Here is a 247,700-nt window from a genome sequence, read left to right on the forward strand (position 1 = left end):
TTAAATTAAAATGGGCAGTTTTGGTCTAAATTTAGATTTGCTTATAAATAAGTCCAATAAAAAAAATAATATTCATGCTAAACATGCTAAACATGCTTCTAATACATATTAAAATTTTCCATAAAATTGTCTTATAAAAGTAGGCATCGACAAACAAAAATGTTTCCAAATTTCAGTATACATGCGTTGTTACTGTCACGTATATAGAATTATAAATATATTAAATTGAAGATTTTTAATTATTGTAAATTATAATTTTATCATATACCAACATGTTCAATGTAACCCGAGAGCTATAGACTATCAAAGACAACGCTGAATTTTTTTATTGACATCACAAGCAGGCGTCCCATAAAATGGATTGTTTACAGCGTTCTTAGCAGAAAACAACGACAACAATCAAAGTAACATATGGCAACACTAAACTACCTCTTTGATAGGAACTCCTTTGATCTTTAATGAAAGGCAGATTAAAAATGGGATGTCAAAGTTATAGTTTCTTGATGCTATACTATACAATATCAGTGAATGCGAATGAAAAAAAATGCCTGACACGAATATCTAGGTCAGACGTTTAGTAACTTTTGCTAGCAAAAAATACGTCACTCTGCCATTTCTTTGCTGTTTTACATTTTATATTATTTTTTTTAGTTAACGAGAATATCCAGTTTGTAATTTTCTATACAATTTTTAATTTAGATATTGGTACATGTTTTTCAATATGGCGACCGTTTTTTTCTGAACTTAAATTAAAATCTAATTTAACCTTTTTAATGGTATACTTTTTGGTATTGCTTATATTGCAAAGTCTCTTGTTATAAAGAACAAATCGGAAATATGAAGAAGATCTTATCTAACTGCTGTTTAATATCAAATTGTTGACCATTATTACCAGTTAAATCTCATAGACACAAATCAACTTCACATACGGTTTTGACCCCTAATATTCAAAGGTCCAAAAAGGTGAAAAAAGTTAAAGAATGAGAGGTGTTTTTTTGTAATCCATGTCTGACGAATTAGAAGTTTTACGAAGACGAATAAAGTTTTTCAGTGAAAATTCTAAGCCTAACAGCCTAATATATATATATTTTTTAAAGGGTTGAAACTAGTTACAGTAAGAATTTGTTCTTGAAAAAAGAAGACACTCCCAGATGTATATATATATATATATATATATACTATCATCATTATATATATAATTAAAAATATTTAAACAACTTTCTCGTTTATGATCATAACCAGATGAACATTCTCGCTTCTATCAGAGTTTGTTATCAAATTTGTATCAAATAAATTTTATTAAGTTCCTAAAAAGTTAGACACGAGAAACAAAGTTTTGCAAGACATTGATCAAGACAAATGATTGAATTATTATTTCAGTATCCAACAAAATAGTATTTATATAAGATGAAAGATAAACTAAAGATAAGTCGTGGTGGCCTGGAGGTTAAAAGGCCCGCCTCTCATACGTGAGTGCGCGGGTTTGAAACCTGGCAAGTACCTATGTGATCTTTTCCGAGTGATACGTACTTTTTAAGAGTATTTAGACAACACTGGCTGGAACAGGCTACAGCAAGCCATGGGTTCTAAATAGTTCCAAAAAAGTACTGGTGCAGAAGGCAAGGGGAAACAACAGCAACTATCTTCCCGTGAAAATAATCATGAATATGAATCACTGATACGTGATGACTCTGACTCTGCAAAGACTCTTGCGACGATGAAAAAACTAATGATAGCTACGTAAACAACACATGATAAAATGAGTGTTGCCTGTTGTTTTTTGGTTTTTTTTTTTTAATTATTGACTTCCTAAATATCATTCATATACAGAAAAGGGTACTATAGCTGAATTAAGACCTTACTTCAGAGGATCAAATATAGCTGAATAATAAAATATTTAAATATCACATTCGTAACTTAATAGTATGTAAAACAAAAATATTGAAATTTTTAAAATCAGTTTACACACGCACATATATTTACATACACAGCTCTCCATCGTGTAACAGGTATCGATTATTCATATCGATAAAATATCATAATCTTTATTCGCACACAAAAAAAAGCAACCCAAAAATGATGTATCGAACAAAAATAACTGATTCCAATTACACAGCAATAATCGATTTAACAATTGCTCAACATGCCAGATCTATATTCGAGAATCGTAAACTTAGTCGGACGGTAATTAATATTTACAGTACTTGTATTCTGTTTACTCAAACTCTATTGTTTCTAAATACGTACCAGCTACCTTTTTTGTTGGGACGTGTTTTCGGTTTATTGTTGGTCCGAGCGATTTTGATACTTTCACTCTGGCATGTGAATCTTACAGCGGGCTGTGTACTTTGGGATAGTTTCCATGTATAACAAATAAGTAGTAATATAGAACTTTGTCGGAAGGTTAACTGATAGATGACTGATGTCTCGACAACAAAAAAGATGAATAAGTTTTTTTGCGGTACTGAGAAAATTATAACTAGTATTTTTATTATTATTATTATATAATCGCCTTTATTACATTCGACATATCCTTCGTGGTTTCCTCCACACGGTACTCAAGATTATAATTCGTCCGACAAATAAAAACGTTGACATTGGCAGAATATTCCAGAAGCCAAAGCATAGAAAAAGTTACATGCATAACTTTATCAAGATTAGGGAATTTTAAAATAATTCATTCATGTTAGTTTTATATGAAGAAAGTATAGGTATTAATTGAATTTTCATGACTGTATATTTTTGGAAAATCGAGACATGTTAAGCGCATGAAATATTAACAAGAGACGACAAGACGAGACCTCATGTACGACTAAAGACGTGACGAAACTGCTCAGCACTCCATGGATTCACCGTGCGGGTGCCGGGACCATCGCGTTGCAGGGAGAGGAGCTTCAACAGCCCCTGGGACTTGCGATCCAGGTGTAGGTTTAAAGTTCAAATAGTTATTTCTCTATAGAAAGAGCTAGTAGTAGTAGTTCTCTATAGAAAGAACTAATTTTATTTTCAAAGTACATAGGTACTAATTTTATTTTCAAAGTACATAGGTACTTTGAAAATAAAATTAGTTTTATGCAAATATCAGTTTAAAAGGTAGTGGTACCTAAACATCAATTAATAATTGAATTTTTATAACACATTCAATTATCAAATTAAATCGCCTTTACGGTTCATATATGCAAGATATGTATTTTATGGACGAAACAAAAATACTATGTTTATTAATTTAAATTCACATATTGTTTGATGTACAGGAAAAATCAGCATGGAAACCACTTGTCTTTACTATGGTTTTTAAGTTTAGATAAAAAATAAATAAGCAGTGTTATAAACATATATTAATACAGAAAATTCATTAAAAATAATATTCTGCTTTACCATTGAATTCATGTAGTTAATGAGGGCACGGTCCATACAGTCAGTCTGTAAGTTTGTCTTAAAAACACACAAAACATTTGAATATTAAAATGCTTATAACACCGCAGTGCAGTGAAGTTACTCTGAGATAAATCTCTATAAAAGAGACTAACATTTTGTGGCTGAATATTTTTTGATGATATAGTTTTGAAGCTCTTGTTATTTGTTTGTGTGTGTGTGTGTGCGTATGTGTTTGCGTGCGCGTGTGTGTACTATAGAAACAAAATAATACACAGGTCATAGACAAAAAAATACTCTGATATTCTTTGATTACGTAAAAAAATTGTCTTATATAAGATAAACAACATCTTATATTAAACTTTATTTAACTGTTGTTGTAATTTTCTTCCATGAAACAGAATAAACGTAAAATTTCCTACAATCCGTGTGATTTGTTGAAATTAAACTAATGTCTTATACCGACTTTTGTTCGACTGAGCGAGTTAATAAAGGTGTGTCTACATAATTTTATTAATATGATCTACTTGTTTTATATGTTTATCTTTAATACAACTATTTTTTTTTAATGGGAGCTCTTAGTAGTGAAGTTAATAGAGGTGGAAACCTTTTATGTTATTATAGAATATATATATATGTTTTGTATTGTGTTAACCAAAATCTGCTGAATGTTTATTAATGAAACTTTACAGTATATTATAGTTCATGCAATAGAATTACGTATAGGTTTTAAGTTATAAAATATTATTTGTTCTCAATAGTTATAAAATATTATTTGTTTATCTGCGAGGACACTTCATAATATTCACGTGAAGCGTGAAATTGAAATATATATGTATTTTCATATTATCTTACTTCTTTAAGAACCTAATTCAGAAGTCGAATAGAATCGCGGAAAATAAGCTAATGCTTTATGGCTGTTCTCGTATACGATATGAATAATGTGTAAACAAAAATTATGACATTTTCATCTCGTCTGGCCGTGATCACGGTTGCTGCAAAAAATTCAAACATCGGGACTGTGTAGATTGAAAAAATGAAAAATTTGTAGTACATCCGAAAATATCAGTTTAATTTAAACGAATACTCGCGAAAATCTCAGACATCATTAATCTGTAAATGTCTTTTATTGTATAGTCATTACCGGAATCTTAATGTAAATTTTATAGTCATGTTTGAGATTTTCATATAATTTTACGTCTCATTCATTTTTAACTCCTAATTTCATTAACTTTATCCTGACGCTTTTCAAACTGAGTTCGAATGAGATCTCCCTTGAAGTTAATTTTATTTTCATTCAGTTATTTTATTATTTTATATCTATAAATATTTTCACTAACACTGAACTTGAAACATCTGATACTGATTTTACTTATTTTAAAATTAAGAATCCTGTCTCATCATTTATTATGAACTATTAATTTGAGTTATTACCTTTTGCTTATAAAACGGAATAACTCAGTTTGAAATATTTATGAAAGAAAACATAAACATCCAAATAATTTTCTTATTTCTTTTATTCCGTTTTCAGTTAGCCGTGTGTTAGTAATTTGTTGAATGTCGCATAAAAAATTCAACCGCTCAGCGGCAAAATAAACATGTCTAATAACATGTACACATTCACAAAATATGTACAAAGTCGACTTTGTACATGTAAGTGTACACGAAACGGAATGAAGGCCGAGCTCGAGCACTTGAGTGTAACGAGTCAAATGGAAAGGTTTCTGCAAACCATTCAAATTCAGCAAAGAAATATCTTCCCTCGCTTATTTGTTTATCACTTACAGTGACAAAATCATTTTTATTTGCATATCTTCACAACATTTTATACACGGATTTGCTAGCAATTATCTTATAATGTTCTACCTTATATAAATAATAAAAAATCGTGTTACTGTAGACTCTTTTTATATACCTATATTTAATTACTGTGGCTTTATTTGCACTGAAACTGTAGAATATTTTTGCAGTAGGGATCAACCTTTTTATTTATTATATGAATCATATTATAATTTTGAATACTTACCATTCGTAGACAACACTTATCTATTATCCGTGATAGTTTTTTTTAAATCTAAATGATGATATTCTGAAAAATCTTCCCAAAAACAATATGTTTAATCATTTATTATACACTTTATTACGTCAATGTGTCTTATTTTAATAATTACGAGTTACATTTCTTAAATACACTATCATTTCAATATGACGAATTTGATGGCTCGAAAAATAATAAACGAAACGTAATAAAAACTCGATGTAAACAGTTTTATTATCCAAAGGGATCTTGTTTACTTGTTTACGAAACTTAACAGTATAGTAAACAAGCTATAATTTTATATGAAAATGAATACCGTACACATTATCTAACCCACCCTGTGATATCTTATCGATAATAGAAAACGTATATGTTTGATTACTTGAACCTTTTATCAAATATATCATTTCTTGAATTAAAGTTCGTATGCGACATTTTAAACCAAACGTGTCTATCTTAATAGATTTGTCATTATAAAAGATTAGTTTGTAAAGTTATTGCATGAAAAAAAAGGTAAAAACAGACATGAATAATAAACAGAAATATTCGTTGAGGAAAAAACATACTCGTAACTATATGACATAGAGTGTTAATAAGATTCAATTAAAAATACTTCGATCAAAAGTACATTTAAGTCGTGGTGGCCTAGAGGTTAAAGGCACGTCTCGACCATAAGGGTGCGGGTTCGATACCTGGTAAGTACCAATGTGATTTTTACCGAATCATATGCACTTTCTAAGATTATTTAGACACTACTGACAGACGGCGAAGGAAAAAATCGTGAGAAAAGCTGGAATTATAATTTCAAATTATAAGTTTGAAATCACAAATCATTCGTGAGCAAGCGTGGTGACTAATGCTCTTACCTTTACCATGTGAGTGAGGACTTTGCTAAGCAGTGGGCTCCCAAAGGCTGATGATGATGAAAAGTACATTTTATGGGAATTAAATGATTTTCCTAGGGTCCTTTTTTGTATCATTTTCTTGTATTTTATATCAGAGCAATATGATTGGAGATTCTATATTATAAGATCTAACGTCTAACCTTGAATGTCTACAGCTAAAGTCCGCACGGCCGCTGCTGAGTAAACATGTCTGCGAAGTTGGATATTTGAATTCGTAGGTTTAAAAATTACCTGCCTGTTATCAAACGAGTAACCAGTGGGAAGTTAAACAGAAATTAAACTTGTTTACAGTTTATGACCTTAAAAAAAAGCTATTACAAAGTAGGATATTGCAGAGAGCGGGTGACGATTTGGAAGTTAAGCAATATTTGGTGTAGCCTCAACTTGGATGGGTGAATGAAGTTTTTAGAACGATGATTCTTTAAGGTCCTCCATACTTCAAAAAGCACAATTAGCAGTTCAATATTGTCTATGGAACATGTCGTTAGATTAAATTGGAAGCCCTGGAGTTGGTCTGAAAATTTCAGCATCAGTAATGAAATAACTTGTCCATACTAAGAAAAACTTTGGACCTTTGAATAATAAAAAGAAAAAAATACAATCATGATTTAAATTTATTTGTGACATATTGCTGTTTAAAATAATAGAGTGTTATTGAAATAATGAAAATTAAAAACAGCCTGCAGTCCGCTTTTTATTATATTTACAAATAAATTATCGTTGGCTTCAAAGGGTGCAACTAAAATGATTTATTTTAGATACAATAATTAGGAACAACGTAACACTGAGTTTACCTAAATCTTGGTATACTTAACTAATTAGCTATATCCGTACGGATGATCAGAAAAATAAACATTAATAAAAAACTCAAGCGTAAAATAAAATCCCAGGCGAAGTCGCGATTCATAACTAGTGTTACACATTATAATATCTCAGCTGATGAGACTGTATTACTATATCTGACCTTATTTTATTCACTTACTCGCCTCATGTCATTGCCAACCAACATAGACTAATGTGTTATCGTTATATTCTGCCAATTTACAACAAAAGCCACATTAAGCTGGAAGTTCAAATTCACTATTAGATAATAAAAAAAAAACTTATAAGACACGTTAAGTCTTTTTATTTTTCAAGTTTATTTATTGTGATTTCTTATTTCACGTACATAACAATTCTCAAGATAGATCTTAATGTAGACCATCGCCAGCAAAAGTTTTATATTTTAAGGAGAAACAACGGAGACTGCAAGTATGGTTTAAACATGACACGTTTAAAATTTTCAAATGTACCAAACTAAAAAATAACAGAGACATTTTGCAGAGTTCGTAAAAGAAAATACTTATTTCAATTTCACGAAATTTCAAAGCGATGGAAAAGAAAATTTGTGGAACATAAAAAAGTAAATTTCTTTAAACGTATTATACCTTTCGTAAAAGGTAACGAGCTTGCTTCACTTTTTCTTTTATCCATTTTCCTTTTTATCTGAATATATTGAAGTTATATATTTAAAGTAACTCATATATTGCATTTTCATACATGTTTTACTCTGCACCGTGGTCAAAAATTTTACAGACATTAACATTTTCTCAATGCTTCTATTTAAGTTGTAAAAACATCTGAAAGATATCCAATGAGGTAATGAAAAATATTTTTTTTACGCTTTAAAGATGTTTAAGTCCAAAGTAAATATAAATATATATTTTTCAATGTCCAAACAAGCAAAGGTTTAAAGGTTATCTGTCAAACACTATTATTATTCCTAAGACAAATTTAATTTACACCATTTATCCTGAAAAATGTATATTTATACATTTTAAGTTAATTGAAAATTTTATAATCAACCAAACAGCTCAAACGTAAAAAATAATGTTAAAATAATTTTACCTACGTTATTAAAAAGTATTTTACCAAAGAGGTGCAACTTTATAAATTGTAATAATTTTGACGTTTCAAACATTTTGATTGTATAATTTTGAAGAGCATTTCTTTCTAGCGCAATATATAATCCTTATAAGTTAATTTTAACTATTATTGAATTTTTATATTGAAAATTTTCATATATTAGTAATCATATAGACGGTTCTTATAATAATAAAAAGGAACAAAGAGTAAGTTCTCATTCATTACTATTGCGACATCACTGCACAATTACAGACACGAAGAACTATTCTCTGTATAAAGATATTCAAATAGTATTAAAATTAATGTTGCCAGATATAAAAACGGAACAAGCTTCTTAATGAATAAATGCTGTATCTTATATTCTTTGTAGAAGTTCCCAGTGATGATGAACGTCCTCCGATCTATGTTCGGGGTGTGCAGCAGTTCTGCTGAGAAGGGTGAAGTACACGACACCATACGAAGGGTGTTTGGCAACGAGCTTGTGATGAAGGACAACACTGATAAACATAATCAGTAACATATACTCTTAAATCCTTTAGTCTTAAACGCTCGTTATGTGCCTTAACTTAGTACTTGATATTTAAGGCGAAGTAAATATGTGAGTCACGTTCGAGACAACCTATCAAAAGTGCTAGACGCGAAAGTAACGAGTCACAAGACGAAATCCACGAAGAAGCATCCCGTTGTTACTCCATCAGAGGTATTGCACTTCATAGCTGTCCCACTATCAAGTTGAGCACTATCAGTTTTGTACACAAATATCAGATTGATTAGACAAGATTTAGCACTTAAATTATTTTAATTTTGCACATAGAAAACTTGTGATTAGATTTTTGTTTTGTAAATTACAAAAGTACTACTTTTATATTTAATCCCTACACTAATATTTTCGTCCTTTTATACCGCGGACAAAGACCAAGAAATGTCTTTCACCATCATTCATACAATAAACAATGAGTGAGTTGGAATGGAAAGAATGAATGAATAGATTTTTATACTTTTTTGCAAGAATCGCCCTTGTTTTTGCTTGTAACGAAAATACATTTTCCAGTATTCTGCTCTAATTAAAATGGTTATGTTTTATGATTATCTGTGATAATATGTAAAATCGGTGAAAGTTCAGCTGCACAATCGATTCCCTGCGGCTATACAAACAAGCAAACAAATAATATTACTAGGTCTACTATAGGTTGTATGCGGGTAGTACTGAGTATTTCAAAAACATCGTAACAAAAGTCTTTTGTCCAAGAAATGATAATTATTATTCATTTTATACTTTGCTAGCACCATAAGTAGTAGTGGCTGAATAGGATTTCGTAATTATATTGCTTTTTCTCCTCTTATCTCTGAATTTTGACATTCTTACGCTAATACTACAAAGCATTATGCTTACGTCATTAAATTATTTCCAATGACATGAGTATTTCAGGTAATCTAGCCTATATATTTTCTTTTTTTTTTTTTGAGACGACAAAAATCTACAATCATAACAATCGAATGAAACGATTTAAAGCCAAAGATCACAACAACTACAGTAACAATATTCACTCTAGTATTATCCCAGAAAAAAGTCTAGTATTCTTCTAGAACACGGAATCCACAGATGACAGACCGGGTAGGATCGGACCTAAGCTAGTTGTATTCGATGCCTCAACAGGTTAGTATAAATAATATTATCTAAATTTCAATAATAATTTATAGGACTATATGCTTAACACCTAAAGCATATTTACTTAATATATTAAAATTAATCTATGAAAAAAAAGTGGCAAAATTATTTCCAAATCTATTAAATTTTGTTTAAAGTATAACCTTCTTGTTGCTGTCCTCCTTACAAAGACTCGTTTCATCTCAATACATTTATATTCAGGTACAGGAAGATTAGTTCTGGTAGGAGATGAGCGTGTCAGCGTGCAGGGTCTCTCAAGTTTTGCGACGATACGAGCCACAGCCTGCGTATATTCTGGCAAGTGGATGTACGAGGTGCAGCTCGGAACTAAGGGCATTATGCAGGTATGAAGCTCAAAAAGCTATTTATTATACTTTTTCTACATTCATATTAATGTTTGTAGCGTAAAGGGATTTATCCTTAGTTTAGTAAAAACGAATGCTGCGAAAAATCTGAAACATCAAACCTCAAAACAGACAATATATAAATTTATGTCAAAATTATCTGTAATAAAATAGAAAATAAACTTTTATTTCAAACTGTAATAATCTTGGAAATGTTATACGATTTATAACTTTAATCGATGTTTTCATAAAACAACCGATTTTTTTTTTGTAGTATAGATTAAATAAGAAAAACAGTATGTGAGTTGTTTTAAGTCATAAACTGATTTGGATTTTAAGATATCCTTATATAGGATGTTTGGATTTGAGGATATTCTTATATAGGATGTATTATTAATAAAAATAATAAGCAATTTACATCACATTACATTTTTAACACGCTTTTATTAGCGTGGGTTGTACGTATGTGATAGTGAATGTTAAAATCATTCTAGTGGCAACTATCTATGAGAGGAAAGAAATGAAATGTAGTCGGATGCACGCCACGCTTTTTACTCTGAATTAAATTATTCCGTAAATAACATAAATTTTATTATAATTTTATTTTGAGGTAATTAACTATGAATTATTTTCTAAAAATTATTTTCTATTTTTAGTTCGGTTAGCTACAAAAGCGTCTTTTTTGTTTTGTTTTTTAAACTATTATTTATTGCTGGTCAAGATACTGTTAGGGAGTGAGAACGTGGGTCGCTTTGTGCTCGTAAATGTATTTTTCCGTTGTTACTTTTAGTATTTTATTTCTACTCTTTTTGCAGATTGCAATGTGACGCTAGAAATCACAACAAAGAAGTGCTATTAGGATTGCATTGTAGAATTTTTCTAAAACTACGTTTTGCACGTTAAGCTAATTGCCCTAGTACTTTTTTATAAAAACTATTTCTGACGTTTTGATATTTAAAACATATTTTCGATTGTTAATTACTGTTTTTACACGTGATATCAATTTCGTGCTCAGAAAGGGAATCCAGTTTCGGAGCCAAAAATTATGCTCTTTAAACTTTCGGTTCGGTTTAAGGATTATGTGTGATTAAGAAACAAACATACTTACATATGAGAACCTTAGCATTCATAATTGAAGTAATCTGTTTGAAATTAAAGAAAAGAAAGTTCCGTTTTGAATCAATTCCAAGTAATAAAATGAATTCCGAGATTCAATTCAAGTCAAAGAGCGGCCAATTAAGCTCACTTAACCTTCCGATGACGTATCAGACTCTATTTACCCACGTCTAGCAAAACAAGGAAGTTTACACTTCAATATAAACAGTATGATACATATTAATTTTAATTTATATATTTGTAATATAGCTTTAGGAAACTTTTGTATATAGACTAACCACGAAACTAAGTCTTCTCACTTCGTCTCAAACCTCGTAACACAACCGTTAACCGCAAGCAGATCCTTAGCTATGTGATTAACCTTAACCAATCCAATTAACATGTAACGTGTGCGAATATTTTTGAAAACAATGTATCCGTATCCGTTTGAATATAAAAAGGGGGGGGGGTGCCTAAATACGTGGGTACTATAGATTATAACCCATAACTTTATAGATTCTGTCTAACAATAATTAAAATTAGAATAATATTGTTATATATTTTTCGTAGTACATTTATTTACATTCAAAACATTTCAAAACTAAGAGGTTTCATCATTGACTCATGAACCTAAATGCCTGTGCCTCAAATATCCAACGAGATTCTACACCACCTACCAAATCGTTGGTCCATAAATATAAAAACCGTATATTTATTTAAATTTTATATGGCTGCTAATAATAATGTAAATTCAGAGCAAATTTAAAAAATAAACAAGAATAAAATTTCCTAAAACAGGTCGGCTGGTGTACTGCAACTTGTACTTTCTCAATGGACACAGGAGTTGGGGACACTGCACACTCATATGCTTACGATGGAGGCAGGGTTAGGAAATGGAATGTCGCCACCTCTCAATACGGTCAAGCTTGGCTGCCAGGTGACGTCATCGCTTCCTGTATAGACCTGGATAAAGGGACCTTGGAGTATTACAGGTGCCATTATTAAAACATTTCGATAGTATAACTGCGGTTTAAGAATTGCAACTTTGTTTAGATAACACTTCATACTCTCATAAGAACTAGTAGTAATGCGGTCGAATTGATTCGATGATTAGAAGAAATAGAAGCTAATATAGTCCCATCATTCTATTCCAAAAACAATTCCTCTTATTACTTTCTTTCCAACATCCCCTAAAATAACCACCAGACTTCCAGATTTGTTACCATTTGTACTCAAAACAAATATATCTATGTGACTTTAAAGGACTTAACATTAAGATCGCTGGCTGTCTAGTGGCCTAAACACAAAAAACTCAATTACTTTTTTATTTATATTCTGCACTAAAAAAAAACTAAGTCAAAATATACAAACAAAGAAGTTATAAGTTAAGAAATGTTAAAATTATTATTACCTTCATAAATAATGGACAACACTATCTGGAACAGAAATGGCGTATCCCTTGGCATGGCATTTAATAGAGTAACCCGTGGCTCCGGGTTGGCGTATTTCCCTGCAGTGTCTTTAGCTATGCAGGAACATCTATACGCTAATTTCGGACATGTACCTTTCATGTTAGTACTATTTGTTCTACAAAAATTTACTGAAAACTTAGATATAGAATAAAAATAAGTTTACCCTTAAAACTTGACAATATGTTTTCATATAATTTCCAAAAACTTCTAAATTTATCAATAAAAGAATCCACTCGTCCAAATCCATAGTATTTATTTTGTTATAAAAATTTTATAATAATTCAGAAGAACTTTATTAGATTAGAAGTATTTTAATAACTGACATTCTTTGGCTAGTTCTCCGGTAGAGGGCTTCTCTCCGCTACAAGCGCCCCCTACAAAGGACTGCCTACGTGCGAGCATCTTATTCAAATCACTCGATGCTTTGCTTGATGAATTGAGCAAAATTTCCGATCTCAAAACCTCTGTATCTGCCAAAAGTAGCAAGGTATTTCAAAAAATGTATTAACAGTCATTAAACATACAATTTATAGTATAAACACATGTGTCCTGACGAGACAACACAAGAGACTTGCATCAAAACAAATTTACAACATAAAATTAAGAATATTTAATCTCAGGCTAAATCGATTTCATCCAAGGCTGAAGAGGAAGTTGCTCTCCGTATCCACAGTTCCAGTTCTGTGTATAGTCCAAGAGCCTCACCACACAGCATGGTTGTAGCACAGAGCGCTGAAATGAAGAAAATGTCCAAAAAGGTTATTATGATAGTTTTTTATGACCTCTAATTTGGCTGCTATTATTCATCAATGCTATTTATTTCTCTCAATCGATGACTACATTAAAACTACTTTTTCCTCCTTTTTCTTTTCTCCAGGCATTTCTAATGTCTCTCGCGCGCTTGGTCGTATCAGAGCTTGGCACAGTTCTTCGGGTGTCATATGTAGTAGTCTCTGAACTGCTTCCCAGATTTAGAGGATCTCTCGGTTTGAAGTCAAAAGTCATGCACCCGGAGCCAAGTGCTGTGGATTTCTATCAGAAAGCTAAAGAGGAGAAATTTGTATGATACCTTTTATTTAATTTAACACATTTTACTTTAGCTCTATCTAAGAATCTTATGCAATATTTACAAATTCTCTAGTTAGATAAGTTATTTAGGTATAATTTAGAACACCTGCATCATACAGAATGGATTGGCACGAAAATTTCTTAGTCAGCCGCAGCCACGTCTCTGTTTACTTCTGGACCTTCTGTGGACTTTTCTAGAAGAAGCCGCTCTTTGTGATGTTCTGGAACATTGCGTCGTTAGGGAATGCCTGATGTACGACTTAGTATCACCGGTAGGTTAAGAACAGCTTAGAGCCTGTAACTCTTATTTAGTTTTACAATTATTAATGTCAGTTTCGATATAATAGTATTTGGGTGTTTAATAACCACTTACCAAAGAACATTGAAAATAAGAGTGTCTAATAAAAGTTATTTGTTGGTAATAATTGTTAGTACTGGGTGGCAAGGTACTATGCTTGCTTCTTTTATTTTTTTATGTTAAATGAATTGCTATTCAAGACTTTTAATATCTTCCAATTTTTCACTTAATACAGTCAGTTATTTAGTATAAAAATTTTACTCACCTGACCATTTAAAATTACTCTGTGTCGTTGATAATAAGCAATTACTTGTTAGTATAAATTATGTATTTATTATATCTGCTACCTACCCTACAGCGCCATTATATGTTTAAGTTCTGTAGAAAACACGATAAAAATTCGAACTATATACTACGAGCCAGAATTACTTTAAGAGCTTTCTATTTGTGAACGAACACTTAGCCTCAGACATAGACGTTCAAAAACTAACCATAAATTTGACTTCAAGCTGTCGAAAAAAAATAATTTTTAATTGGAATTCCAGAATACTGAAGAGCACCAGGGCTAATCTAATTAAAAATAATCCTTTACATTGGTAGAATCTGTCTTTAAATTTAAAATTCTAGATTCTTTCGAGGACTCGGCTTAGAATCGCTTTTATACGAGTAATTAAATTAGTAATTAAACAACGACAGTAAAAAACAGATATGGTTGCTCCTGCAACATATCGTAACTACCCTACACTACACTACTTCTGCTGGCGAATACGAGGTCCCTTTTCAAATACGTCAGACCGGAGTTTTGCCGTTTAGCTGATACCGTTGTTGTTGTTCAATAACGTCTTAAGCCAAGATCCGGGCTCTTAGAGGCCTCGGGACGGATATTCTCTTCGGGACCTTCGGGACAGAATCTCAAGGGTAGACCGCGCTCTCTCCCCAGCTACGCCTTCAAAGCAAATAGGGCTAACAGCATTAGATAAACCAACTTTTTTTTTTCTTACAACAAATATAACCATAAGCAACTTTATTTATATAAAAACAAATCTATTATAAGGTAAAGCTCACTATCAACAAACTTTTACGACTGTATTTATAAGGATTTTATATGGAACTTACTTTCAGGATATGAACTTTGCACAACAAACAGAAGGGATTTATGTTCTATGTGGTCTGATGCAACACAGAGACACGAGACATTATTTGGTGAAATATGTATTTTTTAATAAAATCTCGTGAGTAAACTAAAAACTTATTGTTATTTTAGAATTTTTAACGATTCTCATGATTTTGGTGTTAAAACTTTCCCAGGTTTGATAATTTCCTTAACATCAAATGTCCGGACGAGAGTGTACTCCGCTCTGTGATTCGAAAGCCGTGGTGGCAAAGACCGACTTCTGTAGAGGGAGAAACAGACCCTAGGATTGCTGGTACATGTATTTGATGTCAATTAATTTATTTACTATCTGGACATTACTCCAAACTAGGTCTACTTGTAATTTTTTTATTAACATTGTGAATATTAAATTTCATCACCCACTGAAACGCATATAAACTATTAAACCTATACTGATGATGTTTTCTATTTGGATAGATATAGATTTGAGATAAGATACGAATACAAGAAGCGAATGTTTCGCTGTCTTGAACTATTAACAAATATAAACATATACAAGGAGTAGTTTGTATTATAAATAATATTGTTATTTTAAATTGAATTACCATTATTTTAAATACATAAGCAGATTTTATACTTTGAATACTTGCACATTTAAAAATGTAACTAGTTAATTTTTATATTGGACTAATCACTAGCGAGGATATGGTAATTTAAAACTTGTGGTAGAATCCTGAGTCTTTTGGCTGAAAATTCAACGATGTCTGTCCCCAAAAAAGCTCGAGGATTTAAAGTCGTATCTCAACCACAAGTTTGCAAGAAGAAAATGCAGCGACATACCAGTCTTCCGTTCATAATTATGTTAATACTATCTTATACTTAGATTTATCAAGTGTAATATCAATCTTGACTTACCGTCATTCCAAGCATCCAACGAAAATAAGCGCAACTCAAACTAAACTATTTTTTTTGTCGTAGAAATGGCGGAAAAGGGGACTATAATGTCGTCTAAATTAGGACAGACTGAGACAGGTAACTTAAAAAAGAATACAATCGTAAAGAGAATTTAATTTAACTTTGACTTTGACGATTAATTCAGAGAAAATATCAAAAGTACTGCCTCCTCCCCAATCCGACGCTACTATAGAGGCTCAGTATAAAGAAGACTGTGAAAAGATAACTAAAGCCATTATGCCGTTGGAGAAAATTCAGGTGAGCACCTTAATGAGCTTATATCTATTAACTTAACGAGTACGAGCTCCCACGTTTAACCATACCAGAAATATATATATATATATATATTTTACACATTTTTGTCTAAGAGTGCATATTCTTTTAAACAAGAAACCTACTTGAAAGTTATATCATATTAAACGTAATATAGTCTCTTGACAACAAAATCTGCTACTTTTAGTAATGACCTAAAGGTACATTTTCTTTTAAGTTATCAATAAACTCACGAAGATAAAATCGCTTGAAGGATTCATGTATAGAAAAAATTGCTAGTCTTGTCTTTGTATTTCAAAGTTAAATTGATTTAAAATATATATTACCTCAGATGGAGTTCCTTTTGATGCTTCTTGACAACACAGACGGAACAAACATGGTGCCGTCAACCAGAAAAATATTTTTAGAGAAATTCAGGAGGTACATCATGGATAATTGCATTTTAGATATGGTAAGTGACCCCAATGATGGCGAAATAATATTGAGATTCCTTTTTCCTTTGTAAATGGCTTAATAACTTCTATTCTTCGTCTTTTCCCAGCCCTGGTCCCAAGCTATGTAGGGTCTGCACAACATTATTCTTTTCCATTCTCGCCTATCAAACGTCATCTCAACGATCATCCCTTTTTCATGTCATCCTTCACGCAATCCATCCATCTTTTATTAGGTCTACCTCCACCCACATGTCCTACCACATTCATATCTAACTTTCTTCTTGTTACATAACATTCACCCCTTTCCCCATTATGCCCATACCACGCTTATCTATTACTTCTCAACTTATCCGACACCGGCGCTACTTTCAAACTTCCTCTGATATAATTATTTTGTATAGTTAATTCTATTCTTCATTTGTTTATACTTCTGATATATATATATATATAACCTTTTTTGTATTGTTTTGCAATTGAGCAAATAATGTCGGTAGACCTTGTAGTGATATCAATTTATTACTGAATTTTGTAAAGTATTGAAACAACATTGCAGCATACATTTTTTACACCAGAATAAACTAAAAATTAAACAAAAAAGGTTTTATTGTTTTAAAGAGCTTTTATATGTGTGAAAATCCATTGGAACTTGTAAAAGCCTAGTTGGTAAAATATATTTTATTTCATTCTGGACTGGTATAGTCTTTACTACAACTTTCAGAGACTGTTCAACGTATCTCGTAATACACCCGCCATATCCTGGTGTTGCCACGCTAGACTCCTATCAGCGGTGTTGAAATTATGGAATGAGAATCCACTTGGGATCACGTATGTTCTTAATATTTATTTACGTTTAAAACTCTAATTACTATTACCAATTTTCACATAAATTTTCATTTTTACTTATCTGTTCTGTTGAAATAATTAAAATAGTTTTGATATTTCTTACATGAATTATACATTGATTAAAATAAATTGATTTTTCATATATTGCAATACCGTTAAATTATTAGAGAAATTGTATGAATGCATGCTTACATTACTTATTATCGAAGTAGATCGGTAATTATTTTGTCCTGGCACATATTTTATTTCAGTTTATCAATTCCACTTGTTCAGGGGTTCATGCAAGCAAACTTAAATATCATGCACTTTTTTGCAATAACCTATATATGTATATAACATTTTTGTACGAAATAAAAGGCTCATAATTTATATAACCAAATATGTAGACATGCACATCCACATCTACCGGCCAGGACCTTTATTGATGGTGAACTGGACTTTTATAATGTCGATAGACTGGGAGGGGTTCTACCTTTTCTGGTTAGGACTCTACGGTGAGTGCTATTTAGTACTATGTGAATATTTTTGTCCATAACTGCCAATGTCCACCGTAAAAATTTCATTCAAATTGATATATGTTATCATATCTTTCACCCATAATTTTTAAATACAAAGAAAAAACACTATTGGATTAAAAATTAAAGACTCGAATAATACAAGTCTGAATTGATCATGCAATGAAAACCGTATAACTACTTGTCGAGATCTCTCCACTGTTAGTGACATATAAAATTAATGTCTGCGACCGAATTCGTATTTTCGTATTCAATATCCATGTCAGCACTGTAAAATTTTTTCGAGTTTTTTCTTACCATATTTTTCGGTAATAACGCCTCTTTGTTAAGTATTTACTATGTTATTTTGTTAACTAGCAGACAAGACCTTGTTTCCGTCCTCGGCGAAGATAATCCCTTTATTCAGAGCTTCGAACCAAACTACAACAGAGCTGGTGGTATTGATACAGGTAATCACTGTGTGTATATTTTTGTTAGTATATATATATATATATTATATATATATATATATATATATATATATATATATATATATATATATATATATATAAACATATGGGACAAATATACAGTAGGATAGGCATCTGTATGCCTGGTACACTCCTTTCTATTAAATAAAAATTATAATAAACAGTTACTTTATACAATTTTAATTCAATTCTTTATTCATTTTCTTAATATTCAAAAAAATGTTCCATGATATATTCCGTCAAAGATAAAATGGGGATTGCACGAAGGAGGTTGATTTATTGAATGCTTTAAAATATATAAACTTTTTTGAAGGTGTAAGTGAGATGGCAGCTGGTTCCCCAGGACTGGCAACACTGCCCCAAGTTATATCATCCATAGCGAGGTTCATGCACCCACAGATGACACCGCTGACAAATAGGTATAATATATGAATATATTTATTTGTAATTTACAAAATAAAAAAAATTATATTATATACTGCTGGTTCAAAACTTAGATTTATTATACATACAAAATAATTAAAGTGTCAAATTGTATTCATAGATTTTTTAAATAAACATGCTATTTATCTGATTATTTAAATTTTAATTTATAATCTCATCTCGGTTACGGACTCTTTTGACTTGGGCTTTAAATAACACAATTTTTCCGGATGTAGGTATTTTTTTATTATTTTACATTTTCACGGTAAGACGCAATGAGAGTATAATTCATCAGTATAGTTTCATTTCAACCTTGTGTATGTGTGTGTGTGTGTGTGTGCGTGTGTGTGTGTGGGTGTGTATATGCGAAAAAATCTTTATAACTATCACGCATTACAAAATTTTAACCTTAATTTTGCAATGTTATAAAGCTTACATTCTTAACTAAGCTGAAGAAGGTTTTATTTTAGAACAGCTGGAGAAACAGCTCTCGCTTTGAAGGGTACTCGTTCAATGATGCCAGGTGCAGGAGCTATAGACGCGAGGAACGCTTACTTAAGACTTCTGGATGGCTTACTAGCACTCTACCACGGAGCTGCTATAAAGCATTCGGAGAAGGTTAGCTCGTTATATCCAACTGACTTCTTTCCGTCACAAAACGATGTAGGGAAGAATCAGTGATTGGAAATTCCCTTAAAGAATTAAAATAAAGAATTGCACTGAACGAGAAATATCAGAGAAAACGTCTTAGGATAGCGGGTGTTCACAAAATACAGGGTACGATCTTAATTCGTCGGTTCTGACAACTAATAAATACGTTGGCAATAAACATAAAGTTCCTATACAAACAAAAAAATAAATTCAAGATAGACTTCATCAAATTTTTTTTTAAACATAGACCACCCAGCAATGACTTGTGCCAATTATAATATAAACAATATATTATATTTTTTAACCAACACTTTAAAATTAATGTATGTGATCGTTTAATGTGACAGTTGTGCGAACTGCGTGACAATCAGCTCGACATGGCGGATTGTCTTCACGATATCGAACAGAGGATGGCTATAGTCACCAATGAATTACAGGCCGTTGGTGGTGAGCTGGTAAACTTTTACACTGCAAAAAATTTCATCAACATTTCAGTGGCACTTCTATAACGATAAAGCTCTCTAAACAACAGATAGGAGTCCTTTCATTTTTGGTGTACATACCTTTATACACAGTACATTTACTTCACAATATCTAAGTTTTTATTTATTTAAATAAAACTAATATATTCGGATGTATCATGGGTTTTTCTATTGTTTCAAACTCATACTCCCGATGAAATTTTCATTTCGTCTGCCGGTGATCACGGTTGCTGCAAAGCAACCGAAACATCGAGAGTGGGTAGTTTAAAATAATAATAAAAAAAGGATAGTAAATCTGAGAACATTAGTTTCTCTCACTACAAAACTAAAATCAAGCCTTAAATATGGTTAATTGAAATTAAAAAATTCAAATGTCATACCTAAGTATTACAGGTGATGTGAATCTGAAATCATAATCAATTATGTTTTTAAAGCTCCTAAATCTAGATTATACGGCGATCTTTAAAAATATTCACAGGTGCAAATGGAGAACTAACAGACCAGGATAAAATGAGAAGACAGTTAACGGAAAATATATTAAATGAATTAAGGAGATCGAAGGCCGTTTATGAGGTGAAATTCTACAATTATAATTATGACTAGAGGATGCATCTTTGCATTATTTTTCTCGCTCGCAAAAGCTCTAGGTGCAGGTTGAGTTAAGCGACCTCAGTGTTTCGGTACGGAAACATTTTTTTGGACATGTGTTTTAAATTGAATCTGGTGGTCCAATAATTTTTTTGTTGGTTCATGGATCATCGCATTGGTTAAATGATCTGAGTCACCGTTACAGCGTTCCGCTCACTTCGCTAATTTCACTCAAATATATATGAGATATAGCTCTCATTTTAATTTATACGAAATTTAAGATAATTAAAATGTTATATTCAATAATGACTGCGAAGGAGAAACTGAACACCAGTGCGCTACAAATGGGCTGGGTGATCGGCGCGATATGGACAAGACAACGACAGTTGGAGCTAGCTAAGCATTTTGCTGGCGCTCTGCACTCCCTGAGGATTGCTTCGGATCCTGATTACGCTGCGCATGCACGAGTAAGATCATGACATATGTATAAGCATAGGTATATAAACATTATCACAGTAGGCGAAACATCGCAAGGCTATTTGCAGACCGTATTGTGTGAAGAAATATATATGTATAACTTACGTATTAACGTAATCGGAAAGTAGTATAACTAGTGTTGCAAAGACGAAACACGCTCATGTCACTGAATATTCCTCAATATATTTATTATTTTAGTTCAAATAAGTAAGCACTTCTTATTAATATTCAACTTTGAAAGAGAGTTTCTCATTTCGTATATATATATATATATATGTGCGTGTGTGTGTGTGTATGTGTGGATTCCCATTTTCTAAAAGTCTATGTTGATCAGTTTTACTTAATTTATATAATTTGACGTATAATAATCCAATAAATAGGCTTTGTGTTTGAATCCGTATGGTTGGTCCAAATTGATTTTAGTCAGTACTAAGTCAAAATTCCTTATTAATTATTCTTTTACACATCACAAAATCAACGTAGATTATTGGATGTGGAAAGAGCTAATCTTCGAATGTAGTGTGTTTTCAAAAAACCCAAGCAAACCGGTGATAAAGAATTAGTTATGAAGTAAACCTCCTAAAAACTACTAAAACGTACTCGTTTTGAACTACTGTTCATACTTAAGATAATTGGGATGTTAACAAATTTCGATAATCCTTTTCAACATAATTTAGTTATAATTTTATTTAAAAAGTAGTTTTTATATTTATTTAACCATACTAGTGTTGTATCTGCTGTAATATTGATTGACTTATTTCAGACGACAAGTAAAGAAATTTTGCCCGGTAAAAGTTCAATATTGGGCGGCCAAAGTTACGCTTCATTGCAATTGGAATATACATCCAGCTCGGATCAAAGGTAGAACCTTTACTCTGAATACAATAGAATGGTTCAAAACAACTATACTTGTATACTGTAACTGACTTTAATAAGAAAAGGATTCAATACAGATCGACTTAAAGCTTATTTTGGAGAGAGTGATCAGGAACTATATTGTATAATTTGTTCGTGATCTCATCGCCAGCGGACAATCACACGTAATAAAAGCCTCCATCCTTTCGCTTTAGATTTTCACCGAATGAAATTAAAGTCACTTGTGTCTCCTTTGTCATGAGCACAACAAATGATTCGTCTCGGTTCTCTTCCATTTACAGTTTATTGGGCTCCAAAACTAGTTTAAATAGGCTTTTACTGAGGTAGTCCGCGTACTATCTAAGGCTACATCTATCTGTCTACTTAACAGTAGGTAGAATGGTGGCCAAGCACTATTTCTGCGTGGTCACCAGTCTTTGATATTGTTCCAAAAATGCAGCTAATCTATTATAATAAGAAAACCTATGATGTAATAATTACATCATCTAAGATAAACTTCTCGCTAATTGATATGTAGAACTATTCCAAAACAATGAAATTGTGTATTGTCCGAATTTAAACTGTCCTATGTGAAGCATTGACTTTGTTAGAATATTCTCAAATGTTTAATATATTGACAGTCCAACGTCCCGAGCTGCGAGTCCTCGAGCTGGTTCTAACACCCAAATTGAATCAAACATCCGTGAGTTCAATTAGTTTATACAAGGTGTCCCAAAATTAACGCAAGATTATCTTTAATCAAAATTAAAGCAATCTTGTGTTAATTTTGGGACACCCTATATTAATTCAATTCAATTTTACTTTTAATTTTTTTTCATCCGTCATTACTAATCTATGATTCACCTCGCTGTCCAAAACAGTAAATTGAATTATCAAAGTTTGGAAGCGGAATATAAATGAACACACTTCGTAAACTTCTTTGAATATTTAATGGAATAATTTAAATTATATTTCTCAAATAATTGAAGGCACCAGAATTTTTTTTTTTTTTAACTGAAATTGAAAAGAAATTTGTAATAATGTCGATATTTGTAGCCCAGTGGGAGCTTCAGATAGCCGAATGCTTTATATTTCTTTCCACAGCCACCGCACCAGAATTCACAGAGTCCTTGTTCGCATTTATACCCGAATACCACGTAGATGCTATGTTGGAGCTCTGTAATACTCTGCGTCTATACATGCACCCAACAGTACCGGTACAAAATATTCCAGGTAAAATCCCGAGTGGCTATATTTAACCTTCGTTAAACTAGATTGCAAAAGGCTTTTTTTTCTATATGGACTGATCATAAAATTAAACTATAGAAATTTATTTAGGCTGTACATAGAGATTTTTCAGTTAGAATTTAATATAAAATTATATATACACTATGATTCAAACATAAACTTTAGTTAAAAATATATGTATATACTTGGCATTGCGTAAGACCAAAACGTAAAGTTGTGCTTAGTTTAAGTCGTCTCATGAAGTTTAAAGAAAATGCGATGATAAGTTTATATATTATTTTTTGTGAACTTATGTTTATAAATAATAAAAGTAATATGTATTGCAATTGGTCCAAACAAGAAAAATCATTTTAGTGTTTAGTACTTGGCCGATTATTAAGAACTTAATATCAACGCAGAGTGGGAGGAGCTAGTAGTGTCGTGTGCAACTTTCCTGTGCACCGAGTTCGCTGATCCGAGAATAGTTCTGGCCAGCTCTAGGGAGTCACTCGTCCAGACCCTCGCATCGTTTGCCACGCAGCCTGCAACTATGAGGGCTATTGAGAGAGTCCCATTGAAACAGTTAGTTTTTTTAGTGATCACATACTTTTGTCTGACTAGATAGTGCTTGACTGTCATTCCACGTAATGCTAGATGAAAATAAAGCTGTAAGTAGTAAATGCACTGTCTCAGTGACAACTTAGTCGCCTTTTCTTGACAACTGGAATCCTCTGCTGAGCGCATGAGAACGAATGAAGCGATATGAAGCGAATGAATGAAAGGTTTACAACGAAGGATGCGAGGCCACATTGCTTCTGGTTTTTCAACGATAAAGAGAGTCATTGCACGATTTAATTACTACATGTAATTAAATCTAATTAAATATAGTTTACCAAGAAGATCTATTTTTTGGCAGCGCCAGGGAAATGTAATAGTAGCATTTTGTAAATATATAGAAACGTTCCATGCTTAAAATACTGACCTTTTATTTAAACTGAATGAACGACCCAAAGTCACGGTACAAGGATGCCTCAATACCTAATACCTTAAACCAATCGGAGTATTCTAAGGACACATCGCTAAAAGATTGAGACAAATAAAGGTATAAGGTTTTTGTTTTGCTAAATGGTGGCCTAATATTTCTCAACCTTTCAATCTTGTTACTTTGAATAGTAAATATAAAGGATTAACATTAAAGAGGCGTGGTAATTAAAACCCAACAAGAGAGCCAGATTTACTGTGCCAGTGAGGGCTTGATCTGGACACTGCAAGGACGATCCAACGCCCCAAGATTTAACGTCCGGTTCTCTCATAGTGTTGCCAACCGGCGTGACATAAGCACCCTAGGATTATACACGGTTGGTGTGACAGCTCCTCGGGACTTAACCTACAAATTAGGCGCCCTACTAACTGCTCACACTTACGATCTAAAACCCTCCATAACGATGGTTTTGGCTTTTCGTCCTCTACTCCAATCACACGGCCTCTAGTCGGACCCATGTTCACTTCAGCTTCATATAACACCACACCGGAACCCGGCCAATCAATTGGCGGCATGACTTTGCCTAATGGCTGGTAACGATCCTGGAGGCAGACGTTGCTTCTTCGCACGAATAAACAAGCTAATACATTTAAATCAGACTTACATTATGTAACACTTTAATAGACAAGGTTCTAATTCCGAGTTTACTATATGCAAAAATATAAAACGATGCATAAAGATTGATTTTTGGTGTATTTAAAGAAATGTATGATAATTATATAGAATTGAGAAAATAAATATTGTTCCGTGCAATGGTTATCACACTATAGGACATGATAACCGTAAAAATGATAAAGGTGATATTTTTTATATAATTCTTACAACAAGAAATTCTTACGATTGTCCTAGAGAATATCAACTTCTTTGTTCTAAGATACATGGGCAATCATAACATACGTTTATTGAATATAATGTATGAATAATAGATGGAAATATGTATTATCTTATCTTATATGTATCTCAAGACAGATGTGCATGGTCGAGGAGCTGGTGCGTCCTTACCAGAATCGAGCATGGGCTCAGTCTAACTGGGTGCTGGTTAGATTTTGGCACGGATCTGGATTTGGTTTCCGGCACAGACAGTGGCCTCATCTGGCTGCTAGGTAGGTTCTATGACATAAAAATTAAATAATCATAGTCAATAGAACTTTGATACAAAATTATCACTGTTACTGAAAAGTAACCGAAACGTCGGGAGTATGTAGTTTTTTACAAAAATAAATCACGCGAAGTTCATCCGAAAAATACTAGTTTCATTTAAATGAATAAAACTCGCAAAAATCTTAGATCTCATTACTAAATTATTTATTTAATAGATATTTTTTTTTATATCTCACCTTTCTTACAACTTTATTTGGAACGACAATATACAAGAGTGATTTATATTCGCTTTATTCCTATTCTATTACTCCCCTTTGTGTATACAATGTAGGTCAGAACGTAGTAGTGGAAAAACAGACTAGAATTTATAGTGTCACTAATAAACTCTATGAGAAATAGCGCCCGTATGTTAAATTCCTACAAGCAAATAGTATATGTATACCATACAGTATATTCGTGGTTTTATTACTTAAAATTACTTTAAATTACTAATATTATTAAACTATCCTAGTGTGATTGAAGGCGCATAAACCTTAATTATATATTTATATATAGTGATCCCGAAACAGTAATAAAGAAAAAAAACTTAATTTGTTTATCGAAGAAATATACTCGTAAAAACATGATTGGAAATAATTCTGTCATTGGATTTCTTTAAGTCCCAGCATCAATTTAATTCGATCGCATTAGTAAATAATCTCTTTATAAAGAGCGAATGATACAGAGGAAACATGAACAATTTTTTTTTGTTTTTGGGTTACAAAAAATTTGTTATAAATGGTTTAATGTTGCAGATATGGTGACAGGGAACCGACTGTTAATAATTTAGGAGCTAAAGTCGACGCCGGACTCATGAGCCAGTGCTTCGGTACGTTAGCTCAATTTCATCTCTAGTTTTGTCCCACCGTTCCACGCCTCTCATATATTATTACTTTTATTCAATTTGTAATTAAATTATGTTGTATTCTTATAAAATATATTCATACAGATTTATAAATAGTAATAAATAAAATTCAAGTGTCTCACAACAGTGGCGATGCGATAGTAAAAGTAAGGGATTAAATAATATAAACGACCTTTTCAAAGGTCCGTGTCCTTCGGAAGTAATTCAAGGGCGAGTTCGTGAATACCTGGAGAGTCACCCCAAAGAAGCAGCCCAGTTTCTCAACTCACTACTGAGTCAACTAAACTGGGCCTTTTCGGAGTTTTTCACTATGATGCAGGAGGTAACTATGGTGCCGTGATTCGTATTTGTACGACTTTGACGAGATGAATAATGTTCAAATGGCTTTATAAAACTGTGTTGTTCATTTCGGTCATTTAATTTGATTGGTAATAATATATATTATTTACTCGCTAATTATATAAGGTGGCAACCGGAGATTCCAGGAAAACTACGAAACATACCTATGTGTATATTATAATAAAAATTACATGTTTAAACTTATAATCTATATCTAAGACTACATGATTGCCCCGATGTTAGGATAGCAATGCCATTCCATAGCTCGTGTGGTATCAGGAAACTTCTGGTTCACACGACTTGGTGTTCTTTCCGCGGAGTCAGCGGCGTCACTCGTTATATGATATTTTATCTATACAACGATGTTACCCCGGCGATGTTCATTTATTTTATAATATGTAGCGCGTACGTAACTCGCTTAATGTATCGCTGCATCGGTGTTTATGTTTTTATCAAAATATTGAGCTGTTCGTTCACGTATAACATTTTTATTTGATGCTAAATTCTGGACACGACCTGATCGACGTGGACTTCGGGAATTGGTTTTGGAGATATCAATCACGCGTCGAAATAAAATGAATGCGGTAGTCTTCGGTGCAATGTAGAGTCTGTGTTATATAATATACTAGTTTTCTCTTGAAATCTGTACAGAATTTTAATATACTTGTTGACTTTGTTGTTCTAGTTTCTGAATTGCATTATTATTATTTTTTTTTAATTTTATTTTTGTATTTTTTTTAATTAACGAACATGCATACATCCTCACAATGATATTTATATTCAAAACTCGAAATATTTACGCGCAGAGTATATGTATGTATATGTGTGTATGTTTGTATATTATACCACATTCACTCAGGGATCCCTGATGTGGGTTTTATCCAATTTATTTCTCCCGCCCTCATCCCGAAGCCTTTCTGTATTCAAGAATGTGGAATAATGCTGCTACGTGAATAACATTAGTGTGGTATGCATGAAAATATCCTGAGTACCCTTAGTACGATTATAAGTTTTTAAACTTAACACGGACAGTATCAAGGTTATGCCCTAATATTATTAATCGTCATTCGTCGTTGATCTTGCATCGCTGTTGATTTCAAATAGATATACAAACTCGATTTATGTAAAATTTTACTTTTAAAAATTAACATTTTGAGAAGTATTATTCTATTGCACTAGTATATTTTTAAAAGATATTTCTGTCTCGTTTTGCCGTAGAATTGAAAAAGATTTTTTTTTAAATAGAAATCTGCTATACATCGCCAGATTTTTATGATTTTTAAACAATATAACATAAAATGACATAATTGAGTATCTGTTCTGTCTCTATTTTCTTATTGCTTATTAATAAAGTTATTCAAATTAATACTGAACATTCAAAAAACCTAACAAATAAGTAGTATTTACTTTTCCAACTAATGCTATGTTTATAAATGTGTATTTGTTGTGCGTTCGTAATATTAGAATACAGTAACATTATTTAATTATCGTGACTGTTGAATTGAAATCTATTTCAATGTTTTTGGATAAAAATTCATACTGAATTTAGCGCACTATTTAACATCTCCCAGACTGATTTTCGGAGCAAAGAATAGAATCATTTTCGTCAATTTCCATAAAGACATCCGAATGATAGATGATGTATTTTTACTGCACGAAAACGTTTATATTAAAATTTTATGACGTCGTGAATGTACCCATAATGAGGTATGACTGAGCCAATATAAAATCCATCACGCGTTTTTGGCTTCTGTCGAGCCGATTTCTAAATAATAACAAAATATTGCTAAAAATTTAATGACCATAAACAAAATGTCCGTTAAAGAAATGTATCTGTAATTTTTATTTAAAAAAACTCCTTTTTTCCTCTCGAAATTCAAAAACATATATTCTCTTGTAAACAATTTTATAGTTACCATAAATATATTAGATCAGATATTGGAAAAGATTTTTATTGTTCTTTTATAACATCCAAAACAGATGGACAGGGTCCAAATCGACTCTCACCTGGAACCGCGTCAGATAAAGCTGTGCGCGACCTGCTTCGACCTTTATCACGGCCTGGCTAGAGCTTTAGAGATGACACTAGCTCTTGCGCCGGAACTGCTCACGAAACCGGAGGCAAGCGAAAATCAAAATGAATTACTATTGGGAAGGACTTGCCAGGTGACTAAACATTTGTCATATATCGAATATAATTATATCAATTAAAATAATAAGTCATTATACTATTAATATGTAATCAATATCCCGAATTGCTTGCAACCGCTGTGTCGTAAATTAAAAAGACAAGCATATCCGGGATGCGATTAGTGTATGTTAATAAAAATAAAAGGAATAAACTGAAGCCAACGCTAGAAACATTGATGACCTCTGTGTCCGATCAGATAAAAATTTAGTTTCGCCAAACCCACTGTTTTCACGGACCATTTAAAGAGATAAAAACAGCTAAATAAAGGAAATAGCTTTTGTCTTTCTGCGGATAGCAAAACTTTATTGCGGATAGATAAGGGTTTTTTTTTCTAATCGAATTTACACATAAAAAAATTTAACCGAATTCAAAATTGTGCTTAAATAACTTACCCATGTAGGTATTTCGAGAAAGAATACCAGAACTGAAAAAGTAAAAAATAAAAACGATAACCTCTTTCTTAAATAAACTCACTTTGATGCACCGAATAAGTTTTTTTTTTAAGTTTCATAAAAAAATAAATATCCAAACACCTAGTTTCATTTAAATGGACAAAAAGACTTATATTTATAATCTAATTACTTTTTATTCTTACAAAATTTGCATCTTCTTTCAAAATACGAACAATTTCAGTTTTCATATCTCTAATCTTAATGAGATCTAAGATTTTCGCGAGTTTTATTCGTTTAAATGGGGCAGACGAGATGTGTCCGTGATCACGGTTGCTGAAAGGTAACAGAGTCGTCGGGAGTATTAAGTTTTTTACAAAAACAAATCACGCGTAGTTTACCCGAAATATATTAGTTTCATTTAAATCATAAATCTACACAGATAGCATTAACGTAGATCATAGAATGGGTAACGGGAAACGCTTCGTATGTAGTATCACGAGGCGTACTCGACCTAAGGATACTTGAAGTATTTTATTCACTTCAATCTCAAATAGTCACATAACAATATCACTACCATAAATTCATGCTAGCCACAACATTTATTCGTCTAGATTCTAGACTATGTAATAACGATAAAACGAATTTCTTATAAAGAGCTATTATGTCATATTTTTCGTTTTATTATCAATTAGAGGTGGTAACTAAACTAACAAAACCATACTTTCTTTCATCATATATTTAGTACGAAAGTCTTAAATATATATATATGCCATTGCTCGTACAGTGCATTGCTAACCATTTTGTGGATAAGGATACCAGCAGTTAACTCCTAGTTTATTATTATAAAACAAGCGACGTGGCTTTACTATGTGTTTAAGTTGGACAAATATTAGCGTACAAACATATTGATGGTTAGCATTTGGTAAAAAATACTTCAATAAATTAAATTAACTTTTTTTTATTTTATTTCGAATTTGAGATCGCTTTAAACAATATAATTAAATACGCGGTAAACTTCTTAAAATGTAGTTCTAAGCTATCAGCGTGTAACTTCCGGGGGGTAATGTCTCAGCTATGTTCATGACCTCGGCCTTACAAGCCCAGGGCTTCACTGCCAACTGATGACCGAAATATAAGCATTGATTTATCGCATTCTCTTTACAGATTCTTTACAAATCAATCGTCTACTTTATATCTGTAATAATTAACTGTTATTCCGTTGTCAATTCCTTGTTAGAGTTTTATATAATTCAATATATAACTCCATATTCCGTGCGCAGATCTTGATGGCAGTGGTGTCTCGTGTGTGTGTCCGTGAAGGTGGTGGAGCGGGTTTCAACCGGCTGGTTGCACGAGGGCTGCCGGACACGGACAGAGTCCATTACTATGTAGCGCTGGCCCCGGTCGCTGGTTGCTTGATAAGAATGCTAGATCCAAAGTTGCCGGATGTGGTATGTCGTTAATTTAATGTCATTTACATAATATATAAAAAAAAATATTCTCCGGATGTTTGACATTGTATTGTATCTTCATATCTCGAAGTTATTTCCAAATTTACTTTAAATAAATATATCATTTAAGACCGTCTTCACATCCACGGTAGGTTAAATAGGAACAGAAAGGATATAAAATCGAATTGGGATGCTTATTTTTCTCATTAAAAAACATATTTTCTTCATTATATAATAATAATGTATACATAAAAATGTCAAAGATAGTTTAATAGGTAAAAAGTCTTAAGAGAAAACATAGTTTGGATATATTGTAATCAATTCCAGCATCTCAACAAAGTGACGAATTCCCTTGTGTCTGAACCATTGTTCAGATTGGACGGGCTGCAGTTTATGTTGGAGCAAGATAAAAGCAAACATTTCAGCTTCTATAAATGTTAGTTATTGGATATATGTGTATACAGTAATAATTCTTAAGTAGGACTTAATAGGATCGGATATTGTTAACAAACCTGGTATAAACTGTAAATAGATCCGGAGGCTGTATCGCTAGAAGAGCTCAAGTGTCTAGAGGAGGTAGTCGATCGTGTCCGTAAAGCGCGCGAGACACTCGCCAGGACTAAGTCTCCCGGATCAAGCGGGACGCAGTCGGATTTGCTATGTACGATATGCTATGCTCGACCAGCCGACACAGCGTTTATGCCATGCGGGCACCATTCGTGCAGGTGGAATTTAGTGATTGAAATCTTTTAACATATTAAATCATTAATTGTACAAACATTACATTTGCAATTAGATTACATATATATATATGTTCTTTTTTATTTTATATATTTATCTGAACACAATAATGCTTGCAATTCACAAAGGGTATAAAATTTTATCTTTTTTTCAGAGCTTGCATAATGCAGCACCTTCTCAACAGTAAGCAATGCTTCTTTTGTAAAGCCGACATCGAATCTGTCAAAGAAATAGAACCAGCGAATAATTGAACATTATTAATCCATTGATTGTATTGTAAAATAAATTATACTATTTATGTCACATGGCTTTCACTACTATCTCAAACTGTTTGGCTTCAAATTGTATTGTAGCTATATCAAGCTATACCTAAAATGGCGTCATATTATCTTAACATAGTAAACACGTTAATTCTCAAAATATAATTTTGAATTAAAGAATATTATAGTTTTTACTTTCATATACGAAATAATAATATTAATAAAGAAAGAAAGAATAATTATTACGAAAGAATAATATTAATTAAGAAAGAAAGAATAATTATTAAATATTAGAACCTTTTTTGAAGTGAAACTTTCAACAAGGGTGCGTTTAACGTTTTACGCTGGGGGAGAGAGAAAGAAAGATACACAAATGTAGAAAGTAGGAGAGAGAAAGAGAGTTAGTCGGTGGATTTCAAGCACATGCGCTCGGTATTCTTGCTATGTAGCGAAGTAAACAGTGTGAGCGTCGTGAAATTAGCTGAAATACGTACTTGTTCTATACTAATTTATTTGCAATCCTTATTTTTTTAGTTTTATGTTATACTTACATTATTCTATTTTCAAATTTAGTATATAAGAATTTATTACAATTACGAAGTTTCACTTCTTCCGCGTAGAGGGACCACGCACCATTTATTTTTATTATTATAATTTTATAGACAACAAATAAAAACTATTAAAATATTTTATAATTGTATTTATTTATTCATCTTAAGTACAATCGCTAATTATAATAATATATTATTATATGTGAAAAGATTTTTATATTCTGAACGCCAGTATTAATGTTAAACATAAGGTAGTTTAATGTTTTATCTTAAAATATATTGCTAGGGTCCTTTGTTGTTCCCTAAAATGGGCGCGTACGCGTAATACGCTGATGATGAACAGTCGCAGCTTCCTCTTGGACCTGGAACTCCCCGTGGGCCTGCAGGACCTGATATTTCAAAATAATAATGTTTCTCGTATATCGAACTTATATTCAAAAGGTTTCAAGAAACTTTTATTTTATAATTTCTATATTAATTAAAGTTAGTACAGACCTGACGGGCCCGGATCACCCCGAGGTCCAGTTCTTCCTTCGATCCCAGCGGGACCCATGGGACCTTAATTGATAATAATTAATTGCAGACAGCTAGATTTCATTTTGAACTTATTTATCACGATTTAATTTAACTTTATTTAGACAAAGTTGTGAATTGCTTCGTAATATTGTTAATGAATACTACGATTACTTAAAAATATGTATATATAATAATATAACTGTATAATGTATAGGGAAAACCTATCAATTTTATATTTTACCAGTCATCCCGGGTGATCCCTCTGGACCTGGGATGCCCACTCCTTGAGGACCTCTATCCCCTTTGTCGCCTTTATCGCCGCTGGGTCCTGGATATCCTGGTCGACCAGGTTCGCCTGTTTCACCCGGATACCCCCTGGGACCCATCGGTCCTGTTTCGCCCACGGAACCTAAATTGGTAACATACAATTATATATTTGAAGGTTCATTATTTAATGCCTCGTTTAGATATAACACACAGAGTTTGTTGAAACTGGGTCTTAAAATGTTTGTATAAGCATTCTATTGCAATTTAGATTGTTTTAAATTAAATTATCTTAAATTCATTTACCGGGGCTCCCTGGTGCCCCCGGCGGTCCTGGGGGGCCTCTGCGTCCCGGTTTCGCAGTTGGCATCACAAGACCCGATGAAAAGTCAGCCAGACGCACTAAAATAGAAAATGAAAATAAGCAATACATTTTAGTGTAAAATTTATTTGGAAAATAGACAAACCTTTTATTATGTCCTCACAGATGTTTCTCACGTCGTTTTCTGATAATGATGGACGCTACAAATAAAATATTAATTATAGTTATATGTAATTTTTTAATACAAATATTTATTTCAGAACAATTTTGGAACGAAATACAAATAATTTTTAGGTGATCATATCTAAAAGATTATTTCTTACCTGTTCTTGTACTAAGCTAAGTGAACCGGGGGGCCCTGGAGGACCCCTCTGCCCGGGTACCCCAGGTATACCGTCTAAACCATCTCGCCCTGGCAATCCTGGGAATCCTTGTTCACCTTTCTGTAATTCATACTCCAATTCAACTATCATCGAAAAACAACATATATATTTTTTATAAGAAATCTATATATATAAAAGCAAGTCGTATTAGTTACACAATTAGCTCAAGATCAGCTTTGCTGATTTGGCTGAGAGACCAGCTTAGACGCTTAGCTTCAAACCATGATAGGGACGTGTGTAACTTTTCATACCGTACGAAAAAGAAAAAAATTAACGTAATAAAATGCAAAATCTGTTTATTTACTGCCTCTAAACTGGCACAGAGTTCGCTCGATCAGATATACATTTCTAATTGTGAAACTGTCGCAGACGAAGTCGCGAGCAAAAACTAGTTTTGATTAAAATAATGGCAACAATTTAGTCGTTCACCTAAAGGCGGTGTCGTTGTTTGCTCTTAACATATTTTGATACGTTTAATCACGTTTGAATATCCAGAAATATAAAGAATTCACAAATTTGTTCTCAATAAAGTCTCATTTGTTTTGCATATGTAAGATTAAATGTTGTAAATTTTTAATAAAATCCCTTTTTAGTACTAATACTTATAAAAAATATTCATTTAATAAACGTGGAAGAGGACCAGTAACCAAAAAGGCACCTCTATATATAAATTAGAATACAATGATATTGATTTAAAACATTACAACCTAGCTAATGTCCTACTTATATAAACACGAGTTGTCATGGATGTGTGCTGCTCTTTCAGGCAAAAGATTATGATTATTCTTACAAGACGGCATTAGTTTAGATTTATTGAAGAGAAACTTTTTATGGGACTTCCAACAAAAAAAGAGATAAAAAGAGACAGAGCACTAGGGAACGCGTGGTTCTCGAAAGCATGCGGACAATCAATGGTAAGTTGTAAGTAATTTTAAAAAAGTTTATCTTAATTAAACACTCAAAACTTCTTAAAAATCAATTTCCATCCCTTCCTGTTTTCAATCCAACATTATGAATTTCCACTTCTTCCGTGCGGAGGGTCGCCACGCAGAATATTTTTTCTCGCTAAACGGATATTTATGACAGTAATGTTTAGGTAGAACAGTTTTCTGTACGAAGTCACATGACACCGTCGTCATGTCGTTGCCGATTGGTTACAGTATCTCTCATCTAACACCCTTTATATTTCAATCTGAAATTTTTCAAACCCTCACGGACGAAGTCTTAGGAAAAAATAGTACAATATACACCACAGTCCGCTGAAAAGTAAATTTCTTTTCTTCTTTGAAATAAAAGTTAAAAGATTTTGAGAAACTTAATTCTCATTAATAGCGATCTCTTTCAGGTTAAATTTGGATATTAAATAAATCGTTATTAACAATTAAGGTATAATGTAACTCAAGAAAAGATATATCGAATTTCCAAAAACCAAAGTTGAAAGGTCGATTGACAAACTGTAGAGATGATTTGTGATCTCAGTTGACAAAAAATACCTTATTTGTGGTATGGTCACTGAATGTTTGGAGTAGCTGGATTAAATTTAGCGGGGCGGTGAGAAGTTGAAATGCAAGAGCTAAAAACGAGATGAGGAGAAAAACTTCAACAGTTGTTATTTCCCATGCGTTGAATGTGTTGAAATGTTTTAAAGATATGGCCTTTGTCCAGGTTTTGGATTAGGAAAAACCTACACTAGGTAAATTAAGATTTACGTTGCACACAATTACCACTTTATTTCTAGTATCCGGTAATTGACAAGACACGTGAGCATCGGCAAGAAAAAATACAGCTAAATAAAATTATATATACAACAAAAAAAATTTTCTTACCAGACCCATTAAACCCGGTGGCCCTGGAGGGCCTGGAACGGTAACGCCAGCTGTTGATGTACTCACACCCGGAGGACCGGCGGGTCCTGGAAGACCTGGCGGACCTTGGGGTCCCTTGAAAACAAATTAACAGATTATTGCAATATCTATATAACATATACAAATATTATTCAGTAACTCACCGCTGGACCTTCAGGGCCCATTTCTCCCGGAGTACCCGGAAGACCAATCAAACCTCTCTCTCCGGGCAATCCAGGTAACCCTTGCATCCCTTGGATACCCGGACTTCCCTAAAAATAATAATATATTTGATGATAGACACATTGTACTTGCATTCTTAACACGTGTATAGTCCATGTATCAAGTAGAATTAAAGTTTTGTATAATGATTACCGGTGTTCCATCTAATCCTGGTAAACCTCTCACCCCGGGGTAGCCATCTCTACCAGGCTTCCCCGGAATTCCTTGCTCGCCCTTACTACCTACCGATGATGTAAAAGTAATTATGACATAATATCCATTTATATTCTATTAAACAGAATTTAACCTTGAACTACATTTTTTAAAAACCATGAAGTAAAAAAATAATTAAAATAAGTATAAAAACCCATTAGAAATAGTGGGATATTTCCAATAGACATGATTTTAACTTATCAAATAATCCAAAATAAGAATACCTTGCACAAGAGGAAAAAATCCTTTACTGGCGGGTCCTGGGGGGCCCACAGGGCCAGGTTCACCGGGGGCCCCTGGAAGACCGACGGGACCTGGTGGACCCTAAATTACAAATAATTACTTAAGAAATTAATAAATGTAAATTGCCATTATTATGAATTACTTACATCCTTCCCATCAACACCGGGGACTCCAGCCAGGCCCACTAGGCCCACATCACCTCTATCACCTTAATCAGAAAAATCAATCAATAGATTAAATTAAATAGATAAAAATATATTTTCAGGAATTAATCTAGACGATAATTTGAAGCTATAGAACATCTGAGTGAATATAAGACAATGTACCTTTTTCTCCCGAATCTCCTTTGTCACCTTTGGAACCTTTTCTCCCAGGTACCCCTGGCGAGCCAATCACGGAGACCTGGTTGTAATAAAATAATTTTAATGTGCCCATATTTACTAATTTAGAGAAAAACATTACTGACATTGCTTGCAGAGCCCGGAGGACCTATGTCTCCTTTTTCTCCTTTAGGTCCCGTCAGACCTCGGGGGCCTGGAGGCCCGTCCACGCCTCGTTTCCCCTAAACATTTAAAACGATTAATCAGGCGAAAGGTGGAGTAATTGAATATAAACTAATATTTAATAAATAAAGAATATAATTACTGGCAGTCCCGTGTACCCAAGAGGACCAACCTCTCCCGGTGGCCCCGGCGGACCCACTGGACCCTAAAATATATATTACAATTAAACTTAAGTACCTTATATAGCAAAGTCAGTCATTTTAACTTTTTATATTTCGTTACATCTACATAAATGTACTTTCTTTTTTATTGTAAGGCTTCATTCGCACTGGAATAATGGAATATTTTTCCAATGTCAAATGTTACTTCATTAAAATATATATATATATATATATTTTACTTACTGGTGGACATGTTTGATTACATACAAGAGGAAAGTCGTTTACTCCCGGTGTTACGATCTAAAATAGAAATAATACTAAAATATTAAATATTGAAACAGTAATAATATAAGTAAAAAACCTTACTCACTGGAGGAGTGACGGTTGCGATAAGTGACTCCGGTATTTCCTAGAAATAAACGTTGTCATCGAAATAAGACGTAAAAAACACTTTAAAATATTTCAAATATATTACGAACTGACGGTCACATAGAAAGTGTAAAAGCACTAAGACAATACATTGTTGTTTACTGCTCTCTTAGACCGGATAGAAAGTTTAATGGAAGTAACGAATAAAAATAAAGAGTATAAGCCAAGTTTATACGTAACGCTAGCCAAGCCAAATTACTGAAACCGCGTCGGAAGTTAGCAGTTTCATACAAGATATATGATTTATCTGAACAAATGCGAGACTCGAAATTGCTTCCAAGTTACTCCTCTGAGAACAAACTTTAGTTATAACCTTACTTGTTTGTTAAAACTAAGACAATATTTCCGTTGAAATAAGCCAATAAAATTCTATTATAAATAATAACTTACGATTTCTTCACAACTGTCTTCTGTAATGTTGTAGCGATTGCAACTCAATGACAGCCATTGGAGGTCTACCTGAGTAACAATTATTATATAAAATTATTTATTATGTATAGTTTCCTCGACAACTTTTCTCCTGTTGTATACATAAGTCGGTCGCTAAGAGTATGATGATATACTACTACTACTACTACTTTTTTGTTCGTCTGAATTTATTTAACTAACATTTATTTAGAAAATAACATAGCTAACCTTCACCTTATTTTAATAAAAAAAAATTTCGAAAATAAAAAATCTAACAGACTTCAAGTAAAACAACATCTAATAAAATCAATCATAATGTTACCAACACAAAATAAAATCTAAGAACAATTAACTCCTTACCACAAGTCTGCTTCATCAAACTAAATACGGAAAGTGTTCAGTTTTCCTATCTTCGAACGTGAAGATATCGAAGTAATTAAAAATTGGAAATGCACGAAATGTGGTGTAAGGCAAGATTTAATAGTTTGTACTTACAGGAGCTGGTGTTCCATCATCGTTGGAGACGATACTGATGCTGGTCGCGTTATCAAAGTCCCATCCACCTATTGATTCCGGCTCCAACTACATAAACATTATATGAATCGTATCTAATAACCACGACATTCTTAACACCTTCTCGCAACCCATTCGACTTGGTTTCTTAAAACGTATGTTTTCTTCCTTCGATTTTAACGATTGGTATTATTAAAATAAAGAACTGGTCCACAATTTCTATTGGAGACTCCTTAGCTGATCTGTTAGGAGTCACTTCCTAATACCCAATACATGATGTGAAGAAAATTTTCGTAAGAAGAAAAGCATTTAAAAAAAAAAGCGTAAAAATAAAATACATTTATATTCAAGTTCAATAAGATGTACTATATTGGAGAGAATACGATATAATAATGAGGTTTGGTCGGTATAAATAGAGGCGAGAGTACAAATTAAAAACATTCTCGCTCGAGCCGTTGCAGGGATCGGAACTCTTCGAAATAAATGATTCGTCAAACCGTCTGCGAGGCTACCCTCAATAGCCTGAGACCCTGACAAGAACCAAAAACAAAGGCATTGGTGACGTCAGTTATGCTGATGTCACTCATAAAAACAATGAAGTAGCTTTAAATCCGACATACATATATCAATTTAAAATATTTCGTTTGGTGGTTTACAAACTATATAAACATATGCGTTTATATCCTATACACTATTTTTCATATGTTATAAAAGCAAATATTTTAATATTGTACCTATTTCCCCATTATTAGTTAATAAATTATTTCTCACCTCATTACAGTCTATGGCCGCGTGTACAGTATCGTTGTCTATAGCTATATGAACTTTGTGCCAGAACGGCTTGAACAGCTGTAAAAAAAATACAGTTATTTTCTGATCAAAAAGTAAATTAATAATCTTTTATAGAATAAGTGTCCAACATACAGTTTCAGACTTAATTTTTAATGTTCAACGTTACTTCCAGTAATTTTTTACAAAATGGCTGAAACCAGTATTTATAGTTTTCAAATACTTAAATGTTGCCATAACAAAATTACAATGGTTCAGTTTTATAATTAATTATAATTAGCCATGAAAATAATTCCAAATAATATAATTAGTACGTGTGGCGCCACTTTTAACACGAGATCTAAGACTCATAAAATATTAATTTTATTTAATCGTCTATAACTTACTGTGGGCGTAGAGAAGACAACACGTGATCCCTGAACGAAAACGGCCATCTTCTTAACATTTGGTAAGAGAGTTATAGAGAAAAGAAGAGAAGTAGAACGAACTCTGATAAGACTCCACGGTCGGCGATTGTTGGTTCTGAAGGTAGAAGTTATAGTGAACGTTGAAGGTAAACCCGCTGGCAGAGCCTCGCTAGAAGAAAATTAAAAATAAACATTATGAAATAAGTTAAAATTGATGAGATCTAATACTTTCGCGAGTATTCATTTAAATGAAACTAATATTTTTGGATTCATCATCATCATCATCAGTCTATCGGAGCCCACTGCTGAGCAAAGGCCTCTTCTCTCATGGAGAAGGTTAAAGCATTAATCACCACGCTTGCTCAAGACGGGTTGGCGATTTCAAACTTATAATTTGAAATTATAAGTCCAGGTTTCCTCACGATGTTTTCCTTCACCGTCCGTCAGTGGTGTCTAAATACTGTTAGAAAGTACATATGACTATGAAAAATCACGTTGGTACTTGCCAGGTTTCGAACCCGCGCCCTCACGTATGAGAGGCGGGCCTTTAACCTCCAGGCCACCACGACCAGGCCACAACCGTAATCACGGACAGACGGTCGCTGCCAAGTAACCGAAACATCGGGAATCTGTGGTTTTAAAAATAATAAAATAACGGGTTGTAATCCGAAAATATTAGTTTCATATAAGTTAGAATTAAGCTATTTTAAGACGACAAATTATGTTGTTCTTAAAATTCGAATATGCTTCTAGATGAAACTAATATTTTTCGCGGATTTTATTATTTAAAAATAAAACTACATAATCCCGACGTTTCGGTTACTTTTCAGCAACCGTGATCACGGGCAGACGAGATGTGATCATACTTCTAGATCTTATTAAATTATTTTAAAAATAATAATCATGTTAATATCTGTTATTCAAACGTAAAAACCGCCGGAATGATAATGAAGTGGCTATTGTTGTTGAAGTTGCGATTTCAATAATTCTCTTAACCAGTTTATTGAAACATTACCCTTTATTAATATAATTAATAACTTATTAATACAATCTACATATTTTTATACAATCTGAGTGATACTAGTATTTAAAAAAAAAAAAAAAATTAAATTGAGAATACGATTTACGGAATTAAATATTGCCCGGGGTACAGATTCAGATTTTTTTTCAATGTTCAGCGTTACTTCCTATAATGTTTAAAATAGCCGAAGCCAGTATTAATTATAATCAGTCATAAAAATAATTCTAAGGATTATAGTATATTATAATTAGTACGGCACTGATGGCACCTCTTATAACAATACGTTATAATAATTAATTTTCAATTACCGTAAAGGCAAAGTAAGATTCGCTCCATCCCCAACGCGGTACGCCCTCTGCAGGTCCTGGGAGCCCTGGACCAAGGTGACCCCTGTTGTATCAGCTCCGTCCAAACGGTACACCGCTATCAGATCCACTGATTGGAAGTCTATGTCGCCCGGGCGAAGTGACTGGCAGGCGTTTAACGGAGACGCTGTAACTGTTTCTTTAACCAAAATGTTTAATTCGCATTATCATTAAGAAACAATTATAATTAGTCCAAGCCAGTTAAACTCTTCGTTACATTTGTTTATTTTAAAGCAATAATCTTTAACCAAAAGGCATAAATGTTTTTGTATGTATTTTTCTACAGTTATGCATTTACGTTTCAATTATGTATGTCTAACCTGCATCTCCATTGCTTCCGTATTTAAATAACGCTCCCAAAAGAAGGAAAATAACCCTTAAAAAAAGAAATACAATTACTTATATATGTATATATATTGGCACTATCAGCACCAATGATGGCAACATAACAATAACTTGTGGCTGTCATCAATTATTATAAAAACTTTTTGGTATTCATAATTATTGTTAGGAGTATAAAGAACGAACACTGTTTAAAAAGAGAATAGAATTATGTTTGAATTTTGGTATAAATACGACGTTAAGACGCACACGACAGTACAGTTCAGTGACTGCGGACTCTTGAAGAATGTGAATATGAAAAACATTCAAAAAGTTCAAGGATATTAAGAAGAATTGACGTTTAATTTTGAAATATCATGGAACGTACTGAAATAAGTGACATTAGTGACGTCAGCAATGCTGACGACTCTCCTTTTGACAACAAAGAATCTGTATTAATTGTATATATATATATACATATATATAACTTCATTCATGGGCCCTTCGATAGAGTACCTCTACTATCTTTTCGTTTTAACTATTAAGTAATGGATATGTTTTATACATCCATTTGGGAAAGAAAACTTATGACTTGATATAGATTTTCATAACTAAAAAACGATATAAATAAACTATTTGCGATGGACCCCGCACCCGCACGGGGAATCCATTGAATGCTAAGAGGTTTCGTCTCTCTCTGTTATCGAATAAAAAAAAAAACAAACCATATTATAGGAAACTTATAGAAATAATGTTTAAACCAAATCTTTTTATTTACTTAATTACCATATATGTAATATATGAGACGAAACCTCTCAGCATTCTATGGATTCACCGTGCGGGTGCCGGGTCCATCGCGTTGCAGGGAGAGGAGCTTCAACAGTGCCTGGGACTTGCGACCCAGGTGTAGGTTTAAGGGGCCCATATCTAACGCATTATACAATGTGGTACCTACACGAACTTATCTCCTAATTAAATTAAAATTATGCAATAGTATATACATTTCAGAATCTCATTGTGAATATTGTAATTTTATTCATAGTATCTATTTTTATATTTTCGGTTACATCTCAGTTTATTTTCTATTGTAAATTCTTTATTATTCTTAATATATAAAAATACAAAAAGGGCAAAAAGAATACGTCGCATAACGATTTTAAATAGACCATATCTGAAAGATAGTGACCCAAGAGCATATTTAGTATAATTACAATTTCAATGTATTATTAGGGTCTTTTAACATTAGATTAGTAAGAATATTGCTTAAAATTTAAGCAGACATACGAAAATAACGATATTTTGGTATTACTTATACGATCGAGCGATTAAACTGTCGGATTGTTCATTTTAAATGATAACTATACGTCTATTAATTCTAAAAACATATCATCGATATGCTTATATAAAGTTTGCTCCGTCAAACTATTAACGACGCGTTTCCAGTTACTCATTCTTTCACCACGTTTTCTTTCATGTTAGATAAAATGCATTTCGCAAACCATGCGGGTATTCCGAGAAACGAAACCAACTCAGAATGTAGGTCTTAGCGGATGGAAGGACTCGAACCTCCTAGAGCTACTGGTTAAAATGGACAAATTTTACTATCTCGAAGAGTTTACCCATCATAACTAGCAGCACAACTGACCTGTATGCGGAAGCAAAGTCATTAAATCGACCTACTTTCGGTAGGAGACAGAATATTCCCAGCTTCATGGCTTTTGGGAAGTTTCCAGTGAGTAAGTACAAATAAACAGTTCCTGAAGTCTACCCCCAAATATTCCAGAGTGACATAACACACCCTGGGATACCATCCGACCCTGTCGCAGTTGTAGAGGCATAGGCTACTCATACGCGACCTCCAGCCCGCCCGCCCGCGAGTATTAATTTAAATTAAACTAATATTTTCGGATAACTACGAGTTATTTCATTATTTTTAAAAACTTCATACTCCCGACGTTTCGATTATTTTGCATCAGCCGTGATCACGGGCAGGCGAGATGTGTGGATAAAAAAAAATTGCTAACTATCGGATGATGCGAACTTGGTCTAAGCATACAGATCATTGTGACTATGGTTTACCACAAACATTTATGTAAAATAGAAATCTGACATATCAATATACACAAGAATACGTTAAAAGTGAAAACATTTAATTCGTATATATGTAGATGTTTATTTAATAGAAAATAAAGATTACAATAAAAAAAAATATCCTTTCATTTCGAACAATAAAACATAAAATTTTGGAATGTCTTAAAGTCTTAATACTTTTAGCAATGTCATAACAGTATACACCCTTGACTTGTGAAAGAAATAGTTCAAAAATCGTTACAAGGCACATCCCTAATATTCCTGGAATAATATTTATATAGCGTAGTTTAATTCTAGTATCCATTTACGACTAGAATACAAACTTACGAGTAGGATACAATAGATAACAATAGCCGAAGGATTACCAAAATGAAATTCAATTATATCAGAAAAATATTTAAGCGAGATGTAAAATGCAAAATATAAAAAAGTTAACAAATATGAAAGTCTATTTTAGTAAATTAAAAGTAATGTTTGTCAAATAAAATATATGACACTACGTAATAATATAGTATAAATTTAAAAATATTATAACTTCTCTATTTAAAAATTTCGGTATCACAGAATAATCTTATTTATCAATATTTATTTACAAAACTACATTTTAAATAATACGTCCAGAAACAAACCATTCAAATTCTTTTTATCATGTACTTATGCAACTAAAAGTGTTGCATGCTATTAATATTTACCTTGATAGTTTTAAATTAAACAGCAATAAATAGGCAATCAGAGCCAATAGGACTTCGCGGCCCAATTTTCTCGGATCAATCGATGCAGGGTTAACAAATAATTGACCTTCAAAACATGTCCCACTTTGTGAGACCTTCGGGGGTCTGTTGAAACTATTAAACTAGGCAATTAAAATTCTATCACCCTTTCAGTATAGGTAGCATCTTTTGATTATGTGAGCTAGAAACAGTGATTTTTGATATTGAAAATAAAATAAAATACCGGAAAGAAAGTGAAGACAATGAAGAAATTATATACTATATATAGGAACGTATATTTGTAAAAGACATATTTGAAATTTATTTAAGTTTTTCAAGGATTCCGACACGTCGTAAATTATTGTTAACATTTGAATTCTTATAGTAGCGTATACCTGTGTAAAGTACTATATGAAGTAGAAGCGAAAAAACAATATAATAAAATACAAAAATATTAATTCAATATGCAAACGATACCATTTAAATAAAAAATTAAATCAATGAGTATACTAAAAAGGTTAAATACAAAAATATCAATACAAGAATTGCATATTGTAGATCTTTAGAAGATAGCAACATTTTTTACTCAAACTTTATAGACAAAGATTTAAATATAAAAAAAAAATTGGTTGAGACCAATTTTTATTTGTTACGTCATGAAAAAAAAGTTATATTTATCAAAAAATAAAAATAAAAAAATCATACATTTTTAATATTATTTAAAAACAATCACATGAATGCAATATACGGCTTATTAAGAACATAATTAACATTACTTCTTTTGAAATAAAAGATGAACTTAACAATGAAATCAATTTTCGAACTTACCAGAATACATCCATTTTGGGACAAAATTAATTCAAAAATTTCATTTTAGTTTAAGGCAGCACCCATTAAACACCGAGGTGTATCAATAACTGACCATTTGGCTAATCAACGCACTGAGATTTGCGGTCGCAGTGATGTATATCAATTAATTTTGTCTGTCACTGTGTTTAATGCCTATTCCTGTATAGTTCTGTGTTCTGAATGATGTTCCCAGTAAAGGAAATATTTACAATCTAATCTTAACGCTCTGTATCCTCTTTCAATTTTAATTATTGTCAGGCATCTTGATGATCTCGTTCTAGTTTTGTCTAATTCTGGATTTGACTTCATAACAATGTGATTCAATGACTCAACAAATGATTCTTTAATTATGTGTCCGAAGTGTTTTAATGATGATACAAAATTGCAAAAAATACTTAAAACAATAAAGTCACATTAATGGTATACAAACTTTATATTAAACGAAAATTCTTGTTTGTTGATAAATTAACCCTCTGATTCATAATAATAATGAACCTAATAGCTTTCCGGGAATCTAAATAAAATAAACAAATAAATATTTCAATTAATAATGCATTGCAAGCATAGCGGTCATGATCATTGGACCTCTTCAATGATTGCTATTAATCACAAAGTGGCCCTCAGAACTATGCAGTTAAAGTGGCAGTGCTTTACGTAAATAGTCATTAATAGTTAATTGTAAACTCTTGATTGTAGCAACATGATCAATTCTTTATAGTTTTCTGATGCACTAATAAAAAAAATTACATAACATTCTTTACGATACAAAAAAAAAATATGTGATATTATTTTTAAACGAATACTTTTTATAATTGTAAAGGGATAGAAGGCAACACTTAATACTATGTGTCAATCCTGACGAATTTTGTAGTCAACGTGAACGATTTGATTATTTCGTCATTAATTCAAAACTATCTCAAATATTTATATTCACATAGAAACACATAAACCAAGGTACCAGAATCGAATAAGTTTCTTTTCTGTTACCAAACTTAAGAGCAACAAAAATACATAGAGGTTATAATTGTTACAGATGCCGTTGTCGTGTCGATTTTATCAAGAAAAATATCCAGAAGTAGAAGATGTGGTGATGGTGAACGTTAGGTCTATAGCTGAGATGGGTGCATACGTTCACCTGCTCGAATATAACAATATAGAGGGCATGATTTTGCTTTCTGAATTGTCCAGAAGACGTATCCGTTCCATAAACAAGTTGATTAGAGTAGGGAAGACAGAACCGGTCGTAGTTATCAGAGTAGACAAAGAAAAAGGTGAGTTCTATATATATCATTAATGAATTACAATTAAAACGGACATCTAACAGGTTAATGTACGCAGGTTACATTGATTTGTCGAAACGTCGTGTATCAGCCGAGGATATCGACAAATGTACGGAGAGGTACGCCAAAGCTAAAGCTGTGAACTCTATTTTGCGTCACGTAGCAGAACTGCTGCACTACCAAAGCTCGGAACAGCTGGAAGAGCTATATAAACAGACAGCTTGGCACTTCGAAGAGAAATATAAAAAGAAAGCATCTGCTTACGACTTCTTTAAGCAAGCCGCTGTGTGAGTATTAGTTGGTATTATCTTATTTTAATTTCAAAATAAAAGTCTTTATAAGTTAAACTTGAAAATGCCTTACACATTATATATATTGTTTTTCATTGTCATATATAACTTTTAGTTTGTTAATTCAGATTATTTTAATAAAACTGAGATTTAAGCAATTAATTTAGTTTTAATTTAATATAATAACAACATTACCTTTAAACCATGTCCTAGTATATCTAACTGGTATATGATTGCTATTTCAGAGATCCCTCTGTGCTCAATGAATGTGGTCTGGATGAGAAAACCAAGGAAGTGCTATTAGCTAACATCAAACGGAAACTGACTTCCCAGGCTGTGAAGATCCGAGCTGATATTGAATGTGCCTGTTACGGCTATGAGGGTATTGACGCCGTGAAGGAGGCATTGAAAGCTGGCTTGTCTCTCTCAACCCCAGATATGCCTATTAAAATCAACCTCATAGCCCCACCTTTGTATGGTAACTATTTTATTATCAAACTTATCCATATATAACTTAAAATTTGCATAAAGCTCGGTATGTTGTAAGTAAATCAAATGATGCACCTTTTAAAAATAACAATAAATTTTTTGAACTGTACAATATGTTAAGTTATTACTTCTTTTCTAAAGTAATGACAACTTCTACCCCGGAGAAGACCGATGGGCTCAAAGCTTTGCAAGACGCAATCGATAAAATCAAAGATACAATCACCACTGCCGGTGGAGTGTTCAACATTCAGATGGCTGTGAGTAATAACATATATTTATATATATATTGTTGATATGTTTAGCTTAGAACCACTTAAAAATTAAAATATTTTATAAGTATTCATTATTTGCAGTGAAAACTTATATCACATGAAAATATATTTTATGTAGAGACTTTTTGAGTTATACAGATCAGTAATAATATTTAAATATATATATATATTTTAATTTTTCCTCACTTGCATGAAAAGCTTGTGTTTAGTCAATGGTAAGAGGGAGATGTGACCGATTCTCTCCCGTCAAGGCAATACTAATAAAATATAACTATATCCTTCTATTCGCCCGGACACTTATCAATGTTTATTAACTCATTATGATAAAATATAAGTCGAAGTCGAAAAATAAAGATCTACAATATAAGTTGAACTTTTCATCCAGACGGAAAATAAAATTATATGCACAATGGGCAGAATAGGTATATGTAGGACATATGTACTTGAGTGAGAACTTCCCACTATTCTTTTCTCCCTAGGTGCGTAATATACTATTATTTATCATTGCTTACCCAATAGTAATTTATACTTATATATAAAACTTAAGTATCTGTTACTAATTTAAAAATTCTAAATTCAAATTTATGTTACTCAATCTATTAAAGACCAGTTTTCATAATATTATCTTTATTATATAAACAGCCTAAGGTTGTCACCGCAACGGATGAGGCAGAGTTGGCAAGACAGATGGAACGTGCAGAGGCTGAGAATGCAGAGGTCGCTGGTGACTCAGCAGAGGAAGATGCCGACCAAGGTATGTTACATGTTAGCTTGATCGGCAATGTTAGTAATATGATGTTGAGCATAATGTAGTCAGATTACTTTTATATAGAAATGTTGACATTATCAATATCGTTCATGCTTCCGATGCAAATAATAATAACAGATTGATTGAACACAACAGTATGCTACATGCATTATATTTGTAACTGAAAATATATACTTACACACCATCCGTCATTAATATTCAACAATCTACATTAAGACTAAGTCTAAAATTTTTGATCATATCTATCCTAAATGCACGGCAAATATGAGAAACATAAGTAAGCCCTGTAACGAGATTATTTGATTCAAATTAAAAACAAAACTCATTTACAGAACTTGCATTTTATAAATCAACTTTAAGTGAAAATGCTTAAGTTATTGATGATATTTTTCAGGCATGGGCGATGCTGGTATGGATGAAGAACCACAACAGAACGGGGCTTCGGATGACACTGATGAGAATTGATCTACATCTTTGTAAACTATATGTAATGTCTAAATATATACATGTTTTATACACAACATTGCTTTCATTACATCAAAGCGCATTAATGTGCGATGAAAAACTATTTGCTTTGCAAGAAAACAATCTTTGGAGTAGAAATAAATATAATAGATCAGTTAATGGCATAATTTTATTAAATATCTAAAAACATCAACGGGAGATATGTCTGAAATTTTTTAACACTATTTACAACTTACGATTTAATATTGCACATTTAATATTTGAATTTTGTTAAGTGGAAGGTAATTTGCTAAACTTTCTTGCCGTTTATTCTGTTCAATTTACTCCTGTGTATTTTGTCGAAGAATAACAATCCGGCTGCCTTCTCTATAGTTTCGGGAGCCACCTGACGAAAGAAAGTACATGTTTGAAAATAAGCTATTCAAAAATCTTTCTTGCTTCATATGACTGTAATTATATCTAGAGACTTAAAAAACTATGTTTTTTCATCTCGTCTAATCTAGATCATAGTTGCTAAAAAACATAGTCGCATTTTATGTGTGGAGATGAAAAGCTAAAGCAATTCAATTTGTTAGCTAAAGCAATTCAATTTGTATGTGAGGGAAATCATCACAATAAAAATCTCACCATATATGAGGAGACGGGTGTTTCGTCAGGTATTTTCTGGTTTGGCATTACATATGCCTCCATATCGAGACTGCCATCAGATGCTTCCCCGACAACTACTTTATAAAAATGAGTGGGCACCGCCACTGTATTTGCTCCTATGACTTGGTATTTTATATACATTTTGCCATCAGATTCTTTTCTACAACATATTAAATTAATGATACAGTAATAAAAATTCATAAGCAAAATATCACACAAGTGGCTATCTTTAGTTTAATGTGAGTCAACTCAAAAGCCATTGAAACATTATTGTATATCAGACTTGGTCGGTAAACTTGGTTGGTATTGTTAGATAATATAATATCATTGTAATGTAAATAGATCACTTAATTATCATGGGTTCTGTCATTGTTGCTACTTAGCACAATAATAAACTCGTACATACCTAGGTAGATACAAAGGTCCCGTACAGCAATACACATTGTCGTAAACTTTGGTCAGTTTTCTAACATGCTTCTCTAAGCGATTCCAAGCATGTCTGTTAAAGCCTTCACCAACCTGAGAATATTTTATAGTCATTGACAGTTATGTTTCACTTTAGGTCTTTAAAGACAATTAATTCATTATATTTACTTGTGGAGCCATATTCGTGAGGAAGAATGTTTGTTCGACATGTTTCTGTGCTAATCTGTGATTACCAGCTGCAGCCATATGTCCTCTGTCAAATCCTGATCCCTTGTAGTCACTGTTCTGAGACCTGTATACACGAATAAAATTACGTACATAAATGAATCAGAACTTCTTATCATTCAATGGATTCATCCTGCAGGTGGCAGAACCTTTTGTGTTGCAGGGAGAGGAGCTTTAACAGTGCCTGGGACTTGCGACTCAGATCTAGGTTTAAAGGGTCTATCTATCATGGCTTAAACACTCACCTCCACTATCCAAGCTCCTCTCACTACCTAACCAATATACTGTCAAAATCGTAATTATGAATTGAGGTATGAATTGGACAATATATTGTAAGGTAAATAATCTATCTATAAATATATATGTATCGAATTTTACATAAATGTTTTGTAATATTTATTAATTAATCAGAATTATATGATAAAAAAAAACACCTGAAAAATGGATGAATGCTCTCATCAGGAGTGAAATCACACTTGCTTCTATCAACAGCATCATTTTTCATGATATGTTCCTTAGTTATATGTTCAAATACCCAATTCGGTACTCTGTTGCGACGGTCATAAGATAAAACAAAGTCATCATATGAACGAACGTTATCCAATCCAGGGAATCCATATTTCATTATCTGGGACACCTAAAAAGAGCTTTCATACAAAAAATACTCTCGTTGACTTTTTTTTTTGTCAATTAATAATAACTTAACATTTATTAGAAGTGTACAAAAAAAGGGTTACATCTATTTTTTTAATAAACGTAAAAAGATGAATGAAACAAACCCTGTCTTTAACGTGTCCCCCGTCTGTATATGGCACTGCTGCAGAAACTGTGCCGAAAATTGGTAAACCCGGCATATTTTTCAATATTTTGCCATTTTGCAAAACAGTGTTCTCGTTATTTTCAAATATTTTCTCCTTCTGTCCAATATAATATCCCGCTAAACCAACAACACTTAGTTGTGCTAAATGTAGAAAACGCTTATGAATCATTTCAAATATATTATTATCAAAATGTTTTTAAGAAAGAAAAAATATAACATCAATTCACAATTACATAGGTTAGATAACTTAAATGAGAAACCAGACATCAACTGTCTTTTCCACCTGTCGTCTGTCAACTTTATTTTCAATTTTTAAATAAATATTGTGATTATTTTAATTAAGTAATAATAAGATCAGAAAAAACAGTATATTTAGAGTTTAATAAGAAAATTCCATATATTAAATTATAATTATTAAATTACTTTCAACGACACATAAAGTAAGAATAAAGAAATAATCTTAATAGTAGGGTAAATTATAGTAAATATTTTCACTGTTGCTTTCATATGCAAAAAAGAAAAAAAATAAATCTTTAAAATATCCGATTTATGTCGATGTAACAGAATGACAGTAATTCAATAATTTGTCAAATTATCACAATAAGTCAATAACCAAAAAAATATATATATTTTGAAAGAGTATCGATTAATAATAATATGAATTATATTAATGTAGAGAGTGCTTCATTAATTCTGCTTTCGTTAATTTTCTAAACATCCAAATTCAATAATCCAGAAATCATGAAGATTCTATTACAACTAAATCGATTATCTAATACACTAATAAAGAACTATAGCACCGCACCAAAATCTCTGTCGGTTTTACGTGTCGGTGAAAAAGATTATCCTACAGATGACTACACAAACGTGACACCAAAAATAATATCGTATTTAAATCGCAACTTACATTTGAAAAAAGATAATCCGCTTTCGTTAGTCCGACAACGAATAGTGAACTATTTTTACAAATCCTTTACAAATAGAGGCAATCCGTTATTCAGTGTGTATGATAATTTACCTCCTGTGGTCACTACAAAGCAAAACTTTGATGATTTATTAATACCCGAAGACCATCCAAGTAGGACAAAATCTGATTGCTATTATGTGAACAGATCTGTATTACTCCGAGCTCATATGACGGCTCATCAAACTGAATTGCTCAGATCAGGTCTAGATAACTTCCTGATGATCGGAGATGTGTATAGAAGAGATGAAATAGATTCAACTCATTTTCCTGTTTTTCACCAAGTGAGTAGTTTTTTGTGCTTGCTATTTATCCAGACAGGAGTGTTGTGGATTATAGTTTAATAGTAATAAATTTAACTGGATATATTAAATTAATATCCTCCTTGCAGCAAGAATATATATCTGGGTTGTGTACTTCCTGCCAGCTAAGAGGTTAATTATTTTAATAAATGTAAAGTATTTTATTTTATCCTGACATGATAAATTTACACTTATTCAACATCTTCCCGATCTCTAATTGATTAAATGAATATGTGACTTATTGTATATTTCAGGTTGATGCTGTGAGATCTCAACTCAGAGAGCAACTTTTTGAGAATCATCCCGACCTGAACATCTTCGAACCAATATACGAACCAAACGATCCAAATGCTTTCGTAAACTCAATATCTGACCCAGCGAAACAAAGCTGTCATACCTTGGAGGCTTCAAAGTTGATGGAAACGCAGCTGAAGAATCATTTAATCGGTTTAGTCAAAGTATTGTTCGGTGAAAGTATCCAATACAGATGGGTTGAGGCGTACTTCCCATTTACTCATCCATCATGGGAATTAGAAATATATTACGAGAATAATTGGATGGAAGTTTTGGGCTGTGGTATTGTAAGGCATGAAATTATGGTAAATGCCGGATCCAATAATAGCATAGCTTATGCATTCGGACTCGGTTTGGAGAGACTGGCTATGGCGTTATACAAAATCCCAGATATAAGACTCATGTGGAGCACTGATTCCGGGTTTCTGAGCCAATTCCAGAATAAGGATGTTGATGCCAAGATAACATACAGGCCAGTCTCTGTTTACCCTCAGTGTAAAAATGATCTGTCGTTCTGGTTGCCACCAACATTAACTGTGGAAACATTTATGAACAATGATTTTTACGATCTAGTCAGAGATATAGGAGGTGACGTCATAGAACAGGTCTGTCAAACATTAAAATTAATAATATTATAATGACTTTCCTGAAAAGACTTACATTTACGAAAGCATTATTAAATCTAATTATTTGGCTGGCAACATTGCTATTTAACCTGATTTCTAGCTTGAAATGATTTTATTGAATGACATAAAAAAAAACTTTAATTTAATTTTCAGGTTACCTTAAAGGACAAATTTGTTCATCCGAAAACAAAGAAACACAGTTTGTGTTACAGCATCGTGTACAGACATTTAGAACGCACATTAACACAAGCAGAAGTTAACAAAATACACAAAGAAATAGAAATAGCTGCGATTAATGCATTTAATGTTGTTATTAGATAAATAAATTATAATATTTTAAATAATTCTTTCGTTTTTATTCCCTTGTTCTTTTTTTTTTATTTATTTATAATATGGCTCTATACGCTCTGGTTTTGTGAAACTTAAGCCAATATCAACGTTTTTATTTCTATTCTTTTTAATGTCATTTTTTTTAAATATCGAATTATTTTTTAAACGTCAAAACATAGCGTTACCTCTCGGTGAACGACCTCAGCAGTATCAAAGTTCTTAGTCTCTAGTCGCAGCCTTGTTCATTCACAAATCCCTCTTTCCATAGTTCAGTATAATATCGGCGCAAGACAGTGGCGACATCTATAAGGAAACACCACTTACCAAAATGAAGAAGAAGATAAAGGTGCATATTTTAAAATGTATTTCAGGATTGAAAATAAAGTATTGTTTTCAAAATGGTTTCTTTTTTTATTCATAAATAAACACGGTACAACGACGTACCAAGACAGTTATGTACAGAAATATCAGAAATCGGCCGAAAGAAATGTACTCTTATTATCTCTCATTTATAATTCCAGTGAAGGCCGCATTTCACAAAAATACCTAGACTTCTAAAACATTCAACATCTCGATCAGAGATGATTAAAATGTAAAGAATAGATATATTTGTAGAAGAGTTGGTTTCTCAAGAATTATCTAAAAAATAATTTAATATCTAACCATAAAATCTTAAGCACTAACTGTACAAAAACAACGCTATCACAGTTTTTGAGAATAAATCTTAATATACTCAGCTTCAGTGACAAAGTAATGATGTTTTTAACAAAACTTTAATCACGAGATCATCTTATAACTTCCAAAAAACTTGATATAACCGAGTACTTGGATTAAGTAACAAAAAAATTACACCTAAACCCCGAGAATACAGTCTTCACCAGAGGTTTGACCCTCGTTATCATCAAAGACGATCGGTTCCAGGCGGGGTTTTAAATTGGAATCAACACTCGAGAAGTTACTGCTCAGATTCTCATGACTCTCCCGCTGCGAGTCATTTGTTTTATTCATATCTACTTCGCCAACGTAACTTCTTCGTCTCAACTTTTTAGATAACGGCTCATCATCAGAATCATTTTCGCTTTCAGTTCTCTTCGAAGTGGTTACATCGGTTAAAGTATCTAAATCTGGATCTCTGGCAATCAAATCTTGTTTTCTTTTGTGTTTAGTCGTCCCTATGATATTTGGTATAATATCGGAGTTCTTCACAAGACTCCCAAGGAAACTCTTACTGGGATTCTTTAGTATGGATGGATGGAAGGCTTTAAACATTTTGATTGGTTTAACGGACCAGTTCTGTTCTTGATCTAAATTATTTTGCTCATTTTCTTTACTCTCGACACATAGACTGTCAGTTGGTTGTTGTTCAGCCATTTCTTTGTTTGGTTTTGTAACAGAAATATTTAAAACTTTTTCTGAATTATCATAAGCCTGTTCGGAATCTCTCGGAGCTTGTTCTGTAGTATACAGATGATGTTTTTCATCAACATCACCTTCTGTTAAGTCGATCACAGTTTGTGGTGGATTTGATACATCTTTCTTTTTACTTAAATTTTTTTGGTTCATCTTTACGCACACGTTTATGGGAATAATTATTCCCGTTTGGATGTCCATTTTGAAGAATTGAGCGTTATTTTTGTGAGCATATTTTAGTTCTGGGAATGACGAGACTATATTCAATTCAGGGCACCTCGTTAACGCGGCTCGAACAACAGCGTTATTGAAAATGGGTTCGCTAGTGACTCTCATAGATACGTTATTGTATTCCTTTTGGAGTGCAGCTGCTGTAACGACAGGAGATTGAGTTTCAGATAGTGATGAAACATTTAGAATTTTCGGTAAACATGTATCATCTGCGGTATTTTTTTCATTACTGACATTTACATCGTCCGTAGAAATACCAGACATCTGCATTAAATCTGATAATATCGTCTTCTTTTTAGTTCCTGTGTTATCGCTGTTTTTACTGTTTGGTTCACAGTCCACAGTTTGTGAATCAGATGTTTGGTTTTGATCTTCTAAACTATTTGGAGTTTCTGTGCCAGAAACTATTTGTTCTACATCAGGTTCCGTCTCTGTTGGGACGACACCATCATCCGGGTTAATTTTTGATGGTGTTGTATCATTGGGGTTCAAATTAACACTAGTTTTCGAGATTTCACTTTTAGACATATTAACTATGGGATGATCGATTTTATTTACGTTACGCAAAAAAGGAATTTCCGATTTGTAATTTGGATTCATATTAATTTCTTTCTGAACTAACTTTATGATTATCTGTACTTTAGATAGCTGATCTTCATCCAACTCTACACCGGGCTCCATGGACAATACAAGCTCCCGATTGGGTAATAGTACCAACTGACAACCCATAGGCAAAACACCCGGATTATTTTTATTCGCACTCAAAATTTTACTGTTCTTACCATCAGCAGACTTAAATGAACAAAGCAAAATTTTATTTTTACCGAGACATATTGGTAAATTGGTTTTATTTAATTTTGAACTGCCTTCAAGGGGATTATTATTAGTTACTTTGCGGGGTGAAGGTGGTTCAGTGTAGTTTGGCATTGATGTCTGACATCCACTATCATTACTGGAGCTTCTTGGCATATCACCGATAATCAAACTTATTGTAGGCGCGGGCATTGGAATCTGATTTTTGTTAAGTAAACTGAGGTTTGCTGCAAATTGATCTTCAAATTCTCCATCGTAATCTGTATTTATACCAACAGACACCTTCAAGACAGGTTCTTCGTCAGAAAGTATTATCGACTCATACTTCTTCCTCTCTTCTTCTATTTTAACTTCGAGGTCAGTTTTACAGCAACACATACAGAGATTCCTACGACATAAATGTCTCCCTGTCCTGTATTCTGTATTAACATAGCCTTTTGTGAATTTGTTTATCTTATAACGCGCCCAACAACAAACATTCTTGACGTCTGTAGTGACGGTAATTAAATTTTTTTTCGATTTTTTGCTTTTATAATGCGATTTATCTTTATCTAATTTCTGTTTTCTAGGTTTTTTCTCCACAACTTTCTCACTTTCAACTGACGAACTAGCAACATCTTCCTGCTTTTGATTGTCGACGTTAGCTTCGTTCCTTTGCCTGGCAATCCTTTTCTTTTTACTTCTTGAAGGTTTCGTTGCGCTCGGTACGTAATCGTCCTTGCATACGCACAATATTCTCTCAACCGTATCAGCAGCTAAGAGACAATCACCTGAATTCATATTTATAGCCGGTACTTTCGGGTACCATGATAACGCCATATGTTTCCTAGAAGTTGGTTTTTGTTTGATTCTAGTCGATTTTGTCTTGTTGCTGTGTGATTTTGGAACTTTTTCCGTGTGTTTTGAATTATCTTCTTTAACATTTGCTTGAGATATTTCATTTTCTTCTACGTCAATACAATCATATTCAGTTTCAAGTAACACACCGCTGTCATTCGGTATTGCAGAATTTATTTCAGATGAATATCCCTTATGAGTATTTTCAACTTTATCGATTTTTTCAACTCCAATGATATTTTCAACGTTACTAACACTTTCAACTTTATTTATAATTTCGATTTCTTTAATATTTTCAACTACATTTTTATTTTCAACTTCATTGATGATTTCAACTTCACTAATATCTTCAACTTCATGACTATTTTTCGTAACACTGGTGATTGTTGAATCGCGTAAATCTTCTTGACAACTTTTCAATAATACAATCGGTGGTTTGACAACATCTGTTTCGTTGACAGTATCAGAGATTAGAATTGGTGAGACTTCAGCAATAAGAAGACCTTGGTTTACACGACGTATTTGGTCTATATTAGGCAAGTTGATGACTTTATTTCTTTCGATATGCGTTTCGGGTTGGACTTTCAAACGAGCTTCTTTGCATTCGTCGGAGTTTTCATTATTAATATCAATAATATTTGGTGGTTCAATAACATTTGTTACAGGAATATCTTCATCATCGTTTACTATATAAGAGTTCTGACTATCACCTTGCAAGTATAGTGTATTATCAACGAGTAAATCTTCAAATGCTTTGTTGAGATCGATAGTTAGGGGCTTGCATTGCTTTAATTGCAACCGATTGCGTTCGGAAGCGTAAAAGGCTACCGGCAATCTTTTTAATCTCGTATTAAAATCTGGATTCTTGCACAACTGTATAGGGTTGTAACTTTTCACCTTCGGTTTTTGAAAGTACCAACTTGATAAATTTATAGTACTTTCGACTTCTTCGTTATCATTATTATCGGTTTCCGTCTCGGACTCGTCCTCCGGTACAACATCTGTGTTATCATACGTTTTCATAAATATAGGTTTGCTTTCCATATCAGCGTTCTCTATGACACGCTTGTCCGTAACTGTGTTGTAATCTAGGAAACGAAATACATCCATTTCGTCAAGTCTTTTGGTATACACGAGCGGAGTTAGAAGTAGTTTTTTGTCTATTTCTATTTCTTTTTCGGTCGTATCTCTTCTTTCTTCAGACGATCTTTGCCTTATTGTCTGCGGCTCTGAAACAAATATCATAAAATTTTTCTGGTTCATACAAAAGTGAAGTTTTTTTAAATTACTTTTTGGCTTTGATATTAAAATATTAATATCAAAAAGATTCATTATGATGGGTTTACCTTATGTACACTTATATACATTTTAGTTGTACCTGACTTGGATTTTATTGCCAGAGCTATTATTACAAACTTACCTGATGCATAATCTTCATCCACGTATTCGATGCCATAATCTTCAAACTCAATTAGGTCCCGGAGAGTGTTGAAATCACTTGGAAAATAAAAATCCATATCGTTAATAATATTTACACTATCACCTGACTTTTTGGTATTCTCATTCAGATCAGTCTTATCTTTATCTACGTCCAAATCAATGTTGGCTGGCAATTTTTCGATGTTATCGCTAACATCAAGTTCCGGATCCTTTGTGGTTTTGGACGATTCATTAATATACTTGCTATCAACTACTTTTGTAACGATATCCTCTAATATATTGTTAACTTGGGCAGTCGCGTTTGATCTAGGCCCTATGTCTACTTCTATTTCTATATAATCTGGTTCAGGTTCTTTGGCTTTATCCAAACACCCTGTAGGTTGTAAATCATCAGCTCCTACGACTGATGTTATTTTCGGCATGATTTGCTCGTCACTTGTTCCGATTACACCAACTTCCACTTCTTTAACGTAGTTTATCCTGGGATTCTCTGAGGGTATGTACACAGATTCTAAAACACTCACGTCGTCTTGTTCCGATAGTGACTCAACTTTCACTATGCCAATACTGCAATCACTACCATTGTCTTTATCAAGAGTTTTGGGTGATTTGTTCGACTCATCATTACTTTCATCTAAATCTATAGTCTCCACTTCTGGCTCTATAACTTGGAGGTCCGGCTCGTCTTCTGAAAAATATACTGTTTTGATTCCATTGAAGCAAGATTTTTTCTTTCTTTGTGGTAACTAGCATAGATTATGCTTACCTGATACGTTCATCTTTTGTGGTTTCAGACAAACTCGCTCCTGAAATCAGTTCAGAAATTCAATTAATTGTTCTATAAATATATAACAAAATAAATGTATGATTTGCTATAGAACCTACAAAGTCCTCTGGCAGCGCAACTCTCTTCGCTTTAACCAATTCCTCCCAACAAAGAAACGGCTTCGTCACTATTTCCTTGTACCTTGAAGAAAAATATAAAAGTGTTTATTGTCCTGAAATATTTTTTACTGTATCATAGTTTTCTTGGGACTTGTTTACAGATTATCTAACCATAACAATCACTTATAGAAGAACCCAACTGGTAGTTGCAATAAATGTATCAGTGGGGAAAGAATCTTGAGCTAAAGTTTATTGTAGGGTAATTATTAGAAAATATAATACGTTTTAACAACATCCATCTGCAGATCCGTTGGTTTAAAAACTTTGGCTTTCTCTAAATTCTTGGCATCCCCGTGGTATTCGAACCAAAATTTGTAGAAGTTACTTCTGGAAAGTTCTTTCAGCTGATACCAACGCTTCTGGAGCAGCATCGGAGAACTGTGACGTTTACCGCTGAAATTGTTTTTTGGGTTGGCTGTTTAATTCGAATTTAAGGTACACATTTAAGTTTTCAGAATTCCAAAATTCTTGCTCTGAATAGGACAAAAAAAATATCCTATTTAGGGCAAGAATTCATAATGCTTTGAAAATTTTTTTATTCTATATATACGGTTTACTGTAACTTACTCTTTATTGTACTTATTGGTTGCATATAGCCATTGCTTCGCCAAATTTTCTTTGGATGAATATTCCAGATCAAATTCTACCACCAACTCGAAAAGTTCCCTTAAAAAACTCGGTTCTTCCCTATTAGGTAAGTCCTGAAAAGGTTATATTTAAAGTGAGAGCATAAATTAACCATATTGTCTAAATTTTTCTACTAAATCCTGTCTTACCTGGCCTATAACATCCACTTTTTCGTGTACCAACACAAGATCATAAAGCAGCCAATCAGTGACTGAGAGTCGGGCAATTTTTGTTATATTTTCTAACTTATCCTCTGCTGTTAATAGCCTAACCAGTTTTTTTATGGTCAATGCCTTCATTCGTGTCCTGAAAATATTGTAAAGGAAGTTATTTTGAGGCTAACCCAACTTACCAATGAGTTGACGAAGATTTAAGAAAAAGCGAACGGTGGGATCAAAAATAAATATATTACGAACAAATGTTTGTCTACCCTCTTTTCTAAAGAGTTATTTATGTCTCTTGATTATATATATATATCTCCGCTATCAATCTTATAATAATCGCAGCGACATAAACTAGATTCTACCATAAAAAAGTTAAAATATTACCCTCAAATTACAGTTATATGTAATTTTGTCGATAAGTCACTAATAAAACAACTTTACGCTATTAAGCTGATTTCAAAGTCACAACATACCACAACAGTTCACAGTCACATCCGGTTTCTTTCTTCAGTTCCTGCCATGTCTGCGTATCATCTCTATGTTCCTTGAATAGCAGCCTCGCGATGGCACGTATCAGTCGCCGTTTGAACTTATCCAAATCGTTGGTGCACCTCGGCCTTGCGACATCTTCTAAATCAATTTTATTCAAATATTTCTCACTCCCCTGATACTCGCTTTCAAATTTTCCTGATCCCTCCATCTTGCTTCCTTATTTAACGGTTGCTGTTGATTGTAATATTATTTGTAATTTCCTGTCCATGAATAAATACTATATTCTTAGTACAAGTTTATACGAGGTGTTGTTCGTTTAACATTAAATAACTTTCGTAATTTAGTATTGATTTTTGGATGTAAAACTGTTGTCGCTCTGTACGTAGTGTAACGTTGCAAAATTGAAGTAAACACATTAAGGTATGTCTTACCTCCAAGTCTATGGTGTGGACTATGGAGAAAACAATTCTAACTATGGTACCTAACGTGAAAATTAACCTCAAAATTTTGCATATGAATATCCGGCACTGGGATTTAAAAAGACTTATAATAGCTTTTCTCTCTCGAACATTAAATATTAACGTATCCTTAGGAAAAAAAAATTGTATCATAAAACTAAGTATTGAGCGATTAAAATTCATACTGTCGGTAATTAGTATAAAGTTATAACTAGTACTAAGTTACGATATTCACGTAACGCAAGTGTAGTAGTATAATAAAATATATATTTTACTTTTCACTTCATATTGATTCTTCTTAACAACAAAATGATATGTTAGAAAAAGTTTATACATTGAAACATCGCAGAAATCTGTAACATTAAGAGAAGTGATTGTCTACACTCCTTGCATTGGGACAGGAGAGTATATAAAAATTATTATAAATTATATTTCCTAAGTATATTTTATTTCGTTCTATATTATCATATATTCAAATATTAATATTTATATCGATATAAAAATTCACTAATTTACATTTAAAAATAAAACGTATTTTATTATTATCTATTAAATTCTTATATACTACAGAACTGAGAGTAGGTATTTGTTAATTTAATTACATTCCTTATTTCATTAGAAAAAATTAATTGTTGTTAGCTGTATTGAAACAAACGGCTTGTTGGGAACGTCTGAAATCAAATATCCATTGATACTACCTACTTTAAAGTATTTATAAAATATTACAATGCTTCTAATCAGCATTAAGATATTTAATAAAATAATGTATATAGAAGCAAAAACTATAAAACTTAAAAATATTTCTCATTTTGTACATCTCATATAAAATATACGCTTACTCTAAGTTAGCATCGCCACTACACACGGAGCGTCAATAGCATTACATTAATAAATAATCACACATTATAGTAAGAAACGGGAAACGGTTCGTATGGTAGTGTGAACGCAAACATTGTATAAGCATATCGAGGTCGTCTAAAATAATTTTTATAAAAAAATTGACTGTGGAACTATTATAAAAAATGATTAATGTGAATGAAAAATTATTTAAAAAATTTATTAAATGTAAACAAATACGAAAATCTGTAGATTATGTACATAGTTTGTGCAAAAAAATTACAAAAACAGCGCCGTGTCCTCACAGATCAAACGGTATCAAGTAAAAAGGTTTGATACGAACGAATATTTTGTAAATATGTGACATAATTATTTAACACATTAATAAACAAAGTGTATTTATTATAAATAACTATGTAACTTCAATATAATTTAGTTAATTATAAAAACAAAAAATATATATTAAGTTCAAGATAAAACTCTAATGCATTAATAATCTAAACTATATTGAATTAAAATATTTTATTTTAATATCACTTTGATTACGGTATCTATTGTAACAATATCACAATACGATGATTTTAATATTAACAGATTTCACTCTTAGACTACACGCTTTGAAAGTTTGCCACAATTCCATCAAACGTAGTGTAGATCGCACGCGTGTGATGCAAGTCCTCTATGAAATAATAAACTTCGATAAATACTACGACTATATTTTATACAGCGTATTAATGACTTTATTGGATAATTCGTAGCTTTATTCGTCAAATCAAATATGTCTATTTAAACCAAAACATTTTAAAATTACGATAAAAAACAGTGATTTTCCTTTGAATATATGCCTTTTGTATTCTAAAACGCAATACTTTATAATCTGTGGTCCAATGCATACAGCATAAATGAATTTAACATTTATATATATCGTACGACCGGTCCGTGTGACAGCGTACACGATAGTGACGTTTTAGAACGAAATAACGAATACATTAAAAAATATATATTTCTAACTATCATTATTACCTATCAACGAAGCGACGATGCTAGTCTCGAAATCATTCGTATTTTCACACATTCTTATATAATATTAACATTTCATTTAACAATAAAGTATTAATAACTAAATATGCTTTACACGCGCGTACATATGTGGACGCGTTTGGAAACAAAATGGCGAATGTAGACACGTCGGTTAGAGGCGAAGGCTGAAGAGAGAGACAGCCGTATCGCTATCCTACTCGTACACATTAAATTACGATCACAGCGAGAGCGGGATTCAAATATTTTTTGACACTATATTCAATTATAAAGTTAACCCAATTTCAATGAAGCTTTCGAAAAAAAATAATATATGTGTGTATATTACTGTCCATTGTCTTTCACGATTTATAATAAATAGCAAAGTTACCGTTTACCAAAACTATATATAGTTATTCAAGATTAAAAATAAGATTCTTACAAATTAAAAGTTTCAATGGACATTTTAACTTTATAAATTATACTTAATTTTATATATCGATAAAAAATATTATCAGTTTATTTTAATCTTATTCAATAATACAATTATAATTATACCAAAACGTTAAACTTATAATAAAATATACATAATAATAAAGATCGCTTTATTACGTCATCCGATTCAAAAAAAAAACCGGATAGGACCTCGCCTCTAAAGAAAAAAAAAAAAAACAAATTCAAGTCACGCTAGTGGTGGAGTCGTTTAATTTGTAATGCGACTTTTAGGATTCCGTAACCCGAAACCGATGACGTCACGTTAGTTAATACGTTTGTTCTACCCACAACTTCAATAAATTGAAACAACATGTTCCCTAAGATTTATTTACAGTTATTGAAAACCTATTGATTGTCACAGTCGAATAGTAAAATAATGTTTTCTTTTAATATTATAAAATAAAAATATATTTTTCATACATATACATAACAATATTTAAATAGAAGTGAATAAATATGTGATTAATTATAACTTCAATTCAATTAACTTCAATTAAATTCAGATTCTAGCCTCCTTTAATATTACATTATACAAATCCAAAAAAAAAGGAATAATATATATTTTGAAATTAACTATCATTTTGATTGAAACAATAATTATTTATACATTAACTAAGGTATTCAAATACAATTAAACCAAGACCAACCTTCTTTTATCTTTCATTAATCATGACGCTAGATGGCGTTGATGCGTGCTTATACTCAGGACGGTAGTCAGAAAATGAAGATTCTTAGATTAAATAAAAACTTTTTTATATTTAGCTCAAATATATTTATGGTTTAAATTTCGTGTAGTATTCAAGTATCTATCAGATAGTATGAGAACTTCATCGTTTTAAACATAATTTCAAAATAATCTTAGATATTAACAGATTATATCAGACAGTTACAAAATTTATATAATTATATTTATAACAGCAGTGTTGGGCTGTAAATGAACGAAACTTCAAACAGAAAATAGAATGAAAAATTCTTTCTGGAAAAACATGAAAAATATTTCAGTAGTTTTTCTCAAAAAGCCACAGCTCTCTCAATTTTTTATTTTCTGACTAAATACATAATTATCCCTTACCACCTACGTTATACTTTATCGAGTGATACGTAACGAAGTTATAAAAAGACACTATTCTTTTGTTTTCGTTTTTTTAAATATTTTCTATCTTTTTTTATCCATGCGGACTGTAAATGTGCAAAATCTTTCCCATTTATGAATACTTCACAATCATGTAAAAACTAAATATGTATATATTTTTTGTAACTATGTAAGCTTTGGGGAATTGTAGGTCCAAGGAAAGCAGATAAATTTTATAAATAAAGCAGATTTTTTTATTAATGATCGGACGGCTTCTGATTTCATTTTCTACAACTTTTTAACTTCCCTGTGATGGTGGTAATTATAGCTGTCTACAGGTTCAAGTGTATTGACAAAAATGTGACCTAGAAATTTCTTTTTTTTTTTATAAATTTTGATTTATGAATTTCTTTACATATATTTTTTAATAGAACATTCTACTTGTTTTACGAAATAAATTCGAAGAAAAACGAGTAATATAATCATAGAAACAATTGATTACTATGAAAGAACCTTTGCAGGCTTGTTTACATTTTATATCTTGTTTCGCTGGCTGCAGTAAAACAGACGGTAGACACACTACCGTCCAAATTTTTTTACTAATATTCTAAATAACAATTAATAAAAATTTATTTGCTCTTTACATTATTTTGTGATTCACTCATAAACAATGTCTTAAATGATAACTTAATTATTGACATTCTTTCAATATATACATATTTTATGAAAAAAAAAATTAACATCAAAATTTCATTTTCAAAACCGCTATCTAAATCTTCATAGAAAATTATAACACTATAATGATATTTTTATAATATGTAATTTTATAGATTTATCTAAGAATATTGTCTTAAAATGTACAAGGAATATATTATACTACGATATCATACATTCCTTATACATACTTAGATAAATCTAATTACATATAATTATTTATTCAATATAAAAAAAAACTAAATTTATATTCAATTTTCTTTTAAGCGTGACGTAGGTACCATTAGTCCCACGACCGCTTGCTATCGCAACTTCGACAAGAATGACATTTGACGAGACATAAATTTAATTTAATAAAATAATAAAAATTTTAAACATTACCTATTTATATTCAACGGTGTATGCAACAACTTCCGGATTTATTTTACACTCGTTATAAAACAACATTAACTAAATAAACATACAAACATTGTGCGTAATCCTAAAGAGATACACACACGGTGACGTTTGAAAAGAAAATGGCGAAAGTACAAGTTTGTGGCGCTCTGAAGGTTAAGAAAGAGATAGCTGTAAAGCTGTCTTCGTCGCACTTGTAACAGTTACATATGGACAATAGAACGAAATAGTCCCTCATTTATGTTGTATGTACAAGTTTTAAAATTATTATTTTTAATTCCATCCGTGCAAGGAGTTTTGTGTATTAAATAATCCTATATAGCTTATTTGCGATTAAATATTTAAAATGTTATTTATATTAATAGTTTTATATAATAAGGAATACAAATAATAATGTTTTAAGAAATATGAGAATAAATCTCAGATTAATACTCTAAATATCACAATAAATAAAGGTATATTAAACATTTAATAATATTAGAGATTGTTTTGTAATTGTTAAATATTATTCAATGATTTGTATATTTATTTGTTAAACTATTTTAATTTTAAATTCAATGGTAGAAGTAACAAAACGAGTAATATGAAAGTGACAGCCGACTGGCATATAAGTGTTTATCTACACTAGCGCCTTAGTTTGACTTTGGCGGACGAATAAAAACCAATTGTTGCGTTGTAGTATACAAATATTATTGAAATCGGAATTTCGTTTAAAAAAGGCCAATAACGGACTGCGAGACGAACTTATAAGTTCATTTCGAAAGAATTATAATTATAAAATAGTCACAATGTTACTTGACTTTGTATACGTAATAATATAACTAGGTTTGATATTAAGAATTAAATTATTATGAAAACTTCTTTGAAGTAAACCTTTTTTCGATAATTATTATACGAAAAGTTACCCCTCATTTCATGTTTATTTGTTTTATTTTAGTTGTTCACATTTCAAGTACCTTACCTATTTGAGGAAGAATTTGGAACACGTCTACACTTCGTGGATATCAGAGCGGTAATGACACCGTACTCAACTACTTATCACATTTTTTTTATGTCATCCAAAACATTACACACAATTAACATATCTATGTACTAGAAAATTAAATCTATAGCATTTTTCCGATATACCTTAATTATGACACGTTAAGGAAGAACTATTCGCTATACAGTATGGAATCAAAATGACAGTTCGAAGCGAGTGTTAGAGCGAGAGGTTGGACGGCCATCTTATATCGATCTAGGCCAAAGCGAGGCAACGTCGCGTCCATTTTGTTGTTAGCTTCACTATTATATCGATTTCATCATTCTGGAATCGTCCGTCGCCGGACGCGGATATTTCTATAAACGCTGTTAAATTTTTTGGTGAATATTTTTATAGCTTAACGTCACAAGTCACGGTTAGTTTTGTAAATATTAAGCTGGTTGGTTCTAGAATTGATTTTTATCACTAATTCCATTTATTTAAAGTGTTCTTAATATGAAAATAACAAATTTATCTTTCAATCCAGATTGGCACTATATTCACTACTATATTTATTACTTTTGAATAGAATAGCAGCTGACACAGTCCTCTAAAATTAAGAAATGTCCAACAAAAGTGTAATTTTTTACAGCAAGATAGCAAAGATCTACAATACTGTGCCTTGTTACATACTCTGTTTACCTATCTTTATAAATTATCACATTAGCGCAAGTTTTACGATTTACTTACGGCCTCAAAATTCTTACCAAGTTTGCTCCGACAAACTGCATAGTAATCGTTCCCGTTTCTAATTCAATTATAGACATTTTGTATTATAATGTGCAACGATTTTTGGACGATATACTGTTTATACAAACTTGGGGTAAGCAAACTTGGTCAGATGCAACCTCAAGAGAACTCTTAAACGATAAATTGCTACTTAATATGCAATTATTATTTAAGTAACGATTTTTATTTGAACTAAAAATATAATACTTATAAAATTCACGTTAAATTAAGAAAATGTTCATATGTACACGTATTACACCATAAAAAAAAATTCTAATTGTATTTTAAGAATGAAAGTTTTAACATGTCGCCCCAATTTTTGTCGTCACCTATCGCATGTCTCATTGCAGGTGGCAAAGTAAAGATTATAGGAAAGTGGTCAGTCTTTGACATGAGCCTTTATCAAATTGATACTATTTATTGATATGCTGTTAAAATAATCTTCTCAGTTGTAGGTACCTATTTGTTATCTATTATTGATTTTCCATTATTATTGCCATTCCCATTTAAAATTATGATTAATTTTTATGTCAAATGTGCAAGCGAGCAGAGGGCCTGTCTAATGGAAGGTAGTTACCATCGCACAACGACATCTGCTACGTTAACGGATGTTGCAGATGAATTGGCGACCTTTATTGTGGAAGAGGGAGAGAAAATGATGGGAGAAGGGAAAGGCCATCTGCTCTCTCACTAATCGGACGAAACGTAGACATTAAAGATTACATCACATCGATCTTCTGTCAGAGTGTGGTATTTCCCCAATCGAGCCAGCCCGTGTTCGAGCTGTAGTAATTTGATCACAGCAAGGCTCAACCTTAAGGAATATTCATATTCAGAGGGATTAGATTTATTTTATAATGTCGGTTGGAATAAATGAATAAAAACATTTGACTATGGTCTGACAAAAGAATCCTCATTTATCTCTAACATTGACATTCTGTTAGTACTTATTCCTGCGTATATCATTTCAGAGGTTAAGTTTTTAATAAATAAATGATATCTACATATAAAATAAGTTTATTATTAAATGGTCCACAATTTGCATCGTTTATAACATTTTTCCCAATTTGATCAGCTCCAATTGGATTAGAATTTCGTACTACGTTGGCGATTCTTCCCTATTACTGTTCCTGTGTAGTCAATGTCAATGTGTGTCAGCAATTTTTAAATGACTCAGTCGCCGATGCCCAAAAACTGCCTTCTATCAAGTTGTTAATTAATAAACATATCGCACAAATGGCATTTTAAAAAAGTATAAAATGATAAAAAAAAACGAAATCTAGCTAAGCCTGGAGAGATATCTAAACGAGACTGCCTTAAAGGATTATCTAGGAATCTAGAATTCGGTGTAGATAATACAAGATGGCGCCGACTTATTGACATATAAGTATATAATTTTACACAATTGTATAAAAAAATACGACTTCTTAGCGTCATCGGAAGAAATTATTAGAAATTAGAAGTACTATCTTTACTTGAAACGATTAAAAAGGTGTGTATAATTATTAATTCGATTGATGGAGTAAGTACAGAAGTACTCATTACTTATACAAGTACTCCAAAGAAGTTAGAACTAAGCTTTGTTAGAATATCTATATCTATAGAAGAAATTATACCAAATCCTTTTATAGCAAGCACGATTGCGTGAAAAGTATAACAATAAAAATTTCAGGCTCGATATTAAGAATGCTTATTTCGACTGATATGTTGAATAAAGTAAAACTTAAATTTTGATAAATTGTTGATGTATTAGGGGTGCATCTCAAAAGTATTATGGGCGTCTGCAATTGCTTCTACAAGTGTTTTAGCCAAGACTACGGTTCTTAGTACCGTCACTCCAAGAGCATGACCACACCACATACGGAGAGTTAACTTTTAGTGTGATTAACAAAACTGGATAGTGGTAAGTAGGTATAGTAGTTTTGGCGTAAATGAATTTTAAGTTGGTAACTATATACCTGTCTCTAAAAGTTCATTATAAGTCGAAGTACCTTACGCGACAATTACAAGCAGACGTGAAGTCAAAAAGTATTTAATTTTTCATTTCAATTATTAAATATTTAGCCTTAAGTACAGATATATTTAATAACTTTCATTAAACTTGTTTACATATTTAAAAATATTACGAATTTCTTGGTTTTCTTTATGTTAACCAAAATATAATATAAAGTAAGACCTTTTATTTAATAGAATAATAATTTTATAAGGCATTACGTAAAACATAATTGCAGCGCAGATCTAATAGTAACGAAAGCGGTTGCCATGGTAACTGAAATATTTATGCCTAAGTAAACTTAACCAGTCCCAGTAAACAGACGTGTTATACGTAAAATCTAAGTTACATCTTATTAATGTTAAACAAAAACCAAATAATGCCAAACAAGAGATAAATATCTGCCGTGCGACATCTGGAAGTTATTTTTGTTTATTGCCTATAATGAGTGCTACGGAATTATCACATCAATTACTTTATTAATACTTAAATACGAGATGGTTTGGTTGTGAATAATTGCGACAGTAAAAGTCGAAGGTGAGTTATTTTAATGTATTTCATTCCTACACTGAAACACTAAGTGTTTTTTGATCATAAAAAAAATATATATATATTGGACATTACATCTGTTTTTATTATAAAATCTATTTATGTGTATTCAATCTGAACAAATTTATGCAAATTTCAAGGAAAACAAATTAATAAGTCATAAGAAAACGGATTTATAATTATTTGTATTATAATCTTAGCGTCTACAATTTATGATTGAACCTTTAAAAACTAGCTGTTTCATTGACGACTCTATCTTGAATGAGAATATTTACGTTAAATATATATATATATATATATATATATATATATATATATATATTAACCCAAAAAACACTATAACATACGTACAAGACCGACTTACACAGAGTTTAATTATACATATACGAGTATTTTAATTGGAAGTAAGTTATATATAAAAATAAGTATAAGATCATTGCTAAATTAAATTCATAATAGCATATAATTCAGATTGTAGGTAAATCAGAATGCTATGTCCTTTACAATAACGAAAAACGTCGACCAATACGTGCTTTATATTATTTTTAACCGACTTCAAAAAGGAGGTTTCTAAATTCGACCACATATATTTTTTATACGAAGATAAAAACATACTACCCTTTTTTATACATAAGGTATCCCAAAATTAATTGACAGCATTTGTTAATGCGAGGACTCACAGACGTAATTAGACAACATCTAAACTAATCCAGGTAGTGTAATAAATGTAATTTACTATGATTAATAAAATTAAAACTTCTTTGAGTATAGAATATGGGTGTACCGTTAAGTAAGCTGTGTTCAGCAACGAGTGTCCCAGCGGTTGGCTCGGTTCTCGACCGTGTCATATCCCAGCCCAGCAGCGAAGATCACACTGTCTTATATAAGCTCGCTGATTATAAAAAAGGTATTGTTTCATTGTCTTTATCAATATAATTACTTGAGAGTGAGACATCTTATTGATTAAGTTAAGAATCAATTTTAACTAAATGCATTTAACAATGAGTTATTTTGATAATCATTCATAATTACAGTGGAATGATTAGACCTTATGGTCTTTGTGGAATACACTGCACAAGACTGTTTTGGTTTTTGGGCTTAGTATTATCATAATTTTTTATAACTATTCTATTATCAGCCCAGTATTATTATTGCGTTTTGATTATGATTTGTGATCACACTTTTTTTTTTTGTTTTTCGTTAGTTTTTCCTTAAGTCAGTGCTTGTAATTGTTTTACTTTATTTGTACCAGTTATTATTGTATTTATACCTCATTTTTTATCAGTTATTATATTTAAATGTTTTACATTTGCTATTGTTTAAGATTATTATTATTATTATTTTTTGTTTGAGAGTGAACACGCAAAGAATGTTATTTCGTTACATATCAGGTACATAAATGTCGAGTTAGCCTATAAGTGGGGTGTGCAATTAACACATGTAACAAATCATATTATTTAGTATTAATTAAGACTAAGATCTAAAATTGTATACAACGTTGGCTTCCTATTTAAATAAATAAATAAATGTCATTGTTTATTTTTCTTAATAGAATTAATGATTAAAATATTGTAACGTATGTCCATAGGAGGTTTACTATTAGAAACCTATACTAAGGGCGGCGTGGTAGCCGCCGAGCGCCTCATTAGAGAGGAGTTCTCGGCATATATGTACGCTGGTGGACGGGGCCGGGTCATCAACAGAGCTGAATACCTCCGATGGAAGTTTCGAGACCAGGAACAGGTACAGTATGATGAAGATGAACGTAAGAGCAGATTGTAACACGGCCCATTTGTAACAATGCTTATTTTTTTATCATATCAAAATTGTAGGCCTATTGTCGACATTACTCGACGATATTCTAAAGAAATTTAATGTGTTCTTGTACATAATGACTCAAGTTTTGCACCTTCAGGTTGTTCTCCCAATAGAAGCGTCTCTCTCACCTCACGATCCTCTAGCGAAATGGGAAGATCACACAGCCTGCTGGCAGATGAGTTACCGCGGAGCACTGGGGGAGTCACTTCTTCATGTTCTCATTATATGCGACACCAAGGTATATCCTTAGGTTAAGATAAATAATAATTAACAAAAGGAGAGGTATAAATAAACAATCTCTCACAGATCCACACAAGATTGGCGAGAACTTTGGTCAAATGTTTTCCGAAATTGTCCCTGGATGTCGTCGAAGGTGAAGAATATTTGGGTGAGCTGTTTCTGAATATGTTTTTTATCTGATTGCAAGAAGGATAAGGTTTGATAATAATGTAACAGAATATATATCACGCGTAGGTTTGATCATTTTAAATCGTTACTTTCATATTTAATACTTTTAAGGGTTAAGGAAAGTAACAGACCGACAATGCCTTATTTTTTTTAAGTCATACTTAATTGAACTACAGTCTTTACTTAGATCAAATTTATTTCTTTGACAGGTGCTAGTTCGTTACATTTGGCCATCGCCTATAGTAATAATGAATTAGTCCAAGACTTGGTCGAAGCTGGCGCGGATGTCAGTCAGAAAGCTATCGGTAAAAAGGAAATTTACAATGAATTAATAAAAAAATAAACAATTTATAAATCTTTCTTGTATACTAATATTATTTGTTTCAGGTAGTTTCTTTCTCCCGAGAGACCAACAAAAAAATCCACCAGCTCGTCAGACAAATTACGAAGGTTTGGCGTATTTAGGGGAGTACCCACTAGCGTGGGCTGCTTGTTGCGCTAACGAGGCCGTATATAACCTCCTTCTGGACTCTGGAGCTGATCCAGACGCCCAGGATTCATTTGGAAATATGATCCTGCATATGGTTGTAGTTTGTGATAAATTGGTAATAATAACTGGGACATTTACTGGACATAAAAACATTAGCATACGTTTAATGAGAGGGTCCTAAAAATCATAAACAATGTTTTTAGGATATGTTCGGTTATGCCCTTCGTCATCCAAAGGTACCAGCCAGTAACGGCAGACTAAATAAGGCTGGGTTCACACCGCTCACCCTTGCCTGCCAATTGGGCCGAGCCTCGGTGTTCAGGGAAATGTTGGAGCTTTCATCCAGGGAATTTTGGAGATATTCCAACATCACCTGTTCTGCATATCCATTGAATGCCTTAGACACTTTGCTACCTGATGGACGTACAAGTATGGATAAGAGACTTTTTTTATAATAATATAATGAACAATATTACCCTTTTTTATATAATTAAACGATGTGAAACTTTTTTTTGTATAATTTAATAATATTGTAATATTTCCAGATTGGAATTCCGCATTATTTATAATTCTGAATGGCACTAAACAAGAGCATCTTAATATGTTGGACGGGGGAATCATACAAAGGCTCTTAGAAGAGAAATGGAAAACATTTGCCAGAGTAAGAAAGAGACGTAATGGGACCTACAAATCCGTTTCACCTTTTGTCTTGGACAAAATTATATAAATAAATATAAATAAAATTTCCTTGCAGACAAAATTTTTAAAGCGTCTATTAATCCTCATGCTACATCTGATCTTGCTGTCCATATCTGTGTATCTACGTCACAGCAGTCTGGAAGCGGATGTAGACCCCGACTGGGGTTTAGAGGTCAATGATGCAAGGTCCGGGATAAGATTGGCTTGCGAACTAGGGACTATCATAAGCACTCTTTGCTACATTATTCTGCAGCAAGGCGATGAGATCAAAAACCAAGGTGTTGTTGCGTACTTCAAGCAACTAGTAAGTGAAGAAAGGAATACATTCATATTATGGCTTATCAGCTTCCGTATGCGCTTTTGGTTCAAGATAAATTATAGGAGTAATGTTATCATACCAATTAGAACTGTAACTTAGACTACGAACTTAGTTAACGGAAAATCTGAAAAAGAATTTGTTTGACCACGTTTTTTATGTATGCCGTAGTGTGACTTACTTAAAACCTTTCTGTTTAAATTGGTTATTGAAAACAAAACAATTGTCAGTAAAAATATTACTTAATGACTTTAGCACATTCAAGAAAACAAATTTTTGAACTTATACAATTACATATAGATATAGGATTACATACAAACTTATGATACAATAAAATTTTGTTTCTTTTTCTTCATTTCAGATCCATGAACCAGCCAAATTTATATTCCTAGCTTCAAACATATTGTTACTGGCGTGTATTCCAGCAAGAATAAGCCAAAGAACTACTTTGGAAGAAGCAATACTAATATTCGTACTACCCGGTTCTTGGTTCCTTATGATGTTTTTTGCAGGGTGATATGATAAAAATATTTTTACGAGCTAGTTTTTGATTAGCATTTAGCAAAATAAACATTGTATTTAATATAATAACAATCAGATTACTATTAATTCTCGTTTTATATTTCTATTTGTTTACAAACATGAACAAAAGGAATGTTCTAAAATAGTCACGAGATGGCGTTGCCGCACAATGTTGTGAATTCTAGAGTATTCGCTACAAAAATTCTACAAATTTGTTAGAATAGTATACGTATCAAATATTATTGATTAATAGTTTAAAATAATTCCCATTTCATATATCTCTTTCCAGAGCCGTGAAGTTGACTGGCCCGTTTGTTACAATGATATACAGCATGATCACTGGGGACATGTTCACATTCGGCATTATCTACTGCATAGTATTGTTCGGATTCTCGCAATCTTTTTACTTCCTGTATAAAGGTATTTGACAGATTTAATTAGAAATCTAATATATTTGATGTTTTTTATACCAGAATTGCATCTGTTTTATAATGTCATTAAAATGCACACATTAAATTCCCATTTTTTTTAACTTAGCTTAAACAGATAAATTGTTTATACTTTTCTATTTTAGTAGCAAGAATATTCGTTATCAACGCAGACTATTAATTTGAGAAAAAATATTGGACTGTTTCTATCAAATATATTTTCAGGGTTTCCGAACGTACATTCAACTCTGTACTCCAGCTATCCCAGCACCTGGATGGCGCTTTTTCAAATCACGTTAGGCGACTACAGTGTAAGTATAATACATTGATTATAGTTTGGAAGAATTCTTTAAATGATTTTATTCTTATATTTATGTAATGCTTCGGTGTATTTTGTCTAACAAGATTATTTAGCTAGTCTATTCAGTATAGCAAATATATTTTTTTGGTCACAATAATACAAACAACTTTGAGACCATATTGAGTTTTGTCATTTTTATGGGCAGACAGACATACATCGATATTAAACTTATTAAAATCATGAATTGATTTAAAATTTGTCTGAAATTTCTGACACTATACAATTTTTTTTTGGCAGGCCGTAAGCAAATTGGTAAATAGAGATTTGGTAAGATGTGTATGGATTGTTTGTCTGTCTGTCTTTATGTCATTGTTTTGTGCTCCTGTTTTAAAAAAATATATATTGTTTTTTTATGCTTTTGTCTGTTTAACATTAAATAATACAAAGAGGGTTCCGATGTTTAAATCTAAAGTGAATTAACCACAAGTCAATATAGTCACAATATATACGCACTGTTTTTAGTTTTTCACTCATAAACAAAGACTGAGAAAGACTTGTGGTTTACATTATATATAAAAAATACAATATAATTCAGCTGTGATGTATGTACAACCTAAGAACCTAAGGTTTATTTCTTGAGTATTCAAGAATTGCCGTTGCCCTTTTCCCACCCTTTCCTCTCCCTATTCGACAATCAATGTCGGCAACGCGACCGAACCATCCCTTACGTTGCGGATGTTCACGAGCGACGGTGACTACAGCCCATCAAGTAGGCCGTCTGCTCGTTTACCCCCTTTGATATTAAAATTATATATATATATTCTCAGTACACAGATCTCGGTCTGACGATGTATCCTAATTTGTCGAAGACAGTGTTCACTGTTTTCATGGTGTTCGTCCCCATTCTGCTACTGAACATGCTGATAGCCATGATGGGTAACACATACGCACACGTTATAGAGCAATCAGAGAAGGAATGGGTAAAACAGGTAAGGGAAGAGAGGTAGATAAAAATACGAAGAAAATTTCATGTACGAACTAAAATTAAACACGAAATAGAATACAATTAGGATTGTATCGAGAACGGTCAAAATGACGGCATGTTTAAGACAAATAATTATACCTACACTATAATATTAGTTTTAGTAATAATAATAATAATAGTTTGCTCCACCATCTTCCATTACATTTAACAATACTTTTGAAACAGCTCACGAGTTAATTACATATAAACATTATTAAAGATTTACTTACAATAACACTAATTCGAAGTCGTGGTGGCCTGGAGGTTAAAGGACCGCCTCTCATGCGTGAGGGCGCGGGTTCGAAACCTGGCAAGTACCAATGTGATCTGTTCCGAGTCATATGTACTTTCTAAGAGTATTTAGACACCACTGACGGACGGTGAAGAAAAACATCGTGAGGAAACCTGGACTTATAATTTCAAATTATAAGTTTGAAATCGCCAACCCGTCTTGAGCAAGCGTGGCGATTAATGCTCAAACCTTCACCATGCGAGAAGAGGCTTATGCTCAGCAGTGGTCTTTCCGATAGGCTGATGATGATGATGATGATGATGAACACTAATTAAAATTACACATTCGTTTATTGCGATATTTACAAATATACTACATTAATCAAAGTCTTGTATCATTATCGATAACGCGAAATTACTTACAATAAACTAAGCCATTAGTATCTATTCTAGTGGGCGAAGATTGTTGTGTCTCTGGAGCGTTCAGTATCCCAGGAAGATGCTCATCGTTACCTTCAGGAGTATTCAATAGGTCTGGGACCCTCAGACGACCCTCGTTATGAGCAACGAGGTGTTATGGTAATTAAGAGCAAGGCCAAAACTCGCGCCAAGCAAAGGAAGGGCGCGCTGTCTAATTGGAAGGTAGGTTATTAAGCCTCGATTACATACTTAAATATTTTATTGAATTAAAATGTTAAAAGTTTCAAACTACAATTAAATTTTGTAGTATTAAATCACTTAAATTTAATTAAAACTGTATTAATCTATAACACAAAGTCCAATATAAAAAATTACAGTCAAATTTGATGTTAAATAAAGTATTTTTTTAGCGTGTGGGTAAAGTTACCATAGCAGAGCTGCGGCGCCGCGGCATTAGTGGAGAAGAATTGAGAAGACTCATGTGGGGGAGAGTCTCAATATCTACTCCAACCAAAGCACCCTTAAAGTAAGTACATAACTTTAAACTATCCGTTTGAGATATGATAAAATTTTATGAAATTATATGATCTATTAAAATAGCAACAACTGCCTATAAATAACCTACCATTAAGAAAAACGTGTAATTCTATTTAAGATGTCTATGTCCATCCCTAACATTATAAATACGAAACTAACTGTGTCTGTCTGTTTGCCTTTTCACGCCTAAACCAGTGAACTGATTTTGATGAAATTTGGCATAGAGATAGATGGAACCCTTTAGAAGGACAGGCTACTTTTTATATCTATCGTGAATGCTGAAACGATACGGGTAAAACTATGACGTGCAATTCGTGTTCAGTGGCCGTAACGGCAAAGACAATTCTGATGTCCACGGTGACGGAGTCGCGAGTAAACTAGTGATAATCTAATTTTATGCCTAGATGTGTGCCTCCCCCGGAGTTAGTGACTTCAGAAATTCCAGGAAGTGGAGTTGGACCAGCGTTGTCATCAGCTCTTAACGTGATGGCGTACACACAAGATCTAGACCTCACCAACACCGGTAATTTACCACTAATTAATAGACATTTATTCCAATATCAGAGATTGCATATAACTCTAAGTAAAGAAAATATTCCTTACGCCGCGGATATTGTGTAAATTAAATTCTGTTCACGCTGCGTTTTATTTGCTTAAGCGTATTTTTTGTTTATTGTAATGTTTATAATATAATTACACCCAAAGGATCAGAACTGCATAAACAGATAACGCCCGATTTGCTCGTCAATGGCAAGACGCCTGTGACAGCACAGAATATAGCAACCGCTCCCAAAGTACCACTTGTAAATCTACCAAATAAAGCGGGATTGGACGTTCTAAGTACAGGAAGTGATCAGAGCGTGCCAACTGCATTAACTAAGAATATGGACGTTTTGGGCATAAATATGTCAACACAGGATTTGCTAAAGAATCAAACTATAAACAATCCCGGTAAGTTTATTATAAAAAGGTCCTATAACTATGTATTATGGTATTATTTTAACTAATACAATATTATTTATATTTAAAATTAAGCTACACCCAACGAAATAGTGTTCAAAGATTATCTCAGGGATATCATAAAGGCGGAACAACTTGGTCTAGATAATATTGACATAAAGGCCCTCGCAGAGAAAGCGGCCAACCTCACCGACGTACCAGAGATAGACATTAACATCTCTGTAAGTATTTTTATCCTAATATTATCGAAAGAAATGAAAAGGCAAGGTCCAATTTTTAGTGCCAACGGACGAAAAGGTGGCATATTTACATGCATCTTCTGAAATAAGTACTTTTGTTAAGTTTAGTATACCTACCATATGTTTAATAGACGTTATTATATTTAGCCTTTTTTATTTGTTAGTCTCCAAATAAATCTTTATTTCTTTTAAGTTACTAAAATAGGTGCCCAAGAATTTTTTGATTTAAAACCACAAACGTTCTTCAAGCTCGTTTATCATATATATATATATATATATATAATCATTTAAGACGGCTGCAAGGTCTGCCCGTCGTGTGGTAGCCGGCGCTGTTTCTGGTCTGTTCGGTGTGACAGCAGAGACTCCGCGGGACGCAGGCTGGCGCAGAGAGAGACACGAACATACAGACAGCGACCCTGTCCCAGGTTAATATCCCATTTGATACATCCGATAGTAAACACTTATAACAATGATCATCCCTGTCAAATCGATAATCTTGTTACGGTAAAAACAAATACAGATAAGTAACCAAACTTTTGGATATAAACATTACATAAAATGAAAAGAATAAGGAAAAGGCATTAAGTTTTAAAGACAAGATGTATCCTCTTATGTAGTCCTTTCACAGTTAAGGTTTATGTTCTTAAACTTTTTCTGACCATTAAAGTATTATAGGAACGATTTAAGGAACCAACTCTGATGTTTGTAAAAAGAATGAACAGTCATTTCACATATCGTGCTGTAATATATTAAATCTAATTAATAACACTATTATAATAATAAATGGGTGATTTTTTCTACTCGCTAAGATCCAGATGTTAGATAAAAAAAAATATTATGTACTCAAGGATGCTCGCATATTTTTCACTTTAAAGGCATATCTGTAATTGTATTTGTCCTATATCAGAGTGCGTCATACTGGGTCGTGCGGCGCGCGCTCGCCGTGCACGATCTGCTTCCCGACGCGCGCCCCCTCCCCCACCTCACCTCTACGTTCCTGCGAGGTAACACAAGTTTTCTTACAAATAATAAGAAAAGCAAGTGATTTTAATCGTATGATTTTTTACGAGCTCGTTGAAAAATCCTTGAAGACTTAAGATTTATGTGGATAATTGAATATGGTTTAAAATTTAAATCGTTCCAAATAGTTTGCAATCCTCGTAACGGCTAGCAACTTATATTTTTTAATCTTTTACACATCTAGATTTTCTATAAGAGTATCAATTTATATGTTTCTCGGTAGCGTAAGACAAATTTTTTATGTGTCATTCTAGACATTTTTTACATACATCAACACTACATAGTATACAAAATGTTTCCTATGCTTAAATCTTTAATTAATTCCCTTTCTCTGTCCCTTTGCTTAAATCTTTAAAACTACGCATCGGATTTTGATGCGGTTTTCTTAAACGGATAGGGTGATTGAAGAAAAAGGTTTATATATATATATATATATATATATATATATATAATAATATCCTCGCTTACATTGCAAACGTAGACTGAACCCTACGAGATTTATCAAAATAATGCACTAAGTATTATACACATTCAAAGCTCTACAGAAAACCTCGCGATGGTATGCGAGTGTGTCTATCTCTTATGGATATAACACATACATTTTTTGACAAATAATGGTTAATTTTCGAAGCGATTTTAACCTACAGCGTTAATCCTTATCCAGTTAAAAACCTTATCCATTTTGTTGATTTAATACCTATCTATATCGCCCTTTACAGCATATGATTTAAATTTTATACCCGTGCGGAGCCGGGGCGGGTCGCTAGTAGGTAATTTATAAATTACATAACAAATTTTCCTAAAGGAAGGTATCGATCGTCTAATCTAAAACTGAACGCCCCACCATTGTCTTATTACGGAGTACAGGCGACAAAATAAAAAATCAGTGCACAGAAGCAACACACCCGAATAGGTTGTTGATTATTCATTCACCGGGGAGGCTTGAACGTGAGAGCACGCACCGTTCTTCAAATTACGTTACTTTATTGCTTAACTAGCAGAAAAGAAAAAATTATGACTACAAAGATTATACGAAAGAGTGTGGTCGAAGTTAGATAAATACCTACTTACTTTACTCGATGAACGAAAAGTTTTGTTAAAGAAAAGAACACGTGCGATTAACTAGCCGTATTGTTAAAGCAAAATGATTTCTTTGCACAAGTTTTGTACGAAATTTTTCGTGTTCCGCGGCCGCTTTTGTTATCTCAAATGTTGCGTTAAATGTTAAATACTTAACACAATTAGAAAAATATCGCAAACAAGGCCCATATATTATTTATACCGAAGAAACCTATCTCCACACTACACATGTGCAGAATACATGCTGGAAAAGCGAAAACGATGAATCGCGTGTTCAGAAAAAAATATCAAAGAATGCGGGTCATCACAGTTCATGCCGGTGGATGTCGAGGGATTATCCACAGCGCCTGCTTGATATATAAAGCAAACTCCACAAGCGGTGACTATCATGACTATATGAATTTCGAAAGCTATAAAAAGTGGCTTTCGAACCAACTTCTGTCAAATGTCTCAGAAAATGCTCTCATAGTTATGAACAACGTTTCGTATTATGTCGTAAAGTAAAATAACCTAAATTTAAAAACATTATGCAAGAATGGCTGAGTGAGAACAACATTCCTTTTGGTGAATCAATGAAAAACATAGAACTAAGTAGGTACCTATATGATTTGATATTGAAGAAAAAAGACAGATTTAAAAGTTTTGCCATAGATGACTTGGGCAGATCAAAAAGTTGTGAAGTTTTAAGATTACCTCCTTAACATCCAGAATTGAACTTAATTGAAAAGATATGGGGAGTATTAAAAAACTACGTGGCCAAAATACACTGCAATATATGACATCAATTAGCTCCTCCTGTATATAAGCCAACGAAACTTGTATCTTGTGCAAAAAAGGGTACTCTTGAAGATTTTTACGTTCATTGGCTTTATTTCTCAACATGTTCCAAATGGTGTACTCATTAAAGCCAGTAGGAACTCTACTTGTTGTGAATAAGAGATCCTCTTGAAACAATAAAAATTGTCGTCCGTGGATAGCTTAGTGACTTACTCTCCTCTATATCCCTCAATCTAAGAACTTTCGTGATAAATCGATCAGAAGAAATTTACATTTTTTTTATACTGACAGATCTATGTACTTGGTTGCATCGGAGAGTAGCGCTGTAGAGAGCGACGCACCCTTAGAAGATCAAGCTAGTTCAGGAAATAACTCGTAAGTATTAATGAGATCTAAGATTTTCGCGAGTTTTATTCATTTAAATGAAACTAGTATTTTTCACACATCTCGTCTGCCCGTGATCACGGTTGCTGCAAAGTAACCGAAACGTCGGGAGTATGTAGTTCTTTACAAAAATAAATCACGCGTAGTTTATCCGAATAATACTAGTTTCGTAAGTTTTAAATTTCATAATAATAAAGCCTATGTCTCTAACAACCGACTATCAGTATTGAACTTTTCAGAAATGACCTGAGTTCAATTACGTGCAAGATGCCACACTCTGAAGAATGAATTTAAATACTACTATTTAAAAATATTTTTAAGTTGGTATACTAAAATTTTGTATTTTCTAATGCAAAGTAATGTCCATATTGCAACATTGTAAAAGTCTTGAATTTAAAAGATGTATATTTGTAACAAATAGATATTGAACATTTTAGAACAATAAGAGGCAGACAGGACGACAGTCTACGAGCTGTCAGACCACTATGCATTCAACAGGCTACTGCATTAATATCACCAACGGCGCAAAACGAACATTTAATGTTTATTAAAGGTAAAAAACCTTATTTTTATATATTTAAACAGTCCAGCCGTTTAATATTGCTTTCAGGATCATAAAAAAAATATTTCAGTTCCGTATAAACAAAAATATTTATCCGTGTAGTTTCTTTCAAAAAATATATCATGAAGCCGCTGAATTTGAATTCCTAGACTTTAGATATTTTTAATTAAATAAGATACCGATCGTATACGTTTTAGAATCTGGAAACGGAGCTGAAGTGGAAGGACCGGCGCCCGTTCGGAAAGTCAAAGTCACTACGAAAACACGACCTAAAACCGCCAAAGCTAGGCGTAACAGGTAATTTATAATCCATAAATTAAAAAAAAACATTTAATAGTGGCTTTTATTATAAGTGGACAAACCTGAATTATTCTTACAAAAATCACATATTGATGTTGGAAATATTATTTGTTTATGATGCATCGATGATAACCATCCCAGTAGAGAATCAAAGAAATATATCTATGTTAACAATATTGTAGGGTGTCTCCGATACCAGAAACTGGCAGCCCCCTCGAACCCTGGGCGACCGCACCACTTTCGAGGCTCTCGCAACTCATAAGATCATCAAGTAGTTCTGTATCTAACAACACTAATTCATCATCTGAGGGTAGCCCCCGGAAGTATTAGAGAAATATTTAGAACTACGCAAGTGTTCACAATTTGTTTTTTCAAGATTTTTTAGTTATGTTTAAAGTATGGGACGTTAAACATTTTTTTTTTCCATATGAAGTACTTTTATCCAAAGAAAAATTTAGGAAAAAAATGTCAGTCATCGTGTAGTTATATTTAGTTTTACTTCAATCAAATAAAACAACAAAGTATGCTTCATCTTTTTATTAGGACGTTGTTCTTTCTCCGATGAAATTAAACGTTGATATTTTGCCTCAACCCGAAAATATCAATTTTGTTTAATAAAATAATGTTAACAAACACTATTATTGCTAACAATATTTTTTTTAAATAATATTTTCAATAGTTTTGACTCGATTGTATATGGCAATGTTTAAAACCCTCCCCTATATATATATAATCTATGGTTAAAATGGCGCCAAATCTGACATAATTTAATCAATATTATTGCCAACAAAATAAAAATTTCATTTGCATGTGTAAAAATGCGGTAACAAAATATTAAATAAATGTAATATTTAATGTTGTATTAGTAATGAACGTTCTCATGTTATAATCGACGCAAGAGGTTATGCACATTCAAGAGTAGTGTGAAAATATATGTTGCAAAATCATTTCGAATTACAGTGATATCATCTTTTACTATATACTATACAACTTACCATAAATCATTAACAGCACTCGTCGCCATATCGTTGTTAAGATATGTTATTTTGCTCAACTGCGACAAAGGTACCATTTCATCCCAATCCAAGATCAACCGTCATTAAATTAGCTTTTATTTTATATGGAAGCCACTGTGACCTTTAACAGACCGACAACAGCAGACAAACATCATATGATGAAAATATAATTGCAGTACAATAAAATGAATAGTCAACATTTCAAATATACGTTGAACATAATATTATACGGTATTAAAAATAATGTCCAGTAAAAGTATCACACGCAATTCATAGGAATAAAATATCGACAGCAATTGGCTGTTTCTTTTAATACTAAAAAAATATATTGCATGAAATTGGCGACACAGTACAAAATAAATATGAAATATAATCAAATAAAAAATAAACAAGTGAGGTAATCATTATAAAAAAAAAACCACTATATCAATATCAATAATGCACAAAAACACATTTCATCAGGTAAAGGTATTATAAGAGGAAAATATATATATAGCTCAACACAGAGCACCGCACAGAACAGAGGGAATCATAATCGGATAATATTCATTAAAAATCGTCATTTAATCTCGTTTATATTAGGGACACTTACCTGAAGGGTCTGTGGAGAGAAAAAGTTTATAAATAAAATGAACACGTCAATCAACATACACTTTATATCTTAATATTAAATACAATTAATCGGTAAACACCCGGCGAACTATAGTTCTTCAATCAGCCCCTATTGTGTAAACAATATTAGGTAGTTATCATATATCCAATCGACACTTAATACGCCTAATTACCAAAGCTAGGTTGTTTTTTTTTTTAATTCAATTAACATATATCTAAATTATGTAACTATAAAACCTAATGTAATATGAGCCGAGAGAGTCCGCGACATCCCAGACTTAAAACTAAACATTTCTTAAACGGATTTGAGGTTATTGTATATTTTTTAGACAATCATTATATATATATGTTATTGTTACTGGCGTGCTGGCGACCTCGTCTCTGTAATACATAGTATGTACCAATGTGTGTGATAGCTACTTCACTCGTCGGTGCATTTACCTCATATCTCCGGATGCTGCGTTGTATTTCTTTCTCAATACTCTCAGTTTCTTTTGTCTGTTATAAGCTCCGGACCTCTCTGTTACATCGGTTTTAGGCAGTGTGGCATTCTAAGTTATAACCTGGACAGACTGGCACGACATTATCAAAACCGGCATAGACAAACACATTGCTAAACGATATACCACACGGCCCTAGATAGTTAGCGTTGTAAGTGATCAGACGTAGAAAATAATCTCATGTATATGACTCACAATATTCGGTCTTACCCACAAGAAATAAAGATATGTCGATTTTTTTATATATTAATTACGATGACGCGCCGTTTCCGAACTGGCATACCGTTGTTTATTTATTGTGGGTGTAAATTATTTAACGTGTTGCTTATTATAAATTTACGATCTAAAATGGAGTTGTATCTTCTAGTTTCCGATGTACGGCCGGCTGGTCTCTGTAAACAGACAAACAAACGAACATGGCAAGATCATGGATATAATGTAACACAGTCGCTGTGACCCCGGCACTGCTGACTACATCTGCAACACTACACACTCACATTCAGCTTTATATGCCCGACGGCCATTTTATGTTACATGGGTACATTTTATATAAATAACAGTACGTGCAAAATTATCATACAAGTGACATGCACAACCGACATCCCTGCAAGATAAACTTTGATATCTATAACACGTCATATAAAGCTCTTGATAAAGCCAAATTATATATATATGTATATATATGTATGTATGTATAAATAAAATATTACAATATTTATTCTTAGGCCGACATAAATGGTATACCAATGACTGTTGCTTAGTTTAACACATTGAATGTATAGATTAAATAACAAACGTCTTAGAAAGGCACAGATTAAAAAATATATTCCAATGTTCATATAAACGAAATAAATATGGTTTAATAAATAATAACAGGAAGCGTGATGTATGATATTGAGTAAGCGGTCGGTGTAAGTATATATTAAGTAGAATGTAATCCTAATTTATATATAGAGTAAGTATAGAGTAAGTATATGAAGGGGATCACTCACACTACTCACATTGTTGATGCTGTTGTTGATCTACCCCGGGGTACGGGTAAGGGTAAGGGTACACGGGCGGGTATCCGCCGTACTGTCCGTACTGATTGTTGACAGAAGACGAAGAGTTCGGAGGCGTGGCCTGAGCTGGTTGAGATACATTCGTTGCTGGTTGCTGTTGCTGGAACAACAGAATTGAGTAAAACGTCGTGAATATGTAGTTAAGATAATTTAAATGCGTATTAAATCCGAAACTATTATATTATATAGTTTTATTCCCTCTCGTCTCTCTAAATTTGTCAACCGTTTACCTTAAGTTTGATCTGTGTCTCGATAGCCTCGGCCTCTTTAGTCTTGCCAATGCTCCTGTAGTACTCGGCCCACTGTGCGCTGTAGTCGGCGACGGGTGCCGGTGACCCCGCCCCGGGTGTGGATCCCCCAGCGCCGCTACCGGACGAACCTCCTCCTGTATATATAATAATAAGTACATTATAATTTAATATAGCATTAAATTATTTTTCTAACTATAATTCTTGGATAAAAAATATAAGAGTAAAGTTTGCACGTAATTTTACTTGATAACTTTGTATAAATATTAAAAATACTACAATTTCTATACTTGAAATGATTTCTAATTGTCACTACTATTGAACCTTGTTGCTGTTGCTGCTGCTGTTGTTGTTGCTGCTGTTGCTGCTGCTGCTGTTGCTTTTGCTGCTTGGCCTGTTGTTCGACAGCTTCAGCCTCGTGCATCAGACCCAGTGAGCGGTAGTAGTCTATCCACTGCTGGGAGTAGTCTGGCTGGCCCGTTGTCGGGTTAATTTGGACTTGTTGCTGTGAAAAACACAATAGTTATAATATTAACATAGAATGTTGTAATTAATTTATAATATTGATTTGTTTTTGATACATGTGGTTTATGTTGATTTTAAATAGTATTGAAAAGGCTGCGAATTTTAAAATACATATATAAAAGCTTTCAAATGTAATTAAATCATATAAAATAAAATAATTCACAACGAATTAATCAACATCTTGTTGCATGTGTGTTCTCACCTGTTGCTGATGCTGCGTATGATGCCAATGAGGGTTGTAACCCCACGCTGACGGTCCAGGGGCTGGGGGTTGGCCGTAGTATTCGCCACTACCGCTATTATTACTACTGGTGTTGCCATTACCGTTGTCCGGGACGAAATTTACTGGCTGTTACATAGAATACAATAAATTACTTAGCATATTACATAAATTACTATATATGTACATATATCTAAATATATTTTGTTTTTGTTTGTATGTCTATAGCAAAGTTATTGTGCTTTAAGACATCAATTTAATTAATAGTACTTTTATTTTCTTTTTCATGACTATTACTAAGAGGTTACAGTTTAAGATTACTCTGCCAATGTCAATAATAACTGCCCACCATTCCAACTTTCTCCATAATGATTCTCTTGCACATCTCCACAGCGTCTGGGTGTCCCCTTATGTAGAACACTCTGTTATTACGATCGTTGTTCTGTGCCCGTCTGTCCAGCTCGCAGTGGGCTCCGGACTGTGCATTGATCTGCTTTATTACTTCACCACCTAAGAAATAATATATATCAAGTAAATTATAAATATATTTACTAAAGCATTGAGTTTGAAACTTAGATTTCTATGTTATTCTGTGATCATGAAAAATTTTTATGACGATAACTTATAAATTTTCTATTAATTAAATTTCTGTTTAAATTATCAACTTTAACATTTCTCAGTGATATTGCTCTCGGATGCATATCAATCACAATTATTGACATTTAAATCTATCATTTACGTAACAGCTATACTTATACATAAACATATACAAATTAACATAATCACTAGTATCTTGAGAATAAACAAATGCAAAAAATTGAATGCCATCAAATAGAATTGTGCCTTATTTGATGACGGATATAGTTTAAAAATGCATACCTCTTCCTATAATGAGTCCACACTTGACACTGGAGACGGTGAACGTGACCCTCACCTCCTGGCCCTGACCTTCCCACTGAGGGTAGTCTCGCTCGCTGCCGTTCCTCTGAGCGTTACGACCTCGACCAGAACGGATCGCCAACTGTTTATTATTAAAATTATAATAATTAGGTACAAATATATATAAAATAGCTTGATAGAGTTGGAATGAGATAAATTTTTTCGGATACTACGAGTTTTTTTATGATTTTCTGATTATCTACGTAATCGCGAAGTTTCGGTTCCTTTGTAGCAGTGATAAAGGGCCGGGGAGATGAAAATGTTCTTCTTCATATCATTATTTGATAAAGTGTCTCAGTATGTTTCGCCATTAATTACGACTTAATTTACTAAGGATTTTTTTAAGAACTAATTTAGTTAAAGATCGATAAAGAGAGATTTTTTAAAAAAATTTTTTCAATATTGAGTCAAAACTAATCATGTACTTAAAAAAAAAGATTTTTTTTTAAATATATTTAGCAACAGAATTTTTGAATTTTTTTTTATTAAATGGTTCATACATTTTCCAAATACGGATGTCAAAATGACAGTCCATTTTATGCTGGTCGACAGTATATTTTCTCTAATAAATTTCACTTACATTGACACTAGATATGAGATCCTCTATCATTTGTCTAGCTTGATCCACTTGATGTGGTTTTCCTTGTAGGTAACATCTGTGGAAATAACACAGATTATAATAAAATATATATTGTTCAAAAAACATTTATTCTTGCATTCATATAGGAATTTCACAATGTGCAAAACTCTTATTTTAATAATGAAAAATGTTGAATAGAAACGAGTACTACCTTAAAGGTATGTTTAAGAATGATTTACAATAAGACAAACTTTCTAAATTAACTTTACTTTTAAACCTTATATATATATAACCTTTTATCCCCTGGACCGTCATCTCTCTCCTGATGGAACTGCACTCTGCAGCCCGTATCCGCCTGGATTTTCTTGATCATATCCCCACCACGACCGATCACTACACCCACAGCTACTTTCGGTACCAGGACCTATGGAAATGTATTAATAACATGTAATACTTAAACTAATATATAAGTGTCATCGAGAAAAAAAAAAAAATTTAGATCTATATTATGAGGACATAAAATTTATATGAGAAATATTTAATTTTTAACATCAACATTCACCAGTTCCTACAAGCACTTCAAGCGCTTTACAAGTGCTTCGACTGATATATATTATCTGATCTCTTCTATATTTTCTTAGGATTAATTTTAAGATTACAAAAACTTCAAAACCTGTTACACATAAAACTGATATGTTGTTTTATATAAAAAATAGAATTTATAATGAGATCTTACACTTCCGCGAGTATTCATTTAAATGAAACTAATATTCACGGATTACTATGCGTTATTTTTTTTAATTTTTTAAAACTAATTTTTTTGCACCAATATCATACATTCTGCCCGTGATCACGGTTCCTGCACAGTAACCTAAACGTCGGTAGTATGTAGTCTTTTTTTAAATTAATAATATAACGCGTAGTAATCTGTTAATATTAGTTATTTTTGATTTGAATATCTTTTTATGTTAACTATTCAACAGGTAATTTCAATACATCACCCTACCTCAGTGCTGTTAGTGGCCAGTCCGTTCCCCTGTTCCTGTGGATATCCGTCCTCATACTGCCGCTGCTGTCCGCCCTGTTGCATCTCCTTGTCAGCCAGCAGTTCGTACACCAGCTGTTTAGCGTGCTCCACTTTGGACGGATCTCCGGATATACGGAGGGGTTTCTCCTACGAATCCGTATGTGTACGATAAGTTTGTTTGTATATATCACATGTATATTTCGATTGGATATTTATGAAGTTAAGAAAAAAAAATTGTAAAGCAACATTACCACAACTTTGAAAATTAAAACTAAATACTGAACGTTACAAGTTTAGCGTTCACGAATTCTAGCAAGTAATAGTATCGTTTATATCCGACGATTTAAATTTATAAGATTTATGTTTTCGTACGATCATTATGTAAGTACGTAAGTAAATATGTTGTACACTATATTGATATTATAATTTAAAATGTTTTTCAAACGAGTACAATTATATACTGAACAAGTCGCTTAGTTTAATTTTTTTCTTCATTCCGTTAATCGTGTTTGTGATGACATAAAACACATTTGATCTAGTACTGGTGTTTTTTATTTATTGATGTTATAATTTATGTCTCTTACGATTCACGTGATACTAATCTAACTGATTTGTCAAAATTTATATTCAGACAAAGAATTGTGTTAATTTTCTTAATATACATTATATGGGACGTTCAAAATATGGGCAAGTTGTTAAATTTTTTCTTTTAATATATATGTATATTTATGTAGACTTACATATTCAGTGTTGGGCCCCTCCTGGATAACCACCATTTTGGCTCCGGATTGTTCTTGTAATTGCTTGATAGTTTTTCCATTCTTACCAATAATCAGACCAACTTTGGGTCCGGGTAACATAATTTCTTCCTACAGAGAAATCATTAATATTAATTGCTTACAATGTATGTATGTGTATATATATATAAATTTAACTGACTAAGGTATTGTTTCTTAGTAAATACTAATGAGTACTTATGAATATTTTTGTTGGTGGGTTTGAGGTGGAAGAGTAATTCATAATTTTTTCATACGAAAAAACTATTTCATAATACAAATAACGATAGTAACAAATTAATGTTTTATAGAAGGTTTACTAACAGTAATAGCCAGGCCTCCGCTGCCGCCACCGGCGCCCCTGTTCATGGGGGGCATAGCCCCAGGCCCGTCTTGATGTTGAGGAGCGTTCTCCCGCCCCCGATGATTCACGATTTGATTCACTAAGTCTCTGTGTACAAAAACAAGTAAACATTTCATTAAATCTATTGTGTATGTTGCATCAATGTACTAAATTCAATATGAGGCATATATTAATTTAATTTTCAACAAAATCTTCTGCGAGTACTTTAAACTCACAGCACCATATATATAATAATACATACAAGACAATTTAATTAAAACTCCATACAAATTCACTCTCAGAGATATCTCTCTGAACATGAGTTAGTATTGTGTATACTATGTATATAATGTGTGTACATACTTAGCTCTGTTGATTGCCTCCCTTGAACCTGTGAGTGTACACAGCCGGTCAGGTTGTCCGCCAGAGTCCGGTGCCATCTGTATCTTGCAGCCAGACTCCGCTTGCAGACGGGTGATCTGCTCCCCACCGCGACCTATGACTACAGGACATGCATTCGTTTCTCAGTAGCACCATGTGAAGGATTTCTGTGTGTTAGTGTCGTTTGTACATGCATGTATTGTGTTATTTATATGATATAACATCTACAACACGGTTATAATACATATATATAAGAAAAATATATACACATGATAATACATTATACCGGTGACATTACTATATGAATATATATTATATATAATATATATATATATATATACATTAAAATGAAATAATTAATACAGTAATAATTCACACAATTAAAATTATGACAGATTCAATAATGATAGAAAGGTAATAGATTCATCAAAACTTACTAAGTCCGACCATTTTATCCGGGACCCTAATGTATTCGTTGATGGCCGAGTCGGGCATGTTCATATTAGGGGGGGCAGATGGGGGTGCTGGTGGGGGGGCGGTGGATATACGCGCTGCAGCCGCTGCTGCTGCCGCCGCCGCTGCTGCTGTCGCACTAAAATACAACAATACTTACAGTTAATTGGTAAACATTAATGTTAATGTGTATGTATGGACCATTTTTAAACCAAGTTTCTGTTTGATAATAGTGCTAATGACGAGACTGAAACTTCTCAGCATTCCATGGTAATCAAATTTATAACGAACCTACTAAGTCTGTCTTCGAAGTACTTTCTAAGAATGAATTGATATTAGTTCTGGATAGGCCCAAGTATTTTAGTAGGCTGTAGAGATTTAGCTGTTAAACCTCTCGCTCCCACTTCTACCGCGTACAAATTTACGACGAACCTATTCAGTCAGTTCATTAGTGAGCTCGTATTACTTATTGACCTTGATGGCATAATCTTTGGGGATGTTGGTTTCCCAAGGAACCGTAAGCTCTATAAACACAACACCCAGTTCAGTTTGATCATACAGAAATGTCTGGACGCCGACGCACAAATGTCCTCTGGGCTTTTGTATTGTTTCTCATATACAACCATTATCATATATATCAATAATAAGAAATTAACTCTCTTTTACCAAACAAATATGTCTAATAGAGAAGTTGATGGACATTTAATTATATAATTCCTAAATGTAATTCATTAATGATACGATCACAAAAACTGGATCATCTGTTGCTGTTTCATCGATACTATATTTTGATGTTACATGACGATTCGGACAACAATTTTCTGGTCTTCAGGGATGATAGGTGCTTCCTGTTATAACTCAGACGGTGCATTTACAATCTTGGGTTACTCATATACTTGATACTTACTAAGGTAGTTGATATACTAAGGTGAGATGTTGGAGTATTCAATTAAAATTATAAAATAAAAATATAATCCACAAATATATATATATGTTTAATTCTAGGACATCAAACTTTCTCACAAGTCTCATACCGGGTATATTTACAGTTACCTCATAATAGTTGAAGTGGTAACAACTTTCTAATAACCATTATTTCAAGTAGCATATTAACCACAGTATATACGAACTTTGGTAAAAAAAAAGCCCATACATTTTATATCGAATAGCAAATAAGGAAGAGAATGTTTGTTATTCATATTAATTAATTAAATAACAACTTGGCAAAGATAACAATAATCATTTTCTCACCAAAACTGTTTTTTGGTAATAATTTTATCTTTTTGAATGAAAATATACTCAAAATTATCTTTTGTAAAGGTATTTTAATAAGTCTCAAGTGGAAAATTATAGTAATGTAAAGGATCATTCAATTTATAGTAAAAGTTCCATACATCTTGCAATTTTCAAATGGCTATTTGAATCCCTAATACATTGCCTTCCTTTTGCCGTTTTTCAAATTTTAAAAGTTACTACCAATTTACAGCTTAAATTATGTTTTCGGCTTGCAACTTATTAATTTTTATTTAATAAACAGATGTATACATCTTAGTTAACCTTACTATACCATTCAAAGATAATTAGAGGAAATTTGAAGGTTTTTCTAATATAAAGTTGTGTAATTCATACCTCATATTTTGTTGTTGTTGAGTCGGATAAGGGTCAATCGGCGCTAATTTTTTAGGAGTTGGTCCGGATTCAGACACGTCTTCTAAAGGTCTCTTGCTACCACCACCTTCGATCTTAGCGGCAACCTTAAAACATAGTCAAGATAATCGTTTACAAAATAATTAACATCCAGCAAAAACACTGAAAACTAAAACAATTGCGGAACGCCTAACAAAAAGTAGGTTACCGTTTTGTGGACTTTTATTAAATTATATTTGCATAAAACGGGTAGAATTTCTATGACATTAGAATATTGCTTTACGAGGGGTAAAATGAAATAATAACGATAAAATCATGATAATATGTCAAAGAGTAACGTTCATGCAGATTATAATTTATACATATCCGCTCACCAATCTAGCACGTTGTACAGCAGCCGCAAAACCCCCCGTTTGGCTATTATTTTGAAACGTAGCCATAGAAGAATAATCACTCATGTTTAAATTAAAGCAACCATTCAACCGCGCAATAAGGCAGCCATTAAAAATGGATCAAAAGATCCAAAATATATTACACTGTTGTCTCAGAAAGTTGAAAGGAAGACGCGGACCACAAACAAAAGAACTTATTCATAGACGTTGTCAAAAATGTCGCAATATCACATAATATCAATCTGACCAATTAAATTGCATGAGTTAATCTGATGCTATGTTCCGATTGGTCAGTTTCAACTTACGCGTCAACAAGACGAATAATTACTTTAAAAAAGAGGTTTAAGCAAAAACAATTTAATTTTCTATTTTTAATGTATTAATATTGGAAAATTTTCAAAAACGGTAATAATCAAAATAAAAACTTAAAACAAACAAATTATTATGCAAAATTTAGACACACGATGTTCCATTTTGTCTTTGGGTTGCTACGTTTTGTTATTACTTATAGCCACAAAGTATTACTTTATAAAAAATATTTAAGTTAGAATAAGGCACAAAGATATTAAAAGAAAATAATCCATTGGATTTAATTCAAAAATTATAATAAATACATATCGTAGAAATTTGACTCAATGTAGGTTTTCTTTTGTATATTTTTATGCTACATATATTTTTTAATTTTGTAAATATGATATATATAAATTTTATTATAATAGTATGAAATATATAAAAACGTGTATAAATATATAACCGCCGGAATTTATATGCATTGTGTGAAACTAAACGCAAACTTTTTTCTATGTTGTGGGTGCGTGCATTTGTGTTGTCCGGTGTTTGAAGACGCTTGGAATTCGCTTTCAATTTCTTCATAGGAAAAATGTCGGGTGATACCGATAAAGCGAAAATCAGTGACAATCAGGTATAGTTGTGAAAAATGTATTTGTATTAATTTTCTTTATAATAGTGCGCATCTGTTAAGGACTATTTGAGGTGTGAAGTGATGTTATTTCCGTGTTATATCATTAATGTTTGCCTGCGTCTCAACATGGCTGACAGAACGTTTGCTTCCCGCTAAACGCGGGAACTGCGCCACGGAGGGTTGTGATATTCGTCATTATTTCACATTTAAAAGTGATTATGAGGTCTTAATCAGTTATCGAAACTGATTCTAATGGGATATTTATCAACATTTCACATATTTCGCACCCCCGCCCCTTTGCATTTCATTGCAGGGCCTTTGTTGAATGTGCACGATATGTATGACATTGATAGGAAATCCGCATGACCTTGATATTTTGTTTCTTGCGAAATTTCTATTCAAATATATCGTAAAATGATGTTATTCCACTGAGCAGTCGCTTCGCGCGTTATTATTTACGCTCCAAACGGAACGGGCGATGTAAATAAAACCGGAGCACCCAGTCTTGGGGCCTTTAATGGTGACCTCCTTAGTTTTTCTATTCGATTTTTTTTGCGTTTCATAAGATATAACTTATGCGCAATTGTTAAAATCGGATACAGTAATGTTTATTTTTTATTGCATTCCGGATGTTAGTCTCAGTTAAAACAGGAATCGTATTTTCAGTAATATAAGTGCATAGTTGTTAAGTACAGCTCTATAATCGACATAGACAACACGGTAGTGTAGGTGATGTTGTATTGGAGTTTGTGTTTTATTGTAATCGTGTTAAGGCTCAATATTATGATACTACGTCGCGGCGGTTACGTACCTAAGTGTAGATTGATTGTATTGCAAATGATATATATCAATATATGTGTATATCTTTTGTAAATTTCTTCACATATGCTATAAAGAATCTAATTTTACTATGTTTTGCTTACCGTTGCGCAAAAATTTGATAATCATTGATATTTATACATACAATTCATTTTCTTGATAAAAAAATATATGTAAAAACCTTCGATTATCTTAATATTTCCCATTTTGCTAAGTAATGAGATCTGTTAGAACCATTTTTTACTAAAATCCTTATAATAAAAAATATTCGTCCATAACTCTGTATATTCTAATACTATAAATTTTGTTTTGTTGATGATTATGTATTTCTAAAGTTAAAAGTAATTTAATTATTGTAAATCACTTGCAACAATGTTCAAGGCAAGAAAATATTTTAAGATAAACCTTGTTATATTGTTACACCTTACTATCAATGCAAATTGCAAAATCAAATTTTACCAAAAATGTATTACTAATTAGTGAATCTTGCCAAAATTGTCTGAAACTGTCTTGAGTATTAAATGATTGACCTTGAGAAACATCCCAATGTAAAAAAAAAGCAAGTAACTCAACCAAAAATATTTAAAATTAAAAAAAATCTTTTTCATATAGACTATCACTTAAAAAATACTCCTTATTTGTAACTGAGTGCAGATTTTTATTAAAAGGCTATTACTATAACAGGATGTATAATGTGGATAAAATTTATATGTAGGTAAAAAAAAAATAAACAAATCTCTTTGGTCCTGACTGATTGTCACAAATCGTATATTCAATCATAATATTTGACAATTTTAAGATCACATGAAATAAAATCTAATATTAATATCTCTTTAGTTTGTCATTGTCATTATCAACCACAACGATATTTGTAAATTTAAAGCTGTATATTATGGATTTAGTAATACATTAAAAAAAAGAACTAAAATATAAAACCTCTTTAATCCAGGATGAAGACAAGAAATCCGGAACAGGCGACGGGCAGACGACGGAAGACGAATCATCCCAGGACTCGAAGGGTGAGTCGGCGCCAATGGACGCGCAAGGTAACAACGTAGCAGACAATATAGAAGGTCAGAATAAAACTGAGATGATGCTAACAGTACGCGGGCATGGGGATCCTGATAGCGTATTTGATATATAAAAAAGTTAATCACACTTAATAGAAAATACGAAACGTGATTTTATTTACACGACCAGGGATTCGAAGGTGCTACCTCCGATCGACGAAAATCTAAACTAGTTATTCCGTAAATGTGTACTTTTTTGATATATCAGATAAGCTACCATATGTTCAATTCGAACAAGTAACTCAGAATCATGCGTTTTGTAACTAATAATTAAAACGAGAGGTAAGTATTCTTCGTGTCACATTAACATGATCACAGGTCACACTAAAAACACGGGTACCATTAACTTACAGTTTTGCGTGTTGACGAATCCAATAAACACATATTAAATTGTAAAAAAAACTTTAATGTATATAATTCAAAGCCTCCGACTTACGCGGCTGTTATTTACTATTGAAACTCATTCTCATCACAGCAAACCTTTTAACCGACATTAAAAAAGGGAGTGCTGAATTAAGTGTTTTTTCTATATTTCTATAATTCAAACATTAAAAAGCCCTTAATAATGGGTATTCTAACACCCATCATCAGCCCATTGTTGCCCAATGATGACAAAAAATCTCTACTCACATGCTGAAGGTTAGAGCATTAATCACCACGCTAGCTCAAGGCGGATTGGTGATTTCACACTTATAATTTGAATGTATAAGTCTAGTTTTCACGATGTTCTCCTTCACCGTCTGTCAGTGGTGTCAGTAAATACTCTTAGAAAGTACACTAGTATTAATAAAGCAAAAAAAAAAAATAATTGAAATGATATAACCACTTAATATAATATAAATAACAAAAACTTAAGAAAATAAATGAAAAACATCATGTAAAACCTATAATATTTTTTTAGTTAGAAAGTTTTTGTCTGCGATTTCGTTCTCGTAAACCTGAGAATTGATTAAGAAAGAAATGTATAAAGTTTGTTTAAAACATAAGTGGTGAGGAACAGCGACATCTATAGTCCAATAACGTGACTATACATTATAAAACTGCTGTCCTGATCCCGCGGGAATAACACGGGAGTTCAGCTATAAATTGTAGCTCATGTCCTATTCTGATATCCTAGCTACATTACCATAAAGTTTAATCGAAATCGGTTTAGTAATTTTTTGATTCAAATAGCAACAAACATTCATACATTAATATGTATGTATAATAAAATTATTATTAACGCTTAGTGATAGAGTTTAATCTCTAGATATATATTTTTGTTTTGTTTGTGTGCCTTATCTCTTATCAGTCAGATGTTTCGGTGCCCTCTTTAATGATCTCTGTGATAATATTTTTTTTTATTTTGTTATAAAATAGAAATTAATCTGAATAATGTTTTTTTTTTTTTAATTTAATGCGTATATAGTATTTGCGCTTAAATTTTAATATTCCTAACTTCGTTTGTATAAACACGAAATACGTTATATCTCTAAATGTACCAAAATTATATATATATACTAAGACTAAAATATTTCAAGTATAAAAACTCCAATGCTATACGCGTCAATTTTTTTTTACATACTAGTTCTTTCCTACGACTGCGTCCACGTGGACTTCGTAACAAGGCTCAAAGAGATTTGTATAAAATGTGTTGAAAAAACATATGTATTATGTGATACGAGCGTCGGCGGCAACAGTCCTCTGTATCACGTGACTTATTACAAAATACGACTGTTACCAAGTTATCCCGCGGGAACAGAAGGGAATCCCGGGATAAATGATATCCTGTGCATGGGACAGTAATAGTAATAGTTTGTGGTTAATACGTGATTATATTAAAATCGGTTGAGTAAGATTATTATTAGTTACGATAAAAGTATTGTCGTTTTATATATATTAATTACGAAAAAATACTACGAATCCTTCAAAAATATTAAGGGTCACGGCTGTCAATGAATGTTGTAAATAAATACGAAAAATTTGCTAGCAAGAACATATATTTTTTCTTTTATCCGACTTTCTGGTTGTATTTTTTTTAGCCTTTCTTACGCTTCTAATTAGCTTCCACTAAGTCCGTAACCTATTATTCATAATAATGAATGCGATAGCCTATGTCGGATACGTGTTATAGTCCAAAAAATCACACAGGCTCATATAAAACCTCTCATTTTACTATATATATATATATATATTTTTAAACCAAACAACCAACAAACCAAAATCTTCCAATAGACTATACAGCACCATATATAACACCGGGCTAAATAAGACTATGCTTTCATCCAGTCTAAAGATATTATGTATCATATCTCAAGATTAATCATTGGATGTCATCACAACTTTAAATAACATTTCTTAATATTCCTAAATCATCTCATATCAATGCTAGTACTACTAACGATACACATACATTTTTGATTAGTAACAATTATAATTTTATTTACTTTGTTTTTTGTTCAAATGATTCAGTTAAGGACTTTCTTTTTTTATTTTTACGCCAAAAAATGGGCTATAAAATTAAATCATGTATTTAAATTTTTGTGACGAAATCGGTCTAAAATCGTTTATGTATATCTCGTGTGAAAAAACATAAGAATAAAGATCTTAGACTTTTCATTCAATTCACATCTCGTCTTCCCGTGGTCACTGATCACGGTTGCTGCAAATTAACCGAAACGTCGGGCGTATGTACTTTTTTAAAATAATAGAATACGCGTAGTATAATACGAAAAACATTTTTTTTTAAATTTTTATTTTAACAGTTTTATTTAAATATATAGGAAATTTTATTATTATATCATTTTATAGGAGACGCGAAGTCAACGACGGCGAACGGCAAAGAAGATGACTGTCAGGGCGAGGACTCCAAGGATGATAGGGCTGTGAAGACGGAACACGCTAAGAAGGTAATGTTTGTACTAACCCTGACGTTGGTTACCCTAGTACGATTAACAGCGTAAACTCGATACTGGATCAAACTGACTGTTTGAAAGTATTTCATTCACAAATGATTGTTATCTTAACGCATTCGGTTTGTTACTGTAATGGAAATTCCAGTATTAGGTTGAAAGTTAAAACTTACTAAGGTCGTTAAGCTTTTTGAAGTTAGACACGGAAGGCCTTTGTCCGATTGCTTATTTTAATTGTAGCGTAGAAATAATTAGGTATTCTTGTAAGCTCATCTACATAATTTATTTAATTCCAATAATAATTAACAAAGAAATCATATAATATTAATATGAAATGTTTTTAAAGTTCTAACCCTATTTTTTTAAATTATATATATCACTTGAGAACACTATATAAAGTCAGTAATCTTGTCATAAAAATCCAACTAATTAATACGTCTTTAAAACGAGTAAAGCTCGAGTATCAGTAGTCGATCTCGTTCTTGCTCTTTAAACCAGTCGATCGTGACCCATTGATATTTTTTTCTGCCCAGTCCCTAATGTGACGTGTAAGGTATAATTCATCGAAAACTGTCTAAGCAAATCTCATTTTATTATTAAGACATTTGGTACAAGGTGAACAATCTGTGATTTAATGTGAAAAAAATATATGACTAAATATTTGTTTATATAAATAATTTCATACAGAAAATATAAAATATTACGAAACTATATTGTCCCTCTATATATAAACCGATCATTTACCATAAACAGATAAGAATCCTTGCTTTTGTCTTTGGATATCTGAATTTTTTTTATATTTGAATCGCAGTTCCTAATCAATATACAACCTTAAGATATATGTATATATAACGTGTATAATTTTAACGTATATATAATGTATATGTCCAGCAATCACACTAACAAGTGTTTATATAAGATTAAAGCCGCATCCACACGTATGCCAGCTATCCGATTACCATAACCGTGTCACAAACGCGTGTCATGATAGCACATGTTGACCGGACCTCACCGTGTAGATCTTTGTCTTATTAATTAAGAAAAAAAAAAAAAAACAAGAAACTTGATACGGAAATGATCGTTCCATAATTTATACAAACCATACACATTTTTTTTTTGCTTTATGTAAATGTATTTTTTTTAAGTTTATATGATATTTTTTTTTTCATTAAAAAAAAGAGTATTCGATTTTATTAAATTAATTCTTACTTTTCATTCAAAATATAATTAACCTACAACAACGTATTTATTTTTGGATGATTTTCCATATGTTTGTTTCTTAGTCACAAATTGATGATAATTTAACTAAAATATGTACTATCCAACATCACTATGGCACATAATACATTATTTGTATACAGGAAGAAAACGGTGAAACCCACGATGATGACGACAAAGAGGATTTGAAGGAAAATGACAAAGGGGCTAAGAAGTTAGCGCCGAAGAAGAAGCCCAAGAAAGAGGTTTGTGGATTTTTCTTGAGTTTTAATTTTATTCTATTTACATTACAAAGTCAGGGTCTATGATGCAGGGTAACACTATATTAAATAAGTTAATTTTATTTGTAATTATGTTCATTGAATGAATTGAATTCTCGGTCCTAACTGAACTGTTTTCTCGTAATGTTTGCCCGATGAGTCCACTTCTAGACGCTGTCAGGGCTTACAAAAAAAAAACTTATCAGTATACTAGTCGAAACTACTTTCGCTTTGTGATATTTGAACCGTTACAACTACACTGTATTTCACCATACAATATTATTGGACGGTGGAGGTGGGCGTTTAACGCGCGTTAGATAACCCTTAAACCAGTCCCAGGGACTGTTGAAGTTCCTCTCCCTGCAACGCGATGGTCCCGGCACCCGCACGGTGAATCCATGGAGTGCTGAGAGGTTTCGTCCCATGTCTTTGCCTTAAATCGTGTATATTTAATGAAATTTTAAGTTATAAATATCTCCGGCTCTTCTTTGTTGGTCAATTTTAAACAAAATCACTTCCCATTTCATAGATACCATCAATGTTTTTTAAATAAAAAACCATTTCTTTCTATACCTAAATATATCTAAAGTTCTCAATAATAGAGTAGATTTTTCTCAAATTCCTATCTAACTTTGTTATATCGAATACAGTCTTCAATCTGGTTATAATAATTATTTGTGTACCAAAAAAATTTTTAATAATAAGTCATAAGGCAGTCTTCATTTACTTGATAGTTAGAAAAGTAACCTTACAACTTTTAAAGTATGAAATTATTAATCAAATTATATTGATAATGGTGGTCATGGCAATATGTCTTATAATGTCTTAAGATAGTTCTATAGACATTTTTTTTATCTATGGCATACTAACTAGACTGCGAGCAGTTAAATTATTAACTCTATCGTCTGTTCTCTCTCCGACTATCAATAAATTAAAAAAATAGCTGAATTAGATTTAATGAATCAGCCTATTTTAAAATTATCCCAATAACTTTGGTACAATTTTAACTAATAAAATTAAAATATCATTCATAATAAATCCTAAAAGGTTTGCTCCGACTAAAATTTGCCATAACAAAATATAGCCAGCCAAACATATGATATTTCCTATACTAACTAGCTTATAATGTATCCTGAAAGATCAAAATACTATAAATACCTATGTCATATAAATAATTATATATGAAGTTTAATTAAAATTTATATTGTATTATTTTTAATGCCCATACAATTACAATGTAATAAATAAGTGATTCATGAAATCTGTCATTGAAATTCTTATATGAAATCTTGAAATTGTGATACTAATTAAATCATTTAAGTGGCAAGCGAAACAAGCGTCACTTGCTTGTCAAAGCTATAATATATATATATATATATATATATATATATATATATAGGTGTAATGTCACAGATAAATACTGTTTTTCTGTTTAAATGCCAATGTCAATATCAACAGGACACCGAAGAAGAGGAAGAAGATGAAGAGGAGGAAGATGAGGAGGAGGAGGATGAAGAAGGAGAGGAGGGCGATGAGGAGGAAGAGCAGAAGACAAAAGAGAAGTAGGTTTGACATGAATAAGAAATATGTACAGGACATGCACACTGATAGGTGAAATTGCATTAAGTTGTGCCTGTGAGACATTGTTTTGCTGTAATGTTCTGTGATTATATATAAAAACTATGCTGGGAGAACTATTATTAGATTTACACTTAAAGTCTACCGCTGGTCAAAAAAATACTATATAATTCACATTTCCGTCATTATTTTGTTATCTAAAAAGAGTAAAGAAACCAGTCAAGAAACCTAAAGACGGGGAGGAGGAAGGTGACGACGAGGAAGAGGGTGAGGAGGAGGGGGAGGAAGAAGAGGAAGAGGAGGAGGAGGAAGAGGCTCCGAAACCGAAACCCAAAAAGGAGCCAACTGAACCCCCTGTACCACTACCAGCTGGTAAAGGTATACCCTTGGGGCATATCAGCAACGTGGAAGTGTCACTGTCGCGCTTCAAGACCCAAGACCAGAAGATATTGCACCAGTATTTGTACGGAGTGAGTTTCCTTACTGTTTACGTGAAATTAATATCCTCGTTTGTTTTTCAATATATTACATATAATTAACTACCTAGCTCATTATTTAAAATACTAGTTAGTACATATAATCTGTCTGATATAATATTTTTTAAACACAGCAACTCTGCCTGGATCGCAACGTCAAAAGGAACATCAAGAAGTTCAAAGGCTACGAATGGGCGATCGGTTCCACGGAGTACAAAGCTAAACTAGAAGAAACAGCCAAAATGGAGCCCAAACAGTTGAGGACGATGTGCGAGATGTTGGACTTGGACAAAAAAGGTATTATATGGACACATACTCTGTTTTAAATTATGATATGCTACACCAGCATTCTCGTTATGATGGATCATATCTTTAAACTATGGTTAAGGCCAGTAAATTTGAAAAGTTGCCATTAATATTAATCAAGGACATTGCTTATATACTTAGCGAAAAGAGAAAGGATGTTGCTTATACGTGTATAGAAAAGAATGTCGGGTTAGTTATAATATTTATAACTCAAGAACGGCTGCACGGGTTTGGCTGGAAATTGGTGAAAGGATGGATTAGGACCAAGAAAAGCATAGGATACCCTTCATCCGATCGAAAAAGAAAAAAGTAATAGATAAAAACCAAAATCTTCTTATTAACTGCCTTTAAGGAGGAGCAGAGTTCGCCCTGTCTGCTAAAAATTTTAATTCTGAAACTAACGCAGACGCAGTCGAGGGTAAAAACTAGTGTATGTATAGAAAAGATGCAATGATCATATCGTATCGTCCAGGTGGCGCCAGTGAGTTGGCTGCTCGTCTGGTCGGTTTCCTTCAGCAGCCGGTCGCGAACTCTCCCCACGCCCGCGGCGTTGCTCGCCCCCCTACCACGCAAGCGGCGACACCCGGCGGCCGACCGAGACGATCAGCGGCCGTCAAGATACACAACAGAGGTACCTTATGTTTGTTTGATGTCGAACATTTGTACTCAGAAACTTCTGAGTCGCACACATTATCATAGTAACTGTGTGATATATTTTCTGTCAAAGGTTATTTTGCCATGTATAACGTATGCCCTAAACGATATAAAGGTGAAACTGATACACATCTCACTTTTCTATTCAGCGGGAAAGTTAACTCTGATCGTTTCGATACGATAAATATGCCGCGATTAGATTGATGAACGGTAATTTTTATGGGATTATAGAGGATGGGTTGAAGAGTGGCACTATGCAACGATGTTTGGAATAAAGCAAAACTGAAAGCAGTTTGCTCGGAATGAGTAACATAATTCAATGGACTGGTTTTCACGTGTTAAATTTTAACCCAAAAGTCAATAAAATTAAACAAATGGGACACTACTGTGCAGTATAATAATAGATATTAATATCACGTCTACTATTGCGGCTACGTGTCTGCGCGCGGCTTAACATGCCCCCTGGCCGCGCTCCCTATATTGCGCTCCCGCGCACACCCTTCCAACAGCCGAGACCCCTCCCCCGCACCCCCGGCGGTTTCGCACGCGCCACTCGAACCTCAGTGTTCGATAATAAGTGTGCGGGGTCGTAGGTGTCACCACCCGCACCTATCACGGCGCGAAACACGTGGTTGTAACGATGTCGTGTAGTTATTCACATGCGCAATACACCGATATGGTGCGTTGTCTAATGATAACGCATCTGCTGCAGTAAGGCTCTTCGAAGAGTAATCCCTATCTAGTAATTAAGGAAGTGAACCAAATCAAATATTTCTTTTATCATTTTCACTGTCCACTGTTGTTTTGCTAACATATATTATTACTTAAATGTGTGCTACAAAATCTGTCTTATTAGTAATCTTTCTGAATTACATTGCCCCAGTTTACCTAAATTGCGTAAAAAAACAGCAATACAATTTAAGTTTATACTGAATATCACGTAACTTTGGTCGTTCGCACGCAACGGTTGAAGTGGGAAAACTCGTAGTAGTCCAATAATCCACGTACTAATTTACAAATAGTCCAAAGATAACAGGGATATCAATTTATAATTCCGAAAAATATCAAATTTAATAAAAAAAAAAGTTAAATAAATTTGAAAAAAACTCTCCTAAGTAAATTACATTTACTGTCTCTTCATTTGTTCTCATTAATAATCTTGTCCATATTCAGGGCCTGATTTAAACTCAATGCCGCTCCTGGGCACCGGAAAAAAGTCCGCCCTATTACTAGAATTTTACTTAGGGGGGGAAATACGTGTAGAAAGACGTTTTCATGCTGATTTTTTAATAATTTTTTTAAGGTATGAAAACTAATGTTATATATTGAAACTATCAGGTTATTTCATACATATATTTATATTTTTCCATATTTTACGACAATATAACTTGAAAAGTAGCGGAGATTTCAGCTGATACACATCGTAGGTTGTCTTCCGACTTAACAGTTGGTGTGCACTATAGAAGCTATAATTTTTATCTCAAATCAATGGCACAGAAAAATTCATTTTCTTTTTACAATTACGCTGAATATAGACCTCCATCATAAGCGACATTTTTATTTAAACAATTTTTCTGTGCTATTGTGCTATATTGTTGTTTAATACGAATAAATACTCATAAATATATGTATGAAATAACCTGATATTTTCAATCAATAATATTAATTTTTTATACCTTAAAAAAATTTATAAAAATCAGCATGAAAACGGCCTTCTACACGTATTTTCCCTCTTAAACTTATAGTTTACGTATTTCATTTTTAAAAATTAAAATAATTAATTTATTGCAGAAACTTTTTTATATTATATATTCTAAAAACATAAATAAATATTTGTTTTTTTATTTAATAGAAAAATCGATTATTATTTGAAATCTCCAAGGAAACAAATTGATTAAATCATTTTGATTATTATTTTTTACTAAAAAAGTGCCAAAATTACAATTCATAAATAATGAATGAATTGAATTTCTTAAATTATCAATTAAACAAAAAATTATAAATTAATAGAATTAATTAATTATATTGGGGAATCTCGATAAAACTAAAAAAAAATTTTTATCACTTTCAAAATTTTGCCGCCCTAAAACATTTGCCGCCCTGGGCACTTGCCCCGACTGCCCCTAGTGTAAATCCACCGCTGTCCATATTGAATTTAGGGCCTTAAATCAGCAGACATCAAAAATGAAATGTTATATAATAACATTAGCTATTATGATTATATAATCCAAATATTACAGGCTACTCGGACGAAGAGTATGAATCTGATCCGGAGACCAAGGTGAAGGGTCCCAAGCAGCCCAAGGACGGCTCGGAGGACTCTGATGTAAGTGTATGTTACTATTTCATACCTAAGTAGATGTGACACTTACTATTTTTTTTTGTTATCATCCTATTTTTGACGTTATGTAGTTTTTTTTAAATTTGCAGTGAATCTTATAATAACAATGCATGACTAAAACATTTATACTATTTAAATTAATGTTTGTTTTGTTGGTAATAGTTGGTCTTTGAGAGCATGTTTTTTTTTGTTGTATAAACCGCTACAAGTATACAGAGATATTTAATACTACAGAGGTGCCGTTATAATAATGATTTTATATATGAAATGCTTAGTAATTATATAAAAACTTAATTCTTAGTGATGTACAGTTCATTTCCTAATATTAATAAGTCTGTATATAAATAAAATTAACCATATCAATATTCAAAGTTAATACGAAAGATTTTAAAATGTAGCAAGCAATAGATAACTCATCTTTTAACACCATTAACATGTATATACACTATTTGTATGTCAATTCTATGTTGTAATGTTAATTATATAATATAACAGGGCTCCTTCAACCCGAGCGGATCTGAGGCGGACTCGGACTTCGACCCTGAAGGTGGTGAGGGTGTGAGCGGAGCCGCGCGCAAGAGGAAGAGCTCTGGACGACGCCGGTCCAGTAAGGGGAAGAGGGGGCGCAAGAGCAAGGGGAGGAAGAAGGTGAGTTAGAGGAGAGAGGGGAGGGAGGGAGACTTGATGATATACAGATTTGGGATAGGGCATATAACCAACTTACACACAACTCCAGCAGAGAGCTCAACCCTATTAGTCTTCGTTCTTAGTTAATGAAATCTCTAATTAGATGGTTGAAATTTATTCACTGAGCTTAAAAGTATCATCAATACAAAATTGAAACATTTTCGTTAACATAAATATCCGCTTTATAATCAAGTTCGTAAACAAAAGCCGTGTGTATGAATAATTGCAGTCGAAGGTCACATCAGATGAAAGGCGACGCCAGGTCGATGTTGTTTCTAATAATTTTCGATAGATGGCACTTTTAACAATTTCATCATATTATGAAACAAATGAAATTGTAAATTTCTGTACACACTGGTATTGAGTGAAAGTATATAAGTCAGAAGTTAAAAATGTCTGTATTCAGTGCTTATAGGACTGTATGGTGTACACCCGTATTTGTGAGATTTGATCTAATGCTGGAGTATTAAAAAAAATTATTTGTTAGGACGCTTTGTTTTATATTTTTAGTAGTTTTGTAATAACGGATGTGTTGTAACAGGGTGGCAGCAGAGGCCGCGGACGACGGGCACGTTCAGACAGCGAGGACGAGAGTGAACGCTCTGATAGTGACAGCGAATTGGACTCGGCCAGCGACGGAGACGAATCAGATGTTAGTACATATATATACACACACATAAATGCACTCTTACGCTCGCATACACACATATATATGTTTTGGTTGCCCACTGCTGAGCAAAGGCCTCTTCTCACTTTTTCTCATCTCAGAAAACCATTTAACATTAAAAAAGGCAATGCTGAATTCAACTGTGTTTTCTATGAGTAATATTTCTATCTTGTGTTATATAAATCAAACATTATAAAGCCCTTAATAATGGGTATTCTAACACCCATGATCATCATCTCATTGTTGCCCAATGATGACAAAAAAATCTCTACTCACATGCTGAAGGTTAGAACATTAGTCACCACGCTAGCTCAAGACGGGTTTGCGATTTCAAACTTATAATTTGAAATTATAAGTCCGGTTTCTCACGAAGTATTTCCTTCACCGTCCCTCAGTGGTGTCTAAATACTCTTAGAAAGTACATATGATTCGATAAAAATCACATTGGTACTAGCCAGGTTTCGAACCCGCACCCTCATGCACGAGAGGCGGGCCTTTAACCTCTAAGTATAGGCCTCTATTGACTTACATATACATACGTACGAAATAGTTTTTACCCTATGAGGTTAATGCACGTATAATAACTTGCATTATGGTTTTATTAATTTGTTAATATATTATTTATGTTACACTTTATTTTTTTTAAATTATAATTATCTAGCCCACACTGCATTATTTCATACTATTTTACTAGAATTCTGATATTGCCATTATGATAGTGGGAATTTGGATATGTTGTACATATAAGTCCAGCACTCCCAAGTCTCTGAATAAAGATGATTAAGTGTTTAGATTGTTTAAAGGACAGTTTTATGTTTAAAATTCTATAATTTCGTTGTATTATCTACTTAAAAGTGTTTATTTATTTTTATGTTTGTCTCTTATTAAAGTAATTTGAACCTTACAGATAGAGATTACGATTTTTATCTCAATATATATATACGATGAAGTGTGTACTGTACCTTAATGTACTAATAATTATTTGTATTCCACAAGGAACCGAAGTCCAAACGTGGTAGGCCCGCGGGGTCCGTGTCTAAGGGTCGCAAGGGAGCTGTAGCAAAGGCTAGCGCTAAAGCGACTCCCGCTAAGCGGAAAGCGCCTACACCCACAGGTTACATCTTTATTTTATTCAAGAAATTCTTACGACAGAAAAATAATTGTTCCATAAGCTGTTTATAGTAACTTGAATAGCTTCAAATCAATCGATAGTACTAATGAGATGTATCAAAAACATTGACATGTGGAAACATGGGATACAGATAAAGAAATTTTAAAAGACAAATGGAATAAACAAATGTATCATCTCATCAAACAGGGAAGAAGAAGGCCGGTGCCAAGCCAGTCGGTAGACCAGCCAAGAAGGGCAAGCGGGCGTCCTCCGACGAATCTGGAGATGGAGAAGAAGGCAGCGAGGAAGAAGATGAAGAAGGCAGCGAGGAGGAGGAGAGCGGAGAAGAGGATGACGAGCCAACTGACAAGAAAGCCAAGCGTCCACCTACAGTTAGTACTCATTGATTATACCTGTTGACACATATTGTACTGATTCTGATCCTGCTACTATTATGAGAGTAATTTAACGAGAGTGTAAGAATAAAGGAAATAAAAACTAGACGGATTTTCATGAAATTCTTCAGTATACAATAAGATAGATAAAAAATTATCCCGGAATACTTTATAGTTGTAGATGTCCTGGACAAAGGCTTGACAGTTGTGTTGTATATGAAGTTATGTGATATAGGCTATAGATGTATGGCGACCATGTCTTTTTTTTTTCATATTCCAAATTTTTCTCTGACTTCAGTTCCTAAGTCCATGAGAAAATAGCTGTTGGTAGGAAGCGGGTTTTAATTTTAAATAATGCTTAAAATATATATGTATGTTATAAGGGTTTTAATTATGTGTCAACAGATGGCACCAATCGTTAATATAATATGTTTAATTCACCGAAACGAGTTGGAACACAATAGCTCAATTTGAAAAGCGACTGGAATTGTCGTATGGGAGTTTTCAGGTTCGAGTCTAGCTCGGGTTGATGAACTTTAAATACTAAAATATTGATAAGGCCGAGTACATATTTAAATAGAACTGTTATTCGCATTTTTGCTTACGTTTCTCATAGTGCTATATTTTATCTGAAATTTTGATCATTTCCCAGTAACCGTGAACGGGCAGGTAATATGAGAGTGTCGTAATAGAAATTCTATTTAAATAAAAAAATAATATAAACGAAATATGTTTAAAAGTTAGTTGAGATAAAGGACTGGGATATTTTTTTCAGTTTGATTTGAATTTTTAATTGACGGTGTATCCATGTAATGCTTACAAGTTTCGTCTCAAGAAATGGAAATACATTTAATGATCAATTCAGTTTTTTTTTCGCCTACATATTTATTTATAGCTCTAGTCACTAAGAAATTTCTGAAAACTCAATTAATTTAATCAGTTTTCATATTATTTTTACTTTGAATAGTAGCATGGGGATGAATAGATGCATTTTTATACGAGTATTAAATAAAAAAACACTGGTTTAAGTTGGAAATGTTGTAGATACGACTAGGATTTATAATATGTAAATTAATATTAAATATAGTAATGTTTGATAATTTGTATTTATCAGGACGAGGAGATTAAGAAGTACGTGAAGCAGATCCTGGAGGGCGCGAACCTGGAGCAGATCACCATGAAGACGGTCTGCAAGCAGGTCTACAGCCACTATCCGGACTTTGACCTGGCGCACAAGAAGGACTTCATTAAAGCTACTGTCAAATCGGTAAAATACACACGCACATACACACTTTTGTGTATATATATATACACACACACTCACAGACCCATACACCTATGTAAATATATACTCCACACATATCTATTAAATCTATCTTTCTGTGACATGTAGACGGCACTGTAGGATATTTTGCTAGGAGAAAGTGGTGCTGGTGAAAGGATATTTTTTTGTATATTTTTCTTAATTTAATTCTTAAAAGAAACTCTTTGCAATTCAGTAATTTGTTTCAGAGATCAAAAAACCTATCAGTTTAATGGCAATATTTTTTTCCATATCGTCACATACCTTTATATGTTTTTTGAAAATCATTATACATATATATATTAATGTAAACAATCTTTTACACGTTATAATCACTATTACCATTTTTTTTTTCTCACTGAAAGAGACTAATGTTTAAATTAAGGTTAATAGTTCTATGTTTCAATAGAATTATTTATTTAAAATATTATTGATTTTACACATTTTTTTTTATTTTTTTTCTTCTCAATACACATATTATTATTTGTTTTTGTTTCCGTTTGTTGCAGTGTATTTAAGATGTTAACGAGTTAAGGCGGAGTGTAGATGTCTACATAGCATACATATAGTTTATAAACTGAAATAGTTATATATTATTACAATAATAATATATTATGTGAAATAATTGAAGTGGAAATGGATTTTACGCCCGCTTTTCTTTTCAAGGTAGTTAAACTTTTTTGTTTTGTTTTTTTTTTTTTATTTTTTTTATTATTGCATAGCGCTGGATTATTCCACTTGTTGGTAAATGGAAATGGCGCCGTAGGTTTTGAACGCTCTATCTCAGTAACTATATATATATTGCTATATACAAACCGATGATCCAGGGTTGTCACGAGTATGATTTTAATTTTTATAATTCAATGTCCGCTTGCAGCTCATATCGTCGTGAGCGTGTGGTCGGCCGCAACCCTAGCACTAAGCACAGCACTAAGTCCGAAGATCCGGCATAGTATAATTATATAGCCTAAGAATAATCCTCCTGTTGTTTTAATGTTTAATTTGTAATAAAAATACTATATATTACATGTGTTTTGTTTCGCCGCGTCGGGACCATCTGTCGGTCGGGCGATGCATCTAACTTACTTCTGTTCCGTGTCGTCTCACCGTCGGCATCAGTTATATATATAAGATCTGTGACTATCGTACGCATCAATTGTACAAATTCGGCTCATTCAACTCGGCACGACAGACATACGTGCGGAAATGTTTTGTAGTTTATAATACTTCTAGACAGCACGTGGTGGATCGTATGTCTGTGTATAAATTATTAAAATTGTTAATTGGTTTTAATACGTGAGGAGGGTAAGGTTTTTGTATGTAGGCTATAACTATATGATTTGCAGTCTCTAACTCGATTAAGATTTGGTTAAGAGTATTATAAGATGTGTAAATACACAGGACTGCACGTTTGGGAACTTCGCTTCGCTGAATTCGGTTAAGGATATGGTATAAAGGTTGATAAAAAAAAAATTATTCTTGTACGAACTTTTTGGAGCCGCCTTTTCATACATTTTTTTTTTAATTTTTCATTGTTTCCGAAATAGTTTTGACAGATGTTGTAATTAAATTGTGCAATAATATCAAAGTTCTACAGTAATGTGTAATGATCCGTCATCGACCGTACACGTCGCGAGTCTGGCGTTGTATATTTATATATCTTTTGTTTCTTAAGTGTATTTTGTGGCCGAACTGTTGCTAAGTCCGTGAGCTAAACATTCTAGATGTATATGGTCTGGCGTCCATAGACGTGAGACTAACGCCTCCGCGCACAGAGACCGTGTCTATATCCAGGCCTCGGTCCGTCGAGTCGTTGGCTATATAAACATTAATATATTTTACTATGACTTGCATACGGATTTTTTTTTTATTATTTTTACGTACAAACCTCTATCGGCGTCCAGACCGTCTAATGTAAGGTAGTCTTAATCAACATTAAATGTGTATTTGTGAATTTTTAACCTTATTTTTGGTTGATGTTTCTTTATATTGTGTAAATGGATGAGATCAGTAGAGTAGTGACACGGAGTGATAGAGTGACTGGTTCCCTTTTACAATTGGAATATAGATAATAAAAAAAAAACAAATAAAAAGTTTGAAATGTCACGTGATGTTTTATTTTTTTTTTAATACCTATCCATACCACCTTCTTAACTTGACAATTAAAAAAAGGCAATTATTTTATTTTTGTGCATTTATGAAATATATTGAGTGTCTTTGGTCACTATTGAAGTATATGACGTCACTGAAATCTCATTGGTTGTACATGACCTAAATTGCATTCACGCGCGGGAATTCACAAGAAATAAAAATTTACATCGAACGTCTAAGACGTATTGTCAGGTTATCATAGTTTCGGTTAACAAAGTTAAATAAAACGTGAAATATTCCTGATAATGAAGTGAAGTACCAACTTTACTATAAGTTCACAGGACGGAACGTTCCAATCAAAAACCCATCTTAAAGATAGATTACTGTGGTTTTTTATATTATATTAAGCCAAAATTACTTCGAACTAAAATATTTCTCATCAATGACAAAACGATACTACTTTTAAATCAGATTTATAGTCGTTTCAGGTCCAAAAAATTAAAATTATATAACAGAAATTTAAACCAAGCACTCAGCTTTATTCATCAATAAAATCTGATTTGGTTATGTTTTATACAATGATAGTTTAATATTATTATGTAAACAAATGATAATAAAAAAATATAAATAATAAAGAAGTCTTAAAACAGCGAGTCAGTACAATCAACAGGTCGAGCCGAGTCACCATAATGTATCTTTTAGCATAAATTTGCTTTTGTTCATTCCTTTGGAAACAAAATAATATATCTATGATACAATATTAAACGAAATTTTGTGTAAACATATAAAAAGAAAGAAATTTACAAAGTAATATTTTAAAATTATCTAGAAATTAGACTGTAATTAATTTACTTATTTATTAAAACATGCAAATACTGAAATGACATTTCCATAGGTTATGTATGACCCGGTTACTCCGGTGCCTGGAGTGAATTCAATATAGGGCACAGCCTAGGACTAGAGGCTAACTGAAACTGGGATTTTATAGTTATGTCTAGCTACATCATAAATCTAGTTCACAGTACTATCGATTACTACATCGCGCAGCTTCCTTATAGAGACCTATATGTTGCAAACTTAATTTTAACTGACGTATATGTTCGCTTATAATATTTATAATCACTTGTTCGTTTCCATTATTTTAAAATCTTAACTATTTTTATAGCTTCACTAAATGCCAAATAAGATTATAATATACTTGCCTGTTACTGATTAAACTACTTAAAGAATAAGGAATGATCTAAAATATTAAAATCCTCACTGCCTGATTGCACTTCATTGCTAACTGAATTAATTCTAGTCAGTAACGTCTTACTTATTTTCAGCTCATTAGAATATTATCTTAATCTATAGAAAAATCAGTAATAGATCTAAGACTTTCGCGAATATTCATTTAAATGAAACTAATATTTTCGGATTTTGCTACGCGTGTTTTATTATTTTTAAAAACTACATACACCCTATGTTTCGGTAATTTTGCAGCCACCGTGATCACGGGCAGAGGAGATGTGTTTCATACAAAATCGTAATCCGAAAATATTAGTTTCATTTATTAGAAAAATCAGTATTTTACTTCGTCATCCAATAAATGATCTCCAACTATGACACAAGGCATACCTAGTGATTACGTCAATTAATAAAACCAGTAGGCAAACAACAAAACTTACAACTTATAATTACGTAGAATTTGAAGAAATCTTTTACTTCCCTTAGATATGTTGGCAAATCCAAAACAGAACTTACCCTAAGTTTGCAGCGTTAAAAGTTTTTCATTCGTACACCTTAGCAAATTATACTATTAACTTAGGTCATGCAGTGAGACACTGGAAACGCTTCGTATGTAGTGTGATTTTGAAAGTTTGTCTTAAGAATACAATCATAATTTTGCGAGAGCTATCATAATAATTAAAAAAATTGTCTCATGTAGATTGTTACAAAAAAAATAAAATATATATTAATTAATAATACAGTGGGATATTTGCTCTTATTTATTAATTTTTACTTAATTATTGAATAACATTTTCAACAATCAAATGTATTTTTTTTTAAACTAGGTAGTTAGTAATTTGTGTTCAGGATTTTAAAACATATTTATCAACGTAAAACCTTACGCATTATTTACCTGATCTCTGTAACAAACATAAATGTTGTTTATAGAATCTTATAGTTTTAGATATCTACAGTACGGTAATGCCTACGCCAAGTTTGCATTAAAACTGGCCGGTTAACATCATAGTATTAACGTAGTTTATTAAGAGAAATATACGATAAGATAAGGGACGCTCGTATTTTGGTAAGGTATTTTAAATTTTCTTACTTAAGTCATAATAGTTCCTTACTCGTTTTATGTGCATGTTTTTTCCTTCAAGATCGTAACATTTCTTTTTCTTTGCTATGGCTCTATTCGCACTGGAATCATGGAATATTATGGCGTTGTTAATATTTTTATTCGTTTGAGAAACATTCCTTGCGCCCTAAAGAAGGGATTGTCAAAATTAACACGTCACCAATACACCCGGTCATTCTAAAGTACACCTAATAAACCTCAAAGTGATTTAATCGAAATTAGTTCTCCTTTCTCGAGACATGTAATAAGAGACATAATCTCAAATATTAACATTAAAATTTCGTTAAACATAATCCCTTTGTTTGATTAGCACTATCAGATAAAAAATTACTTTTCTAATAGGATTTCTTTTAGAACCAGTTCTAATAGAACCAAGTTGGGGCATAGATTTAAATTGATAATTTATTTCATAGTCATTTCTTCTCATCAATTACGACTCAAACTTACATTACAATCTTACGAACCAACGTTTCATGATTGACTCTAAAATGTTATTTATTTTGATAAACATATCCCCAACTTAAAAAAAAACTTTTCCATCATTTTCTCAACTCATTTCCCTAAATATCCGCCATTTTATTATTTTATTCTGTGTCATCAAAGTTAAACGCTTTTTTATAATCAGCGGTTTTTAAAACGCTACCACATAAACGTTCGGCACAGATTAAAAATATTACATGTTGCGTCACCAGGTGCAAGATGCGATTGAGGACAGCCGGGGCTTGCAACGAATGACGCACTATCATAAATCGGGCCAAGCAAAATGTGTTAAACGAATGGGAACAGGACCTATTGCAATGAACTTAATATTAGGTCATGCGATCAATGACATTTTGAGAAATATGTCCCGCGCATGCGCCCTTAACCAGCCGAAGGCTTGTTTTTGTTTTTCCCATGGTTATCGTCTTAATAGAAAATGTCACATTAATATACCGTTAAGAGATATAAAGAAATGGTGCTGTTGGTAGATTCACAATACAGTCCGACGAGGGCTGGCCATGATTTTCTGAGGCAGTTCTCCAAGCAGCCAACACCAGGTCGCTCGTGGGTGGAAGTCACACATGGAATACGAGCTTTTGAGCATTCTCAAACATTATCGTAAAGGTATATATAATATTCAAAATATTTCATATCGTCTCACTAAAAATAGAAAGCTTAGTTCGCAGAACATATGTTCCCTTTGTTATGTTGTTATATATTAGCAGTCGTTACTCGGTTCTTCCCCGGAGCGGACGTCTGGGAAATTTAAATTAAATTTCATTTCCTCATAAAACTTAGATATGTGTCTGTGCTACTGTGATATGTATTTAAAGACCTGCTGTTGCAAGGGCTCTGATGATGAATCAGATCAAGGGGATCCGGGGGCGGTGCTGAATGTGCCTGAGTTTCGAATACCAAATGGCCTGGGTGTACCATTGGGATACTTACACAATGTAAACGACGCCCTCAACCGATACCATGTTGTGGACCTGAAGATGTTGCATCTCTATTTATATGGAGTAAGTGATAAATAACAGCACTTAAAGTTTTACTGGATGAAAGAGATTAATTTAATTTTTTTTTTATTCGTCCAGAAACTCACCCGCGATAGCCTTTTAATGCTGAACATCAAAAAGTTCAAAGGCTATGAATACAACACAGCTTCACGTAGACACATACACAAGTTTGAAGAAACTCTCTGCATGGATCCTCATAAGTTGAGAGTTTTGTGCGACATGTTGGACCTCGATATTGAAGGTGGTTAAATTCATTTTCTTTTGGTTAAATTATTTTTACTCGACCATTTTAATACAGTTTCATTTATAGTAACAATCTTTTTATACTATTGGCTGATTGTTCGACGCTTAAGTTTGTTTTTACCCACAAGTCATTCGAGAGCTTCCGCTTTCAACGACGTTTATTGTATAAAAAAATGTCTTTTTATATCCAAGGCATTATTGATCTTTGTTAACTGCTTGTCGTGTTAAATTAGCTTACATCCGAAGTATCTACTGATTGTTAAACACATTGACATTTTGGAGGTATAAATTTTCAATAATCAAATGAATTATCGTAATTGAAACGAATATTTTGTAGGCGGGACGAGGGATCAGGCTTTCAGGCTCGTGGAGTTCCTCGTGAAGCCGGAGTCCAACTCTCCATATTTCCGATGCGTTCGTACGATCGAGAGCATTGCTAAGACTTACCATAGAGGTTCGTGTCTAGAAACACAGTACTCGCCAATTAGAATACACTTTTTTTTCTATACGTAGATAATGATAGTTTAAAAAAAATCCTTCCTTTTGTAAGGCTTACACGTATGTAAAGTTTAGTGGTATGTGTACATCACATTATATTGTGTCTTATTTAAAGCTGTTTCGGACGACGACTATGAATCCGATGCTGAGACGATGGTGGCGTGTTCAGAGAGGGCCAGAGATGGGTCAGACTACTCCGAAGTGAGTATACCAAGGACCATCGACACGAAAACAGCGTTTGAAGTTACACATTATTCTCTCAGTTTATTCCAATGTTAAATAATATTTTGTCTAATAAATACAAACTATTGTATTCTCATTGTGTATATCATTGATTATACATCTAGGGTTCGTGTGTTGGAAGTTCAGAGTGTTGTCGCGCGATCTGTGACATCAGTGACAGCGAGAAGGAGGCTGACACTAAGATGATTTCTGACAAGGAAATATCCTCTTCTATCGGTAATTGATCGAATATAAATCCAGATAGATTCTGTATGGGCATATGCTGTGATCCCGAGACAGTTGCTATTAGTAATTTCGATACTTTTTCTTATAAATGATAATCTTCAATCAATTATTTTCCTTAATCGAATAATTCAAAATATCTTAATGATGACACAGATGACACCACTGTGCTATCGCAGCCAGATGAAAGTGGCTCTTTGGCGTCCGGGGAGATAACAAGCGTGTGTGATGAAAAAGTAGCCAAACCAGGGATTGGACAGGAAATTGCTTTACCCGGTTATGCTAGAGCGAGACGTCTACCAACAGTGAGTTGATATGTATAAGGTGGTGTATACATTATATCATTAGTGTTAAAGCTTTTAAATGGTTATTAGGACGAGGATATAAGGAAGTTTTTGCAGAAAATTTTGACGGGATTGAATCTGGAGAAGATTACTATGAACACTATCTGCAGAGCGGTTTACAGCCAGTTCCCGGACTACGATCTGGTCAACAAGAGGGACTTCATCAAAGCTACAGTCAAATCGGTAATTATTGAACCAAAACTAAAGGCCCCTAGTGGCGACTTTTGTATTTGCCTTTCCATATGCTAGAAAATTCATAAATAGAAACATAATGTCGTTTAAGTGAAGAACTGATCTTTTTTATTACTTACATGCACTTTAAATTAATTCGTATTTTTCTGGTCTCTGCAGCACTGATTCTTTCTTTTGTTGCAGCTTCTCTAGGAAGTTAAAGATTTGGCGCATAAAACTATTTGGTGTTTTTTGGAGATGTTAATCAATTGGATCCCCTTCTCGATGTCTTCACTTCATGTCTATTAACTTTTGAGATGAAATTTATACATTATTGGACGCCGTAGAATACGTCTAAAGCTATGGCGGAAATATAAATATACACTATGAAATGTTTCCTATTCCTTAATAAATACTATTTTGTGAATGTGTGTACCTACTGTTAGTTTAAATTTCTATTTATTTATGAGTTCTACTCTTGTTTATATATGTTTTTTCTCTTACTGTGTAATAAATGTGGGAAACGACTTGAGTCGTTCAAAAAGTTTTTATTTATTGAAGCCCTTTCGTATGAACGCACGAAATAGTTATACATCTTACGTTAATTTGAACAATAAATAAAACGAAAAAATAAAATAACTTTACACGAAATAAATTTTTCTTTAAAACTGAAATTCATTACAATGATTGCATGAAACTATAGCGCAGGCGCAAGCAAATACGTTTTTCTTAATATTTTTTTCATATTTTTTAGTCTTATATAAATAATTCTATAGTTCGTTGAAATACTTATAATATGTTATTATGAGCTAGCAACACAGGAATGCAGTAAGCCTTTGTCTAAGAATACAAAAAAAAAATTGGAATGCCATACGTAAAAACTAGATTAAACTTCGAAACTTGATTAATACAAGTAACGGTTTTTTGTATACGTCTTACAGTAATTTTAATTGATTACTAAATCACTGACTAATATTTGAATTCATTTAACAGTTAGCGCTGTTTTTATTACTTTTAATTATTATTTTTTATTACAATATAATAATCTTACAGAACAACCCAGTCCATTATAGTCTTTGCTCTAATAAAAGTCACCTCCTGCGGTGTTAGAGGTGACAGCGAAGAAAGCGACTCACTTGTCAGTGACTTAAAATACGTCAGATATTTGCGGACATATATATCTTGGGACAACCAAATTGATGTTTGTATTAATTAAAAATAAATTAGTATATTATATTCTTATTTTTTAGGAAAGACGAGTAATAAACACTTTCGTAAGTATACAGCAAATATTATCTCTTAATAAGTAAAACATTATGTTTTTTTCGCTGTAAATAATTTTACGAAATCTTCTAAATCACTGGATGTGTCTTTAAATTACGAATCGTCCTCTGAACTTTCATCTCATCTACGACTTGTGCTGATTAGTTTTAAATTTTTACATATTGGTGCACTATTGGTATTTTGTTTCTAAAATCCCGACAATCTGTGATTATTGTAATTCAATGAAGAAATTATATTATATGGATCTTAGTGTAGAAGATTTGGGGATGGCCGGTGAGTGACCCAAGGGGCAGTAAGAAGGAGGTTCTCTACATTTCACACATTATATTATAACGCACCCTTACATGTTGTTTAATATCTTCTGAGTCAAGTCAAGATCAATGGAGTCAAGATAATCATCTGTTTGAGACACAGTTTGAGAATTGATTTTCAATATTCTGTGTTTCTTCTAGTAATGTCCTACAAAATTGCTGAAGCCAGCAAGTACTTCGAATACAAGTTAATACTTAAATGCTGCCATTAAAAATATACAATACTTCAGTACTATAGTTAATTATAATCAGTCAAAAAAGTAATTCTAAGTATTATAGTATATTATAATTAGTACAGCACAGATGGCGCCACTTGTAACATGTCAATTTAATCTACATCCTTGCTTGTTAGGTATATATTTATTCAGCGAGACTTACTATATGATGGACCGTTTTTGATATGATTTTTATTATAATTACAATATGGAATAAGACAAATAAAACATGTAGCAAATTCTTCATTGGATTCATTAATTCTTTTCTACAAAAGTACATCAATATACAAATATACAATAGTACAAATTTTACATTTACAACTTACATATTAACATTTATTAATAGAAAAAAAAAATTAATGGCATTATTTATATTAAAGTTAGAAAATCTCAATGTTTCAGTGTCATGGACGGATGTTGCGATATATCACTTCCCACAGATTATATAAGTTCATAATATGCAGTGTAACCAGTTACAAATAAAAATGGTTTCATAAAAAGGCGGTATCAAGATTTCAGTACAGTTCCTATTTGGCAGATATTATAGTGTTGCCAGCGAAAAAAGATATCATTTATTGAGGTCGCATTTCAAACAATAATGACTTAACAATAATTATAACACTATTGTTGTAATTTTTGTAACAATTCTATATTATCTAGATTTGTATGAAAAAAATAACAAAAAACTATATATATATTCTATAGCTTAGTTTCCGGTTTGGGCCCCTGTTTCCGTAGTCGCCGTCGCCCCGGACACGCGTAGTCGTATTCGTGTCGCGGCCCGTACGGGAATTCCCCGTATGTAGGCGGCTGTATCTGAGAGCCCGCAGAACAGTTGGAGCGGTGATCGCTGTCGTTATCAGCGCTATCTACATCACCTGAGATAATAAGAAAAATTGATAATGATGTGCCTTTGAGATACAAGTTGCACGATAATTGACGATAGATGTCGCTATATATGATATCATTTGGTGTCGCATTGTACGGAAATTCATTTTTTGATAATGTCTTTCTTTTATTATCTAAACCAGATCTAAAATATTATCTAAGTATATATTTTATATTAATAAGAAAATTATGACTTCACATATAATATTATTTAATTGATTAAAGTCATTTTCAATATTTAGAATCTGTTATTGGGAAAAGTAGTCTATGTTTTTGTATGTTTGTGTACACACCATCACTGCTGTTGTTCGATGGAGCTGGTCGCGGACGACGGCGCCAGTAACGAAACTCACGTGGCAGGGTGTACGAACGGGGAAGAGATATCTGGAGCACAGATAATATAGTTAGTTATAACATTAGTACTGTTTGGATAAAACTAACGGTGTCAAAAAATTTAATATCTGAGTATTTTTATAAGAATATATATTTTACATCAAATTCGTTGTAAAATAAATTATTTCATAATTTCAAGGTCGATGGATTTTTTTGAGTTAACAAGTGAAAAAAAATTATATCGTATATATTGTAACTCTCTAAGATCATAAGAAAAATATATTAATGTAATATAATAGAATTGTTATTAATTAATTTGTTGTTTATACCTGACTATCGATATCACTAGGAGGGCGCGGAGTATCTCTCTTGTCACCCGATTCCTCGCTACTCTCGACCGTAGCCGTGTTCACCCCCGATGCACCCACGGCCGCGCCCACATTCGCACCAACACCCACACCCACACCCGCACCCGCACCAGCACCCGCCACTTCCTCCTTTTTCCTATTGCTAAAAAAAAGAACATTTTTTTTACCACAAGTTAATTTATTGGTTTGATCAAATTTAATCTATTAATCATACAAAAAAAAGATAAGCTTTCCTCTCAAACAAATAATAACTTACGTGTAAGGCGCCCAGTTACAAAATTGTCTATTGCATCCCTCTAGATAATGCGGTGCCAATAATATTTCAGGGGTCCTACACCGCTGGACCTTCCTTATCTGTTCCATCTTGCCGCCCAGATAAGGGAACCTCTCGCAGTTTTGGTTATATTGACTACAGTCGTACATGCCCTGCACGTTTATAGCGTTGTGTAAGGAATATTCGTCCTTATTGTACGTCTGATTGTCCTCGTAAGTGAAATCCTGCCTGTCACCCGAGTATTGTGTCCTCGTTTGGTCGTAATTATTGTCGGCTATGTATTTCCTGGGACTGTTGTTGATGCATACATTGGATTCATATTTCCGCTCCAAGTAGTTCGGTGATCTGAGTTGCCTGTTGACCTCGTTGCGCAGGTTCGCCGGGTTCTCGTAGAAGGATCTAGAATCCTGATTGTATATGTTCTGTATTTTTTCGTTGGGTTGGAAGTTTTGATTGTATTCAGGTTTTATTTCCGTGTATGTGGGGTAGACGTGGCAGTTGTGGGGTAAGACGGGGTAGTTCTGGTAGGAGTGCGTCATTTCTATACTAGGCCACGCCGGTGGTTCTGCGTGCGTTTTCGCTCTGGGTATCGGCTGTCTTTGCAGACTGCTGTATATTTCTTCGGCGGCTACCGGCGTCGTCTTTGCCAATTTCCCTTGTTTTATTTCTTCTTCTATGACCCTTAGTTCCGCTAGCTGCTTTTGTTTCTTTTCTTGTAATTTCTGTTGAATGTTCACACGCGAGCCGACACTTGATCCTTCGTTTTCTGAAGACCCACCCTGGATATATACAAATAATGCGTATGTTAGAGGTTTCCTTAAATTGTGTTTTACATTAGTGGTAAAAAATAATATATTCGAAGAGAAATCGAAACTTTTTGTCAATTATCTAAACGGCTGCATCGTTGATGCAAATTGTTATAGTGGAGTTTTGAACAGAATTTTTTTGGGTGTAGCAAAAAATCCCACAAAATGGCAAAAAAAACACACAATCTTAATAAATAGATATAAAAACTAACTAACTAAACTAAACTAACATTTTATAAAATTATTTTAGTTGTATAGAGTTAAAAAGTCCTTAAGTATTTTATGCCTTTCATACAATATTTAACTGGCTTCAATTTTATATTTTGCATGAAAATTTACATTTCCCTGTTTGTTTATCAATATATCAGATAGAATTATCTACAAACACCTGAACTGGGTTGTATTTATATTGAACTCACGTGATGGTTGTGTGCGGTTGGAAGGGGCCTCCTCCAAAAAGCTACAGGTTGGGCCGCGGGAGGCGGTACAAAGGACGTCGGCTTCTTCTTCTTACGACCGTTTGCTGCGCTGTCATAAAAAAAAAAACAAAAAAATATACACATCATTGAATTATTTCGATGAACTTATACATGAGATTCAATTTACCTGTTGTTGACTGGATTTGAAAATCTACAGTTAAAAACTCCCGGTATAGTCGCGTTGTCGTTCTGATTTGGCTTTTCTGTTGGTATAATGAACGAAAATATTAAAAATATTGTCTAAATATTATGGTGTAAGATTATAAAAATTATAATACCATTTTTATTTTGCGACGACGCATTCGTACTGTTAGTTCCCTGTTGATGTTCGCCTAGCATGTAGCCTAATCTGCGGACGTGGAAATATCTGAAAGAATCGTTATCTGTGGTTTCTGTATCATGATATATACAAGCATGGAAATACTAACTTATTGGTATTATTATAATATTGAAAGTGTCCAATTGGTATTTTAAGTCTATCTTATAGTACACACACAGCAGCTCACACACACGCACACACACAGAAGATCACACTATCGCAACCTTATTATTATATAACATTCACGAAGGACACCCACACACTCAAACTCAAAATTAAACATTTATTCATAGACACACTAACACATTCAGTATAGAACACCTTACACCTATATAACCTGCTCACCTGTAATAGAGCAGCATGCAGGCGAGACCTGCAACAGCCGCACCAGCTGCAGCAGCTGCAATCGCCTGGGGACGGAGCGACCCTCGCCACGAACACCACCAGGCGGTCACCAACACACAGTTCTCGACACACATCACACAGTAGAACACGACCTTCACGATGATATGATCAATGTTGACGAGATTATGATTTCATCATCATGAAATAAAATTGTCCCATGACATGATACGGTAGCAAATACGTGAATCACAGTGACTCAAGGCTTAATATAGAAGCTAAGTTAGATTAGATGCGGGTAATTAAAAATTATTACGACAAAACATATTATTGATGACTGAACAAGAGCATTTCATCAAATTCCAATGGTCACACGAAATTATGTTTTTACTGTTACAAAGTGACAACGACGCGTATATCATACCATTTTCTGCCTGTGATTGTGCTCTTGAAGATTAATGTACGCGAAGACATACACAAAAGCTATCAGCGCTGACAAATATGCTTTACGTGGACGACTTATCCGTTCACCGTGGAAAACGTTCTTTGGTGATATCAACCATAAAAACATAGATATCCAATGTAGGCCTGAAAAAAATGTATATATATTAACAGTTAATTTAATTTAATTAAATTTTAAGGCCAAAACTGTATATATTACTTACTTATAACTAGAAACACCCAATATTCGTAAACTAAAGCGAAAACGCTCAAGGCACATATCCTAGCCGATACCGTGCCGAGACGCCAAAGAAACTGCAAACAAGTACAAGTGTCCGAATAAAGTAGCAATCTCATCGCTTCTCATTACACATCTAAACCTAGGCACTAAAGTTTAATTAATTTTGGCTAAATTTAAAAAAAATAAAGGTTTCTATATGTGTTATATATCTCTATGGTTAATAAAAGTTTTATTATCATGCCTTGTACGGAGCGTTATCAGTTTTTCGCATATTAACGTGAGAAACGATTCGTATGTGTTACCGATCCAAACTTGTATTAAGCATATTGATGATATGTCTTCTCATAATTTTCTCTTTATAGTGGCTCTACCAGACAGGCGAATGAAAATTCTAATCTAAGACATTAAAAAATTTCAAATATAAATCTTCCTAACTAAAGGACCTACCTGAAAAATTACTCCCAGCCACGTCAGTACCAGACGGTGAACGTTCTGCAGACGCACGTTCTTGCTGAAGCTAGCGAGAGCCCAGCACACAGAAAACAAAGACAGCGACGCTGATATCACGTTCAAATCAGCGAACGCCTTGTTGGCTGGTGGGAGAAATGAGAAATATACTAATACAGAAGATTTCAGTATATTCTATGATACCTTTGAATGTCTGGTTACGTTTTACGATATCTTCTTTGAGATACAACAAAAACACGTAATTTAAATACATGATAGTACGGGAAAAAGTTAGCTAGAATCAAATTTATTATATCCAGATGAATGTACTACTTTTCATAGATGGACGGTCAATAAATTTATTATACTCGATTGTTCGTTTTTGTCTCTAGTATATTATTTAAAAAAAAAAAACAGACATGAAATAACATTTCAAAATATATTGTATTGAAAATAGTTTTTGGAGCTAAGAAGAGGATATTTTATATTATTACCTGATGGTTCATCGACAGTGGGTTCTGTAAGTGTCAATTCGTTCGATGTTTCTAAGTCAGCATTCTTAAGTAAGATGTGTATTTGCAAAAGCAGCATCGGAGCCGCCTCGCAGAACGCGTGAACCAAACGTAACATACCTGACAGGAAATGACAATAAGGTTTTATATATTATACTTATAAATAAGCATAGGCATAAAATAAACAAATTCCTCAGATTTTTGTTTCTAAAAATTCTGGAGAAAAATAATTATTGAATAATTTAACTCTATCAGATACTCACATAAATCCCTAACTTGATGTTTAACCCTCCTCAGCTCAACCGGTACCAACAATCGTGCATAGCGCCACAGAACACCCATTTGCAGGCAATGAACCAATATAGGCAACCAGGGCGGCCGATCCTTACGATCCTCATTCGCCCACCACATATGTAGATACCAACGAATTGAAAGCACCTACAATGATAAACAGTTATTTATAGATTTATATTAATATTTATTATGTATTTTTTTTTATAAATACAACCTGCGATATAAGAAGGGAAGTAATGACTATAGAAATAGTAGCTGCAAATGTACATTTGTAGCCTCTCTCAAGAAGCGCATAACCCATTACGAGGTCGAACACAACGTCGCAGAAATATCCAGCTAAGGATATGACGTTGAATAGAACATCGCAAAGGGGTAGGAATTCCGCCATTTTGGAACATTTCTCATCTAGTTCTTTGGTTATACCTCCATTTCTGTTGACAAAAATTATATAATATTATCTATACATTTGAAGTGAACACTAAATTTAGATTAAAATATATTTATTTATTTTATACGTATAGTTTAGACGTCCCATACCAAAAATATTAATTACTAAATATAACTAATGTTGACTAACAAACGGAATTAAGAAATATAATAGATGTTATCATTTACTTATAGCTTTTCTGATTTTTTTTTCCTAACATTTCACGTATATTTTTATTAACCTATATATATATATATATAGAATATAGCTTTAGAAAACAAAAAACATTGACTTTGATTAACGGTAATACATATTTGCTATGCATACAACGGAACCTTTTTTAAAACGAGTGATATTTGACGTCTTTTGAATTTGACAATGACGTAAGACGACGACGCTCACGTCGGATAACAAACAAATATATTTGAACTGGTTAATAAAATTAGGTCCTTTCTAGTAACTTCCATGTTTATTAAATGAAATGTCCAACTCCATGGATTTAGTAAGCAAAATAGGAAAGGATACGTCGAGATCAGCTTGCAAAAAGTGCGGTTATGCGGGACATTTAACTTTTCAGTGTAGAAACTTTATCAAAGTGAGTGAATTTTTAATTATTGTAATAAAGTTTGCATCTTACAATCCTGTTTATTAATTATTACTAAACATGTTAATTATGGATACATATTACGGTTGTTTAAATAGAAATCATTACTTTTACTATAAATAAGTTAAAAATCACATGTTACACACATATATTTAGTTATAATGATAAGAATATTCTCATTGCGTGCACGATCAAATCAATAATTTTTATTGATACATTTTATCTCTTTTCTAAAGACATTTCTAGATATAACAATAATCACTAAGCTTCCAAAATGACCATTTTCCTAGTTGTGAACTGTTAAGTTGTGCTGAATCTTTATAAGGCTTACATAATTTCTTACAACATAAGTAAATTTCATTATTTTTAATTAAATGAAGGTTTGGTCACAGATATATAAAATTCTTTAATTGATATACTTATTTAATACTATGCTGTCACATTCAATAACCATTATTATTTTTCTAGCAACACTTATATACATATATTCAAAATATAAGTATTAAAATCTATTTCCAGGTAGATCCGAATAAAGAAATAGTACTAGACGTTAGTAGCACCAGTAGCGACACGGAAGAAGAGTACGCGACTCCATTACAGAGCTTGAGAGAGGCGGAGTTACGTCAGAAGTTACAGGAGAAGTTAAAGAAAGTGAAAGAGAAAAAGAAAAGCAAGAAAAGAAAAAGATCCAGGTGTGGAGATATAAATAACATTTATAAAGGGTTACATATTCAATTTAGAGTAATTTTCGAATACTATGAATTTCTATTTTTGAATACTTTAGGTGACTTTTTAATTTTAAAATAACTTAAGATTCTAAATTTAAATGATATCCTATAGAAATGTGTCTGTGTTTTTATTATTTATATATATATATATATTCCAGATCATCAAGCTCTTCGAGTAGCAGAAGTTCGTCTTCGGAGAGTGAAACTAAAAAGAAATCGAAACATAAAAAGAAACACAAGAAATCAAAGAAATCACACAAATCACATAAAAAGAGTAAAAAATGATATTAGATTAATATTAACTGTCTGAATTAAATGTTTTTTAAGCTGAATCTTATTTTTTTTTTGTTATAAAACCTATTTATACCCTTAGCAGATTTTATAAATGTGAGAAAAGTAGTCGCATTTTCGGAAAAAAAATTCAATATTCTCATCATTCCATGGATTCACCATGCGGGTGCCGGGTCAATCGAACCGTAGGGAGGAGCTTCAACAGTGCCTGTGACTTGCGACCCAGGTGTAGGTTTAAGGGAACCCTATATAATCTACTAAATATATATTATGTAAAAATAAAGAAGTAAAATTGATACTACAGTATTTAAAACTACTTGAAAGCAGATATTACTAAACGCTCACCTCCGCCGTCCAAGCACCTCTCTATCTAACCAATCAAATAAATAAAATAAAAAAGAACATAGTCCCAATGAAATGAGTTTGTTCTATAGAATTTGTCGTTGATATAAATTATAATCTTGGAATAAAATGGAAATTTCCTCAACCTGTTAAACTATAATGATTTTTAAAGCAGTTAGTTAGTTAGTACAATAACAAAAATGTCATATTTTTATCATTTTATATATAAGAGTAATAAAATGTGTTCCCACATAAATAGTTTCAATCAATATTCCCAATAATGTGCCCCATTTAATTCTTGTCTTGATGGAATTACACTATCTGGTTAAACATATTTTTGTAGGTGTTCCGAATAATAGCTACTTAATGCAATATTGTGCGGAGGGATTTATTTGACTGCTGTAAGCTTTATAGGACATGGAACTCTGGTTTTAGACAAAAACCGTCATAGGATTTAACAATTCTTAAGAACTCAATGTATATGTTCTTATGTAATAGTGTTAGAAGGTTTGCTGTATCATACATTCACTATGAAAAAAATAATTCGATGTTTGCAATCATAACGATCCAATAAATTTTCAATATCGTCTTGATTTGTGATGGTCATATATCATAAGGGACCTTCATAGGTAAACTGAAGATATTTCAGAGTAAAAATAAGTAGGGAAAGTATAAGACGATTTCTAAGGGATTTTGATATGAGAACTCTCACTTTATAAAGTCCTACAGTTGTATGCACATACAGATGCTATTAATATAACCTATCAGGTCAAGTTAACCAATGCTGTATATTTAAATAAAATCTGTAATGTTGTTTTTGCTTCTTTGGCAAAATTATTAGGAAAAATCAGAAACAGAGCATAAATGTGCGATATTTATATAATTTTTCAATTATTCACACCATCACTTGGCAGGTTTATTTGTTCTCTCAAAGGTAATTAATATAATAGATAATTATCTTATCTCGTATTTTACTTAACATTTCATTAAAAGTCAGAAACGTTTTAAAGTTTTTTTTTCTACAGTTAAGCTTCCCATAAAGCCAGGTGTGCAATAACACCTTTTGTTTACTAGATATTATCAGAAGTTGGGACAAAAAGCTATAATAAAGCACCTGCTTCAGAACGTAGCATTAAAAATAACAATGATTAAAAAAATATTCTACTATATTATATTCTTAAATGTTTGTTAAAAAAAAATTAATAACAACTGAACTAAACTCGCAATGAAATAGAGCTCTTTTACTTATAAATGATCTCAAGACGTAAGTATTTTTTATTTATGTATAGGATTTAAGTTTCAAACAATCCATCACTAACACAATTAATGATTATAATAAAGTTTAGAAAAAGGTTTTCAAGACAAGTAAAAGAGAGCGAAAGTAGAAAGTATGTAAACTACGCTAAACTGTATTAATGGTTTATTGTATGGCTTCCGTTATAATCTGTAATAATGTTATCCTATAACTTATGAAATGACATATTTATGTATGTATTATAAATATTTGTTACCTGAATCACTCAAATTCCTTAAATTACGTTGAAAGTATGTTCACAAATTTCACCGAGCACATGAACAAATTATTCAAACCATGATTATAATAATTTATGTTCCACTAAATATAATACTATTTATATAAAATAACAAATATTATTGTATTAATTCTAGTAAAAACTCAAATATTTTGGTTAAGTCGTAAGAAGTTTTAGTCAAGTTCACGTCAAAAGTTCAAACACCCTACTGCCATCTAGCGACTGGAATGTTAGACATTAGTAAGCACTAAGCTCGTCGATCGTTTTGTTGCAAACATCAGTCACCGCATATTCAAATGAACGCACCCAGGCTAACAATTTAAATTCTTGCTAGATTTTGTGTCTTGAATATTTTATGAGTTGAATAATAGTTTATCGAGAAAAATAAAATTTGTCGTGCGAGTTTTTCTAATCATTATACACCTATTATATAATTTTTTAAGGTATATAAAAATTTGGTTTTAATGCCTAAAAAACATTAAAGACTTTGTAAATATTAAGTATTCAATGGTACTAATTATAATTAATACTTAATTAGTGGAAATATTAAGTATAATATTATTATATGGACTTAATATAAGCGTTTGATAGTTTGCTTATCTTCTTTAGACCAAGGTAAACTAATCTTGCTTTAAATCCGCGAGGGCTTCAATGAAGCACGCATCCAGATATCCCAAGACTAGTTATAATGTCTATTATAATGAAATTTGTTTTGAAGTTGGCTAAAATTTCAATTCAACTTATATTGTTCGCTGTAGTAGTTTTTATTTTATTTTATAAAAAACCTATGGCCTAAATAATAAATATAAAGCAGTTTAATTGATAATAATTAGAAGATTTTTTATAATTAATAAGATATCCGATATGACTTAAGTAAATGGAGAAAAATTATAGATTTTTTTTATTGGAACTTATTTTCAGGAAAAATATGCCGTTCGATTATATATAAAATCGATAATTAAAGTTTTTAAAGACTCAAAGTAAATTTTTAAACGATTAAGGTAGGCATATCAATTAACAAATATTATAATTTTGTATATATATAGACATATTTTTGACATGAACGCGAGTTCGGCTTAAGAGTAATTTTTAGATTCCGCCTGTACATACGAATGTTGCCAGCACAACACTATAAAATGATAATAATGGGAAAAAAAATTCAATACACTTAAATATTTCAGAAATTTTAAAGATTAATAAACATTGAATATGGAAAGTAAAACAAAAAGAAAATAACGATCAAATAATACATCGAAATCTATGTAAATGACTAATACTATTTATATCACACGAGTTTGTTATACTTACATAAAAATACTTATAAAATATAAACATGGCAACAGTATGTCAAGCACATTATCGTTACAATTACATGTGGGACGTCATTCTAACATTTAGAAGATGCAAAACCAAAAATTACCTTAAAAATAATTTAAAGTTAATTTCGGGGATCCACATGAAGTGTTTTACATTTTATATTTAAAATAGAGTTTAGAAATTAAGTTATTGGGACAAGGATTTTAAGAGTATTTAAAATTAATGAAATTAATTTGTAAAAAGCGTTACAATTTTCGCTTTATGACGTAATAAAAATCCCTTTCAGGACATTGTAACTCTCATGTCCTCGGTAATTTTTTTTTGTAATATTAGGATTTTTAGAACTATACCCGTTAAAAAAAGGAGTTCTGAAGATTAATGAATCAAATAGAGATAGGGTTTACTTGATGACGAGACCTAACCTAACTTAGTTTTCGTTTCAACTCAACTGAAAAGTCTTCGTAAAGCTTCACTAATGGAAACAATTCAATGAATAAAGCTGGGATGTTAGTTTTATGGTAATCTATTACTGTCTCCAGAAACCTGAAACAACAAATGAGGTAAATCTTCTGTATCCTTGCCACAAGCTTCCTTCGTTTTACTAAAAACGTGCGAAGGTTTTTACATGAAACACTGGTCAGTGAAAACTATACGTATTAAGTTTGATACAAACTTGTGAAAAGGATGTATACATAGAAAGTCATGTATCCTCATTTTTTGGACGAATCAAAGTTTCAATATCTATGTTATGCTTAACTCTTCTGTGTGTGTGGCAACATTTATTTAAACCGCAGTGAACTAACTTTTAATTAAAGCTCTGCGACAACCAAGGAAACTCCACCACAAAATAAAATGTCTTATTTTTTTTTATAATTTAGTCGACCAAGATTCATGAACAAACAAATCGAAAATATTGATTTTTTTTTAATGCTGTGGCTTCATTCGCGCTATAATCGTTTAATATTTTGCCAATGTCAACTTTTTTATTTGTTGGACGATTTATAATCTTGTGTCCTGTTTTAGAAGACTTTTCCGGATTGCATAAAGCAGACAAATTTTCACGTTGCCATAGTAACGTATTGCTTGACAGCGGATACATTGGCGTACATTATTGTGTTTGTACTTCAATTATTATGAACAAACCGCTAAGCCGTGATGATATCGAGGCTATGGAGAGCCAGTTGAAGCAGAGCTTGGAAGAAGACAAGGCCTATTGGAGAGTTAATGATGTGAAATGTGACGCAATACACACTGCCAAATCCTATGAGGAATTCGCGTAAGAAAAAAAATGCTTTTATCTTGAATGCTTCAATAACTTGACGAATCAATAGCAACACTTCAGTAATAGATTAATAATATTGCCTATATATCATTGGATTATTAAAAAGGGGGAATTCTGTAACATACAAAAAGTTATGAGGTAAATTATTATGTATATTGACATTGTCTATAACCTCAACCTTAAAAATGGCTGCGTCGAATTGCCAAAGATACGTTAAACTAAATATTTTTTATGCTATGGCTTCGTTCGCACTGGAATTGTGGAATATTTTGTCAATATCATAAACTGAACATTATTAAGTAAAAATATAATGCCTTACGTAATATTCAACAAAAAATAACAACAGGGATGGAATATATGTGTACCGTAAAATTTAAACTGTCGAGTTCATTGCCAGCTTCCTCATGGGTCGTCATAGTAAGACAGCGGCAGATTTTTAACAATACAGAAACCTCCCTGTACCCTTAGTATTTAGTACAAACTTGCATCGTCACTTATGGAACATTTCCCGTTACTTGTAACTTAGGTTATTACTATCATATGAGAATATTTATGAATGAAAAACTGAAAACGCTGCGTATGTAGTGTGACGATTGAAACTCGTGATAAGGGTGTTTAGATGTTATTTGATTTGTAGCGATCGTGTTGCGGCTGCACACTTACGACCTTTGGATAAAGAGGACATGAAGAAGAAATCAGCTTCCTCGTGGAACCAGTACGCCTCCAAACATGATGAAAAATAAAACAATAATTATCATCACCCGCCTTTATTTAATATCCATAACAAAATAAACTCATAAAAATATTAAAAGACTCATAAATTGTGTATAATAAGACCTTTTTGGAGATTTTTGGATGTGCGTAATACTTATGCCTTCTTCATTGGATTCGACATGAGAATGATGATTTCGACCTTCGTGTGAGAGCTCTCTCTCTTGGGGAAGTAGAACCGTCTGTCGTTTCTGTCCATTGGCACCAATGGTTTGTCGTACCAACCGTAGCTGGTGGTAGTCAATTAATATTACACAAAACTGAGAAGCATTTTTGAGAGCAATATGAGATCAGATTAATATTTTCGTTTAATTGCCATGTGAAAATAAATCTATCTTATAAATTAAGTAATATCCGTCACCAGTATCAATGAAAGTTTTTATTAAAAAAAGAAAAAATAATTAGCGATGTATTTAATAACATTTAAGCAAAAACTATGTCATAGTAATTTAAATGTTTATTCATGATATAATTATTCCTAAATAGAATATTATCGGATTTTAATTTGTTGACACAAATGTCATTAAAACAAGATATTCAATTGAATAAAACAGGACTTTTAAAGATAACTAATAGTAACTAACGTTTAATTTATATCTATACTAAAAAGTACATACAAAAATACTCAAAAATATGTAAAACCAGGCCAGGTCGCTTGCCTAAATTACGTTTTTCACATTTATTTCAACATTTAAAAGAATACGAAGTTTTACAACCCTAAGGAGTAGTAAAATATAATTTGAATAGATAAGTATGAAATCGGAAATACTCAATCTTCTACGTTAATTAAAAAATAAAGTAAATACGTTTTCTTTTACATACTATTATTTATATTCAAAAAACTTCGGTTGTAATTTTGACATCAACGTCATATTTTTAAAAACCTGCATGAGGCAAAGGCATATACTTATTAAGTCTAATAATATTTTATTGTAAAAAAAAAAGGTTTTATTAATTTCAACTCACACTTGGTTCTCGGTAGCCGGCGATGGGTACTTGCTGCGCGGTCCCTTAGCCCTCGTCTGTGCCACGTTATAATGATAATCATCCACCTTCTCCTTCTGCTCCTTCGATTCAGCCTTTAACTGGTCGTGGGCGGCATAGAACTTACCAGTTACAGGTATAGCTAATACATTGATGTCGCGTTAATGTTTAGATTAAAATAGAAAATATACAACGAAAAATTCTTATTCACGACAGTTATCGAACCTGTAACATCCGGATATATCCGGTTTCAGTTACTTTAACAATTAAGCCATAGTTCCTTTACTAAAGTTGACGAATTAAATATTTCATGTATTTATCATAATAAACGGCACCTTTTGAGTCGACCTTTTGAGTTGACTCGAAGCCTGCTCTAAATTTATACACACCGTCTTAATATGTCTATTAAGATATACTACAAGGAATATTTTTATACAGTTTACATTAAATAATGTTTAATAAAACCCATTTAAAACTACTGTCATATAACGGTTGTATTAGTCAACATATTAATGGTTTATTTTATAGGAACAATTTAAAATATTTTTATTTGAACTTCTTAATAACTTAACTAACAGTATTAGTTACATTAGTCGTAGTTACAATAAACAACAAGGTCTAGATTAATATAAATCTTACAGAACAAATATTAGCGCAATCTGAGTAATAATAACGTCAGTACTATATAAATATATATTAAGTTTTTTGGAAATATTAGCCACATTTTTCCGAATAAACAAACACATAGATGTTTTATCTAAAATCAATTTTGTAGAATTCATATCAAAACTACAAAAAATACTCAAAAACCATATAATCTTGTTATTTTACTCACACCCAAAGTTCGGTCTGTAAATCTTATAATTCCGGAAGTGTTTCACTTCTCTGTAAATAATTTCGTTTAACATATGTATGTCGATCGGCATTCGGGTGCCGAATGTGCATTTTGTGTCCGCGACCATTGTTACGTAGCTAGAAATATATATATATATATTTATAAATGTAGTTAGTCTGAACAAGGTATATCATATAAATCTTAGTTGTGACAAGATTATTAATATTTTAATCGTACTCTGGCTGTATATTTTGATACATTTACGCGATTGTGATGCGAGCTAATGAAAAAAAAAAAAAATAGAATTTTTGTTAATTATATTCTGTAATTTAAAATTATGTTTTTCAAATAGTTTAACTCGTTTTCTTTTAATTCAAATTTTATAATAGTTATTTAAATATTGTTTATTACTATAAACTACATATAATTAATTATAATAAGATAAAGAACAGTTTCAACAAAATTATGTCCAAAGTTTATTTTTCAAACGTAACTACATATAATTTAGACAAATAAGATAGTATACATTTAATCGTTTTGATTTTAATAATAACTTACTTCAGATGATGTTTCCAAAAATAAGTAGGTAAATGTTATTGTAGAATGTATAATTTTGGTTCCCGTACAAGGAATGACAGTAAATTTTTTAAGTATTTGACATTTAATATTTATACATAATAGAGGTGTTGTAATTAAAAAAAAAACGAAAAAAAAGGATTTAAAAGAGGTTTTATCTTTTCATATTCGCACTTTATCAGCATAATAATTTTCTAAAAAGCTTAAATCTTAGTCAGAAATCTTTTTACTTATATTTTAAATATTTATATAGGTTCTAATTACTTTTAAATTAAAAAACTTCTTAATAGTTTAGTAAAACGTGTTACTATCAAAGTAAAATATAGATTATAAGCTGTCGGAGGCGACTAGTAAAACCTTTTTGCTATTCAAATATTTTTAAAGACAATTCTTTTATTTCAATTGAAATGTTTAAAAAAGTTTTCGGTTCATAAACATAACAATGAATGAAATATATAATTCGAAAGAATATTTACAGCATATTTTTTTATTTCAAACGAATTTAATATTAAAAAAATATTTAATATAAATATACAATATCAGAGCCGTAATCAACAGGTGTTGCTTAATGGGCGCTGTAACAGAGTTAGCGCCTGGAGGCTGATTAGCGCTAGATGACGAAGATTTCAGCAGATTACCGCAGATTACCCGACGGGATTGATTACATTTTACATAATCACATCAAATATATTGATATATTTACATACAATTGTTATATTTAATTTATTTATTAACAAAATATTTAAACTAGAGATATATCATTTTATTTACGTATACGTTTCATTGTGTTGATATGTATATATGTATTGTGGAAAACAATAAAAAATTATATAGCATTAGAGCAGGTTGTCAAGAATAAGATAAATAATAAATGGAATTCTTTAAATGTGGTCCTCTGTAGAATTAAAAGGCGGCCGGTACGCTATATCTGTCATTCCTGAGGTGGCTTCGCGCGTGAAACACTTTACACGTATGATATGGTGATAAGCTTAGCGGGTGATGTAGCGTTTATATAACAATTAAAAACGCTTTAACACAAATGGACAAGAATTACATAAAAATATTTCCCATTGTTCAGTTGCGATTCTCGTTCAAAATAATGAATATTTAAGATTATTTTTCTTGTTTTAATTTAACTGTCAATGTTTTTTTTCTGTTAACTAGGTGGCAAGAAATACTATTAATACATTGTGTATATAACAAACGTCTGTGAAGGTGAGTATCTGGTGTGTAAAAAAACGCTAATCTCATCAATGTGGTTATTGAGGTGAAAATTCCGATCGCCGAGCGCCCCCCATTGATATTACGGGCATCCGCGAAATCGACTTCCGACGGTAGAACTATTTCATAAGGCGTATAATTGAAATATCAGGAGCTCTAATGGGGACAGGGCGTTGTGGGACTTTGGTCCTTGACCCACACAAACACCAGGATTTAACAGATAATGTAAAGAATATGTCTATTAACGGAATATATAACTAACATATTATATAATCATATATTTTACAGTTTTATTGACTGTTAAGAAAATATTTTTATATCTAAATGACAAGTATTAAAAATAGGTTAAATAAAAACTTACTTTAATATAAACTGATACTTAGATCTCATGTTGAAAAATTACGTCATATTTTATAGACGAAGTATCGGATAACAGAGGTTAAAATAATTGTCTTTCTTTAGATATATATATATATATTAATGGAATTTTTACCAGTTGAAGACTATTCCAACGCTGAACAGCCAGCTGCGTACAGGTAAGGCCAAGCAATCTGTTCCTGATTATTCATACAATTCAAACCCGGCAATTTCTAGATTTGATTGAACCGGTAATTTGATTTCGAGATCCGATTTCAATGTTATCCGGTCCATAGTAGTAAGTGGAATGTATTTAAAAAAATATATTTATCAATAATTAATTTTATATTCGTCTTTGTAAGGAGTTTAATGTTTTTTTTTTTAATTATTAAATAGTAAGCGGCATTTTATGTAGGTATAAAAAAGTGTAATTATTTTTGCGAGAACATTATCGGGAGTTGTGCAAAACTAATAGGCTTGATGATAAAATAGTTATAGCCAGTCCAGTCATATTCTTCACTTTGTTTCAGTTTTTTGAATAGGGTTTATTAAAGCTCTTTTCGAAACCAACGTGATTTTTTTTAGATAAAGTTGTTAATATGGCAAAGATTAATTCGAGAAAGAATTAATGTCGTTTTTATAAATTGCAAATTATTGGTTAAATCATTATCAGTCAGCTACATGAAAAGACGAAATGTCCTCTGCCATAAGCAAACTTTAGCTGATGTGAGTAAATTATTATTGTATACGCATTCAAAAGATAAAGTTTTTTGAATAACGAGGGAATTCTTTTATCAATTTATTTTTATCGTAAGTAATCGAACTATTAAATAAGGAATCATAAGTTTTTTAATGCCCCTAAAACCGCAATTGAAATTCTCCAACAAGTCAACCTACCACGTGTTCCCGGTGAATTCAGAAATATATTAATGTGTACTCACAATGAAAGTAAAAAAACATCGGAATTGATATTAACTGACGAAATCTGTCCCCTTCGCTGGTGTGCCCTGTCGCTGACAGATCCGGGGTGCACCAACATAGCGGCCGATGGTTTTCGCAGTGGTTTTAGTGAGTAGAGACCTGCCCAGGTCGAGTCTCACACATCCTCTCCGGCCCCACCAAGGCCGGTGAGACGGCTCGTAAAAAGAGTTTCCCTGCGTCATAAAAAAAAAAATCTGTCCCCTTGAATTTATGTATTCTCTCAATTTACCAGGAATGACACCGCACATTTTAAACAACTATAAAGAATGACTTCATTTTGATTCGAAATTTAAATCTATCCAAGGCTTAGATTCCAAGCTATACAAATATGGAGTCCCAAGGTCAAACGTCGACTTGTAGGTGGGATCTAGAAAATCGGGTCTTTTCACATATGCGGCGTGTTCCCGCTTTTGGAAACCGACAAGTTTATTAATTTATTCGTTATAATCAATAAGGGGCCATCCAAGAAGTACGTCGCACTTTAATGGGGGGTGGGGAGGGGTATCACCCGTATGTCACATCGTGTGTTTTGTGACGTCACATATTAAAATTTAAATACTAAAACGCAAAGTTTGGATGTGATTTGAAAATTTCATTATTTTTTTTGTCGGTTTTATGAAATGTTGGACTTTATTATGATTCTATTAGATTATTATTTAATAAATATAAGTTAAAAATGAAAATAGCTGTTTTCTCTCGATTATTTTTAAGTACATACATACATTTAAATAATTTGTGACGTCACATAAGGAGGGGGAGGGGAGTATAAAAATGTGACAACCTGCGACAAGGACGGGAGGCGTAGTTTAAAAGTCCTAAAATTTGTGTGACGTACTTTATGGATGGCCCCTAATCAAACATTATTGATTACAACTAATTGATATTAGTAAAAATAATTTATTTTATTATTAAGAATAAGTATTATATTATGTTATTTCTCTTTTATTTCTTAATTTAATTCAAATAATCGCATGAGGGTGTGCAGGGCAATGTCTGTTAGGTCCCCCATTATTTATAAGGGATGGATGGCTGCTCATATTTAAAAAAATAATTAATTATTGGTTATATTCTTTTTCATTCTCTCCCAAAAAAGTAGGTACTAACTTTACAACAACTCAAAACTTTTCCAGACGAGATAACAAAATCACGACTTTTCCCTAGATTCCAAGACTTTTTCGGGATGTTCTTACATTATTTAAGACACTGTAAAACATTTTCGGTTTTTTTTTTGTCTCAAGTTGTAATCAAACTTGAACAGAATACATTATGTTTATTAAATATACTGGAAAAAAGTTTGTAATTTAAATTATTTTATAGTTTCATGTTATAGGAATGTCCTTAAATGTGGGAAAGGAAATCTGTATTAAGAAAAAAAGGTTGCTATACAGACAAGTGGTAGTAAAGAAATAAAAACAATACTTATTTGAATGTTATATGCTGTAATATGTCGCTTCCGTCTTACTTCTTTTGCTGTGACAGTAATTTTGTATATATTTTTTGGCTTATTTTTGCCATTTAGGCATTTTGGTTATAAAGTCCGAGTAAAATAAAAAGTAAAAAATTATCGTTTTGTCAATTTATCTATCCATACATAATGTTGTTGTTTTACTTTTCACATCCGTTGTTACAAAGATTGTGGAGAAAGAATATGAACACGCTTAGATATTCCGTGATTCCTAATGACAAGTCTACACATGTGAGCAGATAGAATTTGTTACCAAAAGACAGAAATTCTTACAAAATTCTGTATGTACAAAGCGGACAGTTGATTATGGGTGGAAAAGTACTTTTGTTGTTTAATTCTTGAGCTACAGAGACAGTGTAATGGTATATAAAATGTATTATTTTATGGAAAATAAGCTAAACCAAGAAGCCGTGTGATTTCGATGTTTTACGGAGTTTGTTTAAATCTAGTTATCTTACTTGGAGTTTACCCTGAATATGTAATCTATACTAGTACGTAATTACCGCCAATTTTATAACGTCAACTGTCAAATCAATATTGTCAATCCCTGAAGCCTCTGACTCGGTTCAGAAATAGATTTTTTTTGGAAGAATTATGAAAACCAATCCTTATTAAAATATTTTTAAGTATTATGTGTTGTTGTGTTTCACGTGAAACTAAGGATAAAATATTAGAATAATAAAAGAAAGTAAGTGAGTATTCATTAGGTAGTTTAATATATAATAATATATCAGATAATCGTGATTTTTTAATCATATACTCATGATATTTATTGTACTGAGTTCAATTGAACAAAATCCAAAACTTTAATTAACTATAAAAGGTGTAAAATTAAAAAAAAAAATATTCTACGAACAATATTTGTTTAAAGCGATTAGGATTCAACTCCTTAACGAGATGTGGTCACTTTGAAGAAATATTTTTATGTGTTCCCGTATCATGATAGATAAAAAAAAATAGGTTTCTTACAAAATTAAATCCTTTTAAATGTCTATGCTGAGTTTTGAAATCTGTTACTATTAGTAATATGTATATGTACATGAACTAAATGTCCTATTAATAATAATGTCTCTTTCTGTATTTAATGGTTCAAAAACATTATTTATACATTATTATTTTCTATACATATCTAAGCATTACCATAGAAACTAGCCTTACTAGTAGCTTGTATCACACTACAGACGGAGCGTCTCCGTTGTTTCATTGATAACTTTACGTCGATATTATCGTGAATCATTATCGTGACGAATCAGACTTGGAGTAAGGATACTTGTCTCATAGAAAAATTTGCATTACGTGTTATAATAATGATATATATAGTGGACATTTAGATTTTTTTCGTCAAATTACAAGTAAAAGAGGACTTTAATACAAAATTTGTGTTCGGAAAAACAACAATTAAATCTGCTTTCAAGTAGATATAAATACTATAATATAAATTTTACTTCTTTATTTATATGGTTAGTTAGGGGACCCTTAAACCCACACCTGGGTCGCAAGTATCAGGCACTGTTGAAGCTCCTCTCCCTGCAACGCGATGGAACCGGCACCCGCACGCTGAATCCATGGAATGCTGAGAAGTTTCAACTTAAAAATTTGGACTAATTTATTACCACTATGTAACTATAATCAACCATAAAATCAGAAATCGTCGGCGGTAGATGATAAATAACAAGACCAACTGACAGACATTCACATCTTGTCCGCCCGTGATCACGGTTGCTGCAAAGAAACCGAAACGTCGGAAGTATGTAGTTTTTTTTTATATATATAATAAAATACGCGTAGTATAATCCGAAAAATATTCGTTTTATTCATACGCGTACTAATCTGAATAATATTAGTTCCATTTAAATGAATAATCGAGAAAGTCATAGATCTCATCAAAATCTAAAGACTTTATAGTTTAACTTGTAAGTTTCTGATTGAAGTGATTTTATTGTGACATAAAGCATTAATATATCCAGCATTAACGGCATGCATATGCAATGTTTCTGGCCTAAAATAAATCACGTTTCGTAAATTACAAACAGAAAACGTTGACGGATGAAACAACGCAATAATTTCATAAATAATAGTTTAAAAGTTGCCCGAAGCTTAACGACACTGTAAAGTTAGAGTGAATTCTATCTTTTAACGAGAATGCTTTTGATTATTCCAAACGTTTAGACACAGAAAACTCAAAGAGAGTGTATCATCGAAAGACAAAATGATATCTCTAGAAGAATCTTAAAATATCAGAAGTTAATAAAACTAATATTTACGGATTTACTACGTATTTTAAACTAAATACTCCCAACATGTCTGTTACTTTGCAGCAACCGTGTTCAGAGGCAGACGGAATGAAAATTCAACGGGAGTGTGTAGTTTATAATAATAAAAAACGTGTAGAAAATCCCAAAAATATTAGCTTTATTTACATAAACACTCGCGAAAATCTTCATTATATCAGAAACTCCCAAATATTAAATAACTAATAATAACTAACTAACGAAAACAATAATATAAACCCAATTAAAAAAGTCGTGCTCTATATTGTAGTCTCAATTCTTTATTAGCACATCAAAATGACAAGAGGAAAAAAACAATTAACAGATCTTAAATTCACTCACTGTACATACATTTAAGTATAAAAATGACTACCTAAAAGCTATTTATATAAATATAGAATATAGATGATAAACGTGCGAGCCATCAATTTCAAAAAAAGCCTTTATAATCTAAAAAGGTTAGTTTAAAAATATAGGCTGTATAAAAAATAATACTGGAATTCAATCGAAACCTTTAAAAGCTAAAACAATACATTATAGGAAGAAAAAGGTATTATAAACCATCTGTAGTATTAGAAAAAATATTTATATATAATGATAAAAATGTACCTAAGAACTGCGACAATACAAATTTAAGTACAATAAACAGAGGATGGCATCTCCGCAACAAGACGTGGCCAAAATATTTAGCTTTACCTTTGAACTCTACAAGCAGAAATGTGTGTGTTGTTTTAATCGCACCATAATTGCAATGTTTATAATGTAGAGTGTATGAAATAGTCACAATTATATCTTAAACAAAGGTTTTATTCGAAAATTTTTATTCTTACGAAAAATTATAAAACATTTTTTTCGTTATTGTTATTCGTTGAGGAACATGCGTGTGACGCACGTCATGCGAGTATGATTAAAGCGTGGTTGTGAGTGTGTATTCTAATCTCTTGACCTGTTAAGCCACTGGGTCTATACGTCCTTGACGGTCCAAAACATGAACCACGCGCAAATTAAGCCTCCTCACACGAACACATACATATAAGTTGTTTAACTTAGACGGGATTTCATTGTACAAAATTCGGTAATGAGTTAATTACGGTCGCAACGCACTCGAACTGCACGGAGTGTGCCGCAATCACTCATACCTGGCTTTTCATGACGACGAAAGAAAATAAAAATATCTACAAGTGATATTTTTCATAATATATATATAGTAAATATAGTTTGAAGTACATAAATTTTTAGCGTTGTCCTTTGTGGCACTAGTAAATAGATTAACTTAAAAATGTAAAAATCTATCCATCCTATACATCCCGTTATCTAGAAGTTTGTGAGAGAAAATTTCAAAAAAGTACCGCCTCATTAAGGAATTAAAGTTAGGCAAATTATTTTAAAAATATTTCTTAATTGCTGGAATGTTTTATATAGAAAACTTGAAAGTGAAAAGATGAATTTTAATATATTATTATTATTAAATATGCTAATTGATTGACAGGAAAACAGAGAAAAATAAGTTCATAAATTCAAAGTTAAATAATTTTCAATTGACGTTTATTTGACAAACAAAAAAAAAAAAATTAGACCATCTTTAAAAAAGTACGACAAAAAGGAAGCTGTCAAATTACTAGTTAAGCGTTCCATTGTATTACATTAACTTATCTTTGATCTTAATCAATGCAATGCATGTAATTGATTTGGAAGCCGCTGATGGTCTTAAATTGAAATTGAGAAAGGCTCCAGTGTGAAAATTAACATGTAATTTAAGTACAATATATGACAGTCTCAAACAGAATACGAATTTTCTTTAATAACTTAAAGAATAATTAGCGTAATAACTACACAATATTTTAAATAAAATTAAATTTCATTATTTAAAAAAAGTTCGTAATATCTGCCTCAGTATTTTAATTATTCTATATAAAAGTGAAATCTTTTTTGAATAACCTCTTTGTAAAGAACCTTTTTTCAATAACCTCTTTGTACGTCATAAATTGTTTCGTTTGTTGGCATGCACTGTAAATCCAATGTTATGATACAAGCTTGGCGGGTGTGAAGTCTCAGTCGTAGGCTATGCTCCACACAGAGCGCACGTAAGGACAGATAAACTAACTTCATTTTATATCGATATAGTGTGCTTTTAACTTTTATTTGATCGTGTTTCAGTGGTGAGTATTTAATTGTATTAAATAAATAAACAAAATATTACCAGTAATAATTTAATTTCAGAGGATTTAATATTAAATTTTATTAATGTGCGTGATAATTTTTTTTTTTTTATATCAATACTTGATTGTATTATTACATAAAATTATAGGAGAAATAAAATTTACAGGTATAAAACATTGAGTTTTAAAATAACTCACCCAAAATATATTTTTATTTGCGGGATACGGTTTTAATTATAACACGGTTATTTTAGTTTAAGGAAAATAAAAAGGTTTATATCAAAAAGATCATCGAAATAATTTTTAAAAAGATATTTTTTTGGCAGCTTAACTGCAAACTCGTAAGTGACAAATGTGGATTAAAAAATAAAATATTTTTGCTTAGTTAAAAAAAAGGCAAACGTTTAAAATATTGTGATTTCTGAATTAAATTATTAGGATTTTTTATGCATATATGCTTATGAAAGAATTTTCCATATAAACTTGTTTATATATCGTAAGACATCTCAATTCTTATAGCCGACGAATATTTTATCATTGCATTATGCTTTTTAATATATTGACAAATACCACATCCCGGCTTCAACCCACTTTTTCTGATTCCGTAGATTTTACTTATGTCTTATTAATTCTCAATAGCCTATAGTCGACATCTCAGGTTTTTTTTTTAATGTATATTGCTGCTAGCCCTACGGCTTTGACAGCGTCACCGGTTAAGAAACTCTGTAATCTCTATATGTATACGATGTTTATTAATACTATAATGTGTTAATATTTATTAATAAAAAACTGTTAACGCTCCGTATGTAGTGACAACACAAACTAAGGGTACAATATTAAAATGTACCTTCATTATTTATTGAACTTTTACGAAACTACAATCTGTGACAAATGTGACATAGGTTCAAAAAATATCAGAAGTGACGGTGAATTTAATCACTTGTAACGAAACATCTAATAAGAAGTTTAAATAAAAGAAAACATTTTTTGATTGAGCTCTGTAACACAACATCTAATAGTTTGTTTACAGAGTTAATAAAGACGTAGACAAGGACTACTTGTTAAATACAGCAGAGTAAAAACCTAATAAATCATATTTATCAATGAGAAGACAGGATGAAAACTCTATAAGATGCACTTAGAGGCACAAGATTTATAAAATTTGTTAGTACTACACTCTGTCAATTTGTTGTCTGGAATGTCTACGTATATATAGATCTACAATGGAAAGTTTTTAAAACGATTCTTTCGACACATTTGTATGGGATGATATAACAGAAAAACAATTAAAATAATATTTTTAATATACGAATGAAATAGTTATTTTTTTTTTACCTTGTTCAAGTTTATGACGGAGAACTTCCGCCGTCTCTACTCAACATGCGAAAGTAAAAATTTTATTATGTTCATATTAAATTTCACTCAAAATTCTTATGTTTATAACAAATAATGGTGGTGTATGAATGTGTTTGTCATTGAAAATTAGATAAGGCTGTTATGAAGATACAAACATTGTATATATTTATATTCATATAAATAGGGACGTATGTCATTTTAACTATTATTTGTAGTAAATTTTTTGTTATGCTTTGTTTCATTCGCACTGGAATCGTGTAATATTTTGTCAATTTCAACGTTTTTATATGTTTGACGAATTATAATCTTGAGTATCGTGTGGAGGAAACACTTAGGAGTTTGTCGAATGGAATAAAGGTGTTTATTTAGTTATTTTTTTAAATACTAGTAATATTTTTATTAGCACCAGCACCTAGTACAGTTAAAGTTATATAAATAAAATTTCCTAAGTATCATATATAAATAAGCGGTCTTTTCAAAGTCATCGTCTTTTCAGTAACTCAACTAGACTTATTTCAATCAAGACACCAACAGCCCATCTACCAAAATACAAGCATACGACGTTTTCAAATCCAAAAAAAAAAAAAAAAAATTAAAAAGAATAGTTTTAAATTTTCTAAACCCACTGCGGTTTGCATATATAAGAGTAATTTATTCAATTCCAATCGTATAGGACCTACTTGGACAATATTCTGATTAATCTTAAACACTGAACCTTAAAAATCTATATAAATGTATTAGTAATATTGTAAAATAAAACGATCCATGACAATATAACTGGAACATTTAATATTAAAAAAAAAAATTAAAACACCACAGATAATATTATCATTACAGTTGACAGGGCCCTTAAAATTACTCAATTTTGATTACAATGTCACAAACATAGTTTGATTTGAGCTTCAATTTGCAACATTTAAAGCGATCAACAATACAAGGGTAACATGAAAATACTTAATGTAAATCCAACTCAATATCCGACGTATTTCTAATTTCCGCGACCCTGATTATGTGTTACGACGGTAAATGTTTGTGGCAAGCTCATCTTAGGCTATTGTGAATTACAAACTCATTATCTATTGCACCCTGCTATGCCTACATTGGACCTGTCAATCAGAACAGTCGAAATTGCCGTCACTTCCACCTATAAGACGTTTTCTGTGTGTCACAGAGTGTATATGATTTAGGTGTATGTTATATATATATAATATTTATTGTAAATTATTAACTCGCTCTAATTATTGATGATCAAAAATAAGAGTGATGATAAAAGCTTTGGACGTCGCGTAAAACGATATCTTAAATGTGAAAGCTGTGTGGCTAGGGATGTGCTCTAAGAGCTTAAGAATCTATCAAATGACGGACCACGAAGGTTTTAAGCTGAGACTGGAATTTATTTAATCTGTTCGAGTATTGAAAAATGAAAAATATTGTTATTTCTATGTCTCCAGCGGGTTTTTCTTTTGAAACGACTGCAGCTGACGGCCGAGCACAATAGACGAGATGAGTGTCCTAACTTTCTTACAGAACAGATAATTCCAAAATGTCTAATACTGAAACCTTTATTGTAATAATGCATTCGATTTAATGAAAAGTAATTTATCAAAAAATCTTTTACGGAATTTTTTTTTATAATGTAAAATTGTGGGATATTTTTTTTTAATTAAATAAGTATAATGATTTGTTTTACATTTTTTTATAATAATACGAATTAAAACAAAAACTGCATGTATTAATAGTAACCTCTTTCGGTATTCGGATTTGCTCGCAAACTTAAAGACTACTGGACATATGCAATAAAATCTAAGATAAATATTCAGACATATCTAACTTCTGTGTCCGTCTCATTGCGAGTCTTATTCATTTTTATTAATACCAAAAAAAGCACAGACAAATTCTCATTTTTAAACTACGGCAACCACACCCCACACGGTGACCGTGGAATATTGCCAATGTCAACGTTTTTATTTGTTAAAAGCTCTCAACTTAAACATTATTTCTATACTTCTAAGTAACCGTTCGCGTCATGTTAATCGTCTGCAAAGCTCAGTATATGAAGCGTTTTCCACAAACCATTAAGCCGAGCTTACACTCGGCGAAGATAAGAGCTCGGTCTAAACATTCTGACGTTTCTCGGACGCTTAGTTTGCGATGTACTCAATTTAAGTACTTAGCTTAACATTGAGATATGTAACATTAACAGAGGACTATTACAAAGGGCCTGGTCGTAATATTGAATAAGAAAGAGACGCTTTTGTTAGGGTATTTTATGAAGAATTTCGTTCAAGATTAGTGTCCTAAAACACGTATAAATATATATAGACATTCAATAATTACAATCTATACTTTCCACAGAAATTAAAAGATATGATAGAACAGATTTTTCTTTTATTCTGTTGTTATTACGAATTTTTTTTTCTTTTCGCATATGGAAAAGTTTTTAATCTTGATAAATAGAGTTAAACAAAGAAAGGAATTTAGGCAAATCTAATGTTTTTTCATTCCTCAATCTAAGTAATCATCTTTACGATAATTTTGATAAGTAAAAAAATATAAAATGTATTATATAATATAATCATTTCGTCCCTCGGTGAGCACGGTTGCTGCAAAGTTACCGAAAAGTCGGAAGTATGGTGTTAAAAAGAATTAATATTAGTTTTATTTAAATGAATGCTCGCGAAAGTCTTTGAGCTCATTATGATATATTTAATAGATAAAACCTCCTTAGAATTATCACGAGTATAAGAATGTTTTGTGAGCGATTATAAATAATACACAGCCCTTAAACCTTAGAGCATATATATTATTTTGCAATCAAGTCAAATATATTTTAAAAAAAATGTACTAAATGTTTCGTTTTTATGAAATTCTCTGCGTATTTCTCAACAGCTAGCAGTTGAAATCAATTTTGGTTAAGGTAGAATTGAACAGACTAATTCATAACTTCTCTGTTAGATAAAATTAAGTGTTTTTTATTTATTTTAGTTGTTATTTTGCATCACCTTGACCACGGCGTGGTAATTTCACGGTCATTCGTCAAACATTACCATACATTGTCCGACTGTCAGATAAATCAACCCGCGCCCAGTGTACCATGTAGGTTTCATATTTTTTAATAAAAAAAAAACTTCTATTTTATCTATGCCTTGAACGTTCTCGAGCTATATTATCATTTAAATACAATTAGTATTATAGTTATACAAAGGTATTTATTGCTATTAGTTATTCAAAGGTATTTATATAATATATGTCATTTCTCTTTAAATTTTGTTCAATATTACTTCAGTACCATGAAAAAAAAAAATTTTATACACCATACTAAAAAGTCCAAAATAAAAACATTCTACATGTGTTGCGTTCGTTGACCCACACGATTGGAAATGTCAGTATCGTAATTATTAAAAAACAACCCGTGGGTCACTAAACCGACGTATGGACGTAAGAGAATATATAAAAGAACGAGTAACAGAGGCAAATAAGTCGGTAAATTTTAATGAAACCGATTAAATAAAAATATGTAACGAAAATCGATAACTTTTTTTACCGATTGAGAAACTCAATATATCAAACACTTAAATCTTAAAAAGTACTTAGCGTATATTTAAAATGTTACGCCATTTTGTTAGTCCGTGTGATTATCTCAATATGTCGACTGTAATATATATATATATTATAAAATTAAACATAAACTTCATTGAGCACTGTATTAAAATAATTTAAAAGTCATTTATAAGGCAAGCTAGCCACTGTGAAATATCGCGACCGCACCTCATTAAGTAGGACCTTTGACGATGAGCCTTTTGTTTACGGAGATCCAAAGACGGATAGGAAGTCTGTGAATTATTGGTCGATTACGCGAAACGACAAAGTTCTTAGACCTAACAGAGTTTTAAAGCTGAGCGTTTTAATTTTATGAAACACTTTATTAATTAAAAACTTTTTTTTTTTCATCTGTACTCGAAATCTGTAAGCATTTTAAAATGTTGGCGTATTTTTTTCTTCTAAGTACATTAACTAAAAGTATATTGAATTCTGTGTTACTCGGATCTATCTCTAGCATAGTTGACATGTTCAACAGCTGGCCGAAATTATATTGGTTGAAAATTTTGAAAAAATTAATATTAAACAATACGCTTATCACAAGTTTGCATTCACACTACGTACGAATCGTAATATATTATTAAATACTACACAATCGTATTAGATACAGAAATCGACAAAAGTTTTGTTCGTCACCAAGCAAAAGTTTTTTTCGTCTAAGAAGTATAAAAATTTAGTTAACAGAGCGCAACTTTTTCATAAGAAGCTACTTTCCACCACGTCACACATGCGCATGCGTGTATGCACTTGCAATACTTATTTGCTAATTCAATATCACGATATCTTTTGAATGAAACGGCCATATTGAATAATTGAAAGCTCTAGAAAGGTTTTCTATTCGTCTTGAATATGAAGTAATTTATTTTGATTAGAATTAATACCAAGGCACAAAACTACGATAGATAGATATATGGTTACGCGATACTTGTTTTAGATAATCATATGCTCTGCAAAGTGGTAGCATATTATTCTGTTCTATCATCAAGTTTTCGCAGGGCACGTCGTGTAAGGACTTTTTCGGATCACACTTTTACATTTTGGATTACATTATAGAACTTTTAGTAGGCATTACTTTTTTTTTCAATATAATATACCTTATAGCCTTCCTCGATAAATGTACTATTAAACACTGAAAGAGTTTTTCGAATCGGACCAGCGGTTACTGAAATAAACGCATACAAACAAACAAACAAATTCTTCAGCTATATAATATTAGTATAAATAACATACTATTAATGTATTAAAAAATAAATTTTCTATTTAATTTTGATCTTTTCATTGTCTTATATAATTAAGTTTAATTCCAATAATATTTTTTTTTACATTTTTCTTTATTCTTTATCTTTTTTTTCTTTATACTTTATCTTTATTATCTTTAGTCACAGTATAATATCACTATATTATACTCGTAAATAGTAAAATACGTTCACACATTCTGATATACTAAAACCAGAACGGTATACGGAAAAACATTGCATGGAACCTACACATGGACCTTGGAATATATAAAGGTCTATTGAAGAATTGTATCTTAAATCATGCATACACATGAATTATTACCCTTATACATTTCTATATGCCAGTTATGTAAATCTAACTATATCTGAATCAATTTAAATTTATATTCGAATATATATTTATACCTATTTATTGTAAAAAATAGCGCGTGGAGTCTATCCGCGCGGAAGAAGTGAAACTTCGTTACTGTAAACAATTCTTATCCACTACAATTGAAAAGGATATACTGCCTTATTAATTGTATCAAATCAAACTGAAAAACTAAGTAATATCATAAATAAATTAATATAACAACAACAAGTACGTATTTCAGCTTATTTTACGACGCTAACGTCGTTTACTTCGCTGCATAGCAAACACACCGAGCGCATGCGCTTGGAATCTACCGACTTCTCCTTCTCTCTCCTACTTTAAAAAATTTTGTATCTTTCTATCCCTCTCCCTCAGGGTAAAACGTTTAGGAATGACCCCGCTACCTTAGGAACACCTTAGGAATTTTGGTTGCTTTACAAATGAAGCCAACTGATTCAAGACAGTGAATTAGGCATGTATAACATTTAAAAGTCATATTCGTACAGAGGTGCCACCTATAGGGTTGTCTCACGAAAATCGTAATAAATATTTTCTTATTTTGCAGTAAATGATATTTTTCTGTTAAGATTTTATTTTTAACACGATAATCAAATACAATCACATAAATATATATAAAATATTTAACGTGATTAATCTTAAAATGAGGTTATCTGTCAGTTAACTACTTGCTTAAGGAGATTGTATGACCAGTTGGAAAATGTATAGATTATGTCTCTTTAATCTTCTAGTTTATATGGAAGCTGGCTTCTGTAACGATGGTTACTTAGTAATCCTTTTAACAATACGTAAAGTCTATTTAGTTATATTACTTTTACTATTAGTTAAACTTTCGCTTAACTTAGTTAAACAATCGCTGAGACAAATATATAGCATTAAAATTAAGTAGATATAAGCGAACACGTGAATTACTTGATAACACACGTTTAATAACAGTATAGTTGATAAAATAAAAACTATATTTATTTTTTATGTTACTAAAGTATATATATATGTTAATGTTATTCTATTATTGTAAGGCATATGTTAATACCGTAATATATACGGTATTAATAAGCCTTTAACATTCTATTTCATTTATATAAAGATGATTATAATAGAAAGTATGTATATTTTATGTACATATGTCATAAAATATAAAAATTGTCAGTATTATCTGTGCATTTAAATATTTCAAATTAAGATGACTTTTCATAAAGATATGTATATTTTTTTGATTCCATTCAAATACATACAACCTCATTACTGTAGGATTCAATGAATATGTTAATACGAAGAGTATTAATATCCATTTCAGTTTTTTTAACGCTTTTCTTATTAAAGAGCTTTAAGACCATCGAATCAGCAAACGAATCTAATGAAAACTACTTAAAAGTATAAAAACCTCGAGTGTGCAGACGTCGATTAATGTTGTATTAAGAATAACAATTGTATAAATCCCTTTTAAGAGATATAACTTTCGCTCTTCTGAAAATATATACATACAGACCAGATATATATATATATATATATATATATATATACATATAATTATGTTAAATGTTTGTCTAAGTACTATTAGGACACAAAAAAAAAACTATTTATCTAACCTTTTTTGAACTAGTATTTTTTTTACGAGAATTAAATCGTGTTCTTATAAATCTTTATATAATTAAAAATTCGATGAAAGTGATGATGCTAAATTTAATTGTATTTTAAAATATGTTGTACATGTATTCGTTGTTTGAAAACGTTCACGTAATTTCAAAACAGAACATAAATTAAAATATTCTTGTACATAACATTTTTTACTTTGGAAAAGCATATTAGTATACTTGATGCAATGTCTACTTTTAATCAATCTATAATCTTTGTACTAAAAATTGTTTTTTGTTTATTTACTCTGGCAACACGTTTACGACATTGACATGTACAAAGAAATCTTCTCTCTTAATATGTTGACAATGAACAGTTGCAATATTCGCTGACATGTAAGGGCTTTGATAAGACTATATCTGATCCACAAATTTGTAAATTAAGACCCATGCTCCATTAGGTCCGGCTGAGTTAGCTTTGTGGACGCTATGTAGATTACTAATCTGAAATAATGAGCGCACATTTGCGACTACTATTCTGCAGTAAAAATATGTGTATAATATTCTTTATATCCAAACTATTCGAAAACTTTTAACACTTTTTTTAAAACTCATCTCGCATCGGAGTCGTATTGGATGTGACAGCTATCGCATTCATCATTTATCTACGTCATATAAGTTATGAATACAAAAAAAAACAACCAGATTGTAGGCTGAATTTCATGGACCTTCGATAATTATAATAAAAAAATGTATCACCAAAATCTGACGTTTAAAATTATAAGAGTCTATACTGATTACGTTTATATGTTTTATAAAAAAGCCAGCTTCATCAATCATCCTAAATCAGAAGTTCGTGAGAATTTTAAACGTATACTTTTTTTTTTTTTGTAAATTCTTGTCAGTCAGCATCTGATATAGAAAGTTGACAGGTGTCAAATCAGCCCGTCCTAGATCGACGATTTTATATATGACAAACAGAGTTCGTTAATTTAAAAAAATTTATATGTGTTGTAGTAATGAAGATATATTATATCACACTTTTTTGATCACACAAAAAATTTTGTTTCATACGAATTTAATATTACAAATAAGTAATGCTTTCCTTTACACAGATTAAAAAACTCCTCTCTTTTTTTATTCTAAGAACCAACAAATATACATACATTTGTTGGTTCTTAGAATAATATAGATATCGTGCAAAAATATAATAACTTTTTATGTATAATATATTTTGATCATATCATTATTTATATTTTTTGATAACTTACCAATAATAATAAGGAAAATTAAAATTAAAATTTATTTGACTTTTAAGAGATTTAAATCTATTTATTTTTATTTCACACACACACAAACACACACACACACACACACACACACACACACACACACACATATATATATATATATATATATATATATATATATATATATATATAATATCTTAAGTAAACCCAAACGTTTAAATGATATTGGTTGCTACATTTCCGTTAGTTATTTTCAATATTAATATTTTTATGAGTCATAACATAACATGTGGGCACATCATTATATCGAGGATATACGATGCCTGTCGTAAAATATATGTATTTGAGAGCTATTATTGCGTTCATTATATTGCATATGTCACTGTATTATTTCTATGGATATTTGTATCAACTTATGCGGCATTGACTTCCAGTCCCGGCTTCACACGGGAGTACACAGAACCATCTATATACATATATTTATTGTTTTTTTTTAAACACAGTCTTTTTTAACAACTAGTGTAGACAGTGTCACTCAGGGTGAATGTAGCTTTACAATGATGTAGGAATTTTAGGAATCGTCACAGTAGTTTTTGAGTTTATTCGTTACAAACATACACATACAAAAATGATAATGTTTTTCCTTTATAATATTAGCGTCGATTGTTTTCACGGATCTGTTTGAATTTTGAGGAAATCTAGATTCTGAATAAATGAACCTTTATGATATGTCAACTAATTTATGTAACAAGCAGACATTCTCATCTCGTCTGCCCGTGATCCCGGTTGCAGAAACGCAGGGAGTACGTAGTTTAAAATAACAAAAAAACGCGTAGTACAGTCGAATATATTTTATATTTTATTTATTTAATTTATGTGTGGTCGTTTAACTAAACCTTTATTATTGTTTAGATCGAAAATTTAAAAACAGTAACTGGAACCGAAGCTGCGACCTCTTTGATATAACGTCACAGTCACTTTGGTGACTAAGCTATCGTGCCCTTACTCGGCTCAGAAAAATAAGCGTATTATATTCTCATAGGTTAATCGAATTTGTCATTTTTTTAATATTTATTTAAATTATAATGCAAAATTTAACCTAAAGCTTCTTTCAATGTAGAAAAAGGTGCATTTATTCATAAATAACATAGATTTTTTTTTTCACAGGATGGATATTAATTCTTTGATATAAATTATGCATTAATTGTATGTATGTCTCTTACTCATTAATTAAGACAACGTAACGGATAATATTTTATACTGACAGCATCGACAACCTTTCTTATAAATTCTTTATAAGAAATATCCGAGGGGAGCCGCGGGGTAGCACTAGTATTATAAATATATATAATTATCTTGTTTCAGTGGCGGCGGTGATGTCGTGGTGCGCGTAGCGGACGGCATGGCGGGTATGCCCGTGCTGGGGAACAGCGTAGGCGCGGGCGAATTTCGGGATGGTGGGTGATGCTCTAAACGATAAACACATTCACTGTATATAATGACGTTTAAAAATCCTATTAACTTTTCCATTACCTCTTCGCTTGGTAACTAATTCGAGTTAAATGAAATTTGCGAACAATTTAAAATTATGACACCATTAATTTGCATCTCAAGTAAAATGTTGAAGATAACTCTAATGGAGAGTCTTATATAATCTTTTATTTTTCTTATGAAAAACAAATATGAATATACAGACAAATAAATATATTTATATGTTTATGTAGACTGATTCATTAAACCTAAAGTTTAATATTTTACCTAATTATTTTTAGTAAATTAGAAATTTATATGTATAAATATTTTATAATTTTGATTATTATTATATATACAAAAGCACATATAGAATAAAATGAATACTATGAGTAGCACTACGTAGCTACGTTGCTACGTTGCTACGATGCTACGTTGCTACAGTACTACGGTACTACGCTACATCTACAACAAAGTTAAATGACTTGACTATTCTTTATATGTAATACAGCTTTAATGTCCGTATAATAAACAATAAATATAGCAAATTCATACAGGATATACTAACATATATGTTAATATAGTTATATATAAAGGAGAATAACAATGTCATTCTGTTTATAATACACGTGCCCAAACAACGTTTTCATTTACAATACAGTTTGTTTTATTGTATAACGTATGTCAGACGACTGAAACAAGCGTTGCAACAGACAGTCATTATTTTGTATAAAATATGATATAATTGTTATAGAAATGTACTAAAACTGAATGAATTGAAATGGAAAAACAACCCTTTCATAATTTGATAGCAATTATTGTTAGTTACGATTTTGCGTTTATAAAAATAAAGGTGTTGTATAAATAAGATAATTTATTCGTCACCTTTAATTTATATAAAGGATAGAAATTAAAATAATTAATATTAATTCTCCTTTCATTCATATTTTTTAATAAAAATGTTCAAATCAAAACGAGTCTTAAATGTCGTATTTATTAATTATAAAAAGCAAATTTTTATGAAATTGGTATATTATATTGAATTTCTATACTATTCAGATGGCAGCAACAGATCGTCCAGTAGCGGATCAAGACGCGGTTCCTCGCCACATACAGGAACGGTAAGTGAACATATAAACACACATACATATATATTTATATATGTTTTAATATACTTTAGATATCATACTTCCTGTAGAATGTTACTTCTTTTATCTTTATTATACTAATTAATTACGCTTTGTTAGGAAGAACACTACCCCGCCACTATCAGAAAAAATATGAGTAATTTGTGAAACCATTTTGTTTTTAGTATACCCACAGATCTTTTTATGAACAGTTATTTATTACGATGTATAAGTACATATGTAAGAATGACGTATGACTTACATGTCGTGAATTGAATAAAATATATCTGCCTATATTTTTTAAATCACACTATAACAACGTCCTTTTTATCTTTAAGAAAGTTATCTTCACATTGTTTTACGCGCTTCTATCCTCGTTAACTACTTGGTATGTGATATATTTAAAAAAATATTGCCAAGTATACAAGTGTATAAAAATATTAATTTAATATATATTTAGTATAAATGAGATCAATATAAAATAAATGAAGTATAATTATTTCACGCGGGTTGATTGAGTTAGCATAAAGCAATTGGCAGCGATCAATCAATAGCTAAATTAGTAATATTATTATTGCTATAATTGTGTTAATTATTCTGTTATACATACATTATATATATATATTGTTGTTGGTTTATTGATGATTAAAATATCATTAATATAAAAATCAGTTAAGAATCTTTGAAGTAGAAAAGAAGTAATAGTCTTTGAGATCTTAACGTTTCTTGTATATAAAATTTTTGTTATTTAAGATTTGCTTTAAGTGATATAATGGCTGGTTTATTTATGTTTCTTGATATTCTATCTAGGAAAAGGAAGTGGAAGTGAGCTGTCACAGACCAGACCTCACCAGCTCTTTACCCAGAGCCATCAGATATGAACAACAGTTCAGCGAGAAGGTTTCCACTATGGTAACAAATTTAATGTCTTCGAATCAAATTCTTTATTTTAATAGCTCTATATTAAAACTTCGTATCTAATTTTCTTTTCTAAAATACTTCTCCCAGATTTTTCAAGAATATTTAATAGCGAATAAGATGAAGCAATCATTTAATCTTATCTATTTAATTTTATATAATTTTAACTACATTAGTACTACACACAAGTTGTCTTGCAACATTGGAATAGAGAGCATTTAACTGTTTTGATATGCTATCAATTCTAGGCCGATAGTAGCTACTATGTCATGCACTTTCATTGGCTACAATTGGTTCAGAGCTAAACCGATTCTAAGGCTTCATATCTGAATTAGTCCAAAAGACTGGTACTATCAAGCTTAAGTAAATTACAATCATTTAAGACAAACTTCAATTTAGTAGACATATTAATGTGATTGGAAAAACGTGGGTATTGTAATAAATCAAGTAATAATGAATAAGTTTATAAAGTTATTCGTCTAAACTTACTTTTAAGACATTATATAGATTGAAGATTTAACATTTAATAGAAATGAAAAGCATAGGTCACTTATAATATCATCTCTCTCAGGCCAGTCTCAGCGGCACTGGGGTTGTAACACACACGGCCCCGTCTTACGAAGAACAACGAGCGAGTCCCGCACTGTTGAGCAGGAACACGGGCACGCCTGGTGGACGGAGTACCAGGGATGACGGTTACTGTTCAGCTGGGAGTACTCCGAGAGCATTTGGTGAGTTGGATGATGATCGAATGAACGAATATAAATGAATGAATGCACGGAATGGACCATGCAAATAGATTGTCACAATCAGATGGTATTTCTTAAGGGATTAATATTGATGTAGGTAGATATATATTTTTTAAATTAATAACTTGAAGCCACATTTCTTCTTCGCCCATTACGAGAGTGAGTTTATGGGAATAACATAGACCTCGCTTCGAAATTTGTATTTTGTGAGGTAAATTTTTAAATTTTCGTATAATCAGAAATTACATTGCGATGTTTCTGTTACAAAATTAATTGGACAAAAACGAAACGTTACTTAATGTTTTATAACTAAACAAAATCTTTAAATGACTTTAAAATAACTATTGCTGTATGTACGTTTAAGCGATTTTAATCTAAAATTCGAGAGCACAGAACTCTTTTACGTAAAAGTGTGTAAATATTCACATAATTTAACGAATCCTTGATAAGTAGTTAACTGCGAGTAGTATGTGGATAGATAAACAAAATATTACGAAGCAGACACTATGACGAAGACAAAGAATAAGGTATTCTCTTCAAGACGCAATAAAACTAGCCGCCCTAGCCCTTCACGTCTTTACGGTATTTGATTCTGTTATTGGACTTCAGATTAATGGAAATAGGACATTTCTGTAAAGCAGAGATATGTACTGGGGAAGATTGTTACAATAACATCAATGTTAACTAAGTTAGTCGTGATATGAGTGGTGATCGAGAATGAAAAAATAATTTAATAATTATATATATATTTAAATACTTTATTTATCACACGTGGATCGAATTTTACGGCCATGCATTTTGATATTTTTAAAAAAATATCGTTATAAAGCTAGTTTAAATATATGTATGTATCATTAATCTTATATTTTTGTTTTAATTAAGACCAATAAATTAATTTATAAACCTCTATCAACATGTATATTATGAAAGTTAATTGATATTATAATAAAAAAAAAAATTACTAATAATCATAAATAGATTTAATAAAAGACTTTTAATCAATCACTTATATAGAACCTCATTTCAATGGCGCGGAATTTTTTTCACATAGGAATGCTATTATGTGTACGATCTTTATTACGAGCCGAGGAGTTTGCAAGGTATTTCTCATTGAAAGGATATGACCAGGTATTCAAGCCGAGTTGGTTTACGAGTCTGACTATATTTATTTATTATATATATATATATATATATGAATCGTCGTAGCAATGAAATCTGCGTGATGGAATCTAGATTAATACACATTTTAAATGCTTGAAAAAAACTCTCTTTATTCATAAATATCTTAATGCATTGCATTGAGAGTATTTTAAGAGTGATTTAATATGAAAAATTTTAACGTTATATATATATATATATTATTGGTCTATTCTAGATCACAAATCAACTAAGGGATCCGTCGTCACATTGTCGTGTTATAAGAGTGAGTATTATTGTATACTTTTATTTATATATACATATAATTATAAACGTAGGAAGTAGTATTTATTGTTGTTGTATGATATTTTCAGAGGAACCTAAAATACAATTAGACGAGGAAGTTTATTACAGTGACTCGTCGAAGACATCAAAAACTAACAACGTCCTTAACAAATCAGGTGAGACGTGTTTTCATACTAATTTTATTTAATAGTCGTACATTTTTCCTTACCCCTTTGATAGTAACACAAAAATCCGTCATGTCTAGCCTTCCCAAGCATTTGCGTGACGTACAGACAGACAAAAAGTAACAGTTATATATAATAATGTCACTTATGATTACATTTCTTTAAAATTATTAAGTAATTTGGTATTAATATAGGAATTATGTAATGGGAAAGTCATCAACACGTTTAGGATCTAAGCTGTAAGCTCGGGAATAAGTTCTAGTTGCTTCACTAACTGAGCCGTGGTATCAGATAACTTAGTCGCAGGCTTAGTTACGGCAACTGCAACTTGATATTCCGGAAGTTGAAGGTTCGAATCTTAGTTGTATGGATGGTTTTCGCAACTTTACCCTCCATTTAAAATGCAATTCAATTATTAGTGCTGTTAATTAAACGTTAGAAACTAATACAAGGAACATTACTTCCAAAGATAATTTGTAATGTGTAAATTTTGAAAGAAATGTATTTATTTAGAAAATGACGATGGCCGCGAGACTTGGGGTACTGGAGCCGATTTTCTCCTGTCCATCATCGGCTTCGCTGTGGACCTCGCTAATGTATGGCGTTTCCCCTACCTTTGTTATAGAAACGGAGGCGGTGAGTTTACTTCTCGCTAAGTGAGTTTTTGTAATTAAATAATAATTTAATGTGAGAATAAAACTATATATATATATACTATTATAGTCAATATTCTCTTATATTTTTTCCTTGGTTATACAGACACTCCAATCTTTATTCATTGTCATAACTCACAATTTCGCTCGCATATTTATATATTAATCAATTTTATTTTATTTTATCAATTTAAAGTATTTTTATTATATAAAGTATTAAGTATTGGTTATAATTTAATTATACATATTTTAGGAGCTTTCCTTATCCCGTACACGTTGATGTTGGTTTTCGGAGCTGTTCCTCTCTTCTATATGGAGCTCATACTCGGGCAATACAATCGACAAGGTCCGATAACGCTCTGGAAGATATGTCCGTTGTTCAAAGGTACGTGACTTTAAGATTGAATTATAATAATAAATTTTATTATTTTACTTATTATAACTTATTTAAATTTTTGGAACGTGCTTCGATGGCACCCCTGGTAGGTTCGTCTCAAATTTGGTTAGGTAGAGAGGAGCTTGGACGGTTGAGATGAGCGTTTAACTCGCGTTAGTTAACGCTTAAACCAGTCCCGAGCACTGTTTAAGCCTCTCTCCCTCCAACGCGATGGTCCCGGCACCCGCCCGGTGAATCCATGGAATGCTGAGAAGTTTCTCTTCTTATTACTCATATTATTTCAGGTGTTGGCTTCTGCGCAGTGATGGTAGCCTTTTACGTGTCTTTCTATTACAATGTCATAATCGGTGAGTTTTTTTATTACCCTACTCCATTTCAGTTATAACGTTAAAGATATGATTGGAAAGAACCTCTATGTAAAATATAGATTATTATATGATATTGTCTATCACACGATGTATTATATTATCTTAAATATTTCATTACTTTAAGTTTATATGTATTTTAAATAGGAAATAAGAAGTACGTACCAAAAAACAGAGATACGAAATACTTTAAGCCAATTATCTATATGTTTATAAAAATCCTATTATTTTAATAATTTCACCAACACTTCCAAGGTTGGGCCTTCTACTTTCTGGTGTCGTCGGCTCGCTCTGAGTTACCCTGGGTCCACTGTGATAACTCCTGGAACACGGAGCAGTGTTGGGACGCAGCTCGTCTGAATGCCACCAACCGTACTGATATACCATACCAGGGACCACTCTCACACTTCACACCGGCCAGCGAGTTCTTCCAGTGAGACCACAGATATTTTTTTTTTTTGGTGCAAAACCAATTTTAAGTTTAAGAACCCTTTTGATCTAAAATGAACTGAGACATCTATGTTAATTGTGTTGTTTCGTATTCTTTTTTTCTTGTAACGTATATTGGTTGGTTGTTTTAAATATGGCCTCCATCCTGCAAACACTTGCACAGTATATTCTGCCAGTGTCGTGTAGAAGTGTAACGTATATTGCTATTAAGTTAGCCCTGCGGCTTGGACAACGTCGCCGGGAGAGCTGTATTCTGTTGCGATTTTTACAAAAAGAAAATTGTAAATTGCTAAATTGCAAGATCTTGAAAACTAATGACCATTATTTTTGACTTATATATATATTTACATTAATTTTAAAGAATGCATCAAACAAAAAAACGGTTACTTATCAATAAAGCTTCATTTCAAGTAATTTCGAAATAGTTTTAATTTTAGAAGATCGATATTTCTCCAATAACAATTAACATTCGATGTCCACAACGGGCTTAAAGCTCGACGTTTGTTTGTAAAATGCATACTTTAAATAAAGCTTTAAACATATTGTTCTTTTATTAGTAATAAAATATATCCATACAAAGGATCTTAACTGCAAGATATATGTAATTAATAATTTGATAACAATTGTGACATCTTTGCCTAAATAGCGTATCTTTGATAGCGTATCATTATGCTTACTTAGTGTTCAAAGAACTGCGTAATTAATTTATTTAAGACTGTTTCTAATAAAAGCATCTAACAAATCGTGTGGTCTATATTTATGTTATTATCAGTCGGGCTGTTCTCGAGATGCAGCACTCCGAGGGTCTTAACGACTTGGGGCTGCCAAAATGGCAGCTGGCTGTCTGCCTGGGGGTGGTTTACTTCACGCTGTATTTGTCACTTTTCAAGGGCGTCAAAAGTTCAGGTACTGTTCGAGAATATAAATATATATATATATATATATATATATATTATTAAAGGTTCTTTTCTAAAAAATCTATGAAATGCGTAGGCTTATGTGGAAAATAATATTGTTTAAGTTACTACTTTAGCTAATCTTTTTTAATTTACTTTAACTAAGTTAGTTACTCATTTCAAAACCATTAACTATGTGTAATAAAAACACGCAAGTAAGGCTTTATAAGGATGATAACAAAAATGTTTCATTTTCTATAGATTTTTGGAATGGAAATTTTTGTCAAGTTAGAATTACTTTCTAGATTTTTAATTATATTAACTAAACCACAAAAAAAAATATCAATTTTTTGTAGTATACTTTTTTGCAAAATTGCGTATAGAAGGGACATGTAGAACTTCGTGGACTTTTATATTCTCAACTATCTAACCATCAGGTAAAGTGGTGTGGATGACTGCTACGATGCCGTACGTGGTGCTATCCATCTTGCTCGCACGAGGCTTACTCCTCCCAGGTGCGACACGTGGCATCGCTTACTACCTGCACCCAGAGCTGACACGCCTCAAGGACACACAGGTCAGTGATGTGCCAGAGAAGTGATATTCTAGAAAAGTGATTTCCAAGCAATAATATTCGTGGTGGCCTGGAGGTTAAAGGCCCGCCTCTCACACGTGAGGGCGCGGGATCGAAACCTGACAAGTACCAATGTGATCTTTTCCGAGTCATATGTACTTTCTATGAGTATTTAGACACCACTGACGGACGGTGAAGGAAAACATCATGAGGAAACCTGGTCTTATGGTTTCAATTATAAGACTGAAATCGCGAACCCGTCTTGAGCAAGCGTGGTGATTAATGCTCTAACCTTTTCCATGCGAGAAAGAGGCCTTGGCTCAGCAGTTGGCTCCGATAGGCTGATGATGATGATGGTGATGATGAATAGTTTTCAAAAAGGAAACTTTATAGTGAATAAAATTAAATAAAAATCAGGACTTTTATATCATACTGATGATTCTTCAGAAAAAATTATTTTCATCGACGAAAAAGTTGCAACAAAACATAATGATATCTAAAATTTTCGCGCGCACACATTTTAAATTAACTTGTTCGGATACTGCGTGTTTTTTTATTATTCTACGAATACGTAATACTGACGTTTGAGTTCCCTTTCAGCAACCGTGGTCACGAGCGGACGAGATGAAAGTATCTGATCATTACGTCGACATATAAAATAATAAAAAAACGTGTACTATCCGAGAACCTAGTTTCATTAAAAGCAATAAAACCTGATTATTCTTATAAAGTAATTAATGCCTTCATGTTAATTACTACAGCTGTTTTGATGTAACTTTCTTACGACAGTTTAAAGATTGTATTTCCATCTGGACAATGTTCTAGCTGAGGCTGGCGACCCTCTTCATGTTGACTAAGCGTTTAAGATACAAGTGTGACGTATTTTTACTTTGACAGTATTTCTATATCATTTTTATTGTTTTTTTATACATGTATATTGCTAGGTGTGGGTCGATGCTGCTGTACAGATTTTTTATTCCGTCGGAGCCGGCTTCGGCGTCCACCTCTCCTACGCCAGTTACAACACATTCCACAACAATTGCTATCGGTAAGTTTTCAACACTATATACATATATATAATATAATATATGATCTTCACGTCTGTTAAATCGATATACAATGATATATAGGTCTTTAGCGAGTATACATTTAAATAAAACTATTATTTAAGGATTATTACGCGTCATTTTTTTTTAATTTTAAATCTATGTACTCGTCTGCCCGTGATCACGGTTGCTTCCAAGTAACCGAATCGTGGGGAGTATGTAGTTTAACAATAACATACGAATTACGGATGTTCAAATAATTTGTTAATATTTTTTGTGAACCAAACTTCATTAAGATATTTTTGATTTTATAAAAATTATTATATATTTGCGAGTAATTTTTTTTTACGTCTCTCTACTATTATTCTCAGTGATTATATGCAGGTTGCCTTTTACTCTAAATAATATACAATTCCAAAATTAAAAATCCAGAGCATAAGTTCTTTGAATTGCCAGTACAAAAAAAAACAGATAAACCCTCCAACTTTATATCAGTATATAATTTTTACAACTTCATGTTAAATCATCCGTAAATATTGTGATGTTTAATTGATCGTACATTTTATTTTATTTTTTGCTGTCCAGGGATTGTCTTGTCACGACCCTGGTGAACTGCTTCACCTCTTTCTTTTCCGGATTCGTGATCTTCACGTATTTGGGCTTCATGTCACACAAACAAGGAGTCCCTATATCATCGGTAGCTACAGAAGGTATTTTAACTAATACATCATTAAAATTATATGTCTATAAAACTATTTTAAGGGAGATATCATGCATGTTTGTGGGTATGGATGTTTGTTTCTCATTGACACAAAAAACGCCTCACCGTAATGTAGCTCAGACCTTAGAATAAGACATAAGCTATAAACTATTCAGGATTTCAGTCTAGCTTCCACAGGACCACAAAATAAGTTGCGTTTTGCATGATATTAATAGAAGATACAAAAAAAAAATCATTCAAATCATGAATATTTTATGTATAAATTTACATATATATATTTGCAGGTCCAGGTCTAGTGTTCCAGGTGTATCCGGAGGCGGTCGCCACCTTGCCCGGAGCTAGTCTGTGGGCCATGCTGTTCTTCTTCATGCTTATAATGCTAGGACTTGATTCTGGAGTAAGTTGGTTGATGATATGCGACTAAATGCTTCCCGAAAAACTACTAAAATGTCCATTTAGGAAAGATCTGTATGAGAATAAATTTTGAAATAAATCGGTCATGTTTAATGGTAGTGAATTTAAACAACATGTTTTGTTCTATATTATTATAAGCTGTTAGTGGAAAAAATGTCAATTTCAGTATTAGGCCCAATTAAGTTATTTATACAAAAAGATATTTTTAACAGCGGTTGGCTATTGAAACAGTACAAATTAAATCTGCTAATATCTACTCCAATCGAATTTCAACATTTTAAGTCAGAATTGCATAGGACCTTAAAAATTATTTGGATTAACAGAATTATGATATGTGTAGAAAATGCAAACAGATTAAAAATATATCCTCAGCCACATCAAGAGACTGAATACAAAATACGTGTGCTTATTTATCAAATCGAAAAAAAAAACACCTTGTTCCGATTTGACGAACAAAACACACACAAACAAAATATATATACATATAAAGAAGTCGTGGTGGCGTGGAGGTTAAAGGCCCGCCTCTCATACTTCTCATACGGCGCGGGTTCGAAACCTGGCAAGTACCACTGTGATCTTTTCCGAGTCATATGGGGTTTTCCAATAGGGACGCTTGAACTTTGACAGCTGATTGCGGCCATGTTGTTTGAGTGACAGCTGTCAAATGCAGTGTGTTATATTCATTCCGTCCTCCCAAACCACCATGGCAGGTTACAGTGTCGAGCAGCACGTGCAAATCATAAAATTGTTTTATGAAAATGGGTCTTCAGTTCGAGCAACGTTCCGCGCACTTCGCCCGTTTTACGGTCGCGATGATCGTCCTGCCGAGTCGACTATCCGTCGATTGGTGGACAAATTCGAGTCAACCGGGTCAGTTAACAATCAGCCGGTTCCCGTGCGTCAACGTAACGCGAGATCTGCCGAGAATATCGCCGCTGTGCGCGACAGTGTCCTCGAAAACCCGCGGCAGTCAATTCCGCGTCGCGCACAGTAACTCGGCCTTTCGCAGACGACAACTTGGCGAATTTTGCGTTGTGACTTGAGCCTGCACCCGTACAAGATCCAGCTGACCCAAGAGCTCAAGGTTAATGACCATAGACAGCGCCGTGTGTTCGCTGACTGGGCATTAGAGCAGTTGGAAGTTGACGCCGATTTTGGCAAAAAAATCATCTTCAGCGACGAGGCGCATTTTTGGATGAATGGCTATGTCAACAAGCAAAATTGCCGTATTTGGGACGAGACCAATCCACACGAGGTTCACCAAGTGGCAATGCACCCGCAGAAAGTGACTGTTTGGTGCGGATTTTGGGCCGGAGGCGTGATTGGTCCGTATTTTTTCGAAAACGATAATGGTGTGGCCGTCACCGTCAATGGTGAGCGATACCGGTCGATGATAACCAACTTCTTTTGGCCTGAAATCGAGAATATGGATCTGGACAACATGTGGTTTGAACAGGACGGCGCTACGTGCCACACAGCACACGCTACGATGGAAGTTCTGCACGAGCAATTTCTGGACATGGTCATCTCGCGCGGAGGCGACGTGAACTGGCCACCGAGATCGTGCGATTTGACCCCGCTGGACTTTTTCTTGTGGGGTTTTCTTAAGTCGCAGGTCTATGCCAACAAGCCGCAAACCACCGATGCCCTCAAAGTCAACATACGCCACGCCATCGATCAAATACAGCCCGATTTGTGCGCCAGAGTCATCGAAAATTGGACCTTTCGTGTGCGCGCCACCAACCGAAGCCGTGGCGGTCATTTGAATGATGTCATATTCCATACATAATGGGGTCGATAGACCTTCCAAATAAAAAAAAAATTTCGCAAATATCTTTCCTACATGTATTTTTTTTTGCATTTCAAAGATCAAGCGCCCTTAATGGAAAACCCTATATATACTTTCTAAGAGTATTTAGACACCAGGCGGTGAAGGAAAACATCGTGAGGAAACTTGGACTTACAATTTCAAATTATAAGTCCAAGTTTCAAAGTTGAAATCAACCAAGTTGAAACCAAGTTTGAAATCGCCAACCCGCCTTGAGCAAGCGTGGTGATTAATGCTCTAACCTTCTCCATGTGAGAAGAGGCGTTTTCTCAGCAGTGAGCTCCTATAGGCTGATGATGATGATGATGTTGTATACATTTACATGTGTTCGTGTTTGATTCTGAGTTCTTCTTCTGCATTTGACAAATAACTATTTCATTTAAATAAGATTATATTATATTTATATATTAATTACAATTCAAATGAAACTAATATTTTCGGATTACAACGTGTTATTTTATTATTTTTAATACTTCATACTCCCGATGTGTGTGACACGTCTCGTCTGCCCGTGATCATGGTTGCAGCAAAGTAAACGAAACGTCGGGAGTACGTAGATTAAAATAATAAAAAAAAAACTCGTAGTATTTACGAAAATATTAGTTTCATTTAAATGAAAGTCGTAGACCTCATTAATTATAATGACATCAGATGGGCGGCCTGGAGTGCGTGATCACCGGTCTACTGGACCAGGCGCGTGCTTGTGGCGCCTCCCGACTCCGCCGCGAACACTTCACACTGGCAGTCGTCTGTCTGTCGTTCTGCGTCGCCTGCATCAATGTTACCCCGGTGAGATAAAATTATTTAAATATATATTAATACCAAATAAACTACTTAGCGAAACTACTAACTACTTTGGACCTCGTATATACAAATCCGTTAAACGTTTAAGAACAAAACTCAGTAATAAAGTATAAGATTTTACTTCTACTTAGGCTCGTATGAATAATTATGAGTCCATAGCTATATGATTAGTACAAGTACGCATACTCACTACATATGAAGCGTTTCCCGTTTTTTCTACCACCTACCTTAATACTATAATGTGTGAAAGTTTATAAAGAAAACTATTTAAGCCCAAACGTAGTATGAACTATAATACAAGTATATACAAAATAATTGCATTAATATATTTATATAGATACTTTTAAATACATATATATATGTCTGTTAAACCCGAAAATTTGATATAAAAAAATATCGCTCACAAATAATTGACAACTAAATCGCGTCCTCTCCCATCCTCGCATACCGGTAAAATAAAATTAAAATATATATACTTAAAAAATACAATAATAAATAAAATTATAATAAATATATGTACTAGATGATTATAACAAAGTAATAAGTTTCAGCTACTTTTCTCAATATTCTATTCGTTTTAAAATCTTCTTTTTTCATTTTTTAAACGATCTAATTGTCGTCCGGACCCGCGTATTAATAATGAACATATATTAATTTTTATAGTCATAATGTTATAAAGAAAAATAAACGTGATTAACATGCTGCTTATCGTGACTTTACTTATATATATTATGATATAATTCAGTTTCAAATTCAGTTATCACTTCTTAAAACTGACATGCTGAAAATGCTTTAAATCAGAGCAATATAAAATTAGACATAAATTGTAATGATTTTTTTTTTTATTATAAGATTTTGTATTTTTAATTCTAACATAGTACATTATATTACACATAACAACTTCAGCAAAGGATTATTTAAAATTATATTTATCTGTATTCGTATTTAAAAAAAGAATCATTTTTAAAATATTAATAAAATAATGAAACCTCCTTTCAGCTTGTCCTTTTTTTTTTAATTTAATGAAATCATTTTTAAAATATTAATAAATTAATGAAACCTCCTTTCAGTTGTATCCTTATTTTTTCTTTTTTTTTTATATTAACGAATAAAACCTTTCCAGGGCGGCATATACATGTTCCATTTACTCGACACATACGCCGCTGGCATTTCTTTGCTGTGCTCGGCGTTGTTTGAAGCTGTCGCCGTTTCTTGGTTTTATGGTAAGTAAAAATTTATATCCCATCGCTGGGATACAGATTAGAGACTAACTCACCACGCTCTCATATACAGGTAGGCGGGTTATAAGTTCTAGAATTTTATACTATAGTATAAAATCGTATAGTAAGTAGCTTTGTAACTGCAAACCTACGTTATCGTAATGTTTCAAATATGACTGTAAATTTATTTTAATCACATTAACTTTCGGGTATTTTAATAATACAGATCCATATAATATTATTCGCATTTCAAAGACAAAATCATTTTATAGTCTTACATCATTCAATAATCGCTAATTTTAATTACTAACAGCCAAACACGTGCTGAAATAGATATTAAATAGTATCTACAAATAATGTGTCCTCTTAGAAATCCAATTCACATTTTACCTGATATTCATTGAAGTATTCTCAGAGCAGTCGCTCGGTTGACTGATTGTTGTATAAAACACATTTTGTCATGCGGTAGTCGGCGTCCAGCAATCATGTTACAAGTTTAAACAATACTTAAAACAAAAATAAAACTAATATATTCGTATTATTACTCGTTTTTTATTATTTTGAACTACATACACAGTACATACATTGAACTCAAAATTATAAAAAACGGTTAGTTATCAGAAAATATAAGTTCTATTTAAAAGAATACTTGCGAACGTTGAAAATTCATTTTCATTACTATATATTACAAGAAGTCTTTTACTCTGTTAATTTCACAGGTTTGAAGAGATTCTCTGATGACGTAGAGGAGATGCTGGGTTTCAGACCTGGACTGTACTGGAGGATCTGCTGGAAATTTGTCAGCCCCGTGTTTATTATTGTAAGATTAATACAATATTGCTGTATAAGAAAGAATTAATACATTTTTTTTGTATAATATGTATATTATACAACCAAAAATCCATTATAAATTAATAAACATTAGTACATTTCTAATAATTATTACAAAATCTAACATAACTAATAGAGGAAATAGTCGAAAATCTAAAGAGGGTAGTTCGATATTAAACAACTACCTCACTTTTAGTTAACCAAAAAAAAAAAAAATCAATTGCGTGATATTAAACTTATAACAAATAAGGAGCAGTTTCAACAAATACATGAGATGTGACTGTTTTCTGTCAGGGTGTAGTCGTGTTTGGGCTGCTGTATCAACAGCCGTTGCAATACCAACACTACACGTACCCTCCCTGGGCGGTCGTCCTCGGCTGGGGGCTCGCTTGCTCCTCCATACTCATGATACCAATCGTGGCGATCTACAAGCTCGTCACTACCCCGGGAACATGTCGACAGGTTGGCAGATAAAAAATTATATCTATATAGTACATTATGATAATCTCAAAACGGAGCCAACATAAACGATTTGAGATTGTTGCATGATTTAAATAAGTAGTCATTGAAAGACAAAGCATAATCTGTACTATTAAGAAATATAGTTTACAAAATTATTGATCTTTATATTTCAATTGAAAATAATTGACAGTTAGCTGTTGGGTTTATGATCTGTGTAAAGTTAATAAAACACACACACACACACACACACACATATATATATATATATTGTAATATATTTTTTTCAGCGTCTGGCCTGTTGTATTTCGCCGGAATCTGAACACGAAGCGATCAGAGGTGGTGCCCCAGTCAGTCGATTCACTTGGCAACATTGGCTTTACGTTTAAGATCTTCGTCTACAAAGTACTTACTCTAAAATCGATATTAGACTATTAATGTCATATCAAACTAATAATCTGTGGCTTGCGTTGTTTATAATAAACAAATTTCTTTCAGTTTTGTATTGAAATGAAATCTTAGTTAAAAAAAAAACATTAAAAAATATCTTTTTTTTTTATTAAACAAAAAATTATCAAATTATGAATATAATTAACTTGGTTATGCATAATATTGTGAGTTTATACTTCATGTATGGTGTGTTAATACGCGCCTGCGTAGTTTTGTTTTGTGTACATATCATATAAACAACTTTGTATATTATCAGCATATTGTGAGCTATGAATTCGTAGAGAAATACACATTAGCCAAAACACCGCTGACATGCGGTTTTTCTTTAAAGTATTCTGGCAACACTGGCGTAGTATTTAGCGACGAGAAAGTATATTGAGCTGTTTTTTCTATATATATATATATATATATATATATATATATATATATATATTATTCAGTTGTTATCTTATTGTAGCTTAATAAATATACCTATCTCAAATCATATGTCGAGGTTAAGATTTATATTATAACTGTTGTAGAATAAACATATAAGTAACAAAAGTCGGGTGGGTCCCGAATTTATATTGATATATACTCAAAAAACATTTATTATAATTATATTTTAATATATAATTACGTTAATGTTACAACCGTAATCAACAGTGTCCGATACTGGCATACCTGTGACGTAAACAATAATTTTGTACATATACATACATATATATGTATACCTGAATGATGTACACAAAATATTATATATTTATCCAATACGATATATGAGTTGGAAGTATGTTAGTCAAATTTATAACTGGTTTAAATTTTAAGTTTTGCTTACTTAAATGTTGCGTTGATGTAAATAAAACTAATATATTAGGATACTACGCGTTTTTTTTATTATTTTGAACTAAATACTCCCGACGTTTCGTTTACTTTGCAGCGGCCGTGATCACGGGCAGACGAGATGAAAGTAACCGAAACGTTGAAAGCATGTAGTTAAAATAATAATAAAAAAAACAAGTAGTAAATACGAAAATATTGGTTTTATTTAAATGAATACTCGCGAAAGTCTTAGATATCATTATGTTACCTTATTGACTTATCGCTTTATATAAAACACGTTTATTATATATATATATTATATACATGTTATGAGTTAAATAAAATGTAACGCCTATGTCCGTAGACGAAATATATTGTAGCTAATATGAAATAAGTTTCATGTCTAGTCGTGTATAAAAATGTACCCTTAGTTTAATTAAATTAATAATCGTATATTTTAGAACGCTTAGAATAGCGGCAAAGTGATTTGGATGTGTGTAACTATGTATATTAGTTGTGATAATACTGTTGGCACCCAACCTGGGACACTAAAAGATGTAAGAATTAAAAAAAAAAATTACCGTAGAAAGCTTTTCTGTATTAAAAGTTTATTTTAAGAAACGAAAAATTTCGTTAAAACATCAGTCTAACCAAAGTAATTAGAAATTTCGTAATTATTTAATATATCGCGCTTATTTTGACTGCTTCCAATATGCAAAAATTGTTTTTTATTATATTGTACCATGTTATTACAAATAAGATATAACCGAGCCTAACCGTATATAAATTATGTAGTCGCTCCCGGGGAGTTAAAACTATACTGTATATACTATATACAATACTCCTAAAATAATTGGCTGACTTGAGATCCGGCATATTAATCAAATTCGTAACCTAAAACGAAGCTGTCAAAGTGTTTGCCAGTCGCCATCTTGTTTTAGGTTGCATATATTATTGTAAATAGCTCAAGTGTAATCGTTATATTCTTCAATGTTTAAAATATTTAGGAATCAATGTGAACTGTGTTCATTTATGAAATAAAGGAATAAATGTTAGATACTAAACGATATTTCATTTACTTCTTTTTCGTTATTTCTTAGCAGCGTCAGAGAACCCGTCTAGCCTGGATGGATGGAGGTGATGCAAAGCCGTAGGTCTAAGAGCAATCGTCTAAAGACAGAAAATTATTTAACTTAAAATTATTCTTATCTGATACCGTTTCTTACATAGCTAATGTTAATAATTATTCAGTTACCTGTTTGTACATATAATTTGAAATTTATTAAATTCCTTAAAATGGTACATAGGTGATATTTAGAAGACATCGGTACTTATTAAAATATTACCAATTTTAATAAATATCTATATACATTTCTAATGCGCACAGCAAGGGATTGGAACAGTTTTGAAACATAAATACATACTTAAATTTTACATGTATTTAAGCTAAAAAGTTATAAAAAAAAAATACTTATTTCGAAAGTGATAAACATACTTCTGTATGGTACATCTACAAACAAATCCGAAAATCATGACAAGGAATGGACGACAAAAATAAAGCTATTCTATCAACTCGAGCTACATCTGTCCTTTAACTTTTTTGTCGAAGTTCTTTTATGGTGAAGGGGACATACCAGTAGACTGCCTACCTGATGGGAAGTAACTATCCTAGACCATGGACATCTGGTGTTGCGGATGCGTTGCCAGCCTTGGTGTGAAAAGAATGATGGAAGAACTCTGATGGTCCAATAACCATCCTGTCAAAGACAATGCTCTTCGTCTGAACTGAGGGTCGTGTTTGTGTGCCGCTGGTACAAAGGAAGGAAGGGCCCCCGATCTGATCCACAGTTATAAGGTCTCCCTTGACCTCATGCGAAAGAAACATACCTAACATCATAAACAAACTTACACTGATGTAGAGCAGAAGGTCGTTATATACATCAACAATCTGGGAGAGGAAAGGGTAAGAAAAAGGAAAGGGCAACCGGCACGGTCACTTATCAAACGAAATGCAACCATGAAATACCTACTACTTCACTCCGATCTTCTGCCGGAGGGTGTTAATTCCCCGGTCGAGCCGCCCATGCTGGTGATGTATTAATTGGCCACAGTTAGGCTCTACCGCCATAAAACCTTGTTTGAAAATCAAAAATGACAGTTTTGAGGGAGAATTATCACGGCTATTGATCCCTGCTTAACGTGCTCATTATAACCTTTGGTTTGACTAAATTCACTTTGCCAATGTTTCAATCATAAACTTGATGCTATGTGCAAATGGTAGGCTAGAAATGTATGTCAGTTATATTGATGTCCTAATTTCTCATTACTCAATTTTCTAACTTAACTAAAAAATAATATAAATACGTTTGTTTAACGACAAATATTACTAGGAGTTGTGACGAGCACCTTGCGAACAGCTGTTTTGATGTCATTGCCTGCGATTAAAAATACCAAAAGCGGAATAAGCAAAGTTGTTGTCAAGTAACTTGGCAGAAGTTCATTTCCAAAAAAAAAATAAATGTTCAAACAATAAGTGTAAAACGTTTCATTTCACGTTCTTATTTGTAAATGTGTTATATTTATATTTGTATTATTCAAAAACGATGAATTCTTATTTGAGATATTTGGAGCATATAGAAACAAAGAAATCACAGACTTCAATGTTAAACTGTATTTTTATAAAAGATTTTCTTTGATAAATTTTTCTATCATGGTCTATGTATGTCTTTAGAGTTAACCCAAAATGGAACGTAAAACGTTAGTTCAATGGCAGTCTTGTCATTTTTCTGATCTAAGAAGGCTTTTATTCCGGAAAAATTAGGTTTCGCTTTTATTTTCGTAAAATCATTTAATACCCTTACTTCCGATAAGGTGTGCGTAGTTATTAATTGTATTTCAATTTCAAGCAACAGTGCTTGTCTAAATATAAATAGCTTACATCTTAGTGTCATTATAATCGATATAACTTAAATAACTATATTTTTTTGTCGGTAATTTGTTATCATTTTGTCAACAAAGTTATGAGATAGTAAGAGGTAAGCATTTTTTTGTATTTCGCTTGATAATTACAACAAACATATTAATTAAGTGTTGTTCCAAATAAATGTTCCCAATTATCTTAAATTAAAAACTAAGTATTGACGTCTAATATTTTGAGTGAATCATTTAAAAGTAGTAAGCAGACGTTACCCAACCATAATTATATAAAGAATATTACGATTTCATGTAATACGAAATGATCTTAAGAGTTTTGCCTTTCAATATAGTATCAAATTATTTAAAGTGAATTATATATTGATACATTTATAAATACTGATTGATAGGTGTCTCTTATATTGTATCTTTGATACTATAAAGTATTGAGTGTGCAATAATAATATTAGATATAAACCTTTTTAGGCCAAAATGTCATTAGAAAGAGAAACAATGGGTGTTATGCCACCCATTTCCGTTGGCAGCGGTCCACTGGATCCTCGCTCACAGCTGATACAAGAAATGAGAGACCAGAATTTCGATCTCATCAGATTCGCTTCATACAGGACGGCATGTAAACTCCGATTTGTTCAGAAGAAATGCAACTGTATGTCTTATTTTTATTATATTATCATTATTTTATCATATATATACCCATTCTAATTATCTTACGTATTTAAGATAATATACTTCAATTTACTGTAATTCATTGATATCTTTACAATATATGCAATATAATAAAAATTATTTTTAATTCAATTACAGTACATGCAATCGATATATGGAATGTCATAGAGGCATTCAGAGAGAATGCTCTAAACACTCTTGAGCCGACAGCCTGTGTGAATGTCACGAGACTTGAGACACTGGTGTCGTCACTGTATCATAACTTAAACAAGAGGCTACCTCCCGCTAACCAAGTGTCGGTGGAAGCATGTTCGGCGTTGCTATTGAACTGGCTATTATCAGCATTTAGTACTGGGTAACTATATCGTCTTATTGAAAACTGGTTTTATTTACATATATGTTTTTTATAGTTTTATTAACTAGTTCCTGCATATACTCATACTCACATTTAATAATGTCCTTGGTATTCAGAGAGACTATATAATTCTACCATTACAGATATAAATTGTACAAAACACACGTAAAATCTGTTCTTATTAATATTATCGCTTCATAACACATAGGAAATAGTAATTCTTTTATTTTTTCCCAGCGAGAATGTGGGAAAGATAAGAGTTTTTTCTATCAAAGTGGCATTAGCAACGATGTGTGCCGGCAAGCTGATGGATAAATTGAGATGTGAGTCAAATAATTACCATGAATTATTTAATTATTAATTGATTCTATCTAATAATATTATATTATATTATATTGCAGACATATTCTCCCAACTCTCGGACGGTAATGGTCATTTACTTATGAAGAGGCTCTCAGACTATCTGCGGGAAGTGTTGGCTTTACCGGCAGCGGTTTACGAGTCACCATCCTTCAGTTACAATGACAATCTAGCTATGGCTATATTTAACCAGGTGAATAATAATTATATTTAATGTATAAGATATACAATTAATGTATAGGATATACAAGGAAAACAGAAGCTGCAGGAAAAATATAGTTGTGGGTATTACTTGTAAGGTAGTTTTAAATAAAATTTATCTTTTAGGTGGTTTTTCGGTACAGACTTATATGTATAAAAAAAATTAAAATTAAATTCAATAAGGGAAGGGAGTGTTAATAAACATATTTTAATTTTCGTCTGTTTATCTGTTTGTTCCTTGTAAGCCCTAAAACTACTGAATTTTCTCAGATATCATGTAATTAAGTCTGCTTTTATTTTTTTATTTTAATTCCGAGAGAAGTTGCGGGCACAGCTAGTTATATACATGTTAATTGTTGCAGAATGTCAAAATAACGGTCAATGACTTCTTAGACACACTGATGTCGGATCCGGGACCGCCGTGTCTTGTGTGGCTACCGTTACTCCACAGACTGGCTAGCGTTGAGAATGGTCTGTAAATAAAAACATTCCATATATATATATACACATATATAGTCCATTTTATCAACGATAATCAAATTTATTGTAACCGTTCTCATTCATCTATCTTCCCATTTTCATTCATTCATTCCTTTCACATTTTCATTCACATTCACTTCATAGAAACGTTCAAATGAACCTGGTTTGGTCACGGACTATGCATAAACCAGTCCATCATACATAATTTCATGATGTAATAGCAATTATTTGCATGAAAATTATTTAGCAAATAGAGTTCAGTCTTTGATACAATCATAATACCTGAGTAAGATTGAAATTAAAATTTTACAAATAATTTAAAAAAAAATAGATAAAAGCGGTCCAATATCATATGAGAATCACGTGATGCCAACGTGATGTGATTGGTGTGACGTCATCGTGCACGTTATTGCGTGTCTATAAAAACATTCCGTGAGAGCATCGGCGCGAACACATTTGAATGGAATATGCGCGATGACGTCACATACGCAAGAGGGAGCTGCCTATACTTTTTTTATTATTATTGTTATATAGTTTAAATGTTTATGAATAAATATATATATATATATTTTTTTTTAATTAAAAAAAAATTAACGTTTGAAATACTATTGAGTATCGCGTGTTAAGTGAAAATATATATTGGTCAACTTGACTGTTCCTCTCGCTAGTGGTGCATCCCCTCGCCTGCAGTGTGTGTCGTCGTGGTTCTCTGACTGGGTTCCGTTACCGCTGTACACGCTGCGCCGCCTACACCCTCTGTCAGGACTGCTTCTGGCGGGGTCACGTGAGCCCCCCGCACAGCAATGACCACGAGGTCAAAGAGTACGCCACCTACGTGAGTATCATGTTACACTGGTCAGTTATATTAGATTAATTCGTGAATAATCACCAAAGTGAGCGATAACGCCCACTTTTAGATACCAAAGGGGTCGGTAAGAGACCCAAAAAAAGTGGGGGTGTTAAGTTATAGTGGTTTTTCAGTAGGTGAGAAAATGGGAGTGATCAAAAATAATTTATTCTCAAAGTGGGAGGGTGAAATAAGTTTGGGAACCCCTGGTCTATACAGACAGCCAGATCAGTTCCGGATATCTGTAACTTCAGACATTATTTATAAATTTCAGTTCGTTTTGATCGTTTTAATGTTATGTTTCAATGATCATGATTATGAAGGACATTTTCGGTACACCAGATTTCATAATATTTGGTAAATTATATAAATAGTAATTGGAATGTTGAAAATAAATGTTATAAATGATAGTAATGAGGCCTAGCTTAGTCTAGACTCAAATATTAAAAGTGACGCGAATGAATTCATTATCAACGCTCGGGCTAGACTTTCTTTTTAATCTCGGTTCAGCAATGTAGTCTAAGCGTTAATGATCGGCGCTCAGTCTAGACTAACAGAATAATATTCGTCTATATACATATGTAGTCAACATTATAATACTTAAATATAAAGTAATGCGTTCTCAATCAGCGCTCAGTCTAGACTTTCTATTTAGTCTCGGTGTGTCGTTATGGTATATTTTAACTTGTGATTAAAAATCTAAAAACGAGTTAGGAAGGGTAATAGAGATTTAATACCCTTTCATATACAAAACTGGGAAATGATTTATCTTTGGACCAAATTTTTATAAAAAAAAAAAGTAACCTCTTCATTACTTGTTAGAAGAATAGGCAAGAAATAGAGTGCTTAGTGAGTCTCTGTGACAACCTTATATAAGGTAGGAGTGGAGGCAGATACAGTTTGTAATATCTATGCGCTTGGCGTTAGACGGATGTTCGTGTCCCGGACTAGTGATAGGTGCAGAGAAGCCTGCTCTAGTAGTGACAGACAGACGTCCTTGAGGTGAAGGTTGTATTATATAAGATGGTATATGTCGAACATTTCAAAACATGAATTAAGTCTTGAAGTCTAGAAGAGACGTAGTGATAGTGAAAAAAAATTACACTTATTAACAATTTTGTTTTTGGATAATGTTTCGTTATAATATAACACAAAACATTATTATTTACGTCGAAAGGCTTGTAGGAGTTTCCCAATTAGTCAAAGGATTACAACGTGAGCGTCAAACGACGTCAGTGATGAATATTCGAGTGTTAGCTAGAAAAAAGCAACTGTAACGTATTTTTATGAAAAAAAATAACAAAATATCAGCACAAAATACCACGCCCACGACAAGGTAGTTACTTTAAAAAATTCAATATTTAAGAATGATCCCATCAGCAAGACTCGGCTCGAAGTCACAAAACTATTCACAAAATCTTAGTTAGAATCTAATGTTCCAGAGCTCATCAGAGCTGAACGCTGGCCGTCATTTAATCTTGATCCTTAATCTGCTGGCTTATGATTTATACTCAGTTTTAGAGTAACGCTTAAAATATAATATAAATTTATTGTATGTTTGTTGATGTTGTTACAGAAATCTCCATCTAAGCAGATCGGTGCGACTCTTCGTAAGTCATTCCGCTGTGTTCCCGAGCGAGCGCGACCAGCCCTTCCGAGGTATCCCGACCAGCCGGAGCGGACACTCAATTTAAGCCATATTGTGTGAGTTGACAGTTCAGCGTAAAGTGGTTATGAATCAACACCTGAACCTTGATATCGTAGTATAATTAGTTAACAGTTCACGTTAAACTGGTCTTGCATACGAGTTATATTCCTAAAGCTCTTCTTACACTGGTGGTTATAATGGGTACAATTAAGCGACCGTCATAACTTGACCTATACCTTAATAAGAGTTCATCTCCTTCTGGTTACAGTCCACCGTCACCAGTGCCGGCTCACAACGGCTTCCCGGAGTACACTGGCTACAACACCGGCTCATTGGACAGTCGTTCATCAAGATCGACACATAGAAGTATCTTAATACATATAAAATTTATATATACGCCCCATTAAAAAATTTCAACCTACAATAATATAAATAATATGAGAAAAAACGTAGTTTTGTTAATAACTATTCTTTTGTAAAATTTCTCATACAACAATCACAAATATATCACATAATATAACATTGAAGTTAATTTACTATATATAAAGGTTTTACACATTATAATTTTTTTTTGCCAGGCATAGCTGAACACCTCTCCCGGGGGGTGGATGACGAGCACCGTCTCATAGCGAGATACGCCGCCAGACTCGCGCACGAGAATAGAACTATGGTTACAAACAGATACCAATATATTACATAACGAAGCATAATAATGTATTAATATTGTTAAAGCGAAGCTAAAACTATGTATCGCTAAGAGGAATGCTTGAACGGATGATGAAATATAAAAGCTCATAGCTCATGTTCAGACATGTATTACACACACATTGATGATCAAAACTAACATCACGCACACTACCATGACTCTGACACACACACACGCACACACGCACACGTCACACTTATATAATACATCAATACGTGAACACATCTCAGTGTGTGTGTTGTCACTAAATGTCAATCATAATGACATTCATATTGTACTATTGAACTGGAAATATTAACTAATTATCTATTATAAAGTTTGGAGGTATCTGATCTTAATAAAATCTCATATTATAGATATATAGCCCGAACGACTATTGAGTTAGTGTTTAGAAAAAATAATAACATTATAAGCAAGTAATTATTTTACAGCCGAGAGCTGGGAGGTCTGCATCTTTGACTCCTGAATTGGTGAGGCATTTTTCTTTTAGATTTTTAACCTTACGGAAACTATCTCATAGATGTTATAACCCTATTTTCCTCATCCGCATTGTGACCCGTTTGAAGCATAACCTAACCTTTCTTTACCATATCTTTTATACTACTTAAATAACAATAAATATTTTATACGTTATATTGTAATACATCCAGGGCCGCTCGTCGTCCGAGGGCTCGGAGGTGGATGCTGCGAGACAGCAGCGAGAACTGATATCACAGCTGGAGGCTAAGAACAGGGAGATCATGAGAGAGATAGCTAGACTTAGGTATACATTGTATAGTATAAATATATATTAAGTAATAGCTGTTATTATAAAAACAATATGTCTTCTAGACGTCAGCAGGAAGCGGAAGCGTCTAGCGGTAACGCCCCTCCCTTAGTTTCCGAGCTACGAGCGTTAAGACAGAGAAAGGACGAACTAGAAGGACACCTGTCCTCACTCCAGGAGTCCAGGAAACATCTCATGCACCAGCTCGAGGGGCTGATGAGGATGCTTAAGGTACATACATACATATATATATATACAAAGAACAAATCTGTTAACAAAGAAACTAAGTTAACGTGTATTCTCTTACTAAATCTTATTTCTAACAATTTAACTATAGTATTCATTTAAATAAAACTAATATATTTCTGATTACTACGCGTGTTTTATGATATAAAGACAACGGTCGCTGCAACGTAACCGAAACGTCGGGAGTATTAGTTTTTTAAATAATAAAAAACGCGCAGTGATCCGAAAGATATTAGTTTAATTTAAAGAAATCTTTACATTTAAAAAAAAAAAATCTACGCTGATAAGTTATCAGTGTTACCATAAGTTCTAACGTCACTACACACGCAGCGTTAGCAGTATTTCATTCATAAATATTCACACACAGTATTGATATATATTGAATGAGAAACGTCAAACGATTCGTATGTAGTGTGTGCTAGAACTCGTGTTAAGGTAACAATTATTCCCACTAACATATCTATTAATATTCTAGACCCAGCAATCCAGTCCTCGTTCGACCCCAAACTCATCACCTCGATCCACGAAAAGCCCCCCACTGCCGGGGTCGCAACCCCAACCGTCAGCCCCTGACAGGTATAAATTTAACCCCATCCAACAATTAATATAATAACATCCAATAATATTTTAAATCAAAAATTAGTAAGATGGTTGATTTGAACCTGCGACTACTATATTGAAACTCAGTCGCTCTAACATTTGAGCTATTGTGTCCTTACTAAAATCAGTGAATATATATATATATAAATGATTGAATTTTTTTGCATATTATTAGTCAGTTTTATATATATATATATATATATATGATTGAAAATTTGTTGCAAACTACTACAATAACTTTATGTACATTAGTTGGAAGCAAAAATTTTTTTTACCTACAAATATTTAGATAAAATATTTTAATAGAATTGTATTTATTACTGAGTTAACGATTACAACATCAATAGCGACAGTTCTGATATTAATTGATTATTACATAAAAATAAATCTTAAGATAAATTTTGATATCTTAAGATATTACTTCCGTTATGGATATTTTATTTGAATAATAATCAAACATCTTTATTCCATCATCTGCGTGTATTCAGTTATTGTTTAATTTTTATTTTTTCGCGAACATAGTCTTGTTATGTATTATGTATGTACTTGTGTAGGGAGTCCCGGGGCGCGGTCCGCAGCGCTCCGCAGACACCCTCGCTGGGGGAGAGGGAGCGGGTCGACATGACCCACAGTCTGGGTGAGTTAAGTCCCTGGTATGTTGACCATAGACTACCATAGACTAATGAGATGTAAGATTTTCGCGAGTATTCATTTTAATAAGTTTTATTTATTTTTAAAACTACTACTGTGTCTCGAGACACAGTGAGCGCATTCTGCCGGTATCCACAGCGGTACGCCAGAAAATTAATAAATCGTCGGCGGTAGATGATAAATAACAAGGACCAACTGACAGACATTCACATCTCGTCTGCCCGTGATCACGGTTGCTGCAAAGCAACCGAAACGTCGGGATTGTGTAGTTAAAATAATAAAAATCACGTAATATCTCCCAAAAATACTAGCTTTATTTATCCCACAGATTATATAGTATAGACTGAAAAGTTATCTGTTATTTTTTTGATAAAATTATCATTCTTTTATTCAATACCCACCTTGGTTACCTTCGAGGACGATGCAATGCAATCGTACAATTTTTTCCCTACCATTTTATAGTACGGTTTATCTTTAGTCTCGAAATAGGCTTTAATTTCAATAGGCCATCATATATACCAAAAAAAAAGTTATTTGCAATGGACATATTTTTTATCAGACGAAAAGCCAAACCAATGTCACGCATACCTACATGAAACAAAATACATATATAATCTAAAATTTTTATTTATTACAGTATAAAAAATTATAATATAATAATTTTGATACTAACATAATTGAGATGTATTCTTTATTGCTTATCCGAAGATTTATCTGTCTTCAAATATCTCGTGTGATTCAGGTAACGAGTATTAGTGCAAGGACTAGGGATCTCATAATAATGTCTTTTACATTATATATATAGTATTACTTTAACTCAATTACAATGATTTTTATAACTAAGGTGCCATGGAGAGTATGGGAGCTGATTCCAGAAATTTCCATAAAAATCAAAGACCCACCACAAGTGAGTACAAATGAGAATATTCAAGGAAAAAGCTGTTATTACCAAAAACTTTTCTAGAAAATTCCAACGAAAAACACTTATTATTTTGTTGAAATTATTATTTTTTTTATAAGAAAAAATATTAAATAAAAAATACAGATAATATATCATTTTACAAAAATACATAGAGAAATGAATTTATTATAACGAAGTAAAATTATCATATACTAATCGGCTAATAAATACAATTTGAATATCATAGACAATTGATTTACAGTGGGCATAGACAACAGGAGTCTCAGAAGCGATCTCCTATACGCTGCTGACTCCGTCACAAACGCCATGTCGACTCTAGTACGGGAACTCAATTCTGGTAACTATGTCATATATATGTTTATATATATTTATATATGAATCCAAACTTTCGAAAGTTATATATACTATGTTTGTACTGGAATTGAAATCCCATGATATACAATGATGATCCGACATGATATCTCAATTCCATATAAATTGTTGGAACGCATGTTTTTTTTATGTTATGGCACGTTTGTCGGTTCTTGCATGGACACCTAGAACATATACACCCCCATGAGTGCATACAGATTATACATCTGAATTAGCATACGATAAAATTATATATATATGTTTATATATAGTAATTTATCATATGATATATGAACAAAAAATATAAGTATACAATACAGTAATGTTAGTTGGTTAATATAAAAAATAATTTTATACACACGAAACTCATAATCTTATTGTTATGATACAATAAAATAATATAAATCTAATTTCAAAACCACACCCTGTATGGCTTCATTCAAACTTATCAATAACTACCCCCTGTATAGTGTCATTGGAAAAAAAAAATCCAACTACCCACCATATATATAGATGATGTGCGAGTGATCAGAGGTTTGTGTTGCAGAGGGATCGGACGCTGAAGACACGGTCAAGGGGCAGCGGGAGAGAACACGGAGAGGTACAAATATACATACAACATATATATATATTTAGGAACCAAGAAAACTAGGAGTTACCGGGGGATAGTTTAGTTTGTGCACTATTAGCATAGCTGTTAAATAAAACATGTATTTGAATTATATTTTAAACGTACCATGATCATCGACCGGCCTCATGAATTTCGATAAAACGATGTCGCATGTATTCTGCATGTATATATTATGTTTAGTCGATGTTAATATAAGGGAGTTCATTGAACCGGTAAACAAAAGACATCAGGACGAATATTAAACGTTTATCTGTGTGTTAAAGTATGATACAATGACATAGTAATATATGATGTGTAAAGGAAATATAATGAAGGGGTCTCTAAATATTGGAATTAACACAAGTTAATATAACAGTCACGTTTATTATGTGTCAGACTTCGAGGAGGACGACGACAGTGACGAGCCCATGCCGCGCCCGCAGCTGCCGAGACACTACAGACACGACAACAACGTGCAGGTACATACACACATACATACATATACACACACACACATAGACAAACACACACACACCTTACATGACCATAGCATAATGCTCTAGTTGCAAGTTGTCTATTGACTAATTGGGAAGCTCTCGAGTAAATACGAATATTTTTTGTTATAAAAAGATATCATCCAATAACAAAATTGTTAAAAAGTGTAATAGTTGTTTATTTTACTATCACTACGTCACTTCTAGACTTCAAGACTTAATTCATGTTTTGAAATGTTCGACATATACAATCTTATATAATACAACCTTCACCTCAAGGACGTCTGTCTGACACTACTAGAGCAGGCTTCTCTGCACCTATCACTAGTCCGGGACACGAACATCCGTCTAACGCCAAGCGCATAGATCTTACAAACTGTATCTGCCTCCACTCCTACCTTACATAAGGTTGTCACAGAGACTCACTAAGCACTGTACGATATATTGGCGCCAAAATAATGGAACATAGCCAACAATATTATACAAATGACAGATTCCAAATTCAAAAGTTTTTTTTTTTATTATAACTTTATTTATGGCCAGACTGATATATCTAAACACTTCACATATACATACATCCAATCATTTAGTGTGAACATATTTGCTTTTTGCTATTTTCTGTTTAGTATATATAATAATTGTTTTTGAACGATTAAATATTATTATTATTTTTTAATAATTTTTTTTTTTTTTCTTATTGAATTCCTCATTTTTTTGTTGTATTGTTATATATAAATCCTGAATATTTCTTATAGTTTAATGTGCTTATTTTTGTGTCCCTTATATATTGCGATATTATTTATGCTTGAGTTTTTTTTTTCTTGTTTATTATTTCCAGAGCATGCCACCTAGTGTTACTTCATGAGTTCTAGAGGTTTGTTTTAGTTTATACATTATATATATTTAAAAATTAAAAAAAAAATATCTATTTATATATATTTTTTCTTATACAGGATACCCCTCCTCCGCTACCAGCTCGCAGTGGACACTACTTCCCTCGTACATAGCTTCAAGGATTTGTAATCTTTATTTCCTAACACATAGAGCTGTCATTCGGTACATACTAAACTATTTTTAATTAAGTTTATACCAAAAACATCTCTATAACTATCATAATAAAGTCGATTTTATCTGAATTGTTACTAGAGAAAAACATTAAAACAATCTATGATCCACACTGTGAGGTTGCAAGGTTGAGTCCTTGCAAGAAGGTTATAGTGTTTATGAAAGACATTTTTTTTTTATATATGTATATGAAATTATAAATTACTTCATTTTATTATAACTATTATATAAGTATAGGAATTGTAATATTATCTTATTATTACGCATATACAAGTTGAGGGAATAAAAAAAATAAACAAAAAAAAATATCCGCTACACACAGACTGATATAATATATGATACATTAATCAGCAAAATATACCAAAAAAAAAAAGCCCGAAATTTATTTTTTATATAAAAACCGTTAACAATAAATATATAATCATACAATCATCAAAACGGATCGCTCCTTAAGGAGGTGGATACAAGATGGCGCCACTGTCTTTATTTGATCAGTAGTTGTCTTCTGATTTAATAAATCTATATTATAATTGTTACTTACACATAATTTAGTGTTAGAAGTTTTTTGTTTCGGCTGTAAGGGTCTAGTCCTCATTATTTTTTAATTAAAAACATAATTCCCTTTTTAATTTCCGTCTTCCATTAGTCAATTCCTTCCTTGATGTACAAAATAGTCAATTTATTCTTCCCTACCCATATCTGATTATATCAAATCTATTTTGAAAGCCCCTTAATATTTTAAGCGTTTTTTAGTAGTAAAATATTTTTTTAATCTATACGTCACATGTCAAAACTGACAGCTTCCAATTTGAGCAAAATCATTATTTATTTTTTTTAATATATAAAACTTATTGCTCATTATATGTTCAAGACTGCGTTCACCACCGAACTGTGAAATGCCAAAAGTTTTTAAACCAAAATTATTTTATACAAATTGGCGGCAAAAGTAGGTTCTAACGCATATTTTAATCCCAACCAATCTTATAATGAGGTTTTATTGAAAATATTAAATTAATATAATATCTTATGACAAAAGTATATCAGTAAATTCGTTTTGTCTCACTTTATTTCTATATAATATCTTTGAGATATAATTTGAAATTATGAGAAATCATAAATTATTTCTAACCAGTCTGTAAAGTAAGTATAAGTTAGTTTTTTTTTTATTTTGTTATTACCTTTGTTGTTTATTTAGGATAAGATTTTTTAAGTAACATGTTTTTAAAACTGTCATTCATGGATAAGTTTATTTTTAATGCACTATCTTTGCAATGCTTATGTGACATGTTTGGTACAATATAAAATATTATATTTGATTATATCAGTGATTTATATGTATGGTAAGGTTGGATATCATTTAAGTATTTTAAACACTATCGGTACATGTGTTAGAGGTATTAGTGCTTGTATTATTATAGATGTTGCATATCATTTAATGTAGGAATTGGGTGCAATAGCGGCGCGGGGAGACCAGGACGTTCCATTCTGTTAGATAGTTAATTTAATACCATGTATCCAAAGTGTATGACTGATGGGCGGCGTGTTGTATACAGACATACATACATATATATATATATTTATATATATATAATAAATTGATTATATTCATCTCCGAATGATTATATTTTCGTTCAATCGTATATATTTTTTTCTCAGCATAATAAATGTCATTTCATATTCATATAGTGCTATGTAACAAATATATATATATATATATATTTCATACACTCCCAAATATCCTAAAATTAATACGCAATACGAGTATGTGAATTGTATAAAACGCGCCCCACCGCCAGTCCGTTAATCGTTAAGCGCGTACTTATTTATATACTTAATGAATTCCATAGTTAATAAGTTTTAGATTTTTTAATGCCACATGTCGACATATAATCAGATATTTTGAATCCACTATACGTAAGTCATAGTATTTTGTACTGTTAGATTTTCATAATCTAGTTGTAGTTTCTATACCATAGAGCACAAAATGTATCGGCGTACATATATATATTGTATGTTTATAAATTTGTTCACGTGTATTAATAAATGTGTTTTTCCTTTCGGTCATGGTCATAGATGGTCCCGCCTGAAAACGGTGTACACGTTCAGTAAGGTTGTGATGTCAACGAGAATAGACAAGAGATTTATTTAATGTATATATGGTATCTGTGGACCGTGTCTAGTCTGTGGCCGTTGATGGCTGTCATTGCGATAGCAAACATTCCATTGCTTGTGTTTGGCGCGTTTTATTTATTTACCTCCTACCTGTGAGAATATTTTATTTATTAATATGAGATTTTTTATTTTTGAAGGAACAAAATATTGATGTAAAATTAACAAATATTAATTCCTCTTTCAATTTCAAATTCAGTGAATTTCATTTATAACGTCATAATTATGCAGTGGCGTGTAAACCAAATACATTGTTTAATTCTTACTTACATACTTACTATACTATACTTTTAATCAAACAGTTGTTGAATTTTTACAGATAATTAATATGACATTAGATTTATGATTTGGTATAATTGCTAAAAGTGGGATCTATCAACTTTAAAAATGACATTTTCGAGCGGCCGTCTCTAGCGGCTTGCACCGCTTCCCAGCCAGAGCGGCTTTATGCACAACTACTCGGTGCATATATTCCATAAAAATGTTGTCGAGCACGATCTAAAATGATCTTATTGTATGCAAAAAATTTTTTTTAAAAACTATGCATATGATAGTGTTCGAGAGGCACTGCTTCCTTAACCCTACTCGTTTAAAGAGTCTTAGAAACTGACGAGATTGTCAAATGAGAAGGGATAATTTAATTTGTCGGTATATCGTTCAACATTTTTCGTCATTTTGTACATATTGTCCTCGCTAGCGCAAGTGAATAAGGTTTAATTAGTTTATTAGTGGATTTATTAACGAATTACGAAAAATTATAGCTGTGAGCTCTGTAGTGGTAACGTGAGACGAAAACTCTTAACATTCAATGGATTCACCGTGCGGGTGCCGGGTCCATCGCGTTGCAGGGAGAGGAGCTGGGGCTAAGCTCAACAGTGTCTGGGACTTGCCACCCAGGCGTAGGTTTAAGAGGCCCCTATCTAACGCGAGTTAAGCGAGTTTGCGAATACATAAATGTGTCTGGTCTGGACGCACAAATATCCTCGGGGATTTTGTATTGTTTTTCATACGTATCTATCATTATAGTCAAATCCGAAGCCGCTTTAAGGATAGAGTAAGGCTTTACGTTTGATTTTGTAGCCCTAGTACCCTAAACTATTGATCGGTCGTTTGTGGTTATTTCCTTTTGCACTCTGGCTACCGAAAGTCTAACCGCTTCACGTATGATTTCCCGAACCCTATCGTGACGACGCGAGTTTTGACCGCTATCCAGGAGTACCTTACATCCCACCAGCAAATGCTTAGCAGTTCCAACTGCCATTTCCACAGATATAGCAAGCGTTACCTTTACCCCATCTTACTAAATTACTCTGATCTGGGAGAGTCATTTGGACGCATTGAGATAATTTTTTTGCATTTTTGCAATGCTAGCGACTAATCATGAATTGAGGTGCGCCATTTTAGTGCTAATGGGATGCAAAAATCTGCTATGTCTATGCATGGATCTTATATTTGTCATTCTCGTCTTTCCGAATAAAAGACTTCAATACATCCGTATCTTGGGCCTTCTCTCTTGATCCTAACCCTACTCTGTTACTTTGTGCCCCTATCATAAACTGCTTATGATGTTGAATTCGTGACTAGCTCTGGGGCATCTTTGGCTATTGGGAGTTATGTAACGACTTCATCGTGGGATTTACCCAGGATATGTGTCTTGGAAACTCTTAGTTGTTTATAGAGCTCCGATGTCCTTTTTAGACTCATCCCTAAACTATTGCGATCCCTGAATAAAACTGATGAATCAGTCGTAAGCGCGAGCCCGAGCCACAACTTCAACACCTTTATGACGCTTGCATCTAACTTTGACAAAAGGGTTTTAGTAAAACCATAGACGAGGAAAAGCCAACTTAAACGTGAAGTTAGGTGATTAACCAAGCTTTTTTGACGTAACTGATCTGTTGGCTAGCTACCTTGTTAAGATCGTTTAAGAAGCTTTCTACTATTCCTTCTAAAGATGGAGTATGACCTATATTATCAATGTTAAGACCGAGAAATTTAAATGGAGCATTTTCTGTAACCGTAGAAACGAATTGACCGCCTAACGTTAATCCCGGATTGTATGAGGTATATCTTGTATTCCGCCTATCGAGACACAGACAGTGACATTAACTTGTTTTTGTCCTCAATCCATCCGTCCACTTACAGAATTTATCCACTTCGTCTAAAAGTATCTGACTGTAGATTTAACTAAAAAAAAGTAATGTTACTAGTTGTTTTAATATAAAGTATTACGATAGGTATAATTGGCCAGCAGGTTGTGTACACACAAATAAGTTATTTTGTTTTCCTTGGTTGTTGTTTTCAAATACTAATAAGAATGTTTGGATCTCCACTGGATATTAAGATTGCAATAATTTTCATAAAGCGGTGATGAACATTATATATAGATGTTAGGTCTGATCGGACTGTGACTTGATGTAATATTATCAATATTTTAGAGGAATTTTATTGTCATAATAAATTAATTTCTCAAACTTATGTTGGGAAACGGTTTTATCTTCCGAGATTAATGGAGTTCAGAGCTAGTTAAACAAAAATGGCCACTCGCGCCGTATGTCAGGTGTTCAGACCATGCCCTTAACCTTTTCTGTCAAAAACTTTTGAAGGAGTTTCTGAGACCAAACGTTTTTGTTAGTATAGTTCAGGCAAACATCAAATGATCATCATCCTGGCCTTGCGGTTAAACTCATTAGAAAATAATGAAATTATGCTGAATATTGTTTTTTTTTTTCAATCATATTCTGCTTACTCTATTCCAAATCTTTGCACGGCCCTTATATTATATAAAGTTTTTAAACATAGAACATGTTTTTGTGATTAGAATGGTTCCTTTATTAAAACAGATTTTAGACATTGTTGAAGACGTAGAGACAATATTAATTAATTTTCACCAACAACATTCTCAGGTTATTTCAATCTAAAAACAATATCCACTTTTAACGTTGAACGTACCTATAAGTGCCATTATTGAAATGTGGAAATTTTACTTTACCTACCCTATATAACGCTAATCGATGATGTAAACCTGAGTTTGTTTGTAGCTCATCCCTTAAATAAAGATTTTTCTCCTTAAAGTATACAAACGAGATTTAATGTTATTTTAGTACAAAAAAATATCGATAAACTAGAGGGAGTTGCATAATGAAATACACGAAATTTTTTTATCTGTATTCGAAAAAACAGTATGACATTACAAAAAATTTAACTAGATGGCACTAATCAAATAAAGTTTGTGGAGTCCCTTCGCGCAGAAGACGTGAAACTTCGTGAATTGAAAATATATTACGAGTGTATCAAATCAAACTAAAAATAGTGAATATTATAAATAAATTAATATAAAACGCCAGGTACCTACGTATTTCAGCTAACTTCACGACGCACACACTTTACTTCGCTGCATAGCAAGAACACCATGCGCATGTTGTTGAAAACTACCGACTTGCTCTCTTTCTCTCTCCTACTTTCTACATTTGTTTTTTTCTCTCTCTCCCTCTTGCGTTGGAATACTGGACGCTAGTGTAAGCGTTCAAGCACCACATTCCCTCTCACTCTCCCCCCCCTCCCCCCTCCAGAAACGTTAAACGTTTAACACAACCTTATTAGAAGTCACATAAGAAGTTTCATTTCAAAATAATTACCGCTATCTTTCTTTAGGTGAGTTTGTTACCCTTACTACTATTTTGAATATCGTTATATTTTTATATTAAGGTTTCAGATCGATTGAAACGAACTAAGCTAAATCTTTGGGACGTGCGCTGTTTGCTGAATAATTCCTATTATTATTTATATTCTAATCTGTTGTTTGCAGTTAACAAGTGAGTTTCTCTTGAATAAGAATTCATTTTATTTGAAATTACTATGAAATGTGATGCCTGATTCGGTTATTTATCGTTTGGATAATAACAGTAAAAATTTATAGCCATATATAATAAATATTTTACAATTATTCTAATTGGTTTCTGAGCAGTTTATCAACTGTTGGCAATAATCAAAATCGTCGTAATTGAGGAATAAAACAGCTATGAGTCAGGCTTATTAACATTCGTTAAGTGTACACAGCGCTCTCAAATACCAGTTTGTTTTAAGGAATATCTGACGTTATAAAAAAAGATAATCTCGTTTAAAGAGGCGAGTTAAGGTAATAAAAATTAAATTGAATTTTTCTTTTAAATATTTATATTAAACACCAGTCTTTACAGTATCGGATACTGATTATATACAAATTCACATACACAGTTCGGACGACGGTAAATTTATGCCATGGACGCGTGAACATTACATGTATAACTTAGATAGTTACAGTAAACAACATCAACGAAATGTTTGCTTCTAGTACCTTAATGTCACTTTATTAATAATGTTTTAAATATAAATCTCGGCGTCGTATTGAATCCTTTCGTTGGATATTTATATGACGTCACACACGCCAACACAGCTTTAAACCAAGTACATACTTTTTTTTTTTTCACGATAACTTTCTACCCATCCAGGGTGCTCTAGAGCCTTGTGACTGCTGCTTCGCAGTCTTTGTTCTTCTTCCCGCCGAGTTCAGCGTATATCTCATCAATGGATCGCTTTTTAGTCTCCGGGACGCAGAACACGATGTACACGGTACTGATGAGACAGACGGCTGCGAAGATCCAGAATATGACGTACAGACCGAGGTGAGTGGCCAGGGGATGGAACAAACGGAGCTCGATAGAAACTAGTGCACACGCGAACGCTATCACTATCGACGTTACCGTGCCGCGATACTGAAAACAGAAAAATATTGTTTAGAACTGTTTCGATATATGTCAAAGTCAATGTCAAAAATACTTTAAAAAAAACAAGGAAAATGTCATAAACGGTAAGGAATAGTTTCGACTAATGATTCTGTCAACAGTTCAGAATGTTAGTACTTAAATTAATTGGTTTTTTAAAACACGAATCTAACGACTTAAGTCTTTGTTACGAATAAAAAGAATACATTATTTTATAAACCAACCTGGAATGAGAACATCTCGGTCATGACGACGAAAGGTACGGGTTGTAATCCAGCCGCATCGCAGTAGATACAGAGGCAAAGGGCGAAGGCTGGCAACCAGGCTGCGACGCCGCCCGCCCACAAGAACCAGCCGCCCAAAGACACTAGTGCCAGGCCTGATACTAGACAGGTCGCTCCTAACAGTGGCTGAGGATATTATAGCAATATAGAGTAATTATAACATAGAGGCCGTTCAACTAATTTTGCTTCTGAAATTACTGTGACAAAATATATGAAACCAATTAATTTATATTTAAAGAAAGTATTTTTCTTTGTGTATCTAAATAATATTATTATAAACTTAAAATCTTTAACATAGATGTTTATAATTTGATGTAAGACACTGCGATACTGGTATAAAAAACAAAAAAATATATAATCGAAAAGAAAACAAATTAGAATCGCTATAATTAGTTGAAACAAACAAACTTAAACCGATATGTATGAAAAATAACGCCGTGATCTGATGGAATGTTACCAAAAGTTTGTATTCACCTTCCTGCCGGTTCTCTCTACTAGGCTGGAAGCTGTACATGACCCTATAAGCTGCACCACACCAAGGATGGTAGCTTGCTGATTAGCTGTCAACACCCAATCCCCACTAGCTTTACTGAAGATGAGAGACGCGAAGTGCAGCACGGCCAGGCACCCGCAGAGCTCACGGGCCAGGGTTATTGTGAGAGTTATACGGAACGCGTGGAAAGTGCTCGGATCCGATACTGAGGATGTAATTAAAAATCGTTATTATTAATAAATTAATAGTTTTGCGGATACCTAAAATGCTTCATATAAAAGTGTTCAATCACCTTTGTACTCTAAGCACATATAAGCATATTTGCAAGTATATTTCATGTCTTAAACTATTTAAAAGTTTTTATTTTATTATATCTACATAGATCCAACATGTTTAAAGGAAACTCAGTTTTTCAGATACTACGAGTTTTTATTGTTTTATAACTACATGATCCGGACTCGCTTTCATCTCGTCTGCTGTAATCACGTTTGCTGTAAAGGAACCGAAACGTCGAGAACATAAAAAACGCCTACTATCCAAAACACTTAGTTCCATTTATATGAGTACACGCGAAAATCTCACACAGATATCATTATCTAACATGTAAATTCATTCAGAATTGAACTTATTTCTTATCAAAATATGACTTATATTTGCTTCTCGTTGTCCCCTAAAACAGTTGGTCCGAAAAGCCTCGTAATATTTAGCAACTGTCATTCAACAATTTAATTACTTGTCAAAAACGCAAGCCCCTTAAAAAATAGTTTCCGAGTTCTCGGAAGAACTGCTGTTTTATTAATCAAGCTCGCCATTTAATCAACTTCATGTTTTTATTGCGTGTACGGAACAAGATAATATAAAAATCGATTTTTTTTTTTAATATATAAACCGGAAAATTCATCCGTCAGGTGTCTACGTAATTTATTAGATATGTATACCGTAAAATAAATATTTTTCAACCAATTTTATTATATTGTAAAACGAAACGACACTGACATATTATATAACAATTAAGTTGATCGTATTTATAGAAACCGGACTCTTTTGCAATAAAAACTAATAGGTCTCGTACTATAATCTAAATATATAAATAAAATTGGGGTGTATGTTTTAAATATTTAAATAACTGTTTTTTACTAGATGTGAATGACATATATGGTACATACGCCAAAAATACATCTATTTTTCACAATTTTTGGCTGTCTGTCCGTTTGTTTGTCCGGAACAATCTGCTAATCAATGAAATGGCTGAACCGAATTGTCTGGTCTTTTGTCATGTAGCTGATGTAATCAGGAATAAAGTAGGCTACTTTTTATCCCGATCCCGAAATTAAGCGTTCACACGCGCGAGTGGAAGACGGAACGCATGCTGCGCGTAAAAGTTTTTTATGTAAAAATAAATTCGTTGAATTTTTCCTAAAATTATAACCCCTAAAATGTTATTTTTATTATTCTTTAATATTTAACTCGAATCGCACAAATCCTTTTATTTTAATTACTCATACTTACATTATTAAAAAACTGTTCTCGTTATAAAGAACAAACTTATTACGTATTCAATTACGCAAGTGTCAAAGTCAAGTTCAGAAAGTTGTCAGTGGTTGGTGACGTCACGAGTCACGAGTCGCGAGCCAACAGCCAGCTTACATACAATACAGACGGACGATAGAACAGTTATATTTACAGAAGCAAATTGGTAAACCTTCAGTCAGGTTATGTGAGAGCTAACTCGTTACCGTTCGTGTTGTTTAAAGAACACTCGAACACGTTAACGTACGTTAAATACTTTGAATATAACAGTCGTTATAATGGCGTTATATCAATCATAATACATTATTGATACAGATAACACTTATGTATTTCAGTGATATAATTTATGACAAATAAATAATAAATACTTTTGGATTCCATTACGTGATAATTGTCGTTGTTTATTGTAGAAGAGTTTTTGGCGGGAAAGGTGACATTTAGACCTCTTTGATTGAATACTCTGTACACACCTAATGTTTTTAAAGTGGTGAAGAATTTGCCGGAGTTGCTCTGTTCTAACTCCAGCAGAAGCGATTGTAGTTCAGTATCCACGTTAGCGTCGCCAGTCTGCCGGCAGCGCAGCCAAGCTAAGGCACTCCTCGCCTCCTAAAACGCCAAACATTTAAGTATAAAAAAATTTAATGGTACATGATTATGTAAAACTAAATGATTTAAGAATAATTTGTCAATTTTATTGTATTTAAAATAATATATCAAATAACCCGATTAAATCATGTAATAAAATGTGTCAAAACGGTGACATCACAAACTTTATTGCCAGTTTAAATAAATTATTAACGAACTGCGAAAATTCTCAACGTTTAAAAATTCTTATCATATAACATTAAAACCGGAAGAAATAAAATATTTGCGTAACTGAAGGTCATTAATGGAATCCGACATATTTATTTAGATTTATTCTTCATTTAAATATATTTTGCTATTACGAGGAACGTTAATAATTATATTATAATATCTTAAACATGGCACGTATTTAAAGATAAATATTTGTTTAAGAATATTGTATGTCGGCATAAAGCTGTAAATATTGAACCTTCGTCTGCATTATCGAGACCGTTGTTTTAAAAAGGTACCAAAAAAATCATAGTATTAGAGTTTTTTTTTTATTGCAAATCGTTTTAAATGAAGGTTTTCTTAAAATATTTAACATGATTTAAATCACACCAAAAATTTCAGGATTTTAAATATTCTATTATACTCAATATAATTATTTACCTCGACCTTTCCGCTCTTCAACAAATAAGAAGGTGTCTCTGGCATAGCGGGGAACACAAGCAGATGTATCAGCGGTACAGCGAGGCAGATCCATAAGGTGGCGTGATAACATACATATTCTCCCAATATATATACAACCAAGTTTCCAAAATTTTGCGATAATATCACGAGACTGCCCAGGGTGCCACGGATGGAGTCTTCGCTTATTTCCTTAATGTACAACGGTGTGACGACGTACGAGCCTCCAACTCCAAAACCAACGATCGCTCTCGCTGTTATCAAAGCCCAGGTCTCAGTCGAGTATAGTTTCAAACCCCAACAGACCTGCCAAAAAAACATACTTTCAAAATAATATGTTTATTGTTCAATGTTTTTATAAATATCCGTAATAATTGTTATTAGTATTGTCAGTTATTTCAGGCTGCGTAAATCAGTATTTAGTAGGTAAGTATAAAAGAAGAAACTTCTTAGCATTCAATGGATTCACTGTGCGAGTGCTGGGCCCATCACGTTGCAGGAAGAGGAACTTCGACAGTGCCTGGGACTTGCGACCCAGGTGTAGGTTTAAGATGCCCCTATCTTACGCGCGTTAAACGCTCACCTCCAACGTCCAAGTTCCTCTGTCTACCTAAGCAAATTTGAAACAAAGCTACGAGGGGTGTCTTCGAAGTACGTTCCAAGAATGAATTGATGTAAGTTCTGGACAGCCCCAAGTCTTTTATTAGGTTGTAAAGAGATTTAGCTGTTATACCGTTGTCCTACTTCTACCGCGTACAAATTTACGACGAACCTATTCTTAGCGGCTTCGTTTTCTAGCTCTAAATACTTATCGAATGTAATATATGTGTTAATAAAAAAATAAGGAAAATAATTTAAAAACAATAGGTTTTAAGATTTCTATAAACCAATCGCTGAAAGTACTTACCTAAAACATGATTTTATCGATGTTTACAAATCTACCTGAATCTACCGTTTCTCATTCAATAATTATTATCAATATTATATGCGAAGATTTATGAATAAAATACTGATATCGCTCCGTGTGTAGCGACGCTGGGACTTATAGTAACCCTGATTCATTAACTTCGTACAAAACTAACATAAGTGTAAAGTTTTAAAGAATATATCTTGAAATTTTATGAGTAAAATAGTCAGAATCAACTGTTATGAATAATAGGAAATATCCGTAACATATAATATGTTATGTGAAAACAGACTGTTACGTGCTGTGTTATTATTTACATAACTTGGAATACATACAACATACATAACGAATTGGTAACAGTTTATAAGTTGATGCTGTCTAAATGAAACTAATATTTTTCGGATAAACTACCCGTGCTTTATTTTTATAAAAAACTACATACTCCCGACGTTTCGGTTACTTTTCAGCAACAGTGATTCACATCTCGTCTGCCCGTCTCGTCACGCGTAGTATATCCGAAAACTATTCGTTTCTTTTAAATGAATAAAACTTGCGAAAGTCTTAGATCTCATTAAGTTGATACCGTCTTATTCTTTTATGGGTTTATTACAATTGAATAAAATCAGCTAAGACTATATAGTTGCAATGATGAAGCTCAAGATGAACCGTCTCCAACTGGTTAGTCGAGGAAGACGTGTCGTCAGAAAAGTTACTATACTCACAGTATTTTGATATAACAAAAATTAGACATTTACCCGGAGGTGCATATTATTTTTAACTCGGTTAAAACTTCAGAGGGATGTTTTAAGTTTTACGTGTGTATGTCACATCGTAGCTCTTAAACGGTTCGACAGATTTCGATACAATTCTTTCACTTTAAAGCTAGTTTCCGTACAATGTTTCTTACGTATGTCTGGTCAAGCAGTGTAAGTTATCACCTCTGTTCCGTAATTATGTCATTATTACATTGTAATCCTTAAATATGTATGTAAGCCTTGATTTTTAATTAATAAAATTTTGTTGAATTACAAACTTTTTCACATAGATTGGATGTAAGCTTACATATGAAGGCGTCCACAAGGAAATTCCATTCAAATATATAACACTTTTAAATAAAACGATGGTTTTCGAGTTTACTACTCTTGGCCCTAAACACTTTCGTCTCGTCTGTCAATGATCACTGCTAATCGAAAATTTGAATAATAGAAAACAAATAAATATAATCAAAGAATAATAGGTAACGTAATATATCCGAAAACCGTATTTTTATTTAAATATGTACTCGCGATAATCTTTAATATCATTATATAACCTACCGCCATTGAAAACGAAGTCAACATTAGCGCTTTTTTTCGTCCAAAGTTGTCAACAATATAACCGAACAGGAATACGGCTGGAGTTCCAACCAGGTACGCGACGGAGGCCATCCAGGATATGACGTCAGGATGAACAGGCTTCGCTGCCGGGGTGTCCTCGGACATAAGGTAGGGACCCATCGGTGACAACCAACCGACGGCCATGCCATAGGAAAACACTGGCAGCACCACTGAAATAATAAAAAACTGTTATATGCTGATTTGATCTAAATTCTAATTCATATATATAAACTCAAATTGTGTATATGAATTTACGCTTAAAGATTAGTACAAATAATTACATAATATAATAACGGTGCTATATACACAAAAATATACATAAATGCAAAAGTAATAAATTTAAAAGAGTAATTAACTTCTGTTAAAACTATTTGTTCTTTGACAAAACGTAAGTGAAACTTTAATATTTTTAACATTTGGAATTACGTCTTCTGAATCCAATTTAATGCTATTTGTTCATGAAGCAGAGAGATTTCAATCATTACAATAAATGTCATTAATTAAAAAAAAAACTTTTTGTGTACAGCCTAAACACTTGATTTGATTTCTGTTGCAAATTGACATATTCGAGCGTATAAACAAAACCTCGGTACAATATTGCCGACAGTTAAGAATTTAAAAGATTTTAAATTTTGAATGTTGCTAGTAGAAAATAAAAAAATATAAAATATAGTAATGAAAAAATATACAAAAATTCTTTCAAATATATTTATTTTATATAATATATTGTAATTTAAACAATAATTATCTTACAAAAAAATATTTATATATTCTTTAATTAATTTAATTATAAGAAATGACGCAATGTTTACAACGGCAGTATTAACAGTTAAGTTTCTCTTGGATCTGTGTAAGCGATGTTTGTTTTTAAATTGTTCCCAATAACAGGAATCCGGTGTCAATTGATGTTATGAGAAAAAAAATACATTCAATGGAACACGCACTTAAAATTCAGATGATAAAAACTATGCGCGATTTTCATATTTGTACAGATAATTGGGTGCGAAAATCATTTTATTTACTTGTTACATACATACGCTAAAAATTCTCAGAAATATAACCAATAGGTAACAGTTCATAGATCGATGTCGTTCAATTTATGTGACAAACAAAACAATTGCATTGCGTAATTATTATGTCGCTATGTAACATTATATGTACAAGCATTATTCCCGACAATATTAACCTCTTTGATTATATCAAAAATATATTATTGCACCCACATCAATATGTTTTAAAAAAGATAATAAAGGTTGTAAAGTTTTTAATTTCAAAGCTTTATATAATATATTAAATGTTATATAGAATTAAGTAAAATGTTATTATTAGAATAAGTGTAAGTTCAATCACCTACGTCATTAGAAAGTGTCATTCGTATAACAGGTATCATTAACAGATAACATATAAAGCGTAGTACACAAATATGTTCATAAATTATACATGCAAAACGTGAGACGTTTGAAATATACGACTTGATGAAAATTAAGGAATTCTAACGGTTACCCAGACACTCGAATGATACGTAAATATATTGAATAATATATATTAGGATAGCTTAGATTTTTTCCACAATAATATTAACAATAATCAGAGGCAATATTTTTATGGTATAATATAAAGAAAGCGTAAATATTTCAAAGTACTCATCAAATAGTGAAAATGTCGGCTAAACTTTGTATCTTTTTAAAATATGAAACAAAGTCCAACGATTACAAAATCTATTATAAGGAGATCTAATAAGTTACGTAAAATAACAGCTGATATTTCATTCACTTCAATTACTGTTGGGGCAGTGAGACGTTTGTTTATGTCCTTATTAGTTTCTCGACTTCTATTTGTCGAATGGAATCCCGAAGCTTCTGGCAAAATTTGATTGAAAAAGCTTGAGGATAAAATACCAAATTACATTTATAATTTCGTTACACAAAAATGTGTTAGGGCTTTCTTATATTTCATTTGTTTCGTGGCTTGACGTCATTGGATCTGACACATTTAAAGTTGTTTACAAAATACATTTGACAGACCATGACAACTAGTTTGATTATAATGGCATATTAAAACGTTGTGCCAATAAATTAAGACGGTTAATAAGACGGTATTTTTTTTTTTCATTCTCGGTTACTGTCATTAATCAGATGCGTTAACCAGCGAACAAAACAACTCAATCAATTGTGGACATTACGCTACATTCTGTTTTAACGTACAGTGACATTTGAGTATCACATCCATTGTGTATGGAAAGAAATTCATTATAGTTTTCTTCTATATACACATTTTACAAAAATATTAATAAACTATTCAGGCTAATGGTTTCTTATTATAATATTATGATAGTTTTCTGACGACAGGAAATACATTGAGTTCGGTACAGTTCGAATAATCTGAAATGTTTATTGAAATAAATTAAAATCAGGTAAAACCTCCTTCACCAGAACAAGATGGCGTCATAACTAACCATTCTTTTTATTTTACTAACAAAAGATAAGACCAGTTCTTCTTGATTTATAGTTGATAATAAAGACGTTCTTTATTGAAATTAATTTGATACGCTTTTAAATCATAATAATTTTGATGAAATAAAACTAAATATGCGTAGTTAATGGAATGATTTATAAAATAGTGAATAAAAATAATACTAACAAGAAAAGTATTTATTACGGTTATTTTCAAAGAAAGAATTAATATGAAATCTTTATAAGCGAGATATTGCAAAAGTGAAATTAATATTTTAAAATTTTACCAACAATAAATGAAACGTATTGATTATTATTTATATATTTTATACACAATATTAAAGTGTACATTAGTATCACTCTTTGTATTTTTTCTTCACTTAGTGAAGACAATTACTTAATTTCTCTAATAATTACTTATCCAAAATGGATGCCTTCATTAAGTTATTACTCATAACTCTTTAACCCATTTGGGTACACAAAAATAGGCTAAACTATTGAACTATTATAGATGAACTTGACATAGACGGAATAACCTTAAAACAAATATTTCTCATATATTCCTATCATCTATGAAAGAAAACATTGAATTTGTGAAATGATGATTATTATTAGATGTATTTAGGTTAATAATGTTTAACCATTCTATGTAACCAGATGTTGAACTCTTTTACGCAGTATTAGCTAATGGTCTCTTTATTAAATAACTAATAAAAGTTTGCATAACATTATTGTTAAAATCGTTTTTTTTTAAATTTTATATTATATATTGGCAATATAATCTCAACCTTTGCGTCTCAACATTCGAAAATTAAAAAGAAATAAATGTTTACGTTGTGTCATTGTAAGCACATAAATAGATATTACAAAAAAACTAAATTTCTAACACACCAGTTGTTTTTTAAAATATTTATGTGCTATTTTATACTTTTAAGTCTTTGTATCATATATATCATTACATTATTTCAATGATCATTTACAAATTAATAGACATGTATGTATATCTAATTATGATATAAGTGTAAGAATATTTAAAAAAATAATTAATTAAATAATAATTTATTTATATAAATATTGAAGTTTTTCAATTTCTTAAATAAAATAATAGTTTTGTTCTGCGTGTATCTTGACAGGAAAAAATCTATTATTTTCCCTTAAGAAAACCGGTTCTCTACATGACAAGTTCACTTTAAAGAATCTATTATGCATTATTAGCATATGTGATTAATATAATGTATTTTTCAAATGTTAATGGGTTCAGTGATCGCCAACGTATTTTAAGGTCGCCTTGATCGCGAACTTTACTCAGCCATGACCTTGTCGGATGAAACTTTCGACAAACTCGTTCGCAGACTCGTCTGATGCAAGACGACCAGTTACGACCAAAATACCGACTGACCGTTACGAGTAAACCATCAAATTAGATGCGTTTAGAAAAAAGTAAATAATAGTTGTAACTTCCATTCAAAATAATATATATTATAGTGAACACATCCTTAAAGTACCAACTTAAGGGCATTGGGCGAGTGTTGCATATAAAACCACTTTTCTTGAAAGTATTTAATTTCGCATTACCGAAGCGATTTAGAATCATTCAATCTCTTGTAATGGTCATATGACTTTTTAATAACTATCAACATTATTACACCTTTTTCCCTATAATTTACGCTCGGATTTCTAGGAAAATAAGAAAGCTTATTATTAGCCGTGAATCTACAAGTAATAATATGATTTATAATATATTTTATAAATCTACGTAGCTTTTTTTATAGCTGTTCATTCAGAGTACTGAGTAATTAATAAATGTGAATATTATAGTATATAAAACATACTATGGAATAAATAATATGATTTTAAAATTAAGAAAAAAAAAACTATTTTTTTCCCCTATTTTTTTTTTGAAAAATACGGTTTTTAATCCTTTTTTTATAAGAAATAATATTAAATAGAATATAATAACATAATGTGTAAATTCATAATATTATAATTTTTAAATTTTATTTTTAAATAATAATTTTAAATTAGTGTAAAAAGCGTTAGACCGAAATATTATTTTAAACTCTTATAAAAATTACATTGATTTTTTTCTTGGTCCTAAATATTTACATATAAAATTATACGTATAAAAACTATATTCCAAAAAATCATGAATAAAAAATTACTCACTCAAAACTGCCACCACGACTTGATTTAATTTGCTCCCTTCCGAATAATATTTTTTGGCTGTATATTTTAACATTTTGTTTTTTTTTTTTATCTATTCACTGTTTTTAATATTACTAAATACAAACACGTTTTATAATCTGTCGTCCGTACGTCAACTGGCGGGAACGCGCGCCTAGCCCGGAACTCTCATTTGAAGTGAGTAAAATTTGTGTTCCTTGTGCGGTATAGTGTTTACTTTTTTCATTTACATATTGGAGCCAGTGTAACTTCATCTCCGTATAGTTTCACGGAAAACTCGCTTCTAATACACGATTAGTGGAATTGTAATAATTTTATGGACTTGGAATAATTAACTCCATATTTGTACATGTCTCAAGTGAAACTGATTTTAACAAAATGTAAGTTTGTAGTTTTAACTTTTTATATTGCTATTCCTGTGAAAGTATTAAAAATCATAACTTAGATAAAATAGATGCTATCTTTTCCATTTATATATACTTTTTATCATTATTTTATAAACACTACTTATTATTGCTTATTGCAATGGTATGTTACCATTAAAAAAATCTTGTTCGATCTCAAACCCCAAACATAATTGATAATTCTCAAAGCAATTTATATATTTAATTGAATACAACAAATTAGAATTTGCATACATTTTTATATTTCAATAATTAATCACAATGATGATTAAATGTCTAAATATATGGTATATAATAATACAATGTTTAGTTATTATATATTTACCAAGAAAAAGGAGTGAAGCGTGCTTTTGATAAAAAATAAATCAATCGCGCCGGTATAGACTATAGAGGAACCTTAATTACGGGTAAACATACGTCAGCTCTACGTACGAAAAACGTTTAAACTTTAAGTGTTTAGGTAAATTTTGACTTCCCTACTAGGTAACGCGGTTACAGTATGTTTAGTCATAGTTGACATCGTAACGGTGTAAATACAACGTTAACACTTTAATTCATTCATCTATGAATAAACTCGGTTATTGAATGAGTAGCGGGCGACGCTTCGTGTGTGATGACGATGTAAGCTTGTACCAAGCAATCATTCATATCATGAAACTGAAGAAAATTCTTTAATTTAATTATTATAACAATAAAAAAATATTTATTTATAAAAATTACTAACGAACATACTATCAGTACTCATTTATTATGCTACCTCGTAATAGAGAAGTTGTTGTAAATCGGTTAATAGTGTAGTAGTATTTCGACACAAACAAACTAAATAGTTTCAGATATATGACATAAGTCTTACGAGACGATAAACATTAATATAACGAAACTATTAAATTCACTGCAACAATATATTTAATGTATTCTGTGTTTTTTTTTAATTATTTATCAGTCAATAATTCATAATTAATTAAAACAACTATAAATAATTATTAACTCCACATGATATGTTTGTTAAATGGCTTAATAAATATAAATGTCTGATTTTTTTTTTAAATAAAAGATGAACCTACTCACAAACAGAATATGTTATTAAATTTAATACTATTATATTATATATTAAAATTAATATATATATATATTCTAATGACAACACTAGTTAATTTATATTTTATAATATATTTTTGTAATATAGAATTACATAGAAATAATCTGCTATAAATATTCAAATGGAATGCGTAATTAATCCCGGTTCGTGATTAATTGTTATGTATGCAAAATTCTATTCACATAGAATTCCTTAAATATATCCTATAATTACTCACGAAATGTATTGTAATAGATCAAGACAGGCGCCATCGCTGGACTATCTTCAGGGTTCAGCAGTCAAAGGTTTTGGGGGTAGAATGATAAAAAATTTAAAATAATTGCATCCATACATACATAATACTGAACTTTTATTTAACGTAATGAAACCTATTAATTATTATACATATTCGTATTATAAAATCTCATTTCTTATTGTTTCTCGTTCAGCAATCAGCATGGATCGTACGCGTGGATTACATACTGGTTTCATTGGTATTTATAAACGAGTTCAAATCATTTAATTATAATATTTGAATGTTTGATGCCATTTTTGTACAAAAAAAATTATTGGGATGTCCCACACATGGAAATGGGAACTATAGAATGGGACTGGACGTTTTATGAATGAGCGAACGAATACTCAATTCATTCATTTCCTATTATGCATTGTTTTACACGCAGGTGATATAACTTACACCGTTCTCATACAGCTTAACTGTATAGGAATTTAAATATTGCAAATAGTTAAGGCCTCTCGTGTATAAATTTTGAAGAATTTAAGTCCTCTTGAATGTCCACGCGTGTGGATAAGGCTTTATTATTATAATTCTTCTATGTAGAATATCAAATCAAATTTGAAAGCTCAAAGGTTACGAAATGTCATAGTGACATAGCAACGATACGATAAAATTATAAATTGGGTCATGTTTTGGCTTTTTATTTTCTTTACATCCGTAAGAGGCTGGGACTTCCAGGACCAATTGGAGAGAGCCGACAGCATATGCAGGTCCTACGGTTACCAGGTTGTAGAAGGGATATTCGGCAAGGAAACTTATCTGTTATGTCTCAAGACTCTTGCTATTGGTAAATAAATTGCAGAATGTTTTTATGATCTCGATAAAATCCAAACTAGAATTTTATACTAAACTATTATAATTACCCGATTAAAATTCAATCTATACCAGAATAATTCGTAAATATATATTTTCTTTGGTTTATTTGTAAAACATAGTTTTATGTGATATTGCTTAAGTTTATTAAGGCCTCTATTAATGGGAAAGCAATATTCGAAATAGAGAATGTGTATATTGAAATCGTATATATCTATATATACAAAATTTTGAAATGTCATTGGTATAGTAAGAATAAAATTTCTAAGGTACCTCACCACTTATGAGTCAACAGACAACATTGCTGTTGGATCCTGATATGGATGATAAACTAGTTCCCAAGTTTTCTCCGGTATTAGCGGATATAGTAATGTCGAGGGGGTTCCCCGTGGATGATCCGGCAGCCGGTTCAGCTGAGGGTTACGTAGGAGAGGACAATCATTTTTACGGAGTCTTGCATCTAGGTAAATATAACTGAAATATAAAAATAACCAGCTACCCTCACTTAATACTCAAGCGTCCAAAATCCTAAGGCGGTTTGATTATTCTGACTGCATAATGAACTATCGAAGAGTTGGTTAGGTATCTAAACAGACTTGATCTTTATTCGATTTAAGCAATACTCTTGTATTAGCCACACGTAACACTTACTTATGCATATTTTATACAGTGCAAGTCATATAAGCAAAAGGTTAAAAAAATAATATGGCTCTAGACTTGATTTAAATATTTAAATATGTTTAGTAATAAAAACTATACAGATTATAAATCTGAGATTGAAAAATAAAAAGCAGAAAAAATTATGGTTTTATTTTGATCACATCCAAAAGTATAATGACGGTGGTGATGTAACATTAAAATAAAAAAATAAACAACCAAGATATAGGTACATATTGTTGATTTCAAAAAAGGTTTTATGTTACTTTATCTTGTGGTTTGGCGAGTTATAAAAAAATATTAATATCGTAGTGTTGGTAAGACTGTTCTTTATGTAATGGCAGGTAACCGAACATTGCACGCCGATCCGTATGGTAAAGACGGTCCCGATAAATCGTTCGGGGTTCTCATTAACGACAACATGGCGGCACCTAAAAGACCACGCCGCGACCATGCACAGGTGAACAGGTGATGTGATATATATATTAACATTATTGAAACGGGCTGTCTGTTTGTTTGAACATATACAATATTGAAGCGCTTGGAAAGCGCTTTCTTATTAAAAAATTATAGCCTGCGAATGGAATGCATTGGGCAAAGTTAGACGCAAAAGAGTTTTTTTTTTTTGTGGAAGAAAAATAATTTAATAAATGAAATGATTTCGACAGAATGCAAACTTGTTATTAAAATCGGTTCCTTCGATGTGTTAGTTAATGAGACGAATTTATTGATTTATCTGAATTGGAACCAGTTCGGTGTAGCGTAGTAAATGTTTGATTCCGAGTCAAAGTTTTATATATTTTAAGCGGTTTTTTTTCTTTGTTTTATTTATCGATATAAAACTTAGGTCGGAGCCGGTTTCGACAAGCTCTCATACTTCCCATACCGCATAGAAGACAGAGCCCCGGAAACCGGCATCGCTAGAGCTCGTATCTGCGATCTGCTTCTGCTAGCTGATAAGGAATTCTACGAAAAGGTCTCAAAACATATATGACACACATTACGCAACAATACCTACGTACCGTTTAGAGTAATAAATTAATATTGAAATTGCTATTACACATAGGAATTTATTTAAACCTTACACTACACAATAACGAGAAATATTTATATTCATGAAGCAATAAATTATTATTTTTTATTGTTATGATTGTTGGGATATAAGTTTTTGTACGTCGCATGTGTATGAGGGTAGTTCGTGATTCCTTTAAATTTCCTAGGACTCTAATTCGAGTATAAATCACGTGGTGCAAAGGATGATGCATGCCGTGGCCCAGGCTGATATTATATTTAGGAACTCTGATTTCAACGAGGACGGCGTACCAGATAACATTGGTGCGTAAAAATGTGTTATAAAATACTCCAAACTTATAGTGTGTAGTTAATAAAGTGATTTTAACTACATCACCAAAATCGGTTTAATTCAGGAATTTCTAATAAAGTATCATTAAATGTATGTATTCTTAGACAGGTTTCCAACGTCACATTAAATACGAAGTATTTAATAACCTACTGTATATTAAGCAAAAACTATTAATACTAATGTTGAGATACAAAACTTGTGTTAAGATTATTGAATTCAGAAATATCGCCCCCTTTGTTAGACTGCTATGATAAATAATGTTTAGAATAAGTGAAAATTATATTATTACAATAGCCCAAAAATTATTTTCTTCCTATTATAACATGTGATTACTTGTCTACTAGTCTACTAGTAGTATATTCGTCTACTAGCCTAGGTCTTTTTAGGTTTTGCAGTAAAGTATATAGTAATTCTAACGTCTGATGAGACGAACAACCGTGTCTTCGGTGATCTGGTTAAAGACCGGTCTATAGACGGGCGGAATTATCTCATGCGGTTCGCGAGGCTCAGGAGACTGTCTGAAGTCTGCCTCGGGGTCGCCTTCTCTGGACATGCCTTCCTCAACAGGACCTTGGGATTGAGGTGCAAAAAGCTATGAAATATATTTATATAAATATATATATGAAACGAATCTTGCCAGCACTCCATGGATTCGCCGTGCGGGTGTCAGGACCATCGCGTTGCAGGGAGAGGAGCTTCAACAGTGCCTGGGACTGGTTTAAGGGTTATCTAACGCGCGTAAAACGCCCACCTCCACCGTCCAAGCTCCTCTCTCTACCTATATATATATATATATATGACGTAATAAAACAATGTACACACCCCATGTTCGCATCGTCATACAGAGCGATGACAGTTTTCTTTCTTAATGGGAAACGGTTAGCGATTGGTATGCAGTGCGCTGCGTGACGACGCGAACGTACAGAATACATATTATTCAATGTAAAGGTAGAAGAAACTGGATGAAACGAAACTTAGAATTGGAGTTTGACATGTTATGTAACATAACCACAGAATAACATCAGGGAAGTGACGTCATAAATTAACATTTAAATCGTGCTCGAGCTATAATTCCAATATCAATATAAAATATATTATTTTTCATTTATATTATTACTTAGACCTTTGATATACAATATACCGCCCACTTTGAATATAGAAAAAGTTTGATATATATTAGTTTTTCAATATAATTGTGGATATAAATAAACTATTGCGTAGATTCATTCTCAAGTAAGCTACGGGCGGTCTGTGAGACCGATATAGTACTTACGACAAGTCTCCGTCGTCAGACTTGATACGGCACGTTAACAGTTTTTCATTCATAAATCATGTATATGTAATACACACATACTCGTAGTATCAACGTTGGTCCATGAATGAAAAAATATTAACGCCTCGTATGTAGTGTAACGATGTAAACTTGTGGTAAAGTTACAGCGTATAGCCATGTTATAGTTTCACGTCGTTGGGCGGAGGGCTAGGTGGCGCTGCGGGCGGTCTGTGTGACCGACGCGCCTACGGACGCTCCTTCAACACGCTCGCCCTCGCGCACGCCACCGGCGAGCGCGACCGAGTGCCCGAGAGGCTCGCGGCGCTCACACTGGCGCACGAGATGGGTAATGGATTCCAAATTTGAAAATTTATGACGTTCGAGAGGCATCCGAAATTTGACAATGACTTTTGATGGTTGTATCGAAGTTTAAAATAAGTTGATAGTATGCCTTGTACCGCATTCCACATTTGAATTTTGCATATTGAGTAGGTTTTAAGCTGTTCGAAATATGAAAATCATAATATTCGCGTATGAAACTTGAATCGACAACATTGTGTCCATTTTTTATGAAAATTGCGTGCACGGACGAAAATGAGATTTAGCACAGTCAAAGTGTATATCGGGAAGGACTGCATAAAGCTATTTTATATACAGAATGAATTAGAAATACATTGAATAATTGAAAATTAATATCACACACACTACCATGACATACACACACGTCACACTTATATAATACATCAATACGTGAGGGTATCTCAGTGTGTGTGTTGTCACTAAATGTCAATCATAATGACATTCATATTGTACTATTGAACTTGAAATATTAACTAATTATGGTCTAGTATCGAATGTTGGGTGATACATATTGAGTTTTAAATTTTTTGTTGTGGTTTTTAATTTATACCTAATTTAAATTTATTATATAGATGGTATGGTATTCGAAATTTGAAATTTAATAATAATTTTGTGTTCGAATTTCAAATGTGCATTAAACTAGAAGCTGATAGTATTGAAGGCTTGATTCAAAGGTCATAGTTTCGGAGCCCACCACGACGACAATTTCCCAAACCCTGACTGCCGCGGTTATCTGATGGGGTCACAGTCAACCCCCACCAAACACTCGGAGTTCTCTGTCTGTAGTAAGAGACTCATCACGGCTACCCTCAGCAGCATGAGCTATTGTCTCACGGAAGTGGACCAGCCGTATTGTGGGAATGGTATGTATAATGTATATATTAATGGTTGGATAGAATTGTTTTTTTTTTAATACAATGACGTATCCAAGAGATGTGATTGAGTTTATAGCGTGCCAGTATTATGATCAAATCGTTTTTTGTGTAATTATTAAAAACGGTTAAATCTTTTTTGGATAACAATATATATATATATATATATATATATATATATATATATATAATTCAAAATCTCTGTAAATATAGCAAAGTTTTGTTCCAATATATTAAAAAGAAAAGTACTCATAGAGAAACACTTAGTCAGTAATTATATAGTTTCACCTTCATAATTCTTAATAACATAAACTAAAGAAAAGAACGAAATCAAAATAATAAATATAAAAAAAAAAATCTCATTTATCTGAATGGTAAGTTATAAAAGGTAATCTTTTTTGGGAGTTTAAAAAAAACAATGGCACCAGGTATAGTAGAGATCGGTGAGGCTTGTGACTGCGGTCTACCCTCCGAATGTAGTCAGAGGGACCCGTGCTGCACCCCGCGGGCCGGAGGAGCACTCGTGTATGAAGAGGGGTGAGATAGAGATAGATAGATGTAGATTCAGAGATATATAGTTTGGTACGCGTGAAGTAGATGGTTAAATGTATATAATACTTACCCACCAAGACCAATTAAGACGAAACAGCTTTATGGAGAAAGCAAGGTGAATGTAGTATTTCGTAGGTTGTAGACTCGGATCTGTTTGTTTTGATAGCGTATAAAATTGTTTATTATTTGACAATACGCATACTCTTGTGCTAAATATCATCATAAAACATTTCGTTCTATCGAACCCGATATTAGAATGAGATTTAACAATACAAATGAATCATGTATTCTTTGAGGGTAGATTTAAATTATTTTTAATATCTATATCTACCCTCAGTTTGTGGCGTTTGCATTGCGTCCAAAAACTCGCTATTTTTAATAATATAATTCCTATTGAAATATAAACACCTACATACAGATTATAATAGATGAATTGATTTTCATGAAATTTTAGAGTAATATAGCTTAAATAATAGAAAAACATAGACTAAGTTAGAGATAAACTTTTTTCGCATAAACATAATATAATATGTTAGATTGATAGATTATGTATATATTCCAGGACCTTATATAAAGAGGGCTGCTCCGTATCACCTGGAGTCAGTTGTCACCCCTCCCAGGGTCTCTGCTGTAACGCTAACTGCGAGTTCGCCAATCTTACGAGCAGTGGAATCGTTAGTTTCAATTGGTGGTAGACGGTAGATGGTAGACATGCCATCACACACGTGCCAATTTATGATGGTACCACTAAATAAAATTTAATGCCTTTATATGGGCATAAGAAAAAAGCAAAGTACAATCGAACGAACTAAAATATTAGTTATCCGAAAATATTAGTTTCATTCACACCGTATATTTCTGTCATCGGAAATTAAAATAATAAGAAAAAAAACACATCTATATTCATTCTATTTTGGTGATACGGCATTCATTATACTTATATATATACATATATCGTAAATATGTAAATTCTTTTATCGTCTCATATCCAAGGAGTGTCATCACCAGCATCACGAGTGTACGTGTGCGGATTTATCGTCCTGTGACTGTGGTGTGGGCGGGCGATGTCTCCTGGACGGCACCTGTCACGCCGCAGACTGCGCCGGGCTCGGTTTAAAGGAGTGCAAGTGCCCCAAATCCGGACCGGTGAGACAGACGCCCGTAGGGACATACTCTTAACCGATTACGAAAGCCCTATATTAATTGAAAACGTTTTATAAGCATTCTAATATGTGTCCTTTATAATGAGATCTAAGACTTTCTCGAGTATTCATTTAAATAAAACTAACTATGTAGTTGAGGTTGAGCTTTTTATATATTCTTAAAACACTACATACATAAGGACGCTGAGTGGAGAAAATGACTTATAACATTTTTAATACAAGTGTTAATACCATAAAAACGTGTCAACAGGGCGGTACATTAAAAAAATATAGAAAGTGCGGAGTGTGTTGCCAGTTCACAAAATCCGGTGTAACGAAATGTCAAGGTATAAATGTATATATATGGCAATACATATAATATATATTTAATACCTAAAATATATATATTTTTTATTACAGGCGTTGAGTTTGCGGCGAGGGAATTGATCGCCGAATCAGCGCTGCCACCCTCGCTTTTGCCGAACAACACTTACAAAGGATGTGGGTGTAACGATAATATTAACATACAGTGATAGCACACACAGAACTAATATAATTTGTATGTGCTAGCTTTTTTTCGTATTCTTTCGATTTGATTTTGGAACACGGTTCACAGATAATTGAATTCCGTAGCTAACGAACTAAAAAGAGCGCCATCTAGCGTTCGTATCAAGTAACTATATGTATAATACAATAGTTATGCTTTGATACCGCGATTCCTGCATATACTTACACCTAGTCCCTAGTTAAACCCCCGGGTCGTTATAGTCTGTAATGTACACGAGAATGCTGTTATATTTAAACGAAATAACTAATGATGTCCGTTTAAAATGTATATATTTCGTATTTATTATCAGAGTTAAGTAGGATTGTATATTGCAGCCAATATGACATTGAAAATCTGCGCCAAATCTAAATGCGGGTATATGACGATCCGGGCGTGGTCCCCGGGCGAGGCGTGCGTGTCCTTGAACACTGTGGGGATCTGCTCGCCCAAAGGAAGCTGCAAGATGCTGGGCGGGCCTCCCACGCCTAATATATACCCAGAAATTGCTGTGAGTGATAGTCTGTGGGGCCCCATTTGAGATAATATGCGTGGAAACTTTATTGTCCTTCAGAAATAGTTGCTTTCAATTAAAGTACCCTAAAAAAAGTAATAAAATAGTTAAATCTATACATTTCATAGATTACTATAATAAAAAATTATATGAAAAACAATAAGTTTACAGAGCAACTTTGTTTTATATCGAACATGAATAGGGCAGTTCTGAAATCTACCGAATCTGTCAAAAAGCATTATCTTGTTTCAGAACATAGAGACGATGAGACGAACTGGCTGGTTGAAAAGTTTTGGTTCTAAATTAGCAAGTTCATCAATTTCTGAACTTTTTATTAGATCATTTTTTATTTATTATTGTATATTATAAAATATATATAATCTGTTGTGAAAGTAAAAATTTTGTTTATGTATAATTAAAACGTATTGAAATATTTTATAACGTTCCTTAAGGGCATGGATACAAGTTATTTAGAGCAGCGGTGAAGCTGAAACGAAAATAAAGGCTTGAGGTAAGCATAGCATAACGCTCCTCTATGAAAGTTTTTATCCGAGAAATTATTATTTAATCCGCACTGGACTCGGCTTTACGGCTTTAGGGACGAGAATTATCGCGTTTAGCACTAGGAACTCTGCTTATAATATACCTCCAAATTCTTCAAACATCACGAAAAATATTAGGTTTTTTGGCTAAGTTTCGAGGTTCAGCTTGGAGCTATTTGGGAAGAAAAACTGGGGATTACTGAGCAGGGCAGGACAATTGTCGTTAAAAAAAAAGAGAATGTCCCTTAAACAGTCAAATAAAAAAAGACTATTACTATATGCGAGTATTGTACTCATATCTGGTGTCATGCTGCGGACTGAAGACGAAGAACACCTTACATTCGAGGGATCCGAGGTCATCCTATTGTATAACGTTTAATGTCGGAACAAATTTAAAATAGTATTCAGAATCATTTTCTTACCTCAAAACTTTTCATCATTGTGTTGGTATCCACGTCATCTAGGTAACATGATCACCTCTTTAAGATCTCCTCTAAAAGCCATAAATTTTCTCCTACATAAACAAGGCAAGTTACTCTTTCGGATTTCCTTATGTTGCAGAAGTCTATACAAGACTACAACTAGTAGTTTATGGTTATAACAAATATATATATATATAAAAGTATAAAAAAATTACCGACTTTAAACCTTAATGCACCGACTTGTATAAATTCCAATAATTCCAATCGAGGCTGGTGACAGTTAAGAAAAAAAAAAAAAAATAATGGTGTAAAAGAAAAAATAATAACAAAATGAACGTCCTATATATAATATTGACCAAATTTTAAATAATTTCGATATCCTATAGGCTTTTGAGGAAATTGAAATACTATTTTATTTAACAGTCATCCTTTTGCCAGTCGATTTAAAATGAAGTGATTTTTTTGATATTGCTTTCCCTTGTTGTTTCTGAATAAATAAATACAAATGAAGTAGAAAAAGTATTACTATATCATAGTTAAGCACATTATATATGAGAAAATAGTCCCACATTTGTATTTAACTAATTTTACGTAACAATTATCAGAATTAATCATCTAATAAAAAAAAAATCTAACCGCGTGACGTAATAGCAGTAACTGCTTAATACTTGTTTATAGTATAAATATAAGTTTTAAAATCATGAATTGACAGTGAAAATCACAAATTAAATTTGCCGCCCTTTAGTTTAGCTAATCGGAAAAATTTAAGGACACAGGTAAGTAATAAAAAGCATAAACGTCAAAACATTAATAATTTATCTCGAATTAAACTTTAATATTTATTGCATAACTTTTCAAGCATTTTAAAATAACAATATTTTATATCGAATTCCATGTCGTACCAATAGTTGACGGCTATACATCCATGGCTCTGTCTGACGTGATGGAACCACAGGCTAGGTAGATATAGACAGTCGCCTTTGTAAAGACGAACTTGGAATTTATTAGCGAATCTGAACTCCGGGTACTTCACCAGATCTGGATTCAGGGGATCTAAGAATATTAGATGCAACAGAACAATAAAACAATAATTACAGATTATATATAAATTTTTCACAAAATGGCGCGAAACGCTAAGGCAAAGAAAAATGTCATTAAAATAAAATTATGTATTACTATTTACTCGCGTCTAGCACTGCACGCGACTTCGTCCATGTGATATTAAATAACTATAAATAACCATGTAATTATTTTATTAGCCGTAAATGTAGATTACAGATCTCAATCGCGATAAACATGGCATAAATCTAACTACCACAGAACATCACTAAAAATGGTGAGATTGAATTATTCTTTTTATTATTTATATGGAATTAATATACACTTCCAATAAAGTACAAATAAGTCACCAGATTAACTTAATAATTTCGATTTTCAAAGATATATAAATATATATATATATTTATATATACCTTTAAAAAGTATGATAGACAAGTTAGCTATAATATTAAATGTGTATGTATAGTTAAAAAGTACTAACCTATACAAATCCAAGGTAGTTCACTGCCCACCTCTGAATCAGTAGTTTTAGGAACTACACTCCAATTATCGCACGTTCTCTTAAACTCTGCTTGGGGATATCTTCTGTATGGGACAAAAGGTAAATCTGTCGGTGGAATAAGTATGAAGTCTTTGTATCCATCAATAACACAGTATATGTTCTCATAAGGATCTTTGTGCACTGGAAAATAATAATTTAACCAATATTTACTGTACCTGACCCACTGGGTACTGACTGACATAAGCATACTTAATTGATTAAAAACATTACTAAAAATTTAAATTTATTAAGTAAATTAATATTTACTTGATGTCACAGCTCTTTCATCTCCCATCCAAAAGTTGATGGCATCTGGCTTCTTATTAAAAGCTTTGCTCGCAAAACTGATATGTTTCTCAACATCATCTATGAGTTCACCAAAGTCCTCTGTAAGGTTTGAGTTCTGTCTTTGGATGTACGGAATCAGATTCACACTGGAATAAACAATGTGACAAATATTTTTTTAGTTCATTTGATGTGAATATAAACTTATTGTGGTGTAATAAAATAGTTATATATTACGTCTTCTGATATAATATGTCTAAAAATTGCTTCATTGTCATTTCAACCTCATATGGAGTAACAAAATATTCTTCTCCACTGTCATTCTTAGATATACCGTCAGCCAGACCATTTGGTGTAAGGGTAACCGTTACTACTTTATCTCCTAAATTTTCTCTGCAAATTCAATTAAGGTTGGATCTTCATAATATGTTATCATACTATTTATTTCTGCTGTTAACTTTAAACTTAATTTAGTAAATCAACTTCAAACGAAATTGAATATATTGTAAAAGAAATATTCTTACTCTAGTCTACCTAAAGTAGTCTGCACTCCATTTTTGAGTTGCCGGCCAATCTGCACATCCTGCTTTGATTATAACAGGCATATTTTTGGAGACATAATCCCTATGGAAATCCAAGGGATCCAGATAATCCACTTGATCTATATCTCCACCTAAATATAAATCTACAAAAAAACATTACTAAAGCTTTTTATAATGAAAATAAAATTCAAAAAACAAATCTCGAGATAACAAATATTACGCGAGACATAATTGACGTACCTGAAGATTCTTCATTCAGAGTTTTAAAAGCTTCTGTGACCTTGTCTACCATCGTATTTTTTCATATCACCTATTAACAAGCAAATATTTTAAAAGCTTTTTCTTTTTATTTATGACACTGTAAAATGTAAACATAACCTATGTTTAAAGACTGTCAAAAATCAAAATGATAGTAAATTGATCTAAACCTAAATTTTAATCTGTCTGACTACAGGTATTTATTAAAATGAAACAATTATTATTTTATACTTTATATTGCAAAACATACAAAACCTTCTTATTAGATGACTCATAAAAAAAATAAAAATACAATTAAGTTGTTTAAAAAGATATAACTATATTTCCATTGCAATAATTTTAGATTTAAAAAGTGCAAAAAAAAATTTCGAAAATTTTTACAAAATATTACAAAAACTAGAACAAAAGCGTTGGCATAATCAAATATATTTCATTGGCATGGGTTTTTTCAATATGCCCTTGGCGGGTGAGGCTTTCGAAGGTTCTTTTGGCATTGGAGGTGGCTCCAACGGCAGAATTGTGTCACGAAGAGGTGCAGTCCTGTTACGCCAAAAGGCTCTTGGCATGAAAGTATAAGTGGAGTCTATGGCTGAAACTGAAGTAATCAATTTAATATTTTTTTAATTTTTATATAGAGTAGGTATATTTATATTAATACTTTTAAAATAAATGAGACATTTGTGTATTTAGTTACAATTTACTTACTCCTCGGTTTTTGATTAGAAAATTCTGATATAGACATAGCACTCTGAGCCTTCGGTCCAGGCAACATATTCAACTCGAAGAAATCATCGAGTCCTTGTCGTGACATTTTTATTTTGTTTTTAACGTTTAACTGGCGTAAACGAACTACTTTGTCGAAATTTTGAAGGAATGTTCTGGATGTGTTGTGAATAACGACACTGTCTAAAACGCCTGAAAATTATTTGAAAATTAACAATAGTTTGAAGCAAGGAAATATTTTTAAAGTTAGTCAGCACATATAAGTATGAATCCCAGTTTTATTAGAACGATGATTCCCAGAAGTTAATATATAGTATACGAGCTATTACTATGATAATAATATAATATTAGTGACTCAAAAATATGGGCCATTTATGTGAGGATGATATATTAGTTCAAACACTCTGTAAATATGTTTTTTTTAACTTACGCAAAGGTGCACATCGCGCTATTATAATTTCCTTATATCGATGCTTTTTGGTCATCGGATTATCGATAAAGTTTATCTCGACTAAAGATATAAGGCTGCATAAGCTGTCTGCTGTAGCCTGAAAATAAAACATGTGTATAAAAATAAAAATATTATACACAATTCTTACTATAGCTTACCTCAACATTGTCTAAATTATTTTTCTTTGCGATAAGAACTTCGAGACGTCGAAGAGGCTTAGCCCAAGACATGTCTGCTATTTTGTTTTCAGAAACGTTTAAAATTCTCAAGGAGGCCTTAAAAAAAATATATTAGATAGCTACAGCAGTCATTACGACAAATATATAAACAACATTAATATATTAAAGATTAAATCATACCCCTATTGCTATTATACTTCTTGGCTCAAAGCAGAGAGGGTCTGAATTCTCCGGACATTGTTTTTCAACATGCAACTCTTCTAAATATTTTAATTTATCTAAATTTTCTATAACACTTATTTTATTGTCCCCAAGATATATCTTCTTTAATTTTGTTAAATTATCCAGACCCTCAACTTTTGTTATTTTGTTAGATTGCAAGTGCAAATGGGTTAAATTGTAAAGGAAATTTAAATTTGTTATCTTCGTAATCTGGTTATTATGAAAATAGGCATAAATAATGTGGTTGGGTTCCTTCGGTTTTTGCTAGAATGTGTAGAATATACGATAATTTTATAAATACTTTTCTTTTAAATCTAGACATAAGTGGCATGTGCATATTTTATTTACTTACAATTTCCGTGAGACATTTTTCATGCATAAATAAATGAGTTGGCCTCTTGTTAGACATATTCTTTTGTTTTACCATTTTCTTAGCTTGCTTTCGTAAGCTTTCTTCATTTTGTTCCTCGTTCAGGAGTTTAACTTTACTAGTAGCCATAATTTCATTTGAAATAACCAAGCGTTTGTTTTTAAAAAGATAAACATTGATCAAACATTTTCAAAATGAGCGCGTCAGATTGTTATTAAACGTTTCTATAGTTACTAGTTTAAATAATACTTATTTGTTTTCTCGTATAACTTTTAATACAGAAAATTTATGTTAAATAATAAAGAGTCTATAAAATGTGTTTATTTAATTTTTAATGGTTTTTTAGTAATTTTTTTTCATTATCTGTAATGATTATAACAAATGACATTTACACTGACAACAATATTCCTTAACCGTAAATAGTGTAGCAGTAGCCAGTAGTCTTAATATCTGGATTTTCAATTTATAATATAAATCGCTCCAAAACCGTGTTGATAGAAAAACATTTCTGAAGGTTAAAATCTTCTAAAAAAGTGACGAATTAATAAAAGAGGTGAGAACTACTACTTCATATTTTTATAAATTACAACTAAGTTAGCAGTTGGTGGATATAGTTTTTTTTGGGTTATACACAATATTAATAAATAAGGATTTTATGATTTCTTTAAAAAAAACTGTCGATATAAAATATTTCGACGCTAATTACTATAAAATTTAAATGAAACTAAGTGTTTCTGATACTACACACTTATTATTATTTTGCATCTACATAATCCTGACGTTACGTCCTTTACAGCTACCGTAATCACGGCAGACGATGAAAGTGTCTCTGAATCCGAAAAACTTAGTTTCATTTAAAAGTGTATACACTAAATTCTTAGCATAACTAATGCATTTTTAATTTTTTTCCTAAAATGTTGTCAGATGTTTAACGATATATTTAAAATGTATTTTATTTTATAGAATGGGTGAAAGATACAATATACACAGCCAGCTAGAACATTTACAGAGCAAGTACATAGGAACCGGGCATGCTGATACCACGAAGTACGAGTGGCTTACGAACCAGCATCGAGACTCATGTTGCAGCTACATGGGGCATCCGGATATACTGAGTTACTTTGCTATAGTTGAAAACGAGTCCAAAGCGAGGGTGAAGTTCAATTTGATGGAGAGAATGCTCCAACCTTGCGGTCCACCGCCGGAGAAACCGGAAGATTGATCTTAGGTTATAACATATATTGAGTAAAACAAATTTTTTAAAACTGTGTTTTCATTACACGACTACTATTATTTTAAGATACCTACTTATAATTGCCATTAATATTTCCAGGTCAACATTATATACCTAAAATAAACTGTACGTTGAATTTTAAAACAAATGAAAGAAATATTCGCAATATTATGAACAAAGATAGATTTTTATGTTCAAACGGTAACAAATTCTGATTAAGCTGTGGTGTAGGGTGCTTCAATTAATTAATTCTTATACCAGTCAATTTCGTAAGTGTTTTAACTGAGGAAAACTAGAAATTTGTTCAAATACAAGTGTTCTGATTTCATTAAAAGTAAATTAACGGGAACATAAACATTACTTTTGTAACCACTATCTCCAAATAAAATGGCTGCCTCAAGTACTAAATGATATATGTTGAAAAGTGAAATAAAAAATTTATTTGCAGTTTTTTCTGCTTAAAAATGAGATTTGATCTGAAATAATTTATTAACCAATGAGGCTTTTTAACATCAATGTATATTTGGTTTTTGTTTAAAAAAAAAATTTAATTTCATTTTATCGACTTTTTTATATAACTTGTATTTAAGATGCAAGTCGTATACAGATTTAAAACTTTTGTGGTTTGGTGTTAAGTAATAAAAGTCATAAAGCTGCTATCCAACATTTAATATAGATTTCCAGACTTCCATCTTTGCGTTCAAGGCTTCCTCTCTCTCCTTTGCTTGCGCTTCCAACTTTTTTTGTTGTTCGAAACTATTAATGGCATTCTGCACGAGAACTCTCTGTACATATGGAACAATTTTCTTACATTCCTTTTCAAGAATGCTAAGTGCGTTTAAAACACAATCGGCATCCATCGAGCCAATCTGTCGGTAATCTGACACTTGTTGTAACTCCGGCAACATTGACATAGTGATCACACCGTGGTTTACACCTTCGTGGTCTCTGATCGCTAATTGTTCCTCATCATCTGTAGGGTCGACAAACACCTTGTCTCCGCTTATAGCGAGAGAACTAGCGGTTATAATATCATACATTGGTACAGCTGCATCTGATAAAGCCAATCCCGCTGCATTTATTGCTGCTGGCAGACATGCTCCATCATTTTCTAGAATGTATATGAATATGTCGATCTGAAAAAAAATATTTTTATTATTGTATGGTGAAATATTAACATATAATATAATACTATAATGCATTTTAAGGATCACACAAACCTGATAATTTGGGAACAGATGCCTGCAGACAGCGGGTTCTAAGGCCTTTTTGAGAGCCACTGATAATGCCCTCTCATCTGAATCTGGAACGAGAGCTTTCCGTTCTCCCCGACATGAGAAAGGTGCATATTTAACTTCACAATACAACTGTCCAAGGGTACTGGAAATAGGAAATAAGCAGTTATAACTTGTAGAAATAAACAAAACAAATTTACATTGGCACTATAGAATGTAAATAAAGATATTTTAATTAAAAATGACTATTGAGTAGATTTTTAATCATTTAAATATTGTCATATTATATGTCTAGTACCTGTATTCATTCTGGTGTACAATTTCCCTTGGATCAAACACAGAACATGCGACTTTTGTTCTCTTTAGTTCTATATAAGATGATCCCTTAGCTTGTGATATCATTCCCGTTCTAGCAACTAGAAATAATATTAATTATAATTACTTAGAATGTAATATTTATATTTCAGTTAATCTCATATTTATTATGTGAAACATACAAAACATACACAAGGTACGCGCTTCATCCATTTCGCGCCCTCCTTTCCGACGTCCATTCTCGTCGATTAATTCCTTAAGAAATTGCTTATAATCCTTCGTATAATCCTCTGTGAAACGCCTATACGATACACTGTCTTCTGGTCCATTAAATCTTCTATAATCCAGTGGCATTTTTATCTTTTAGATATTATCTTTTAGGTTACCCTAGTTAAGTCAAAAAGTATGAAGTAAACATTTGTAGTCGGGAGTTAGTAGAAGTCAGGGATAATGTCAATTGTCAAAGGCATACTTTAATGTCAATTTTGACAGTTTCATAAACTAGGCTACCACAACATCATAAACTACCTATAAGCTTTTAAGCAGTAGGTACTGTCCATTCTGCATGATCCGTAGTAGGCAACAGGCGGAATAGTTATGTACTGTAAATAACACCACATCTTATTAAAAAAAATAGTATAATTCTTCTCCTTAAATGATGTTTTATTCAATCGATAGAGCAAAGAAACCTTGAAAAAAGTAAAGAATTACAGATACAATTTATTACACAGGGTTTTGGGCAGATATGTTAAGAAATTTGTATTAAAGATGTATCATTATTAATTATATCTAATAAGTAGTCTCTTCTGTCGTATTTAAAATAGATTTTGTATTTTACGATATTTTAACCTTTTTTAACTAACATTTCACTACATTTTATTTTTTTTTAATAAATATATATATATATTTTGTAAATTACGTATTTGATTAATAGTTCTAAAATAATTTAACATTAATTTTTGTACAAATTTTTAAATATATTTTCATGGCAGTTAAGATTACGATTTTGGTTAACAACTGTTAAAAAAAAAACTGTCAACAAAAGAAAGGTCGAAAAACAGTGACAGTTTTGAACATTGTCAATTCTGAATTCAGTATAGAATTAAAAATGTGATTTATAATAAAAAGCTATATTTAAAACGGCCAATTATCTCTAATTTAAACATCGACATAATTAATTGGCTTAGTACAGTTTTGTATTACAGTTTTTTCAGTGAGATTTTGGCCTTCGATGGGTTGGCAAATATCACGTTCACTGGACAAGTGACGTTTAACGTGGACATTAGAAACGGATCCGATCATATTAAATAAATATTTAGTAATTATATCGTAATAAAAGCTGATCTCCTTTAACGGTAACAATCGCTATCATAGTATCAATTAAAAAAACTATATCCGCTATATATATACACGCAAACTTAATTTTTCAGTGTGAAAATGCTGCGATTAAGGACTTTTTTGCTTGCTCTGGTAGTGTATTTGGCGACATGGACTGTCTCAAGTGGACAGATTCATCCACCGTCGCCCTCACCAACGACAGATGTAAGTAAAAATTTCTTTGATACTTAATCAAAAGATAATTATTGCAATAATTATCTTAATCTTAATCTACATGACTATAACGTCGTTATCATAAATACAATGAGTGCCATCCAATCGGTCACACTTAATTTGTGTGATTTGAATATGTAACCTTATTTACAGTATATTTAAACATTATTATATGAGATAAAAACTAATTACTGCTAAGGCTTAATACATACTATTGAAATTCTACTCGTTTGTTTTTTAAAATTAACATATCTGTGTCACATAAGATTTGTATGTCCAGTCGTTTTTTCAAATCTTGCCTTTATAATACTCATCTGAACAATATTTGTCTGGTCGGTGGAGTTTTAAGTGGTAGAAAGATAGTCAAATGGGACTATTACTTGATATAGCCTAAATTTCTCCTAAATACAGAAACTTATACATAAAAGAGAATTATGTATATTAGAACAATCTTCTGTATACAATTTACCAAACAATAAAAAAAATCATTGCTTTCAAATTAATTGCACCTGTAGAAGGTATAATGTCAAGACTCGATGAGTCGTAAGCTGAAATCCTAAAGATTTTTATTATTATTATATTTATATGTTAATTGATTAATAAAAAAAAATCAATACGGTCCATTTACAGTACTAATGTATTTAATGGATCAAATGACATGAATAAGTGATATATTTTATCCGCTACACTTGTCATATATCGTCGGGATAGAGCTGATTTATGTGACCAGTGTTGCATAAAACCTCGTATCTGCACTAGATGCAGCTTTACAGGGAAGGTTAAAATAATTTTTTAGTGACTTTTGAGATCATTTTTTAACTGTATTGTGTAAAGATTGCCAATCATTAAATTATATATTATCATCATCAGCCTGTCGCTGCCCACCGCTGAGCAAAGGCCTCTTCTCACTGGGAGAAGGTTAGAGCATTAATCATCACGCTGGCTCAAGGCGGGTTGGCGATTTCAAACTTGTAGTTTGAAATTATAAGTCATGGTTCCTAACGATAAAACGATTTTCCTCGTTGCTATCGCAGCGGTAAGACCCCTCTACGAGGAGTGGCTGGTGAGACGAAACGGCGTCTTCACCTACCGCCTGACGCAGGTGCTGACCGGACACGGAAGTTTCGGGAGTTACTTGTTTCGGATTCAGAAGGAGGAAACGCGTCGTCGGTGTCGTCATTGCGACGAACAACCAGAGGACACGTTTGAGCATAGGGTGGCGGTGTGACAAGTTTGGGCTGAGCACCGCCGTGTTCTCAGGGTAGCGGTCGACGGCGGCGACCTCTCGCGCCCGGCCTTAGACCTGGTCATGGTGCGGAGCGAGAGGTACTATGAAGTCGTCTCCTCCTTCTGCGATGCTGTCATGCAAGCTAAGGAGGATTGCAGAGCGCGTGGGGGATCGATTCTCCTCACGCCTAAGCAGCAGGAGACGCTCCAGGCGTTGGTGATCGCCAGTTGCTCTCCAGCCACCCTAACGGTGTGGCCACAGCCACAAGCGGCGTGGATTGCGGCGCGGTTTGCGACGCGGTAAGCGGTGAGCGGCAAAAACAAATGGTAGACAACATATGAAGTACGCCCCAGCTACCGGCGACGCGGACCGCGGCGCGACCTGCGGCACAGGAGACACGAACCGCACGCGGCGGCGACGGGCTGCGCGGAGTGCGAGTGATACAAATGTTCTAGGGAGTATTGAGGCGGCCACAGCTCAGAGCGGCGCGCGCGGCGGCATCGGTGGATATGTTCAGGCATCGCGCGACCAAAACAAATAACTTTGTTTCTACCGCGCGTTGTAGTTGTGACACACCACCGCAAATCATCCCGATGCCGCGACTCTCGTCTCACTGCGCCCCGCGCCCCTCTTGGCTGTGGCCACACGGTAAGGGCGGGTCTGCGGGCGGCGAGTAAGGAAAGCTCGTCGCCCGATCAGAACCAGACCCGAGCGTACGGTGCGTAGCATACTGAATGCCATCATCCCAACATAGATGGGGCGCTAGAGCCGATGTCAAGCCAGGGTCGGTGCAAACGCAATGATATGCCGCAGCCTGGCTCGGAGATTGAGAAGGTACGGGGGGTTTTAGTCAGTAGGGATTCCTTGTCAGATTTGACTCCCTCCTGCCTCATTAATGACGAGAAGGGTCATATAATAATTTTATCCTTAAAAAAAACACTCTTGCAATGTACATAGCACTCGGAAAAATCACATTGGCACTTTCCAGATTTCGAACCCGCTCCCTGATGCATGTTTTCTGAGCACTCCATGGCTTCACCGTGCGGGTGCCGGGTCCATCGCGTCGGTGGGAGAGGAGCTTCAACAGTCCCTCGGACTGGTTCAAGGGTTATCTAACGCGCGTTAAACGCCCACCTCCACCGTCCAAGCTCCTCTCTCTGCCTAACCAAATTTGAAACGAACCTGCTAGGGCCGCCTTATCTGAATGAATTTTGTGAATTTAAACGATTTAATTTTTTATTTAAGATTTGACAACATTATGTTTGCCATTGGTAAACTGCTGTCACCACACGTAATCACAGAGCGCAGTTAGTTATACAGCTGCAAATTGCTTTTTTTGTCATTTTGTTATGCGACCACATTTAAAATTATTACTGCTACATAATATAATGGCTTTTCAAATCTCATATATTGCTATAAGGGACATCCTCATATAAAAAATATATATATGTATGCATAAGTTTTAAATTTTAAATAAATATTTTCCTAGTTTAAAATTCTGTTTACACATATACACACACACACATATATATATATATATATATATATATATATATATATATATGTGTGTGTATATTTTGTATTTTATGAGGACATAATATTTTCAAAGCACTCGTTAAAATGAATATGTAGTGTTTATCTTTTGTTTGAAATGACTAATAATATTGAAATGTTTTTACTGTAGCGAGGCTTACTTAGATACGTTCGGTTACTAAAGAACAATTGATCTTTCGTTCGGTTTATTTTTTAACATTGTCATCACATTGAGTTGTGAAAGAGTATTTAATATTAAAATGTCGTTAGAAAACTTAATTCATCTTTAAATTATATATTTTTCGTATTCTTTATACGTAATTAAATTCACACGTTCCGAATAAACGCTTCCCAGACAATATGTCGTTTGTTAGAAACGAGAACAACTCGTTTTTCTTCGCTATATAGACAGTGTATTAACTTTATTTACAACTAAACAGACATCATATTTGTCGGTATCCTTACCAAGCGTTTTCATTGACTCGACACGGACAGTTTCGAGTTTGATATTCATATTTGAAAATGAAGCTGCCCAATAATCTTTAACTCTAAAAGTAAAATTTCTTAGGATGGTTGAGATTTTTTTTTTTAAGAACAGCATATACGTTACTACCTGCCGACGTTAGATTAACTTTAATCATAATTAAAGTTTAACGACTCATTGTTAATAAACCAAATGAGAAATCAAAATAAAGGGTGACAGAAGTTTAAACGATTTTTCCTTCGTGAATATATTTTCACTGGATGATTTTTTATTTTTGTTCATATATAAGACACAATAGATATGTTTTTTTTTCAAATTTGCACACAATGTTAAATTTCATTGCGGTTTTCCTTGACGGGGAAGTACTGGTTTTTATAGACTAATATATGTATATATGTATGCATGTCTGTAACTTTATAGATCTATTTAAATAATAAAACATTTTTCAAGAATTCTATATTAGTCTTGCCCAACCTCGGAACGGTTCTCATATAACACATAATTAATATATTAAATAAGATTATATATATATATATATGTATATATATATATATATATATATAATCTTATATATATCACTGTGTGTAATTTTACGACATGTCAAAATGTTGCTGGACCCATGAATGTATTGTCTTTTGTCTCTTTATGAAAGGTTTTATTTGTTTTTCATTTCTACCGACATATATTAATTTACTAAAATTTTTTTTTATTCAATGACCAATATAATTTTTAATTTGGACTCTATATTTGAATCATAATGTATTGTTAAAACCCATACCCGGATTTGAACCTGAGGTTTCTGGGTATAGCGTACCAATCGCTTTGCCACTGAGCTGTCGTGTCATAAGTTGACGTTTTAAAAATTCCACTTAAAAGTTAAATTTAAATCTATAATTGTCATTTATGGTATAAACTTCGATTTAAATAATAGAGACAATGTGCCAATCTGAACCACACTTATTATTTAATTTATATAGGAGTAACTTATACATTAATAAAGATGTTATATGTATATCTATATTATTTTAATATTTAATATGTAAATTAATAGCTACAAAACGAACGCTACAGATATTTTATTTCATTATATATTCCAATTTACAGTTACATAAACTAGATTACTTACTTACTTTACATAGAATTTGCATAGTCTGGGATGTACGCGTTTTTGTTTTAGTTTCAAAAATGTCTCCATAGATGGCGTTGTCCATAATTATATATATATATATATATATATATTTCATTGATTACTGAAAAAAATACAAGCGGTTTTTACATTATGTCCATGGTTGACTATTTAGCAAAGTTTTTTATTAATAAGATAAATTAAAAGTCGATGATTAGTGAGATCCGATCATAAAAGGTATAATTGATTGTATTTTATATAAAATTTTGATAAAAACCAGCTGATGTTTCGATTATTTATTGATAAGATCACAGTAATTATGCGATAATGGTTAAAGCACTTTTAGTTTGGGATATTATTTAGCGGGAGGCGTTATAAATAAACAGGTCTGGGAAATCCAAACACGTAAAGAATATTGATTGATTTACTGATATCTTCATCTCCTCTGATCTTATCTACGGATACCAGACGTCACTATGCATTTTATTTTAAATCTCCTTCAAACTTTTTAAACATTATTTTTTGCGTGTTTGAAACTGTTTTGTATTGTTTTTTTTTTTAATTTTAATATAAAAAAAAAATATCACGTTTCGTGCCTGAAGTTTTTTTTTTCAAATTTAGAATACTTTCAAAGTAATGGAACCCGAAATAGAATAAAATACAAACACAAGAATTGTTTGATTTCAAAAATACAGAAATAAGATAATTATCTGAATGTAAGGCATTTACTTGAAATTTTTTCAGTATTATTCGATTTGGTAAATAAGACAGAGTTTTTTTTTTATCAACACTTTACACTCACAAAACGAGAATCAATATGAGGCGACTGCCTTAATTTACGTTTTAATTTAAATCCTATGCATTATATCACAAATACTTAAGAAACAAAATATTAATAAAATAGACACTCAAAAATGTGATAAATATTTGTTTAATAACTCTTTCACACCAATAACCGAGTGTAAATATGAGTCGTGCTACGAAGTAATGTCATTTGCAGCTCTGTCAAGAGCCTTTCACTTTTACTCCTACTCCCTTACTAACGATATTGCGACATGCAATAGATGCATGAAAAAGTTGAGGCATTGAAATAAAAATATTACTTTTAGAGTTTTGACCATTTAAAGGAAATTGTTGCTAATAGCTAGTATTTAATATATATGTAATTATATATATAAGTGTACAAATATGCGGATATACAAAAAATATCTATGGAAGTTTTTTTAATTGTTGTGTGTTTAAAATATACATACTTATTTGCAATCATAATTCTTGTATACTAGTTTTTGCCAGCGACTTCGTCCGCGTTAATTACAGAATTATTAATATATGTATAACTGACCGGGCGTACTCTATTCCGCCCTAGAGGACATAAATAATCAGATAGTGGAATTTATTAAGTTTTTTCTTTTTCGATCGAACAGAATTAAATATCCTATGTCCGTCTCCTAGTTCTAAGCTCCTCACCAATTTTCAACCACATCCCTACAGCCGGTCATGAGTCATAAATACTGTAACTAATACAACTGTCTCTTATATGTATAGATTAATTTTTATTATACATATTAAAAGATTTAAAATTTTCTTTAAATCTTACCGGTTTCAATATACTACGTTATATCGCGTTGAGTTTGTTTCACCACTAGGACTAAAAAATTAAATAAAATTTTAACTGAACTTAGCTTTAATGCCGGACTAGTATATTAATTAATATATGATTTTTCTTAATCTGTGCACAAAGTGGTCTCTTAGTGTATATAGCAGTTGTGTATAGAAAATATCGTAAAAGTTTAAAAATGATTGGATTAAATCAGTAAATCTATATTGTCGGTTTAAATTTTAGCTTACGTATTTTTCCTTATATTTTTTTTTATTGTTAATTCTATGTTGCAACTTTTAATTGTATACAGTATACAGGAATGGTCCGATTTATGGTAAGGTATGTTTTTTTATACTCGTTTTTATAGTTAATTGATATTGTTTGTTTATTAAGATGTTTTTTTTTATCTTCAATATAAGAATATTTCGGGTTTTATACGAGAAATCATTTTTGTTTCATTTACATTATTACATGTTAATAACAATTGAGTTCTGTCAAGATTTGACAGTGTAATGACCTCAGTTCACGTGAATTACACCATGATGGTAGAATTGTGGTAGAGAATAGGATTTTCATGGTTGAAATGAAAAAAATTAAACATAAATAGATGCTCTTATTTTAAAGTCGGTTAATAATTTCTTTGTATTGCTGTATGTATCTAGAAGTGTCGATAGTGTTTTTCACGTTATACGACTTTCCACTTGTGACTGGCAGATAACAAGCGATTTTAGAGACATGTAAGGAGGCCGATACAGTCATATATGACTGGCTCTCGCCCGCTACGTCGTCCGTTTGAATTTCGGAATTAGTTTTAGAGAGAAATGACTGGTGTCTGTTTAAAAACAGGTGTGGTGGCCAACTGGTAGCGCCATCTATTGTCTATGACGTGTAAATAGAAAATGAAACTGCTACGTCCTGTATTTTCGTTAGCCATGTTTAAATCCGGGTTAAAATTATAGCTGGTGTATCACTGTCATGTCTGAGCTACATCATCACCAACTCTCGCGGTGATGATATCGGATTAGTTTTATTATATTTATTTATATCTGACAACAGACTAGGACTTCCCCGTTCGTTTGCATACATTTTGTTTAAGTTTTTTTTATTCGTGTAATCTATAATAGTTTTTTGTTATTATAAAATATAGAAAAAATGTTAACAAAAAAAAATAATAATATCCATTATTAATTTATGTCATGCTTGCATGACATTGCATGCTATTAGAATAAATAAATAAATAAACAGCGTTTATTAAGGGTTTCTCTTACATTGCTCGTTGTTTTTGCGAATACTGAATAAATTTCCATCTAGTTTTACAAATAATGTAGCTCAAGTAACCGAATAAGAAAATATGCCACACTTTCCCTGTTAGTAATACCTAAAAATCGTATATTTAGTATGAAGTTAGGTAGAAGACGATAGATGGCGTTACTGATCGGTAAAAATTTTGTTAGGTGCATATTATTCGTTTTCATTAAATCTCATTCCTTAATCTAATCTAAATGCGAGTAATAATTAAATTAATTTAATTTCTAATAAAACTATAATGTAGCGTTAATTTTTCTTTTGTTGGAGATCTGTTTATTCGCTTACATCATCTGAACCTACTCACATCGCATACAACCTACATCTACGAAGGTTTGCTGTTTAATTGTCTGTGAATTTTCCTCGTGCACTAAATCACCGACGACTGGGAACATTAATATAGTTACTTTTTTAAAGTCGCATGAAGATTAGGTCTAGTATTTTGTACATACAGTTATTTATTCATCATAATATAATATAAACAGCGTATGTCAGTCAAGGATGGCATTATCATTGAACGGGACAATACTCTACTTATATTTCTAATAGTTTAATATTTTACATTTATTGTGTTTGTACGTCAGGTTGTTAACTATACGGAGCCTACAATTAGTCCTCGTTATTCACAATGTAAATATATGTACGTATATACTATCATAAAGAACGGGCAAAGTCGCGTTGAATAACAGTTATATTATAAACTTAGTCGGTTCGCGTTAGCATAAGCGATTGGTCGCCCGTTATCGTTCCGAGTGAAAATGTATTATTATCTGATGCTGACATATTTTATCGTTCTTATATGATGTGTTGTGTCAGTGTGACATCGGCTTTGGAAATTGTATAAATTTTTGAACAACGAAAATGAATATGACCGATTTTACAACGGATTTTTCGTCCTATAGTAGTGATTATGATAGCGTATATTATGATAGTACTACAGTTTTGTACGATTCAACTGTGGGTGATGTTACGACGGTGTCCAGTGAGACGGAAGATTTTCGTGGATGGCTTATGAGTGTTGTTATGAAGGTTCGTTATAATAATTCAATTGTGCGAGTCTTTTGTTTATATATTAATGTACAGATTATGAACGATGTGCACTGTCTTAAAACATAATATATTATTGTCTGGTGACAGTTAAATGCATAGCTATGTGGATGTTATAAAAATTCTTTCGATTCTCTAATTAAATATATATGTATATTTAAATTTGTATTTTTGTTTAAAGTTTTTCTGAATTTTTCATTTCTTTTGTTTGTTACCTTGTTAGGTATGTTTCAAAATGCATGTATGAAAACATATTTCTTTGCGCCAATGTATCTCCTCATTGTAAATGCTATTTATTTCTGAAGGAGTCGTATTTTTTTATAAATTTTTATGACAGAAAAGTATCTTCAATCAACATTATCCCCATTAACCTTGGCGTCTGTATGATCCATCAAAACGCCGAACCCAAAAATATAAAGCATTGACGCAAACCTAAAAGTAAACTACGTCATCGGGATGCCGGAAAAATGTATGAGGATATTCTGCCAAATTACATAACTAGGCATAGATAAAAAATAATAAGTAAATATAATTCTGACGATTACTTTTTGCGAGACATAAAAAAAAAAATGGTAGTCTGTGTTGCTAACGATAATATACTTATGTTTTATATTGTACGGTTTTTGTTACTCATTTGTCCAAGGACGTGATAAGGTTGACTTTTAACGACCTTTCTTAATGACACCTATGTGTAGAGAGAGTGGTCAATTTGGTCTCGAATATTTGTTTCTCTTTTACTTGGCATACGTGAGAAGACCCTTGCCTGGTTTCATAAAAAAATATAGCTGTCAAAACAGTTTAATTGGCATTGATGTTTTTTTTTGGCAATACCATTTCTTATCAATTGTCCATTGCATTCTTCCTACTATGTAATTGCTTTTTATTTTATTAGGTTCTATACCTGTATGAATACTACTATTTGCATAAAACTCGTTCTTAGATGATAGTAACTGGGCGTATTAACAAAGATTTAAAATGTAAACTTTTTGCTAAGAAACTTAGCACGAATAAAACTGGTATACTTAAGATAAATTTCGTTCAAGCGTTAATGCCAGAAAATTATCTTGCTCAAAGATGTCATACCAAAAAAAAAAAAAAATACAATAAATTCTACAAGTATATTAAAAATAAGACACTTATCATGTTTAAATATTTGAATTTTAAAAACTTAACACGCAAAAGATACGTACGAACACCTCTTTATCTGGAGTCGGTCATGAACAAATGTCTTCCAATTAATTCATTTCAAGGAAAACTGCAACAGATGGCACAAATACTAATTTTAATATTCTCAAGGTCTCACGGAGATGCGGGAAATTATTTAAAGTGTAAGAAATATATTCATCCTCGCTTATCGATTAAAAAGCGTCTAGTGAATCACAGTATCGATAAAATTCTATCTATACGTATTTTTTATAGATATACACCGATTTTTGTATATGCGACCGCGTGTTTATCTAAATCTGTATTAAAGTTTTGGCGAAGGTCAAGTCTGTGAAAATGAGTGCGTCTATTTTGGTTCTGACGTTGAAATTTTTTTTTTATAAATAATTTAATACGAGACAAGGAAAAATAATATATTATATAATGGTTTAAATATTTTGACAAAAATATTGAGTATGATTTAAAATGAAATTTAACGTTACATGATATTCGATTCCAATTTTAGGTTAATAATAAATTTACTGTTTAGTTGCTTTGATATTTAGTAAAACCTGTCCGTCGACTAAGTTTAAATTTATTAAGTATCGTCATTTAAAATTTACTTTTTCCATATAGTCTCAATTAAAATTTTTATCCGGGAAAAAAATCTCAGTCAGCTAAAATTTTGTATACAAGGGGTATCATCATCATCATCATCAGCCTATCGGAGCCCACTGCTGAGCAAAGGCCTCTTCTCACATAGAGAAGGTTAGAGCATTAATCACCACGCTTGCTCAAGACGGGTTGGCGATTTCAATCTTATAATTTGAAATTATAAGACCAGGTTTCCTCACGATGTTTTCCTTCACCGTCCGTCAGTGGTGTCTAATACCCCTTGATATATTGCGATGTTTTCATGAAAATGTGAAAAATGGATATCAATATGGTGTCCGCTAAAAAAGTTACAAAGTTCAAAAGGTCACGAAAATCACGAAAATTTTGCAAATATTTCGCGAATAAAAAATGTCCCTTATAAAATTGTCTACAAAAAAATGACTTGTGCAAGTTAATGAATGAAAACTGTTTTTTAATTAGTGTTTAGTTGTAATTTATTTAAAAAATGCAAGTTACATAGATTTGTAGGTACATGAGAGCGAGAGAACAATACCCAACCATACAAAAAAAAAAACTTATCACTGCCAACAATATAGTAACAATTATTTGTGTTGCCATATTAATTTAACATGTTTTTTTTTAGTTTCCGTAAAAATCCGCTCAGAAAGCGACTATATTATGACGATGCACTCGTTTCCTCACCACCTTCGTGTTAGGATGCGAGGCGCGTTTTTTCTGAAAGATTTTTTTTATTTTAGAGTAAAAAAAATGTTGTCTAAATTATGAAAACTATAACAAAATAATTTGTGGCGTATAAATCATTGTTTTTCATTCATTGTCGCGTTTTTCAGTTTTACTATCACTATTGGCTGCTGACAAAATATCGATAGGATTTAATTCTTGCTTTAAATCTATGTCTTCCTCATTTTCAATCATGTGCTGATTCCGCGTTTAAGCATGACTGGAAACGGCAATGTCCACAAAGTTTTGAACATCTCAATCAAACTTTTTTGTATCTACCTTGCAACCAAAATTACTAAATATTGTGTTCGATAGGTTATCCATAAAATCGTTTTTGGCTGTATATTATTATGTAACTCCAAACTCCCACTGTTCTGGATCGTCTCTTCCTAGCCAGGATCCACTCGAGAAATATGTTGTTGAGCTTCTGATGAAATTGGTGGTAATAAAGTAAATTTTACATCAGCACTTTGTCTTGTTAGTTTAGCAAAGCTGTGTATCTGTGATTATCTATTGTATGTTCTGATTTTGGAGCACCGTATATTTATCAAAGGTTACGAAAACTATTTCAAATAATTTTCAATTATACTAAATTCTGTTCATGGGCAGTAGCAGATATAAGGGGCGGGTGTCGTTACAATGAAATTCTTAACATCTGCCAGTAAAGCTCATTTGAATGAGATCTAGTAGATTTTACTAAAAACCTAAATCTCTATAAGAAGATACGTATATCTTTACCGAAACGTTCTAATATGAGATAAAAGTTAACAAGACACTTACAACAAATATGAATAAAAAGCAATAGAGTTTACCCTTTTGTTTATGGTATAGAATATAATATGCTAGTTTTTCACAGCGTTCACAGCGCTTTGTCAGCGCTTTAATCCGTAAATAGTAAATTTTACAGAAGCACTGCAAAAGATAATTTTACGAGGAACAATTTTTTAAATTATTTCTATTCACCCCCGAACAATAGATTTCGAAATATTTGCAAAAAGACCTGTTTTTTTTTGGTAACCTTTTTAGTGAGCACGACATCGAAGTCGACTTTCACATCTTCATAGCAAAACCTTAACAATATATATATCAGCTAACTGGGATTTTTTCTCTAGATTGGGGCCTTAAATGCCGGGAACTACCGGGTAATAATTAATATAGGCAGCTGTAGTATTGTTACGTAAATGTCAACGATCTTACCTCATTTAAAATTAATTCTAAAAGAATTTTTTTCCTAGGTTGTATGACAGAGTACATGTTCGGGGATATACCTTGACTTGTAAATATCAATTTAGAAATAGTCTTAGTCATACATAGGTATGCTAATGTGAGTATCTACCTTTGATGTCGCTTGGCTAATCTCATAAAATACAACTTTGGTTCGGTGAGCCTGTAAGGATTTTTTTTTACTGACGCAGCGACATTTTTATCACATTTTTTTTTTGTATTTTGGCAAAGGTTTTTTTATATTTATAATATTTATATTTTGACAAAAACTGGTTCTTTAAGCTGCGTTGTGAGAAATACTAGTACTAAGATGATGAAAATTATAATAAAATAAGGTATAGAGCTTAAGCCAGCCTTTATACCAATTTCCCTTATATACCAATTTCCCTTATATACCAATTTCCCTTATATACTACATTCCCTTATATACTAATTTCCCTTATATACCAATTCCCCTTATATACTAAATCCCCTTATATACCAATTTCCCTTATATACCAATTTTCCTTATATACCAATTTTCCTTATATACTAATTTCCCTTATATACTAATTTTCCTTATATACCAATTTTCCTTATATACTAATTTCCCTTATATACTAATTTTCCTTATATACCAATTTCCCTTATATACCAATTTTCCTTATGTACTAATTTTCCTTATATACTAATTTCCCTTATATACCAATTTCCCTTATATACCAATTTTCCTTATATACCAATTTCCCTTATATACTAAATTCCCTTATATACCAATTTCCCTTATATACCAATTCCCCTTATATACTAAATTCCCTTATATACCAATTCCCCTTATATACCAATTTTCCTTATATACCAATTTCCCTTATATACTAATTTTCCTTATATACCAATTTCCCTTATATACCAATTTCCCTTATATACAAATTTCCCTTATATACCTATTTCCCTTATATACCTATTTCCCTTATATACTAATTTTCCTTATATACTAATTTTCCTTATATACCAATTTCCCTTATATACAAATTTCCCTTATATACAAATTTCCCTTATATACCAATTTCCCTTATATACCAATTTTCCTTATATACCAATTTTCCTTATATACTAATTTCCCTTATATACTAATTTCCCTTATATACTAATTTTTCTTATATACTAATTTCCCTTATATACAAATTTCCCTTATATACCTATTTCCCTTATATACCTATTTCCCTTATATACTAATTTTCCTTATATACTAATTTTCCTTATATACCAATTTTCCTTATGTACTAATTTTCCTTATATACCAATTTTCCTTATATACCAATTTTCCTTATATACAAATTTCCCTTATATACCAATTTCCCTTATATACTAATTTCCCTTATATACTAATTTCCCTTATATACTTATTTTCCTTATATACTAATTTCCCTTATATACTAATTTTCCTTATATATTAGATGAGCTAATCTCCTATTGTTTCTAAATTATTGACCGGTAATTAGTTTGCATGCAAACTCGGACTAAGCAATCTCTTTATAGTTAGGCCTTCTTTGTGTTTAAGATATATGTAAGGTTTATAAGGTTATTTTTACGGTTATTATATATATACGGTTTTTTTTTACACCACATATAACGTTATCAAACACAGTCGTTATTTGCATGCGCATTCATTAAATGGAGCGTTGTATCTTTTCTTTTTTCTTTTTCATCTAATCTCTGAATATTTGCATATGATATGAATTAACGGGTACAGAGGTAGTTAGTCTGAAAAATTATTTGTTTCAGCTAAAATTAAATCTATAAAGAAACTTATTGTATAGGGATGTAACTTATTTAGTGGTGTCAAGCTTTTATTACGAGAAATTTAATTTAATTTGTTGTTAAAACCTTTTAAAATTATTTTTATTTATAAATTTTCAAAAACTAAAGAATTTTTTCATTTTAAGTGTGTCAATTTGCGTTTACTCACAAAATACTTTTATATGACAGAGTAATTAAAAAGTTATCAGTTGAATGTATGCCATATTTCGCTTGGATACAGTCTCGAAGGTAAACGCTCTGTTTGAAATGTAAACAGTAATTATATATATATATATGTATGTGTGTGTATGTGTATGTGTGTGTGTGTGTGTGTGTGTGTGTGTGTGTGTGTAACAACTGTTATCAATGAAACATCAGCTATAGATTATTCTTCCCTGATAATCAACAATTTAATATGATAAAATATTATTTATAAGTTAGTGACGATGACTCGTCACACTGAATTAAAATGCCGGCGACGGTATTGTCACGTGACTCATGTATTCTTGTCTCGTCTGTCAGTGATCACGGACGGTTGCTGGTCTTATATTTTTAGGAATTTAATGGTTTTTTTTTGTTTTGTTTTGTTATATGTACATAGATGAATTATTTGAATAATATAACGTATAAATTATTTCGGAATAAAATATTTAATGTTTCGTAAATGTAATGGTTTTTATTTTTCACTGATATTACTATACCCAGCGTCCTTCTGTTTGTAACGAGTTATTATTAAGCAGGAAAATTGTAGGCTTTGTCTTAAAAACAAGGCCAAGACTATATCTTGGCGGGAATTTTCTTATTAGCGTTGAGTCTTGGAGGTACAGTTTCAGTCTTGATTTTTAATGTTCAGCGTTACTCCCAGTTATGTCTGACAAAATGGCTGAAGGCAGTATTTATAGTCTTCATACACAGGTTGACACTCAAATGTTGCCATTACAAAATTACAACGGTTGTGTATTATTAGTATAATTAGTTATAATAAGTAATAAAAATAATTTTATGAATTACTAGCTACCAGCCCCGACTTCTCTTTACAAAAAAAATATTAAATAGCCTATTTAATTTTGAGAATTATATTATGATGCCTTTAATATGGTACGCCCGACTCAAATGATTTAAAAAGTCATTTACAGAGACTGATACAGGCTTGAAAACTAAGTAATTTATTTTGCTAAGACCGTACCGTTTTTATGTAAATAGCTTTCCAATAAACGCTTCAGGAATGCCAATTTTTAAAAGTTGTAAAATGTATATAGTATGTTATCCTTAAGGTATAGAAAATGCCACCGCGGACTTTTCTGTAGACCTATATAAGACACACAATTCCACCATATATTATTTTGTAATATCTCAAAGACTTAAGGCTGCGTTTTCATTAAAAGCTGTCAGACGACTCATGTTTCCCGACATCTTCAACAAATATCGTTAATGTACACACAAGTAAATACAAAATCTTAACAAATTACATACTAAAACCTTCCTCGAGAATCACGCTATCAAGTGGTGATAACTGTTTGATAATCGGTGCAGTAGTTTTTCCGTTTATCGCGAACAAACAGACAGACGCGGCGAGGGACTTTGTTTTATAATATGTATTGATTGATATTGATTATAATTAGTACGGCTTGGATGGCGCCACTTGTAACATAAGGGTAATAACTTTATAAAATGCTGAAAACAGATGACAGTTGCGTCATTTCATTAAAGCCTTAAAGCTCGTTGAAAACTTAATCAACTCGTAGTCAAATTTAATTTTACACATCTCTTAATAAATTGATTAACTCCGTTTCATAAGCAGTAGAAAATAATAAGAATTTATTTGACACTCAAATGGGTTTAATATTTTACAAACACAACAAACACAGTCAAATCATATATTAAATTATCTTTTATTAATAGAAATCTTTTTTTTGTTGTATGTCCAAGTTATAATCTGATGGACAGATTTTGATTGGAATTCCGTGTTATTGTAAAAAAAAAGATTGATTTGAATGTACTATTCTGGTTTATGATGTTCTTTTTTTTCTCTTCTTAGGCGGCAGCAACGAAAGGCAGCTTCTGGCAGGGTTTCTTGGCAGCTCTGTCGGTTGTGATCGTGTCGGAGCTGGGAGATAAGACCTTCTTCATAGCAGCCATCATGGCTATGAAGCATCCGAGGGTGATAGTGTTCGCTGGAGCGATATCAGCTCTGGTCTTCATGACAGTGCTATCGGCTGCATTCGGCTGGATAGCGACCGTGATACCCAGGATATATACACATTACATAAGCGCTGCCCTGTTCGCTATATTCGGTTTGAAGATGTTGAGGGATGGATGGAAAATGGATCCGAACGAAGGACAGGAGGAGTTGGATGAGGTCCAGAGCGAGTTGAAGAGGAGAGAGGATCAGGTAATTCATTTGTTAAAATCGCAATAGCGGAGTCATGTATGTATAATACATATACATATATGTATATTATACCTTTAGTCAGGCATCAGATATACAATATGTGTATAATCTGATCCCTGATCAATCTTACGGCTCTATCAGTCAAATAACCCTATCAGTGTCTTAATCTTCGCGGACCGGGAGTCAGAACATCGATACTGATAATTTTATACGTTTTATATCTGATAGTAGATACAATCCATTAGTATGATATGATAACATATATATTTATAAAATTCAAAGCTATTTTTAATAAGAACTTATATACATGGTTACATTATTATCTTAAACATTCGAAATTTGAGTTTCGGTTATATTTTCTATGATAACAATTAAGATAGTAAAATATTTATAATAAAATCAGTTAATTGATAATATTATCAAAAATATAATGCTTCATTCAGAAGGGACATTGTCGAGTATAGTCGTTGTTTTAGACATATCATCATATGAATAGTTATATTGTCTTATCTTTTTATAGTTATTAATTAATTTAGTATTTGAATTATTAAATTTTTAGATCGTCTCAAACTATAATATAAAGACGAATAATAATTAGGGATTACTCTTATAATTACAGTCTGAAGGTAACTAGATTATAGCTATTTACATTTTACCTTCACAGATAATTTTCTACCCGACATAAATTATGAAAGAGGATAGTTTCTTTAACCTTAAAAAAATATATATTTTAAAGGTTTTTACATAAAATACTATGTAATTTTTATTCCTCTGCCCATTAATACTGGATTTTTTTTTATGAGTCTGCAAAGACGGTTATTTGTAGAGCCCTATTTTCCGTAAAAAATTGAAATTAGGAAGTCTTATCGTTATTAGGAATTATTACCAATGTTAGCTTTATTTGAATAAAAAAAAACTAAACAATATCAATCAATCAATCAATCAAGGCAAGAGCCAAGATTATATAATTGTAGTAAAGATCAACAAATGTTGAATTCCTTTTTAATGTCTGAACACTAGGTTGAGATTGCATAGTGTTTTTTAATATTGCCTGCTACATTATATTAGTTTGTCGGACACGAGAAATACATACAGGGGAGTTATATTGGATTGATGACGTAATGTACACAGGCCCCCCAAAAAGAGCGTTCGCCCGAAGATGGGACGGCTTCAGAGAGGTCCCAAAGCCCGGGGCCCTCTCGTAGTCCCGAATTAGAGGCCTCCGGGCCCCCCGTGGCGGCCGGGGAGCCCAAAGCGGGCCCCTCGGCAAAATCCGAATCGTTGAGGGTGATCTTTCGTCATTATGCCTGGCAGTACGAATGACACATTAGTTCTTTTCTTTTTGGTTACTTTTAGCTTAGCGTATTTATAATTTTTGTTCGTATTAGGTCATGCACAGATCACATCACCTACAGCCATAGCTTTTATATTATTGTAAAGGAATTCAGCATTTGATAATACGAAGTAAACTCATCGTTTGACAATAATATTATAAATCTATATACATATTCCGTCAAACTGAAGCTGTGTTGTTTACTGTTATGCGCTTCTGTTGTTCTATGGATTGCATTTTAGTTAATTGAAGTGCAATGTACTTCATTTGGCTGTGAAGTATAATGTACTTCATTCCTGCATAGAAATTCGAAGTTTTCATAGTATAAGCGTAAGCCGTACCTGCATAAAGTAAAAAAGTATGTTTCTTTTTCATTAAATATATAAAAACATCACGTTTCGTTTTAATTCAGTTCATTATTGTCATTTTATTGTATTATGTATGATTTGTTCATTTTCAATGTATGTGCTTAGCATGTAGATTATTAAAAAAGACATGGCTTTACTTAGTACCGTTTCTAAGATATAGCATAACATACAAACATAACGTAACCAGAGAGACGAATAAATTGAAATTTCATATTCTAGGAGGATAAAGAAGAAACTGTAGATATGTTGGAGCAGGGTCAAGCTGAGAACAGGAGGAAGAGGAGGAATGCTATATTGAAGATTCTTCTACAAGCTGCCAGTTTGACGTTCCTAGCCGAGTGGGGGGACAGGTCGCAGCTGGCGACTGTGGTGCTGGCGTCCAGAGAGGATGCGGTGGGGGTCGTGGTGGGGGGATCTCTGGGACACGCTCTGTGTACAGGACTGGCGGTCATAGGTGGAAGAATGGTCGCACAGAAGATATCCGTGAGGACTGGTGAGTGATGAGCGTGACCCGATGATGTTACCAACGATATTGTAGTCGCAATTTGAAATATTGATCACACTGACTAGCCCATAACATATAATATATATGTATATATCGGATTTAGTACCTATTCGTCGTATTTATAAAGAGTGACGTCAGCATAACTGACGTCACCTATGCCCTTCTTTTCGACTGTCGTCATCCTTTTATGCCTCCTCTACACTACTCGCGGAGTTGAACGAAGTTAGACGAATAGGATAGTGTAGAGATGCACTTAGACTTAACTCGTCAAACTTTACCTCGCCTCGGGTGACTTCCATTTGTTGTCGGTTTTTGGTACCGAGTCAAAGGGCCCGAGGTTGCACAGACTGTCGGCGCCTTATAGCGAATGAGCTCATCGCAAAGATGAACGAGTGTGTAGTGTCGCACTTCGGACTGTTGCCAAAGTGTCTCGAGTACTTTGCCGAGGAACTCCGCGAGTAGTGTGGCGGAGGCATTAGAATCCCTTACTTCCAAGAGGTCCGATCGCTGCAACGGCTCGAGTGATACTGTTTTTTACTCATCCCCCCCCCCTCTATTTATACCAAACAATACTCATTGCTGTGGCGACACTAGCATATGTGTCTACGCAGTGGATTACCCACATGACACTTATGATTCTAACCATCCGTTATTATTAATTACGTAAATCAAAATATTCGAAACAAAGGGTAAATAATATAAGCAGAGTTTCAACACTGTTGTCTTAAAGAGTAAATTTTATTCACATACATAATATGTAATCCTTTGTTCCATACCTTTGTCATAAAATGACAAATGCAAATATTAGCTCGACGCTCAGAAGAGATCTGAAAGGAATTTTCGTTTTATAAATAGCTATAGAGCATTTTGAATGGATTTGTCAGAATAAATACATTATTATATATAATGGTATATCTTAATTTAAATATTATTATTATATTTTTTAGGTAAAACTATAAATGTATTTTTTTTTTAATTTTTTTTTCCAGTTACAATAATTGGTGGTCTAGTGTTCCTGTTCTTCGCAGTCGGAGCCCTCATCATGGGTCCCGGCGAATGAGGATTATTATATAAGCGACAATATTAACATATATGTATATATATATTGTATATAGATATATATTTTTCGGTTAACTTTTCTACGACCTTCCATGTACAGCCAAACCTAATGCATTTAATAAAAACTATTTTTAACAGATTTGATTTTATTTAAAAAAAAAAAACCCGTCTCTCAAATCTCATCTGTTAAGAATGGTGATAATAATTTGGTTACCGTCAATTATTAACCGATAATGCCTTCAGTATGTTGTAAGGATTTATTTGGAATGATACAGATTAAAAATAAAACAGAATGTAATCTCACCTTTTTTTGTATACACTATTAAAAAAAAAATTATGAAGAGATGTCATTGAAATAATGTGTCTAGTTCCGATATATATATTCAACGAAAGTATCTAGTATGGAGACGTAAGAAAATAGTTTCTATATGATCAAAAAATCCGAAGAAATGACCCGTAAATTTTCATTACATTAAGTAGTCTAATATCAGCTGATGTAGTTTTAATTGTTTAAGACGTAATTTGTGTTTTTTTTTTTTAATTTAACCGTCTGTGATTCTGTTGAAATGGGGTTTCTGCGTATTTTAATGTGAAATAAAGAACTTTGACAGCGACATTGACGGATGTCAGTGAATTCGACATTGACAGATTAGTGAAAGTGACATTGACAGGTGTCATTGAATTTGTCAGCTTTTGAATTTTTTTTTTATTAAGTTAATACTATACATAGTTGAAGATTTAGAAATTACATTTAGTAAATTATTAAAAAAAAATATGCTTTAGTGTAATGTTTAAAACCATAGTTCTGCTAGTAAATGTAGAGTTCATTTGATGTATGTAACATTTTGTTATGTATATGTATATAAATTTAGAAGATGTTTGTCCGCGACGTGCCTTTCTCGATGTTATAAGTTAAAAGATATTAATAAAAAATAAAGACGAACGCACAAATGGACATCATATAAATATTTTTTTTTCTATTTTAATAAAATTTGCCTGAATTTGAATAATTTGATTTTTACTTTTTTTTTTATTGGAAATCGAGATTAGAATATTATTAAACATTATTTTTTTCAAATGATTATTGTGTTTGTGCGAGTGTTTTTGTCGAAAATACATTGAAACTGTCAGTATATTATCAAAATGTTTTATTATTTATACAATAATAAGAAAAACCTATTTGTTCACTGGAACGCTTACTAAGTTTCTGTCACTAGATAAAATAAAACTATTCTTACCATTTGTTGCAGTGATATATGTATTTATGTAAGTATGTCTGTTTGTAAGTTGTGTAAATTTAAGTACAAATAATAATGAGATCGCTCGGTATAGTGCTTAGCTGTTGAATTGTAAAAAGTATTATTTTATGAAAAAAAATGATTAAAACCTTCTTGTTGGAGTTTTATTTTTTCGTTGTTCCTGTTTCTGTAAAAAAATATATATTTTTTCATATTACAACGAAACAAAATAATTATAACGAATTAAACATATATGTACAACGATACTATAATTGAAGGTTTTTTACTCGCAAGTATATTCCATTCCAATTTTCAGTTTTACCGATTTTGTATTATTTGTTAATGTTTTAAAATATTTTTTCTCAGAAATTCGAAATACGTCGTTGGAGGTACAGTTTCAGTCTTGATTTTTAATGTTCAGCGTTACTTGTCTGACAAAATGGCTGAAGGCAGTATTTATAGTCTTCATATAAAGGTTGACACTTAAATGTTGCCAGTACAAAATTACAACGGTTCAGCATTATTATTGGAGAGGTATAACAGCCAAATCTTCTACAACCTGCTAAAAGACTTAGGCCAGCCAAGAACTAGCATCAGTTCATTCTTGGAACGTACGTCGAAGGCAGCCCTAGCAGATTCGTTTCATATTTGGTTAGGTAGAGAGAGGAGCTTGGACAGTTAGTTAGGGGCCCCTTAAATCTACACCTGGGTCGCAAGTCCCACGCACTGTTGAAGTTCCTCTCCCGGCAACGCGATGGACCGGTCACCCGCACGGTGAATCCATGGAATGCTGAGAGGTTTCGTCTCTGTCTATGATCAGTCATAGAAGTGAATCGAAGTATAATAGTATATATTATAATTAGTACGGCACAGATGGCGCCACTAGTAACACCGACATCATATATCTGCCGCGCCCCCTCGCGGTTCTTTTGATACTCACCTCCGCTCACCCGAAGCTACTGACATCTGAAAAATATAAAACATAACTCCAGTACATATGTTTTAAGTAAATTATTTTAGGGCTAGATCCTCCATATTAACTTTCCCTATAGTAGCACTTTTAATAAAATATCGACTTAAATAGATTCTCCCAGATATCTACCGTATCACACAGCGACATGATTGATAATATTTTGCCTGTAGAACTTTCGTAAAATGCACACAGATCTATCAGTTGTGTCACACAGCAACAAAACGATATTAGTCTATGTAAATATATTATTACAATTAATCATGGTTCAACTATCCATTAAGTCAATTAGAATTTAAATCATCACTTTTTACTTCATGATCGGATTTAGTCGAACTAAGAGATGCTTTTGTAAAATATCTGCATGTAAAGATTTTAGATACAAATATAAAACAATAATTTTTTAGTTATTAATTAAGCGGGATTAGTGCGACCTTCATAGATATGTTAAATTATTCTTGGAATACCAAAATCTTGTGCTTGCAATGGTTAAAGCCACTCTGCTTCATCAATACGCAGCACCGAAACCGATTCTACTGGATTTAGGCTGAGGGCATCAACGTGCCTCATATGGTCACCGGGTCGGTATTCAACTTGTAAGTCAAAATCTTGTTTTGTTAGCCATCATCTAGCTATAAGTGGTATCAAGTCCTTTTTGCTAAGAATCATTCTCAGTGCAGCACAGTCCATTATAATTTTCACTGATATTCCCGTAAAATATATACAGAATGGTCTTAAAGATTTAACAATAGCGAGAGTTTCTCATTCGTAGCTATGATATACGATTCTCCTGGACTAGTCACGCGACTTAAATAAGCCACTGGTTTAAGAGAGCCATCCTTCTGATGTTGTAAACTACCGCCTGACCCAATTTTGCTGGCGTCGGTGTGGATTTTAGTTGTTGCTGGGGATCGTTAGAAGCGAGAACTGGTCAATCGCTTAGAATTGATTTTAATTTCTCAATCGCGTTTTCTTGTTCAGAACCCTAAAACCAGTTTACATCTTTCTTTGTTAAGTTTTTTAGCTGTCCAGTTCATATAGAACCCTCGGTAACTTCATGACCCAAATAATTGACGTTAGTTTTCAAAAAGGATCACATGTAAGGTTGAGCTTGAGATTGGCTTGAGATAAAAGTGAAATAGTTGAATATCCTCTCGTAATGTTATAATTGGCAAGGTCACGTCATCAAGGCATGTGGAAAATCAATTTAAAGAACCGAGTGCTTTATATATTATGCGAGAAAAAAACAGCTGAGGCGTTAGCTAACCGGAAGGGTATTTACAGGAATTTGAATTGACCCGACGATGTCATGAATGCGGTCTTATGTACAGAATCTTCAGAAACTCGTAGTCGATAATAACTTCGGGCTATATCGAGAACTAAGATATACTTTCCTGCTAGTCTACTTAACTGGTCATCTATGTGGTAGCGGAAAACGGTCTTTACCAGTGGATGTATTCAACTTACAGTAACCACTAAACCTATAATGACCGGTTTTTTTACCAAAATCCCAGGTCTAGCTTAATTAGGATTCCACTCTAACAATGCCGGCAGACAGATGCTCATCTTCTTTGAACAATTTTATTTCCTTTATAGAATAATCTGCATGGCTTACAACACACAGGTACATCAGTTGCCGTCGTTATTTTCATCTCAATCAAGTCATTCCAGCCTAATTCGCTACTGCATACAGCGAAGCAGAATCTATACTTATTAATTTTCTTGGAACAAATTGCCTATGAATGTTATAAGAGTAAGATACTTCAGATATTAACGATATATTTGTTCATAGCAACAATTCCGCCAGAGCCACGATCCTAAAGGCTTTCCATTCCATATTCAAATCTCATAGATTCATTATAGGCGATTGAGGATTATCAGGAGTTAAAATAGCCTGTGGTATAAAGAGCACGTTTGATCTTCGATTTAGTATTTAGTTTACCTTTACAATATAACTCATTCCCGGCTTAATATTAACAGATACTATCGGTTATAAATAAAGAAACTTAACTGAATCTTCCTAAAATATATCATCTTGCGGTGATTTTTGGTCCGAGTTTCTTAGAAAATTACTTGATTTTGTGGTTATATTTTATAATCATTTCTTTGTGTAGATCAGTATCTGATTTCAGCATCAGTGTATAAGCTCAAATTAGCTACAATATGCTTAAAAGTTACTTTTCGCAACGATCTTACTAAAAGTCCGCCGAAACCTCTCATGATCACAGTAGATAATTGCATAGAATTTAAACTTACCAATCGAACTACTTTGGAAGTAACAATATTAGCTTTACTACCCGTATCAACATATGCGACTACTGTTAGACGGTGAAAAGTTACTTTTGTTTTATATAAAGCCGAGATAAATTCAGTTGATATACTATTAATGTTACACACCTGTTGATGTCTTTGGGCTTGTGGCGCCCGTGAGGCAGCCGGAGCCTGTGACCCTCCCGCATGCAAGCAGCCGTTAGCTTCGTGTCCCGGGCGTTGGCACACCTGACAACGCGTCACTCGACAGTCGCGGGCAACGTGTCCCGTTTTACGGCAAATGTAACAAATAAACTGCATTTTGTATGACGATCCCCCGTGCAACGTAGATTTCTGTTCTGACATTTGCTTTCAAATCTTTTATAGTTATATAGTGAGGACAGAAAGCCGTACGATTCTTCGGGTGTTTTGCAGCGGCAGGCCTTTGCAGTCGGGTTTGGCTCACCGGATAGAAATTGCATCTTCACTTTCTATACATCTTGTTGTAAACGATTTCTTACGATAGTAACGAGTCATAGTTTGGCTACTATTTTTCGCACGTGCCAACATAACTTCCAGTCGCTGCAGTAAATCCGTCGAGCAGGGAAAAGCCTTTAATAACCTCTCTTTCCATAAAACCAAAGTCGCTTTGTAATTATTGAGCTCCTCGCACCGATTGCGAGCCGCACTACGTAGCCTGGTTTGCATAATAAAAATTTTGTCTCATTCTTCCCAGTCGTACAGATATAGATTTCGTGAAACTAACCTATAACATTTGTTCAATGCTTCCCGGGATCTAATTTGGGAATAATTTCTGGTTCTATATAAATTTTCCTTTTTTTTCTCGCTTGAGGGTAGTTCTCTTCCGATGACTCGAAAAAAGGGTGTCTTTTTCGTCCTCACTTTTCTCTTCAATAGATGTACGTCACATCTTGCCTTATCTGTGGTTATATGCTCGGTTGTGGCGTTCCCACGTTCCCACTTATGAAGTATTCGAGTTATAGTTTCAGATTTATTTTTTAATGTTCAGCGTTACTTCCAATAACGTCCTACAAAATAGCTAAAGCCAATATCTACAGTTTTCAAATACAGTTTAATAATTAAATGTTGCCATTACAAAATAACAATGGTTCAGTATAATAAAATTAGAATTAATTATAAGCAGTCATAAAAACAATTTTAAGTATTATAGTAAATTATATTTAGTACGGCACGGATGGCGCCACTTGTAACAGGATGTTGAAGGTAACCTCATAGACGTTTTGACGAATAATTTACTTCGAAGAGTTCCGATCCCTGCAACGGCTCGAGCGAGATTGTTTTTTAATTTTTACCATCGCCTCTATTTATACCACCTAACACTCATTGTTGTGCCTCACCTGCCCCGGTGACAAAGCAGGTGGTTAGGCAGGTGACACTTGATAGTTTTAACCATCAATAATTATTAATCACATAAACATAAGGTAAAATGAAAAATATAAGTTTTTTTAATTAGAAAAGTCACGGCGATCTCAAGCGGACCATCCAAGTACTGAATGTGACTAAACTTACTGAACTTGTCCAATTACAGCTATATTCTACGAAAATAAAATGTAGAACTGAACTGAAATTATACACTTTTTTGACTCGACTACTGCTTTAATATAAGTGTTGTAAACACACAATAAGTATAAAATGGCAAAAAAAATTTTGAACGATATTGTTTCAAGTGGCGCCATCCGTGCCGTACTAATTATAACATCTTTAGAATTATTTTTATGACTGATTATAATTAATTATAATACTGAACCATAGTAATTTTGTAATGGCAAGATTTAAGTGTCAACCTGTATTTGAAAAAAATATAAATACTGGCTTCAGCCATTTTGTAAGACATTTCTGTAAATAACACCGAAAATTGAAAAACAAATCGGAAACTGTAGCTCGCATAATATACCGACAAATTAAATAGTTCCTTTCTATTCGACAATCAATTTAGTTTCTATGACTTTTTTAACGAATAGGGTTAGGAATGCACTTTCATCGAACGCTAAAAATGCATAGTTTTCACACACATGCAAATATTTTTTTGCATAGAACACGAGCTTTGTACTTCGACCTTGACAAAATTTGTATGGAGAATATGCACCGATTAGTTCTGCTTACGGCCGCTTTGGCTGGTACGCGGCACTAGCCGCTAGCAAACAAAATGTTTCTGTTTAAGTTGATAGATGGCGTTCTTAACAATTTTAGCAAATCATGAATGACATATTAAATGTCTGTAAAATTCTTATTGCGTAATGTACGATAAAAAGTATGTTGGTAAGAATTAAACAATGTAGGTTTAGTTGAAAATAAAAGTTTTTTTTTTCAACGAATTGTAGTGATTTTGATTTTCTGTTCCGAACATTTCTTTTCAGAGAGACTACTTGATATTTCTCCAAGTGAGATTTTATTTATATTTATTCCTTAGAAATTATCAAAAGTGTTTTCATTTAAAACGTAACATTGTTGACAGAAAATCTCTCGCTATCATGAAAATGACCTAAAATTTTATGACATCATTTTTTTTCAACAAACCGAAAACCAAATCAGGACCTTTAAAAGACTTACCTATATATTTATCTTCTTTTAACTTTTTTAAATGTTATTGACATAAAAAAAAAAATCTTCTGGAACGTCAAGTACAAAAAGAAAAAAGAAAAAAAAAAAGGATTTGAAACATGTTTTATTAAAACTATATTAATTAAAAT

The 247,700-nt window shown here is 32.3% G+C and overlaps 23 protein-coding genes and 2 long non-coding RNA genes across 48 annotated transcripts; 15 read left to right on the forward strand and 10 right to left on the reverse strand.

Moving 5' to 3' along the window:
* The first annotated feature begins 8,307 nt into the window (after nucleotides 1–8,307).
* On the forward strand, nucleotides 8,308–31,972 carry LOC116775411 (E3 ubiquitin-protein ligase RNF123-like). 5 transcript variants are annotated; one of them, XM_061524745.1, is made up of 36 exons: nucleotides 8,308–8,429; nucleotides 8,594–8,736; nucleotides 8,809–8,923; nucleotides 9,811–9,880; nucleotides 10,094–10,236; nucleotides 12,130–12,323; nucleotides 12,777–12,902; nucleotides 13,140–13,290; nucleotides 13,424–13,561; nucleotides 13,681–13,863; nucleotides 13,991–14,143; nucleotides 15,292–15,401; nucleotides 15,478–15,596; nucleotides 16,262–16,315; nucleotides 16,383–16,495; nucleotides 16,842–16,961; nucleotides 17,663–17,769; nucleotides 18,174–18,281; nucleotides 18,660–18,751; nucleotides 19,086–19,191; nucleotides 19,654–19,813; nucleotides 20,194–20,293; nucleotides 20,807–20,901; nucleotides 21,234–21,383; nucleotides 22,157–22,254; nucleotides 22,890–22,951; nucleotides 23,353–23,481; nucleotides 23,895–24,057; nucleotides 25,483–25,620; nucleotides 26,413–26,486; nucleotides 26,705–26,844; nucleotides 28,842–29,027; nucleotides 30,725–30,895; nucleotides 31,223–31,331; nucleotides 31,428–31,620; nucleotides 31,791–31,972. In XM_061524745.1, exons 2-36 carry the CDS (start codon nucleotides 8,606–8,608, stop codon nucleotides 31,885–31,887), a joined length of 4,398 nt encoding a protein of 1,465 aa, XP_061380729.1. In that variant the 5' UTR covers nucleotides 8,308–8,429; nucleotides 8,594–8,605; the 3' UTR covers nucleotides 31,888–31,972. The 5 variants fall into 5 exon arrangements, with proteins under 5 accessions (XP_061380729.1, XP_061380734.1, XP_061380732.1 ...); XM_061524750.1 differs by having other exon boundaries at nucleotides 13,445–13,561; XM_061524748.1 differs by having other exon boundaries at nucleotides 19,666–19,813; nucleotides 31,791–31,971.
* A 607-nt stretch (nucleotides 31,973–32,579) lies between these two features.
* On the reverse strand, nucleotides 32,580–45,303 carry LOC116775165 (collagen alpha-1(IX) chain-like). The gene is made up of 23 exons (XM_032667999.2): nucleotides 45,001–45,303; nucleotides 41,371–41,426; nucleotides 40,994–41,189; nucleotides 39,644–39,833; nucleotides 39,240–39,317; nucleotides 38,451–38,537; nucleotides 37,938–38,006; nucleotides 37,489–37,527; nucleotides 37,362–37,418; nucleotides 37,100–37,162; nucleotides 36,921–37,016; nucleotides 36,781–36,856; nucleotides 36,601–36,662; nucleotides 36,436–36,535; nucleotides 36,152–36,240; nucleotides 35,941–36,048; nucleotides 35,759–35,872; nucleotides 33,873–33,992; nucleotides 33,695–33,749; nucleotides 33,534–33,629; nucleotides 33,205–33,372; nucleotides 32,943–33,005; nucleotides 32,580–32,836 (listed from the first exon to the last, which is right to left on the reverse strand). The coding sequence occupies exons 1-23, from the start codon at nucleotides 45,012–45,014 to the stop codon at nucleotides 32,730–32,732; spliced, it is 2,103 nt and encodes a 700-aa protein (XP_032523890.2). The 5' UTR covers nucleotides 45,015–45,303; the 3' UTR covers nucleotides 32,580–32,729.
* Nucleotides 45,304–45,823: 520 nt separating this feature from the next.
* LOC116775159 (eukaryotic translation initiation factor 2 subunit 1) lies at nucleotides 45,824–48,642 on the forward strand. Its single transcript, XM_032667989.2, has 7 exons — nucleotides 45,824–45,975; nucleotides 46,055–46,292; nucleotides 46,360–46,588; nucleotides 46,837–47,069; nucleotides 47,222–47,337; nucleotides 47,995–48,106; nucleotides 48,516–48,642. The coding sequence occupies exons 2-7, from the start codon at nucleotides 46,055–46,057 to the stop codon at nucleotides 48,584–48,586; spliced, it is 999 nt and encodes a 332-aa protein (XP_032523880.1). The 5' UTR covers nucleotides 45,824–45,975; the 3' UTR covers nucleotides 48,587–48,642.
* A 95-nt stretch (nucleotides 48,643–48,737) lies between these two features.
* LOC116775158 (endonuclease G, mitochondrial) lies at nucleotides 48,738–50,967 on the reverse strand. Its single transcript, XM_032667988.2, has 6 exons — nucleotides 50,665–50,967; nucleotides 50,320–50,522; nucleotides 49,829–49,952; nucleotides 49,641–49,753; nucleotides 49,214–49,394; nucleotides 48,738–48,971 (listed from the first exon to the last, which is right to left on the reverse strand). The coding sequence occupies exons 1-6, from the start codon at nucleotides 50,872–50,874 to the stop codon at nucleotides 48,876–48,878; spliced, it is 927 nt and encodes a 308-aa protein (XP_032523879.2). The 5' UTR covers nucleotides 50,875–50,967; the 3' UTR covers nucleotides 48,738–48,875.
* A 345-nt stretch (nucleotides 50,968–51,312) lies between these two features.
* On the forward strand, nucleotides 51,313–53,235 carry LOC116775243 (probable phenylalanine--tRNA ligase, mitochondrial). Its single transcript, XM_032668098.2, has 3 exons — nucleotides 51,313–51,953; nucleotides 52,226–52,870; nucleotides 53,045–53,235. Exons 1-3 carry the CDS (start codon nucleotides 51,447–51,449, stop codon nucleotides 53,210–53,212), a joined length of 1,320 nt encoding a protein of 439 aa, XP_032523989.2. The 5' UTR covers nucleotides 51,313–51,446; the 3' UTR covers nucleotides 53,213–53,235.
* A 373-nt stretch (nucleotides 53,236–53,608) lies between these two features.
* On the reverse strand, nucleotides 53,609–66,317 carry LOC116775131 (uncharacterized). Of its 4 annotated transcripts, none has more exons than XM_061524553.1 (9): nucleotides 66,131–66,317; nucleotides 60,162–60,411; nucleotides 59,674–59,830; nucleotides 59,465–59,598; nucleotides 59,120–59,290; nucleotides 58,838–58,919; nucleotides 58,719–58,758; nucleotides 57,933–58,637; nucleotides 53,609–57,741 (listed from the first exon to the last, which is right to left on the reverse strand). In XM_061524553.1, exons 2-9 carry the CDS (start codon nucleotides 60,386–60,388, stop codon nucleotides 54,074–54,076), a joined length of 5,184 nt encoding a protein of 1,727 aa, XP_061380537.1. In that variant the 5' UTR covers nucleotides 60,389–60,411; nucleotides 66,131–66,317; the 3' UTR covers nucleotides 53,609–54,073. The 4 variants fall into 4 exon arrangements, with proteins under 4 accessions (XP_061380537.1, XP_061380534.1, XP_061380535.1 ...); XM_061524550.1 differs by having other exon boundaries at nucleotides 57,933–58,640; nucleotides 66,131–66,316; XM_061524551.1 differs by lacking the exon at nucleotides 66,131–66,317 and adding an exon at nucleotides 62,499–62,629 and having other exon boundaries at nucleotides 57,933–58,640.
* Nucleotides 66,220–67,777, forward strand: LOC133319554 (uncharacterized). The gene is made up of 3 exons (XR_009753123.1): nucleotides 66,220–66,531; nucleotides 67,270–67,374; nucleotides 67,463–67,777. It is a non-coding gene; the product is annotated as an uncharacterized LOC133319554 (long non-coding RNA).
* Nucleotides 67,778–70,219: 2,442 nt separating this feature from the next.
* Nucleotides 70,220–82,336, forward strand: LOC116775040 (transient receptor potential cation channel subfamily V member 4). 2 transcript variants are annotated; one of them, XM_032667831.2, is made up of 24 exons: nucleotides 70,220–70,368; nucleotides 71,050–71,204; nucleotides 71,377–71,517; nucleotides 71,586–71,667; nucleotides 71,897–71,992; nucleotides 72,075–72,292; nucleotides 72,381–72,606; nucleotides 72,723–72,838; nucleotides 72,932–73,180; nucleotides 73,554–73,705; nucleotides 74,004–74,134; nucleotides 74,368–74,453; nucleotides 75,271–75,432; nucleotides 76,152–76,340; nucleotides 76,529–76,644; nucleotides 77,060–77,178; nucleotides 77,361–77,606; nucleotides 77,691–77,836; nucleotides 78,147–78,279; nucleotides 78,762–78,858; nucleotides 81,023–81,106; nucleotides 81,553–81,668; nucleotides 81,875–81,974; nucleotides 82,160–82,336. In XM_032667831.2, the coding sequence occupies exons 1-24, from the start codon at nucleotides 70,236–70,238 to the stop codon at nucleotides 82,305–82,307; spliced, it is 3,441 nt and encodes a 1,146-aa protein (XP_032523722.2). In that variant the 5' UTR covers nucleotides 70,220–70,235; the 3' UTR covers nucleotides 82,308–82,336. The 2 variants fall into 2 exon arrangements, with proteins under 2 accessions (XP_032523722.2, XP_061380497.1); XM_061524513.1 differs by lacking the exons at nucleotides 81,875–81,974; nucleotides 82,160–82,336 and adding an exon at nucleotides 81,355–81,435 and having other exon boundaries at nucleotides 81,553–81,640.
* Nucleotides 82,337–83,631: 1,295 nt separating this feature from the next.
* LOC116775039 (far upstream element-binding protein 3-like) lies at nucleotides 83,632–92,893 on the reverse strand. Of its 5 annotated transcripts, none has more exons than XM_032667830.2 (16): nucleotides 92,680–92,893; nucleotides 92,288–92,400; nucleotides 90,643–90,797; nucleotides 90,188–90,326; nucleotides 89,806–89,932; nucleotides 89,446–89,574; nucleotides 88,685–88,852; nucleotides 87,972–88,102; nucleotides 87,679–87,754; nucleotides 87,039–87,180; nucleotides 86,509–86,669; nucleotides 86,142–86,288; nucleotides 85,739–85,919; nucleotides 85,397–85,551; nucleotides 85,098–85,266; nucleotides 83,632–84,497 (listed from the first exon to the last, which is right to left on the reverse strand). In XM_032667830.2, the coding sequence occupies exons 1-15, from the start codon at nucleotides 92,761–92,763 to the stop codon at nucleotides 85,099–85,101; spliced, it is 2,076 nt and encodes a 691-aa protein (XP_032523721.1). In that variant the 5' UTR covers nucleotides 92,764–92,893; the 3' UTR covers nucleotides 83,632–84,497; nucleotide 85,098. The 5 variants fall into 5 exon arrangements, with proteins under 5 accessions (XP_032523721.1, XP_032523719.1, XP_032523720.1 ...); XM_032667828.2 differs by having other exon boundaries at nucleotides 90,188–90,320; nucleotides 92,288–92,412; XM_032667829.2 differs by having other exon boundaries at nucleotides 85,098–85,260; nucleotides 92,288–92,412.
* A 567-nt stretch (nucleotides 92,894–93,460) lies between these two features.
* On the forward strand, nucleotides 93,461–111,501 carry LOC116775038 (protein DEK-like). 5 transcript variants are annotated; one of them, XR_004353801.2, is made up of 16 exons: nucleotides 93,461–93,619; nucleotides 95,388–95,511; nucleotides 98,299–98,396; nucleotides 99,761–99,862; nucleotides 101,336–101,439; nucleotides 101,661–101,925; nucleotides 102,066–102,228; nucleotides 102,710–102,868; nucleotides 105,132–105,223; nucleotides 105,728–105,880; nucleotides 106,461–106,571; nucleotides 107,583–107,700; nucleotides 107,905–108,089; nucleotides 109,207–109,359; nucleotides 109,905–110,061; nucleotides 110,273–111,501. XR_004353801.2 is itself a non-coding variant. In XM_032667821.2 (15 exons), the coding sequence occupies exons 1-15, from the start codon at nucleotides 93,578–93,580 to the stop codon at nucleotides 110,285–110,287; spliced, it is 1,884 nt and encodes a 627-aa protein (XP_032523712.1). In that variant the 5' UTR covers nucleotides 93,461–93,577; the 3' UTR covers nucleotides 110,288–111,501. The 5 variants fall into 5 exon arrangements, 4 of the variants coding, with proteins under 4 accessions (XP_032523712.1, XP_032523713.1, XP_032523714.1 ...); XM_032667821.2 differs by lacking the exon at nucleotides 109,905–110,061; XM_032667822.2 differs by lacking the exon at nucleotides 109,905–110,061 and having other exon boundaries at nucleotides 105,132–105,217.
* A 3,098-nt stretch (nucleotides 111,502–114,599) lies between these two features.
* Nucleotides 114,600–117,559, forward strand: LOC116775123 (protein DEK-like). Of its 3 annotated transcripts, XM_061524619.1 has the most exons (9): nucleotides 114,600–114,937; nucleotides 115,162–115,332; nucleotides 115,408–115,570; nucleotides 115,910–116,026; nucleotides 116,186–116,271; nucleotides 116,418–116,529; nucleotides 116,692–116,840; nucleotides 116,910–117,062; nucleotides 117,255–117,558. In XM_061524619.1, the coding sequence occupies exons 2-9, from the start codon at nucleotides 115,309–115,311 to the stop codon at nucleotides 117,261–117,263; spliced, it is 813 nt and encodes a 270-aa protein (XP_061380603.1). In that variant the 5' UTR covers nucleotides 114,600–114,937; nucleotides 115,162–115,308; the 3' UTR covers nucleotides 117,264–117,558. The 3 variants fall into 3 exon arrangements, with proteins under 3 accessions (XP_061380603.1, XP_061380602.1, XP_061380601.1); XM_061524617.1 differs by lacking the exon at nucleotides 114,600–114,937 and having other exon boundaries at nucleotides 115,055–115,332; nucleotides 117,255–117,559; XM_061524618.1 differs by lacking the exons at nucleotides 114,600–114,937; nucleotides 117,255–117,558 and having other exon boundaries at nucleotides 115,054–115,332; nucleotides 116,892–116,994.
* Nucleotides 117,560–118,191: 632 nt separating this feature from the next.
* LOC133319568 (uncharacterized) lies at nucleotides 118,192–119,985 on the forward strand. Its single transcript, XR_009753129.1, has 2 exons — nucleotides 118,192–118,324; nucleotides 119,263–119,985. It is a non-coding gene; the product is annotated as an uncharacterized LOC133319568 (long non-coding RNA).
* On the reverse strand, nucleotides 119,097–128,728 carry LOC116775192 (uncharacterized). Its single transcript, XM_061524664.1, has 15 exons — nucleotides 128,508–128,728; nucleotides 124,819–125,035; nucleotides 124,574–124,748; nucleotides 124,293–124,430; nucleotides 123,799–123,944; nucleotides 123,335–123,425; nucleotides 123,094–123,257; nucleotides 122,673–122,824; nucleotides 122,287–122,375; nucleotides 122,136–122,211; nucleotides 121,949–122,057; nucleotides 120,706–121,502; nucleotides 120,411–120,591; nucleotides 120,042–120,132; nucleotides 119,097–119,738 (listed from the first exon to the last, which is right to left on the reverse strand). The coding sequence occupies exons 2-15, from the start codon at nucleotides 124,990–124,992 to the stop codon at nucleotides 119,560–119,562; spliced, it is 2,562 nt and encodes an 853-aa protein (XP_061380648.1). The 5' UTR covers nucleotides 124,993–125,035; nucleotides 128,508–128,728; the 3' UTR covers nucleotides 119,097–119,559.
* LOC116775191 (protein SREK1IP1-like) lies at nucleotides 125,411–126,695 on the forward strand. Its single transcript, XM_032668037.2, has 3 exons — nucleotides 125,411–125,626; nucleotides 126,155–126,327; nucleotides 126,522–126,695. The coding sequence occupies exons 1-3, from the start codon at nucleotides 125,513–125,515 to the stop codon at nucleotides 126,646–126,648; spliced, it is 414 nt and encodes a 137-aa protein (XP_032523928.2). The 5' UTR covers nucleotides 125,411–125,512; the 3' UTR covers nucleotides 126,649–126,695.
* Nucleotides 128,729–130,901: 2,173 nt separating the features above from the next.
* On the forward strand, nucleotides 130,902–131,938 carry LOC116775452 (coiled-coil domain-containing protein 103). Its single transcript, XM_032668357.2, has 2 exons — nucleotides 130,902–131,121; nucleotides 131,765–131,938. The coding sequence occupies exons 1-2, from the start codon at nucleotides 130,979–130,981 to the stop codon at nucleotides 131,868–131,870; spliced, it is 249 nt and encodes an 82-aa protein (XP_032524248.1). The 5' UTR covers nucleotides 130,902–130,978; the 3' UTR covers nucleotides 131,871–131,938.
* LOC116775450 (cilia- and flagella-associated protein 144-like) lies at nucleotides 131,879–134,377 on the reverse strand. The gene is made up of 4 exons (XM_032668354.2): nucleotides 134,276–134,377; nucleotides 133,718–133,854; nucleotides 132,865–133,024; nucleotides 131,879–132,128 (listed from the first exon to the last, which is right to left on the reverse strand). Exons 2-4 carry the CDS (start codon nucleotides 133,842–133,844, stop codon nucleotides 131,996–131,998), a joined length of 420 nt encoding a protein of 139 aa, XP_032524245.1. The 5' UTR covers nucleotides 133,845–133,854; nucleotides 134,276–134,377; the 3' UTR covers nucleotides 131,879–131,995.
* A 19,159-nt stretch (nucleotides 134,378–153,536) lies between these two features.
* Nucleotides 153,537–169,116, forward strand: LOC116775410 (sodium-dependent noradrenaline transporter-like). The gene is made up of 20 exons (XM_061524735.1): nucleotides 153,537–153,591; nucleotides 154,664–154,725; nucleotides 155,542–155,643; nucleotides 156,221–156,380; nucleotides 157,774–157,821; nucleotides 157,910–157,996; nucleotides 158,519–158,641; nucleotides 158,912–159,043; nucleotides 159,340–159,402; nucleotides 159,676–159,853; nucleotides 160,643–160,776; nucleotides 161,204–161,343; nucleotides 162,285–162,388; nucleotides 162,972–163,096; nucleotides 163,392–163,504; nucleotides 166,001–166,138; nucleotides 167,277–167,376; nucleotides 168,093–168,193; nucleotides 168,499–168,666; nucleotides 168,954–169,116. The coding sequence occupies exons 1-20, from the start codon at nucleotides 153,537–153,539 to the stop codon at nucleotides 169,050–169,052; spliced, it is 2,232 nt and encodes a 743-aa protein (XP_061380719.1). The 3' UTR covers nucleotides 169,053–169,116.
* Nucleotides 169,117–172,697: 3,581 nt separating this feature from the next.
* Nucleotides 172,698–186,048, forward strand: LOC116775176 (dystrobrevin beta). Of its 3 annotated transcripts, none has more exons than XM_061524625.1 (21): nucleotides 172,698–172,949; nucleotides 173,314–173,494; nucleotides 173,653–173,869; nucleotides 174,107–174,192; nucleotides 174,271–174,422; nucleotides 174,793–174,901; nucleotides 175,579–175,745; nucleotides 177,334–177,461; nucleotides 177,674–177,771; nucleotides 177,984–178,075; nucleotides 178,543–178,581; nucleotides 178,762–178,874; nucleotides 178,943–179,108; nucleotides 179,599–179,699; nucleotides 180,278–180,360; nucleotides 181,219–181,281; nucleotides 181,538–181,633; nucleotides 182,195–182,248; nucleotides 182,654–182,736; nucleotides 183,590–183,625; nucleotides 183,705–186,048. In XM_061524625.1, the coding sequence occupies exons 2-20, from the start codon at nucleotides 173,320–173,322 to the stop codon at nucleotides 183,614–183,616; spliced, it is 2,049 nt and encodes a 682-aa protein (XP_061380609.1). In that variant the 5' UTR covers nucleotides 172,698–172,949; nucleotides 173,314–173,319; the 3' UTR covers nucleotides 183,617–183,625; nucleotides 183,705–186,048. The 3 variants fall into 3 exon arrangements, with proteins under 3 accessions (XP_061380609.1, XP_061380611.1, XP_061380610.1); XM_061524626.1 differs by lacking the exon at nucleotides 172,698–172,949 and adding an exon at nucleotides 173,115–173,139; XM_061524627.1 differs by lacking the exons at nucleotides 179,599–179,699; nucleotides 182,195–182,248; nucleotides 182,654–182,736; nucleotides 183,590–183,625; nucleotides 183,705–186,048.
* A 4,095-nt stretch (nucleotides 186,049–190,143) lies between these two features.
* LOC116775130 (facilitated trehalose transporter Tret1-like) lies at nucleotides 190,144–201,413 on the reverse strand. The gene is made up of 7 exons (XM_032667952.2): nucleotides 201,212–201,413; nucleotides 196,533–196,762; nucleotides 194,292–194,615; nucleotides 193,526–193,661; nucleotides 191,507–191,730; nucleotides 190,973–191,158; nucleotides 190,144–190,739 (listed from the first exon to the last, which is right to left on the reverse strand). The coding sequence occupies exons 1-7, from the start codon at nucleotides 201,282–201,284 to the stop codon at nucleotides 190,482–190,484; spliced, it is 1,431 nt and encodes a 476-aa protein (XP_032523843.1). The 5' UTR covers nucleotides 201,285–201,413; the 3' UTR covers nucleotides 190,144–190,481.
* Nucleotides 201,414–203,280: 1,867 nt separating this feature from the next.
* LOC116775409 (disintegrin and metalloproteinase domain-containing protein 10-like) lies at nucleotides 203,281–211,579 on the forward strand. The gene is made up of 15 exons (XM_061524752.1): nucleotides 203,281–203,796; nucleotides 204,092–204,286; nucleotides 204,824–204,939; nucleotides 205,327–205,455; nucleotides 205,700–205,814; nucleotides 206,229–206,424; nucleotides 207,301–207,461; nucleotides 208,150–208,338; nucleotides 208,776–208,884; nucleotides 209,462–209,573; nucleotides 209,893–210,045; nucleotides 210,313–210,388; nucleotides 210,462–210,542; nucleotides 210,924–211,096; nucleotides 211,352–211,579. Exons 1-15 carry the CDS (start codon nucleotides 203,637–203,639, stop codon nucleotides 211,466–211,468), a joined length of 2,082 nt encoding a protein of 693 aa, XP_061380736.1. The 5' UTR covers nucleotides 203,281–203,636; the 3' UTR covers nucleotides 211,469–211,579.
* Nucleotides 211,580–212,862: 1,283 nt separating this feature from the next.
* LOC116775107 (bifunctional peptidase and (3S)-lysyl hydroxylase Jmjd7) lies at nucleotides 212,863–214,872 on the reverse strand. Of its 2 annotated transcripts, none has more exons than XM_061524578.1 (6): nucleotides 214,731–214,872; nucleotides 214,483–214,633; nucleotides 214,186–214,341; nucleotides 213,931–214,097; nucleotides 213,604–213,804; nucleotides 212,863–213,116 (listed from the first exon to the last, which is right to left on the reverse strand). In XM_061524578.1, the coding sequence occupies exons 1-6, from the start codon at nucleotides 214,780–214,782 to the stop codon at nucleotides 212,896–212,898; spliced, it is 948 nt and encodes a 315-aa protein (XP_061380562.1). In that variant the 5' UTR covers nucleotides 214,783–214,872; the 3' UTR covers nucleotides 212,863–212,895. The 2 variants fall into 2 exon arrangements, with proteins under 2 accessions (XP_061380562.1, XP_061380563.1); XM_061524579.1 differs by having other exon boundaries at nucleotides 214,483–214,649; nucleotides 214,731–214,869.
* Nucleotides 214,873–214,996: 124 nt separating this feature from the next.
* LOC116775209 (protein phosphatase 1 regulatory subunit 42-like) lies at nucleotides 214,997–216,914 on the reverse strand. The gene is made up of 6 exons (XM_061524623.1): nucleotides 216,676–216,914; nucleotides 216,282–216,587; nucleotides 216,081–216,197; nucleotides 215,902–216,019; nucleotides 215,454–215,663; nucleotides 214,997–215,343 (listed from the first exon to the last, which is right to left on the reverse strand). The coding sequence occupies exons 1-6, from the start codon at nucleotides 216,820–216,822 to the stop codon at nucleotides 215,168–215,170; spliced, it is 1,074 nt and encodes a 357-aa protein (XP_061380607.1). The 5' UTR covers nucleotides 216,823–216,914; the 3' UTR covers nucleotides 214,997–215,167.
* A 168-nt stretch (nucleotides 216,915–217,082) lies between these two features.
* LOC116775208 (splicing factor 3B subunit 5) lies at nucleotides 217,083–217,958 on the forward strand. Its single transcript, XM_032668056.2, has 2 exons — nucleotides 217,083–217,246; nucleotides 217,657–217,958. The coding sequence occupies exon 2, from the start codon at nucleotides 217,658–217,660 to the stop codon at nucleotides 217,913–217,915; it is 258 nt and encodes an 85-aa protein (XP_032523947.1). The 5' UTR covers nucleotides 217,083–217,246; nucleotide 217,657; the 3' UTR covers nucleotides 217,916–217,958.
* Nucleotides 217,959–218,579: 621 nt separating this feature from the next.
* On the reverse strand, nucleotides 218,580–220,057 carry LOC116775261 (exosome complex component MTR3-like). Of its 2 annotated transcripts, none has more exons than XM_061524714.1 (4): nucleotides 219,669–220,057; nucleotides 219,461–219,578; nucleotides 219,148–219,307; nucleotides 218,580–219,063 (listed from the first exon to the last, which is right to left on the reverse strand). In XM_061524714.1, exons 1-4 carry the CDS (start codon nucleotides 219,829–219,831, stop codon nucleotides 218,584–218,586), a joined length of 921 nt encoding a protein of 306 aa, XP_061380698.1. In that variant the 5' UTR covers nucleotides 219,832–220,057; the 3' UTR covers nucleotides 218,580–218,583. The 2 variants fall into 2 exon arrangements, with proteins under 2 accessions (XP_061380698.1, XP_061380697.1); XM_061524713.1 differs by having other exon boundaries at nucleotides 219,660–220,056.
* Nucleotides 220,058–220,521: 464 nt separating this feature from the next.
* On the forward strand, nucleotides 220,522–241,900 carry LOC116775161 (putative divalent cation/proton antiporter TMEM165). Of its 2 annotated transcripts, XM_061524610.1 has the most exons (5): nucleotides 220,522–220,832; nucleotides 220,908–221,019; nucleotides 236,892–237,245; nucleotides 239,166–239,439; nucleotides 240,441–241,900. In XM_061524610.1, exons 2-5 carry the CDS (start codon nucleotides 220,915–220,917, stop codon nucleotides 240,509–240,511), a joined length of 804 nt encoding a protein of 267 aa, XP_061380594.1. In that variant the 5' UTR covers nucleotides 220,522–220,832; nucleotides 220,908–220,914; the 3' UTR covers nucleotides 240,512–241,900. The 2 variants fall into 2 exon arrangements, with proteins under 2 accessions (XP_061380594.1, XP_032523885.2); XM_032667994.2 differs by lacking the exons at nucleotides 220,522–220,832; nucleotides 220,908–221,019 and adding an exon at nucleotides 228,999–229,333.
* Nucleotides 241,901–247,700: the final 5,800 nt, after the last annotated feature.

The sequence above is a fragment of the Danaus plexippus genome, chromosome 25 (assembly GCF_018135715.1).
Source record: "Danaus plexippus chromosome 25, MEX_DaPlex, whole genome shotgun sequence".
NCBI classification, from domain to species: Eukaryota; Metazoa; Arthropoda; class Insecta; order Lepidoptera; family Nymphalidae; genus Danaus; species Danaus plexippus.

Excerpts from the sequence above, each read along its gene's own strand:
- LOC116775411 (XM_061524745.1), top strand. The coding sequence starts at position 8,606 with ATGATGAACGTCCTCCGATCTATGTTCGGGGTGTGCAGCAGTTCTGCT. Across the intron at positions 8,924-9,810 it reads CCGTTGTTACTCCATCAGAG|AACACGGAATCCACAGATGA; the intron begins GTATTGCACTTC and ends GTATTCTTCTAG. Across the intron at positions 22,952-23,352 it reads CCAAATTGAATCAAACATCC|CCACCGCACCAGAATTCACA; the intron begins GTGAGTTCAATT and ends TTCTTTCCACAG.
- LOC116775165 (XM_032667999.2), bottom strand. Across the intron at positions 41,190-41,370 it reads CGGAAGCAATGGAGATGCAG|AAACAGTTACAGCGTCTCCG; the intron begins GTTAGACATACA and ends TTTTGGTTAAAG. Across the intron at positions 38,538-39,239 it reads CGGCCATAGACTGTAATGAG|TTGGAGCCGGAATCAATAGG; the intron begins GTGAGAAATAAT and ends ATGTTTATGTAG.
- LOC116775159 (XM_032667989.2), top strand. The coding sequence starts at position 46,055 with ATGCCGTTGTCGTGTCGATTTTATCAAGAAAAATATCCAGAAGTAGAA. Across the intron at positions 46,293-46,359 it reads CAGAGTAGACAAAGAAAAAG|GTTACATTGATTTGTCGAAA; the intron begins GTGAGTTCTATA and ends TAATGTACGCAG. Across the intron at positions 48,107-48,515 it reads AGAGGAAGATGCCGACCAAG|GCATGGGCGATGCTGGTATG; the intron begins GTATGTTACATG and ends GATATTTTTCAG.
- LOC116775158 (XM_032667988.2), bottom strand. The coding sequence starts at position 50,874 with ATGATTCATAAGCGTTTTCTACATTTAGCACAACTAAGTGTTGTTGGT. Across the intron at positions 50,523-50,664 it reads GGGGACACGTTAAAGACAGG|GTGTCCCAGATAATGAAATA; the intron begins GTTTGTTTCATT and ends AGCTCTTTTTAG. Across the intron at positions 49,953-50,319 it reads AGCATTCATCCATTTTTCAG|GTCTCAGAACAGTGACTACA; the intron begins GTGTTTTTTTTT and ends TCGTGTATACAG.
- LOC116775243 (XM_032668098.2), top strand. The coding sequence starts at position 51,447 with ATGAAGATTCTATTACAACTAAATCGATTATCTAATACACTAATAAAG. Across the intron at positions 51,954-52,225 it reads ATTTTCCTGTTTTTCACCAA|GTTGATGCTGTGAGATCTCA; the intron begins GTGAGTAGTTTT and ends TGTATATTTCAG. Across the intron at positions 52,871-53,044 it reads GAGGTGACGTCATAGAACAG|GTTACCTTAAAGGACAAATT; the intron begins GTCTGTCAAACA and ends TTTAATTTTCAG.
- LOC116775131 (XM_061524550.1), bottom strand. The coding sequence starts at position 60,388 with ATGGAGGGATCAGGAAAATTTGAAAGCGAGTATCAGGGGAGTGAGAAA. Across the intron at positions 59,831-60,161 it reads TGTGACTGTGAACTGTTGTG|GACACGAATGAAGGCATTGA; the intron begins GTATGTTGTGAC and ends CAATATTTTCAG. Across the intron at positions 58,641-58,718 it reads ACAAAAGATGAACGTATCAG|AAGACGAGCCGGACCTCCAA; the intron begins GTAAGCATAATC and ends TATATTTTTCAG.
- LOC116775040 (XM_032667831.2), top strand. The coding sequence starts at position 70,236 with ATGGGTGTACCGTTAAGTAAGCTGTGTTCAGCAACGAGTGTCCCAGCG. Across the intron at positions 72,293-72,380 it reads TTGTAGTTTGTGATAAATTG|GATATGTTCGGTTATGCCCT; the intron begins GTAATAATAACT and ends CAATGTTTTTAG. Across the intron at positions 75,433-76,151 it reads AGAAGGAATGGGTAAAACAG|TGGGCGAAGATTGTTGTGTC; the intron begins GTAAGGGAAGAG and ends TATCTATTCTAG.
- LOC116775039 (XM_032667826.2), bottom strand. The coding sequence starts at position 92,763 with ATGAGTGATTATTCTTCTATGGCTACGTTTCAAAATAATAGCCAAACG. Across the intron at positions 88,103-88,684 it reads TGGCCACTAACAGCACTGAG|GTCCTGGTACCGAAAGTAGC; the intron begins GTAGGGTGATGT and ends ACATTTCCATAG. Across the intron at positions 87,755-87,971 it reads GACGGTCCAGGGGATAAAAG|ATGTTACCTACAAGGAAAAC; the intron begins GTTATATATATA and ends TTATTTCCACAG.
- LOC116775038 (XM_032667821.2), top strand. The coding sequence starts at position 93,578 with ATGTCGGGTGATACCGATAAAGCGAAAATCAGTGACAATCAG. Across the intron at positions 99,863-101,335 it reads AGAAGAAGCCCAAGAAAGAG|GACACCGAAGAAGAGGAAGA; the intron begins GTTTGTGGATTT and ends CAATATCAACAG. Across the intron at positions 102,869-105,131 it reads CGTCAAGATACACAACAGAG|GCTACTCGGACGAAGAGTAT; the intron begins GTACCTTATGTT and ends CAAATATTACAG.
- LOC116775123 (XM_061524617.1), top strand. The coding sequence starts at position 115,114 with ATGTGTCTGTGCTACTGTGATATGTATTTAAAGACCTGCTGTTGCAAG. Across the intron at positions 115,333-115,407 it reads TGCATCTCTATTTATATGGA|AAACTCACCCGCGATAGCCT; the intron begins GTAAGTGATAAA and ends TTATTCGTCCAG. Across the intron at positions 116,841-116,909 it reads GAGCGAGACGTCTACCAACA|GACGAGGATATAAGGAAGTT; the intron begins GTGAGTTGATAT and ends AATGGTTATTAG.
- LOC116775192 (XM_061524664.1), bottom strand. The coding sequence starts at position 124,992 with ATGGCGGAATTCCTACCCCTTTGCGATGTTCTATTCAACGTCATATCC. Across the intron at positions 122,376-122,672 it reads TGCATGCTGCTCTATTACAG|ATATTTCCACGTCCGCAGAT; the intron begins GTGAGCAGGTTA and ends CGATTCTTTCAG. Across the intron at positions 119,739-120,041 it reads ATCGAACAACAGCAGTGATG|GTGATGTAGATAGCGCTGAT; the intron begins GTGTGTACACAA and ends TTATTATCTCAG.
- LOC116775191 (XM_032668037.2), top strand. The coding sequence starts at position 125,513 with ATGTCCAACTCCATGGATTTAGTAAGCAAAATAGGAAAGGATACGTCG. Across the intron at positions 125,627-126,154 it reads AGTGTAGAAACTTTATCAAA|GTAGATCCGAATAAAGAAAT; the intron begins GTGAGTGAATTT and ends ATCTATTTCCAG. Across the intron at positions 126,328-126,521 it reads AAGAAAAGAAAAAGATCCAG|ATCATCAAGCTCTTCGAGTA; the intron begins GTGTGGAGATAT and ends TATATATTCCAG.
- LOC116775452 (XM_032668357.2), top strand. The coding sequence starts at position 130,979 with ATGAACAAACCGCTAAGCCGTGATGATATCGAGGCTATGGAGAGCCAG. Across the intron at positions 131,122-131,764 it reads AAATCCTATGAGGAATTCGC|CGATCGTGTTGCGGCTGCAC; the intron begins GTAAGAAAAAAA and ends TTTGATTTGTAG.
- LOC116775450 (XM_032668354.2), bottom strand. The coding sequence starts at position 133,844 with ATGGTCGCGGACACAAAATGCACATTCGGCACCCGAATGCCGATCGAC. Across the intron at positions 133,025-133,717 it reads TTACAGACCGAACTTTGGGT|CTATACCTGTAACTGGTAAG; the intron begins GTGAGTAAAATA and ends TCAATGTATTAG. Across the intron at positions 132,129-132,864 it reads CCGGCTACCGAGAACCAAGT|CTACGGTTGGTACGACAAAC; the intron begins GTGAGTTGAAAT and ends GACTACCACCAG.
- LOC116775410 (XM_061524735.1), top strand. The coding sequence starts at position 153,537 with ATGGCGGGTATGCCCGTGCTGGGGAACAGCGTAGGCGCGGGCGAATTT. Across the intron at positions 162,389-162,971 it reads TTCCACAACAATTGCTATCG|GGATTGTCTTGTCACGACCC; the intron begins GTAAGTTTTCAA and ends TTTGCTGTCCAG. Across the intron at positions 168,194-168,498 it reads TCAGCCCCGTGTTTATTATT|GGTGTAGTCGTGTTTGGGCT; the intron begins GTAAGATTAATA and ends GTTTTCTGTCAG.
- LOC116775176 (XM_061524625.1), top strand. The coding sequence starts at position 173,320 with ATGTCATTAGAAAGAGAAACAATGGGTGTTATGCCACCCATTTCCGTT. Across the intron at positions 174,902-175,578 it reads ACTGGCTAGCGTTGAGAATG|TGGTGCATCCCCTCGCCTGC; the intron begins GTCTGTAAATAA and ends TCCTCTCGCTAG. Across the intron at positions 182,737-183,589 it reads GACACGACAACAACGTGCAG|AGCATGCCACCTAGTGTTAC; the intron begins GTACATACACAC and ends TATTATTTCCAG.
- LOC116775130 (XM_032667952.2), bottom strand. The coding sequence starts at position 201,284 with ATGTTAAAATATACAGCCAAAAAATATTATTCGGAAGGGAGCAAATTA. Across the intron at positions 196,763-201,211 it reads AGTCGTGGTGGCAGTTTTGA|TGGTGCTGCCAGTGTTTTCC; the intron begins GTGAGTAATTTT and ends TTATTATTTCAG. Across the intron at positions 191,159-191,506 it reads TAGAGAGAACCGGCAGGAAG|CCACTGTTAGGAGCGACCTG; the intron begins GTGAATACAAAC and ends TAATATCCTCAG.
- LOC116775409 (XM_061524752.1), top strand. The coding sequence starts at position 203,637 with ATGTTTTGGCTTTTTATTTTCTTTACATCCGTAAGAGGCTGGGACTTC. Across the intron at positions 205,456-205,699 it reads ATAAGGAATTCTACGAAAAG|GACTCTAATTCGAGTATAAA; the intron begins GTCTCAAAACAT and ends TAAATTTCCTAG. Across the intron at positions 205,815-206,228 it reads CGGCGTACCAGATAACATTG|GTTTTGCAGTAAAGTATATA; the intron begins GTGCGTAAAAAT and ends AGGTCTTTTTAG.
- LOC116775107 (XM_061524578.1), bottom strand. The coding sequence starts at position 214,782 with ATGGTAGACAAGGTCACAGAAGCTTTTAAAACTCTGAATGAAGAATCT. Across the intron at positions 214,634-214,730 it reads TCTGAATGAAGAATCTTCAG|ATTTATATTTAGGTGGAGAT; the intron begins GTACGTCAATTA and ends GTTTTTTTGTAG. Across the intron at positions 213,117-213,603 it reads ACTACCTTGGATTTGTATAG|ATCCCCTGAATCCAGATCTG; the intron begins GTTAGTACTTTT and ends TAATATTCTTAG.
- LOC116775209 (XM_061524623.1), bottom strand. The coding sequence starts at position 216,822 with ATGGCTACTAGTAAAGTTAAACTCCTGAACGAGGAACAAAATGAAGAA. Across the intron at positions 216,198-216,281 it reads GAAGTATAATAGCAATAGGG|GCCTCCTTGAGAATTTTAAA; the intron begins GTATGATTTAAT and ends ATTTTTTTTAAG. Across the intron at positions 215,664-215,901 it reads AGCGCGATGTGCACCTTTGC|GCGTTTTAGACAGTGTCGTT; the intron begins GTAAGTTAAAAA and ends AATAATTTTCAG.
- LOC116775208 (XM_032668056.2), top strand. The coding sequence starts at position 217,658 with ATGGGTGAAAGATACAATATACACAGCCAGCTAGAACATTTACAGAGC.
- LOC116775261 (XM_061524713.1), bottom strand. The coding sequence starts at position 219,831 with ATGCCACTGGATTATAGAAGATTTAATGGACCAGAAGACAGTGTATCG. Across the intron at positions 219,308-219,460 it reads GTACACCAGAATGAATACAG|TACCCTTGGACAGTTGTATT; the intron begins GTACTAGACATA and ends TCCTATTTCCAG. Across the intron at positions 219,064-219,147 it reads ATCTGTTCCCAAATTATCAG|ATCGACATATTCATATACAT; the intron begins GTTTGTGTGATC and ends ATTTTTTTTCAG.
- LOC116775161 (XM_032667994.2), top strand. The coding sequence starts at position 229,166 with ATGAATATGACCGATTTTACAACGGATTTTTCGTCCTATAGTAGTGAT. Across the intron at positions 229,334-236,891 it reads TTATGAGTGTTGTTATGAAG|GCGGCAGCAACGAAAGGCAG; the intron begins GTTCGTTATAAT and ends TTCTCTTCTTAG. Across the intron at positions 237,246-239,165 it reads TGAAGAGGAGAGAGGATCAG|GAGGATAAAGAAGAAACTGT; the intron begins GTAATTCATTTG and ends TTCATATTCTAG.